The following is a 287,367-nucleotide window of genomic DNA, read 5'->3' as shown; positions in this document are numbered from 1 at the left end:
TACTGCGGAGACGGATACCGCTATGAGGGGGCTGAGGAGTGTGATGGAAAGGACTTTGGATACCAGACATGTAATTCATATCTTCCAGGGTAAGCACAGTATACAACTCAACACAACTTGATTATCAGATTCAAATATCACATATTGGGGGGGGGGGGCTGCAGTGGAGACGCTGCGCACAGCTGATTGACAGCTGGAACACAACCCATCAAATAAAAAAATAAACATGACTCCACTCCGCAGGGGTCCCCCGATACTTTCTTACAGTTTCTCATCAAGGGGGTGTCTCCTGTCCCCGGTACAAACCCACTGCCTGAGGAAGGTTATGTGTATTTTGTCATTAACTTTTTTCGGACCACTTATTTATTTATTTTGGTGACGATCTGACCTCCATGCTGTTACTCTGGTTCAAACTGCATCCACCAAACAATGTGATTTGTCTCCACCTTCCCAAAAGAACCAACATCTGACACGGTGTGAGATGTCTTTTTTAGCTGTTCTGCCGTAATTTCCTGCGATCTTCTTCATGCATTCAGTCAAAATGAATATTAATACGGAGCGTTTCTTTAACTATTTATAGGCAATGGGCGTTACGTCAAGCACGCAATAGCTGTGCCGCATTTCGAGTTGATTGTGATTTATAAAGGGAAACCGGCCGGTACGCAGTGTTTTATACATCGGAAAATGTCTGTGCGTATTTATTTGCTTTGTCCTACGTAAGCAACCTTCCCACGTGAATCCTACGCAAGGCTTTATAAATGAGGCCCCAGGTGTTTAATAGTCTTCAGTAAGTGGGTAAAAGCAAATAAAAAAAACAGCTAGTGTATAGTATCTGTAAAGTTCAGAAATTATATTATTTTACTTTAATGCATCCTTTAAAACCAGGCAAGGACAACACTATTCCAAATCTAAGAACATAATAATCCAATATAATGATTTCTCATTCGACCTCCTGCACATCAACACACCCATCCGCACTCTCAGGTCTTCTGCTTCCCTCCACCTCACTGCACCCCCCTTCCGTTTAACCACCATGGGGTCTAGAGCCTTCAGCCGCTCTGCACCCCGCCTCTGGAACTTTCTCCCACCTGACATCCGCAACACTGACTCTCTCCCCATTTTCAAATCACGTCTCAAAACACATCTCTTCACACTTGCATATCCACCCTGATCATTATCCATCACACATCCTCCGTTTTATTTATTTGATTGATTTACTGCATTGTCTTGTTTATGTTTCTTATGCTGGTGTTATGTAAGTTGTATCTTGTTTTTTATGTGTTTGTACGGCAACCTTGAGAGCCTTGAAAGGCGCCTATATAAAATAAATGAATTATTATTATTATTATTATTATTATTATTATATAACATCAACATATTAACCGGCTCTATACAACTGTGAGAAATGTTATGTTGCCATGTTTAACAAAAAGTGATGTTTCTCATGTTATTTGCAGGTCATATGGTCAACTCAAGTGCTCACCCTACTGTGTTATCGACTCTACAAACTGCAAGTACTTCACATGATGAGGAAGCTGGACAGTGCAGCGAGATCCTCTGTGTGCTCTTTGAAATATTTTCATGCAAAAAAAAAAAAGAACAATAATACTCCAAGCAAAAAGACTCTGAGGGTAGCGGCAGCCTATGAATCTGAATATATATATTATACATAACTTCTCTGTATTGCTGCTGAGATGCCACGTAGCTCCTCGGAGTTGTATTCGGCGAGTGGAGACGAAAAACCTTCACCCACACTTAGGAAATGCACAGGACAACTGCACTCAGTCTTAACAAGCAGGACTTAAGGCTGGCCTCCTCTCCATGAATCAGCCTCTGGGGGCAACAGTTGTGCAACAGCCATGCCGAGACTTAATTAAGTGGGAGATGTTGCAGAGGAGCAGTAGCCGGGCCAGAGGCATATTTCTATTGACCCAGTTACTGATGAGAAACAGTGGCCTCAGGTATTCTACTGCAGCGCCAATGGCAGCGCACAGCATTTGCATGAGGCGGGGATTACTGTGACAGCAGCTGTCACTATCCAAGCATGTTAACAATCAATATACTTATTATTGCCACGACTAGGCCAGTACTGTGTAGGCATCAACAATTTCAGTTATAAAAGGTTAAACCATGCAAATAGTTAGATCAAAAGTATGGTTAAGGATGGAGATAGAGGTGCATGAATTATGCACTTGGGATATTTCAATGAGTCGAATCATTAGCTTGTGGTGGAACTGTGATTGACAGGGACTTTCAGTTTCGACAAGGTTTCACAAATCTCCCCGAAAAAACTTCTCAGGAACCAACAGGTAATGTAGCTCCAAACAGCACCTTTCACAGGCACCCTCCACTACTCCTTTTGTAAATTAAATGGCAGTGACTGTACGCTTAAGCACACAGATAACTCAAGGTTCTTCTCTGTGCTTTAGTGAGAAATACTACTGTATCTGAAGGCTTGAAACTGTTAATGTTCTTAATTCTCTCACTAAACAGGAAAGGCTGTGATACTCTGTAGCTGCTAAAAGGGGGAAGAATTACAATTCCAGCCTGTCCTATGGTCATTATTGTATTTACTCTAATACCTCTTTATCCAGTCTTTTCTGTCTTACAGTATATACAAAGAAACTCAACAGTAAACTTAACAGTGTAGATGTAGTCTGCTGTGTGTTTGGCACCAAAGGTGAAAATGACCGATATAAGCTGACTTTTCCATAAACTAGTGTATAGTCGCAGTGCCAAGGGAGACTTGTTCTCAGCCATATTGATACTGTACGTGTAGGTGTTATAAAGTGATTATTCTGTACAAAAAAATGGAAAGATAAAGACTGTTACTGTATTGTCTCTGCATGCTTGTGATTCTGTGCTTATTTGTGTGAAACGCTTCCACTGTTTTGTAAATCATTGCAATTGACAGTGCATTTAGGTGTCTTAAGAAATCTCAGTCTTGCTCTGCACAGAGTGTAGCTAGTTGTACGACACACCTTGTATGAAAATGATGAACTGTGCCTTGCACAAAGATGAAATACCTTTTGGAAACTATGTTGAATGTCCTGTCTGTGGCCTGTCTGTCTGTGCTGTATCCTGTACTGTGTATGCACAACGATGCTGAAACATAACATGCATGTGGTAACGTACTGTTCGGCTTTATCAAATAATGTATGCGCTGTGACTGGGATGAGGGAAATTATTTTTTGTTTCATTTCTCTGGTATGATTTATACAGTAGATGTAGATAATTAAAAATAAAAATAAAACCTGAATAAATAATTCAAACCTGCTGCATTTTTCTACTTTAATCAGGTTTTGCTAGTGGCTTTGCTTCCTGTGTTGTTAGGAAGTGTTGACAGTGATTCGAAGCTGTGGAATAGACAGTAATAGAGACACTATTGACGTTTTTTCAGGGCCCTCGATGTAAGCTCAAAGCTGATATCTATCAAGTGAAAAAAGGGGCTGTCAGCAGCTCCTGGTAGAGTGCTGCGTTAGACTGTAAGAGCAGGCAGTGAACTCTTGCTGTTCTCAGAAAAGGCAATGGGTTTTTTCAGCTTTTCATTCTGTCTCGATGGACCCTTAGAGCTGAGTCTGGGCCTAGACATTATGCATATTGTTACAGGTTGGGGACGGGCAGCCATCCAGTGTGGCCGCAGAGATGTTTGAGACGGGAAGCACCATATAACTTCATTAGCATGCCGTATTTCTTTTCTAAATCACATCAGGACAATTTGTCTGCTGAGATGCCCGAGTAAAAGCCTACCGTGCTGTATTTACCCCATCATGTGCATTCCCCTGACCAGACCAATCAGATTTGTGCCACAGATACTGTATCTCAGCACAGCACTAAATGTCGCTGGAGATGCAGTGGCCCACACCGTAGTGAAGTCAGTTTTAGGTTGGGTTTCAAAAGGCATTCATTAAAGATCCAGCCTTCTTGCTCAGTTTCAAAGAATGTTGGCAGTGAGACTTCACTCCCAACCATTTAGGGACCATCGATAAATGAGACAAAACCAATGTTATTCTCAAAAACTCTGTGCTATCTTGGCCATATTAGGGAAGATTGTTCCAAAAACTATAGTAAATGAATATTACTGGTGTCTTGAATTTATGTTAACTTAAATATTTTTAATAAAAGATTATGCAATGCCATCTGACCTAATGACCACTAAACTTCAACTGTAACTATTTGAAATTAGAAGAAATTGGTGTATAGCAACAAAGAAACTCCCCCCGGGGGTCGCGAGATGATAAAAAAAAAAATCAAATAAAAAAAATAATAATTTCAAATTAAACATTTTTTAAAATTATTATTGTTATTATTATTATTATTATTATTATATGTATTATTATTATTAATAATAACTTGTGCATAGACATTTTTCAGGGGTGGACTGGCCATCTTTAGCATTTCCCCGCAGAGGTATCATGCAATTGTTTTGCTTTGTGTCATTAAAAGGTAATTTATTGATGGTCCCTTAGTGAAATCCTGGGTTTGGATGTGAGCGAACCATCTCCTGACTGCTGACAGTGTGTTTTAAATAAATGAGAAGTCACCGCTGGATCCAGAGTGAATGTATGTCGAAGATCCAACCTAAAACTACCCTCACCGCAATGAGAAAACCCTAATTCTACTGCCCTGGGAACCTGTAAGACTTCTTTTAAAAGTCAATGTATAACTAACTGGCCTCAAATTAATCTTGTAGGAAGCAGGTTCTCTATCTTGAGCCGTCTCGTGTAATTTAGTTGATGAACTGAAACCCAACACTTTTTCCAACAAAAGGGTTTATTTTAGTGCATGTTGGCCGGTGTAGCATTACAGCTGTGGGGGAATGGGTAATGCAAATGAGGCCACAGGGACAGGAAGCAGGCAGCTGTTGTCGAAGGCAAGGGAAAATCCCTGACCTATAAGCAGGAATGGCTGGCATGCACAGCGCTGTAGTCTCTACTGGTGCCCATGCAAAACCCTCTGAGCGAGGTATGCAAAGGTGTTGTAGAGCTCAGTGTCCCTGTTGTTAACACAGACTACACCTGTGCAGACTTACCATCTATTGCTTACTCATGGGTTTGTTTCAATAAAAGTAAGTGTGGATAAATGATACACTCCTTTTACACAATTTTTTTAATGAAAAATGTTTCACTAGACACGTATTAAAACAGCCTAATTATTTATGTAAAAATCAATCAGCATCTTATATACAGTAGTAAAAAAAATTTTTTTTTAATGTTTGCGATATTGCATGTTCATTGGAATTTATCTGCAACAGGAAGTCAACCCATCGCACAACTGGGATGTAAACTTAGTGAAAATGCCTAATTATATAAATAATTACTGTATCCATTCCCAACAAAAGAAACAACTACTCACAGAATAAGATTAAAAAATACTATGTGGTATGTCTTCGTTAAAAAAAAGCCCTATGAGGATGTTCCAGTTTTTCTAAAAGGTTCAGTCGAAGAGCCATTTAGACACATTTTACCTGGCCAAAAGGAGGAATTATACCATTCAGATTTACATTGTTGAATCGACATCATAACAAATATTAAATAAAATATTAAGTACAGCTGGTAACAACACTCAAATATATGCAGAACATGGCTTGAGAATGACTAGCTGAATGTTGCTGTTCATTATTAGTACAGAGAAGCAATGTTTATAACTTGCCATCCCTTTAGGATTATGCATTAACTTGGCTTAGGCCTTTGCCTATAATAAGTTTCCAATGGCAACTATATTTCATAATACATAAAAACATGCAATCAATAAACATGCTCTATGGAAACAAACCCTTACATTCACACAAGAGCTGAGCTGCAATGATCCCCATGACATGTGAACTTCATAACTTAAGACGTAATAAATAGACATTGTGAAAACGCATTCTATGCATAAGTTTGTGCAGAGGATGTCCACAAAAGTATTCAGCAGTTGTCAGTACTTTGTCAGCTATTATTAAGTTATTGTGTGTTGTGGTACTATAGGCAGCAGAGGATAAGCCATTCCCATGACAGCTCCTTTTGGTCCCACGGAAACTCTCAATTTTAGCATTATAAAATGATACATTGTCAAACTGCAGGACTTATACTAGAACATAATTCAGGGAAAGATCAATATACATCATAATGTCTAAACCTCAATAGTCAGTGCAGTAACTATGTTTTTACATCACATACTCAGGCATATTGGGACAATCACACATTGTTTTTGTCAAATACTGCTCTCTGTTAGTTGCAAATATTCCTCTGTTTTATAAATCGGAGGAAACAGGATTTGATTAATTAAAAAACGTCTTTACATAATGACATTTGGAAAGACAGGAAAGTTATTAGAGCAAAAATACCTTGTGGTTATGTACCTGTACATAAAAAAAAGCCACAATACTGCCACAAAGTGTACACCAGAAACAAATGTCAGTGAAATATTATGCTTGGATTCTGCATAAGAGGGTGTAAACCCCTACTCTGTTAATGGTCTTTGAAACAAGACCCAGAAACTACATTTTGACAAACCATAATGTCGTAAGGTTAACGCGTGTCACCAAATACAGACATTAATACCTTCTTTAAGACCCTCTACTGTTGTAAAGGTTAACAACCACAGAAAACACCTCACCCTGACACGAGACATGCTCACACTACTTTGTACACAAAATGCACAAGATCCGGCACTTTCCTTCATCCTCTCTTCAGGTTTCACACCACTTCATCAGACTCCAGGTTGTATTGTTCATACAGGGCATCTAGGATGGTCAGCTGATTCTCCATGGCTGGCAGGTACACTCCCAGGTCTCTGTAAACACCGCTGGTGAAGCTGCTTTTCAGCTCATCGCCCTCTGTTGACACCAAGGCCGCGGCAAAACCTTGATAAGACGGTGCAGCTCTCAGCGCCAACTGAGGAAATAGAAGCATGCCATTGTTACACGCCAAGAACAGATCAACCTCAGAGGGGAAAAGCATTGTTGGGAATAAGAAATACCTACGGCAAAAACGCCTCGCACGACCCATCCGTGGTACTGCCGGAGAGTCTTTCCATAGGCGTTGTCTGGATGAGAGAAAGAGCATTCAGTCAACTGTATTGTTAATCTTTCAGTTTGTGTGTACAGACAGAGAGATTGAAATACCGTTTCCCACAATCCCGAATACAAAAACAAATGTATATAAAAATTAATGCTGTCAAAATTATCGCGTTAACGGCGGTAATTAATTTTTTGAATGAATTGCGTTAAAATATTTAACGCATTTAACGCATGTGCAGAATGGCCCGCCCCATACATCCCACCAGTGGCAGCACCAGGATATGACTGGGGTAGGCTACAGCCATACCAATAAATGGCTTAGCCCCATCATGAAAAATGATGTTAAAGTAAGCAAAATAAAGTCCGTCAACTCGCGCCTAGAATTGCAGACAGCAGTTAGTAAGATTGATTTCAGTAGCCGCTTGTCTGAAAATACCGAAGACTAGAAACGGTTTTGAAAACTTTTGTCACGTAGTGATCGTCTTCTCAATAGAACATCTTTGATAATGTCTTCTGGCCAATCAGAATCAAGATAACGGCGTGGTGTTGTTGCAGGAAGTCCCGACGGAGAATACTTTTGCTGTAGTACTTCTCTATATACATCGATACAACATTACGTGTTGATAGAAATCAACACGTAATGAAATAAGACCCCATGGTTTGATGATTGATAGGTGTGTGGGCTGTCTTTCATTTTGACACACAGAACAATGTTATAATAAACATACATACTGTATGTTAAATGGATATATCCGCCTTCTTTCATTTATCTTTCCATTCCCACAACAATGTACATAAAGAAATGGCATATTTTGGACATAGTTCGAATGGTGATTAATCATGATTAATTCATTTTTAAGCTGTGATTAATCTGATTAAAATTTGTAATATGTATATACCTATACCTTTGAGAATGTACATTAGTGCAAGACTGTCCATAGCAGCGTAAAAAAAAAGTGTCTGGTGCTGGATGTGAGTCTGAGTGTGTGTGGTGTTAAAGTCCATGTCCAGTGGGGGCAGAGGACACTGAGAACATGCAAACAGTTATATGCATTTGAACGTATTTGTTGACGTGTGTGCCGTAAAAGAATGAAAATCGGACTCACTTAGCGCTCCCGGGATGTCTTTGGTTCCTGCGTTGACCTCTGACAGGAACTCTTTGAGGAACTTCAGGCCTCGTCGGAGCCACAGCAGAGCCTCTGTGGCCGAGTTGCGGACCCGGGCGTTGTCCGTCTGAACTTCATGAAGCACGATGGACTGGAGAGTGGGGAAGCTCCCTGGGGCTGAAATCAGCTTCTGGTTGATTTTCTACAGGGTGAAGAGACGGGGTGATAAAGTTACATACATTCTGAAAATAAATCCTGATCCTACTCTGCTATTGGGAGCGATTTGCATAAAAACACTATAAACAACTATAAACTATTAGAGAGATATGTCTGATTCTTTACAGAATACAGAACATCTCTTTGTTTACAGACTATACAGTAGATCGTAAAGTAATGTTGATTCATTCTATCATTCACTAGGTTTTGCATAAGACCTGGAGACATTTAAAACAATGACGTCATCCTTTCTCTTTAGTTTAATAGTGAAATCTGCTGTAAGACTAGGTTCAAGGTTCTTTATTGTCAAAATAACATAGCTACAGAGTAATTATGTCGTTAAAAATCTTAGGTCACAGGCTTCTCCAACAATGCAACCCAATAATACAGATAAGCAGACAATATTAAAATATACTGTATCAAAAGTAATACAAAGAGAAAAATAATTAAAAAAAAAAGTGAGAAACACCAAGTGGAATAGTGCAATACGAGTCTATATACAAGTTATTGGAATGATATATTAGAGAATAGATAAATAATTACTAAGTAGCAGATGAATGTTATGAAATTGTTTCAGCAGTTCAGTTGACTACATATCAGTGACATGCACACGTACCTTGATGTTTCCAACAAAATCCATTTTAACTGGTGCAAACACAGTGGATCCCAGCTTGTCTGAGAAGAGAAAATCCATGATCATTTCTTTTGTTTCTTATGAAGTAAATATGCTTAGTGATCTGTCCTATTATTAAGACTGTACAAAGTTAATTGTCAGTCTTGAAAATGCAGCGGTCTTTTTAAAGTAATGATGAAGAGGGTCGAGCACCAGCTGTGAAGGGAAAAGAACTGAGGCTTGTGACACTAGAAGACCTAAGAACCTTAGCAATTCTGCGAGTGGCTGCATGACGTTAATGGCGTCTGGGTTTGTGTCGAGAGATGTCATCATTTTGAATGTGTGAGCACAGCTGGAGAGCAAAACTGTTCAGATTGAAATGTAGAGTTATTAATACAGATCCTTGATTCACTCCTAAGTAAGTCTGATGGAGCTCTTTTGTCAACCACCTGGAAAAGGCCTTCAGAGTTGGTGAAATACAAATGATGTTTTTAAAGTTGAAATCATTATTGTGAGAGACCACGTGAACATATGTTTAGGAGAGTGTAAAATGTGTAATGCAGACAAAAAAGGACAACCACATTAACATGTATGAGGTAACAATGAACTTGATAAGATAGACCGTTCGTCCCAAAAGGGTAAATACCACCACTAGAAAACATACAGGTGCAAATGAACAAATTAAGACCATGAAAGAAAGCTTCCACCTCATTAAATACACACGATGTGAAGGACATGCACAGATGGAAAGACAAAGAAGAAGGAAGGCTTCTTTATAAAAGGTTATAAAAAGGTGAAATGTCCACATGTGTAGCGTTATGAGAAAGAGGGGAGAGTAAGAGGAGGAGAGACTGAAAGTGACTGGCCTACCTAATACAGGTACTATTGCATAGCATGAGTCCAAAAACTCTTGTGTAGGGATACCATTGTCGTCGTCCAGTCTTATATCACTAAATCTAAAAAAAAGTAGAACAGATTCAAACAGGAGAATATATTAGAGGGAAGTATGTCATTTCAGTTTTTATTTGATCAAATCAAACAGAATAAAGAGTACAAACTTCAAAACCAAGCCAGAGAAATGATTCACAGTGTCATGCAGTTCAATGCCTGACAATACCTGAGACTATTCCTCTGCCTTTTCTACAACTTTTTTTTTTTTACAGTTAATGCTCTTAGACTGTCCCACATATTTAAAAAAGATCAACTCCAAAATACTCCCATCCCCCCTCAAGTGAGACAATGTTTTTTTTTTCTCCATTATAGTAATGTTTACGTCATAACTGAATATTACAGAATAGATCACAAACACACTAGTTGATTATTCAGTAACACTCGTCAAGGTCTTAAAGAAAGACAGTAAAATACGTTTAAAACACAGAGTGAAACAAAGAAGCTTTACAAACCCAAATATCAGATGAGGGCCTCTCTGTGTCATGTGATCAAGAGAGAACACACTAATATAAAACACTTATAATGACAAATTGAAATGGAATCAGTTCAAACCTGTTAATATAGACCTATTCTGTGCAACACGGTAATACAATATATATTTCCACAAACTAAGTCAATGTGCAGTTTAGTCAAAAGGTGCCTCAAAGACAAAAATACTACATGTAGCTCAGATCCCTAACACTGTCATGGTGAAATATCACAGACCATCATACAGTAACAGTTGTACCCTAAAGGATGTGGCCTTCCTGAGTAGCATTTTCATACCTGTGACTCATTGTGCTGAAGAAAGTTTCCACCTGCTCTGTGTCTTCTGGCTCTGCTAAATCTCTCGAGGTCTCGCCTTCACTTTGTGCCTCTTCTTGGTCTGGAACTACTTCCTGTTGGTGCTGAGGCTGGACAGCATCCACTTCCTTGTTGTTGTTGTCCTGCTCTTCTTGAATTTGGTCCACTTTGTGCTTCTGCTCTTGTTTCGTCTCCTCTTGTTCGTCGGATTCATTTTCTTCTGCTGGTTGGTCGTAGTGTTCAATCTCAGGGGCATTCTGGGTAGTGTGTAAAGCAGGATTAACTCCCTGCTCTTGGACTGAGCTGTTGCCGTTGGCAGCATCAATGTCTGAGGGAGAAACGGCAGAGAAGGACAAAAGGGCACGCAGAGTAAGGTTTCAGTCAAGATTTCTATAGCAGCCAGTCTGAATCAGATTTCATCCGAACATTGTAAAAGCAGCACTCTCTCTCATGTGGAATTATTCTTTTTAACCACTGGCAGGAAACGCTGACGAAAACCTCAAGCTCATCCTTCATTTGATGTTTTATTTACAATATATTACAAGCTTCAAAAAGCAGCATTACAGTTTGAATTGAGTATAAAAGTAAAGTTTATTTCTAGAGCACATTTGAAAACAGCTTAAGCTTACCAAGTGAAAAGAAAAACGTATTTGAGTGCATCAGTAGTAACATCAGGTGGGCGTGTTAATGTTTGGTTTCAGCTGAGAACGCACCAGACTGTGATTTAGCATTTGTGGAATGCTTTTCAATCCCTTCTCTTGGTTTGGGTTTGTTTCCCCATACAGAAAATACCAACACCTCAACTAAAACCATATACATGTTTCTCTTTCAGAGTTACTTAATGTCTGATTTTTTATAATATTTTACATACATTTGCCTATCAAACATTTGCGTATATATTCTGTCTACATTCTCTGGATAATGTGTAAGTCTTAACTGGCACTTTGGCATCACATCCATTCTGAACCAAAGTATGTGTAGGAGCCATGAAACGTGTTTAGTAATCTTTTATGTTTTAATATAAGATATTTGTTTGATCTCTATTGATTGGTTAGCTTGGGTCACATGGATATTTTAATATAAGATATTTGTTTGATCTCTATTGATTGGTTAGCTTGGGTCACATGGATATGGGCGGCACTCATTATAATCCTGTTCACCTGCGCGAGGTGTGGGTGGAAGAGAGGGTGACACAGGACCGTTGTACTTTTTTGTTGACCACAAGTTGAAATGATTGCTTCGATTAATATAACAATGTACATGTCCAAGGAGTATAAGTTGATTATCCCAGTTTTCATTAAACTACATTATTTTGAAACAGAGTTTTTGATTTCAGCAAGTACTTTTTTTAGGGTGTCACACAATATCAAACAGGCCCGGCCTCAGCCTCTCAGTGACTTTGTTTGTTTCCTGCTGTCGATATAGTAGGCTTGTTTCAGACAAGCGAGACCTGCGCAGACCTGCGCAATTTCGATCAACGTCTTGCTCGTGCGTTGCATGATGGTTAGTCATTTTGTCCGACCTGCTCTGGAGGCTCGCTCACATGAGACGTTGAAATCTCGCGGGACAAAGACGCCCGCAGCCTTGAGAGCGAGGCGAGGCCAGGCGCTGCAGTTCCTCTCCACGGGCTGCGGAGGCAAAATGCTTGATGGGAAACGACTCGCTGGTATCTCGAGCTGAGCGCTCATTGGTGGTTTTTACCCCGTGCTGCTGATGAAACTCTCCAATTGGCTCGGCAAATGTTTGTTGTTGTTTTGTGTCAGTTTTACGTCGCCACTTCCATTCACATTTTTCATCATTGTTCCACAATGTTTATCATCATGAAATTAATATCTATATATGTTATACTATACTTGCACCGCTTACCGTTTTTATACTTTATATATCTTAGCATATTCATACACACTGTTCATACTGCTCACAGGCTGCTGTGTATATCTAGTGTATTCATACCCCTCACTGTTTATTCATCATTCAATTCATTCTATATTTTATTCTATAGATTGTGTACATTACTTTTCACTTTACTGCTTGTTGCACTCCTGGTTGGAAGCTAAACTGCATTTCGTTGTCTCAGTACCTGTAATCTGTGCAATAACAATAAAGTTGAATCTAATCTTGAGCAGGAACAAATGTATTTACTTAGTACATATCTGACATTAACAATTAAACACATGTGTGCATTCTTTATAAATGCAAACCGAGTCAAGCCGACTCCGGAGGTGGCGGTATGCACCTTACAGTGGTTTGCAATCCGTCAAAAAACCGAGAGAAGAAGAAGAAGAAGAAGAAGAAGAAGAAGAAGAAGAAGAAGAAGAAGAAGAAGAAGAAGAAGAAGAAGAAGAAGACTCGGAGCTATCCGACTTCAGGCGAGCTTTTTGAGACCTCCCCCGGCTGCGATCGGCTATTCTCGTCTACTTTCGAGGCGAGCCGCAACGCGTCCAAAACAAGCCTACTATGTTTTAAAAGAGTTAGTCTGCAAGTAAGTTCCAACAAACTTTAAAAATAAAGGAAATCCCTACAGGAGACATCATCTGTAAACTTCAAATGTATTTTACTTGTTGAATAATGAATTTGCATAGCATATATATTATGGATAACCCAACATCGTAAATAGGGAAAGTCTTAGGTCTTCTATTCCATCGAGGCAGAGGCTTGCCCTGAAGCTGTTACTGCTAAGGGAAATGTAATAAAGTAACTGGGGCATCCATCACTGTCAGCTCACTAAAGGCAATCATGTATCCACTTCAGTTCAGATGATGAACACACAACAACCATGCCATGTTTGATCTGTGCAGGCTTTTCTTTAAGGAATGCAGGAATGGTTTCGGTTCAGGGAATGCTGCAGCTCGAGCAGAGAGTTGTTGGGAAAGCTGACATACCTGAAGGGGAAGAATGTTGTCCTGGTCCGTCTGGCTCTGCTGGTCCCTCTGCTCCAGAGTCAAGGCTCTGGTTGTCCTGTGGTACTGCTTCTCCTGAAGTTTCAGACAAATCTCTCCATCTGCAATAAATGTGTGTGTGGTGTGTGAGTGTTATTTAAAAAAAAAAATAAAAAAAAAATGGCATGCACTTCTTTTGGGCAAATATAATTGCCAATTGTGTCATAATCATCATTAAAAAAGACAAAATATAATAACACCATAAAAGGGTTTTTCATTTCAGCCTCATTTTGTTGAGTGGTACTTTAACACACATGTGATAGTTAATGAGAGAGGGATAAGCAGTGTAAGCAATATAAATACATAATGACATAAAAAAAGACAACCTACTTTTCTCCAAGATTCTGATTTAAATGATTGACAGGTTTGATCTGTAGAAGGAACAAGACAGAAGGCAGTTCAAACAAGCCAATTAGACGTTAATTGGTTATGAGTTGACATTGTAGTGGTGAAAAATGTTTTACCTTCTGAGGTTTGATGGCTGCTACTGGAGGAGATCCTGGTGGACTGTGTGTTCGCATATCTGTACTGAACGTACGGTTTGCTATATGCATACATTCCTCAAGAGTCTTAAGGAAAGTTGTGCATGTAGACTTCACCATGTTCCCAGTGTCTATTTCTGTCTGAAAAGAGCACACACATACAAATAGATGAGTATACAATTTAGTAAAATGTTTGAAAGAAGCATACTTGTATTAAATGTGGGGTCATGTCTGGTCTATCAGTAAGCACAAAACAATCTGATGTCTTCTAGTGGCCTGCCCTGCCCTATACACTGCAATTTCACACCAACAGCAGCTACTCTTATTTCGTTGGCTCATCCAAACCTTAACCTTACCTCCGCTGTGTCTCCTAGCTCATCATTCTCCTTGATCTTGTTTACTTGTTGTAGAAGAAGGTCACAGTACAATCTGAGTTCTGACATCTTAGTTTTCAGTGCATCTGTATTCTCCTGGAGCTCTGTAAGAATGACAGCCATGTTAATGATAAAATACTAGCTGTGGAAATGCAATCCATGCAATGTCCGTTTGGGATGATAAGACATTCAAATACCTTTTTCTCTCTTTGTTCGGTTATCTGTAAGGCAAGCTTTGGCTGTTCCCAATGCCACCAGCCACTTCTGCCTCTCTGCTGCATTGATGGCTCTGAGGTAAAAGTACTGCTCTCCTGGTATAGTCAGGTCAACTCGTGTGGAGTCCGAGGGATTCACTGAAACAAACAGGGAGACATGTCAGGACTATATCCAAAAGGCATAAGCAAGTTACACTCTTGAGGAATGAACCACAAGACAGTAGTGAGCCAAACTAACCTTGGATTTCACAAACTGAAATTTTAATGCTGCCCTTGCAACCTTTCAAGGCATCTTCTTGAGAGTCATAGTAAGACAAGGTTCCCCCATCGAGTACAAACCAACGAGGTTGCCAGCCTGAAAAAAAGTAATTCATATTTTTCAGATATATGCAACGTTGCGTTTTTACAAGTTTTTATAGGGGGTTCACTTTTCAAAAGTAGAAATCAATTAGTACAAATCAAAATAAACATTGTGCTCTAGGTTCATGAACAAAGAAAAATAGTTAACCCTTAGGTTATGTTAGCAGCAGCTAATCAGTTGTTAAAATTACATTATATTGACAGAGACAGGGACCTAAATTAGATAGCGTTCCTGTAAGACTACATTAATAAGGTTACATTCTTATTTGTTAATCGACTAACTAAGCAACGTCAAAGAAAAGCGTTAGTTAATTTAATGTGGTGGATAATCTCCGACAGTTAAACCCATGGTAGCTAACGTTAGCTTGCCTGTAAACGTTATCTCCAACTCAACACAAGTGACGTTGTCATGCTAGCTAGCGTCCTTAAAACGAGCACAAAAAAACAAAACACCCAACGTCTGCGGGATAAACTCACCACTTATATAATTGGTCCATTTATGTAGCATTCCTTCCATATTTAATTGTGTGTTTAGCCGTTCATTACTTGTTTATCATAACAAGATATGATGCACAGCTGATTGCAGCGACTCCATCGGGCCCCGAGAGTGATTTGTGGAGTAGCGTCCGAGGCTTTGAATGTCAGCTACGTAGATAAAAGTACGTAAACTATTTCGCGAATCGAGCCCTAAGCTCTTTTAAGAGGAGCTAACGACGTTCCTCCCATTTACATCAGATGGATTTGGTTTGTGGCAATTGACATAAAGAAGAACCAATATAATGAGAGAACACATATAAAGGGCGGGGCTTCTGAAATATTCTATCCAATTGTAGAGGGAGGAGGGCAGACAAGCTGAACAACAGTGGCTGCCTTCATGCAGAAGTTGGCTGCCACGTAGTTGGCATTCCCATGTATTTATTTTTGTAACTTCATTTTATGGAAAGCTTTAAATTAGCTTTTTGTACATTTTTCTAGTTAGTTAGCTATTTTCTTTAAAAAATGTTTCTTTTTTCTGTGTGTTTGATTTTTCCCTCACTATTTGTTTTTGTAACCGGAGGAAAACTGCCTGAGCCAGAAGTGAAAATTGAAGTTTTACATAAACCCTTCATGTGTTACCGTAAGTCAAAATATGGAGACATGCTTCTTGTCCACCACGAGGGATACTTGGAGAGTAATGGCACACTGTTCTTTTCCAGGTAGGCTAATCTATTGCTGTAAAGTGTCATAATGCTGCATGAATTGTAATGCAATTGTGTTAGACAAGGAAAAGTCACTGCTGGCAAAAGCTGTACAAATCTAAATATGTATCTAGACTACACTATGCTGCAGCCCAAAACTCAGCATGTGTGACCCTGTCCATTGAGACTTTAACAATTAATGCTTGACTCTTTAAAGTTAGGGGCCAGCCATGGACTGTTATTGTACAAATCTGTGTTATCAATGTTGTATGTAGTTCAAGGATTCAAGGCTTTTATTGTCATTTCAATGGACTTTTCTTTCTCTAAATGAAATGTGATGGATCTTTGTCACTCTTCGCAGCCGGGAACATGGGGATACCAATCCAGTGTGGTTCACTCTTGGGATTCGAGAGGTGATAAAGGGTTGGGATAAGGGCCTGAAGGACATGTGTGCAGGAGAGCGCAGAAAACTGACAGTCCCTTCATCTCTGGCATATGGCAAGGAAGGAAAAGGTATCAGACACAAACACACAAAAACATGCTTGAGAGGGTCTGTGGATTCAAAGCCCCCCTCTGTTCCACTATAAAACACCTTGTGCTTCTTTAAAAATTAATCCTTTTCTTGGTTACAGGCAAGATCCCTCCAGGCAGTACAGTCATTTTTGACATTGAGCTTATGGAGATTCGAAATGGTCCCAGGTCACACGATTCTTTCCGAGAGATGGATCTAAATGATGATTGGAAGCTCTGCAGAGAAGAGGTGTGTTTTCTTTTCACAGAATATATAGATATATTTATATTGCTTGTGTTTTATTATTGTTATACTGTGTGCTTTGCAGGTGAGAGAGTACCTGAGGAAAGAATTTGAAAAGCATGGATACTCCCCAAATGATACAAATCATGAAGTGATGGTGGATGACATCTTCAAAAATGAAGATGAAGATGAAGATGGTTTTATATCTGCGAGGGAATTCACTTACCAACACGATGAGCTCTAACGGACTGATATCATCTAACTTACTGCCAATGCTGTCTATTGTTCCTTTGTAATTGTTATCAAAAACTTGGGCCGACAATTTTGCCCTGTTACAGAAAACAGTATTTGATTCATGAACATCCTCAAAAAAAGTTTGTTTTTTTACACTCCAATTTAACAGTATTGTTTCACATTTCATGGAAACAGAAATCCATCATTTAATTGATATCTCCATTCTGCACTGACATCTCCACATAATGCATTTAAGTTACAGTATTGGATTCATTGTTATTGTAAGGCAGGGGTGGGGAACCTCCGGCCCCCGGGCCGTATACGGCCCGCGACACGATTTGGTACGGCCCTCGAGGTAATTTATAAACACACGCAACATTCTTTTTTTGTTGAGAAATCTAGAACGCAAAAAAATTAAACAAGCGAGTGCCTGTTTTTCCTAGCCAAGGTCAGGGTCCTTGAACACAACACAAGCCTAACGTTTCATCACGTGGTATATGTCTCGTCTCATAGGGTTCAGTTCTGAGGGAGAGCACCAGATCGTCGCTCCGGGTCTTCCAAAAATGGCAGTACCCATAAGGAGCCGTACACATGCCGTAGTTTTTACGTGGCTGTGTCTTTAGTCGTAAGCCCAGTGGCGATCTGTTCATCTGTCATACTGATCATACATTCAATAACTTTGTTGTTATTAGCATCTAGTTAGCTAGCTATGCTAACGAATATAAGAAGCTTTTTCTACAACCAGTGAGGTAAAGGCACATCTTTATATGATCATTATAGTTATAAAGAAATAAGAGAATAAAGTAAACAGGTATAAAATACTATATGACGGGAAAAAAAGTTGTTATTAATAAACAAGAATACAGTTTGAAAGGAGTGATTTGTAAAATATCCATAAAGAAAAATAAATATGCTTACAGTTCTGTTTCATATGAGTGTTGAGAGATGTATCCATAGATCTCTTAATGTTGCTCTCAAAGTGCACCAAATTGATGCTTTTAACTTAAAAAAATCTTCCCAGGGGAGCATGCCCCCCGGACCCCCCTAGAGGAGGTTAGGTCTCCCCCCCACCACTCAAATCATGTTCACATGGATAGGAAACTAAATACATTTGCACACATCTTGTGTCCATATCTATCTTTCTGTTGTGGTGGTCATGCCACAACCGTGCATGTGCATGCATACGCGAGTAATGGTAAAATATCTGGATTAAGAGGTTGCTTTTTCTTTGTAGAGCATGAAAGAAAAACAAAATGAATGGGCTGTGATTTTAGTATTTTTACGCAGAGGTCAATAACTTGTACGGCCCACGGAGGATATTGTAAAAATTGAAATGGCCCTTGAGAGGAAAAAGGTTCCCCACCCCTGTTGTAAGGGATTTGGATTTGATTAAATAAACAGGTTTGAATTAAACCGAGCTATATTTTATTTTAATCCTTACAATACATGTGCTGATAACTGAACATATGCAGTCAGCCTTGGTGATGTGACACTGGAAGGTGGTACTTTTTCTGTGTATGTCTTCATAAATCACTAGAGGGCACTCTTGTCCTATTTTTTGTGTCATAGTACAAACCTTGATTAAAACTCAAAACAGGAATTGTGTACTGTCAGGGGACCCTCTTTCAGTCTCTAGATGTCATACTGTTTCTGGCAGATCAAAAGAAGATTACAGTTATATACTGTTTCATGCCTTGAGGGAATGGTGGAGAGGGATGCTCTGGGCTTATATAGAAATGTTTCAGTCACTTGCAGTAATGACTATTTATTTTTATTTTCGGACCATGTACAACAGTAAGGATTTAGCAACAATCACATTGCCTCAATGGCACACAGAATGTAGTCCCTACATTTGCAGGGAAAAGACAAATACTTAAAACAGTACTGAAATTACAAAATGTTCTTGCTGAAACCAGAGGATAAATATGTTTTGTATTGATAATCTTTCAGAAAAAAAAGTTTTAACAGGAGAGGGAAAAACCCTGTTGTACTCAGCTCTGTCAAATTACGTAAAATATCCCACAAGCCAACAAAGAACTGTTGTGCATCCACAGGAAGCACACTGTTTCAAAGGTTAAAGTAGCTATAGTGAGATGTGTGTTTGTAGTCAGGACAGTTCTGTTCTCCACCTTAAACCATACAAATCAAAGCTTTGAAAGATTTTGGTTTAATTAATCTTGACAGTTGATTGAAGCTAAAGTTAAATTAAAAAAAAGGTAATATTCTCTGATAATGCAGTTGGAATTTAAGAGAATACAACCTCTTTTTCACATAACTATAGGTTACTTACGTAACCCCAGTTCTCAGAGTAACATGAAGTGAGATGTCTCACTATGGGATGCGCCTCAACGCGTATGCAAGAAGGAGCATCAATCTCATTACGCCAATCCTGATTGGCTGGTGATCTTGACGTCTACGTCAGGGAATCCACCCACCCTTTAAGTAGCTTGCGCTACGTCGCAGCGTCATTCAAAATAAGCACCTCTTCTCGCTTCGCCTTAGCAAGAAGGGCCGTCTGGTGAGACATCTCACTTCATGTTACTCTGAGAACTGGGTTTATGTAAGTAACCTATATTTCTCATTCATAACACTCCGTTCGATGTCTCACTATGGGATATTGAAACTCCCGTATTGCTAGACATGCTTATCTCGAAAATCACCAAAACAACCAGAACTTAACAGGTGGAGCTCTGACTCAACACAGGGCCCAGCACTGCGTGGGCCACACTTGGAGCAGAGACATCTAGCCTGTAAAAGCAGACAAAAGTGAGCAGTGAGGACCAGCTCGCTGCTGCACAAATGTCTTGGATGGAAACACCCTTGAACAAAGCCCAGGATGTAGCCAGTCCACGAGTAGAATGAGCACGCAGGCCCGTTGGTGCCTGCAAACCCTGACTCGTATAAGCCAGAGCAATCGCTTCCACAATCCAGTGAGAGAGCCGTTGCTTGGTAACGGGCTTGCCCTTATGAGGGTTAGCCCAGGATACAGAGTTGGTCATTGCATCGAAACTCTTTTGATCTGTCCATATAGGTGCGTAAAGCACGAACTGGACACAGCAAATTCGGCCGCTGTTCCTCAGAGGAACACAGCGGCGGAGGAAATGCCTCAATGTCAATACATGAGTACATGAGCCAACCACCTTAGGTACAAAGGCAGAGTTGGGCTTCAGCAACACTCTCGTTTGCCCCGGGCAAACTGAGTGCATGAAGGATGTACAGAGAGCGCATGAATGTCACTGACTCGCTTGGCAGATGCCAGAGCCAGTAACAACACTGTCTTCAGTGACAGGTGTTTCATGTCAGCTTCTTCCAGGGGTTCAAATGGAGGTCGAGGGAGCCCATCTAAAACCACTGCCAAGTCCCATAGGGCACCAGTGACCTAGAAACAGGGAGGAGCCTGCGAGCCCCTTTCATAAAACGGCAGACCAAGGGATGTGGCTAGCCGTCTTTCCCTCAAAGCCCACATGGCATGCAGCAATAGCAGCCAGGTATACTTTGATCGTAGAGAAAGCTCTGTGTTTATCAATTAGGTCCTGTAGAAATGATAGAATCACCCCGACAGGACATTGAAAAGAGATGTGTCCCTTTTGAAGGCACCACTCCTCAAACACCCTCCACTTACAGTCATAGAGGGACCTGGTGGAGGAAGCTCTTGCACTCTGAGTCATGTTTATCACCTTCTGAGGGAGCCCCACTGTATTCAGGTTATACCACTCACGGGCCAGGCCCATAGTGCCAAGCGCTCTGGGTGATATATCTCTGCCAGCCAGTACATTGCAGGCCAGTGTGGAGCTATTAGGATCAGTGTGTGGCGTTGTTCTCTCACTCTGGCCAGAGTTGGGGGTATCAGAGCCAGGGGTGGGAACGCGTACAGGAGGACCGGAGACCAAACGTGCGCGAGCGCGTCCACGCCTAACGGTGCGTTTAAATCGCGCATTGAAAAGAACAGCTGACATTGAGCGTTTTCTTTTGATGCGAACAGATCCACGCGGCCCGGCCGTAACGAACCCACAGCTGACTCACAATTATTGGATGTAGAGTCCAGTCTGCATATAGTGGTGCACCTCTGGACAGCAGATCTGCCCCAAGGTTCATCATTCCTGGTACGTGCGTCGCTCTCAGAGAGAGGAGACGTCCGCAGCTCCACAAGATCAGTTTGCGTGCCAGCATGTGTAACTGGAGAGAACGCAAACCCCCTTGGCGGTTTATATACGATATTGTGGTCATGTTGTCTGTCCTCACGAGGACATGATGTCCTCTGAGAAAAGGCAGAAAGCGTTTTAGGGTGAGGAACACCGCTAAAAGCTCCAGATAATTTATGTGTGACCGTTGGAGGTCTCTGCTCCAGAGGTCACAGGTCGACCTTCGTATATACCCCCCCAGCCCGTCAGATATGCGTCTGTGGTGACCACCTTCCGCGATAGGACAGCACCCATAGGCACGCCCCGTACTAGAAAAGTCGGGTGCAGCCAGTGGTGTGAGGGAGAGAAGAATCTGTCCTCGCTTGCCGGGGTGTCGGCGTGGAGGGATAAACTAGTAACAGGTACGTTACCGTTAGAAGAAAAAATCAAAACCTTACCGTTATTCCGAAAGAAAATACGGCGTGGCAGATTTCAATATTAACTGGTGTGTTAATATTCAATTCAATCTTCTTGCAAAGCAAGATTAGCCGGCAAGCGCCCGTTGACCGAAAGTTAGCTTGTGGTTCAGTCTGTGGACAGTTAAGCTAGCCCGGCTACTGATATTTTGAGATGTGCTCCGAAGCAAGAAGAGGTGTTTGAATGACGCTGCGACGTAGCGCAAGCTACTTATAGGGTGGGTGGATTCCCTGAGGTAGACGTCAAGATCACCAGCCAATCAGGATTGGCGTAATGAGATTGATGCTTCTGTTTGCATACGCGTTGAGGCGCATCCCATAGTGAGACATCGAATGGAGTGTTATGAATGAGAACATAAACTGCCACATGCATGCTTACAGACATTTATTTTTGAATATTAAAGCCACTATAAAACAATTCACAGTTACTCCTTAACCTAACAATAAAACGTATACTAATCTTATTGTAATTATTTAAATAAACGTGAAAGAAGCTGCCGTTACTGTTGTTGCAATATTTCCCGCGGAAATTATGTTCTAAAGAAGGTTGGCATGCCCCAGTTTTTTTTCTCAGGAACCACAAACAGGTTTCTGCGAGAGATTGTCAATACTGTAGCGAGTCAGAGTGATCACTGTGATGCAACTACAGTACGTTTTCTCACAAAGAGGCCGTTTGTTTTCTGGCAACATTCCACTCTGTTGACCATACCTGCAAGTAAAACTGGATGAGTAGGTAGAATATTTGGAAGTAAGAGATATATAATATAAGGCCTTCCATGTAAAACAACCTGCTAAGGATATTTTAATAGATTGAAAATAAAAAAGGTTGTTAATAGCATACCTGTGATTCACTGTGCTTCAGGCTACAATCTATCACCACTAGCGTAGGGCGGGCCTTATTCTCACTGAATCTCTTCTACCGTCATCACACTGCAGTAATAGTATGTCAAAAGAAGAAGAAAGGACAAAGGGTCAAACTTTTTCAAACTGAAGTTTTCTTTCCTTTAATAAATGAACATTTGATAAATTACATTTTTTTAGTTGCAACCGTCACAAAAATACATTTTGTTGAATGGATTTGTAGAAAGGATTTACTTAAACACATCAAACCGACTGAGAAAGAAACATGCTCGGTACAGCTGTAGTTTTACTATTAACTTCTATGGCACATTGAAGTGAATGGCAACTACTGCTGTACCGAGGGATGTTACTTGCGTACAAAAAAAAGAAGAAATAATGGGCCCAGATCATATTTTCACTTAAAAGTAATCCCAAAATACAGCGTGTAAACAGAAATTCTACAAAACTGGCAAGCAACATGTTTGCAGAAGAATTTTACAATAATTCTGCGATAGGACTTGTAATTAAAAATGGAAGTTATGAAATCCACCTTTTGATTACGCACAATAACACTGAGTACATTGAAAATAAAAATGTTTAATTTACAAACTCGGTCTGTCCTCTGGTTAGGTTTGTATTTAGACATCAATTCAACAAACGTCATTCTCACCAGCATATATTATTGTGACAAAAGAACATGATGCAGAGTAAAAGACAAAAATAAACATCTTTACAAAATAAATCTTTACAATTGTTGCGAAAAAGTGCTTCATGAGCGTCCAACTGTCTCATATTTAGTTTTTTAGTACACACGTTGAAATATTGATCGTGAATTGATCTGATTTTTATGTACAATTCAAATTCGAACCAGCGTTCCCACTAAAATCACAATATGCATAGTTGTGATGTGGCAACGTTATTTACGCTGCTGCTGTGAGGCTCGGTTAAAAACAGAACCAGCAATGATTGACATATGCCTGGGGAAGATTTCACGCAGCTCTGTCATCATGACTGAGTCTACACCAGGTAGTGACAGCCTTCAAATTAAAGACAGGAGGGAACAGCACGGTTGGAAGTTTAAAATACTGGATCCTTTCCTTATATAAAAATGATGGTCTTGGTAGGTTATGAAAACCCAAAACTTACAGTAACAAGACAAAGTCAACACTAAACCAATTCCAACAAAACAGTCATGCGAGAACAAAGCGTTTCAAGTTCAATTTGATTACAAAGTGTTCCGAAACTTCATTAGAACCAAGGTGGCTTGAATTTCTTCTTACACAGAATAAATAAAATGTCCTTCGTTTCTGTTAAAGGCGTGCATGCTCCAGTCCTTAGAATAAGACATCTTCATGCTCAATCATCAGCTGCACCACCAGTTTCTGCTGCCTCATGTCATTCAGGGTTATCAAGGCATTCTGCTCCGGCGGCTGCATGAGCGTTGGACCATAGACGATCCCCAGGTTCTCAGAACTCATTAAATTGTCCTTTGCCAACTGTGTCACCCTGTTAAAAAATGATAACTGGTTATTAAGGAGACCAAGAATAAGACAAACTACAAAAAGAGGGACATGGGTAACATATTAGAATCTTGCATAATTCCCTTATTTTCCACAAATACCATGAAAGACTGTCGTTAGTCCATTTCCCAATACTCTAATTCTGCTGTACTTTTCTGGGGGAAACATGATTTACAAAAATGTTTATAACAAGCTAAATACCGGTCTTAAAAACAGCTGGGCACTATGATTTTATGCTCAGGTGTAACATTCTGCTGACTATTTTCTTATTAACACATTCATATCTTGAGGAACAATACACAGGAGGTGATTACTGAGTATTTATAGAATAAGTATGGCGTAACTAGGATCAACTTAAAAACTAATAACAGTAAAGCATTACTTGTTTTACTAGGAATTATTTATTGTTGGCTTCAGTCTTTTTAAAGAATTTGGATTTGAACTGACCTCTTTAGGTGAGCCATCAGGTAGCGTAGGGTCTCGTAGTGGGCTGGGGGAAGCTGCAGCAAACTCTCGTGAATGGCCTCCAGTCTGGATTCAGCATTTGGAAGTTCTACATGACAATAGAAACATGATTAGTATCAGAGCGCTGCAGGGTACCAATGACACAGTGATAGCATGGAATAGCCCAGAGTGGAGAAGCTCTTACTTGCAGATTGAATAAATTTGGAGTACAAGTCAAATGTGATGACTGGAATGGGAAGATCTCTCAGGTAGAGCTTCAAAGCACCAGCAATGATGTTGATGTCTGCATAGGCACTGGCGCTGATGTCAGCCTTATCCCCATCTGTTGATGAGAAAAATCTAATGATTAACATGTCGTTTTACATTTGCATACAATTATAAATAACTGCTGAAGTTCCCGTGTAGTTCACAACATAACTTGTTGTGCCTTGCTGCAGCTGGAACAAGCTCCTCATTTAAAAGTATGAACCCGTGAACTAAAACCTCAGAGACCAGTGAGATCCTGGGGCAAATAAAAAGATGTCAACAAACCTCGGTCAAAGGCGAGCCTCACTTCCTCTACGTGCTCTGAAAAGCCAGACACTCGGTAGAGGCCCTCAGAGTTCATACCTGCAACAGACAATTGGGAAGCTTGTCTCAGTCTTTCAGGGGACTTCTTTCTCTAAATCACCCCCCATGCATCCCATTATGTGCCATAAGTAGCTACAAATGAACTGGAGGAAATGCAGGCAACTATCCTAACAAAGCTAAATATGACATTTCTAAGTAAACAGAATACTTAAATGTTGGAGTTAAGCATGTAATAATCCAAATGTATGAACAGCTTTCCTTCCTCTGAAGTGATTGACAAGTTAAAATGTCATGACTGATTTACTGCTTTTTACCTCTCAGCTCTATCTCTCGAATGCACATGTCCACCACCATGGGTCGGGTCGTGTTATGAGCTTTGACCAGTGTGGTGAGGTCACAGCTATACACTTTCTTTATCCTGCGCAGGTCCGGCTGGCAGTCGCTGGGAACCAGTTTGGAGCATTGTTTGTGTACATTCAGTCCACAATCTAGAGAAGCATGAAGGCAATACATAGAGAGAGGGGGAGAGGGGGAGAGGGAGGGATTAGCTTCAAACTGATGATAACACAACCATCACAGCAGGCTTAAGACAGCAGTTTGAAAAGGTTTCCCAGAGTCAGTGATGATAAACTACACTGTCAGACAGCACAGCCGCAGCTAAGCTGTCTCCAGCTCAGCCAAAGGTAGATAACAGAGAACATGATGGCAGCATGGGCGGGGGTTCTTTGAGCTAGTTTAGCCACATTAAGTGTGCTGGACAGCTGTGAAGAGCGGAGTGGGTGTGAGAAGTACGTCTGCTTGAGTTGCTGCATAACTTTGAAATGAAGGTTTTGAAGTAGCAATGTTTGTCTGACTGAAATCGTTCATCACAAAGACGTTTTTACCGCCTGAGCGATGTTAACGCTTGGCTTCTGATTGCTCTCAGTCAGTGGTTGCAGAGAATGTAGCAGGAGATAAGAACAAAAATGAAGGCCAGATGGAGAGAGAGAGGACAAAGAATTATGTCCAGTTTCTCATAGCACATGAGGTGTCTGATGATACCAGTGTTTGCCTCTGGCTTATCAGCGTAGCAAAACAACAAACACTCTGTTTAGGAAGAAAGCCATGGAGTACACTGCTGTGCACATCGGTTTCATGACTGTCTGAGCAGCAAACACATCTTGTGACCATGGAAGACTGAACTCTCACACGCAATCAATCACTTAGATCTGCTGCTATATTTGGTCCAAATGTACACAACATTTGACCTGTGTTTAACCAGAATGATATCATAATTTACAAACATTATGCGTGGTAAGTCATGTTTATAGAGAAACATAACTTGTAATCAGATGAACGACATCAGCTTTAGATGGCCTTTTCTTTGCACAGCAACCAGTTACATGGAATTATAAAAGAGCATGTCAAAACATCTAGTTGCTTAAGAGATGTGTTCTCTACTGTTGCCTTTAGTTGGCTCATTTATTTAAACTGGTCTTTGTGTTGACTCTTCTGACTGGTGTTTGCAACTGCCTAATGCTGCTTATGTTTTATTGTTTGTTTATTTGATATTGTCTTCTTTTAAAATATATATATATAATTTCTGATCTTTTATGAGGTTCTATACTAAATAATTTGTTTTGATTACTTTCTTGACTGGGATCAAACAATCTTTTGGGGTGGTTAATCACAGACAGGAGGATCCCAACATGTTCATAACAGATTTTTAACCAGAAAATAACCATAACATTATAAAATGGGATCAATGATTGAAAAAGGGGAAAACCACTTTTTCAAACAACCTTCTTAACAACTGAAACATCCATGACAGGATAGAGTTATCTACAGTTCATACACTACTTGGCATCTCATTAGTGAAGTGATATTCTCTGTGTCGTACATGACATGAAACGCTGATGTTGGGAGTGAATAGTTACCTGAGCAGCGGACACCCTGGGCGATGAGGCCCCACATGAAGTTGGCGCAGTACTCGCACCAGTGTGGCCCTCTAAAGGTGTGTACCTGGGGTTTAGAGAAGACATGGTTATTCATCACACAAACACACACCACACATTGCCATTCATTGCTATGCCCAGTCTAACCTTTTGATGTACTGGACAGAGATTACTTTGTGATACCAAGCTACAGTGGATGGGACCCCTCGCCAAATGAGAGCATTTGTATATACAAGGCAGATTAAAGGATTTACTATAATGTGTCTGGCATCTGCTACTGGGCAATCGGATACATGCAGGCAGGCAGTGAGGCAAGCCTGCAAGTCAAAATAACAGATGTACAACGACTGTGCAAATTAGAGATAAGATGGTGAACGGTAGCCCCCACACACACACACCTTCACGGGTACTTGAATAGGTAGCAGTCGACTGCTGAGTGAAGAGGGCATATGGCAGGTGGCGGGTGGATGGTTTTTGTTCTCTTCCAAAGGGAGTATACAAAAAACTTTTGGGGGTCATTATATTCTGCCCGTTAGCTGAAACCCAAGATACAATTGCAAGAATGCTGGGGCGCCCAGAGGCAGAGTATCCCTAACTTATCCTTTGTATATTTAAAGAACCATAACTCTTGACTGCTCTATACAATGGACCAAGCACTTACACTCTGAAAGAGAGCGGAGGACAATATCAGTCAACTCTATAACAGCTTTTTACAAGCACAGCTGCCTAAAACAAAGATGGATCTGTGAAAGCTTTAAGATCAATGCTAATCAATGTACTCTGCTAATGGATTGCCATAGTATGCATTAGTTCCCCTCAGTGCACATGGGTGTCAGCTGTATGTGCGCTCATCAAACAGCAACACATATTATGGTCTATGATGGGACAATCAACAAATCTGAGGCATCTGTAAATGCATCACTGTGATTACTTAACCACTTAGGAAAAGTGTGTGAGCCAAAAAGAAAATGCTGTAAATGTATGTGTTATTAGGAGGAATATAACTAAATTGTCAGCAGCCATTGAACTTTTGATCAGAAACCTACTCACCTTGAAGTTGTGTATCTTCTCATAGAAGCACTGCTTCTCCGGTGTATCTTTCAATGCGGTCCGTTGCACCAGAGGTGAGGAGATCTGTGGACAGGAGGCCAACAGTTTAATAGGCTTCCACAGAAGGGTTCCCTTGCTCCCCAGTTTGACTCCCAGAGCCAAAGCCAACAGCTGCTGACGCTTCCTATCTTGTCTTTTAGCCTTGTGTGAAATCAGCTCCCCTCCTCTGTTGTCTTCCGCATCCATGTTCAACTGATCTGGCTCCCACAGACTCTCCATCTCCTCTGGGAAAATATGTGGTGGCCGGACGTTGGTGCTGTGCAGCAGACGCTGCCGGCAGCAGCTCAGGGCAGACGAGGCAGCCACACTCCACTCCTCTGTGACCCAGGAGGGAAACTGATGACAGCTAGCACAGGGTTGACTCTGCATCTGGTCTGAATGCAGCAGCAGCAGCGAGCAAGAAGAGCTGGGGGAATGGGATTGGTAGTGGGCGTCCTGAGGGTAGGAGTGTACCTCACACAATGGCCCTCTTTCACACGCCCAGAAAGGAAAGAGAGAGAGAGAACAGGGTCCCTGATAGGGAGGGGCCAGGAGGTTTAGAGTGAGGGAGGTCGGGTGCTGTCAGGACCGCTTCATACAGCTCAACAGCTCAGTAAGGCAGGATCAATAGTGCAGACGCCCCCTTTTTATATCACAGAGTACATTCCCATTAGCACGCTGCCTTCCGGACACACTCCACTGCACTTAACTGGAGATAATACTCAACTGCCAGCAGCTCTGAGTCAGTGCTGGGTCTCATAAACGGGTCAGGCTACTGCTCAAAGACTGACCAAAGATCCCCTGGCCTGCAGAGCCGGGGCTGTTGTCGTAATTCAAACAGATCTTGACCTCCAGCTATGACAACAGTTGGCTGGTGGAATTCCCCACACTGCCGTCCAGACTGGATCTTCCAGACACTCGTGACTGCAGACTACTTCCGCCAATCACAATCATCGTCTCAGAGAACCAGCAGAGCTAGCCCATCAACTGGGATTGGGGGGGGGGGGATTACTGCCATAATCCTTACACAGGGAATAATCCTGCAGTGCCCAAATCCAAGTAAAATCCCACAGCAGGCTCATTTGCCGGTCCGCAATCATGTACTATTTTGGCAGTGGGGGGCTGATGCTGTGTTCATGTCTGCTTGTAAACAACCATTAAACTGCAACAGAAGGCTTTTGGCTTTTCTAATTAATCAAGAAGCCCTGAACGTGCATAATGCTGACAACAGAGCAGACTACATGTTAAATAACAATCTTCTGCCAGAGATTGAGTCAAACAGCTATTTTACAGAACAACTCATCCTTAACATAGAAAAGCTATCACGAAAAAAAGAAGGGTGAACTGATTTATCACACAGAGGTCATAAAGCCAGTAAGCATTGGATGTGTGAGGATAAAGAGCTGGAGAAAAAGTTGAGTGTTGAAGGGGAAAGCAAAAATACCCAAGGGGCAACTGCAAAGCTGAGATAAAATGAAAGGATTGGCAGCTTTCTGACACAGCAGCAAAGTAAAAACATATTGCTCAGGGCCTTTCGTGTGACAGCTAGTTTTCTTTGTCTCTGGCGTCTGGGACAACATTTAACTGGCTGATGGCTGCGAGAGTGACAGGACAGGTGAAGATATCTGTTATTGTGGTGGACATTCCCTAGGAGACCAACACATACCATACCATACAATGTGTCTCTACAGCTAAGTCTGAGGGGGCAGATGAGGAATAGACCACTCTGAGATATTTTAGCCCTGCAAGGTTAGAGGGAGGGAGGACGAGGGCTGAGCTCTTTGTCTGCAGGCAGATGGCTTCTTGTCTCTTAAAGAAGAGCTTGAAGAAAAGGACACAAAAGGTGGACACACAACAAGCCATGCTCTCTTTTCACTGGCTGGGCTCTTTATCGCTGGAGGCTTTGTGAGAGCACAGCTGAGCGGACTCTGTTGTGACGGAGTACTTGGAATTATGAGAAAATGGCACAGTGGGCACTGACACAGTGAGACAAGAGGATACAACTACCCACATCCCAAACAAAACAGCCCTAACAACATCTCTGACAAAAAGAAAAATAGACATACTGTGAAGGGTACAGCAGTCAAAGATAAAGACTATTATTCAAAAATTGAAGAAATTGGCACTTTTAACACCACTGGAACACTGAAAGTGGATGTATTTCTCTGTGTCTGCAACTGAAAAGAAAGGTCAAACTGTGGTGTGTACAACTACAACACATTTTTATAGCATAACAGGTTATTATCCACAAACAACATAGCAATTTATTTTGGAAACCTTTTCAGGGCAGGCGAGCAGACAAGGATGTCAAGAGAGCCCCATTGAGATTAAACCAGTGTGGCGAGTATCAGGAGAAATACAGGCAGTTTCTGGCCACTGAGGAAAGTCCGTCACATGCAAAGAGGTGATTCAGGAGGATGATCTAAGTGTTGGGTCAAGTACTCTCCCTCAGCTTCTGGGAGTATTTTAATTACACAAGAATTTGCAGTCATGGCCATATGGTGGTGTCAACCTGACGCTGAGTAAATACATGTTAATGTTGACTATACAGTGAAGCTACTGTGGCTGTAAAGCCTCAGGGCGTGGCTGTGTAATCGGTAAACATGAAGTTCAAAAAAGCTACCATGGATTTGAGCCTTTAGGCTGGGTCTCTGCTTCTTGGACGTGTAATATTGGAGAGGACAGAAAGCGTTTTTCTCCTTTGCCTGGCATATCGTTTTAAACGCTTATTAACAAAGCCTCATCACAGCGATCACTGACCCAGATCCTCATGTGTAAATCTTGGCAAGAGGATCATGAAGTCAATTTTACACAAGCGCCAACACAACTGACAGTGTGACATCTAGACAGAGAGGTGCTCCAGATTTACTAGCCAAGTGAAGGTTAATTGGAGGCGGCAGTCCACAACATTTCAAACATTATAGCTGCAAATCAAACAGAGTGCAACAATTCTGGACACTGTTCAATAACGTACAGTGTTAAGCAAGCATAGTTTAGTCTGCATGTCTTGGGGGGGGGGGGGGGGGGGCTCAAAGGCTTCCTCGAGGTTGGTTTAGGCATGTGTAGCTCTAAGCTCATTTGAAACCACAATAAATCAATGGATTGCTGACTGACCGATGGCCATAAGCATTAACGGTTCATGTTTCAAGTGACAGAGGCCCGCAGCGGACACTCCTGCTGACAGGGCTGCCATGTGTCTGTCACTGACTGACAAACCACAGGCTGACATTTTGGGAGACAAACAATCCCCAAAGCAAAACATTTGGTCTTCAAGCTGAGACATTGCACGACACCCTCAGATTTAATCCGATTCCAGTTTTTATCCTATTTGGGGTTCTGCCATCTTTATGTTGTTATGTGGCCCATTTATTGCTGTGTTTTTATGTTATGTTTTATGTTTTCTATAGATTAATATATCATTACTTGTATTATTATTATTATTAGGACACAGTTCATCAAATCTCTGGAGAAGAAAATATAAGTGTTGTTCTCAAAAAAGGCTGGTTGTGAAATGCCATGATGAATGGTGGAAACAAGTTAAGATTGCCCTCTAGTGGAAGGATAGTTAGGATTCATCTCCAGCTAGAAAACATTCATTCCTCGTTGATAAATCATTCACTGACTTTAATCCCACAACAGCTCATGAGCGCCGGTGAATACAATGTGCAATTTGTCCCACCAGTGATCATTGTGTCTGATATGCATGGCAGGCAGAGCAAAGTCCCAGTCCCCTCGGTCATCATTACCTTTTAGAGGAAGCAACCAAGCATGGCAGCAGTGAACACACCCAGGGGCCACATGGATACTGTACGTCTCACTCAAAGGACAAAGTGTCCTCTCTCAGTGAAACTCTCGTTCTACTTGAAGTGTAAGGAAAATGTGCAACAGCGTGGAAGTAGATCAAAATCATGGTATTATACAGTGTCACTGGGCTGAGGGACATCTATCAGATAATTTACAGCTGCCAAGATGACTAAGAGATGTTTCTGATGGAGATGTGGTGGTCAAAAAAAATCTAAACATCTAAATGTAAAATATTGCTTACTTTGACTATAACGACCGCATGTAATCAAAGTGTTTGGTGTGGAATTAAGAGTGTATGAGATTTTGATGAGAAATAAAACACTTTAACATTCAATAATGAATAACAATCTTTAAGTCTGAAATAATTAGTAAGCACTCTTAGAAGCGTTGTGTTAGCAAGGATGATGGAGATGGAGCTGGAGATAACACTTCTATCTTTGAATCCATTGATTATTTTTCTTTTGTTGATTGAGCCACTAGTTATTTCTAAAATGTAAGATATAAGTATAAAAGGCCCCTCACAAGGATGCAACTTCAATTGCCAATACTCAAGGATATTAGAGCAATAGGTTGACATTTTGGGAAAACTGCTTATTTATATTCATGTTTGACAATTAAATATATCCTATTCTCATGCAGCTTGACTGCTAACCTCACAGGGAAAATGAAACTCAGGAAGTTACTGATCCCAGTCAGTAAATAGTTTGGTACTCAACCGGCTATTACATCCAGATACTGTATGTCCCTTTTGAACCTTTTTTTGGTAATTAACTAATTGAAAAACATGTTGGTAGTGGTCCCTAAAGGTGCTAGTATCTGTATTTTGTTAGCTTTGGAAGAAGACAGGCTAGTTGTTTGCATGTGTTTCTAATTAATGCTAATTTAAGCTAACCGGTTGCAGTTATATATTTTCCCTGCAAACATGAGTATTGAACTTTCGGCTAGAAAATTATGAGCCCAGTTTGCCAAATGTCAAACTAACCTCTCCACTTTAAAAACCGACAGCAAAATAAAAAAATGTTAGCATTTGAGAATGATAAATAATTTCAAAATGATTTATTTAACTACATTGTTGACTTATTTATTTTCCACCTTTTTATCGAATAATTGACTTACATTTGTTTTTTTCTAATTGAAGAAAATATCCAATAAACAATAGCATCTGTGAAGCAGTGCTTTGATCAACGACACTTCAACAACGTATGGATGCTTGAACTCGGTACCTTCCAGACAGCCTCTCTTACAGCTCCACACAAAAGAACATCTAGTAATGAAACTCACCCTTTCGTCTCTTTGGAAGGTGACCCTGCGTGGCTCTGTGCGTTCACGGCTCAGCCTGTGCACCATCTTGTCCTTGAGCAACGAGGTGTAACCAAGATGTTCGTAGATGGGGTTAGTGGTCATCTTGGCGATGTACTCCGCCGCCTTGGTCTCGATGTAGAGTGTGATGAGGGCGTCTGTCACAAGGTCGTGAACGGACTCAAACCTCTTCTCCCCGACAAAGTGCTTCCCATCGTAGAAAAGTCTGTAGTTGAGGGTCTGGTGCCCAAATCTGAATCGAGACACAAGACAAGAGGGAGTAAAGCTGAGCAGGGACGGAACCGTTAAGTGTGGATGAATAGAAATGAACCGGAATGATTGGAGACAGAGCAGGGAATGGGCTGATGATAGCACCGGGATTCTGTGCTGAATACTGATGCTGATTCCTTACTGACGGAGTTGGTACCTTAAGGCCAAGGTGTGTGTCCCTGGCTGTCTTTGGCTCTCCCTGATGAGGTACGCACCCTCTGCTCCCACTAGAAGCTCATCGGCATATTCTCGAGAGATCATGCCATGAAACCTGCAAAAAGAAAATACTTCTAAATATGCCTCCAATGTGATTTGATCCTAAAATACACAGATTTACATTTTGGATGTTCCCCTCAGGCTCTTACCAAAGCAAGAGACACACATATGCACACAATACACATCCACCCACTTGAACCTAAACCACATCTGATGCATAGCAGTAACGCTAAAAAAAATCATTGTCTGCAGAGTAATATTTGACAACAAAGGCATGAATATATGCGTAGTAAGTCACACTCACTCTCTGCCGTAGTATTTGGGTCTGCTCTCCATCTGTAAAGCAGAACAAGACATATTGGCAGGAGCAACATGATATAAAAGCTCAATTAAACAGCTTTGTGAATTGTTCTTACAGCCTGTGTGGAAGATAAAGGACTCCACAGCACAGGGTAGATTATCTCCATCTGTGCCCCCGCGTCTATTCGCAGCTACCATAAAGCCAAATCACAGAGTGTGGAGGTGAATTAGAGGCAGTGCAAGAAAACAGCCGGTGAGAGATGGCCAGATGCAAAGATTTAATATTTAGTGTGTTACTGTGTCGCCCCAGAGTGTGTTTGGTGTGTGGGTATTACCAATCAAACAGTACAGCTGGAAACAATGTCATGTTCTACATGTCCTCTAACATTTTACATTTTGAGAAACTCCTTTCATTCCCTTTAACTGAGGATAGTTCAAATCTCTTTTAAAACTGACAGTCATGACCATAATAAATTTGGTATAGGCCAAATTTCATTTTGTGCTTGGTCTTTACGGGCAGCCACAATCTCGCAGAGCCAGCCCAAAACTTTGGCTTCGCTCATCATAGCATGGCAAGAATCAAAATAGGATGAGACATGCCTCATTTCTGGTGGGCTGTACAATAGAAGCTTGACAGCTCTCCCAGTGAGGGCTGCAGGAACAAGAAGAGCAACTTGTCTCTCAGCTTTATTCACAAAGATGAATTCAAAGTGTTCCTGTTGTGTGCACTATAGTGACTGTACTCTGTAAGTCATGTGCCCGATGAAAATTGAAACAGGTTTTTACTTCCTGTATTTGTTCCATCTGGAACTCTTCCTGATGTTCTTCCCATGTAAGTGAAGGGAGACAAAATGTAACACAAATGTGTTCAACATTTGTTTTTGCTTCACTTCAGCTGTTAGTTATACAAGTTTATATCATCCAAAGTTACAGTGTTATCAGATAAAAAGTCCCTTGTCTATAAAATAGTTGTGAACCTATTCTCTTCCATCTTAGTATATGACTGCAGTTCTGTCCTCCATTCAGAAGAGACCAAATTAAAGACATATGAAGTCCCAGTGAAACAAAAGCTTCCTTGTTTACAGTATATACACCGATTTATTAATAATTGTTACTAGCTTACGTAAAAACGTAACATTTCGGTTTTACGGAGGAAAAATGATTGTAATGTGAAAATATTGAGATATTTTTGCGTATTTAGTTTGGTAGATATTGTTAAACAGGTTCATAATATTACTGTACCAGGGTTGTGATCTTGAAGGGTTAAAAGTACATTTCACATTGCCTATGGGGCAAATAATAAACCATCAAGTTGGAGCATTGCACTTGATTTTCTAATTCTAGCACAGCAGCAAACAGTTTAAATAGTGACTCCTGAGGTGTGGGAGTTACAAGAAGCAGCAAGTCAGTCCCCATAGCTGACTGATTGGTTTGGCTTCCAGCTGCCAAACTCAATCACTTCTTACTGAATGTTTTCAGGCTGCAAACTGCAGCTTGGCTCTGGTGTGGTAGAGGTCAGAAGTCTACCAGACTATGACAATATGAAAAATAAGAACGCTAAATAAGTTATTCCGCTATGTTTTGATGTTATTTGGTTTTTTCTGTGTTCTTCTTATTCATAATTATAATCAATTTTATTAATATTTTGTGAAGCAAGTTGCTTTTTCATATAAGTATAAACATAGATTAAGAGGTTGTTATTACTAGGACATCATTGTCATTAATAATAAAATACCTAACAACTGATGTTACAAGCTCCTCGGTTGGGAGGTATTACAGGTTTTCTATTTCGAATAAAGGAGACTCTGGTTTTATATTTTAACTATGTATTTATAAAATATAAAAAACAGCAACACATACCAATCATTTCAGCCCTATACAGTAGCCCATTGTATACAGCTTTACAGATGTACTGACCTCCTGAGGACATGTGATCCTCTTTGGTCTCGGGGCTTCCTGCTGTAGCTGGTACACTGTTAGAGAAAGCAGGGATTGTAATTAAGGCCCTCGGAGTGACGTACACAGCTAGTTGTAATTACATACATTCTGTAGATTTGTTACCAAAATAGCAACCTCTACACACACATAAGAAGCAGGAAACTAAATGGAGCAGAGCAGCTTCCAGACGATGGACACTCCTCAATCAAACACAATCTCCATTTAGTCTAGCTCTGACTTAAAGGTAACAAGGAACAACAGGAGCCATTAGCTTACAGTATACAGACTAAGGAGTCAGAGGTTTACATGGTCATACATCTTCAAACCATTTGTGTAAATCAAGACCTTTTGTTCACTTACCTAATGTGCACAATGCTGCTAAACCCAAATATGTACACTTCTAAATACACACATGCTGCAAATCCAAGTTTCTCTGTATTACAGTAGATGTACTTAAAAGATCGGGACAACTTGAAATAAAATCTGAATCAAAGTGAAAATGGAATTAAAGGATTTGTGCCAGTCTGAGTAATCACCTCAGCAGCTTCACAGAATCAGTACATTACAATTAGTGATCCAAAAGTGAGAGAAGCCAAGGCGCTGCTGCCGTTTTCCTGAACAGGATGTCTGTGGGGATAGAAATATTACACCAACGGAATAATCAGTAGCTAAATGTGGTTATTTCTCTTTCTTAATACGTCAAGAAGTTGCGTTTCACTTTTATCTGACAAGCTGCCAAACTCGACTCTATAATAGCCCTTTCTATATTATCAGTCTTTACTGCTTTATACTTTAATGCTCTCACTCCTAAATGGACTTTTAGCAGTCTATCATTTTGTAATATGTGGAGGAGGGCTGAAGACTAAAACAATGTCCTCTTTTTTTACAACTAGTAGAGTAACATCAGTGAGTGCGGTTTAGCTAAGTGTTCACAGGAGCAGATCCTCCATGCAGGGGGAGGAAGACTCCTCACTGTGAATGTTCATGTTTTGTCAGGCTGACTTAAACCAACCAGCAAGATCTGGACATCATTCATTCCTGTGACACACTGAGCTCTAAAAATACTTCAACTGAGGACCAGAGGAGTTAAAGGCCATGTAATGCATCTAACACAGGTGTTTTTTAACATGTAGTTTAGATATCACCAGAATAAAAATAAATAAAAATGTTTAAAGTTTCGTCATAATTAAATGACATACGTTAAAAACCGATGTTGGTTCCGAAGTTTGCCGAGTACGCCCCCGATCACTCCCGAACGAGCGGTGACGTCACACGTGGCAAACATTGCCATTTGATCAAATCAGTCCGAATGGCAAGCAACGCGATAACTTCAGACAGCGACAGCGACAGCGATCATTCAAGCTCAGATTCGGTGGGTTATCTGGATACAGTTACAGAAGTAGAGAGTCAACCAGCTAGCCTTTCACTTCAAGGCATCTTGCCTTATAAGTACGAGCCTCCTGCCCAGCAATCGAACAACGAGGCAGAAACTTGTGAAAGAGAAGCGGATTCCGCAGCCGGCGAGACTCGAGTCGGCAATACTGAATGGTAAATTCTGTTTTATTTAATTTGACCTGCACTAAATGTCGATCTTAATTTGTCATCTGTTCCTCACACGTCCGGCAGATATTGTTTTGTTTTTTAATGTTATGTACAATATTCAGGTGTACATGTCAATGCTGTGAAAGCATGCCCACTGCAGATGAATGTGTATGCTGCAGAGAGATCTGGCAGGTGATGGAACAAATAGACAGTTTGCAACCTACTGACCAGATAGCAGAGTCCTGCATCGGGTCGGGTATCCGCGGGTACCCGACGGGTGACCCGCAAAAAAGGTGATTTGCGGGTGGTATTTTTTCAAACGCTTTTTTCCGGGTTCGCTTCTGGGTAAAACAAAGATGATGCGGGTCCGGTTGCGGGTGTTGCATAATAAATATATTTAAACAATAATAATTTAGTTTAATGTTTAAATCCTCAGACCTCTCCTCCGCGTTACCGAGCATAATCATAACCTCTGCAGTGCATCTATCTGCTGCTGAGCGCACCACATTCTGAATGGCTGAGGTGAAGCTCTCTATAGGGGAGAATACAGCATTTTCAATAACTCTTCCTCAAGAGCGAAATCCAACGTCTGGGAGGCTTTTGGTGTCATCCTAGATGGAGAAAATAAACAACATCCCAGGCTTTTTGAGCCAAATATGCAACTGCGTGTGTTAATAATTGCACGTTGTCACTGCTTATAGGCCTATATATGCGGGTTCGGGTCGGGTTGCGGATCATGTGCCGGCGGGTCGGGTCGGGTTGCAGAACTAATTGGCAATATGTGCGGGTAGCGGGGCGGGTTCGGTACTGCACGTCACGGGTGCGGGGCGGGAGCGGGTCTTGAAAATCAGACCCGTGCAGGACTCTGCCAGATAGAAGACACCGACGAGAAACCAAGGTGCATTATTAGCCACCCAGGCTTTAGAGAAGGCTGTCTCAGTGTTTGGACACTGAAAATAGCGTATCTTCAATACAAACAACAACACAGAGCAGTTGATGGCCCACTACACCAGTAAGTAAATATTGATTGACCCAACTGCCTATTGCAGCTTTGCTTTCATATAATACTTTTAGTCGCTACAGATATGGTACACTTTTAAAGATACCATTAAACTCTTTCAAGCAGTCAAAAACAGCTTGGCTTTTATTTTTTCTGTGTATGCAAGTTCAATGTATGCTTGGGAAAAGAAACAACTACACATGTGAGGAAATATATAAGAGGTCTATGATTCTGTCAAGCAGTCATGTAAAACCTCATATTTATTTTGTACAAGTAAAATACAAATATCATGTTATAAGCCAATTTGTAACCATTGCTACATAATAGTACTACATAACATTTTATTTTTCTCCAAATATATTTATAATCTGTATACTTTTTTTTCATTAGGAAGTATCGATATACAGCTTATCGACAGTTTGTACGTTGGTGCTGGGGTGTACTCGGCCCAAAAATCAGAATCCCGCTGCCTGCATGTGCTGTAACCGAGATACGGAAGACTTACCCTGAACCGGGAGGCCGCTATCAGGGATTTCAATGGCCAAATCTGTAATTTGACATAAGTCATGCAGCTGAACTGGTTAAAATGGTTTCGCATGATGTAAATAATTTACAAAGTACATCATTTACAATATTATTTTTCCAAAGAAACATGTAAATAAAACAACATTTTCCAAATCGCAAATTTGTAAGATTGTATTAATTTACTGTTTGATAAATAAAAAAGGGTTCTTTTGTTAATTTTTCACTTGTAACATTTTATCTTTATTGCAGTGTACATTAGTCTATTTTGGTATATGTGCGAGCCCACAAATAATTAAAAGTGGTAAAAATAATAAAGATATTCAGACGTAATTCATTTTTGGCCTTACTTATTTCACTTCAACTTTTATATATTTCAGTCACTAGGCAAGTTCACTGTACTCTGGTGACATTTAGCTCAAGCTGGCATAACACCTGTAGTAACTTAATTCTGACCCGAGTTTTGTGCACAATCTTCCAGCACCCATGATCAATGTTTATAGCAATCAGGAAACATTCACAGCTCACAATTACACATCGCTTCCCCATCATGAATTGTTAGATAAAAAAAGTTTAGCGAGGTCCGGTTACACATATGTTAAGCGAAAATAGCGGAAGGATACAAAACAAACAATCCAGACGGGGCTGGTGTTTGCCACGTGTGACGTCACACAGCTGGGTTAATGGCTGGCAAGCTTTTTGCTACCGGAGCGGAATAACACGGGAAAGTGGCACACATTTCATGTTATTTGGGGGGTATTTATGGAAAGAATCATTGATGTTGATATGTCAAATGAAACAGTGGAAAGTGATGAAGCGATTTATTAACACAGAATAACATTTATTTTGGACATTACATGGACTTTAAGGCAAGATGGGAGGATTCAGAAATACAGCATTTTAGGAGAGAATATTGGGAAGGGATGTTACAACACAGGGGAAATGAATAAAACAGATTTAAAATGTACCTGGTTAAAATGTAATCAAGAACAGGCAGTTCCCAGCTGAAATTATGTGTGCTCTGCTTTAATAAAGGCCTTATATTCTGATTCCTACCCCATTTCCTCCCACATGGCAAAAAACATTGTATAATGAGGTGGGTGTACTGATGATCTGTTTTCAGCTAAGCCTCTTTGCAGGTAGAAAGTCATATTTTTATCCCAGTGATGGTAACCCAATTTACTCAGCGATCAGGAATCCGCTGCTTTGCATTTGTGAATGTGTTGTGTGGGCGTGTGTGTTTGATTGTGTGCCTTTTATGCTTGTGTGTATACAGCCTTTTGAAAGCTGCAGCATATATAATTGTACAACAAAACCCAATCCTTCCAATTATAGAAAAATGTCTCTGTTATTTATAAATCAAAAATAAATATGCTGTTATTTACAGAAATACACAAAAGACCAAAGTCAGGTCGATCCCGTCAAAACATGGCTTACTGGCAAATAGCATACATGAAAATACTCACAGTAGGACTTCCATATGGGCGGTTGGTAATCCTCAGGGTCTGTAAAACACACACATAAAGCAGGATTCTGTTATTAACTCGCAGTGGTATTTACAGACTGTGCCCTGTTTTTTCTCATTAAAATCTCTATTACTATCTCTTTCCCAGTGGAATGACTGAGAGCCCTTCACCATGGTCATGTCAACGTTGTTTACCTCTTTGTTACAATCATGCATATAGATCACACTGTGCAGCTGCCTCCTGAGACGCAACATTGAATACACTTCAAGGACAATCAATACAGATGTCCGGATATTTTGCGAAACATCTTGTTGGCACACACCTGATCTGTATAGCCACCATGGTCCCAAACAAACACACCAATCAAAATGAATGAAAGTATATACAATTTAGAGCTCTAAACTCACGGTAAGACTTTCCGCTAAGAAACACAGTGGTTGATTTATGATCACGTGAACACATTCCTGAAATGTGATGGTGCTGTAACATTAGCTTGAAAAGAGTAAATGGCCTGTAGCAAGAGATAATTTAGTGTAGTACCCAGCGGCTAAAGTAATGACTTGCAATAAATATTGTCACTGAAAGAGTAAAAAAGTGGCCACATTTGCCATCGTACTACAGTGCCAGGAAGGTGTTGAAACGTATGGAACTCATTATGACATGAACGGCATATTTTACTCATATTATATCAATAATGTTGCCTTATCTCTCCACAACAATAACTTCATATGTTAAGGAAGATCAGAGAGATATGTTTAAAACATACGCAAAACACATTCAAACTTGCTTTTTTATATCAAGATGCTGTTTCGTAGGTCAATTGTAAACCTTGATGATAAAATAATGGTGTTGCAAATTAATGATGTGGAAAGGGACCAAATTTCAAGGCAAAAACTATCGGGTGCAAGATGGAAATTATATCTTAACTGCAGTGGACAAAGATCTTCACACTGTTATGCTCCACATTAATCATTTATTTATCTTTTCATATGATCAAGGCAATGCTTGACCTACAAGATCCTAATAAGGTGTCACATAAGGAAGTTTGTATTAACTCAACAGTTAAAACTTAAAGTAAGAAAATCATGCTCTCTCCACTGATCATCATTTCATGGTTTGATGCTATTAACAGTATAAAGCATGATTTCTTTACATGTTTAAACCCGTAGGCACAACTATGTGATTTTATATATCGAAATGTTACGGCAAGTCTTACATGTTAGAACAATGAGAAGATCACACAGCATCAAACATAGCGGCCTATCACAAAGACAGATGGCACTAGCTGCCAAATATTTTGTGTAATACCTCTCATTAAACTCCCAGCGCCACTGCTGAACGACCCAAATGATTGTGTGAATAATGAATCATGCTGGCCTGGAAGATACATGTGGCTCATTTCAAACATTCCTTTGCAGTCATCATCAAATCGGTGCCACACCTCTCTGGCCAGAGGGAAAAAATAAAACAATCCTGAGAGAGGGAAAACCAGTGTGCACTTGTTGGGCGTGGGTATTGACGTACGGTAAGCAAAATTGTGAAACTTTCTCATAAATAGTATCACTCTATACGAATCTTAAAACTAGTTCTCCTAAAGTACTATTTTTACGCTGCTATGGACAATCTTGCAATAATGCCCATTTCAGTCAGACAACTGAGGTGGTTCTTTAACATGTTTATTAGAAGCAGCATAGTTGAGTTTGTCGTTTAGGCTCAGGTCTCATCACTCCACAGATATACATGGCACGATGTGTGATGATCAAATAACTAATAGCTGGGGTGGAAGCTGGGGTGGTGGTGGGGCAGGCAAGCAGCAGCGACGTGGAAGTAGCTGCAGCAATAGCAGCAGCAAGCAATGCATAGAGAGAGATCTGGCAGGTTAAATACAGCGGCATATTAAGGAGACTCTGTTTGGTTGGTTGTAGAGTGGCAAGGGGCGTTATGTATGAATGCAGCATAAGTGCTCGAGTTGACTGCCTGAACTAGCTCACAGGCTTCGCCCCATTCTATGGACAATCTGCACTAATGTATATACATTTGTTTTTATATTCAGGATTGTGGGAAACGGTATTTCGATCTCTGTCTGTACACACAAGCTGGAAGATTGACAATAAAGTTGACTTTGACTTTTGACTAAAGTATGTTCATTATGATGCTATATTATATACAACCGTCTAACTGGCAGCACAGAAAAGGCAGCAGTCAGAGTGTTTCAGCATCATCTCTTCTCATCACAACAGCACTGTTTCTTTGGAAAGAGCTACATTAATTACACACAGTAAAGATAAGAGGTCCATATGGTCAAATGCTGAATAATTATGTAAATGATAAAGAAGCAGCTCTACTGAGAAGTGATAGTTATCGTTGTTACCAAAGCTCTTCACAGTCTGCCTTCAAATACAAATAAACAGGCTTCAGGCTCAGTTTGCTGGAGCTGTGTCACTGTGTATTGCACTGGCAACAGTTTGAAAGATTTATTCCACTGCGGCTTGTTTAAAAGGATGTGATTTCATCTGGTAGGCTGCCAAATAGTCGCTTTTCAATCTGATTCTTTTTAATGATGAATGGCATTTCTGTCTGGAGTATGGCCCGGGAAAGGAAGCTCTTAATGGTCGATTCTGACGCAAACACCGGCACTCACAAACACACACAGGCAGAAACATTAGATACACTGTTCAGAACCACTTGCAACCAAGCATACACACCCACACACACACACACACAGACAGAAAAAGAACATCAATAGGAATTTCTAAGCAGCTCAGAGTTTGTGCAGTCTGATGATCAGGGAGAATTTAAAATGCTGGAGCAGCCAAAGGGTTCTTCCCCTCCAAAAAAAACAGATATTAATTGTGTTGTCCTCTATTACTCTCCAGTCAGAGACATTCAATAAAAGAATCACCGGCGGGTGTTTGCTAAGGTGACAAAGAGAATAGGTGATGAAGCTCACCTAAGACGTTTATCCCCTGAGATAATGTCTGACGCCTGCGCACATGCTCACAAAAAAAAAGTGAACCGTCAGCACATAAAACAGTTACTCGAGTCGTGCTAAAAAGCTATGTATCCTGCTTTAGCCCTACTATTAGATACCACTAAAAGAACAAATGAAAAGAGTTTAATTGATAACTGTGGAATGTAAATGGCTGGCAATGTTATGACGCCTTTTTTTGGTGATTTTATATGAATATGCTGCATGATTAATAGGGTAATAATAGGTAAAGAGGTCATATGTAACTGATCGTGTTTCCCAACAACATAAAATATAGATATCGAGTGGTTGTTGTATACTGTAACAATACATTCAATGTCTAAACAAAGATATACTATTACTATAACATTGAATTATATTTAATGCTAACATTTAATTGCCTTTCATAACTTTTACAACGTTGATTTTGACAGAGGGATACACCAATTGCAATGGAGCAGTAACGTCCTGTTAGTGTGCATTAATAAATAAATACAGTCTAATGTAACATTCTTGCACCATAAGAAAGGGCTTTTTGAGTTTGATGGATTTTACTTTCTAACAACCAAAAATTGGTACCACCAGGATATATTGGACCATCATTTTTGTTAACACTACAAACAGAAATCCTTTTATTAAAATGCATTTGAGGCATTTCCTGTTTGTAAACACTTCTTCTGCCAGTATATCAGATCAAAATAGGGAAATGTTTGATGGACTTCAGTGATGAAAGATCTCTCCTCTTCTCCCTATACTAGTTATTAATTCATAGTTCATACTAGATGCGACTTCAAGGACCATCTGCAAACGCATGAAATACTGTCACTGTGCCATGTTTTCTATGCTGTCTAATTGCAAGATACTGGCAACACATCTATCCTAGACACTAAAAAGGTTGAGAACGAATCACAGACATGCTTTAAAAACAGGACTGTTTTCAAATCGGCCGAGTATACACACTCCTTACAAGCAAACGATAGATCAGGTTATTCTGTATGTTGATTTCCAGTTCAATGTCCAATGTGTTTATGGTTGACTCTACATGGTCTCATCTCTGTAGGGGTTGGGGTCTGAAGGTGAGTGAGTTTGTTTTGGTGGATCCTCCATCTTATTTCATTTCAAGCTATGAGAGTGCCGGGCAATAACAACGTCCTTTGTGATACCCATCTCTTTTGGGGAGAGATAGATCACACATTTTAACCCAGCATTTCTAAGGTGTTTTCTTCCTCTGCTACACAAAAACTAAACGAGCCTTTCAGACGTGGCTTCCTCAAAAAGAATGTGCTATCTGGAACATGTATACGACTCTACACAGATTAATGTCTTGGAAGTAATGAGCACCTACATGTACATATTTTTATCCTATTTTTTTATTAAACTCATTTACACTTTAAAAAAGGAGAAAAATGTAATTTATAAATGACACAACACATTCTGGAGCACTCAGATACATGCAGGCCCTCACATAAAAGCACCTGCGGGCACAAACACACACACTGTGGTGTCAGTGGGATGCAGCAGAGCTGCAGCAGAGAGACCATCTGCGGATTACTCTGGTCCAAAACAGACATTTCAACACAGCCTTAGTGTTGAGTAGATAACATGTGACAGGTATCAGGGTGCCTCTCTCAGACATGTGTGTGTGCAACTGGGCTGGACTCCACTCCATTGGGGAAACGGTTTGTTCTTTTTCATTGAGAAGAATAAGATGAGAGTTTAGATGAGCTTTTAAAAGCACAATTTAGTTATCTGCCACAGAGTCTGTATATGTAATTAATACAGGCTTGGCTACTGGGATATGTTGAACTACAATTGAACTACTTGTGGGACAAACATTCCCCTTGCTGATGCTGTAAAACACGCAGATCATTTTTAGTCATTCAGCATACATGACACAAATCCAGTCCGATGTGATTTATACTGGTAAGGACAATAATTAGATGTGGTGGAAAGATTTCGAGGTGAAGTGAGCCTTTGCCAGAAATATGTGCAGGATCGCGTCGAGCAGACAGCCTCTCGGTAAAACATGGCTGTAACTTTGCCTCTCTGACCAATTTTGTCATTTAAGGCTGAAGGCATACTTTCATGCTCTATCCTTCAATTTCTTTTCAAAGCTGTATTTCCTGGAGCCGTCTGGCAAATGGTGTGCTGCTGGTACAGTACATGCTTCAATGCCCTCCCATGCCAAGAATGTGTAAGAATCTCCTGATCTAGAACCATTTCCACTAAATATCTTTTCCAGGCAAACGAAGAGATTGCAAAAAATATGCTGCAATCCTTCCAGTTTATATGTTATCTTATTATAACTGGACTCAAATGTTCAGGGTCTATCCATTATTATTCATGTATAGTGTTTTATACTGTGTGTATATAATGCAGACTAAATATTAAAATGTGGTTTGTGTCCATACCATTGTTGCTTCATTTCAATAATTAGCACAAAGTGCAGAAATAAATCAATGTCTGTGCACATAATATAATTACAGTTGCCAATATCATAAATCGATACTCAGCACAAAAAGCTGCGATCATTGACAAAAGTTAAAATTAACCTTATTTTTCTCACACTACCCCAAACAGCCTCCAAACAAAATGACCTTCTAATCAGAAGCCGCAGAAATAACTTCACCAAAAGCACTTGGTTTGCAGCCAGAACAGAAAACCCTAATATGGAGTAGAAATTGATCCGAGATTCATTTTTGAGTCAAATGCCTCACAGACAAGATTATTCAAATGCTGTGTCTGACTTCCAAAGAGCTGCGTATGAAAATAATAATACCCTTGTGAGAACCCCTCCATCCCTGGCAGCAGCGCAGCTTGTAACCTCTGATAATTATATTGAGAGCCCAAAAGTAATGACAACCCTCCAATGCCACAGAGAGAAAAGAGTTTCCTCTTAAAGCAGCAGTGGTCAAACAGTAAATCTATTGCTTTCTGAAATGCACACATGAGATAATGCTCGTTGAAGTATGTGGTTGCCACAGGGTATATCAGCTTGGAAACAACTGTCTGTCCCTCCCATTGGGCAGTACCTAGGGAAATGTGACGCTGCTGTGTGGTGGGGTTGGGATGCATAGGGAGGGAAAACGTCAAACCAACATTATTTAAACTATACAATGTCCTCACCCTGTAATAAATCCTACAGCTTTGCCGTGCAATATTCAATCTTGTTTCTTTTATAGGCGTAAAAAGTCCCCACACGTTTACTAGTTTCCTAGACTCCTCTTGGTAAAATGCAAAGTATAGGTGTAAACCATAGACTGTATATGGAAACAGCATATGAAACAAAATGCTGAGCCTGGTGTCATAAAACCTCTCCCTCCCATAGTCACACACACTGTCTCTCCCCCACGCACACCCCTGGATGTTGGCCGGGCTGCCACATCAAACAGTGCTCTGATAGTGGAGTTTGTACTTTATACCCTGGCAAACATGAGCAATGCGCTTTATCAACACAGAATAGGATACACACTGAGACAAGCTATTTAATTCTAGGTTTGTTTAAACAGCTGCTAACCCACTTTCGGTTCTCATTCTGTGAAAATTCAACCCTGAAATTACATTTTTACAAATTTGCAATAGGTGGGACTCACTGAGCTACATCTCATTATATGCAATGAGGATTTGATTGGAGTTTTGTGCACACTGTGGCAGTATGAACTGTAATATCGCACTGGAGCATAGCATATTAGGATTTTTTTGTACAATGTCAGAAAATGTACTAGCCTGGTGCTGCGTTTTGGGAAATGGTAGCCTATAGGCCAACGATAATCCTACAGCCAGAGAAATTGAAAGTCAACAAGGGAGTTATGTAGATCATTGGCAATCTAATGATTACATCCAAACCCAACGTCAGGATGATTTTCACTGATCGTTTGAATCCTAAATCACAGCAGTCACTGGAAGCTACTTTAATAATAGGCTGCATTTGTTTATTGTTTACCAAGCATAAAATGCAGATATAGGATGTCACATCATCGCCTATTTTAGGAACAGCTTCATACAGGATTATGAACAAAAAAAAGTTTGTACAAAATGTATAAAAAAACATACATTTCAAAAGACACAATAAGCAATAATTAAATTCCGTAAAGGAATGTTATATCCTCCTTTTTATTGTTATATTATTATCATATATTACGTGAAAGCCCCATTGTGCAGTTAGAGTGTGGGTTGTGTGAACTCTTACCGGAGGACACGGATGAACCTGAGAGGCTTGAGTTACTGGATGCTGCCATCCCAGCCCAGTTTCTCGGCTCGGTTATTCCCGTTTGGCCAAGGTGCGCTCACAGCAGCTCGTCCCCGGCGGTGCCTCCATTTCACTCACGTCCCAATGTGCTTCACCTCTCACGGAACTCTCCCGGTGACTATTTCACGTATCGTATCGCCCGGAGCCTACCATCCGTCCGTCTGAATCCGCCGAACCTTCCCCTTGGCTGGCTGGCTGTCTGAATCCGCATCCACTGAAGGTGCTGCTGCCACGGATAAAAATAGTCAGACAAGCCACAGCAATATTCTCCGCGGATCAGTTTCTACAGAGTATTTCCTCGCATCGGACAGACAGAATGTGTAGGTCTAGATCTATGCCATGCAGAAATCAGCTATGGTTTCCATGTGCCACTTTAAGGATTCTGATAAACACACTACACTGCAGCGTAGACGCGCCTTCTTAAAGTGAAAGTTTGGAGAAGGGTTGCCAGATGTAAGCAAGCCCTGCCAAAAATAAGCCCAGAACTATACTTCTACTCTGTTTGCAGGATTCAAGACAGACTGTTTGACTTAAGAACCAATTCTTATAGGAGAGTCATGCAAGGGTCCAACTGCCTGAACCAATTGTTACACCTTTAGAATATTTTTGATCAGATGTCATGTTATGTTCCAAGAGCCAGAATGAATGGCATGAATGGTCTTTTGAGCCATCTGGTGGAGATGGTTTGCCTACAATTTATGGGACCATGACAGATTAAAGTAAAATATAATTGTATTTGAGGCCTGTGTGAGATGTAGCACAGATTTTTAAGAGATATTTTGAAGCCTGCTTGATTTGATCAATGTCCCAGCCACAGCTCTACCTTATTCCTAAACTGGATGTTCTTGTAATGAGGAACAATGTGGGTTGATATGGGCTGTTATTTTAATTTTGATGGTGACCACAGGTGGCTGGTTGGATCCGTATTGCTTGAGTACTGTATATATGGTGTGATACCTGGAGTGGCAAAATTATTAGTGAAAGAATAGCACTCCCTTCTCTGTCATTACCACTGCTGAAGATGTCCAATGGCCAACAGATTAAGGTTGTGTGGTTTTAGTGGAGAGCTTTGTAACTAAACTGTAAATAAATTATAGGTTACCAAAAGAGAAAAGGAGCATGCATTCAACATACCTCTTCAGCTTCAGCTAAATTGCTAATATGAAATCAACTACTAATACATAACAGCAGACTGATGTGATGTAATCCTGTCCTCACCTGTTCACATGAGCTGTCATATCATGGTCCTCAGTGTTCCTTCCCGATGTGATTAGCTTCTCCATTCCCATGGGGAACTGCCTTTTAGGACAGAGGTGTCTGTGAACACAACAGTGAGCTTTTTTGGAGTCGTTCTGCCCTCTAGTTGCCATATGAATACCTGCATGCAGCTTGAAAATCCCAGGATTTACCACACTAAAATCACTGTTTGAGTTAGTATTTTTCAGATGAACACCGTGCATGTTGACTTATTGCGTTTTTCGCTTGCCATGATACAGTAGGAAAAGCTCAGGTGTAGGCTACTTGATTAAATGAATGACTAGGTGAATCGTCTGCTTCAGTGTCTATCTTGTGGCACCGTCTCATTCTACTGGGTCAGACCGCAGTCATCGTAATGATATATTGGTAACACAGGTGCTTTTCCTACTTTGAGAACTGCAGTAAAGAAACGACCTCTAGTACTAAAAATAGCCTAAACAGTGAGGTTACTATACATGGTAGTTTTTTTAAATTGTCTACCACATCCGGTAGACATGATGGGTCCGTGTACGTTTTGTTAGTTTGATTTTTCGTTTAAACCAAAAGCTTAAAAACGAAAAAACGTGAAACCAAAGCCGTTTTCTGAATAAAAAAAAACGGATAACAAGAAGAACTAATTAAAAAAACGGTCCGGTTTTGGTTTTTATAACAACTTCTTTCAATTTTCCGTTTTATATTGAAGAATGAAGAAAAAAAGTCCGGTGGACCGGAAGTTAAATAACATATTTCAAAAATAAAAGACACGAGGCTATAATGGCAATGCTATAAAAGTTCAATCCTGGAACCCAGAAGTCTGACGACGACCCTTGGCTCCCCTGTTTCCGGCGCCAGTGCTGACGAGGATACGTTTATTTCTGCATTCACATGCAGATATGCGTTTATAGAGAATACAAGTAATCTTTGCATAACTTTATTTCGCTGACTTCCGGTTTGTACTGTGTCGGCAAATCCAGTGTCTAGCTTGTCACTGTGTGACAACGTCATGTTTGTTGCATACCTGCAAGATTTACCTGTGACAAATGTCAGCGATGTGAACAGAACTGTCGCCCTACTTTCACCTGCACCCAGCAGCAAGCGGGAGAACGATATCTCATACAGTTCACACAGTAATGGAACCGTTGTTAAGCATTATTTTGTCCAACTAGTCTCTACATTATGAATTTGAAGTTTGTCTAAAATGCTAAGAAGCTGACAGCTGAGTTAGAACAGAAAGACATGCAGGCCATAATCACTGGACGCTCAAAAGAAGAATGTGTGTGTAAGGCTTACATGAACTGAATTGAAACACTGTCCATTAATTGATTAATAAACAAGACATTCAAGTCAAAGTTTTAGGCATTTTCATTTGTAGCACACTGTAAATATGGACTATGAATGAATACATGCAATGTGGAAACACACAAATAGGTTTATTCTCAATACTCATAACAGTATCAGACACAATGACTTTACTGAGAGTGAAGATGACATGAACATAGTTACTGTATGGTACTGAAGACAAAATACAGTATATTGCATTTACCTCTTCCTCTAACTCTCTCTCCAAAATGGGCCTCCATTGTTGTGCACAACAAAGTGTTCAAGCTCAGGTTTGTGATCTAATTGGTTACATGGCTTTTAACATGTATTCTGGGTGCAGGGGTTTGATAATTGAGTGTGGTATTTCAATGGCAGTATTTAGCAAACAACACACAGGCTGTTGGTTTTGAATAACGTATCTAATGTAGGCTAAATAAGAGTGAGTAGTTATTTGCAAAAAGTGTATTTTGGAATATCACATTTAGTGTAAAGCAGACGATGTGCTTATGATTTAGCTGCATATCTGTTCAATAGATGAAAGGCAACTTGAGTTTAATAATTGTGCCAAAAGTACCAGTTTGTGTCTTGGTAATTGCACAAAGCTGTAATAGGCCACAAATAATCAAATTTTTCTAAAAACACAGCAGCAAAACCTATTTTATCCACCCGAAAAATGAAGGCCCACCTGAAAAAAAAAAAAAAATCGCAATTTTTAGCATTAAAGAACGTACACTTAAACTGATATAGCTTTTTTGGGTGGATAAAATAAATGTTGCTTTTGCCCACGTCCTCAGCAGTACATGGCTCTGCTGTGCCGGGGCTCCTGTATGTTTCTCCACACGACTACTGTAGGTAGTACACTGATTATGGATATACAGGACTGTCTCAGAAAATTAGAATATTGTGATAAAGTTCTTTATTTTCTGTAATGCAATTAAAAAAACAAAAATGTCATACATTCTGGATTCATTACAAATCAACTGAAATATTGCAAGCCTTTTATTATTTTAATATTGCCGATTATGGCATACAGCTTAAGAAAACTCAAAAATCCTATCTCAAAAAATTAGAATAGTTCCTCAGACCAAGTAAAAAAAAAAGATTTATAACAGCAAAACACAATCAAACATTTGAAAATGTCCATTAATGCACTCAGTACTTGGTTGGGAATCCTTTTGCACGGATTACTGCATCAATGCGGCGTGGCATGGAGGCAATCAGCCTGTGGCATTGCTGAGGTGTTATGGATGCCCAGGATGCTTCAATAGCGGCCTTTAGCTCATTAGCATTGTTGGGTCTGGTGTCTTTCAGCTTCTTCTTCACAATACCCCACATATTCTCTATGGGGTTCAGGTCAGGGGAATTTGCAGGCCAATCGAGGACAGTAATGCCATGGTCAGTACACCAGTTACTGGTGGTTTTGGCACTGTGGGCAGGTGCCAGATCATGCTGGAAAATGAATTCCTCATCTCCATAGAGCTTTTCAGCAGACGGAAGCATGTAGTGCTCTAAAATCTCTTGGTACACAGCTGCATTTACTCTGGGCTTGATGAAACACAGTGGACCAACACCAGCAGCTGACATGGCTCCCCAAACCATCGCTGACTGTGGGAACTTCACACTGGATTTCAAGCAACTTGGATTTTGCTCCTCTCCAGCCTTTCTCCAGACTCTGGCGCCTTGACTTCCAAATGAAATACAAAACTTGCTTTCGTCTGAAAAGAGGACTTTGGACCACTGTGCAACTGTCCAGTGCTTCTTTTCCTTAGCCCAAGTCAGACGCCTCTTCCGTTGTCTTGAGTTCAGAAGTGGCTTGACCATGGGAATACGGCTATTGTAGCCCATTTCCCGGACACGTCTGTGAACAGTGACTTTTGATACCTGGACTCCAGCTTCAGTCCACTGTCTTTGAAGCTCCCCCAAATTCTGGAAGCGACTCTTCTTCACAATGCTGTTAAGGCTGCGGTCATCTCTCTTGGTTGTGCAGCGTTTCCTGCCACATTTCCCCCTTCCAACAGACTTTTTGTGGATGTGCTTTGAAACTGCACTCTGTGAACAGCTTGCTCTTTGAGAAATTTCTTTTTGTGTCTTACCCTCCTGATGGAGGGTGTCAATGACGGTCCTCTGGACAGCAGTCAGATCAGCAGTCTTCCCCATACTTGTGATTTAGTTTACTGAACCAAGCTGAGTGTTTTTCAAGGCTCAGGAAACCCTTGCAGGTGTTTCGAGTTAATTAGACGATTCAAGTGATTCGTTGAACACCCTACTAGTATACTTTTTCATGATATTCTAATATTTAGAGATAGGATATTTGAGTTTTCTTAAGCTGTATGCCATAATCAGCAATATTAAAATAATAAAAGGCTTGCAATATTTCAGTTGATTTGTAATGAATCCAGAATGTATGACATTTTTGTTTTTTTAATTGCATTACAGAAAATAAAGAACTTTATCACAATATTCTAATTTTCTGAGACAGTCCTGTATACACCACATACTACCCCACTTCAAAAGACCAGAACTATCCCCTTAAGGGCAGCTGTTGATGTTCACAACAACAACAAAAAACGCATGCAGATGGTTGTAGTCTGTAGCCAGACAGTGGTAGATCTGGTCGTGGTGGACAAGGCCGGATTAGTACCTCCAGGATACCCTGGGCACTGAGCAGCTCAAGAAGACCTAGGTAATATCATTCAAAACCTCAGAGCAGCACCCCACTTAATGCCAAAATATGATTGGCTGGCTGTACAAGTACACAAGGATTTCTATTAGTCACAAACATTGAGAGTTACAAAAGTAAAATATGTAGTGAAATTCTGTGGTTGCTCAACTAAGTGATCAGTATATGTGATGGAAGTGTGTGTGTGTGTGTGTGTGTGTGTGTGTGTGTGTGTGTGTGTGTGTGTGTGTGTGTGTGTGTGTGTGTGTGTGTGTGTGTGTGTGTGTGTGTGTGTGTGTGTGTGTGTGTGTGTGTGTGTGTGTGTGTGAGGGAGAGAGAGGGAGTGTGAGTGTGTGTGAGAGAGAGAGAGAGTGAGAGAGAGAATGTGTGTGTGTGAGAGACAGTGGACCTTACCTTTTAGAAGTGTTTCTTCCTTGCCTTTCTCTTTGAAAAGTCTGTGATTAGGTCATCAAAAATCCAAGGCTCAAGGCTAACATTGCTGGCTATCTCAACAACATCCTCCGTGACCGCCGCCACCGTTCCTTGTGGTTGCTGGCCTATTTCGTCACTTTTTGCTTTTTTGAAAAAACTATTTATTGTTGGGACATTTTTTAATGCAGCCGCCACTCTCTCTTCTTTTTCTTTCTTTTTGCAGTCCTGCTGGGCGTTTGATTACCGGCACCATCCATTTTTTCAGCTCACGTGATAAAATGTGACATGAGTGAGGGTGGAGCTGTGATTTGGCCGCTGCGTAGTAATAAAGTTGAGTGCATACATAGTGAGACCTACAGTACAGAGACGGTTTAGAAAATATATTAATTTGAACCTATAGAAAAGCTGTGTTATTTATGGTGAAGAGTGAGTGTCATTTAAAAGAATGTATGATGAGTGAGGTTGCGCCCAAATTTTTTTTTTTTTAAACTTTTCTTTTTATCTTGTCACTGAGGGCCCTCTTTGCTCAAGGGCCCCTGTGCACTTGCCCAGGTTGCCCATATGGTTAATCCGGCCTTGGTGGTGGAGCATGGTGGTGTGCAGCGGTGTGACTTCTAGCTGTCATGGTGATGTTCATAAGGGACTGCCAGCTTGAACTTTACCGAGAGCAGAGTCCACTATGGCACCGATGGCACCTCATAGAGATATCTATGGTGCAGAAGCAGCAGTGAAGTCCTTGTAGATCCCTGGCACTTTGAGGGCAGACAGATCCAGCAGCTCTCAGCTCTCAGAGACATCAACACATAAGCTATTCTGTGTGCATAGCTTTCTTTCACATAACTACTAATCTCTCACTTTACTTTCTCTGACATTGTTCTCTGCTTTGGATTGCGGACATCCCAGCCATGTTCTCTACCGGGCCTGGTTTTACACACTGTGGGTTTAAGCAATATATAGAAATGATGAGATGATGTGTGTAGGAGACATGATGAGTGTGTAGTTTTAGCATTTGAATTACAATGACATTATTCTCAGACTTGCCATAGTTCTTGGTTTGTACCACTGCTGCTCTGCTCTGTACAGCTGAGTACTGGGGACCCACTGGGAGTCATGTGACTGGAGCAGGAGATTAACACACGTCACACCTGCAGCCATGCTCCAGCTCAACGAGGGTCGAGTCTTTCAGCCCTACCTGTAAGACGAGAAACAAAATAAATACGTATTCAGTTTGCTTTGTATTATTTATTTTAGGGTAACATTTTGGTTTAATAACATTGTGCTATTTTAAGGAGTAAATAAGTCATATATTTGTTCCTAAATGTTTTCTATACTTACAACTTCTTATACTGATATGAATTGATTTACTTTTATACTATGAACGAAGAAAAATGACTCTTTAACAACAGAACAGGAACAAAACACAACTGTGACCCAGAGTTCCCGTTAGAATATTTTTTTTCCGGTCAACATGTCCATTAGAGTTTAAATATTCCGGACAAATTACAAAAGTGCCGGACAAAGGTCTTTTTTGTTATTTATTGAGCTTTAAAACAAATTGGTATGATTCGATATTAAAAAAACTAATTATAGTAGATTAATTACATTATTCAAAAGTGAACAGTAATTTATAATAACGGGAATAATAAACGGAGCGCTCTCCTCCTCTCCTGACAGCCCGTCAGTATCATGCAACTCGCGGATCTGTAGCCTAATAAGTGACCCGACAGTAAAACTAAAAATATCTATAACTAGATTAGGAAGTTTGAGAGGTAATTAAAATAGCTACGTGTGATATTCTAACCTGAAGTGTGTGTTTTGTTCCGCTCACCGCTGCATGTGATTATTCAGAGCTGCGTGTCTCTGCATGTTATACAGTCTATGGTGTCGACTCGTCAGCAGCAGCTGATCTCTCTCTCCCGTCAGATTAGACTTCACTCGCGTTTATGTCCATATCGATCAGATCTAGCTAGTTCTAGCCAGAGCCTAGGGCTCTGGTTCTAGCTAATGATATGACTACCTGCTTATCAAAAGACACCTAAACAATAAGCGTCGCTATGCAACCGGGTAAGGCCGCAAAGTATAGCGCAGCATTATGCATTTGTTTACATGCCCACCGGAACCTCGAGGCATTACCAACAGATCAACGCACAATCAACCCATACAGGACCTCTTTCTCCACATTAAGTGATAGACATTAGAATGGACTTTTCTTGTCCGTCACATACTATTTTCTCTGTCACATACTATTCTTGTCTGTCACATAAGTAGCGCAAGTGATCCGGTATTGCGCTAAGGGGAAATTATTTTCACCGGATCGATTTAGATTTGCCGGTCTTCAGCATATTTTACCGGTCATAGTCGGGTAATTACCGGCTAACGGGAACTGTGACCTCTGTGCAGCACACACAGACCAGTCAGTCCATTTCTGGGGAGTAGCTAGTAACCTTGTGCTAGTTATATTAAAGTTGATGTTTTACTATTGGCTGTGTCTAACCTTTCTAAAATGAGCCGAATCCCCAGGAACATGTTGAACCACTTCATCCTGAACTCAATGTGCCTGTCTTCATGGACTTGTAGCATAACACCTCTCTGACACATAAAAAATACAAAGTATGTTCATTAAGAATGCACATACTGTCCCTCCTCTGTCTTTCAATGTAGTCAAACTTGTTGAAGAAAAACAATAGGTTTAACGTTACAGAAATAACAGCTTAATTACTCACCCTTTAATTGTAGACGTAACTTCACAAGTACAACTTGAAACATTTCTCCCGCTTGCTGCTGGATGCAGGTGAAAGTAGGTCGACATTTCTGTCTACATCGCTGTCCAAGGTAAATCTTGTAGGTATTGCAACAAACATGACATTGTCAAACAGCGACAATGGACACTGGATTGACCAAATAACTACACACTCTTATTTACATTTGACACGTTATTCAAAACCGACAGCCTGTGTGTTGTTTCCAAAACACTGCCATTGATATACCACACTCAATTATCAAGCCCCTGCACCCAGAATGCACATGTTAAAAGCCATGTAACCAATAAGATCACCATCAAACCTGAGTTTGAACACTTTGTTGTGCACAACAATGGAGGCCACTTTTGGAGAGAGAGAGTTAGAGGAAGAGGTAAATGCAATATATTTTGTCTTCAGTACCATACAGTAACTATGTTCATGTCATTTTCACTCTCAGTAAAGTCATTGTGTCTGATACATGTTATGAGTATTGAGAATAAACCTATTTGTGTGTTTCCACATTGCATGTGTTCATTCATAGTCCATATTTACAGTGTGCTACAAATGAAAATGTCTAACATTTTGACTTGAATGTCTTGTTTATTAATCAGCTAATGTGTTTAAATTCAGTTCATGTAAGCCTTACACACACATTCCTCTTTTGAGCGTCTAGTGATTATGGCCTGCATGTCCTTCTGTTCTAACTCATCTGTCAGCTTCTTAGCAGTTTAGACAAACATCAAATTCATAATGTAGAGAGTAGTTGGACAAAATAATGCTTAACAACGGTTCCATTACTGTGTGAACTGTATGAGATATCGTTCTCCCGCTTGCTGCTGGGTGCAGGTGAAAGTAGGACGACAGTTCTGTTCACATCGCTGACATTTGTCACAGGTAAATCTTGCAGGTATGCAACAAACATGACGTTGTGACACAGTGACAAGCTGGACACTAGATTTGCCGACACAGTACAAACCGGAAGTCAGCGAAATAAAGTTATGCAAAGATTACTTGTATTCTCTATAAACGCATATCTGCATGTGAATGCAGAAATAAACGTATCCTCGCCAGCATGGGCGCCGGAAGCAGGGGGGCCAAGGGTCGTCACGTCAGAATTATGGGTTCCAGGATTGAACTTTTATAGCATTGCCATTATAGCCTCGTGTCTTTTATTTTGAAATATGTTCTTCAACTTCCGGTCCACCGGACTTTTTTTTCTTCATTCTTCAATACAAAACGGAAAATTGAATGAAATTGTTATCAAAAACCAAAACCGGCCCGTTTTTTTAATAAGTCTTCTTGGTTTTCTCGTTATCCGTCTTTTGATTCAGACAACATAAACGGGAAAACGGCTTTGGTTTTCCGTTTTTTCGTTTTAAATAAAAAACGAAAAAACGGGAAAAGGCTGGTATTTTCGTTTTTTGGCTTTTGGTTTAAACGAAAAATCAAACTAACAAAACGTACACGGACCATGGAAGCAACATTATGAGTCTAAATGTGCTCCTTAAATGTAGCTTTGTGACGTTATCCAATGTGTGTGTCTTAGCAGTTTAAAAACAAAAGGTTTACTCACCAATGTCAATATAAAAATATAAAACGTTTAGCACCCAGCAAACAATTTAAGCAATTTAGCTGAGACGCCGGAAGTCTCCGAGTCCTGCAAGACTGAGGAGAGGGCTAAAACGCCGGCAAACACAACAACTACCACGTGACCTAACATGTCATATGACCTTTTTGGAACTGATCACGTGACTGAACTTGACATCTCTGCATACTTCTGCACTCCTGACCAACTCAAAGATGTCTCTCTGATTAAAGAGCGACATTTCTCCTGTTGCAGTAGAGTCGACAGACAACATGAGGTGAGTTTTAACAAATTAAAAGTTGTTTTTGCACTCATTCTGCCTACTGTGCTAATATATCGATGTTTACACAGACTCACACTGTTTTGAAATGTGAGTGACTTGCAATGTTTGAAGTTCACACATGAGTAGCCAGGTCAGTAGTCTGATATTCTTGTCGTTTTGCAGGCTGTGGAGGGAAACTCTGGGTGTTCTATTACTGTGGGCCTGTCTGAACTCGGCTCACTCACGGGGCTGCTCGTCCTTGTTCTGCCGAAAGTCTCACCGTGTCAGCGGCTTGAATGGAGTCGACCCCGGGTTTCCTCTCTTCCTCACTCCTTATTTGGAGAAGGGAGCCATAGCTGAAGGTATGAGTGCACTCACACAACATAATACAGTACGTTTATAATACTGTTCTAAGATTGAAAGGCTTTATTTCCATATGAACAGTAGCTATAGTGTTTATGGCAATGAATAAAGTCTCAGGCTCCTCAAACAATGCAATATACATTTAAATAAGACATGAAACAATAACAATTGTTCAAAAAGAAACGCAATAGAAATAAAATAGTGCAAGAGAAGTGGCCAAGTAATGCAGTAGAAGTAACCATAGTGATATAATTAGATGATCAGTTGCTTATATTGCAGACATATTTTCTTGTTTATTCCAGCCAGGAAACTGAGCCTGGTCGGAGATCTGCCAGGTGCCAACGTCAAGAGTTATGCAGGGTACCTCACTGTCAACAAGAAATACAACAGCAACCTCTTCTTCTGGTTCTTCCCTGCACTCATGGTAGGCTCAGACTTCTTTTTTACAGCCGGGGCTTTTCCAAATGACACAGTAAGATTGCTGACAGTGCTGCAGTTTTAAAGAGAGTCACAAGGAGGAAGCAGAGATTTTGAGATAAAATAGTCCTTCTGGTGCTTTTAATACCTCTGTAATTCAACGTGATTGTAATATGTTTCACTGTGCTCCCTCAGTCAATTAATGATAAGGAATTGCACCCGTGTGTGTTTAGTCAGCTGCTGTGTTATGGGAATTCTGCATAATAGCAGCATTTTGGTGTTAAGCATGTATTTCAACCAAGGTTTTACAGATAGTGAGCTATCTTTGGGAACTTTTTTTGATGATCAGTAGCCAAGTCCCATAACTGTATTTGATACTTCACTGTATGTCACATGACACTTCCATTACTGCAAATGAGCCTTAAATAATATGTTTTTTATTTTTGTATTAAAGACATTTATGGTCATATCTAAGACACAGCGGGAGAGGTTAAAGCTCAAATAATCTGAACATAAACTAAAGGGCCCTATAAAAGGTTACCTATCAACCGTACCTTTAACATCTAACTTGCACTGTTTGTTGAGCCAGTTAAGCTTTTAACTCAAACTCAATACTGTGTTTTTAAAACAACACTGTATCAAAAAACAAAATACCTTATCACAAAGCATAACATCGTCAAGTGTTTAAATATTTGTTTACAACTCTATATTATAGTGAATTACATTTCTGTTTATCTCTGTAAAAGATCATTCTGCATTCAGTCCAAGATGTTGACCCTCTGTGAACATGCCTCCATATGTCACATTGACATTTAGGAGTCACTAGGCTTGTTTGAGACGAGCGAGGCCGACGCAGACCTGCGCAATTGCGATCGCCGTCTTGCTAGTGCGTTGCATGATGGTTAGTCATTTTGTCCGACTTGCTCTGGAGGCTCGACTACATGAGACGTTGAAATCTCGCGGGACAAAGACGCCGGCAGCCTTGAGAGCGAGGCGGAGCAGTTCCTCTCCACGAGCTGCAGAAGCGAAATGCTTGATGGGAAACGAATCGCTGGTATCTCGAGCTGAGCGCTCATTGGTGGGTTTTACCCCGTGCTGCCGATGAAGCTCTCCAATTGGCTCGGCAAATGTTTGTTGTTGTTTTGTCAGTTTTACGTCGCCACTTCCATTCACATTTTTCATCATTGTTCCACAATGTTCATCATCATGAAATTTAATATCTATATATTTTATACTATACTTGCACTACTTACCGTTTTCATACTTTATATATCTTAGCATATTCATACACACTGTTCATACTGCTCACAGGCTGCTGTGTATATCTAGTGTATTCATACCCCTCACTGTTTATTCATCATTCAATTAATTCTATATTTTATTCTATAGATTGTGTACATTACTTTTCACTTTACTGCTTTTTGCACTCCTGGTTGGAAGCTAAACTGCATTTCGTTGTCTCAGTACCTGTAATCTGTGCAATAACAATAAAGTTGAATCTAATCTTGAGCAGGAACAAATGTATTTGCTTAGTACATATCTGACATTAACGAATATACACATTTGTGCATTCTTTATAAATGCAAACTGGTCAAGACCACTGACTGAAGTAGTTTTGAAAAGTAATCAGTGGTTCTGTCTTTTACATGTAGCTGGATTAACCCCCCCTTGTATTGATTTGTTTGAAAATGAACAGACCCTTGAGTCATTCATTCGTAGTGATATAATAATTGTGGGATTTCTATTGCATCCACTTCATCTGCAACGAAGAACGCCAACGCAATTTCCGCCATTGCAAACCGAGTCAAGCCGACTCCGAGCGGTCCGGCTTTTTGAGACCTCCCCCGGCTGCAATCGGCTATTCTCGTCTACTTTCGAGGCGAGCCGCAGCTCATCTCAAACAAGCCTAGTGTTTACTCTGCAATTCACTTGTACTGTACTTTCACATATAAACACAGAGGACCTCTGAAACTTCAAAATCTCTATTATAAAAAAAGAACATCATTTGAGATGAATATCTGTTAAATGTAATAGTCCTGTTTTGACATTCCCATGTAGGATGACCAAAAACAATGTTCGACAAGGAACAAAATGCTAATTTACCTAAGCCTGACTCCATTCAAATCTTTGTTGCTATCAATGGTTAGGAAGACAGTTGAGTGATAACATAAGGCTGTCTAAATGTGGTGAATTTATTATTGACCGTTGGTTAAGAAACTAAAGTCACCAACAGGTGGGGCTGCGATCTTAACTCTGTGTGTTGCTCCGCTGACAGGCGACCCGAGATAAAGCTCCGGTACTGCTCTGGCTGCAGGGCGGCCCGGGTGGTACCTCCATGTTCGGGCTCTTTGTGGAACATGGACCATATGTGGTGTTTAAGAACCTGACCGGTAAGAACTGATCCGATACTGCAGCAGCATACATGAACTGTAATCCCTAACCTGCTCATTCTGAGCCCTGTGTAGTTAGTGTTGTAAGCCTTATCTACTGTTTTCTGATCTGCTCGTATTTTATGTGTTTGCAGTTGGTATGAGAGATTACGCTTGGACATCCAGGTATTCAGTTTTGTACATTGACAATCCGGTACGTATTATTTTATTCATCATAAATCCTTTGTGAATAAAATATGTAATGCTCTGTCTTTAAGGAAGGGTTTTTGTTTTTCCAGGTTGGAACAGGTTTCAGCTTCACTAATGATGACCAAGGTTTTGCTCAGAACCAGGATGATGTTGGCAGAGATTTGTACAGGTAAGTAGACGTCCATCCAACCCAAACATGCTTGCGTTTTGATCTAAAAGTCTGCTGTTTGATTGTTACTTCCTATTTGTATCTCTTCTTTTGTAGTGCTTTAACACAGTTCTTCCAGTTATTCCCTGAGTACCAGTCTAATGAGTTCTATGCAACTGGAGAGGTATGTTGTTTTTTTTAGCTTTGAAAATTAATATTGACAACATGTATATTAGTGGCTTTTTAACTTGTGCACGTTAAAGTATACGTTAATCCTAGATTCAAAATAAATAAAAGATATCTAGCACATTTTGGAAGATATTCTTAAACTTTGACGACAGAGTTTTAACCTGTGTGAACTTTCTCCATCTCCTTGCAGTCTTATGCAGGGAAGTATGTTCCGGCCATTTCATATTACATCCATAAAAACAACCCCACTGCCAAAGTGAAAATTAACTTAGTGGGGATGGCTATTGGTGACGGGCTCTGTGATCCAGAACTGGTACGTATCTGGACATTCTTTAACAACATCATCTTGACAAACACATTTTGAATGTCATCTTATTTCTTATCACATTTTAAATTGTATATATTGTTTATCTCATGCAATACAAGATGATGATGATAATAATAATAATAATAATAACAACTATTCTTTTATATATTTCTACACTTGAGACATCAACACACTTCACAAGCTGAACGTTTTTCACAGTTCTTTAGCTTCACCCCGTCCGGTGTTGTTGATAGATAGACGATGAGTAAAACATTTCACTTGTTTCCATCTCAGATGCTGGGTGGTTACGCTGACTTCATGTACCAAACAGGCATGATAGATGAACTCCAGCGACAGTATGTCATCCAGCAGACAGACTTTGGGGTTAAACTCATCCAGCAGGAGAAGTGGGTGGAGGCTTTTCAGGTGAGCGATGCCTCTTACATTTGTGAAAATGCAAGACGGAAGTATTTATCATTGTTTGTCTAGATTTGCAATAACTAATGTTTATTGAATACGTCCCTCAAATGCTCTGAAACACACATGCTGACCATTTTCTTAACGTCTGACTTCAGGTTTTTGACAGCTTGCTGAACGGTGACATGGCACCATATCCTTCCTTCTTCCAAAATGCTACCGGCTGCACTAACTACTACAACTACATGCAGTGTCGAGTATGTACAATTTCAAAACTTTGTATACAAATGAATGTCTTCATTAAAACAGTCTTTGCAGCATTTAGCCTTTTGTGCACCACAGGAGCCTGAAGACCAGGAGTACTTCTCCCAGTTTGTGACCCTGCCGGCTGTGCGACGCTCCATCCATGTGGGGAACCTGACGTTCCACGATGGGTCTGAGGTGGAGAAGCACCTTCTGCAGGACGTCATGAAGAGCATCAAACCCTGGCTTGGAGTGTTGATGGACAACTATAGGGTGAGGGGTCTGGGATTATCCATTGTGGTTCTGTTTGAACAGCAACTGAATATCTTTTTTTTTTAATCGACAAAACAAGACTACTATCTACTTTTGCCTTGAGAAACTGGGTTGGATATTTTTTCTGACATTACATAAACATAATTTGTTTAAAGAACATGATTGTACGCTTGATCCATAATATCAATAATCATTAGTGGATTCCCCTTTTTGAAGGTCCCTCTACTACCTCTCTAATACTCTTTTCCCTATCTGGTCCATTCCTCCATACACCCAGGTCTTAATCTACAGTGGTCAGCTGGATGTGATCGTAGCAGCGCCTCTGACTGAGAGGTTCCTGCCAACCGTCAACTGGACGGGGGCGACTGACTTCAAAACGACTCCTCGCTTCCACTGGAAGGTCCAGCCCAGCGACACAGAGGTGGCCGGTTATGTGAGACAAGTGGGAGAGTTTTACCAGGTGAGCAGGCATCAATGAAAGAAGAAAAACAATGTGAAAAGTAGTGGCTGAACACCTATTTTAATCCTGCAATCTGTCCTCTTGTCACGCAGGTCATCATACGAGGAGGAGGACACATTCTGCCCTACGACCAACCGGCGAGGTCGTTTGACATGATTGACAGGTTCCTGTCGACGCGGGGCTGGATATGAGTTTAAGTGTTTTGGTGCTGAAACGCAGCTGATGAAAGTACATCCACTTTAGAGCATATTTTTGATTATTGACTGTTGATTTTAAACACTGAAGACTGTCTCAGGCAATGTAAATCAGCACGTGGTTGGATTTATAAACGTGCAGCTGAGCTTTTTGTTTTTGTTGCAGAGGTGACATTTGGTGTGTGCTGCTCTTTTATGCACTGCAATAAAATAAGGTTACTCTGCCTGGATGCAGATGTCTGAATTCCTCCGATATCAGCAAATCATGATAAACAAATTGCCAGACTTACTATAAGGCCTGAGTTCAACATAAATGATTTGTCTTTTTTTTATTGAGTGAGGAAAATACTCCTTATGATGCATTAAATCTGTCCATGCATGTTGATGAATTATAAATAAAAAACCCTGAAACCAGTTTGAATAAAAACGTTTTATTTTTTCTAAAGCTGAGTGTTTTGATGTTTGGGAAACACTCGAATGGAGTTTGCAATTTGACAACATTTTGTTAAATTGACTTCTATTACAGGGATACATAGATATGGCAGCACCTGTTGTTGAAACGGATTTGATTCATCAACAAAATGTCCACCAGGGGTCACTGTGCTCAAAGATATTTAATTGGAAAACTACAAAAACAATCATTTTGCTATCAAAACTTCTGAGGTTATTCAACATATTTAAGAAAAGTAAATGCAACAACATTTACCATTATTTGAACTTGGGTCAAAAATCATATTACAAAAAATATGGGCCACTATGTATATTGTAACAGTACACAATGCTTGTTGATTTCATTATCGAGTTAATGACACTTTGTGGTTTTAATATGTATTTAAAACACTGGAGTGTTCTCAAGTTTTAGTTTTTAGTTTGTTGTCATTATGCCTCAAATATGTTTGTGTACTGGGGTTAATTGCCATGTTATGTCATCAACTATCATGATGTCTAGACAGTTCAATAATTAATGAGTATTCTAAACCTTTAAAGCACCTAACTATTTAATGAGCAGTTATGTCTCAAGGAAAAGCTTTGGGGAATTGCTGTTGATGGTTTGATGTCCACATTTGTGTTTTTTTCATTGAGTTCTTCAAGATTCTAAAATATTCAACATTTTAACTCTAGTTATCTGCACAAATAATAATTGTAGACAATAATAACTAAACACTAGATGATCAAATAAAAGTAGTTGTAACATCGAATCACATCAGTTGTATATTACAGAACAAGTGCTTTATTTTCATACCGTAATGTAACTGCAGTGATACTTTAACATCTGTACAAATGCAAAACGAAATGGAGACAGTGTCATTATAGACACAACAAATGTACAAAGTTATGCAGGCCAGAATGGATTCATCAGTTCATTACATATAAACAATGTATTTAAGCGCTGAAATGAGCCTCGACGTACAACAAAAGGCAACAAGTGCTATGCGAACATTATTTACAAACATGTACCACACATTTACTCCCTTCAAAAAGAAAGGTGGTTGCATTACATGTACAGGATTACAGAAATTAAAGACATTATGTACAATATTTATAGTTAAAGATTTAAAATAATACAATAATAACATCATTAATACATAGGAATTGTTCTCCACCTCCCAAAAATCCACTCAGACTGCACTTCCATTTGTCCTCTTTTGTCGCCCTCTGCAATAAAAAATGTATTTTTCTGAACCTGGACCCACTGTCAAAAATGAAACTAGAGACTCATGTCTAACTCTAAAAGAGCAACAAATGATTCCAGTTGAAAGTATTTTGAAGTCATTATAATCATTTTCACATGCAAGAGGTTAATTTGGAACGGTCTAACAGTCTAAATATGGTTTAAAAAATAACCTAAAATAAAGCAAGCTTCAGTTCAAAGGGTTGGTACGACAAAGCCCTTTTGCAGAGAATCCATTTCTCTGTCTTATCGACACACACACACACACACACACACACACACACACACACACACACACACACACACACACACACACACACACACACACACACACACACACACACACACACACACACACACACACACACACACACACACACACACACACACACACACACACGCACGCACACACACACACACACAGAGAGAGTCCAGCGTTAACCCATCATAACAGTCCCAATGCTTTGACAAAACTTGAATGTAACCCGTTATAAGGATTACGATTTTGAATTTCACATCCTTCATGAATAAAAAGGGCACACACTACACAGTGCGGGGTCCTTAACTGAGCCTCATCCTACAACATGAGCTCTAGGTTCCCTTCTTTAATCTACATACATGTGATGGATGCCAGGCACAGGCTCTCCGTAAAGCCAAACACAGTTACGTTTCTCGCTGGTGTTTGAAAAAGGGGGGGGAGGGATCACTGAGAATTACTCGGACCTTAATATGGCTATTCTACCCTCTGGCAGGACAGAGGACAAAGTGCATAGACAGCTCTGCGATTGCTCCACCTGTCAGTGGAATGTATTTCATCCATCCTACTGTAAAACACAGTGCATTATGGTCATCATGCTAATGAGTCGACATTCCTGGTCATAGGAAAGAGAGAAAAGAGGGGTTAATATGAAAAGGCGTAAAGTTTCAAGGTTGAGACGGAGATTTAAAAACAGTTAGTACATCCATCCCTCTGCAGAGGAGGCCTGAGAAAGAGACGAAGATAAATTGATGAAGAGGTCAGAGGTCAGAGGAAAGCGGTTATTTTTCTCCTTGGTCAGCTGGTTTTGCGCTTACATGCAGCAGACATCCAGGATAAAACCAGTAACAGAATAAACTCATTAACAAAGCACTCAGAATGAACGGTTTTGATTGTTTTTCTACAGAAAGTCAACAAAAGATTTTAAGAAATATTCAGGCACATTGTGACATTTTGGAAAGCACAGGCATATTCTGCTCCTTTTTGCCAGTTGTGAGATGCCAATCAAACTAAAATAAAAATCATGCTCACATTCACTTTCCCACACATTTTCCCCATCATCCTTTACACACCTGCTGAACTTTGTTTTGCAGAGAAAAGAAGGGCATGCATACCATGGACCCTAAAATCCAGACACACACACACACGCATGAACGCACACACGCACACACACACACACACACACACACACACACACACACACACACACACACACACACACACACACACACACACACACACACACACACACACACACACACGCACACACACACACGCACACACACGCACACACGCACACACACCCCGAGAGGCCTCAATAGTTAAAGCTTCAGTTGTTCCTGAAGGAGTGTGTTTCAACTCCTAGCTGCCTCACTGGTATCACAGTGTACAGTTCTGTATCTGTAACAGCATCGTATGTCCTGGGGACCAGAGTGGCTTGGCCATGCTGATCATAATGTGGACATACAGTAGAGAAGATGATCAATTCTGGGATGTATTGCTAACATTTGACCATGTTTTCACTGTTGGGCTTGTATTTTATGACACTCTTTAAGAATACCACTGACAGGGAAAAGGTTTAACAGTCATATACTTTTCTAGGAGAGAAATTACACTTGCTTGCATATTCCTGTCTCCAAGACATCATGGAGACAGTTTGACTTGGATTCAAAAGACAACTTTAAAGGCAGCCACATCCCACTCACTTAGAGTCTGTTGCATACTTTTAACATACTGTCCATGACTGATATTCAGAGAATGATTTAACTTATCTTTCAGTCCATCAGGCTTACAGAGATCCGGTCCGCTAATAGAGAGGACATTCTGAGGCCTATGTCTCTGTCCTCTGGTTACATTACCACCGTGGTCCATTTTGTACCATTACACAACAGAGAAGTCAAACACTGCATGGGATTAGCAAAACATCCTTTTTGCTAAAAGCACAAAAAAAAAGAGAGTAAAAAAAAGAAGCAACAAACCGTTGAACATGTATGCGTTAATAGGGTGGGTCTATAAAAATACATACTGCAGCTACTGTAAAAAGAACAGCCTCACAGGCCTTTGAGGTTTTTCTTGATGGAGGGAGATGGGGGGTTCAGCATTTGCAGCTGGTCCCCCTCAGAAAGCAGGGGAGTAGGGGGAGTTTGGGCCGGGTTTATAGTCTGTCTTGACCCTAGTGGATGGGGTTAATGTCTGTGCGGTGATTTGTTTGCCCGTGCACACTGCTGCCCCCTACAGTTATGGTGGAGGTGGTGATGGTGTTGTGCTGGATGACCTGCTGCTGGGAGCACGCTGGAGCTGGACTCCCCCCCGGACTGCTGTCTGGACCTGAGGAGACAGCAGAGACATCAATGAAGACGGACAGCATGTGAGTGAAGTAATATAAACACCATTACCTTCAAGCTCTACACACAGTCTTTAACGTGTGATGTGATACAGAAAATAAACGATAATGATACAAAATAAACACAGACAAATTGTCATTATTGTAAAACAAAAATACAGCTTTATTAGCAAAAAACAGATAAATGTCAAACACATGACACACTAAATTCACACCTCATCCGTCACCTGTCATCCCAAATTAGGCCATAAATGGACAGCACAAAAATGGAAAAGTGAATCACAACTCCATAAACACGCCTGATGGAGTTCGGATACATTGAAGGTGACATCTGTACACAAGCTAGACTCATCGATGAAAGTCTGTCCCAGCCCAGACTGGGAGTTGGCTCTCTTCTGAATAAAAGAACCATTCAGCCAAGGGGGATATGAGCCTTTTTTTCCTGCGCTAAAGCCACGCAGGGAGGTGCCTTATCCTAATTACATGAAAATGTCACTTGTATCCATATCAAAGGGTGGGGCTCTGATGTCATGCGCGGCTGAGCTGAGGCACAGTCCGGTGATCAGAGAGATTTTGAGGCATCCATAAGAGTTTGGATGCCAAAGTGCCGCTTGTGACGCCTTTCTCACGTCGAGTCTCGGCTGCCTCTTTGCACGGAGGAGGCGCAGTCAGATGGAAAAACAGGTCTCATATGGGATTCAGACTACCAACTCCCAGTCCAGTCTGGCTACCAGAGTGTGCAACACCCATGTGTGAAAGGAAGAGTCCTGCCGCGAGCGTGGGAGCTGGATACCAGCACATAGGAGTGAAGAGTCTTGGCAGTCACTGTGTGTCCATCACAGTTCAGTCTGTAGAGTTTAAATCTTTCCTCTGGCAAGACAATTAACATTTCCCCGCAGTGCTATCTTCACTGTCGGGCTAAGGCACATTGATGAATGTGTGTTTTCAGTCAAATTCCCAAATGTGTGTGTGTGTCTGTGTTTATGTCTGAGCTACTCACTGAGGTAACCTTGGGAATCTTTCTGCATAGTGGTGATGGGACAGTCCTTGTGTGTGAGGAGAAGCTGCTTGAGTTGGGTCACCTCGTTCTTTAGCATGGTCACTTCATTCTGAAATGCAGCGAGAAACACAGAAACATTTAAAAAAACAAATTTCAGGAGAGTCCACAATTTAAGCAGGAGACACTATTAGTTCACCAACTACTAGTATGAGTGTATCGCTATCAAACATTGTATTTATATATTTATCATCCTCAGTGTTCTTTTTTTATCCTGAATTAGGCTTTTACATTTTTAACTGAAAACCTGTAACATGGTGACTTGGTGTTTAACAGACTAGGGCATTTAAGGCATGGAGGGTCCAGCAAATGTTGCTCTTCAGTTGCATTATGGGAAGTGTAAGATCCAGTGTTTTTGGAGTAATGCACTTTTAATTATAACCATTTGTTTGCTAATATCTTTCTTGTGTCTAAGTGTAAAAACAGGGTGTCTTGCAGTTCTACAAAGACAGCATATGACTTATCATACTGGACTCAAGTTAATAACAAGGCAACTTATCGCTATCATCTCTGGTGCAAAAAGGATAATAGTATAAGGTTCTTCATAAGGAACTGAAAAAAACCCATGTTGAAGGAGCGCTTTGATATCCCCTCTTTCCAGTTTCTATACTGTCCTCAAAAATGTAAAAAACCTATATTCAATAATTGTGAGTGGTACATTTAGAAGTTTGGTACACCTAAAGTTCATAGTGTACCTGAAGCTGCATGTTGGTCTGTGTGAGTTCTTCTGCTTTCTTCTCTAATGAAACCACCCACACTTTTCTCTTCTGTCTGCATCTTGTTGCTGCTGCTCTGTTCCGCTCCAGAAACTTCCGCCGACGTTCGTCTGGGTCCTCGTCCACTACCCGCCTGCGCCGCCCGCCGCTTTGTGGCGGAGAGTGCATTGTCTGCGAGGGATGCATCTGCTGGGTGGCAGGTGACATCTGCAACAGAAGGGGGAGGTATCAGCATCACTGAGCTCTATGATGAGACTGTCTGCCACCATCTCACCAGACCTGGAAAACAGCCACCTGTTTCACTGCCCAACAAGCATCTATACATTACCTCCTGCAGCCATACCAAGGTCTGGCAAATTTCCCCCCAAAAAAACATCTGGTTGTGCCACGTGCCCTGGGAGCTGGGCCGTGGGCGTCAGGGGTGACAGAGTGAGTGAGAGACTGGGCTGATTCACCAGCCTGCCCACCCCGTTAAAGAGGTGTCAGGAGGCAGTTTTCCACCGCCCACTTCCACTCAGACTAACAGCACCAGACACAGTCAAAAGCCTTGTTTCTAAAACTGTACTTACACTGACAGATCTTGACATGTACTTGGCAAGGTCAAGTGTTTTCAGTCTTCAGATCATTACCATTTTATGAGAACCATGGAAAAAACAAGCAGCTTTAATGACCTCTGTGCATACAGTGAGTGTTTTTATAATGCCTTAATGATGCATTAGGAACATATAGTGAATTGCATTTCTCGATGTCAGACTGTCCTTCATCCAAAATGCTTAGCATTGCAGAGGATGATAGACAATGCAAGGGCAAAGTGTCTCACATCATGTTTTTTCAAATGCTGTGAGCAAAACTAAAATTAAACCAAATATATTCTAAGCTAAGATGTTCCAGGACATTTAGCCAAGGCTGTCTGGTCATCAGAACAAACATTTATGAAACCTCTTCTACATCTGAAGACTATTGTGGAAACAAAAGGGCAGCTTGGCAGTAGATTATCGTGTAAAACACAGTTTTCCAAATACATTTCAAAGCATCTCTTATAATGGCCACTTTATAGCCTCTTCTTGACCCTTGACCTTTATGGAAAGTATCCTACACTGACCTGTAGCTGACAAACCTCAAAGGGAAAATTATCTTTGAAATGGTTGCCACAAAACTACTTTACATCATAGCAACTGCAAGAGCAAATGTGTTATTCAATTGTCTTAGTTTAAAGCACTTTTCTAACTATACTGTGCTGCTATATACTAAACGACTAATAGCTGACCTCAAGACTTCTCAAAGGGCTACTAAAGTGCTGCCTTGTTTTTTGTCACAATACACACATGATATACAGTTGCTTTCAGCTATATGAGGTTTTAATGCGTTATTGAACTTGCGGCTCTGCCTTTGGCTTTTCTAAAAGCTTCGGCTCTCTGGGGAATGTGCTTTGCTTACATGTGAAGCAGAGTGCATCGGATTGTGCGGTGAGGTCTGGTGTGGGTGCCCAGGATGAAGATGGGGATTGTGGGAGTTGTGATGGGGGTTGTGTCCCTGTTGGTGGTGGTGTCCACCCTGTCCGTGGCCCTGGCTGTGGTGGTGGTGTCCGTGGTGCTGGTACGCGTGGGGAGGGGCTTGAAGGTGCTGGTGTGGGTGTGACTGCATGTGATGGTGGGCGTTTTGCTCCTGCCGCGAGGACATCATCTCCATCATGTGGCCCATGGAGTTCATGTTGCCGTTGGCGATGGGACCCGGGTGGTGTGATAGTGCAGCCTTCAGTCTCTGAGAAGAAAAAATTGAAAGAAAACATATTGACATTTTCTTTATAATATCTTTAAAAGTTTGTACATGCTCTCATCCATCTGTGTGCTGATTATCAACAGTTACAGAGAGCTTCATGTGCTGACTGAGAGATGATGAATGGCTCCATAAATCCATATGTCAGGAGAACAAATCAAAGCCACTTGGGCTGTCCTCTGTCTCTCCTTCAGTCGTGTCATTCTCCCGCTTTACCTACAGTGATTGCCATCCCACCAGTCCCTCCTCCTCATATTCCTAATAGCCTCCTGCTCCTTTATGCACATGTGTGTGTGTGTGTCTCTGGATGTCTGCCCGTGAGATGAGCTTGTTGGCGAGGTGTGAGCCTCAGACTTCTGCCTTACTGTTGACCCAGCAGGAGGTTTGTTGCTTTAACCGTGTGGTCTCCTTAGCCCTGACTGTACCGGTGTCTCTGAGCAGCCTGGGAGAGAGGCTCTGTGAAGGTCCGCTTGTGTTCATGTGTTTACTGAATGCAGCTCTCCTCAAGAGTCTGTTTTTATGGGCATCACATAAAGACAACCGCAACATCAGGAAAAAAATCATAATCCAAACATACAAGTGCCAAAGTATGTCTTCAGGCTTCATCTAACGTACACAAACCTAGACCAAATTGAAAAGAAATCCATGTCCTAACCATTTCATGCCTTATTTACATTTAACCGCTTTAGGAATAACAAGTTGAGAGAGTGTTGAGACGATTGAATTTGATTAATGCACATGTTTTTCCCAAGTGCTGATGTGAATAAATAATGTAAAAACTTAAATAAATGCTAAAAGCCAGTCCTATATTCTGTCTATAATTTGTCTAGGTTTGACAAAATGTTAGTGACAAAACAAAGGCACTCATTTCAAGGCTACTGTTGAGAATTCCACAAAGTTTTCTATTCTCTTTCGCAGTGCTCTCTTTCCCCTCTCTGTGCTCCCTTCCCCCTTCTCCCAGCTGCTGTCAGTGAGTCCACGCTGTGTCCAGGGCTCCATATCTTTTAACAACCTCCACATTCATGATTCCCATAGGGAATGGCATCCAGCTGGTCTGGATCACAACGCTGAGACACGACCTGAGCACAACGTCAGCCCTCCACCCCTCTCACACACTGTTGGAGTGGAAAGCTTTTTCACCAGGAGGGAGGAGACACAGTCAAACAAATAACTTTAGAAGCGGGATGGTCATAAAAGAACATACCCTCCTGGTTTGTATTATATTTATAAAAAAATGCAAATATGTATTTGTCTAGGGATTACCTAGTAATTGTCTTAACTGTTCTTGGCTTTCCAATCCATACACAGCTTGCATGATATAACTGCACATGAAACCAGCACAGTGAAATTATGATCTTGCCAAGCCTGTTTTGACTGAGTATAGTTTCTGTTTGTCAAAGGGATGCCTGACATAGTGGTGGAACAGCTCCACATTTCTGGAGTTACATTATTTTGTGTTTATCTGTTGCCCCACAACAAGAACGCCATTATACATTTGTTATCTCTTAATGGTAATCTTCAGCTCATCACAACCTGCTAACCACGTTCACCCAACTCTATAAGGGGCCATAGCCCCTCCGCTTTGACACCAGTAATACAGGGGTTAAAACACCACACTGTGTATACTAACACACAGCGGGGGGCCACAGGCCTGCAGCTGTCCACAGCATCACATTCACACTAAGACTCTCTGAGGGACATAGCTCTGACTTTCTGTAATATCATATAAGTTACACTCTGTATATTGTAATAGTTCTGAACTGTATATCTGTTCTTCATAAACACATGCAGAAATAACAAACAGCCAGTTTACATGCAGCTAAAACAGAAGAATTGATTTAAACAAGCTTACAGTTATTAATCATAGTCACCAGTGCTGACAAGGACATCTTCCGTGTATCACAGGAGGAATTCTTAAGGCTGACAGCACACACTAAACAACTTCCCTTCAGCCTTCAGCTTGTCAGTCAGCACCAGAGAGGTGAGGCCCACCCCTCTTGTGAAAGAGAAAACCAATCAGAGTTTAACAATCTCCTGCCACTTAGAGAAGGCAGTCACCTGAATGAACAGAAGCTAAAGGGACCTGCCCCCCCCCCTACCAGGTCTACTGTACTCTGCTTCTGAGGCCAGAGTAAAGGTCTCTCTGGGTAAGATGCTCATCTGGAGCCACCTGACTCTCTGCCAACACGACTCCCAGGGAGAAGGACAGAGAGGGTGAGAGGGAGGTGAAGGGGTGCAGTGAGAGAGAGAGAGAGAGAGAGAGAGAGAGAGAGAGAGAGAGAGAGAGAGAGAGAGAGAGAGAGTGGGGGAGATGATATGGCTTCTACTGTCTCTTCCCTGCACACATCAGCCCAAGACAGCTAGTGCTCATTTATCAGTGTCTCTGAGAGCTGTCCAGCTGGCAGTGCAACGCTATCTGTTTATTAATTGAATTAGCCGGCATCCGAAGAGGCCCGAGAGTGTCAGAGTACAGAGGCAGGTCAAAGAGCCGAGGGGCCGCTCCAAAAGCCTTACCAGTTATGGTTACAAGCAGGAATAAGACAACATAAAAAAAGAAAAGGACCATGCATGTTTAGAGGATCAAACCAGTTTCAAAAGACAAGTTGATATTTAGATTGTTAAACTAAGACAGCATTAGGTCTGCAACTACAGTAACTACATTTTCATCATCAATGATTCTGCATAGTTTTCTTAATAATTGTTTGGTTAAGAACTCTAATTGTAAAAAAGGTCCATTCCCATTTCAAAATCTCAAAGATATTCACTTTAAGGTGACAAACTGACGAAATGATAGAGTGTTGGAGGGCTGGAAACAGCAATTTTGCTATTGTTGCAAGAAAAATGCTTTTCCTGTTAATGCAAATAGAAAAAGTACTGCAGGCGATTATTTTGATCTTGATCAACTATTTATTATATAATCTATTACAACTCCTCAGAGGTAAATCCGAAGCGAAACCTATCCGATAAAGCAAATAGATCCCAGGGATAATAGAACATATAACGAGGAGAGACAACAGACTACTTATCAAAGTTTATGGCAAGAATTATATTAATATACTCACATTTTTAAGTTGAAAGGAAAACACGTGGTTCAGATTGTGTCAAGTGAAAAACCTTACCGTGAAATATACTTGGTCCTGAAGCTACAGTATGTCCGTACAAGTGCCTGCTACTGCTCCATCTGGACTTGAGACTCCAGCTCAGTAAACTGTCCTCGGCCAAAACTTAAGTCTTTGCATCCAGAACCACAATGACGCAACTACGGGACGTTAGAAGAGCGATGATGAGCAGGCTGTGATTCTTAAACACCTTCATCAGCTCCCTAATGACTCTTTAACACATGGTTGTATTTCCCTAGACTGCAGTGCACTAAGCAAAATAACTTAACCACCACGTTCATTTTACTCTAATAACACACACATACGTATACATTTCTTCTGCAGCAACATGGCCGCTACAGAAAACAATCATTAAATCAGTGCAGGTGTTAGCCTGTGGCGGCTCAGGGCGCTCACACATGGGATGGCACACTGTCTGTCCTGCTGTTGCTGAGAATTGAAAAAAACACAGTAAAGACACATCAAGAAGATGAGCAGGCCATGACACCATAAAGACAATGTCAGCTTCTTCCAGGATACATTTATAAACAACGTACATTTGACACTACATTTCATGCAGTCTGTAAGTGTACTGAAAGTAGTGAGCTTATTGATTTTCCATTGTTAAAACACCATCTCTGGTTTAGCCATCTTTTGCCCAGAGGGCGGCTGTTTCCTCTGACACCTTTGCCCTCTGACCTCTCCACTCCCTCTCCTCTTGTTCAGCCTTTCTCATTTATGTGGTTTCAGGGATACCAGGTGATCACCCATTAATGATATTTATTAATGGCTGCCTCCTCTCTGACACGGGGGGCTTTGACTGATGTCCCCGTGAGTGCTCTGGGCACATCCTGAAAACACACTCAGGTTTGTCCTCGCCAGATGACTTCATATCTATTAACCCTGGGAGGATGAAGAAAGAGCACAGAGCAGGTACAAAAGGAGATGACCACGCCCGCCTCAGGATGGGTAAATCACACACAGCCAGGTCAGGGTGAGCACTTTTATTCCCCTTAAAAGTGGAGCAGTGTACTATCAGGGGACCTGTGGCCCTCTGGCGCCTTACTGCAGGTTGGAAAGATTGAACCAGTCTGTGGAGTCATTTTTTAAGTGCAAAACGATGACAGTTTCAAATGAAGATCTTCCGAGTCTATGAGGAAACATTAAAGCTTCTCTCTGTTGGTCTGCCAGCTTTTTGTTAACACTACACCAGCACAGTGATCATATTCAAGCACAGTCTGTGTAATTGAATAATATATAATAATTGTAACTTGCCCTGGCTTTATTTTCAGTGGGTCAAGAACCCCTAACTCACACTCTTAATCCGACATAGTTTCACCATCTGCAGTTAAACCAGGAGTTTTTCTCTTTTGCTTTGCCAAGCACTCAAAGGTTTTAAATCCATCCTTCCCATCTCCATCCCCCTTTACCCACCAGTGCCTGTGTGCAAAACCCTCTCTCTGTGCCCTAAAACTCCACACCCCCATTAGTTCCATTTTATTAGATTTCCCTCTCGCCCAGAGAGGCAGTAACGCCCCCCCCCCTTCTCTTTCTTTCCTCTCTGTCCTACACACACACCTCTTCCCTGTTCCTCCACCCCCTCTCCCTCTGCTTGCCAAGAGCTGGGGACTGTTAAACTGATTTCCTCGGGGAATGGAGAGGCAGACAGTCTGATGGGAGGGCTGTAATGCCGCCCCCTCTCTTGCCTCTCCAGTTCTGGGCCCGGCTGATCAGAGCCGGGGCCGAACAGACCCTCCCTGTGGTTCCAGACTCAGACGGGGAGATGGATGCAGCCCGGCTGTTCTGCCAGGGCACGGCGCTCTGGTGGTGCTCGGAGGGGCCGTGGCAGTACGGTCGCAGCGAGACACACGCCCACTGAGGAGCATGCTCCAAAGCATGCACTCATACTCTTGGCAGCAGCTTCTCCTCTCTGTCAAGTTAATGGATGGGCCTCTGACTCTGGTCTGTATATCCCCACTGTTCCCTCTCTTGTAAAGCCCTGCTCTTGTGCAGCCTACATAGTTATCACTACACCCACTGCCACAATCTTGAATACAGAGAATGCCTCTGCAAGGAAGACAGACAGGGCTTTAATAGAATAATAAACACTAACTCATGTCTTGGTCTGTGGCATCGAAAGCGACAGGCAAATTAAGTGTCGTCATGCTAATTAGAGTAACATGAAAAGGGATGAATTGAATCAAACATAATTTGAAAAACACTTTAAATAACAGAAATAACATATTTTGGCTCAAGTAGGACCGTTAACTTCCGACTCACTTTTAAGATATAAATAAGCAGTGTTCCTATTTGTGTTTGGATATCTCATTCAGACGGTGAATATAAATACTCACATTTCAACAACATATTTAAGCTATTTCTGTTCAAATCTTCATTGGTATCACACATTGTTAAGACACCCACAGGCACGAGATTCCTCTTGCGCTCCAACATGAGAAGCAATGTATTTTCCTTTTGAAGGGAAGAAATAAAAAGAAGAAGGCTGTTAACTTTATCACCATGCTGAGGACAAAACAAGGGCGTCTAGAAAACAGAAGTGGGTCTAACGTAAAAACATTAACTGGTTAGAGAGATGAGGTAGTGACCTAACTGGTCAATATTAAATACACTTTATCAGCCAGAAAATATCTGACACGACAGGCTTTTTCTCCAATCAGCCCTCCAGTGTTTGAGTGGTTATTTCGGAGTTTAGGGAGGGATCTGATCACTGCTGTGGCTCCAGCGAGGCTCATGGTGGCTGGTCCAGTCCAGTCTGGCCCGTGTGGGGATGCAGCTGGTTTACCCAAGCTTGGCTCTTCCCATTCACGGGCCCTGAACCGTGACCAAATAGCCTTCACATACACCTCCCATCAGCACAGCTAAAACAACACGCAGTCATCCAAAGACAAACAGATGCGACACTGCACCACAACCGCCACATTCGTCCAAAACCGCACACACACAGTCACACCCAAACCTGCAGATCGTTAGGCACCCACAACTCAAATATAAATGTACCAACCCAAAGTCCTTAAAAGACCCCGGTGTATTGTAGCTTTCAATGTCAACCTTGTCTGCTTTTTATCAAATTTCAGAAGGCAGTCTTGTTACCACAGACTTAACTGCTTGGGTTGTAACTACATCCGTTTTTAACCAATAATTTCTCACAAGAGGCAATGCCTTAAATGTTCAATACTTGATAAATGTGAATTTAATATGCATTCAGGCATGTCACTCTAATCTATTTTAGATTAATGCAGTGGTGTTGTACTTGAAATGATCTGGCTCGGCCTCAAAACCTGTTCCTGATGAAGGGTCCCAATTGTCACAAAAATGGTATGTGCCACAGTTTTCCATAACCTGATTATTTTAGAATGATTACATACATCTTTATAGTATCCAAAGGCAGTGTCATCTAGCCTTTCTCATCATAAATATATTAAACAATGTAGAATAATTCATTGTTATCAATGATATCACATTGCTCAGCAAATGTAACCATAAGGGGTTTAATATTCTTCTATGGTTCAGCAGTGATGTTTAAGGAGCTAAAGCTGCTGATCGCATTTTTATGCAGACACACAATGCTTTCATAACTTATGAATGCGCTGTGTGTATAAATGAGGCATGTGGTTGAACTCATTGTTCATTATTACAACAAACAATAGGAATAACACAACAGGTCAACTGTCCATGTCCATTTACCTTTGATTTACTATTACTACATACAGTGTGTGGTTCAGGCACTCTGGCACTGGCAACACAGGGGAGGCAGAGACAGAGAGGCCCCTCTGTGGTCTGTGTCCAACACTGATAAACTGGCAGACACACATCGATCCAGCAGCTCCTCAGCCCTGCACTCCACTTTGCTGAAAACACTCGACTCCAGAGCAGTAAAGAGAAATATCGTATGTTTATCATCTTCAACCTTATCTGCATCCGAGACAATTACTGTTTTCTGTATGCAACATCTCAGCTTATCCATGCCTTGTGTGCTTGTTTGACTGCAGTTTATCACAAAGCCACACATTTCATTTACTAACCAAACATTTGTACATACAGATCTGTATCAAATACTACTAATAATACTATAATCTGCTGACTCTAACTTTATGGTTTGTTTTAGCCCACTTAGGCCACAGATGTGTTTTGACACCAAGGACGACTAATGCCAGAGAGGGTGAAAATACATTGAAAGCAACCACAGTGCACACACAATGGTGAGCATGCCCACAAACATATACAGTACACATATTCTAGAGAGCAGTGAAGCAGATTCAGCTGTGTTCTTAGCTCACCGTCCCTCTCCAATGACCTCATACCCTGACAATGCCACCATTCATACAGATGTTGCTTACAAAACCTGGAGTCAGACTCCTATTGTGTGCGCTGCTCCTCCCCACAACAAGAGGTTTAGCCAGAGGTGCTCCCCTACTACGGTGGAAGAAAATGAATGGATCACGTAACAGTGTAACCATTTACGCTAATAGTTTAACCGCTTACAAATGACTTCATACTAAGCTAAACGCTCAATCAATCACCATGTAGCGGAGTTCAAAACAGAAACATCTTTGGCTGCTTCTCAAGTTTTCTTTTGTAATTTATGAACAGAATATGCATTTTTCACTCTTTTGCTGCATAAGGTAACACTTGAACTTCAAGGCTTTTACCCCACATGCCTGTTTCAAATCTATAACTCTACTGAAACATAACAGTAAGTGTTGTGTAAATGAAATGTTAAAAAAGCTCCATTAGTGTGCTAGAAACACTTTGATTATTGGTCCTCCTGTGTCCTATGAAATGTTTCTTTAAGAGCAAACTGCTTTTTTCCCCCTCCTCAAGTAAAAAGGAGTACATTTAGAGCATGCCAGGAATTATGTCATCCACCCATCTAGTGCCAACTCCACAGCCAAGAGAGCTGCAGTGAAGGAACATATAGTACTGTTTACCTCTTAAAAAAACTCAGCACCTAGCCTGATGCTTAGTGACACATTGATTGTCCTTAGTAACAATGTAAACAATAGATAATTGAGGAGATAATAAATAACACATTTTCATACAACAGCACCAAACTGTTCGAAAAGCCCCTCTGTCTGAAATTAGCAGGCAAGCAGGATGTGTGGAAAGCATGGAGTGCATTTAAAAAGGACACAAAAACAATGCGGAATCCACCATTGACAGGAGTAAGGTCATATAGTCGCGCTCACAGATGTTTTTTAAAACCAGCTTGATAAGGGCCTGTTTGGGCTTCCCTTGTTACAGATGAGAACTGATAGTGAATGTCTTTCATCATACAAACAAAGACATCAAACCATCTGAGCAGGAAAGTATTCAGGGTAGAAAACAGTGCACATATGAACATGTGTTTATAAAGCACAGTTCCATGTATGAATGCATATGTGTGTAACCTTATTTCTCTGTTGTTTTTAAGCTGCTGGCTCTCTGTATGTGTATGCATGTCTGTGGCTGTCTAAGTATGTTACACAGTGTGAAGAGGATGACAGGGCCTGAGCAGTCTGTGAGTGTGTGTGTGTGTGTGTGTGTGTGTGTGTGTGTGTGTGTGTGTGTGTGTGTGTGTGTGTGTGTGTGTGTGTGTGTGTGTGTGTGTGTGTGTGTGTGTGTGTGTGTGTGTGTGTGTGTGTGTGTGTGTGTGTGTGTGTGTGTGTGTGTGTGCGACTGTTCGCGAGGTCCTGTGGAGAACCGGCTCTGAGCGTTGACGTAATGCTTTGGCCGCCGTTCTGTGGAACTTGGCCTCCTCTCTGTAGCGTTTCCTCTACGCTGCGAGGGTCAACTATCCCACAACCTCCAGCACACAACACGCACCATTCTATTCCCCAGACCACAACAGAGCAGAACACAGCCACACCCGGCACCACGAGCACCCAGTGCTTCGCAAGAAAGACAAAAAAACCCACTTGAACCAAAGCTAATAAAACACTCCCAGACAACCAGCTAAAAGCAACAAAAAAATACATAAGTCGGCTTCGCTGCTCACTTTAAACGACGGCACTTAAGGAGAAAATCAAAGATAGAAGAGAACAAAGATGGGCACTGATGCAGATACAGTCTTCGGCCCAGATAGCACAAACAGAGAGCTTAGATATGAGTCCCCAAGGGGCCACAGCAGTCCTTCGGCTCATTAACTATTTACACCAGAGACAGGCCTCCCTGCTGCTCTGGCCCACCACAAAATCAATTAGGGTTCATTAGCCCGGGTCCTGGGCATGCTTTCTCTGGCAGGGGAGGGTTAATCCTGCTACCGAGGCCTCCAGTGACCACAAAATATCAAACAATCACACACATATGAGCATACATGCATGCACACATGCAGAGGGGCTTAGGAAACTAGGCTGAGCATGAAGTGCTTTTACGGAACTCACTCATAATTCTTCCAATTTCTCACTCTCACACAGTTTGGTGTATCAGAATATCGATACTGTCTCTCGCCTTTCAAATCCCCTGCTCACTTCGCCTGTCTATCTCTTTCCTTCATGTCTATCAAAGTCCCACTCAATCCCTTTCTTCGCTCTCACAATGTAAACGTTGAGCAGAAAGAGAGGGACCAGGTCCGTGCCTCGGGGGTGTGGGGTTACAGTGCGGAGATTTCCCATTGGTGGAAAGTCAACATGGTCGGGGTAATGCGATTAGAGCCGGATTGAGAACGTCGCAGGGGACACATGGGCCTGATCATGGCCCGGTTATCCGATAGCAGGGCCGTATTTATCGACGTGGCCAAGCGCGGATATTACAGACATTAGAGACCCCGTCTATGCTTATGAAACCCGCGCTGGAGATCGCACCCCGATAACACAATTAGTCTCTCACTTTCTGTCCACAATCATGGAATTCCATCAGTTTCGTTCAGACATCTGGGAGCACAATCTCAATTGATCCACAATTGGTTGCTGTGCCTCACGTCTGAATGGCCAACTAACCAGAAAGTTGTATGGTCGAGGGGCCTGTAGCCATTTAGTGACTGCATATGTTTATGGGAGGCCTACCAGAGCATTTACAATTCAATTACACAGATAGGGGTGGGGGAAAAAAGAGCAAGATGTGTCTGGATGACGGCCAGGGGAGAGATAAGCCTAATACACTAATATTGTGTTACCCCAGCGTGTTACCATAGGAACAGTTGAAGAGATTCAAAGACTACAAAGACGATCAATCTTGAGAGAGCAGGAGGAAGAGGGAGAATTAAATGCCCTGGGAATGCTCCCGCTCTCCTCTATCAGAGCAATAACTCTTCTAATGACCTCTGCTACCTCTCTCTCTCTCTCTCTCTCTCTCTCTCTCTCTCTCTCTCTCTCTCTGCAGAGACCGCTATCAGTGAACCTTTCCAAACACAAAGAGCGGCCAATGTTTTTCATCATGGTTTGTGATTTTTATGATACCCAGATCATGACACTTTCTGTTATATCTTAATGTCTTAACCATTTTCAGGAATATTTATTTTGAAAACAAAGGTTGGCTGGTGGTCACGTTGCTACAGTATTAATCAGTTCCTATCACCTAGAGTGATACTGGTTATGCATTTGACATTAATCAGATGTACACTGCATTAGCAGTGCCAACATGCAAAGTAAAACTGAGTGGAGGTTTATTTTCTCCTCAGCTTCTTCGTCAGTCAGCCTTCTAACTCTCACTCTCAGTCTCGTTCCCACCGCTCTAACTGCCTGCTTTGTGAAGGATGAGGTCATTCGATTTTTTCCTTGCTGTGTTAAACTAGTGCTAACAAGTTGCAGGACCTACAGAACATGTTCTGTACATTAAGATATACATCAGGCAGTCGGTGGGCAGCGCAGCCACAACCATATAAAGGGTTCTTTATTCCAGCCAGAGTCTCCAGTGCTGCACTGGCAGGTTCAGACACAGCTTTGATTACACCCTAAATGATGAAATCCACACAGACCTACGAGCACAGCCTTGCTGGCACAGCCAAGTGGAAAAGAAAGTTGCAACACTTTGAGTTTGAGTGTGTGCACTTGTGTTTGTGTGCATAAATGTGTACGTGTCCATGTGACTAGATGCATATACTCACCAGTTTGGCTTCTGAGTGCATGGAGGGAATGTGAGCGGAAGAGCAGGAGTTGTTGTGGGCGGGTCCTTGCATACCCATCATATTGGAGCCCATAGACATTTGTCCCTCCATCTGAAGATTACAACAGCATGATAACGTCATACTACATACTGTGGAAATGTTATTCCAATGCAAAAAGAACGTTTTCACCATATGAATCAATACAAAATATTAATTTCACTATGATTTATGCTATTTTTACCCACAAGATGCTATCACTAGTTTTACAAAAGAGCATTTAAACCGTGAGACATCATGATTGTTCATGGTAAGCTGAGGGATGATGAGATGAGAGAGTATCAGAGCCTGATTTCACATGACAGCTGCCCTGTGCACAGCTCTGTGTGATGATAACTGGAGCTGACCCAAAACAGGAAGCCAGCACGGAGGGACTTAACACAGGAAGCCGGTGCAACAGGGGTGTGTGTGTTTCTGATAATAGTGTGTGCAGTGGCGGTCAGACTGACACATCAAACCCCAGCTCCTCTTGGTACAGGGTGTGTTAATAAAGTAAACGAGATGTAAGTAGGTGTGAGATAGTTTGTATGAATGCATTAGATGTGTGTTACTGCCTGCATCATAGTGACCCTGGTCAGTGTTGTCATGTGTCACAGCTGAGTCCTGAATGTGAGGAAATCAGCTGGTTAAGCCAACAGGGGTCAGAGGTCACTCGAGCAGGGCGATGATGTGAGCAGTACATGCAGGGAAGAAGAAAACCTCTGTGTGTGTTTCTGCATGCACGTGTGTGTGTGTGTGTGTGTGTGTGTGTGTGTGTGTGTGTGTGTGTGCGTGTGTGTGTGTGTGTGCGTGTGTGTGTGTGTGTGTGTGTGTGTGTGTGTGTGTGTGTGTGTGTGTGTGTGTGTGTGTGTGTGTGTGAGTGTGTGTGTGTGTGTGTGTGTGTGTGTGAGCTGCTGTGGCCTCCCAGCTGCTGAACTCTGGGTGGTGTGATTGTCTCCACGGGGGAATGGCCCCTCTCCACCCCCTTTGCCTGACCCCCCGCTCTGCCCCCCCCCGTCCGCAGAGATTCAGTCCTAGAACCTGACACACAGCCTTAATTGCACTAAGTGTGTTTTGTGTAAAAATATCACCCAAACCTGCACCCCTTTCCTGAACCATCAATCTTCCCCAAAATCGCGTAGCTCTTAATTTAATAAACATGGGAGGTTTTTTTTTTTCATACCATAAACAGAGGCTGTCTTGTGTTACAATGAGAACATATGTTGTATCATTAGAATCCTGATACGAGGAGCTTTCTTCGGGTTGTTATCATTCCCAGCTTCCCAATGTGGCTCTTGTCTTGCTGGCTTAATTACAAAAAAAGTCTACGTTCTAACCCAGAGATAGAATCCTTCATTTTTACAGGATATCATTTCCTTATAAACTGTGGTAAATAATTTGAATGGGGAGTGAAAACATCCAAAAGTAATGCATAGTTTATGTACAGTCGGATTTCACACTGTCGTCACATATGAGTAAGGGACTGCTGCATGTGTGAGTGAGCCCGTTGTTGTACTCACAGGCATCAGCACGGCGGAGGAGCCCGGCATGGTGGGGTCTGGCAGAGTTCCCGGCATAGAGGCAGGCAGAGGCTGTCTCTGTCTGTTTCGTAGGTGCAGCAATGAGGACAGAGAGCCAGGGACAGGCCTGGGAAGACACACACAGAGAGACATTCAGAGGACTTCAGGTTTCACACTGTTATAGATAAATGATGTTACTGTTGTTCTTTATCATATAACAAAACCAACTAGTAACACCGCTATGGTGCTAGTTTGAACTTCTCCTGTCAGCCATAACTGTTGTGTAAACAAATAAAGACTGCTTGATTTTAACATAGATGTAACCATATCTGATAATATGTGGTACACAGGTTGAATATCACTTGTAGATCAAGGTCTACCATCTCAATGTATTACTGGTAGAATATCCTAAGTTGTCTTGACAGTAAAAAGGAAAAATATATATATATATTTAATTAATTAATTATTAAAATATGAATTATTACAAGTAATGTATCAATGCATATACAAATACTACCCGAGAAATTAAGAAATATTTTATGAGATTATTTGTGTTATATTCATATTCATGATAATCTATCTTTAAAGGGAAAGTTAAAATAGTTGACAACATCGGCCTACAAACTACACTATAATGTGTGAAAAACCATTAATTTAGTGTTTCATTTCTCTAAATACATGCTGAAGTTCAAAACTTAATCCCAATCTATTTATATGCTACGTTACATATAGACAGAACAGAACAAACTGGTTTAAACTTGAAAAGAAATTCCCACAGTTATTCATTTCACAATTGATCAATTTCTGTGAAAATGATTCCTAAACTTCTTTTTCATTTTCTACCAGTTTGTCCAACTCTAAAGACATAATGGAAAGCAGAGTGTGTGGCTGCGTATTCATGCTGCAGTTGAAAGCTGAAGCATCTGGCCATTTTTGGATTTACTTTAAACAAGTACATTTCATGTATTACAATGAATAGGGATGATGGCGATGATTAATGAATAATATTCGTCAAAACGACCACATTTTGTGCATGACAAGAGTCACTTTTGAGAAACTGCTTGGCGGTGGGAGCACTGTGTGGGGGGGAAATTCCCTCTTGCTGACCACAAAAGCGTGTGCGAACCAACAGTCCTATCCACACACATGGCCGCATTAATAAATCACATTTAAAGATGAGGCCGTGGCTAAACTTAAACTATTGACAGCAGTCTTGTCACAGTCATCGACTCAGGGCTGCGGCCATCCAAAAACATAATGACATCATTTATACAACTGGCTTCAAATCCCTGATGCAAGAACACTGATTCCCAGCTGCAGGGAGTTACACCACCCGCATGCATACAGTAATAGTTCAGTCCTGAGCTTACAGAAACAGCATTCGCTACTTGATTCTTAAACAACCTGTATCACAATAATCAATAAGTATCCAGTTCTAAGAATTCAGGATGAAAGCCAGTCAATAAAGCTCCATTTCCTAGAGCGTTTAGAAGTTAGTGCAAACAAGACGCATTTAGGTTAATATAATTGACCACATCATAGCCTGGATTACCGTAGTAGTGAGAAGTGAAAGAGTGATGGCCAAACGACGACGGGGGGGGGGGGGGGGGATGGCACCAGAGCAAACGCTCCCCCACCTGAATAAATACCTGTATTTTTCCAGACCTAAATATGTGCATTTACGCTCCAGACATTTTAGATTGCTCCACATACACCCAGGACCATTACCATCCCGACTGTGTGTCATTCCTGTCTAACATCCCAATTTATCACAATCACACTCATTTAACAGCACGTATGACATCTGAGCAACGCTGCGAATCCAAACATTTCCACATGGGAAAAGTCATGAAAGTACAATGAGGTATGCAGTGTAGCCGCGAGCTACATCAACACAGTTTCCCTCTGCGTTTAAACTGCCAGCGTCCAGGAAGAAATAACAGTCACAAGGCAGAGGCAGTGACACGCTGTTGATTTTCTAAATAAAAACAGTTTTGCTGGATTTGTATTCAGTATGATGGCTGCCTATGAGGGTTTTTCTTGCACTGCAGAAGTCGAATGAGATTTGTGGAAGATGTTTTTGACCAGAATAAAAAGCAAACACATCTTTAAAACTATGCTGTAAATCTTTCTCGATCTCTCTTAACAACTTGAAATTGGCTAATCCACAGGATCTAATTTAGTTTCAAAACTGGCTTGTTCAATACATCCAATTTATATTTGGATAATACTGGATACCAAATATTTAACACATTACAACGCCATCCTTCGCCCGCTATGTATAGTGTGTGAGAAACACAAATATTCTCTCTCATCTTTCAGACTACAACTGTCCTTCTTTATTTATGATAAGACAAAACAATCCATCACAGCGCTAATTGTGACAGCCAACCAGCAAAGGTCAGAGGCTCAGGCAGGTCACTGGTTTTTGCAGGTCAGGATCCCGCTTTCTAGAGAAGAAAGGCTCCTTTGAAGACTGTACAGGTTGAGCTGCTGGGTCTGTCACCTGCAGCAGAGCAGGGGGAGGACAAACACTGCGTCCTTCACCACCACACACACCAAAACACAACGTGGTTGTCCAGTGGGCGGAAAAATCTGACAGCACTTCCTCCGGGGATTAACTCAGTTTTGTGTTAACCCCTGCTAATAGATACAGACGTTTCAGAAAATAGCCACTACGAAAAAGATCGATTGAATCTGTCTTATTGTAAAGAGCATTTCCACAATTGTTTTTATCAAGACCAACAATGTTTATTCATTTTTTTTGTTTTACAACTTTGCCCTAATATAGATAGGTTGAAACCGGCCAGTGTTTTCTTTCTGTCAAAATAATGGCTTTAAAATAAACAATATACACTTTCTTTACTTACTTAAATATATGTGTTTCTATTTATATTTCTTCAATTAGTTGAATAATTTCATTAACTCAAACACATGTCAGCTGCAGCCCTTAGTATCCACACACATTACTCTATTGAAATGCATAATGTCAGCTGTAGCTTGTGATGCAGGGTGTCCATTATCAAAAAATACCTTATAATAATTGAAGTGGTTCATCTTCTCAATTCTTGTCTGCCTTCTGTGTTTGTGCACCAGAGTGTACAAAGATTTTAACAGATTCATGTTGTGTGTGAATAAGTCCATGTTCCAGTGTGTGCATGTGTGTGTATTCATGTGAGTGAATAATGACAGGCTGTGGCTCCACTGAGGGGATTGATAATAGCCGGGCTGGGGGCCCCAGGGGAGAGCAGGTAGACACTCTGCAGTCCTGACCCTGCACTCTCACATTACTGAGTGCCTCGCTTTCAGCCCGGCTCTCCTCCACAATCCCCGCCCAAGAACCACCACCGCACCACCCCTACACCCCACCTTCGCTCCACCATGACATCACTGCTAGACCCTTCTTCTTTCCCTGAGTCTTTCTTTTGCTTTTATCTCTTGTTCCAAAGTTTATTTCTCTAAGTTATCCTGCGATTTCCTCTCTTGTTCTTCTCCTCCTGTCATTGTCTTGGTAATCCTCTATAACTCTCTTCTGGACCCTTTAGAGTCCCCACACCTCAACTCAAGCCCCTCTGGATTTGCTTGCTCTAACCTACAAATCCTGCAGTTTGCACACACACTAAGCTTTACTGCTCCAATCCCCACAGTCCCAACTCCAACACAAGCACTGGAGACTTTAAACACAGGGGCTTGGCCGCCGTCCAAGAAGAGCAAGAGCGGGAGAGAGAGGTGCAGTCAGTCCACTGACTCATATCCTTCCCTTTCTGACTCTGCTCCAGCAATGATGTAATGCTTTTGGCTTTTCGCCCTCCCCCACCCTGTGCCTGCCCACCCCCAGATTTCGTCCCTCCCTCCTCTCCTCATGCTTTTCCCTCTCTTTCCCTCCTCGACTGGTCCAACATCTCTGCGCTCACTCTTCGCTGAGTGAAGTCACTGCGAGCTCCGGGTATACACAGCAGCTAAAAACTTTCGAACGTAACCAAAACAGCCCAGGGCCAAGTTCCAGACGTTCGGGAGACGGTGGTGCAGTCGCCATGGGAACGGAGGTAAACAGAGGGAGAAACAAGGGCCTCAAACAGCTTGCAGCTGCCTGGCTCTCTGAGTAAACACTACACAGGACCTGCCCCTGATTTACTGCCTTTAATCACTGGTGGGAGGAGAGTGCCATGGGGTTTGGACTGAGGAAATAATATGAATCTGATCAAATAAATCAGCCCTAATGGGTTACGACACAGGCTGACTTTTATTAGCGGGCTAAAGGAGGGATGGATGTCGGGAGGGCGCTGCGCTGGGATGGATCTGGGATGGGGTGTCCTCACACTAGGGAGCCTCAAGCGGAGCTTAGCCGCGTCAAAGCACAGTTGAGAAATGGCGGTGGTTTTAACTCTGGAGCAAATTAGCTTTGTGGTATTTGTGCACCAAATAGATGATGGTTTTCTTTTATTTTCAACAAAAGTAAAAAGCATGCCACTACATTCCTATCAGCATGAATCAGAAATAACACATCTTGTTACAAGCAAACCTGGCATCTGTCAGCAACACCTTACTGATGTTGTAACATTTGGCTAGAGCGCCCCTTTCACTTTCAATGATACTTTATTTTCTCCCTCTTCATCTGCTATAATGTGATTATTAATTAACCTGTTTGACCCTCTCTTTCTTAACTAACTTCTCATTCTCTCATCCAACCCGATGCCGTCTTCCACTATCAGTCTGATCCTTCTGATCTATTTCAATTTCCATCCTCATTTTCCTTTTCAAAATCTTAGTGAATTCTTTCCCACACCTTCATTCTTTTGATTGCACTTTGTTCACACTTCCATCCAAACATGTCCATATTTTCCTTTTCCCTTTGAAGGCCCGACTGGTCTAGAACACCCATGTCCCCACATGTGATGCCTCTCTTCTCTCCCTCTTCCACCCTCCTGATCCTTAATTTCCTCTCCTCCATCTACCTCCTATCCCCCTCTTCCTTTCTTCCATCCACCTCTGATCCCTTTCTTCCTCTGCTCTGTCCACCTCTGATCCCCCTTTTCCACACTTCCCTGCGCTGTGATCCCTGCGCTCCCCAGAGCTGTGAGGCCTGTCCCTGTGTGTGAGTTGCTTGTGCAGGAGCCTGCATGTGTGGTGGCCCCGGGGCAGGGATGACACAGCCCCGCTGGAATGAGAGGGAACAGAGTCTGGGCGTTCCTCTAGAAACGCACTATTAAACCCACTGCAGTACACAATGAGCTCATCTTAATTCAGGTCAGATGTACATCCTGCATTCTCTCTCTTTGCTTTTCTCTTGTTCCTTTTATGTAATTGATTATATTGTATACCTTTGTTTTTCTTTACCTTTGTTTATGTGTTCTTTCCTTTCCTCTGCCTGCTCCTACTCCATGTGCATTAACCCTACAATTAGCCCTACTTTCACCCATATTTATCTGTGGAGAAGGGCATTTGTCAAGTTAGAGCATGAGGGCACCTCAGGCATTTGGTAGAGGTCCCGCACTCCTGCTCTCAAGGCAGACTTCCCTCCTTATCACCACTTTGTGAATGCAATCTAATCATAAACAATAATAAGGAAAGTTTTGTTTGAATTGTGAAGTTCAAGTGAGGTCAAAGTATGTCCACGAAAAGCCCATAACTCTCCGTAGAGGTGTGGAGACTTTCTCTGTTCTGGCGCTGGTACAATGGGTGTTGAAATCAACATGGTTGTTTTATCACATGCTTGGGAAAAAAAGTGTTATGCAATCTCTAAAAATGTGATATGGAATGCATCCTAGAATCATAAAAGCTATCAGCACGGTACGGTACGCTACCATTGAGTAATTGTTCCGTAACTTCAGAAGCATTATATGTAAGTATATTTTCAAAATATACTGTATCTGATAGAAAATGCAAACACTTTAATTGCAAACAATTGAAATTACTTAGTCATAGTTTTGCTTTCAAATTAGACTTCAGATCTGGCTGAATTTATATGATGATCATAATTTATGTTAAGCCAAAAGGAATTTAAATGTGATCAGTGAAAAATATTCTTCATGAGATCTTTTACCCGTTGATTCTTGATAATCAATCCGCATATCACCAGATCTTCTTCAGAAAACACAGGAAGTTTAAATGCATCGCCCTATACATGAGCTTTCTATGAGACCTCGCTGTTTTGAAGGCATGCAAACCAACATCTATTTCTGCTACTTCTCTTAAAGGCAAAAACGAGGAACTGAAGGGGCCGATAGCTCTGAGGTGTGAAAGATATTGTGCATTTGAAGCATCATGGGAAATATAACCACAAATTGACTTCCTGCAGAGCTTTGCAAGCTCATGTGACCAAGTTAAAGTTGCACAGCAATAGCAGGGTGGGAAATTATCAACGAAAACATGAGTCCTCTGTAGAAACTTGAAAGAAGTCGCTTTAAGAAGCTGCTTTAAAAATAAAAATAAACTATCTATCTCAAATTGGCACAGGAATAGAATGACACAAACTTCTCCTAAAAATCACTTATCTAAGGTATCAACGACAGTATCACCATTTTATAAAAGCACCTGTTTTCATACACGGCCAAAATTGATATAAATGATTTAGGATTACATCATCGTAAATTGATGATCAGGTATTTTACAAAAACTCTACAGTAATCACTCCTCACCAGCTGCATTCTGGTTGATTGTGCTATGTAATGGAAAATAATGGACTGAGTTCCTCTTCTGAGCCAGAATAAAAATAAAAAAGATGTTTAGTGCCTCCTGCCAACACCCATACCCGCACATCGCCCCTTGCGAGTTAAAGGGTGAGGTTTCCACAGAATGTTGTATCTCACTTGGTTGATTGGGAATGTCCAACGTATTTAACTCTGACACAATTCAGCACCAGATGTTTATAATTGAAAAACAGAAAACATTCGAATGTGTTGGACGCTGCTTTTCTTTGTATGATAATGATAGCCGTGACATTAAATTCTGCTGGCTGGTTTCTTGTGCTTGGATTTAACACTGGTTTGTGTCAGTGCGGCTCCCCAAAGACTTTGTTAAGGGACTTGGAGCAGGAGGAGAGAGAAACAGAGAGAGCGGTCCTCAGGTTTCACAGCTGCAGGCCGTGCTCAACCCTAAAGTAAATGGACTTGACGAAAGCCAATCCTAATTGATTCCAAGCCTCAAAGCTCTTTAGTAAACATTGTGGAGCAATGAAAATGACTTGTTATCCTAATTCATTGGATGCTCACGCCGCACGTTCAGAAAACAAAGGAGGCAAATGGAGATGAGGTTAAACTGACTTTTTTGGGTGATTTTCTTCTAACGTAGAGATATATTAACCATAACAATTACATTAGCAGGTCCATAAAGTGGATCAAAAGCTGTATAGCCGTGTATGGATCACATACTCAAACAAGAGTGCTTAACTGAATAGGATAACATTTTATAATACTCTCTCAGATTATTATGTTTAAAATGTAGCATAAACATTTGCACAGGCAAGAAGAGACATGGGAAATCAAACTTATTGGAGACTACAGTTGAAGTGGCTTAACATGACAACAGGGAACCCTTCCTCTGACCTTCAGTAGTGTCCCTAACACTCAATCAGGACACTTCACTAGCCCGTGAAGTGTCCAGTTGTTCTGTGTGTGGGAAGTTCCTGTGGAGAGACCCTGTGCTCGGAGCCTTTGGTTGGCCCTAATGGCTTCCTGTGGAAGCGCTGCTTCTCAGCAGAGGGGTTTCCTAAACTCATTTTCCTGCTGATGTGAACATTTCCAGGCTTCTTGTGTGAATCTACCCATCCTATTCATGTGTTATACCTTCATAGTAAACAAGTTACGCTTCTGCAGGTTGAGCACTTACAAGCACTGCGCGGGAAATTCCTCAAATAATATGCCACTTAAAATATAACTGAGGCTTACAGTTTTAAATTACCACTTTATCGCATGCTCTGATTAGTTTTTAATGACAGGTGAAATCAGGTGAAGCAGGCACAGCAGAGTCTAGGTTACTGGCTGTGATTTCTGCTCCTCCAAGGGAGTGAAATTCCATCCCTGTCCTGGACAAAGAGCCTGACGGGGTGTCAGTCAGGCTTAGTGATGCGCCTCACATCCAATATTCACAAGCTCCTCAAGCTGTAAATCTACACAGGACAACCTCAACACAGCACAGGCCTTACACTGAGCCATCTCAATGTCTAACGTGCCTGTCCTGCCACAGGTCTGGTTTACAGTAACAAAGCCCTGGCACATGTTTCAAGGTGGTTGGGGTAAAGGCATAAGGAACAAATGAGGTCAGTGGAGTATCTCTATAACATCCAACAGCTTATTAATGTGTGTGTGTGGTCATGATTATGTTTTTGAGATATAAAGACAAAAAGTCACTATTACCCTTAAAGACCCATTATGGTTTAGTTTAAAAAACCATATAGCTTAACCACACACAGTATGGTGATATTAATCATCATGGTCTGATTATGACTGCAATTAAAAATCCTTTAAACTTCATGAAAAAGTTTATGACTGTGTGAGATAATAAAGCAGCACACCACTCAGATTGCAGTCTTTATCAGCTGGTTGTTTTACACCTGTAGCATGGCAGTGCATCAGAGAAACAGAGCTATAGTTGCGGCTGACATTCCCATACAGTGAAAGGATCTATTTTAGAGCATGAAATGCTAAACCGCTGTAAAAGCAGTCACAGCTAAGACTTCAACAATGAGCTCATCTTGTCCTCCGGGACCCTCTTTGGCATGTTCTGCTGTGGGACAATACTGAATGGACAGCAAAACATGAATTGCAAGCCCTACACTCGCTGCTCCAAATGTAACAAATCCCTGACATTACCTCAGAGACTACGGAGGGATGACATTCCTCATGGACACGAAAGGGTATAACCTAAGACTGTCAATCTTACAGGGACGCACTTGAAGTGAAAGGATACATCCTCACACTCCACAGATAATTAACAGTCTGTCAGCAGTTAGAGCAGTGCCTCTACCACTCAGTCAAAGATTCAAAAATAAAAACCCACAAAAAAGAATTTCCCTTCTTTTTCTTTTACGAGTTTAATAATCATTTAAAAAAAAACTTTGGCATTTTACTGGATTCTTCGGCCCAAGCCTACTCACCCTATCTGTCTGTTGGTGGATGGAGCCTGAGTGATGACGGAGCTGGACTGAGGGGAGGGCAGGGCCTGCTGGATCACGATGCTGGTGTCATGGTTGCCCATCCGCGAGTGGGACTGCTGGTGCTGGCCTGACTGACCGTGCAGCGAGATGGTCTGCAGCGAGGGAAGGGGAGAGAAAAGCAAGCAGAAAGTAAGGAAACTGTCACATTTTTCCCAGCTGAGGGAACGTTTTACTTTCAGCACAACTCAAACACTTCATCTGTTTGGATCGGTAATGAGGAACATTGTAGGCTATCATTCCCAGGCTGTTGCTGCATTGAGGAAACATTAAGAGTCTAATGAAGACCATGCTTCCTTATTGTTTTGTAGCCCAGCAGGACCGTTTGTTTGTTTTACCAGTTTGTTACATGTGATCTCACATATAGTACATCCCAAAATAACCATGTGCATTATTCAACAAAATATGTCTGAGCTCAACGCACATACAGTATCTTGGCATAAAACAAACATCAAGTTGAAGTAATTTGCATTGAGTCAAATGAGAAACAGCCAAAGAGAATGATCAAATACAAAAAGGAAAATACAGGCAAAACTTTTCATTTATGTACAATTGCATTGTCAGTCGCTTTGGATAAAAGAGTCAGCTAAATGATATGTTATATACGTGCCCAAGTGAAGGAAAGGTAAAAACAAAGTTTATCAACTACACTTCTCACTCTTTACAGACACACGACTATTGGTAAAATTAATATATGACTATTAATATTCATAAAGGCCGATTGCTGTTTTCTTCAAGTTTTAAGCTCCCACTCTGTTTATTGTGATATGCACTTTTAGAGAGTCTTGTTCCGACTAGCCTCCTGCTGATTCAGCAGAGCCTCCCATCATAAACCACACAGGCTGGGGAGGCGAGACAAGGCTGACCTGAGCACAGACGAGCTCCAGAGCCAAACCACCCAGCCGACAGCTTAGCTGCAGCCTGCTCTGCACATCTCTCCAGACATTAGATAAGCAGTCTGTCTTGTGGTGATTTGACTAGTACCTATGTTTCAGGTGAAGCTGCCTCAGGGTGGATCTATAATGCATAAATGACCACGTCTTTGGTCGAATGTGAAAATGTCTGGCCAGGTCATAAACGTTGTGTCAGGGGTCTGCCTGTATGTCTGGGAGGAAATAGGAATCTCTTCATGAGAGAGCGCTGGAGAGCTGTTTGAAGTTACAGGTGGAGAACCTGATCTTCTTTCTCCTCGTCTGTAGTTGGTGACAAATCTCCAGCTGCTTACCCTGTCCGTCACTGTCAACAAGACTGGTGGGGATCAGTGAGTGCAACAGGTAAAAACAAATATTACGTTGAAATATAGGAGGTGTATAAATATCTGCGGTCATCAGTTTTTTGAACAAGCTAGCATAGTGTGGTTAAATGAGGTCAAGGTGTTGCAAATCTATAAAAAATGGTGTGCATCAGCTCGTAGTGTGTGGGCTGCCGTTGGTGACATGACTGATGATGGCAGCAGATAACAGTTCATAACCACCTGACCTAACCCCTGTGGGTGGCTGTGGGTTCACCTTGTTTTTTTTTCAACCTGAGGCTTTTTTTTTCTCACAGTACCTGTTTACTGTCCTCTTCTTCCTGTGCCTTGCAAAACTCCTGCTCAATGGAGCAGTCCAGCTCACTGAACAATCCCACCTCCTCACAGTTCTTCAAGAAGCGTGTTGGCGTGGGCGTCTGGTCTGGAAATCAAAGACAAGGTTTTTTAAGTTTTACCTTCAAATCAACAACTGTTAATAGTGTTTGTCAGGCTGCACATACAACATGATCGTGGACAGCAAAACACTACAGCTTATGGAGTAGAGCAGCATGCTAAATTATTATTAACATAAATGTCAGCTTTAAGCTGCATTTCATCTGCAACCCATTGGCAGGTCACCATTGCAACGAAAACAAAAAGGACAAAGCAGCAGCAATCCAAAAGGACACATGATACAATAATACACAACATTAAATGACACGCTATGTTAGCAAGACATACTGTATATGTTAGATTTGTTATAATGATGTTATCAGATTTGTTTGTTTTTCTATACTTTTTTATGTGTTTTTTGCTAAATGTGTTAACAAAAAGTACTATCAGGAGACGGGGGTTGAAGTGTGGGAGTGTCTTAAGCAAAATTCTGTTTATTCTTGTTATTTTGGGGTCATATGGACCACAGTTCGACTACAAACTCAATGCAGATCTATATTGATACGAAAGTATAATAATAGTGTATTGTTGTTCTGTATTGCAATGATTTTAAGAAAGAAAAACACTCCATTCTGTTAGCGAGTGAGAGATACTGTGCTTGGCAGCCCCATTCCAGCTGATAAGGTACAGATCCCACCTACTGAGTGGGGGTCTCATTTGTTGAGCTCGGTCAAGCTGTGGTATTCAACTTGACGTTGTGGGGGGTGCACAGGGATCAGGTTTCAGACAGTTGAAGGTGATTTTAGGATCAGGCTTGTTTCAAAGGCTAAAGGCATACTTCATGGTCTGTTTATCCATTCTGGCTAGACTGAGGATTGACTCAAACCTTCAACATGACTTGTTTAACCAAAATACAGTTCTACTACAAATAAACTTCTTCCATTTCGAACAGCTCAAGCTTTATAAATAAAAAGGAGAGTAAGGTCAATTTTTTGTTGAGGATAACAAGTATGAGTCAATGGGGCAGGGGGTTAAGTTTGGGTCGACAGTTATATTACTCACATTTTAAGCGGAGACCGTTTAGTCATCAGCTTAGAGCAATGTGTTGCTGAGCTAAAATAACATACCATTTACTTTATTCTGAGTTTAAGGTCTCTAAAAGAGAAATGGTAAGAGATATAATTCAGACAACAAGCGATAAGAACACCCGGCCTAGAAAATCTGATCCTGCTGTCCACTGAGCGTAAATAATAGAGATGACACAATCACGGTGGCGTGGCTTTCATCTAGTGTGACCTGGCTGTTTCTAGGAACGAAGATCTATACTTATGGATCGGCCTTGGGTTGACACTTATGTAGCACACAATCTGTGTTTCTTTGAACAGTAGATGAATGCGCCGATCAGCATGTCACCTTAGGCGTATACACAACAATAACCTTAAAACACATGTTAACCATCTTCCCCTACAGTGGGATCAAGACTAATTATTTATCTAATATATCATATTCCAATTACTTGTATATAGTCTCTCCTTGCACTATTTCTATTCTATTTTATTTGTACTTACTTGCACTATTTGAACTATTTGATCTGTTTTATTGTGTTGCACTGTTGGAGGAGCCTGTGAGAGATTTTCATTGATATATCTACACTGTAGCCATGTACACATGACAATAAAAGCCTTGAATCTTGAATCTAATAATGATGGGAAAAGTTAATCCCACTTTAGCTTTACACGCTTATTTCTCCAGACACACGTCATCACCTCCTGAAGTGTGCGTAAAGTGGTATGCCCTGAACAAAGCTAAAGGTAACGTGTGTCCTATGATTTACATTTCTGTAAACAACTGGTATAGACACGCCATGAAGTTTTCTGATGATAGACAAGTGTGTCTGACTCGGATGAGTCACTGAGGCACACACCTGCAAAGGAGCTGCATGTTTCCTCTAAACCCTGCTGAGGTAGTGTGTGCGTTTGAATTGATGTAGCCGTAACTCACCTGATAACATGTTGTCGTTCTTTATGGAGGGGAACTTAAGGGTCATCTCATGTTTGTGTCTATGTATCATCAGATGGTCCTCCGTGGGGAACCGCTGTAGATTTTTAAAAAATAGGACCGTAAGAATTGTATGTAGAAAGACAACATTTCACATTTCAACTGTAAAATCTTCAAATAGCACTTGGCAATATGGAGACAATTATAAATCAGGATAATGTTGAACAAATACCTCTGTCAATATTGCAAAACTATTGTGCAATTGACTATTGGTGCATTCATATAATCTTTAGACGATTTTGATAGAAAATATTCAATATAGTATCAACTTTAAAGAGCATTTGTTTTTAAAGGGTATTTTTACACCTGAAGGGTTATTTACACTTTGTGTTTGCCTCAGTTCAATGCTATTTTGTTTCTCCTCTTTGCGTGATGCAGGAACCCACTCCTCAGTGTTTACCTATTCATATTACAGGCACACACACACACACACACACACACACACACACACACACACACACACACACACACACACACACACACACACACACACACACACACACACACACACACACACACACACACACACACACACACACACACACACACACACACACACACACACACACACACACACACACACACACACACACACACACAGGGTGTTGTGGTTCTCCCCACACACTCACCTGAGAACAACCAGGAGCGTTGCACACGTACGGCCTTTCCTGGTCTGAGTTCATCACTCTGCCCACCTTCTCATAAAACTACAAAAAAACAGACAAAAGGAGAAAGCAAAGCGAAACATTTAATGACTTGAATTTCCCCTGCGAGCATCAAGGGGGGAAATGTACACTCCTTGTTTCACGCTAATAATGGAACAAAAAATACACTGGACTAAATAAGAAAGCAATTCATCAGCCTAACATACGTAGATAATTTGTTTATTTTCTTAAATTGAAAATCCAAAAATCCCAAAAATGAAATGATAGACCAAGTGTGAAATTAGCAATCAAACACCATGTAGAAATCACAGTTTCAACAAAGTGTTTATTTTCACCACAAAGTGACAGAATCTAGCACATTGCGCTGGTCTGACAGCTACAACTACTCGTTTACTTTCCACCTACTGACAAATATGTGCTGCAAGCATTTGCTCAATACACCACAGCTACAGCCACGCATCATGTCAGGTGTGCAATGGATTCGGTAACAATTTCAGCTACTTTAATAATTTGGAGTGAAAAAGAGGACCCACTTTCCCAGAAAGGAGGAGTGCCTCGTACGTATCTCTGTTAAAAGAATACAAAATGATACCAGAGTCACATAAATATTAAAGGCCGATATCCTTTCACAATTAAACTAAAGAAACTTAATCATATACACAAGGATGCATTCTGCTTCAAAGATATATGAAAACAGCTCTATTATAGACTATATTTGTGACAGGATGAAAGAGAGAACAGACCAGAAAAAAAGAAGTGCATTTTATAAGCTTCTCAAGATCAAACCAAGAGCACAACAAATGATAAAGTCTTTAAAGGCCTCCATGTGCACTCTAATCATTGAATGTATTTGATGCCCCACTCACATTAGAATATTTAAACCATTAACATTTACAACAACTTCAGAATTGACCCAGCAAATAGTCTAGAAAGAAATCTAGAAATATTATTCTACTATTATATTTATAAAAGGCATACATTTATTAAAAAAGGTAACCAATATACACAGTAACTGGTAAAGGAACCTAATCATTTTTTTAATACGGACTGTATTGTGTTTGTAGTAAACATTAAACATCGATGCAAGTTTAGGTGAATTATTTACATAAGGAAAATCGTAATATAAAACTCCTTAACATTAACGTATATAAATATTTTTGGGGGCTTTATCCCTTTACCTTTACTTCAATATCATGTTTGATGACTGCTGGCTACTGTGGCTACTTTACGTATTTATTTTTTCAAAGTCTTATCGTTCAGCACGATGCAGTGTACCACAATTATTCTCATCGCTGTCAAACACAAACAAACTCTGAGATGTCAATACATGCCAGGACTACAGATGTTAGGCACTTACTGACAGATGTTTTTACAGATGTTTAGTGATGACAAGTATTAAGGTAGTCTTTAATAATCACAAGCCACAGGGGAGCATATTTATCTTCAAGCCGGTGCGTTTATCATTAGCAAGACGTTTCTTAATTCTGAACATGCAGGTCGTTTGGTTTGCAAACTGGGAATAGACATTCAAACTCTGCACACAAAGATCCATGTGAGGAGTGACCAAAGCCGCACCGAGACAAGGGAACATCCAGGGTGTCTGGAGAAGCACATTGTACTCTAAAGAAAAAAGTGAAGCAAATTAAAGACATTTGCGGATAAAGAATTGACGGCCCACAATGCATCGTCTCTTTTTTCTGCTGTTTCCTTTTTTCTCAGTCTCCCTCATGTTACACTGATCTAATCCCATCCCAACCAACATCCTTATAAGGTTTTTCATCATGTATGTTTTTGATAACAAACTAGTTGCAGTACCCTACAGCTCAATCGTTTATCACACACATGCAACACATAGTTTATTCTCCTCTATCAATTCACAAAAACGCATCCGAAATCCAAGTCAGGGCCAAGCATCACGTGTCAAGCATGAATACCTTCATACACTATGTACATGTGTGTCTTTTTCACGGGTACAGACTATTTCCTCAAGCACAGTCAAAACACTCAAATATTGTGTTATGCTAAGCAGTGCTGTTTTCCTAACAAGCTGTGCTTCATGAGCGAGCCTGCAGAACAGGGTCTGGACAGGGTCTCTCTGTCAGAGAGCAATGAGCCCTGCTCTCTCTTTCTGTCACCAGTTCACTACTGCAGGGCCCCTGAAAACTCACCTGGTTTCCTTTGACACAACAAACATGACTAACACTGCTGATTCTAACTCTGAACTTAAGCTGGACCGAGGATGGAAGTAGGAATGAAGAACAACTGCTTCAAAAAGCTGATGGACATGTCAAAGATGTTCTCTACACTTTAGGTCACATTTGTATTTGAAATACAGTTACATCGAACTTTCAGATGTTTGTGAAACTCTGGTTGCCGCTGTCATTTTCCGGCTTTGTCCTGTACACCTGTACGACTTAATTCTAAAACTCTACAATGAATCGCAAATAAAACTGTCACCAGAAAGCATTAATAAGAAAAAAAGGAAAAAAAGTATCAATTACGATGAAAACACATGCAAAGGTTTAACTTTTACCTTTCTGTTTCTAAAATGGGACTTGGTCATTTTATAACTTTCAGGAAATTTGAACCATATGACGCATAAAACTCTTAAACATGAATTCTGTGAATGCCTGTGTGAATTATCCAATAGCTTTCACACTTAAAATGATCAGTACTCAACGCCCCTTTCCTTGGAAGAGGCACTTGGCTCTCATTTGATATAGATGTTTTAGTTTAGCAGAGGAAATTTGGTTACACTTTACATTAACTATATCCTTATGTGTGCGAGGGGAAGGATTAGGGCCTGGCGTTCGATTTCAAGAGAAGCTGGGGAGGAATTCTCCAGGTATGCCGCTTATTAGAATTTAAACAATATGGTGAGGAAAAGAGGGGTTGGGGTGCAAAGGCATATGGGGTTAAAGCAAGCACAAACATGCATAGCAATTCAAATCTCCAGCTCCCCATAGCCTGGGCCTTTGACAGCACAAGTTCAAGGTAGGATCACGGCAAACCCTGAGGCAGGGAACTTGGCCTCCTTAGACAATGTCTGCCCTGAACTCCTGCTCTTTGAGTGAATGCATGCCAAAAAAGACTGATGTGAGAGCTAAATACCTATCAATTACTGGTCTGTTTCACAACATGTAAACTTGTAACAAATGCAAAGAAACCCCTCAGTGGGCTAACACTCACGCTATTTCTCATTATACCATCACTAGAATAAAGGAAAAAAGTCCCCGAATGAAATGATTAGAAGGTGTACGAGTCAACCTTATAATAAATGAGTAACAGTTTTTCAAAGGTGAGACGTATGTGACAAAAACTCTTGATGGGTGTTGTGATTTTTGCCATCCGACCTATTTCTACATTAGTATAATCCTCACCAGAGGAATGTTTCACCTTGAGCACAAGCAGCACCCATCAACAAATAAAGGTCACATTTCATTACTGCAATGAGCCGCTGCACTGCAATCAAGCTGAGCATTGTGTGAAATATGTGAAGAATTAGATCTGCATCAAGGTTACCAAAGATAAGGTTATTGTCACTGACTAGAGTCCTTGCTGTTTTTGATGTTTTTATCTAATTATTCAGAGTTGTATGCTTAACGTTCTTACTTGACTTTTCACTTCAGCAGAATATTACTAAAATATTCCACAAATACAAATATATGTTATGTAGGCTATTATTTTCATTAAGGTAAAAATGTTTTGATTCTCCAACGTTTTTGTATTCCCTTTTGCAACAAAGAATTGGAAAAGGTGAAAGACCATATCTTCCAAACTTTTCCTCAAATGGTTGCTTACATAAAAACTTTAATTTAAATTATAGAAGTTAACGAGCATAACATTATGTGCATGTTTTTAAAAGCATTTTAAGGAGAAAAATAAAATTATCTTAGTCTAACTTAAATGAAATTATCCAAATGATTATTAACATCATCCTGAAACGTGTCCTTACTATCAGCTGCTATTTACACAGCCAATTAAAAGGGGACACAATAAATCCGGCATCCGTCACATTAATCTAAAACAGCGTGTATGAGAAAAAAGTGGTTATTGATAGTGTTGTCACATAAACATAATGACAGCGGAGAGTAATCAAATGATTAAAACATCTTTCTTTTCCCCCCAAGCCGTACAAAGCGCGCCTCGTCAGCACAACCTTCCTGAAAGTAACCCTCAACATCTCAGCGGTTAATCAAATATCGACTGGCCTGCAGAATGACGTAATGTTGGTCACATTGCTGTTTAAGACAAAAAATGGAACGTACATTTCACGGGACGAGGAGCATTACTATTTTTCTTTTTAACCGGCATGACAGCAATCCTTTTCCGGACGATCACTGGTGAGCTGCAGCGCGTTCAGTCCGGGACCGACACCGGCTATGCGTATCCCGAGATGGGACAGCAAGGCAGTGATGCAGGGAACCAACTTTGGTGCTATGGAGCAAATAGAACATCTATAAGACGAGCCAAATTGCTGTGAAATGCAATGAAACCATCCGTTGCAATGACACTCGCTTGTTTTACAGTCGGACAAATTCCTGCAGACTGGTCCCCGCTGCTACCTGCCAGCGAGCAGCAGCAGCAGCACTTGACTCCGCGTTCAACTTCCACAACAGTCAACAGATAGGCCGACGCACGGACAGCCAAGTGAGATGACAATGCACCTACTCTCACAAAACCTACATGATATATTCCCTCTTACACTTGCAAGCATTCAGGAATTGAGAAACAATTAGAAAAAAATTAAATTAGAGCAGGGCTGCTGAAGCGAAGAACAAAACAAGCTGTTGCATGGGAAAAAAATGAGAAAAAGTAACAAGAAACGCTTTAAACAAACACAACAAACCTGCAGGGGCGCGTGCACGGTCCTCTGCATGCTGGTGTGAGGTTTTCAACTTACCAAACAAGTGTAGAAAAATGTGAAGCAGTCTCTGAGAAGAAACCACGTTGGACTGAGAAAAGATTACAATACGATCTATTTAGAGAAGCATAACGTCACCCCCGGGTGACGTCACGTGGGATTCCTGAACTTCTAAATCATTGCGGTCCGCTTGGAGGCGGTGCGAGCGGGGCGGAGTTTAGAAGAATGCACACCCAGAGGCATGGACCGACAGTGCCGGAGCAGAGTGGGTGTGGCGCGAGGATGGAGCTCCAGTACTGACCAATTAGCCATGCAAATTAGATCTGGACTGCATTAACTGTTAACTCTCAGCAGTCCCATAAGCAAAGTGAAATATGAAGATCACAAAACGTCATCATTTTAAATACAATACTGGCCATATAGTAAATACAAAAAGGTTAAGTCAAATAGCATACTGGAATCATTTAAATAGCAAATGATAGTCCTGCTAAGAGTCGAATAAAATTTAGTTTTTGTACACTACAAACAAACACTTTTCAAAGTACAGGTGTTACAGTTACCATTAACGACCTCACCTAAGCCCTCATGCACATACGACCCTGGAACTGAAGCTGCTAAATTAAATTCAGCCATCATTAATTTTTATTATTTACACCTGTGCTTTAACTACTGTGACATGTAAAAAGATCTAGTGTGAAAAGGCCTTATTGGATTAATTATATACAGAGAAAAAAAAGGATACAATACTTGCCTTTCAGTTAAACTCCAATATTATGTCAATGTGTGTAGGGAATTGTTTGCAATATGAAGCGATGGTGACTAACCACCTGTATGTCCAGGTGGCTGTCTGTAATGCACTGACAGTAATGGCTGGATTAACCTGCCATGGGGCCCGAAGGCAAAAATGAGCTGCTGGGCTACTATTAACTCCCTCCATCCCTCCTGCCCTCTGGGGAATGTGTATAGATGGATTACTACATGGTTTCCAATATGCTTTGTGCTAATTTGATAAAAAACGAATTAATGTTTAAGTATTCAACATGTCAACTCAAAACTGATATTAACAGATTGTTGGATAGAAAGGTCTTCAAACTGATTTTTGACACATGACCCACTTCAGACATGACTTGCCTAAAGAGAAAAAAATATATATATATATTATTCAGTGAATCATCTCTATTAACTAACAAACTAATTTTTTTATTTTTTTTTATAATTAAAAAGAACATTTGTCTCACAAATGGGTATCTTGCTGTCGTCGTATCCATCATCAAGCTTCACTAGCAAATGAATTGAATGTGGGAAACCCATAGTAGTTCCACACTGCCTTTCCTTATATGTGCCTTAGCTACAGCACATTAAAAGAGATTTAAAGAGCTTTGGAGTACAAAGCGTTTGTGTTGGAGCTCTGTGTGACCTGCTGGGGCCAACTGGCTGTGATTTCTTGGGCCACAGACACCGGTAGTGAAGCCGTTCTCTGCTTCAGGGATTAATGACTCCTCACACTTTGAGAAATGTTTACCACTCGCCTGCGACCACTCCACTAGACGCACTAAGAGCTCTGTCACTGAAACAATAACGCAGTCTGAAAAGCCCTCATAACTCAGAGCTTCTCCGCCTCTGTCTTTTAACCAGAGCTTTAATCAACGTTTATGACATCCTTTTGTCTCTTTATTGCCAATATATTTCCCAACCAATCCAAACATTATGCTCCCAGAGGAGCAGACAATTAAGGTTGGAAAGAGCCGATACAGTTGAGGTCAGTGACCCACACTAAAGCAGATTTGATCTATATTATACTTAACCTTTTATTATTATGACTTTCTGCAAGGTTTTTCAGTAAGATCACCTTGGGAGCATTAGCACCAGGGAGGATGCTTTGTTGCAGAAGGTGCAAAAGGTGAAGGAGGCTAAATAACAAAAGTGTCATACAGGTTTTCAATTTGTAAACAAAGTATAAAACATCTTGAGTAAATGTTGACTTAAAACAATAGAAGATAGAGGGTAGATGTTCAATCAAATGGAATGTTACTGTAAACATTGTTTCCTGCGCTCCACACCTTAGACGACTGTGCCTGCAGGGATGGAAACGTTGGGCACTCAGTATAAATGCATACCATTCCATATTTCAACACCTCAGGCAAACAACTCTACTTATCAAAAATGTAAAAGTGCATACATTGATTATGTTCAAATTATTCTCCATGCCACTTGCAAACTACAGTTAGATCTCCACACTGTCCGTTTTATAAAGGATTTTACATTTATAAGAAGTTTTGATGTATAATGTGTCAATACACTCACATTGGATAATTATCACAATGTTATACTAAAGGATGCAGCAGATTTGTAGATGGTAATTGTTGATATCATGAGGTTTTCTGAATTACTAGAAAATATGTTAAACTGTTGGTCAATGGTTAAAAATCACAAAATATTGATTAATGACTTCGACGTAACATTACTGCAACAGTATGACATTGTTGAAATTGTTTATCAATGTCTTAATAAGAGAACTCTTGTCATACTCTGCAGTACGGTGATAGCAGCTAAAAGTGGCTTCAATACACAGCAAAACAGCCATACCATAATGCAAAATCATGTAGAGTCGTGGTTATGTTGGAACTTATTCAACTTAATAGTAGGGAACTATATGCATTTGTTGAAACTATAAAAAGTTTGTGTTACCCGCCTTATAATATAATCTCCAGAAACAACGACCAAAGGTTTGAAAATGGTGCGGGACACACTCTGGTCCCGAGACGCCAAACATAAGCGTAGAGTTTCATGGTGGTAGTGAGAGCCTAATTCAACAAAACATATGTGCTGGGAGGTTCCCAGTAGATAACCCCAGTGATATCCCTGCACTCAACCACTCAACCCTGTTACATTTACATTAGGTGGCTGGTGAATGGTGCTGCCTGTTTGATGGCTCTTTAGATTTATACCAGTGTAGGCTGATGTCCTCTGTGCTCAGCATTTGTGGGTAAGTGCATCACTCTTCCTTCTGACATCTGAATTTGACTTCTGTATGTGTTCATACTGGATTATTAAAGTCATAGGTAAAAGCATTTATAAATGTTCTCTGGCTGGGTTTGAAAACTGTCAAATAAATGGATGATAATAACAACACATTTATACCTTTCATTTACAAAGATGGGATTCTTATGATTTATAACACAACATAGCTTTTGGATTTATTTGTGGAGGAGTGTGACCGTTATAGTTTACCTTGGCCAGAGAAAACGCTCTGTTTAATTAATACCATTCATAAATAAACATGGTGGTGAGATGTACTTGAAAGAAAATCGTAGGAGGGTTTGGAGCTGGAAAAACTGTTCCTGCCATCTTTCAATACTATTTAATTATATATTATAAACTGTGTTATTTCAAATGAAATGACCTAGATGTTGGACTACGTCTCTGCTAGATGCTGAATTACAGAAGCCAGAGGAATTTGGGTGCCTCTCTCTACTGCCTCCTTACTATATGTGGGAGTGCACGTAACTATCTAACAGAGAACAAAATCATCGTGTTGGTTATCTCAAACTTGTTGTGTAGGTCACATAGGGCAACAGGGTTTAATCACTTAACAGCAGCTGTGATATGTGAGTTTTCCTGCATGTACTTTCCAATTGAGGATAAACAACCTATTCAGTAAATCTCTACTGAAGAAAGTCACCAACCCATATATTACCGTATCTACGTTTATGGGCTGAAACAAATGAAAGAGTAATGATTAGTTGCAGCTATGCTCGTCAAGCACAATCATCAATAAATAACTGAGGGTAGCGAATGCCAACATGTTAAACTATTGCTGTCAGCTTCCTTAAACGAGAGGCCTTGTGTGATGTAATGCCTCAGTGTTGTGAAGCAAAACTGCAAAAATATTTTCACCATCGCTTCCACGCCTTGTTTGAAATCGGGCTGGGCTCAATGTAGACCCACTACACCATCAACAGAACAGAACTAAAAGTTACTGCACACCTAATAAATGCAGAAAAGGCACATCTATTTCACTTGTTATAATATGCTTACGTCTTACGTGTACATTGTCCAGTCGTCCGTCTTTGTCTTGCAACCAATTGCATCACTGCATCCCTTCCACTGAAAACAGAAAGCAAAAGAAAAAACTTAAATTGGTTCCATGCATCACACAATCCATTATAAATCAGAATCAGAAATTGTTCATTTTGTATAGGGGTGAGAGCATCTTATACATCAAAATGTATAGTTTGCCTCTAAAATAATCAAAATGACCTTGCAGCACATGATGCATCAAGTGACCTTTATGGTATCAAACCTATGTATAAATAACATCAGACAGAAATTCTATTTCAAATGTATAATGTGTACTTTAACTTGTATTTAGCAACATGTAACAACACTCATGCCAAAGTTTAGGATGGTTGATAGAAGGCTTTTCATTACAGAACAGAAAGAGCAAGCACAACTGATATTTATCTGACCAACACTGCCACATTGTGGCCATGAGATGTTTTTTCAGCTACGTGATGCTCCAGTGTGTTTTCAATGCCTCTGTATATCTTAATGCTAATCTCTTAATTCTTTGATTTTGGGGCACTTAGTGGCCACAAATCCAGATTTAGATGGGATTCAAATCAACACAAACACTTAAAGCAGAAAAGTTGATCCATTAATTTTGATATTACGCCCTGAGCGGAAAAACAATAATTTAACATTTTCAAAAACTGTACATTGTCATTAAATGAAAAATATTCTCCATGCAATTCATAGTATTACTAACTAGTAGCAGTATTTAGCTAGTGATTTTAGAATTGATGAATAGGTTAGCTTATTTGTTGACTATTGCAGGCTATTATTTTTTAACTTATTGTTAAGCATCTTTTTGAAGTTTTGTCCATGTTCATGTTGTGTCTTAACGGTCATGTTCTGTCTCTTTGTGGTCATGTTGCCCCCATTGTGTAGTATTGTTGTGTGTCTTCGCAGTTTCTTTGTAGTAGTGTTATGTTTGTTTGTGGTCACTGGCTATTTTCCGGGGTCAGAAGGTGTCTCTTTAAAGGACATTTTCCAGGTGAAGAGCAGGGAGGCCCTGACACTTCCAGGCTCCATTCCTATGCATGGTAGGCCCATCCAGTAATCCAAGGTTACTTAGTTTTACTGGATCAGTGCTTTGGGAATTGCGCACCGGTAGGCCTACTTAGGCTACCATACACGATCATTAAAAATAAGAATTTTAGAAAAAAAATACTTTTGTGTGTAATAACCTTAACCTGTAGCTATTCATTTTTTTATAAGTAGCAGGGATATTTTTATTTGGTAACTTAAAGATAAATACCAATCAGTACTATAAATTCACAATTAGTTCAAGTATGTATCCATTGTAATACTCTATTACTTTCTGCTTTTCTACTGAAAGTCAGACGCTTTACTTCCGGTCTGGGTGTCTCTCCCCAGCTGGTTTGACGCAGCCCGGAGAAGTCACCGCGCCGCCCCGCCGCTCCAGCTGTTCACACCGCTGTCCGCCTGCTGTCTCCCCGCTGCTCTGCTGCTGCTGCTGCCCCCATTTCCAATGCAGCAGCGACCATGACAGGCATCGCCGCTGCCTCTTTCTTTTCCAACGCATGCAGGTTCGGGGGCTGTGGACTTCACTTCGACTCTCTGGCCGAGCTCATCGTGCACATCGAGGATAACCACATCGGTAAGAGAAGTACTGAGCAGCGCAGCCAGCAATGGCCGAGCTTTGCAGCTAGCAGAGGTGGCTAAGTTAGCGAGCTAGCAAGTCACTTCCTGCGTCCTGACAACACTGTTGCTAGGTGTGGTGGCTGTTGATGTGTACGTGTAGATATAACTGTTAATGTTCACCGATTGCAGGTATGTATCAATGCTGTATCACTGATAAAACAGCTGCAACACCAGCAGACACATCGACAGGAAGACACTTTCTTTACGCTCCGTCGGCTCGTCGTGCAACATTTTTGCAGCCTCAGCCTGCAGCAGCCAATGAAGATACCCTCACTACTTATCCGCTCGTTTCAATCCGCCTCACAATATAGTGCAGTTTAATACTGTCTGCAAGTAAGGATGCAATTCACTATATATCAGGTTAAAGGTGGAGTTTAGTCTAGACTCTAGGGTCATGTTTATGTTGTTGACCCATATTTATACTATTAATAATAAGTGTGTCATTATATACATACATGGTTAAATATATATTCTGTCCGTGCATCTTTACCCAAATATGTCAGCTGATGGGGGACAAAAAAGAATACTCTTTGCCTTTTGAAAAGAAAATAGCTTTCAGTCTTGTTCAGCCTTTCGATCCACTTAATAAAGTCAACGTGTTACTTATGAGTCATGTACACATGTGTTAAAGGCCAAAATATGAAGTTTATATTACATTTTAAAAATCACTTTTTAAGAGAACATAAAGTCATCTGAGATCATCACAAATCTACAAGTTACCAGCGCCATTACAGTACAACCTTCTGTGAAACAACTTTGTATGATTCATTTTTAGTTGTTGTTTTTTTAAGCTGTTGTCCCACTGTGGGTTTAAATTGTTTACGCCACACTCAATCTGACCATCTGAAAACTTACAAAAAAGTACCTTTAAAGTTTGATAAATCAATCAATCAATCAATCAATGTTTATTTATATAGCCCAATATCACAAATGTTACATTTGTCTCAGTGGTCTTCACAGTTTGTACAGAATATCAGTATGACAATACGACACCCTCTGTCCTTAGACCCTCACATCGTACAAGGAAAAACTTCCAGAGAAAACCCACAGTTTAAAGGGGAACATGGGAGAAACCTCAGGGAGAGCAACAGAGGAGGGATCCCTCTCACCAGATGGACATACGTGCAATAGATGCCGTGTGTAAATCGAAAAGATAATACATTTTAGATAAATAAATTATTGCACACACTTTTGGAGCAGTTTGTTAGAGACTGTGTTGCCTTTATGCCTGACTAAGTATATATTTGTACTTTGCTTCATCATACTTTGTAGCCAATTATATTGTATTACTTTTGTATTTATTTTACTACTACTACTTTATATTGAATTGTATTTCAATTATTTCCCGTCCCACATGACATGGCTGATCTGATCATGACTGGCTCATTACACCATCACACCTAGCTTACTATCAATGCACCCTAAATAGCCTCTCAACAGTATCTCCCTTACTGCCATCATGTCCCACCAATAGACTGTATGGTCCCACCTCGATCAACAGCTCCACCTCTTGATCATGTGGGGCAAAACAATAAAAGTAACTTCCTTTGTGTTGAGATTGGGAAGTCATTACGGTCAAGCTATACAATATACATTTCCCTCACCACTGTACTTATGATAAAAAAAATCTGATTTCTGAAATTTTAGACATCTATTTTATTATTCATATGACATTTGATGAGCAATTCCATTTGGTAACCATTTCATTTGAGCATCACTAACTTGTGTGTAAATGTCATGTTAATTGTATTGAAAAATGTTAAATCAAGTTAAGTTATTACCTGTGAACAAATGTATGTGTTTTTGAAAGCACGTTACTGTAACCTCTGTGTACCAGTAAAAATGTGGCTTTCATTTACTAACTTACTTTACTATTATGTAAAAATAGAAATATGGTATTGAGTTTATGATAGGCTAACTTAATTTAAGTTTCAAATAGATATAACATAAAAACTGACCTTGTGTATCACAGGTCAGAAACTACAAATGTATTATGTTTAATCTTACATATATTTTGCATTGTATTATGAACAGTACATTTTCATATCATTTTTGTTAACTAAGCCTATATAGTCTACAAAGTGAATTCCCCGTGTCACAGTTTGACACTCTTAAAGTTCCTACATCTGTTTCCTAATCCAATAGTTCAGACTCTTATTATTGAAGCTGACAAGGCCCAGCTGTCGATGTTGTTCTTGTTTGTTGCTTGACTGGCTTTAATATCCTCTGCCCTCCGATTGTGAGCTGTGCATGTGTCCAAGGTGTTAGCCTTAGAAAAAAAACAACTCCAAATGACTTATTGGGGAATAACGAGGCAATTAGTTGGCTCAGAGTGGAAAAAACCTTGCTGCCCCCCTCCTTTGTCCACTGGCCTGTGCCCACTCTGAGAAGTGCGAAGTCTTGTGCGTTGTGCCAAGTGCCTGTGAAGCATAATTACAGAGAGTGCCTGATTTGGCCTGTCTTCCTCCTCATCTGGTGGCCTGCTGCTGCTTAAAGCACATTCTGCTTTATAATTAGGCGCCTGGAAAACAAGCACACATTCTTGTCCCCATTTTCTTTAGCCAGCCTGCTGTTCAGGTCTGTGAACAAGAGGTGGCGTTGCTCTGCTGTTGGTTGAGGGTTTGTCTTTTTTAGATGCACGGTCTGTACAGTAAAAGGCATATAATAGGCCAAAACATACTTTGCTTCAACTTTTAGATAGATAGAATTGGAGGGATGAAACCCTCTCCAATGGTCACACATGCAGAGCACACAGCACACACTTGTTAATGTATAAGGAAGTTATCATTTTAAGAATACCTATACATGAATATATTGTATTTCAATCCTTTTAGCATAGTTTGGTGCCCATATACATCCCTTTCCTTGAAGGATATTATTACAGTAACTTTGAAATAGAAAGCCTAAAGACATAATTTTTCATAGCTGACGATTCACAGTGTATTAGCCCCTTGTTATAAGTGGCTAATAAGAGTAACACTAAAACACATGAAGCTATATGAAAAATATATTATGTTGTTTGAATGTCATAAAAAAAATATCAATAAAAATATAGGAAAGTTTATATCCCACGTCAGTTATGATGCGGATGTGGTGTTTGTCAACCAGCAGATTCAAGTTGATAACATTGTGTTGGGTGGTCCACTTAGACCTCTTTGAACACATTTAGCTAACTTTAGGAGAGCTAATGAATCCTAATTCATCAGTAAGACAAGAAGAACATTTAGATTTTAAAGGTGTCTGTTATCATCTGGCTGGGGACAACAGCTGGAAATTAGCAATGTTGGCTAAATCTGCCCCATTTACTGTTTTTTGTGACAGTTGATTAATTGGGCCTGCCCACGACACTATATACAAATAAACTAAACTAAAATAAAACATTTGATTACCAAGACTAAGTTGTGTTAAGCTTGAAATATCTCCTAAATAGACTGGTGTTCTTTAAAAACCTGCACACACTTAAGCCAGTGAGATGTTTACCTTGTCACTGAGCGACCAGGCCCCTGTGGACCAGAAGCAAATTGCGATCATGTTATTTAAACCTGTGAGTGTGTGTGTAATGCTGAGGCATGGTGCACTGATGGCCTGCAGTGTCCAGGCTTAGTAACAATGAGTATGTTTGTGGCCAATTCTCACTGGAGGCTCATTTAGTAGATGTTGGTATGCACCCCCAAAAATCTGCACGGAAGTAATAAATTTAGGAGGCAGTAACTAGTTCCCTGATCTGTGCACCTGGTGGGCCTAATTACATTTCCCCATCCCCCGACACCAGTGCTCCTGTTCCTGTGCGGTGACTCGACATGAGTGGCTCCTGTACTCAATAAAACATTATTCATATAACATGATGTACAGTCTGTGTTGACATCAAACGACATGGGTGTGTAGTGAGGGACTAGTTTGATATTTCTTTGGTTGAAAACCAGATTTTTTAAATTTAAGTCTTCTTTACCTGTGCTCAGAGAAACAGAAAACTGTTGGCCCTTTTTGTGCATTATTATTATTATTATTATTATTATTATTATTATTATTATTATTATCACAAATGTAACATTTTTGCAATGAATGTGTGTCTATTTACAGATGTCCCCTTATATTTACCTATGTGTTTTTGTGTCTTTCTATATGTATTACTTAGTTTACGGAATACGTTTTAGTTGCTGTCCGAACCAAACATATTGATAATAGATCATTTTAACCTCCCCAGGTTTTTTCAGTAACCCGCAAAGGCAGCTTACACATGGAGCTTGACTCGGTTTCATTTCCTCCTCAGAGGTCACATCGTAATGAATTACCTGTGCCACCACTCCTGGTTATGTCCCCTGCTGCTCACAGCCACCATAAACATGTCACCATAATGCTCACCACTCTGCTCTACCCCAGAGTGCATTTGGCCATGAGGGTGCACGGGAGAACCAGTATATTGTGTGTGTGTGTGTGTGTGTGTGTGTGTGTGTGTGTGTGTGTGTGTGTGTGTGTGTGTGTGTGTGTGTGTGTGTGTGTGTGTGTGTGTGTGTGTGTGTGTGTGTGTGTGTGTGTGTGTGTGTGTGTGTGTGTGTGTGTGTGTGTGTGTGTGTGTGTGTGTGTGTGTGTGTGTGTGTGTGTGTGTGTGTGTGTGTGTGTGTGTGTGTGTGTGTGTGTGTGTGTGTGTGTGTCAAAGGTCCAGGGTCGTGGAGGGCGTTATGAGGGGGCTACAGGCGTCACTTCCTCCGTTGCCTGAGGAAGGTTTGTTGTGTGATGGTTTCCTTTTGCGGGCCGTCATAGGGGCCCTAATGAGATCCCTGTTATTGCATCATGTTTTCTACACGGTATACACATGCTTACACATATACATTAACATAGTCAGTTCTTCATAGAAAAGGTTGGTTTGCATTAAGGCCAAAAAAGGTTTGATGTATTTGATATGTTTTCATTTCAAGGAAAATGCATCCGGTACCAAACAACTCTGATTTAAAAACATAATGCTTTTCAAGACTGTGTTTAGTTTCCCTAAGTGTTTATTTTTCCGATATGCAGCAAATCAGCAGCTTTCATAAATTGTATACAGATTTACCTTTGTACTTTGTCGAGAGATAACTCTGCAGACATGTAGACCTTGCATGAGAATATCTTTAATTTGTAAAGTGATTATTTGATATAAATTATCCATACATTTTTAGATCTGCTCTTATCTTCCTTTTTCTTCTTTATCCCACACCTGACTTTACATTCTTAAATAAACATCACTTGGGCTTATAGGGACTCATTGTTTGCTTCTGGAATTAGCGGTGGTGAATAAATGCCTTTTTTAGTTTCCCAGAAGGCTTCTAATAGTCGCCCACCAAGGTGGACCACCTGTGTGGTTTGATTAGAGGGCTCCTCATCTCCACTTGAGGCGCCTTCATCCCTCTCCCTGACTGCTGGTGGCCCCAAAAGAATAGCAGAGTCTGCGGGGAAACCGGCCCCAGCAGGCCTCCCTCGCCCCAGTCCCCACCTGAGGTGTGCGTGATTTACAGTGTGTGGGAACAGATTGATCCACTGCTGTTTGAGCAGTCCGAGAGCAGGACGCTGTTCCTCTGCTTGAGTCTCATTAGGGATCTTAGGAGGGATTTCTTGTGCACTCGCGCACACACATACCAACACAGAATAGTCTCTGCATTGCCTCTGGCTTTTGGCTGGGGAATTGTCCCGTTATGAGTGTGTCTTTTCCTCTCTGTTTCCATGACTTTGGCTGGAGAGTAGAGAGAGGTGTGCTGTCCTTCTCATTGGGGATAAATCCACTGCTAATGAAACACTTGCTTACGACTGAGGCCTTGTGAGAACCCTCCTGAGCCTCAGGCGCTGAGCTTTTAGCTGTTCTTAGAGCCTACCTGCCAGTATCATAAAACTGTGCCACTATTTCATCGTTAACTGAGAGGCTTGGCGGTTACCACTGAGTGCATGATGCCCTGCGCCTTTCATCGCCCATGTCTACTTCTCAGTAAGACTGACAGTGGTTTGTTGTCTTAGATTTTTTGTTAGACCTCTAAAATGTGTGTTTTTCATTTATATTTAAATGTGGTTTTGGTTTAGTTTCTCTGGTCAACATCAACTTTCACCTTCATGATAGAATTAAGCCAGTGGTTTTTACTGTGCGAGTCAGATGCTTCCTTTATAGATGGTTATGTGTTCATGAGAGTCTCTGTACTTTCGATTTATAAATCATGTTTGGATTCTTAAAAAAAGTGTTAGCTTTATGGCTTCTAGATGAGTAGGTATGTTTTCGTTAAGTTCCACCCAAAAGAGAAGCTGTAAAGCTATTTCAGAGTGATAAGCAGATCCAAAATGGACAATCGTAGTGACCAAATTGCAACATATTAGAACTAAATGTAAGAACACACAAAACATCGACATCTTGATTTCCCCTAGTTTTCAGGAAGTGTGGTATTAAATCACAACTAAGCTATGAACGTGCATTTACAACTAATTTTGAATACGTTTACATTTGTTGTTAATTGATGGTGCATTTTAATTTGAATTGGTATTAAAATTGGATACCATTGATACGTTTAGCACCTTAAAACCAGCTTAAGAGTTAATCTCTCTGTGAAATCCCATCGGAAAGCACCACCAAAGTCTAATCAGTTTTCTTTGGCACAAGGACATTTGTTTTAGGGTGTTTGGGTTCAGGCGTACAAACAAACAGGAGGAAAAGCCCAATCATTGAGAATGACTCAGAGTTTTATTACAGCCTCACAGAGGTGTTGCATATTCCTTTAACAAAGACAATTACTATTCCCACCAGTTTTCTATCATTGCCATAGTCATTTTCAAATGATATCACTAGGACTGGGATGTTTTGTTTTTTTGGTTTACTGAATATGTGTATTCTATTAAAATTGCACTGTAGTCATAGGTGTAATTGTTGTGTATAAATGAGCTTGTGGATGGAAACAAGCAATAGTTGTAACCACATGGGGGTAGCAGTCCTTCTGAGCTCTGTCAGAGGCAGACATGGAGGCTCAGCTGGTAAGTGGTAGACACTGTTGTTTTATGGGGCATCTCTCTTCTCCCACATGGACGGCAGCGGGGAGAGCGTTTGAAGTCAGGCCCGCTTCACCTCAGGGTGTGGAGATTGGCTATTGTTGTAGATTTAGCACTGCTGAGAAGGATGAATGTCTGGAGCCCAGCATGGGAAAACTCGGTACGTGTCAAGTGCGGTCATGTTTGAGCAATGTGGCGTCTGCAGAGCAGCTTTTCAAAAAGGTGCCATGGTAATTCAAAAGAAAAAGGCACTTGAGGTGGTACTTGTGCAACAGTGTAGCAGAATATGGCTTCAGACGGACTGGAATATGCATTTAACCAACAGTGAAGTAGCTTCAGCATGCAAAAAGAGCACAGAGGGCAATTAGTTCATCTAATAGAAAAATGTGTAAACAGATTTAGAGGATATTAGAAATACAGGAACTGAAGTCTAGACTGTGGTGCGTGACATCATGTAAAATCTAATTGAAATGTACATTGCACAATATCCTGCATTTTGATTATATGCACTAAATCGTTTTTATATTGGGCATATTACGCCCTTATTTGTTGAGTCAGCTGAGCAGCTCCTCAGGTCATGCACACATACTCATACAGCTCACCCAGATTGGCCTCAGTCTGTTACTGTTTGTACATCAGAGAGCAGAACTTTGGAAACCAGTCGCTCAACTTCAGCAACATTCAAAAGATACAAAAACAGTTACTTTTTGTTATAACTTTTTTTTTACACAGATGTATGTACAATGCTTGAATGTAAAAACGTTTTAATGCACAATGTTTTAGTAGGTAGGGTGCTGTGGCAGAGATTATGATTGAAGGACTTGTTGGTACTGCATCATATTATAAAAATGTGATGTAAGTGTCTTGAAAAAATTCATATCAAAAATGAAGTATTGCTTGTGTCTGTTTCTTGGTTGATCAACACGAAAGGTTTGCCATGATTATGTTTCCACTTTGATAATATTGTTCAACGTTGACCGACCCAGTTTTAACATTCAAACACATATCTGGATTGAATTGCACCCTTCAAATCCAGTCAATATAATATACCCTATATCTGCCTTGGACCTTGGCAATGCAAGGACATTCAAGGCAAGGTAATACACTTTATCAAACCCTTGAAAGACCTTAAAGATTGGAAGCCAGTGAGGGATCCACTGCACCGGTAAATTCTAGTTGTTGGGGATGTAAACAAAGAACAAGCCAATGCTATCCACAACACTACCTTATATGACAATATGTAACCCCTCTGTCTCTCTCCTGCTCAGACACAGACCCCCGTCTTCTGGAGAAGCAGGAGCAGCAGCAGCCGACTTATGTTGCCCTCAGCTACATCAACAGGTAAAGAACTATTGTTGAGAAAGAAAACGGCGGAATTTCCAATTATTTTTGTAGTATCTTAATTAAAAGCAAATCTAATTTAGAAACCTGACATGATATGGTTTTATTGCTCTTTGGCCCCATGAAGATTTATCAACAAAAGTCCTCTACATCAGTGAGTATTACTGCCGCATCATATGAGCTCAGAGGAGCTGCTAGCAGCAATTTCAAATGTCATCTGGTAGATTGCTTGGATGAATTGCTTCAGTATTTGGTAGCTGTTTTTTATTGCTCCATTTGGATCCTAGTCATCTTTGATATGGTGCATCAACAGTGGTTCTTAAAGCCTTATGCAACAAGCCAGGGTACAAGAAGTTGTCTCCCGGCCTTCACAGACACATCTTGATGTGGTTATCGTTTAATTTGTTAATTCCACTTTTGCTTTAACAACGCCTATGTTAACATTTCATTTTTATGATACACGTTAACCAAAGACTTTACTATCCATCATAAACCCTGGTGTAAGGTTTTTTGATTGGAATAGAGCCAATTAAATGTTTTCCGTTACACGTGTTCTACAGTAGCAAACCTCCGATAGCAGAACCTTGCAAACATCAGGACAAACCCACAGTCGCGTATGATACATGAAATGAGATGCAATCTTTCTTTTGATAAGAAAGATTTCCAACTCTGACTGGTCCTTTATCCCACAATGGCAGGTTCATGACAGATGCTGCGCGGCGGGAACACGAGACCCTGAAGAAGAAGGTGCAGCCCAAGTTGTCTCTGTCTCTGACAGGCAGTCTGTCTCGCAGCAGTGTTTCCACTCCGCCTCGCCACACCAGTGGAAACCTCACCCCTCCCGTCACCCCACCCATCACCCCTTCCTCTTCCTTCCGCAGCAGCACACCTACAGGTACAGGCTAACACACACACTAGTTAGATCTCCAGAATGTAGTGTCTGCTGGCAGTGAAATACATGTTATGCATTGTTCATTAAGCAAGCAGCAGGGTGGTGTAGCAGTTGAGGAGACTGACATTCAACCAGGAGTTCCGTTTCAAGACACCGTGAAGGCAAGCATCCACCCTGCTGAAGTAAATCTGAACCTCCGCCGGTTTAGACACCACTCTCCCCCTTCTTCCTTATGAAAGAGGGCATGGAGGCAGTGCAATGTCCTTTTCAGGGTTAAACAATTCACCAAAGACTGGTTCCATTGTCTTTTTACTTAAAAAAAGATATGATAGGATGAAACAGATGTCTCACTTAGCGTGGGAGGTGAAAAGAAAAGCAGCTGTAACAGCTTAAACTACAGTCAAGACACTGGCAGAGATCACATAGAGTTTTAACCTCTATCTGCTGCAAAAATGATACATTTGACAATTGTCACTAGTAATGGCTTTAACGGTTGGCTAATAATAAATTGTGACATGTCTGTAGAAAATTCTTCACTCCTCCTTGGTTGCATCTCAATATGTTACTTGGCGTGTGACTCCAATGCAGTGCTGAACTATTCAAACTGTATAAATGATTATCCTGCAAGTGAGAATCAGCAAGAGAACTTATTACATTTTTTAAGTTAAACTCACATTCACGCTATGGGAATAGGGGCAGTTTTTATGGTCCAGCTGATACATCTAATTCTCTGCAGTGTATACTATTATAGAGAAAACAGTTGCAGTTATTTCCCTTATTATGTTTTCCCATGTACTTATTTTATAAAGTATACAGTCTTTAATGTTCTTTATTTTTTTATAGCTCTTGTGGTCATTTAGTTTGTCTACTGGTATAGCATCTTTAATTAATGAATAAAACAATTTCAGACCGCAAGACCCTAATGATGTACATACATTCTTTCCCACAATTGGCATATTTCTGTCTTTCCCAAAAAAGTGGGCAATGTAGCCCATTAAGCAGGGATGACAGGAACATTGCCTGAAGCACATGTTGAGAACAGTCCATACTTGTGAGCCTGGAGGCTAAAGGGCCAGGATTTTATTTCAACAGATTAGTCATTTTTAGAAATGTGCATAAAATCAGAGCTTCCTGGAGAGCAGCGCGTATGATCGCATGTCTGCGTCACGAGGCCCTGAGTCAGTTACTCTTTGACTTTCTGCCTTTCACCCTCCCACAGGTAGCGAGTGTGATGAGGAGGATGTAGATTTTGAGGAGTCAGACAGTGATGAATCGTGGACCACAGAAAGCGCCATCAGCTCCGAGTCCATCCTCAGTTCTATGTGCATGAACGGAGGAGACGAGAAGCCTTTTGCATGCCCCGTGCCAGGCTGTAAAAAGAGATACAAGGTACGATCCACTCAGCATCTCTCCTTAGAATTCACATTGTGTAGATTCCTCTTTTTTCCCATAGCCAGGAATATTACAAATAAACAACTAGATTGTTTTGCGTGTATAAAATCAAAATGGATTCCCCGCTGTTGACAATGGAAAAAGAGTTCTTAGTTGAGCATTACAGCATGTCAACATAGATGCATACATCTAGTCCACTTCAGTGATGTGGACTTTTACAGGATTTTCCGTCCACATCTGGTTTGTGTGGTTGGGATAAATTATGTGCAGCTTGAGAAAATTGCATTGCTGACGTGAATGACAGAGTTATGGGCGATGACTAAGTCGGAGGCAGCAGCCAGTTTTAGGCATCTGTTTAGGGGCAGAACAAGACATTTTATTTCTCCTCTCTAAAGCCTACTCAGCAAGCAACTGATATTTAAAAAATAAATGCAAGATATAGTTGTAGGAAGCTCAGTTGTAGGTGTGACCTCTTATTAGTAGGATTATGTGGTAGAAGTAGTTGTGGGGTCACTCAGCCAAATGGATGTTTGAGTGTCATATTCTTTGCTGCCTACAGAATGTGAATGGGATCAAGTATCATGCCAAGAACGGCCACCGAACCCAGATAAGGGTGCGCAAACCCTTCAAGTGCCGGTGTGGGAAGAGCTACAAAACGTCTCAGGGTCTCCGCCACCACACCATCAACTTCCACCCACCCATCTCTACTGACATCATCCGCAAGATGCAGCAGTAGAGAGAGCGACCAGCACTCTCCCTCAGGCCACCTCCCGACCGTCTGAAGATCACCAGCAATGGCTGTCTCTCATTCCACCCCCGCCCCTTCTCTCTCTCCCTCTCTTATCCTTCTTTGCTATGACACTATTTTTTATTGCATGGTATACATGTGTTATTATGTATCCTTAACTTTTATTCTGAATGTTGAATCTTTGTGTACTTCACGGTTTTGTATTTTGCACATTTAGACTATCATTTATCTATTTTACTTCGACATATGGTGCTCGTCGATGATGAGGGCTTGTTGTAGACTAGAGAAAGGCCACATTAAGCCACGAGCAGCCTTGGGCCTCCTGCTTTAAAGGCAGTGTGAAGTCAGAGGAAATATTAGGATGGTTGTTTGAAAGAAAAGAGGCTCAATTACCTTTCCTCTGTCTCATTTGAATCTACAAATGTGACAAAAGAAAATGAAAACAATCAGAATGTGTGCAGTATAACATTTTTCATTCTATGAGATGTAATGTTTATAATCATTGTTTGACTTAGTTACTTTTCCTTTCATATCACAAGTATTCAATACCTTTTTTCATCTGTTTTACTGCAAGCACGCGTGTGGTAGCACCAAAGGATGATCTCAGGTGACGTTTTCAAGCATTTCAGCTCCACAATCCTGCCCAGGGGTTCTGATAGTATTTTTGCAGTTCAGTGGCATCATGGGAACTCTGTGTGTCGTTGCTGCCATATTCTCCCGGTCACTTTCCTGAAGACTTAAGCAGTTTTCCTTACTGTTTTACAGTAAAGGATTGAAGCACTTTTTGTAACAAGTTGCCAACAAATCAGCATTTTTTTGCCAATGTCTCGTTTCTGGTATATGTACAGTAGCTACCTAACGAGGCACAAGGCCTTCAGAGCGGAGGTTTGCAGGTTCTGCATTGAAAGATGTATACCAAACCTCCAGTGTTTTCAGTATTGTGAGATTTCTGTATGTACAGTCGTTGCCTTGAATTGTAAACCATTCCAATCAGTACAGATCTTTTGTATGTTTTTGTTTTTTTCGACGGTTCAGACAAATCCAGCTGAATGCAGACATTACAGAAAGCTCAGCCCACAGTGCTGTTCAGAGGCGCCCAGTCTTATGAAGCCAAGTGATTGTTTAGTCATGACTAGAAAAAGGTTGGGTCCGATGTTAGCCATGTATTCAGCTGTAAGAGGGGCTGTTAAACAAATGCAGCTCCCACTGTGTGCCATAATAATATGTCCGTTACTTTAGATTATATAAAACCCCATTGAATCCCAGAAATAATGAACCGCAGATCATTAGATGCCAAAAGTTTATGGATTTATCTACTTTGAGCCATTTGGTAACATCTTCACTGCATGGATGTTAATTGTTAATGAACCATGGTCCAATTAAGAATTGTGACAGTATTGTACTGCCAGTATGGAGGAAAGTCTTGATATAGTGTACAGTGAATGTATTATGTGTTAAGTGCATTAAATTATATTTTCATATGGTTCTGGAGTTAAAAAAACAACAAAACAATAGTATGTGTATGAAAATGCAACGCCAGAGGTCGTTTGGAGTAACAGCTGGTGATGTACTGTATTTCTTCAAAAAGCTGCTTCATGTAAACTTTTGTTACGTTTAGAATAAAAAACCCTCTGTGTGCCTACAGACTCCCGTGTGATTAACTGTGTCCGGACACGATTCAGATTCAAACAGACTTTATTAGATCTTATAAGATACATGGAACTCACTGAACAAATGAGACATTGAAATAAGTTATAACTGTAAAAGAGAAGAACAAAAGAAAGAAATTAACATAAGCTCAGCATGCACTGATTAGCTGATAATATGAAGGTTCTTAATGATTCTGACACAAAAAAAACACTTAAATACTCAAAATCAGAACAAAGGAAACCTAACATAAAACAAATCTATATCATACACAAAGGCTTTCACAATATCATTTGCTTCAATAAATCTAAAATAGATGATCTGATGATATACTGTATTATCGTTTCTGAATGTAATCACTGAAGACTGTTACCTGACTGCATATAGTGCACCAAGGCTGCTTTCTACAAAGAGTGAGCGAATGACTTGATTGATGTTTGAGGGGGGAACCATTTAGTTGGATGTTTTAAATGTAAGTTTGGTAAACACTTATCTCTTTCCCTGATTCTTTACATCCTGTAGTCTGATTGATCTGAGTTAACTTAAAGTCGGTACATATTGGTACAACAGTTGTTTCCCCTTAAATTATCTTTGAATCAAAATGAAGGGAAATCTTTTACCTATAAAAAGTGTTTGCCTCAGTGGCCCTGCCATATACACTGAATCAGAATGATTATTTTTGTATATCACATCACTTCAAAGTATTCCTCTAAGTTGAAATAACAAAGCGAAGGCGAGTATAGTCCTAAAGATTGGATCTACACACCATTACATGCAGAAAAGAGTGCAGATTATTTTTCAGTGGTGACAGGAAGTAGGCAGAGCGGATGTGCTGATTCTCTGATTCTCTAGTCGAAGTTGAGCGTGTGGCTGTCGAAGTGTGTGAGCACATGATTCTCAAACACCTTCTGGTCGCAGTCCAGGGGGAACTGCTCGCTGCACATGGGGCAGATTTTCCAGTGGCTCTCCACATGCTCCTCAAACTTGCTCTGGTCATAGTTGGGGGGGAAGATGACCTCACACAGCGGACACCTCTTCATGTTCATGCTGAAGAGGAAAACAAAGGCAGCGGGAGAAAAGCTCCAGTAAGCAGTCAAGTGATGATGTGGGCTAACCAGGAGCGTAGGCCCATAAAGAGCATCTGTCTGATGCAACGTGGGTGGCCTGCTGCTTGACTAATACCAACAAAAGGGGGTTGTGCAGCAGAACCAACACTTTACACATGTTACAATGCACAGGTTTAGAAAACGTAGGGTGCGGCAAGCTTGGATGGCATTTATGAGAGTTTGTTGAAAGTGAGGGTGTGTTACCTGGGATCAAAGCAGAATGCAGTTTGTCCGTCGGTCACAAATGGGCTTTGAGTTTCGGCTGCTGCGGACTGCTCGTTGGTATTACCCTGAGGAAGAACGTTTTTATGAATATGTAGCATAAAGGAGGAAAGTAGTATTAAACTGTATTGGAGAGAATAGGGTCTGAGCTCACATTGTTGTCGTTGTGTTGCTTTCCCTCGGACTCCTCGTGGCCTTCGGGCCGGCTGTGGTTGCGGGTGGGTTGGATACACACCACGTTGCTGTCCCAGGAGGGTGGGCCCACAGGGGGCAGCCTCAGCAGCTGGTCATCTGAGAATTCCTCATCTCCCTCATCTGCAGGGAGAGAATTCAGAGACACGTCTACTGTAAATACAAGTCCATTATTTCCATATCTGTTACTGGAGAAATCCACAAAGCTACTCCATCTAACAAAAAGGATACCAACCTTTTGAGTCTGACATGTAAGGGTTCCCAAAATGCAGCTTACTGGGGCTCTGAGAGACCAGCAGGGGGGTGGGGGCGTCCTGGGCGTAAGGGACAGGGTACTGCAGGAATAAAGGCACAATGGACTGGATACTCTCCAAACTGGTTTTCTCACTGGCCCCCTGATCTCCCTTTTTGCCGCTGCCCTTCTGGAGCTCCTGTGCAGGAAACAGCAGAATATATATTTTACAACAAACAAAGAACAAAGTCAAAACTAAATGTTTTTGAGGAGCTAAATGCCTGATTTTATCTCACCACGACTCTTAGTCTTTCCAGATATACAGTGCTGCTTCCAATCACACAGCACCTCCTGAGCTATGACTCTTTCTCACTCACACAAACAGTTTAATTAGTGCCCTTCATTAAAAAAGAAACTCTTCTCTTTTTCAAAGGGATTGCGACGCTGTGTTTTATTGATGTGAGTTGCAGACGCCACTTTAATTTACAGTCTAAACCTCAAATTGGGTCATTCTGCTCCTCTTAGCTGTAAGAGAATTACCTCGAGGCAATCATTTAGGTCAGCGAGGACCTTGCTGTGGTCCAAAGTAATGGAATGGAAAATAAGAACTCATTTACTTTTACAATTAGAGGCGTATTAAACACAAGACCAGATTGGGTGAGGCAAACTTTCAGGGGGAATGTCACTTTTTAAGGAATTCTTAAGAGTGGAAGAAGCCTGTAAAAGAGAAAATGAAAGCTGTCACTTACCCCGTCAACTTTTTCCTTGTCCTTCAAAACCAGAGCTAGTGTGTCCTTAAGTTCCTTCAGCTCCCGTCCCTTCTCAGCCACTTGGCTCTAAGGTAAACACAAGACACACAAACAAAAGAATTAAGAGACATTTTTAAATGTTCAAACATCTGACGTGTTGCTGATTGAAAACGGTATCATTGAAATACTCTCAGACCTCAGGGCTTGACATTAATTGATCACAGCCATAAAAGGCTTCCCTTTGCTCGGGACTGATTTATGTTCAATACTGCTCAAAGCAATACAACCTGTTTGAATTCCTCTGAGACACTAAGCAAATATCCGCCTGACCTGAGCCAAGCACAGCATTAGCCAGGCAACTGGAGATGACTCCTCAGAGCCAGCAGCGCTCGTCTCCAGAGTCTGACATAAACAGCAGTAAAAAGTGCTCTCACAGATAGGCCTGCTCATAAACAACACTGTCTGAGCGGCCCTGTTCAAGGGGAGAGATAGCATCAAAGACTCCATCCCTGAGCAAGACCAGCCATACCCAGCGCTAAAATCGCAGTAAGTGTCCAAAGACAGACCTGATTTGAAATCAGCAGAGCATCACTTACAGCAAACGCCCTGACCGCAGTGCTAAGTGTCTGAACTGACCTTGTAGCGATCTTCCTCTGCTGCCAACTGCAGTTTCATGTTCTCATTGGTCTTCAGTTGTGCCTTAAATTTCACCTCCATCTTGGCCAGCTCATCGGCAAACATGCAGCTACGCTCCTTCTCCTCCTGAAGAGCAGTCAGATTTTCAACCAATGCTCTTTCATCATATTCCTCTATCTTACAATACAAAGAATACATACTGTTTATAAAACAGAACCTAGGGGTTTAAATATCTCATTGTGGACATATGACCAATGAAAGGACATAAATAATTCTTTTTTTTTTACCAGCAGCATCTGCTTGCACTTCCTGTACTTGTCACTCCTGTCTGTTGCTTCTCTGCTGATGCCTTTGAGCTTCTCCTGGATGATGGCTTCCAGCATGGGATCAGCAGAACCTGGACTTCCTGCAAAGATAATGAAGGCATGTCAGACAGTTTGGCAAAGCATAAGAAATATTTTAAATGCCATTACTCCTCGCATGACAGTTAAATATCACGTACCTGGAACGGATGTGTCTGGACTCACTGATGCAGGGATTGTGGATATCTCTTGTGCTGAGCATCTCTTCGGGTCCTACACGCAGGAGACAAACAGTGTTACAAATTAACTTTAAATGAAACAAGAATACAGAAACAAATGTATAAAGAATTGGTGCAGGCATAATGTAGATACATATAGGAAGCGTAAAAAAAAACACAAATGCTACTGAAAACAATTGACAACATGTCACAAAATGTTTGTTTATTTAAAAAAGACTGCAATCCAGTTGAATGAAAAGACATCATGTGTAAATGTCTTGAGAAAGCCCGCTTCATGATGACAAAGATTAATCTCAGGAGGTTTTGCTTTATATTCCAGTTTATTCATTTGCAAAACACACCAAAGAATTGCTAAAGACCTTTAACCTATTTTCAATGGGATGGAATAGTGTTACAGAACTCTTATGTAAGTTCAACAGTATGTCGGCTGGGACCTACCCCTTGCTGATCAGAGAGTCTGAGCACTTGTTTTTGCAGTCGCTGACACTCCTTGTATTTCTCCTTGTAGTGTTCTGCAGCCATGTGCAGCCGCAGCTTCAGGTCCTCCACCTCTCTCTGCAGCTCCGCCAAAACAGCTGGGTCTGCAGCGGCCTCTTCTTCTGCTTTGGCCTGGCAACAACAACACAAAACTGATCAGAGACTACAAACACTCGTGTTCAAGCATGCAAAGACCCTTGGGAAGTTGTAGCGGTATGAAATAAACTTGAAAGAACTAGCATTAGTAAAGCGATGCAATGAGGCTGAGACTGAATCTGATCAGGAGGAGGATGGTTTCTTATTGCTTTTGTTTTTTCAGTTTTAACCTAGCTAAGTCTGAATTATAGAAAGAGCTATCGACCCCTTCAAAGGCAGAACTGATAAAACACCCTGTGAGGCATTTTCTGTTTCCATTATTTTTCTCTTACTACTAATAAATGCATACATTTGCTTTGGTCAGCGTTGGCATAGTTACAAAAGGTTTGTGGGTAATATTTAGTACTATTGTGATTTATAACCTTCCAATATTTCTGTGGTGAAATACCTACCAACATTATTACATATTTAAATCAAAATCAGATTTATTTATCTTTATAATCATTATTATTCTGATTTACAGAGTATTAGAGGTTTTCTATGCAGGCACATTACCTACCACCCAACCTTCCATTATATCAAATGCTAATGTATTAGACAGAGCCAATTGAACCAATAAGCAGTGATCAGACTGCTAATAGTCCTTACAGCTTCCTTCTTGGCGTCTGCCTTCATCTGCTCCACCAGGCGCTCCAGGCGGGCGCACTGACTCTGAGCCTCAGCCTTGGCCTGGCGGAGGGCATCGGCCTCCAGCTTCATGTGGTACAGTTCAGACATGGTGCGGTCGCGGGTGCTGGAGGCGTCTCTCAGCTCCGCGGCTAACAGGGAGGACTGCTGCTTGTTGGCATGGAGCTGCTCCTCCTTCTGCCGCAGCTGCTCCTTCATGGCCTTCATATCTCCCTATAAAACATTTCAATGTTTCCAGTTAAAGGTTTTTTCATTTCTGTAAGCTCATTTTAAATGTGTAATAATTGTTCTATTCTTCAAATTATCTTAAAGGGTCCCCTATTATACAATTGTTAGGCATATATTATAGGTCTCAGATATATACAGAAACAGGTCTATGAAGTGTTTTGTTCAAAATACCAAAGAGATCACCCATTCTAGCCATGCCTCGTACCCCTCTATTTCAGCCCTGTTACTAAAGTGCTGATTCTGGGTCCATAGCTTTATAAAAAAAAAAAAGAGAGAGGAGAGCTCATGCAGGAGAATTCTACCGGCAGATATTTCTTATTCCTAAAACAGTATGGAGCTCAAATGATTTTGCTCTTGCGGGTTTACCACAAGGCGAGTTCCTTTTTATTTCCTGCTTTTTTTAAACATACTCTCTCCAGTACAGCGTTAGCTCTGAGTGTTAGCGATGCTTGCTAATGTAAACACAGACCATATTAAGTCTAAAACACGTCGCGCATTATTTCTGATAGAGCCGTGGGCCTAAAGCCAGCCCACATTTCTGTAATGCCGTCATGCCCGCAGCAAATCTGGATCAGCTCCGTTGTACCACTGTTTTAAGAGATGTGTATTTTTCTGACACTTTGTGAGTCACATTGGAGACACATATTTATGTATAAAAGACATCAAAAAGTGCATTTTGCATAATAGGGGAACTTTACGTTTTACGCATAAGCTTTGATCAAGGCAAATTCTTTATATGAGAAATCTAGTGAGTTTTTTTTAAAGCATTAAAACAATGTGATTTGTACCAATGGGGAGGATTTGGCCAGGATCTCTTTGTACTGTTTCTCCTTCTCACTGAGGCAGGCCTGCAGGCGTCCCACCTCCTCTTTAAACAGGGCAATGGTGTTTTCCTTGTTCACATCCACCGACTTCAGCATCTGCAGCTCTGCACTCAGCTTGGTGTTCTCCAGCTCCCGGTTTTTCAGGTGAATCTGGTGCGCACACACACAGAAGTTATAAAACATTTATACAACACCTATCACAATCATGTACCAAAGAACATATGACTAGTAAAGTCAATGCTGCATGACCTCAATTACAAAATAGAGATTGAGGAAGGCCCGTAAAGTTTTCATAGTGCAACAGCCCCAGTGTGATGCTGCGAGTTATATTAGGTAGGGTTGTTTTTGCTTCATTTCCGTGGCGACACTGCGGCACTCCCAGTTCCTGTGCAGTGGCGACCACAACAGAGGCACAGAAACACCAGACGGAGCAGAAGAAGACAGAATAAGGCATTCCCTCTTTAGACTAAAAGTGTGGGCAAGATGATACAGAATTTGTACTTACTAGTAAGTAAAAAAAGAAACAGAGGAAGTCAATTAACTGAACCTCCAAATTGGAGAATCTAATATAACAGAATATATTGTTAACCGTACAGATGGTAAAACTGACACTGACAAAGTAGTCAAAACCAAACCACCGCTAAGCCAATCTCTATTCTGGCATGTATCTGATGTAAAAAAGGCATAACTACTACCAGCGTATTACCTTGTAGAGTTCCTTCTCATCTTTTTCGTTCTTGAGATGAGACTCGAGTGTTTCCTTCTCTGCTGTGAGTTTCTTCACTCTATCCTTGAGACTAAAGAAAAGGTCAGACAAAAAGTTAGCCAAATAGTACATCGGTCAATATTAAGGGTGTAACGGTTCACAAACATTTTGGTTTTTAGGTCAAGGTTCGGTTTGTTTTCAGTACAGCAGAAAATAATTATCACAAAACATAAAATATATATATATATTTTTTTAATTATTATTAAACTGTGAATAATGTATTCACTCAAATAAATACCAAATATAATAAAAATGAACATTAAGGTGCAGCATTTCGATGAACTGAAATAATCTGTATTTGAACTGTACTGTAATAGTACTCACAAAACATAAACTATTAGTTTTGGGTTTTTAATTATTATTAAACTGTGAATATTCACTCAAATAAATTAAGAAAAATTAACTTGTCCACATTGCTTGCCGAAAGGGCAGATCTGCTGGCACTAACAATGTCTGCTGCTGTGGAGAACACCCTCTCGCTAAGGACAGAGGTAGCAGATACAGCCAGGTAGCGCTTTGCTAACATGGCAACATAAGGATATTTGGCGTTTGTAATAGCTTTGGCTCGGTCTGAACTTTTTGCGAGTGGAGGAGGCTTAAATGCTAGCGGGAGTTGGGTTTGCACTTTTTCTTTTGGTACCGGTGATATTCACGTTCGGGTGATGCCTTTTCAATTGAGTGTGCAAGTTTGATGTATTGCCAGCCGCGTAACCAATTTTAGTTGAACAATGCGGACAAACAGCTTTGGTTCGGTCCACCTGTCTTTGTCCGTCATCCTTGTATTTAACTGCGAAACCAAAATGTTCCCAAGCCGGAGACTTCAGTGATGCTGGAGGATTTTCAAGCTCAACTTTATCTGCGTTCGCCATTTCGACAGTTCCTCAAATTACTGACTAAATTTGAACGCATCCCTGTGACCAGCTCTCATAGTATGCCTCTCGTCCAATGAAATGACTTGCTCGCTCTATGACGCGTTGAACCCAATGTGAGCAAATTACTCTGAATGCTGCAACGCAGCACCTGAGATTACTTCCAAGAAGTTGTTCACGTTCTCAATTTTTTACGTTTAACATTATATGCGTTCGGTAAACACGTGCACCGAACCGAAGGGCCCGTACCGAATAATTTTGGTACGGGTACGTGTTCCGTTACACCCCTAGTCAATATTCATATTCAGAGTTCGGAAAATAATAAATTAGTGAACTAAGCGTATGGTATATGGTTCATGCTGTTTTTAATGCACTACTGCTGGAGTCACAAGCTCTCTCCCTGACTTAAGCAATAGGTGGAATGTAAAAAAAAGGAGATATGTGATGATCAAACAACCCAAACTAGTGAATCTGCACCAACCCCTCCATCCTGAGCTCACCTGTCCAGCTCGGTTTCCTTTTGCAGGCCCTTCTGGGTGACTCCAATCAGATCCTCCTCCAGCTGTATGACTCTGGCTGTGGCCTCCTTCAGCCTCTTCTTCACCTCCTCTTTCTCCTCTTGCAGGGCCTGGGAAGAATTCTGCACCTCCTGGGAAACAATTAAATATAATGTTTAAAGACCAAAGCCCAAGTAGGGTATGGGAGAGGAATCCACATGATCTAAAATTGGCATAAATCATTCTTAATCATAAAATAAATGATTTGCTCCAATGTGTGCCAAGACAGATACATCTGGAAGGGTTAAAATCTAATATGACAAAAATAATTATAGCTTCCTGGTATATGACTTATTTGATGCTATGCTGAGCCATGGCGTGTGAAAGGCTACAAAGCATAAAAAATGTATTCTCTTTGAAATGAATAAATCAATTGTGCTACTAAGATGACATCAAAAAAGCAAACGGAAATTATTTTTTGTAACAGTTTCTTAATAGGAAGAATTTTGGAAATCTTTATATTCACACCATATTAAAAAAAAAACATAAAAGTATAGTCGTAAAATTAACAGCCACAAAATCTGTAATCGTGTTTTCATCTGAAAGCTGTTTTAAAACCAGCAGATTTATGGTTCAGGACCGTATTATGAATTATTACTGAGACTGAAAACTTAATGGTATGCTATAAAAAAGGAATTACAACTTTGATAATAAAAACATTCATATCTGTCAGAGTGTGATTTATACTCTTTTAGTGGATCATAAGTTTGGCTAGTTCTGCATATGTGTAGTCTTTCGCTAGGGGGTGCTAAGAGACGGATATAAAACTGTCTTTAACATAACTTCAAGAAATAGAAAAGGGCATCAATCATATCATGTGGCACCTTCAGCAACATGTGCTTACTCAGACACCAAGAACAGCTATTCTAATCAGAGGCCTTTTGATGAACTGACTGAACCTTCACAACAGAAACAAACATCCCCCCCCCCCCTCCTCACTGCAGGCACTACTATCCACTCTGAAAATGACTCCGCCTGTTCTCAGCTTACTTGGCTCTCTCTTCTCAGCTGGGCACAGTTTTCCTTCTCCTGCTCACACTCCTTCTGCAGAGCCTCCTTCTCGACCTCCAGCTGCTCCTTCTCCTGCTGCAGGAGGGCCATGTTTTTCACCAGCTCCTCCTTCTCTCTCTGGGCTTCCTCCACCTTTTGCTGCACAGGAGGAAACATTGCAGAGGTTTAAGTTCCCATAATCCTCAGTTTCAAGTAGTATATTATTTTGTTGACCATTGTAGGTCATTTCGTTACCAAACTAATATGAACTTAGAAATGTTAGTGGAAGTTCTGGATGTGACAGCAGCATTAGAGCATTGTTGTATTGAGTAGCACTGCTAAATCTTCTGACAAACAAACAGACAGTAGGGCGAAGCATTTAACATTTTATTTATGTAACAAGCACTTATATTTTCTGTATCACTTAAAGGTGGGGTGGGTAAGTTTGAGAAACCGGCTCGAGATACACTTGTTGTTATATTCCATCTAATGCTCTTAACATCCCGATAGCAATGAATATCTGAAGTGCTTTGACAAAAAAAATCCATAAAAAATGGTCATCTGTAGAAGCCGTAGCGCTGTAAAAAGCACGACCAATCATTTTAGCCGACCCGGCTAAAGTAACTGGATGGCCTACCAGCCTGTCAGCCTTCCATCTGTGCACAAACTTATCTCGTGCCCTCATCGGTCATGTGTGCATTCGTGTGTGTTGGAGGAGGGGCTCTGTGAGGAAGTGGCAGATTTTCTCCGGCTGTGTATTTTCAAATTCTAGCGCACTCTAGCTGGTTTCTCCAAAAATACCTACCCCACCTTTAAGGTCAGTGAGCGGCATACTTTACCTCAAGGTAGCCGGCCTTGGTGGTGACCACCAGGATGTCAGAGTTGCATTCATCCTCCACGGTCAGCAGCTCGTCCTCTGAAGGGCTGTTAGCACGAAACTGGAAGGGCGTGCTGGCCCCCCGGATCTCGCCTTTGTGGGTCACGTAACAGAACTGGTAGAACTCGGAATCATCGTTGGGCACGTAATATCCTGGGGAGGGATTCAATCCAGTCAGTGAACACAATGCACAGAAAAGCCAAAGAGATATTCCTCCACAACCCTACAACTAACCCCAGTCCTTAGCTTTGCCTAAACTGCACACTTATTCCAAAATGCAGTTATAACTTTGGGATAAATGTGTGTTTAACGTCAATGATGTGGATCATGGACTTAGTCTTTGGGATGTTGTGGGTATGATTGAAAATAAATCTTTCTCAGGTCATGTTACCATCTATTACTTTATAAAAAGTAGTATAACAGATTAAAAAAACACATAAACTGAAATGTTTTTAACCCCAGAACACAGGTCAGGAAGGGTAAGGTTCTTATTTAACTCTACCTAGTGATTCAGTGTGTTTTAACAATCCTCTGATATGCGGTTATAAAAATGTGTCAAAGTCATATAAAGCCATGGTATGATCTTACCCTGAAAGACCACTATTCGGTTGACTGCGGTGCCTTCCTCATAGTTCTCAGGGAGAGGCGACCACAAGAATGTGTAATAGTCCCTCGCTGTGCTCCAACCAACCTGTGAGACATTGTGGGGAATACTTTCAACCAGACGCTCTCACCACATCAGTGTAAGATAATAGCAATGCAGAATTAACAAGGAGACTTCCTAGAATCCACTCAGTGCCACCTCCAAAAAATCTCAAAGTGGTTTATTATAATAATTACGGGGTTTTTAATCTATGTTTGGAAGATGGTGTCCCACCATGCCTACTGATAATTTCTATAAACCACTGAAACTCCTGCCACCACATGCATGTGGTCCGGCCCTTGTCATGAGCCAGTCACTATGTGAAAAATGTATCTACAACTCACTCCTAACAGGAAGAGGGAAATAGGTGAAAATGTTATACATAGGTGACTTGAAAATGAAAACCTAAATGTAATTACACGTATTTTATGTGTTGTTAACTGATGGCTGATGAGGGGGGGTGTACAGAAAATACATCCATAACTTCAGCCCGGTGCCATAAAACTGTCAAACAAAAATCAGAGTCACATCGAGCTGGCTGGCTTTCGGTGTTTGCACACTCAGACACACACACGTGCATCCACAACAAGCCCAGTCAACCCAGCCTTTCACACCAGCTTCTGCAAGAGAACATAGATTAACGTGTGTGACATTATATATCAATATTCATTGACACAGATCAAACTTATCCTTACAGAATTTGCTCTGATGTATAGGCTTTTTCTCCATCAGGCTAGTTTATGTTTTCACCTGTGTGCAAACAGCCTACAGCTACAATACTGCAAGTGTTCATCAGAGCCAGAGATAGAAGGTCATGGTGCTCCAAAACCCCCAATTGTTACCACTGCAGTTCCAGCCTCCAGCAGTAAAGAACAGGAAGCAATTAAAACATGCACCTAGTTAGAGAGTGTCATTACTGAAGGCTAGCCCTATCCAGTCCACTCATTAGAGCAAGAGAGGTGGTGCTGGGTGAAAGCTCTGAGAGGAACTCTTTCACTTACAACAGAGTGGTCTGCTGTGTATAAAAAGGGAGAGAGGAGGTAGAGACGGTGTAGAGCCTCAATAAAAACTGGACTGCTGACTGAAGCGATAACACAGGCAACATTGCAGAAGAGAAATCTCAAAATACAAGCTGTAACAAAGTGAGACCATAAAGTTTATTTAAGTTTAAACATTCAAAAGCATTCCAGCAAAGTCATACCTCTGCAAGAAAGCTGACTGAAGCCTGTGGCAATGCTGCTGAGGGAGGTTATGTATTGTCTATGTGTGTAAATTCAAGAGAGAGTTGTTCATTAATCACAAAGAGAGGTTGTTCTCGAAGACAGCTTAATTATAAAGCTGTGCTTGCTTTCTCCTCGGCCACTGTGACAACCTGTCCCAACAACATTCCTCCATGAAGCTCAGCACGCACTGCAAAACGCAGCATGGTAGATGTTGCAACATTGAAAGGCCATATTTGTTTTTGTATATTCGAAATATAGCGTGCAATGAACTTATATCCAGCTGTTTCTTACTATTAAGTGGCTAAAATGTGTTTTTGGGCTGCCTTTGTCTTTGGCAGTACGATATTTAGCTTCTGCTTTCTCTAAACTGGGGCCGTGTCCACCGTGATCTTCTGTAAGTCATATACTGACTATGGATAAGTACCTCATACAGCCCCACTTCAAAAAAAACTTTAACTAGATATAGCTGGACCATGGCTTATATTCAGATCAAAAGCATATCAAATAGATTTCTAAAAAACTGTGGTAGCACTGCAAACAAACTAAAAAAGACTTTGCTCTGTTTGACCGGGGGCCAGTAGCAACTAAATATAGGGTAAGGAGCCGACAATGATGCACAGTGTATCCAGGTTATCTCTACCCAAACAAACCTACAAACTTGGCACAGAACATCTCATCTGTCAGCACTGCCAGGAACATTTACACAATTTACGATCCTGCGCTCAGCCCATTCCAGCTCAGCTCTGTGTTTTAGAGGCTCAAGAAATTGGTAATTTTAAGATATATACTGCCAATTGGTAATAGCTTAAGGCTAAAACACAATGTGATGTGGAATCCAGCTCCAAAAGACTGCTGAACACGGTACTTAAACAGCCTCCAGACATTATGTGATCGTCCTCCAGTAGCCTAACATGACCTCATTTCTCAGTGAAGCTTGGAAAAACCCTCTGTTAACATACATTTCATAAATCTACAGACGTATAATGAATAGCACACACTAAGTATATTAATCATTGACCTATTTTTTCAGAAACAGTATAAATATAGGGCTTTCATCATTGTTAAAAATATGAATATACATTTGTATGTCTCATGTTCAGCAAAACTGAAACAACTTGTCTCATAACAATAAGTGCACTATACGGGTATAAGGCAGAATGCAAAATAAACACAAAGGGCCATTAGTTAGATTTTGTTTATGATTTGATTTACTTTCAGCTTCCTTCTTATATCCGGGGAATAAAAAGCATGCTGGACTGGAAAAGCCGGCATATGCTTCCGTGTTCAACCACGATTCACTAGAGATGAGGCTAAAACAAATGACTGCCACTGTTTTGGATTTAATGTCCTCCTATAACAAGATCCATGTGGGGTACTAAAGGGGGTGAAACCGCTCCAATCCCTCTTCCAAATAAGCACTATAATAGCTGCATAATTCAAGTTGTTCTCACTACTGAATTAATAGTTGGTTTCCACATTTTCAGTGATACCTTAAATTAAAGTCTTGACACATAGCTGCGAGGTGTTCACTGGCACTAATTTGTTCGTTTTTAAGACCTAGATAAATAACCGCTATGTCATTGCTCCCTTGTACAAATGGAGTTATCATACAGTATGTTGGAGATTCCAATAAATCAAACCGTACTGTTATATTTCTGCTACTCCATTTACTCATAACCATAATAAATATGCATATACTGCAGTTTTGTTAAATGCTTTCATAATGCATTGAAGAGCGTTATTCACCTTGAATATGCCAACCCAGTCCTTTGGATTTGGTTTGATGAACTGCGTCAGGGTGAGGTGACACTCCAGTGCAGCATGGGGCATGTAGCTCTTCCCCACATTCTGGAAGATGACATGGGCAAAGTTTGATGTGTCCATGTTGTCGTGTAATGAAGTCCCGTCCAGGAACAGTTCCATAAATCACTCAGCAGTGGCTACACAGGAAGAGACAAGAAACAAAATATGTGATTAAAAAGAACAATAATCAAGTAAACAACCAAAATACCTCTCTTCATAACGAATGACAACGCCAGTTCTATATGACGAGAGACAATGTAATACTGAGGATCCAACAATTACTTTATATGGTTATTAAATCAAATGTAATATTATCAATTGTGTAGTTGGTACTACAATTGTAGTTGGTACACAATTGCAGATCCTGAACTTCCTGACGGGCAGACCCCAGGCAGTGTGGGTGGGAAACATCACATCCTCCACCCTGATCCTCAACACCGGAGCCCCTCAAGGCTGCGTGCTCAGCCCTCTCCTCTACTCCCTGTTCACACACGACTGCGTGGCCATACACAGCTCCAACACCATCGGGAAGTTTGCTGACGACACCACCGTCATCGGCCAGATCACAGACGACGACGAGACGGCGTACAGAGAGGAAGTCGGAAAACTGCTGACATCTTGGTGCCAGGATAACAACCTCCATCTCAACGTCAGCAAAACAAAGGAGCTGATTGTGGATTACAGGAAGCAGCAGGGAGAGGGACACGCCCCCATCGCCATCAATGGGACTACGGTGGAGAGTCAGCAGCTTCAGGTTCCTCAGTCTCCACATGACTGAGGACCTGACATGGGCTCTTCACACCACCACCATCACCAAGAAAGCTCGACAGCGGCTCTTCTTCCTCCGCAGGCTGAGGAGGTTCAAAATGGACTCCAGGATACTCAGCAACTTCTACAGGTGCACCATAGAGAGTATCCTGACTGGCTGCATCACGGCCTGGTACGTCAGCTGCACCGCAGCTGTGAAAACCGCACAGAACATCACCAGGACAGAGCTGCCATCCATGGAGGACCTCTTCTCCCAGCGGCTCAGGAAGAAATCCCTCCGGATTATAAAAGACCCCCCATCACCGCAGCCACCAACTGTTCAGTCTGCTGCCGTCCGGCAGGCGTTACCACAGCACCCGGACAAAAACCACCAGATTCAGAGACAATTTCATCCCGCAGGCAATAAGACTGTTAAACACCTGAACTGTTGTAACAACATCCATAACATTCTGCTACTTAGTAAATCATGTATCTATTTACCTAATATATCATTCAAATTGCTTGCATATAGACTCTTATTTCACTACTTCACTTTTTTAAAACTATTTTTCTTTTTGTATTTACTTTTTAATATTTACTTGCACTATATTTTTCTGTTTTTCTGTATTATTGGGTTGCACTGTTGGAGAAGCCTATGACCTAAGATTTTCATCGACATAACTACTCTGTAGCTATGTTCATATGACAAATAAAATCGTTACAATCCACACCCATATTAAAATGGTTGTTCCACTATTTGCCTTCCAAATGTGCTGTAGTGCATTTGTTCTTATTCGACTGAAACACAGTAACTCTCTGACAATCATAACAGCTTTCATGAATGTCGAGTAACCATAGATGTCAACCAGCGCAAGGAAATTACTATCTTACATTTTGAGTCATATAATTTGTGTTTAAGATATTAAAAGTACTAGTGCTCAATGCTGGTGACACAAGATTATGACTAACACCATTATACCAGAGTTCCCTTTGACTGGCCTTAGATTTGTTACCAAAAAAATTCCCAATCAAGGGAATGTCCGATTTTTGTCTTAGGTGTGGGATTACATTAGCCTTGACTAATTGAACTATGCCTTGTCAAGACATGAAGTCATCAAAAACTCCAAGTTTGCCACCAGAAGGATGATGTCATATGACCAGCAAAATGGTACTCTTTCAGTGGGAAAGATAGGGAATGTTCATTACACAGAAATGTACAGGACAAGAGATGACCTTTCACTTCCAACACATGATGGATGATCAATGCAAAAGGCTGGTCCTGTAGCTGCTACACCCATACAACTTATCTGTACCACCCTGAGTGGTAATGGTGCCTGTCTTTACACCTTACATTGGCATTGTATTTGGTCCACAATCATGTGTTTGTCAATGATTGCTAAAACACAACTGATAACACCAATGACATGAAATAATGATATGATACAGTTTCCCCAAGTTTGAGGTAATAGGTTATTTCCACGATGTCAAAAGGGAAACAGTTTAAAATTAGAAAAAAGAAACCTATTCTCAGTGGTGTAAAATACATCCAATTACACCAAATAAGTAGAAATACTTAGTAACTGTAATAGACTCCTTTTAACTGTATTGTATATCTTTCTAACTTTTATTTGACTATTTTCTCGTAATGACGTTGTTATTTGTGGAGTTTTTTCGTATCCAATAGCGGGTTGAAAAGAACAAAGGATGATGTATGCTGAATGAGGCAAATGTTGTGATATGGGGATATAAATACAATGTATTTTACTATATTTAAACTTATTACATTTCCCAGATCACATTTGAGATTCAAAACTTACTCCTAATAAATGTTCAAATGTTTAATGTTAGAATAGGTGACATTCATTCTTATGTGAGTCATTGTGTCACATGATAATTTTACTTGTTCTTATAGTAGTATTTAACTATGTTATGCCTTTTAGATTTATTTTAAGGAATACTAATAATAAAGACTATCATAGTGTCACCTCGACACGACGAATGATATAAAGACTCTGCTAGGTTCAAGTAAGCTTTATTTAAACATAACACTAAGATGACGTGAGTTCTACTTCAGGGTGGATCCACCATTTCGGCCTCAGCTGATATAATCCGACGTAATTGGGCCTGTGGCAGTCATAACACGCTCATCTGATGGTCGGAAACACTGAACACTCTTGTCATCTACAGCATTACCGAATATAAAACGCTAAACAAAACTCACAGTAGTGGCATTTATTAACTGACAAATGCAAGCTAACGTTACGAGGCGAGGCCTTATGTGAAAACAGCAATCATTAATGGCTACGCAAGCTTTGCAGCTAGCGAGCTAGCATTACTTACATCATATAATGGAAGACATCGTAACCTCTACGCAAAGAGACATTAAGACTAACGAGCTATATATATATATACTCATCCCTGTTAAACACATATTGTTAGGTGAGACAAGTTACAACGCCCTCAACGAAAAGAGCCGCTAGCTTGAGAACAGCATGCTAACAGCTGGAGGTTAGTTAGCAACGTAAACACGATAGCAATGCTATCTGTCCAACTACCTTCTAAAAGCCCACGTCAAGATAGAGAATCAAGGAGAACGGTAGAATATGTTTTATATATAAAATAAACATTAAACATACCCAGATGCCATGATTACCAACAGCTGAAATCCGAATGTATCTTAAAAACAATTGTTGACGCAGTTCAGTGCTTCCCGTGCCCTCTTCCTGGAATAATAACAACATTACGTCATTTCCGGGTAGGGGAACTGGCTGGAAATCCCACCCGTCTGAGAAGAAAACATGAGATAGCAGACAGAATCAAAGTTACAAAATACAGACCACGATGTTGTTCAATATCAATTTCAAATAATATTTTTGAATGGCATAGTACTAGCTCGAGTTTTAAAATAAAGTTGTAGTATTGTTATTATTTGTATTACATAATAACTAAGGCGAGGTGTACTTTTAAATTATTTGTATTATTATTATTATTATTATTATTATTATTACATTGCAGTTTATACTACATATTAAAACCTCATACTATACCCGTACAATCAGATTTACTAAGTTAATAAGTTATTTTCTTTCAACATATACACTGAATTATATGTATATTATTCATACAGACAATGCAAAGTATCATTACTTTTCACAATATAATATTTTTATTATTATACAATATTAATCATATTATGCAACTTTACTTCCTAACTGGTCACTTTAACATTATAACTTTGTCTATAATTGCTATGGTAAAGTTGTATAGTTTCTATTCCTGTATGTATTTTTACCTATTCTATCTGTACTCATTTCTGTTGTCGTGCTGCTCCAACATCTGAATGTTTGCTCTGCAATTCAACTAAGGCTTATCCTCTATTTCTTTATTTGCATATTCCATTTGAACTTCCTCGTGACATAAGTTGAATTTGGCATTACTAAATGTCCCTGGAACAAGAATGATATTAACCAGAAAGTCCTATGAACTATTGTCGTTTACATTTTGAATGCATAGTGTTAAAGACATGTAACACATCTGTAAACTAAAGTCTCAGACCCTCCCCATCAGTTTATTGGCTGAATTAAGGAAGCCGTGTTGCGCTGATCTCATTTGTGATTGGTCGTAAGCAGCGTCATTAATGTACGTGTTATTACGTCAAACGTAAGGTCAAAAGGAAAATAAGCATGGCCGCTGTGTTGAGAGGATCTCGGTTCCTAGTTGGGAGGTGTAGCAAGCATGTTGACTTTGCATTCGGTAAGGAGAACAAACTTACACCGTGTACCCATTATGCACGTCTCTATTCTCATGAACACACTACTTTGCTTGAAATGTTTGAGTTCATTCGCTACTCTGTGTTTAGCTGCTGCTGCAGCCGTCAGTTCACCTTACTTGTGATTGGTGAAGGAGCTTTTCTGTTAAAAAATAAGTATTGTTTTCGTGCCTCAGCTACGTGCTAACCGCGAAAGCTCTCTAATGCAATATTAGAGAGCTGCCTAAGTCAGGACAATTGTCGGCATATTCTCTGGTGACCTGTCTGTATTTCAAGCCACATTATGTAATGTCAGTCCTTGTGGACTCTTTGGGAGAAAGTTGAAGGTGGCCCTGTGTAGCCACTTTAAGAATGAGCGGCACAATCGAAACATCACATTGTTTTTACTTAAAGATATAAAAAAATTCCATATCCTTGCCCTTATCATTTACACAACACCGCATCTATTGTTTAAAGATGAAGTAACATGTGTGATTGAACAAAATGTGGTGAAACAATCACAGAATATACATGCTTGCCTTTTTGAAAAAGGTTCTGTTATCAAATAACAAAGTAAATATTGAAAGGGCTTGGTGCCATTAGATTAGATGACTTTGGCACTCGAGGGTAATGCAATGGAAATACATTCCTTACATTTAAACATTACATCTAAACAAGGTTTTTTCATTCCTTGGATTGGAGAATTGTTTTTTACTTTTAATTATTAACAAACTCAAACATACAGTTGTGACATTTTTGACTAATGGTAAAGCAGGCAAGAATTGCATGTTCTTCATTCATGTAACAATGATTCTGTGTCTTATCATTGATTCATTTGAAAATTATCTTCTAGTCTCTGCAAGGTCAATGGCCTCAAAAACTCCGGTGGGGTTTGTTGGTCTGGGAAATATGGGAAACCCAATGGCAAAGAACCTACTAAACCACGGATACCCGGTTATTGCTACCGATGTGTTCCCGGAGTCCTGCAAGGAACTGCAAGAGCTGGGTGCACAGGTGAATGCTCTCAAACTGACTTAATTTGTATACAGTCTTCACATTTTTGCTATCTTCTAACTTTGGGATTTTTTTGGTTTCTCAGATTGTGGATAATCCTGGTGAGGTAGCAGACAAGGCTGACCGTATTATTACCATGCTCCCCTCTAGTCCCAATGTCATAGATGTATACACTGGACCCAATGGCATTCTTAAGTAGGTCACACGTTGGTTTTCTCTTTCAATATGTACATCATTACCTTTAACACTTATGTCAGGCTCTAACTCATTAACTTTCTTCAACAGAAAGGTAAAGAAAGGCTCCCTACTGATCGACTCCAGCACCATCGACCCGTCTGTTTCAAAAGAGATGGCTGCTGCTGCTGAGAAGATGGGTGCAGTTTTTATGGATGCACCTGTATCAGGAGGTAAAATGTACATTTATGATCACGATATATGCATAATAATAACAATTTCACTGTCTAATTTTGAAATGCATACACATGGTTGTCTAGGTTCTGCAAAAATAACTCTTCACAAAGACTATAATGTTTAGTTCTGGTTCAAACATTATTAATAGGTGTTGATTCAGCTTGATTTTCATTTTGTAGGCTAGAGCTATGGTCTATGTTGTGTCATACTGGGAGGTTTCTAATATTATATATAATATGTTAGCCCTCACTGATAGAAACACTTAAGAACGGAGGCTTTCGATAAACTAGCAACTAAGCTTATGATTTAATTATTTTGAGAACATAAAATAATAATTATTAAATCAATCTGCAATTGTATATGTTCATGCTGCAACTAGCAATTGTGTTCACTCTCAACATATCAACCATATTTTCCTTGATTAATCTGGTAGACTACAGGATATCAGCAAATGGCAAAACTGTTGCTTTGCAAACTCCCAGTGCCATGAAATCGTTTTTTATTCATTAGGGCTGCAATTACATTTTTAATTTTTCAGATTAATCCAATAATGTTTGTTCAATCAAATCTGAAATAGAATAATGTATATTGCAGTATGTCAAAGTCTACGGTAATATCTTGTTTTATCAGCCAAAAACATAAAGACATTCAGTAATGCGATATAAAACATAGAAAAGCTGAAAATCCCATATTTGGGAGGCTGAAAACAACTGCAATTTGTATTAGTCAATTAACTATTAGTAACTAGGGATGCTCCGGTCGCCAATTTTGGGGCCGATCGCTGGAATCGGTATCGGCCGATACCGATCGCCGATCCGATCGAGTGGGCGGGGCCTATGGGGATCTTCCATTTAAAGTGATGTTTACAACTCAGTTAATGGGGCTCATTCACTGGCACTTCCACAAACAACAACCAACATAATTATTACATTCAAATTAAGTACATTATTCAAGTTTACATTAACTTTGGATAATAACACGGGAGAAATGAGCAGAAGCACTCTTTTTCTCTCTCTCTCTCTCTCTCTCTCTCTCTCTCTCGACAGCCTGTCAGTATCGTCTCATGCAGCTCACTGATCCAGGAATGAGCGACCCGACAGTGAAGAATAAACATGTATAACTAGTTTAGCTTGTTCCAGAGGGAGATAAAATGGCTAAGTGTGTTAGGTCTAACTCTTGTGTGTTTCGCTCCACTCACCGGTCCGTCACAGCGGGCGGAGCTGCAGGGTTTCTGCTTCACACACGTTGCAAACCGCTATGTTATTGTCATTTTCGGACACCTTAAAATACTGCCAGACTGGTGAAGCCATTTTGGCGAGCTTGTTTTGCCGCGCACTGACAAAAGTGTCATGTATTTTACGTCATGCGATTGGCATTTTTTTAGAGAGCACCGATCGATCGGCAGAGAGTGAGTATCGCCCGATCTCGATCGGAGCCTCCCTACTAGTAACAGTACTATCTGTCACATAAAAAGATATTCAAAGATATTTAGTAACTATTATGGAAGTCTTAGAACCAGAAAATATTCAGATATAAGAAGCTAGAACAAGGGAATGTTTGTAATTTCTATTGCAAAAGTTAAACTAAAATGTATCAATTATCAAAAAAGTTGCAATTAGTTTCATGGATCAAATATTTATTTTTGCTCTGAATTACTAGAAAGGTAGACTCAACAATCCACCTTGAGTGTTCATGAGGTCTGATCTGTATTACAGTGTATGTATTGTATGTGTCAAATGCAGGGACGTGCACAGACATTTGGAGGGGCTATTGCTCTAAACTGGAAAAAGGGCCTCCCCCCTCCCCCCAACTTAACTAATTTGAACAGTAACTCACATCATCATCTCAAAACAAAATAAGCTAAGGCAACTACTTGCATTCAGTGACTTGATTTTTAAAATGAAAACCAGGGACATTTTTTGTTTTTTAGCTGTAACCTACCCCAGCCATACCCTGGCGCTGCCACTGGTGAGATGTATGGGGCGGGCCATTCTGCACATGCGTTAAATGCGTTAAATATTTTAACGCGATAATCTTGACAGCATTAATAAATACCTTAAATAAACTCACTAATTAATGAAACCAGTTCATTCATGGTCATACTGTGGAATGAGTTCACACTGAAACGAGTTCTTCATTGAAAATGTTGCGGGTAATTACATGTAGGAAGAAGGAGAAGAAGTAGTAGAAGAAGAATGAAGCTGGTGTGTTTCCCGCAGCGAGACACGACAATACTAATTGTGGGCTTATCATGTCAAGGTTGTATTTTCCTGGTCGAATGCACTTATTGTAAGTCGCTTTGGATAAAAGCGTCAGCTAAATGTAATGTAATGTTGATTCGACCACAACAGAAAAAAGGAAAAACGGGCCGTTGCCCGGGCAACAATAGCCCGTACCTGTGCACGTCCCTGGTCAAATGCATGTATGAAAGACGTATGCTTTTGCAGAAACGTATTCATATGAAACATATAATTTTCCAACTGCCTAATGTTAATTCAAGTTTAACTTTAACAAGACATCAGTGTTTCAACATTTCTTTTGTTATGGTGGCAAATCCACAAAGAGCAGCACCAGCCTTTATACAAAGGAGGAGGGGGAGGGGCAGCTTCTGCCCGCACAAATGTTCCCGCAGTAATGTGTGTGTGCTCCCTGGCCTTCTTGGGGGTCCAGACAGAAATACAGTTTGTTTGAACTTGGCCTAGTCAACGTCAAGACGGCCACTTTCTTTGAATACATTTTGGTCCATTTTATAGCCCGGCCTTAAAGATTAGTAATGATTGATATGCTTCCTTCCTGTGGTAGTGCACATGGATTAAAGTTGTCCAGATATCCGCCTTGAACTTGTGTGTGTGGTGCCGGCAGCTTAACTGGTGCCAACCAAAGTGTATGTCATACTTTAATATATCGCGCCAATCACCTAAATTAAACTTTTTGAACATCTCCAGTGGTCAAAGAAATCAAAACAAAATACAGTGGCATGGAAGTGACCGTTTAATCCAGTGTGGTTAAAGTTTAAACATTAAAGCACACATGGTGGTGGGGACATAATTAAGTCAGCATGCGTCTGGTACTCGTTTCTTCGTGTGAAAAAATGTAAAGACTAGATGAGAAAAGGGCCATCTTTTTTTTTTTTTTTCTCAAACTGGAACGATTGTTCTACTAAAGGCTAAAGAGAGTCGTTAACCGGTGGTACAGAAAATAAATATGTATTGAAATGTGGTATTTGGCAATTTCCTGGAAAAGGATTGTATTTGGGGACATGGGAAATAAACACAAAATGTTTGTAGTATGTTTGACTAAATGGCATGTCTGTGAGATATTTTGTGAATTTCAAAATGTCTCTTTTCAACTAAATACTGAAGTGGCACTTCTTCACTTTCAGGTGTTTTGTGCTGTGAGGGTATGTTGTATTTTTGTTTAGAGAGAAGGGAGTATAGTTAAATAATTCCTGGTATAATAATACTAGTACAATAATAACTTAAACAATATGAAGTACATTTGTTAATTGCTACATTAGTAAGAAAGTAACTATTCAACGTCAACTTTTATTTTTAGATGTTTAATCTCACTTTATGGAGTCATACACTATCAGCGTTCAGTCTCGTGCAGATTTTCAGTAACTGTCTTTTACATTTTCCAACACCACTTGTCTGTGAGTAGCAGAAAAATAACTTATCAGAAATCTGTTTTTGGCATTTATACATGGTTTGAAAATTGCACTTTTTCTCAATAAATGTATTAAGCATGAATTCTATTCTGCAAGCACTTTAGTGTTTCAGCTGCTCTGTTGTGACTCCCACCTGTCCGCAGCAGCTCAGTCAGTCTGTATTCTAGTCAGGACACAGTGCTGCTGGCAGACTGCTCATGAGGACTGGGGGAGGGGAAAGCCTTAACACCCATCTTGGCTTCTGTCCATTGGCTTCCTGTAACCTTAGGATTAATTATAAGACTATGTTGGTTTATTTCTTGCCACCCATGTGGCTTGCACCTGGTTATTGTACATGAATACGCTTTTAATCAGCATCAAATGTAAACATATATACTTTGTATTGAACACAGTTTGTTATATTATACATTTGATGTTGCATTCAGGTAAACATTGAATAAAAAACGTAGTATTGTGCAATGGTGAATCCAGAAACTGCCTTTGGTAAATCTGAGCAAGGCTTTGGCTTTGAAATGCCCGTCTCGACCAGGCATGGGTGATCATTCCACCGAAATATTTTTTAATTAATGCTTTGACAAGTCTGCAGACAGACGGCAGGCGAAAATCTTTTTAAAATGCATGTTTTCTAAATGGAGATCGGCTTAGCTAACGCAGTGCAGTATATGCTCCGACCGTCCACACTCACAACAACGGCCTATGCAGACATAAATAAACCAGCGACTGTATTCGCCATGACACAGACAGGTGGTTTGTACTTGTTTAACTTTTGTCTAGTTTCTGAACAGATATGAGGAGCTGTGAGCTTGAGTGCTAACAGCTAACGGCTGATGCAGCGCCATATAGATAGAAATGGTAAAAATGTATCTAATCTGAATTTTGAAGGATTCCTTCCCATCCCCCCCCCCCTCTAAATATATCAATAAACATTAGGATGTGATGCTCCTGACTACCATAGAGGTTTAAGAAGATAATATTTGTTTTAAAGAATTCAAAGCAATAAACAGGCTCTTTAACCAAGGCAATGTTAGCCTAACATGTGTTAACATGTAAGATAGCTTTTCACACTATGTATATTTTTCTACTTTTTGTAATGCTATTTTATTTCTATTTAAGATTTTTACTTATTCGATTGTTCAATTATAGTCTTTTAACGGTCTAATGTACAATGCCTTGTCTTTTGCTGCTGCAGCGTAAACATTTCCCCAATTGGTATCAATAAAGTACTTCTTATTTTATCTTAATCCTCAAATATTAGCAAATGTTACTTTTTTTAAAAAAAACATTGATGTAACTACATACACATATCGACATGTTGTATAAATATTGCAAATCAAAACCTATATTGAGCACTAATTACCAAAAATTGCATTTCTATCCTGGTACAGAGAGAATGCATTCAAATCGTGATTCAAATGGCCCGCCACGAACTTCTGGGGAACTATTGAGTCTCCCTGAACCACGTGACGATCAAGCATTTTGGACCTCCGTTGTCGCAACTCTTCTCTCTATATGGCGCTGGGCTGATGTGGTTTTTCTATGGTTCCCCTACACTGCGTTACTATAGTTACTGCCCCAGCTAAACCCCTAGATTCCACCGGGTCCGTCTGCGGCGCGTTACGGCTGTGCCGCGGTGCTCACGGCGATCGCGGCCACTCTAGTCAATGGGTGCTATTCCACTACACGCGGCGCGTTACGGCTCAGAAGCGCCTCGGCGCAGGGCTCCTCTAAAATTAGGATGAATCCTATTTTTGGCGCGGCGCAGCCGTAAGGTCGGGCAGGAAGTGGAATGGTCAGAGCATATACACTGGGGCAAAAAAGTATTTTAGTCAGCCACCAATTGTGAAAGTTCTCCCACTTAAAAAGATGAGAGAGGCGTGTAATTTTCATCCTAGGTATACCTCAAGTATGAGAGACAAAATGAGGAAAAAAAATCCAGAAAATAACATTGTCCGATATTTAAAGGATTTATTTGCAAATTATGGTGGAAAATAAGTATTTGGTCACCTACAAACAAACAAGATTTCTGGCTCTCACAGACCTGTAACTTCTTCTTTAAGAGCCTCCTCTATCCTCCACTTGTTAACTGTATTACTGGCACCTGTTTGAACTCGTTATCAGTATAAAAGACACCTGTCCACAACCTCAAACAGTCACACTCCAAACTCCACTATGGCCAAGACCAAAGAGCTGTCAAAGGACACCAGAAACAAAATTGTAGACCTGCACCAGGTTGGGAAGACTGAATCTGCGATAGGTAAGCAGCTTGGTGTGAAGAAATCAACTGTGGGAGCAATTATTAGAAAAGGGAAGACATACAAGACTACTGATAATCTCCCTCGATCTGGGGCTCCATGCAAGATCTCACCCCGTGGGGTCAAAATAATCAAAAGAACGGTGCGCAAAAATCCCAGAACCACACGGGGGGACCTAGTCAATGAGCTGCAGAGAGCTGGGACCAAAGTAACAAAGGCTACCATCAGTAACACACGACGCCGCCAGGGACTAAAATCCTGCAGTGCCAGACGTGTCCCCCTGCTTAAGCCAGTACATGTCCAGGCCCGTATGAAGTTTGCTAGAGAGCATTTAGATGATCCAGAAGAGGATTGGGAGAATGTCATATGGTCAGATGAAACCAAAATATAACTTTTTGTTAAAAACTCAACTAGACGTGTTTGGAGGAGAAAGAATGCTGAGTTGCATCCAAAGAACACCATACCTACTGTGAAACATGGGGGGGGAAACATCATGCTTTGGGGCTGTTTTTCTGCAAAGGGACCAGGACCACTGATCCGTGTAAAGGAAAGAATGAATGGGGCCATGTATCGTGAGATTTTGAGTGACAACCTCCTTCCATCAGCAAGGGCATTGAAGATGAAACGTGGCTGGGTCTTTCAGCATGACAATGATCCCAAACACACCGCCCGGGCAACGAAGGAGTGGCTTCGTAAGAGGCATTTCAAGGTCCTGGAGTGACCTAGCCAGTCTCCAGATCTCAACCCCATAGAAAATCTTTGGAGGGAGTTGAAAGTCCGTGTTGCCCAGCGACAGCCCCAAAACATCACTGCTCTAGAGGAGATCTGCATGGAGGAATGGGCCAAAATACCAGCAACAGTGTGTGAAAACCTTGTGAAGACTTACAGAAAACGTTTGACCTCTGTCATTGCCAACAAAGGGTATATAACAAAGTATTGAGATGAACTTTTGTTATTGACTAAATACTTATTTTCCACCATCATTTGCAAATAAATTCTTTAAAAATCAGACAATGTGATTTTCTGGATTTTTTTTTTTTTTTTTTTTTTTTTTTTTTTTTTTTTTTTTCTCATTTTGTCTCACATAGTTGAGGTATACCTAGGATGAAAATGACAGGCCTCTCTCATCTTTTAAAGTGGGAGAACTTGCACAATTGGTGGCTGACTAAATACTTTTCTGCCCCACTCTATAGCATATATAGGCTATGATATATACACACACACAAACTAATTTTGCAGACCCTATCCCTCCGTAGTCTTTCAAGTAGGAGGAGAAATGCCAGCGTTCTCCTCCGGTTTACAGGCACTGTAAGTTATATATATATATATAGAATTTATGATGATGGATGCTTTTTTTTACCACTAAAATACAGCAACACATCTTTGATTCATGTCGTTTATAACTGGAATATTACAATTATTATTAACTTTGTCTGTACAAAGTAGCCTGTCCAGAAAATATAGACTAATGCTAATAATAGTATTAATAATTGTAAATGGCCATTGTTCACACCACCAGTTTGTTTTACTGTAAACTTGGAGGAAGCCAGCAGCGCAGGCTGCGCAGAGTGCAGACTGCTGGACTCTGCGAATAATCGATTAATATCTGCCAGGGCTGTCCGATTTTCGAATTTGATCATGGTCAGTTTCTGGCATCCCTAGTCCCTACTGTACATGTGTTTATTTAAAATCATTCATAAAAATGGTGGCAGCATTAGTTCAGGCTGTAAGGACTAAGCTTGGGAACTGGAGTGTTGTACTAGCTGCCAGTTCATCTCTTGGTTAACTGAGGTGACCCTTGAGCAAGGCATCTAACCCCTACATAGCTCAAGTGCTGTAAATAAAACCCCTGCCCAATGCATCCTTATAGTAGGATTCGTTCAAATGCAAAGTGTAAATTGAGTGCGTGTGTGATACTGGGTACAACCAAAGTTGATGCAACCTATATCCTCCATTTAAAACAAAATAAATAAAAAAGTATGGTAGGTGCTATTCCAGCAACTTTGAGAAAGCTGTTTGATAAACGGTACTTACTTTCTCTCATTTTAATGCTTTCAATTAACCAATGCATTCCAACTAAGGACACTTTGAGAGAATCCCTATTTAATAACCATCTCTGCATGTGTGCACTTGGTTCATTGTATCTAAGCACAACTTTGCCTTCCTAGGTGTGGGGGCTGCCAGTTCGGGAAAACTGACTTTTATGGTTGGAGGAGCAGAGGAGGAATTCACTGCAGCCAAAGAGCTGCTCACCTGCATGGGAGCTAATGTGGTGTACTGCGGCCAGGTTGGAACCGGACAGGTGGGTCATATACTGAATGTTACTGGTGTATAGAGAGTAGTTTGAGTTTTTGTAGGCTTTTGCCAATTGAATAAATCAAACATTTGAGTCATAAAATACAATTAATTACAGTGATGTTCAAGTATGTGAGCTTTAACATACTGTTATTTCATTACAGGCTGCTAAAATCTGTAACAACATGCTTCTGGCCATTGGAATGATTGGGACTTCAGAGACGATGAACTTGGGAATCAGGTGAACTCTTGGTTACAAATAAAATAAATCATATACATTCATTTTAAATAATGCTGTCAAAATTATCGCGTTAACGGCGGTAATTAATTTTTTGAATTAATTGTGTTAAAATATTTAACGCATTTAACGCATGTGCAGAATGACCCGCCTCATACATCCCACCAGTGGCAGCGCCAGGGTATGGCTGGGGTAGGCTACACCCATACCAAGAAATGGCTTAGCCCCACCATGAAAAATGATGTTAAAGTAAGCAAAATAAAGTCCGCCAACTCGCGCCGAGAATTGCACAGAGAGTAGTTAGTAAGATTGATTTCAGTAGCCACTTGTCTGGAAATACCGAAGACCAGAAACGGTTTTGAAAACTTTTGTCACGTAGTGATTGTCTCCTCAATAGAACATCTTTGATAATGTCTTCTGGCCAATCAGAATCAAGATAACGGCGTGGTGTTGTTGCAGGAAATCCCGACGGAAAATACTTTTGCTGTAGTACAGGGGTGCACATAACTGGTACGCAGGTTATGTGCGTAATCTGAAATGCGTACCAACGTACTTGTGAAGCTTTTCCAGAAGGCGGTTAGATCACCGGATGACAGTCGGTCTCCGTGTGCACAGACAGGGCTGCTGTTAACGTCGGTCTGTACAACGGAATTGTGCCAAAACTACGCCAACTGGCTGCGGAGGGAGACTCCCCCCCCCCCTTCACTGGAGAACTGCGCTAAAACAGCTAATCACAACGTTCACACTCTGTGGTCACGAATGATTGATAGGTGTGTGGGCTGTCTTTCATTTTGACACACAGAAAAATGTTATAATAAACATACATACTGTATGTTAAATGGATATATCCGCCATCTTTCATTTATCTTTCCATTCCCACAACAATGTACATAAAGAAATGGCATATTTTGGACATAGTTCGAATGGTGATTAATCATGATTAATTAATTTTTTTAAGCTGTGATTAATCTGATTAAAAAATGTAATCGTTTGACAGCCCTAATTTTAAATCATTACTGTACATGCAGAAGCAACAAACTGTGTGCTAGTAACATGGAATTTGCCTTCCCTCACAGACTTGGGCTTGATCCTAAACTGTTGGCTAAGATCCTGAACATGAGTTCAGGGCGTTGCTGGTCCAGTGACACCTATAACCCCGTGCCTGGAGTCATGGAGGGGGTCCCGTCTGGGAATAACTACCAGGGAGGCTTCGGCACCCAGCTGATGGCTAAGGTCAGTTTAACGACACATCGCCCTATACTGCGCTACTTTCCTGACACTGCAAATACATTTAAGATTAGTGTTACCATGACATTTCATCTTAAGGTTTTTACATCACAAATATCAAGCAATACATTATATGTATGCCTTAATAAGTGTATTGCTATTTTTAATTTGTGTAGAGAAACTGTTTATCTCTATAAGCCCTTATAATTTCAGAACAAAAATATACACAAATGCATTCATAATTTGTAAAACAAACATTTTTCTCATTCATGACTCTCTATGAATGAAACCGGGTTAGAATAAGTCTGTCAGGAAGTAATTTCTGTGCCATATGCCGTGCATGTGACAGGGATTTAAGGGAGGCTGTTAAAAAAACAAAGCTCTATCCTAGGTCAAACCACTTGAAATGATGCAGTGAACTGCTCACAGCCCTCCTAAAAGTGAATCAAGCCCATTTTATCACAACATAGAGAAATATTCTCTGTGGTGTATGGACTGTGGTTTTGGGTTTAGAGTTTAATTTTCAGCTCCGTTGGTTCTTCTAATGTATGTTTTCTTTTCTTTCTCAGGATCTAGGCCTTGCACAGAACACAGCCACCAACACGAAGACGCCTGTTCCTCTCGGCTCCTTAGCCCATCAGATGTATCGTATGATGTGCGCACGTGGTTATGCCAATAAAGATTTCTCCTCTGTATTCCAGTTCCTGCGTGAGGAGGAGGAGGAGGAGGGCCAGGGCCAGGGCCAGTAATGTCAGCCTCCCCCCCCCGTCCGTCCGGCCTGGCCCTGCACAGGACTAACATAGCGTAGTGAGGGTGCATTTCGCCCCGAGGACTTTCTCGTTCAAAGTTGTGAGAGAAATGAAGCAAAGAGAGCTCCAACACAGCAGATCATGTGATAACTTCTCTCCTCTTGAAAATCATGTTTCCTATGTGATCTATTTTTTTTTCTAATATACTACACTCCTTTCAGTTTTAGAAGCAAGTCAACTGTCATTTATACAGAGGACCCAAAACATAGCAGACTGTCGAGCAGCGGCAGCTCTGCAGATCTTTCTCTTAATGCACAGACTCCCCTGGGAACCTGAGTGTGACGAATAAAAACTCATAGCTCTGTCAACGTTAAACTTCTGCATCCCGGTTTAGTCATCTTGTATTTAACAATTGTTCGTGATCATTTCTTCATGTTGAGGTTTTTGTTTTTTTGGGGCGTTTCTGCTCTTGACATTGGAAATGATACTTTGGGGTAAGAGTGTTATATTATATCCTGTTAGAAAATAAAGGCAAATTGTGATGTCTTAACCTTTTAAATGTCATTCATGTTATGATTGCTGGATTGGATGTTAAATTGAACTGAAATATTAGCAGATTATTGTATAACACCTGGAAGCAGCACATTTTTTCAGTAATTGCTGATTTGTTGTAGAAATGCCATACATTGTAGTTTTGTTTGAACTGCAAAGGGAGTAGCTTTTCATGAACACGGCTTCAATGACTGAATATATCCAGTCCATAAACTTGCATGCAAATGCAGCTAAACCTCAGACACAGAGGAAGAAGGATAGCCTACTAATTCTGACCAATGGCATGGCCATCTAAATTCTGAATGTTTTCTTTGAGATCATGCACTTCAGTGTTTCCTCAGTTTCTCTGAGCATAAGTGAGTTTAAAGCTCCCAAATATTCTGGTTTGAGTAGTGTCCCACGGATTCAGTAGTCATGACAAAAGGCGAACAGCGGTTGGCTGCGGGCAGATGCAGCGGCGGGATGCGTATCGCTGGGCCGAAAAACACGCTGCCAAAACTGTGAGTATTGTTCCACACTAAAAGGAAGCAACCACTTTTGAACTTCGTATTTAATTATCCAGCACACACATCTCTCAAATGAAGATTTGAATAGACAGGATTCCAAAGCTTTGAAAAGAAGTCGTGACCGAGTGTTGCACGATGCAGCCAGCATGAGTGATTTTGGGATGTGGACCGCATTTCTATCCCCACTTAGACCAGACCAGGAGCGCGGCATGTTTCTGATCTAGTTCGCCAAGAGCCACTGAGGGGCCAAGGTGCCATAGGTCATGCGATCACAAGACAAACCCATAAAAAGTCCATTAAGCACTGTATGTTAAGAGCTGTGTTGTCATCTGCTTGATAGGTACAGCAAACAGCACACATTCGTCTCGGGCCTCCAGCAGATTGTGACACACACACACACAGCCTGACATCATCTGCTGCTGTGCGCGCGTCATTCCTCGTGATTAGCGTATAGCCTCTTTAACGCAAATAAGCGTTGCATTTAGTCAATGTGTGTTTCTACACATTCGATTGACAGATTTGGACTATGTGCATTTTGGTGCCTGTGATAGCATGGCGTTTTACACTACAGTCGCCAACATACATCAGGAAAAGGATGCTTGCATTCAGTCGAAAAGTAAACACTAGACAAAATACGGGTGTTGTGTCTTACCGCTGATTACTTTTTGTACTAGCTTGTCCTTAATTCATATTCGCGTCTGCAACGAAGCAGCGTTTTTTCATTCACATTTTGCATTCGAAGTTAAATGTAGACTATTGGAAAATCCGTGGGGCTATAAAGCCTACTGGGTTTGTGCGATATTGCAAAAATAAATTTAAATATTGCGTTTTATAAAACTGTTGACTAATGGAAACTGTGCAGCCTTTGTCAACATACAATAAGCAACAAACATTGCATAGTTATTTGTATTAAGCTCGGTTTGTTTAGCCGTCATATAGAATAATTAACTTGTGTTTATGTATTTGACATTCAAGGGGGTCGAACAGTTATATTGGATATTATTTCAAGTATTTTTAGATGTACATTTGTTTCAAGATGTATATAACTTGGAGGCAATGTGCGTATGATGGTTCGTATTTAGCCACCGTCTTTAATAATACCATCTTGATTATAATATTCTTTTTTTGGTAATCTAACACATAAATATCTTTATTTTTTATATGGCAGTTTTCATTTAGATATGTGTCCAAGATTCTGATTTATTTTTTGTATGTGAAAGAGGGGGTAGAGTGTGTGTGTTGACGGCATATTTAAATGAAATTATTTGAAATGCTTCTTTATCAACAACTCGCGATCCATTTGCAATTTAGACATGGATCTTCTTTTTCGTTTAACTGGCTCATAAGTTCCTACCATCTGCTGCTATATGTTGAGTCAGACAGCCGCCCTCTAATGTGTGAACAACGTGGCTGAGATGATTCCTGTCCAGACAAAGCTCACTTTCTCTACAGACAAACTTAAACAAAATAGGCAATTTCCCATTTAAATACATTCATATTTAGAAGTAAACTAATATGTAGAATCTCATACTATAACAAAGCATTTAAACATAAACCTCTATAGCAAGCTAAACATCATGATTTAGCCTCATGCAGTCCACTGCTCAATCTTGCCTACAAGCTATGAACATGGGCCATAAAGATTTACAGCCCCAAAAGGTGGGAAAACTATTACAATTTTTTAAAAAGGTGCTCAAATGTTGGTGGGTATAGATTTCCCTGCGTTTGTGGTCCCATAGAAATGTAAAACAAAAATAAACTCTGAAGGTGAAATTGTTTTTATTTTGACATCAATGATAGAGTCTATCTCAGAACCCACACAGCTCTATGTTTCATGTAAACCTGAACTGCAAACATATTTTTTGAAATTATTGCACTAAAAATTCATGCTGGATATGTTCATGGACCAATGGAAGCCAGTGTTTAGCTCTGCGTCCTTCGTAGGAAATAAAGAGCCCATGGAGGCTTTTTACGCATATGTGTAGACGTTGAAGCGCGGGTTATTCTTCATTTAAGTTATGTTTTACCTTGTTTATTTATAAAACAAATCATCAGGCTTTAATTGTGACCATTTAGTGTCAATATATTTGTGTTATGACAACCGTCTGATGGCATTAAAGAAAGGGACCCAGTTGATCTGTCTTAGAAAGGAGCTCACAGTCTGTAGATGAAACCTCTAGTCTTTAGCGTGTTTTCTCTTTGGGCTTCCTGGCCTCAAGTGTTTTGGCCAGACTGCAACTTTCAACTTGACCTTGGCCTCCAGCCCCGTCTAACCCGTACGAGGAGAGTGCAGCCAAATGTGGCATGCTTTTTGTATTTTAGTGGACACACTTCTGGAATATACATTAACACGTGGCCATGCCAAATGCGAGGATTGTTTGATTTTTTAATAGTGTTATGATATTCCCTTTTTAAATACATCCAGAAAAAATTGTGGTTGTTTCCGTTCTTTTAAATTCGCATGCGTTATCACTGTTTCAAAGCCAGATAATTTAGGAACATGACGATGCATTTTATAAAAGTATGCACCTTTTAACAGAAGGTACTCTAACCTTTCTATAAAACGAAATAATGTGAAATCCTCTCATCCGGAATAGTGTTTGCTTTACACCAGAGTAAGGCCTAATGCAACCAAAATGGCATGCGTAATTACGCGTGAATTCGATAAGAAGATGTGCTTATTTTGAGAAGTTTTTTTGATGCCATGTATCACCCAAATCATCCAATAAGCGCATTGTGATGGCACTACACGGCAGACAACTTAGTATTTACATCAGTTACATTCAGTTTCAAATTCTAATATATTGATATTCGGGGATAAAATACCCTAAGGGCTTTTTTGTTGCATTAACTGATGTACGTATACTTCTTTACAAATCTACAACTCGATCTGCATTATCTGATGTCTAGACGTTTATCATCTCCTTTGCATATCACGTGTTTGGCCCTGGCCAATAACCTTGCGATCTTTATGTACTCAGGCGTGTTGGTATCGTTACTCTGCCTGAGTCCCTGTCTCTGCTCAGTCGAGGGGATTTTGAAAAAGAGTTGGTCGTCTCGATGTAGGGCATGCTATGACCGCTTCATTACTCCTCCATTCGCACTGGATTGACCCGGTGATGTTTCTCTACGACAACGGCTTGGATGAGAGAAGCAAGAATATGGAGGGATTTACTGGGGGCAATTTTGCTGCAAACCAGTGCAGGAATTTGTTAGCGCATCCAACCTCGCTGGCTCCGAGCACCACTTACGCTGCGAGTGAGGTGCCAGTCTCTGGCATGGGGGAGCCTGGCAAACAATGCAGCCCTTGTTCTGCCACTCAGAGCTCGCCCAATGCATCTTTGCCTTATGGATATTTTGGCAGCAGTTATTACCCATGTAGGATGTCACACGGCGGCGTGAAGCCTTGCGCGCAGCCCTCTGGTTATGGCGATAAATACATGGACTCAGCTGTCTCTGGTGAGGAGTTCTCCAGCAGGGCAAAGGAATTTGCGTTTTACCAGGGCTATTCCTCGGGTCCTTACCAGCCCAGCTACTTGGACGTCCCTGTCGTACCAGCGCTGAGTGCTCCATCTGAGCCAAGACATGAGTCTCTGCTGCCCATGGAGCCCTACCAGCCCTGGGCCATCACCAATGGTTGGAGTGGTCAGGTTTATTGCAGCAAGGAGCAGCCACAGTCAAATGCTCTTTGGAAATCTTCATTACAAGGTATTTTTTTACTGTTTTGCTATACCACAGAAATGGGTAATTTTCATGGGGATGTTCAGTTAAACTTGCTAGAAAAAGGTGTGCGTGTTTGTCTTGCATATATCTGTGTTATTCCACTGCTTATATGTATTAAAGCACCTGACGTTAGAAAAATAAAAGAAGAACAAAAATATTTCGTTTACTTTATGATGCAGAGAAGCTGATTAAAATGTGACACATCATTTCCCCTCTCCACAGACAACATATCTGGTGGAGACAGCTCTGGCCGCCGTGGGAGAAAGAAGCGTGTGCCTTACACCAAGGTGCAGCTTAAAGAACTGGAAAGGGAGTACGCCGCCAATAAATTCATCACCAAGGACAAAAGGAGGAGGATATCCGCGCAGACAAACCTGACAGAGAGACAAGTGACAATCTGGTTTCAGAACAGGCGCGTAAAGGAGAAGAAGGTCGTCGTTAAATTCAAGAGCTCCAGTTAGCTCAGGAGATACAGAAACAGGAGGTGAAGAAAAAAAACTTTGCTATAATTTATTACATTATGAACGGTTTCTTTGTGGCCATATAGCGACTCTGTTTTGACCTACACATTTCCTTCCTCACATTTTAATTGGAACCAGTCGATGCGGCCTGTTGACAGAAGATCGGAAATAGTTTGCAACATTTTGGACAGCGCGACTCAGCGAGGGATGTATGATGTCCTGAAAATATTGACCAAACAAAATGACATTTGCCCTTAAAGGCTTGAGACACCCCAAGTCTGCCCTTTTAATTATACTATATCCAATCCAGAAATGTAGACTGGAAACAATTACGGTATTCGTCTTTAGAGGAATACATGATTGACAATTCGTCTTATGCGGTGGTAAACAAATAGGTGAACCTCAGCTTCAGTCTGTGATCATCACAAAGAAAACATGCAAAGTACATAGTAATAACATAAAAAGAAAAACAAATATTTGGAATATTCATTTGCAATAAAGAAATCAAATATGCAATGATAGCCTACAACACTTATGTTTGTGCCTATAGGCCATGAACAATTTGTTTTTGTTTCATAGTTTGGAAGAAAAAACTGTTTACATACATCCCTGCCTTTTGCATTGTAAATAAACCTCTATCTGATTACGCGTTATCACTCGTAAAACAAGCCTGAGCATTTCAATAGTTTGACCACACGGTTTTCTAAAACACTCATTTCTGAACACAGGATTGTATTCAATGTCCTGCATTTCAGCATGTCAGTCAAGAAAAGTGGGCTTGTAATTACCTTAAGCATATTTAAACATGTAAATACTATTTGACTGCAACTATCTATTCTTCCTTTTTTGACTGCAATAGCCAGAGTTTTTTGAAAATAAATATTTGAGAGACGCAATGTGATCTTGTCTTTTTCATTCAAATTGTTTGTCCAATTTGATCATGGATATTTGATGGATCAAGCTTGGCCACATACATTATTTAATTGGTTACATTTAGTATGGCTATAGTTTATTCCTTAAAGTGGTGTGTGAGGCCTACAGGCCTGCAGGGTCTCAGTCTCTGTGGGCTTCATCCATTCTCAGTTTATGTCGCCATCTAGGGGCGAAGCTCTGTCAGCACAGCGTCTGCACATTCACCCTGCTATACATCAGGTATGTCTGCCTCTGCTCTCTCAGAAGTCATTGTGTGTTTATATGTTTAGAAAAGTGCTCTTATTTGTACTTATCTACCATATGTATTAATACAAGGTGGCTATTTAAATGTTCATTTTAAAATGTATAAAGTAAAAAACATTATTTCTTCGATAGTATATTTATATTATAGAAATATTTGAAGACCGCATAAATTAGAGGGATTTAAAGTAATGCCATATCTGACACAATTTAATAGATTGAACCTTTTGAAGCATGGAAAAGTTTAGAGCTCCTGATAATGATAATAACACGTAAAAACGAAAAAATATCTTATGATATATTTTCTATCATGCCTTTCGGTCGTGCAAAAGTAAGGTCTGTTCGTTAATTGTTGCACTTCAACATTTCGTAATTACAATGCCTGTCTTATCCCCAATCAAAAAAATCTCAATAATACATGACTGTATTATTTGGATATAATTCCGTCCTGTTTTGTTTAGACATTATGTTCCTGAGCAGGTTTATTTTTGTACATTCATCAAGTCCTCATGATCTGTTGTTCAGGAAGAAATGTGTTTTCGAGACATCTGATTCGAAACAAAAACTGGAAATATTCTTAAATGCTGGGTTTTAATATTATAGTCTGTAAGTGAATCGGAGCTAGAAAGTGGAGAGGCCTGTTCACCCGCCGTCCAAACCACCCTTTGTCACGCACGACTAGTTTCTTTCGATGCTCGACTGATGTTTTGGATATATTGTCTAATAGTGTCAACATACATGTGTTGACATATTTCACGTGATCTTCACTATCAAATAGTCCATCGACAAACAGTTTCTAACTGATATTGCAGGGAATGTTGTATTGGTCACTTAGAGAGGCAGGAGCTAATGGAATTGTAAATAGATGCCTTTCTAATTCAGTTATGAGCAAGATTACATTTTTCAATTAATAATTTGGACTGCTGCGGCCATTGACTGAATGTTGAGGAAAATGTTAAATATCGCTCCACCTTTGAGATGGAGTCTTAATGGGGTCTCCTTTGTTGTTCTGTGTAATTGCTCCCCCTACAGCCGAACAGGTTACTGCATCTCACTCAAAAAAGTCCCGTATGTAGGCCTGAAGCATTAATCTGCAACAGCAATAGGCAAATACCAATATAACCGATATAAACTAATTAAGTAGTAATAACGTCTTGTTTAAAAAAGGTTCCATTTAACAGCAAGGGAATTGAAGCGTAAAAGGTACACAGTATACGAAAAACGCTTCACTTATTTAAGGGGGCCTGCTGAACTTTGGGTGGGGGAGCTGTTGACTGTAAGCAATGACCTTCAGACAGAAATCCACATCTTGATTTTGTATTTAACGATGTACACAGTGAAAGGAATTGAGCAAACCAAGCATCTTTCCCAAATAAATTAGAACATTAATAGGACGGAGTTGGATATTTTTATTTATTTGAAAGCGTTTCTTCACATCAGTCATACAATTGCAGCTGTAAAACCTTTTTTCAGTTTTGACAGCTACAAAAAATACATTTATCAACATAACAAAATAGCTGGACAATGATAACAAGAGTTATTCATAAATGGCAAGTCATGAAATGTAATAGATGTGTTTGCTTTGAGCAGTTTTTAAACCTGCTGCCTTTGCTCTCTCAGCACATCCGCTTGCAGGCAGATATTCTTGGATAAATGCGGTGTTTTATTTGTGAATCGAGAAAGTTGTATATGCTTTTTAAGTGGTTGTGTTTTATAGCAGCCTTGTAAACCCGCAACAGTCCAGTACTTCCGGAGAAGCCCCCCCCCCCCCCCCCCTTTAGCTGCTCCCAGACTCCATCTTTTTTCTTTACTCTCTTTAGTTTTCTCAAAAAGATTTAAAACGTGCAATAACTTCTATAACTAAATAAGATGTCGTGTGCCCTTTTCTTCGGTTGTGCTATAATTGACTTTAAACAATATGATCCAGATTGCCTTGTTTGTTGCCTTTAAAATCATTACGGCTGTGACAAACAGTCCATTATAAAGTAACCTAATCTGGGATAATTTTCGTTTCAACTTCAGAAGCCTTACTTTTCTCCCCCAAAACACGGTATTTGTCACTTTTAAAGAAACATGTTGTCTGTAGGGTTATTTTGTATTATGAAAAACTTTTCAGCCATTTGACTGAACAAGCTATGGATGTTAATAAATCACTTTTGCAGTATACACCCTCACTAAAAAAGATTTTCAAGTCCTCGTGAATAATTTGAAGGAACTTTTTTTTAATCTTAAATTTGTATAATCCACGATACAAATGTGAACCAACTAGTTTAAATGACTAGTTATGTTTCTTGTGTTTACACCAGTAATGCTTACAATAATTCAACTAAATGGAAAATGTTGTGTTTTCATCGACTGCTCAACTTTTTAAATTCTATGAATATACCTTTAGAGATTGGGTCTTTAAACTGTTGATTTTAGCAAGCACATTTCACCTAAATATTATAAAATGGCCCCTTGCGAAATGGACTCAGAACGAGAAAAGGCACACATAGATTTTCAGGCAGTTAAATTAAACCACAGTCCTCAAAGTGTCGAAGGAAAATTCAGGGAACCCAGGAAAACATGTTTTTATTTTTCAAATCCCTTTTAGCTCTCTTTTAAAAGCCACATCGTCAATCAGTGACTGGTCGATCGGGATTTATTTGTATACCTTCTGCTTTTTGCTTTATTGAAACAAAAATCATACATTCATTATTCTGAGGTCTGATGCAGTAAGGCCGAATGTTTTTTTCCATAATTAAACTTAACCTGAAACATAAAAGAAACGATCAAACAACCTTGACTTTCATGTGTCTAAGCAATGAAAATGACATCAACAACATATTTTGGTCTTTTAAATTGATTTAATTAACCTCTTTTTGTTCAACGTATTAAGCCATAATTTAATTGCAATTTATAAGATGGATTCATCATTGCGTGGGCTACTTATCCAAAGTGGATCTACAAATAAAGAAATGTATATTACTTGTTTTTCTTATGACAACTGGCTGGAGGTCAAGGTTTAGCAGCCTTCTGTTTACATTCTTCCAACACGCTTGCTAGCTACTCGATACTAATGAAAACGTCTCAATTATATTACTTGGTGAATGCGCCCAATGGCTCGGGTTTAATCGTGTAACCGAATATTTTTTTGTGGTTGAATCTGTTTGAAAACTGTGCTGTAAAACGTAGAAGAGTGAATGTGACAAACTTGGCCATGCAGCCTTGGTCTGACGCTTCGCTCGAGAGGCTGGGTAATTCATAAAAGAAAGAACATAGAATTGTCAAGTCTATCATGTAACTACTTTAATCTTCACATGAATAACTGTTTCACAAAGTAGGCTAACAACTCACCGTTGAAGTCAAACCACCTGGGCAGAATAAAATATTGCATTCTCCTAATGCGTCCCTGCACATGACACATGCACAGGCTTTGATGCATAAAAAGTGATTTCGAACTTCATTTAAAAAGTGGCCGCATAACAGGATTAAAGATACAGTATGCGACACGTGTGTCCACTTACTCAGCAGTGATGACAAATGAAAATGGATGGCAGTGTGGGAAGTAGCCCGTGTCTAAAGGTTTATGTTGGGCGTTGCAAAGAAAGAAAAGGCCATGCAAAGACTGGAGCCCCTTTGGCAAATGCATCTTATTATTCGTAGCCTATAAACAACATCATGTGTTTACATTAAGCTAAACGCATTAGCCTCACATTAACTTCGAGCAGGCTGCTTCAGGCCCTTTGTATCTACTTTAACGCGTAATAACTGTAACAATCAGCATGCAATTAAAGTACATTTGGACACAGTGAAGTCTGCAACTGAGTCGAGCTTGCATGTTTCACTGATCCCAAAAATGCTGGCCCAAACAAGCCCATAGCAACCACAAGAGATAACCAAGCCTGTCTGTACAGGCCTTTGTCTTTTTGTCGCCTGGTGCCAAACTGGAAGGATGCCTGACAAAAGTGCAGCATGACTCGCATTGCTCCGCCACTGCAGTGGACTAGATTTGTCTATTTATAGCCAGGGGAGCGATCTTAAATTCACCCCGAGAGACAAAGAATTCATAACCTGCCAATCTGCTGAAAATAGATTTGATTTATGTTCCAATACAATTGACTCATGTGCTCTTGTTTCTTTAAAAAAGACCTCAAGCTCAGACCAAGTTCTCTATTTTAGCCTATTAAATGTTATTTGTGCCACAAGGATTAAGCCTCATAGCAAAGTCTAAATCGTGTCTTTAAAAGGCGTGAGGCGTCAGAGGTTAAGGTTAGGGTTAAGATGAGGTTAGAATTTAAAACGAACTTAAAGGTAAGAAAATGGAAGGTTTAGCATCTTGGCGTGAAATTGGATCTAATTGCATGTTTTGTTTTTCCTTTGTAATGTAGCGATTTGACAATAAAAGTCCACAAGCAAATCACCCTATAGGATTTACACTAAATAAAGCCCGTGTTTAAAATGTGTTCAAAACAGCCTAAATTGTGTCTGAGTAAAATGCATTGGCAGTATTTTTTCCTTTCCCATACGGCCGAATGTCTACTTTATAAACTCATTGACTCATATAGCCTACACATTGAGGCGTAGGCTATCTGTCATTTTGTGCCAGTGGTCACATGGCTTTGGCCCTCAGGAATGGATAGAGATGGATCCCCACGTCAGCTTGTACGTCTAAGGATTTCTGCTCCACCAGTCTGCCTCAAAGTGACTGGAGCGCAGCGCCGTGGAGGAACTATGCGAGGATTATTATAGGACGTTTCCAACAGCAGAATATGGATTTTGATGACCGGATCTCTAGCTCCAATATGTATTTACCGAGCTGCACTTACTACGTCTCCGGGGCAGACTTTACGGGTCTCCCTCATTATTTAACCCAAAGCCAGTCCTCTTGCCCCAATATATACCCCTATCAGTCTTCAGCACTGCCACAGGTCCCGTCCGTCAGAGATGTGGCTTTCAGAGACTATGGGCTTGATACTTCCAGTAAATGGCACCACAGCAGGGGGAGCCTGTCACACTGCTACCCGGAGGACATTGTGCACAGGGACGGCTGGACGAGCTCGACCTCCAGGGGGGGTGAGATCCTGGTGAAAGGCAGCTCCAGCGCCAGCCACTCCAGCTCCTCCAACCCGACGCACGGCTTCTATGGCAGCGTTGGCAGGAACGGCGTTCTGCCACAGGCTTTTGACCAGTTCTTCGACACTGCCTATGCAAGCGCAGAGTGCAGCACAACGCCCACAGCACATGCAGCAGACACGGACAGACACGCCGCCAAAACAAGCCCCGCTCCGGATCACCCTGACTCGGACTCCGGGGAGAGCTGCAGCCCCAAGTCGTCCTCCGGCCACAGCGATGAGAGACAGAGCAAAGGCAGCAGTGAGTACACAGCTGAACGCAACAAGGAGAAAATCTAACGCGTTGCTCTTAAAGCTTTTTATATGCTGTTTTATAAGCACGTAAGGTTTATGGAGGGCCTGCAGATTTCCCCTATAACAAAACTATGTTATAAACGACAAGATCACGTGCTTGGGATTGAAATTGGCCGTGAAGACTTTGGCGTTAAGCTTGTCTTCCAAGATTTCCAACAAGATCTCCACTTTTTTTGTGCGCCAGTTAACTTCATTTATAAGGCAGTTAGTATTTATAAAACATTACTCAAAAAGCAATCTAACTTTTTAAAACACATTCATTCCCCATATTTGTTTCCATGTATAATGTATTTATTTTAACGTGAATATTTTGGGATTTCTTATTTGATTTATTCTGTGTTGACTGATGGGCTGCTGAAGCTTTCGAATGTGACTTTGTAGCAGATTTAGGCTTAAACCCTGCTCCTTATTCAAATGTAAATATTTGCAAATTCACAGGATTAATGGGGATTTATTAGAACACTTGCTTTTCATGGAACTTGCTCTCACTAACACTAAAACAACAGCACTTTACGCACAGTGAAATCACAAACGGACAATACAAGCATATCAGATACACGATACTCATGACTGTTTAGTTTAGGCCCACGACCTCTCAGAAAGCAGCCGGTATGGTTTTACAGATTTCAATAAGTTTTCACAACTTCCGAAATGCCTAACATGTCCCACTATCAAGCCCAGTCTTTGTTTACAAATCTCGGTCCTGTAGGCCTGAGAGGAGAAACACTTGACCTCCAAAGCTCTTGTAGACCACCACTGCTGACTCCAAGCAGGAAATAGACTTGTGATTGCGTGTTGTTGTAATGTGTCTATTACATCTCATGTGGTGACCTTTTGCCTTTCTATTTGTTTTTCTTTCAGGTGGCCAGAGGACACGCAAGAAGAGGTGTCCATATTCAAAGTATCAGATCAGGGAACTGGAGAGGGAATTCTTTTTCAGCGTTTACATCAACAAAGAGAAGCGCATGCAGCTCTCACGGATGCTCAATCTGACAGATCGCCAGGTCAAAATCTGGTTTCAGAACAGGAGGATGAAGGAGAAGAAACTCAACAGAGACCGTTTACAGTACTACACCACAAACCCCCTGCTATAAACACTGAACAAAGACTGTCACTGACATGTACTCCTCAACCATACACGTCCACATTTTACAGGATGGCGAGTTTTGAATGTGCCAAACTTACTAAAGAATTTCACTATTTATACACTATTTTGTCATTAAACACCGTTGGCTCTATTATTATTCATATTCATATTATTAATTATTAATATTATTATTATTATTATTATTATTATTATTATTATTATTATTATTATTATTATTATTATTATTATAGTCCTTTCATTCGGTTGGCCCGACCAATCAACCATTTTTGAGTAATGTGGTAGTGTGTGTGGTTTGCTTGAGCGGATCATTTCTTTGTATTATTTAATGATATTACTCTGCTGCAATTTAAGAAGGAAAAATCATGATTTTTTTTCTACCCTAAATTGTTCTACATTTAAATTGTTTTCCAGATTTACGCACAACTTTTACAGACAGAAATGTTCTAAAATATTGTTCCTGTTTTCTTTCTATTATGATTTGAAATGTATTGTGGAAATACAACTCCGGTGATTACAAAGCTATTGTGTATTTTCTGGATTTACTAGACTTTACCTAACATTGGTTATATCAATTTGAACCAATATTATCGGTCATTGTTTCATAGTTAGGGAGTAATTGGAGTTATAATCTGATACCAATTAATTCAATTTAAGTATTATATTCGACAAAATTAAACATCTGCGCTTGACCCTCAACTGAGACGCTTTGTTGAGCTCTTGGCCATAAAGTTGGATTAATCCGGAATTTCATCCAAAAATTAAACTGATGATAAAAGACCATAACCCTCAAATGAAACGTAATCTCATTTTTAGTTTTATATGCCAGCACGTGGATCGTATCAGCTGCATGATATAGGTCTGATGCTTTTTATTCCCTCATGGCTTGAAATGGGATCCGCTGCAGTTATTGTTTGATATCCATTACAAAGGGTTCATTCATTTCGTGGGAGATTAGAAAAGGCTGCTTTCTGACCTAACATGCCTGTTGGGCTTACTGAGACAATCTTGACACTTGTTTGAATGCATAGGCTAAAAATGCAATGTATCCATCTAAAAAATATGAATTGATTTGTGTGCATATACACGCTTTCATCAAAGTCGGTTGTTGCTGAATGACTTTATTCATTTAATTCCCTGAGAGTCAGCTGGGCCATCACGCATTGACATTGGGGCATCTAAATGGGTGGACGAACACCAGATTAATATAATAATCATCAGGTCAATCTGAATGGTCATTAATTATTCATTGTGGTGGTTTGATCCAAATACTTCACATCAGCCGCATTCCAAATATGTATTTATGCCATCAGGATTTATGTTAAACTGTAAAGGAAGGTCAAAGAAGCTCACATAAACAAATGGGTAAAAGTTGTCTTGAGGTGGCATTGTATCCGCCACCAGGCCCCTGGAAACAACTTAAATGGCCTGCAATAAGCTAATAAGGGTCTCGATGCCTTCTTATACCGTGCATCCTTTGAGGCTCACAGGAATTCCTCTTTGATTGCTGCACATCCTCCCAGTTGCTCCAGTAACTTGGCCATAAAACGAGGATTCGTCTGGAGCATTTGGAGTGTAGTGCAATAAAGCGTCTGAGACCAAGGTTATTAACTGTGACTAAGGGGCTGAAAAACAACGGCTGGAAGCATTGAAAGCTTGTGATCACGGACCTTTCCGGCGTCATTTGTTTCAGCATCTTACCGTGGTAGGAATATTCTGCGTGTGTGTTGTGTTGCAGTGTAGGCCCAGTGGTCTTCGTCCACTGGGTGGCGCTCCTCAGATCAATGTCATTGCCGTGAATTGAGATATAAAAGAAGTTTGACTCGCCGCTCAGCTGCTTTAAAATACATCACCACCTCACGATATAATTTTTAAGGTAAGTAGGCCTACAGACATATTATCATGTTCGTGTTATGACTACGGAGGATTTCCTAATGTGATTCAACGAGGTGGCTCTGCTTTTCTTGTTTGTCCTACCTCAACTTTATCTATAAACTCAATATGTAGTAAATGTTATGTCAAGAAAGAGTTTCTGTCCACATTTCCTCAAGAAAATAATGCATGTGTTTGTTTTTTTAGCATTAGATCAAGGGCTATTTATCAGGTTGCATGTTTGAAGTAATAGGCAAGTAATTCGCCCTCAGAAATAAGATCACGCGGGCCTGTGTTCCAAGTATTCTGTGGTTCACTAAATTGTATAACCCCCTTACAGTTTCAAACCTAAATTATACTTTATTTTCTAAATTATAAATTGGATTAATGTTGTTTTGTTGTCATGTAAACAAAATATTTTAAACCTGTGAAATTTAGAACCTACATTAAGGATGCAGCTTGTTGTGTGTCATTGCGCACGATGTTAGATATTTTCATTATTTATTTTTTACGTTTCTTAAACTAAATGAATTGAATTAATACAAATACAAATTGTATGGGAATATAATACAAGAGCAGCGCAAACTGATACTTCATACAATCCATGAGAGTTTATGATTATTATCCTCCATTGCAGCCCGACATGCTGCAGGTTTCACGCCATATAAAACGGCTGTACATAAACTCTGATATCTAGACTTTATGGCTCCAGGCTTAAAGGAAAATGGAGGTAGACGATGTTGTATTTTCCCCACATTTGGATACATCTTTACGCGGATTTAAATCTGTAGGCCTGTGTTGTAAACTCCTAAACCGTTTGAGGGTCTTATAAGGAAGAATGGGTTTATCTTTTATTTTATTAAAGTTGTTATAGCATTCCAGGCTGACTATTTGTGTTTATGCCTACACGTTTTTTTCTTAATATAATGAAGACCAACTTTTTATCCATTTGTTACTCGTATTACAAAGCAATCAGATTTGTTTATTTCAAGGACTTGCAATGTCTACTATTTAATATTATGCCCAATTACATTCAAATGTCGTTATATTATTCTCATAGGCCTGTTGTGTCAAACATTTCATTAAACAAAGGAAACAAACTATAAAGAGATGAACAAAGATATTTATTGGTATAAAAAAAAAAACGAATTGAACACGAGTTAAAAATATGCTTCGAGCTTTTCATTCATGTTTAAAATGTAAGCCTTTTGGCAGGTGTTTTTAATTTAGAAAATGGTGATTCTGTGTATAGGCCTCGCAGCGTTCGTGCGTTTCTCAATAAACAGTCCCAGTGGAAAAAGGGGCAACAGATGAACTTGTTCTAATGTTATGCATGTAGTATGATATACATGTATTGAAGTCTTGCCAATATTGTGTGGCAGGACTATCAAGAAAAAGCTAGCTCCAGGGCATTGTTAAGGCGGTCCCTTGGGTCTGCATGTCACACATGCTCGACACAGCTTTCTCAGTTTAAGGTGTCTGGACGCAACCATGACATTTGCACCCACAATTCACACCACAATGATGAGTTTTTTTCCTCTGGTTTGGCCAGCAACGTGGCGAGATGAAACTGTGTGAACTGCTTTTAGACAGTCCACAAGGAATTGTAAGTCCAAACAATCCAATAATATTCATCAGAGTAGCAAAAGAAGGGTTAAGTGTCCCTGGACCAAAGGGTCACACAGGACTTTTGGATCTTGAATGCACCCTGCACTTCTCAGAGGCACCTCTAGAACCCTTCATTTTTACAGTGCTGTAAAACTGGCCATAAAGCTATGCATTGTACATAATTGTTAGGAACAGCTTTAAACAACTGAGTTGTCAAACAGGGAGTTGTTGTTAAGTTCACACATGCAGCTCTGGGCTTATAGCTGGGAATCGAGGCACCGAAAGTGAGATTCAAGGGAGATTTAAAGATTTTACCTAAAACCCTCTGATGCACCACTTTCCCTCCACAGTTTCTTTCTTACGTAGCCTAAAACAAAATATACGACACAGTGGAGCTGCCTGGCCGGACTGGGAGGAGTCTGTAGTCGCCTTGTGTTTTAATTGGCTGCAGGCTACAGTGAGAAGCGTGAGTATCAGTAATTATTCAGCAATGTTTTGAACAAGAAATGTCAGCCAGAAAGGGCTATCTTCATCCTCCGTCAAATTATACCACAACGATGACATGCCCCAACAACCAAGCTGGAAATTCGTTTTTCGTGGACTCTTTAATTAACGTGAGAACCGACAGCGGTTCATATTACCAAAGTAACGGGGTCTATTTGCCACCGGCGTCGGAATATTCATATGGACTCTCCGGAGGCTCGTGTTTCCCGGGAATCGGTAAACGCAACGAGCCAAGCACCCAAAGCGTGATCCCGTCTTCTGCCCCGTATGTTCAGGGGATGGAAACGTGGCTGGAAACGTCTAGATCCTGCCGGGTGGATCAGCCCAGCAGCCAGCATATGCCACAGTGTTCATTCTCACCGAATATAAAAGAGGAGAGCGCTTATTGCCTCTATGAGTCTGACAAATGTCCAAAAGGAGCCACAGTAGATGACTACTCAACCGCATCATGCCCGGTTACCGGCAGCACTTTGCCAGTCCCCGGCTACTTCCGCCTGTCTCAGACATACGCGTCCTCTAGGCTTTACCATGATGTCCAGCCAAACATGAATCACTTTACTCTGCAGCGTCCTGTCCGCCTGGACAGCCAGCCCTCCCGGCCCCAGGCTGCCTCTGCTGAGCCGGAGCGGAGGGAGAGCCACGAGGAGGCGCCTGTCCCCAAACCCTGCGCCCCGGCCAGAGACGAGGACAGCCGCCTCTCCTCGGATATCTCCTCCTCCCCTGAGCCCGAGGAGACGTGCAGTACTGAGTGTCCGGAAAAGCCAGTAAAAGGTGAAGAGTTGTGAAACAATGTAGACATATGTTGCAAAAAAATGCACACGCCAAGTGCTTCCATTGTTTTTTTTAACCAATGATTTCTGACCTCAGAGGAATGCATGAGCCTGAGTACTGATAGTCTGTTCGTGTATTAACATGTAGGTCAATGCCTGCCGTTCACAAGTGTGCTTAACGGGTACTGGTTTATCGGGTATGAGACGAAATTGAACGTGACTTAACAAATAAGAGCCGCGGAGCAGATCCATTGTGCTTTATTAACTGTTTTTAGATCACAAACAGGCTGTGCAATTTATTACTGTGCTATTCAAACAGCCACCAAAGAAATGTAGATTATTAAAAATAGCATTAATTGTTATTGGGTTTTTAAATTTCGTCAGGGTTTCATTATCATTGCTAAGGACAAACCAGTCCATTTGTCCTGTGCAGGACATAGTTGTCAGTTATCCCCTCATCAAAGGCAAGCCTTTCTATAATTTTCAGCAGTCTGTGCACGATATGTTTGATGTCTTAATAAAGAGCAGTATAGGCTGCTTAACGGCTCTATAGATATCTACAGAGAGGTGCTGTGCGTAAAATGGTTGTACAAATTAGAGCTAACACAGAAACCAGTAATTACACAGACATGTAGGTGTCATTTTAACAGAAGAAAATTATATTCCAAATGTCCTGTTGTAGTTAAAACTATTTTATAACTTTGACTTCTTTGTTTTGTATTTGATTTTTGTTGGTCCATAATTTCTACAGAGCTATAAGGATTTTTGTTTTACGACGTGAGTTAATATACACCTGTTGCCTAATGCCATGTTTCATTTTCATTGTAGGAGATGGAAAAATGGAAACCACGGCTAATTGGCTCACAGCTAAGAGTGGCCGAAAGAAGCGCTGCCCCTACACCAAGCACCAGACTCTGGAGCTGGAGAAGGAGTTTCTCTTCAACATGTACTTGACAAGAGAGCGTCGTCTGGAGATCAGCCGCGGTGTGCACCTCTCTGACAGGCAAGTCAAAATCTGGTTCCAAAACAGGAGGATGAAACTGAAAAAAATGAGCCGGGAGAATAGGATCCGAGAGCTCTCAGGCAACTTCAGTTTCTCATGAGACTGTCTGCGTCTTTGGCGCCCTCCTCCATCCATGGCAAGGGCGCCTGCAGAGCCCCCCCCCCCCCCTTCCCAACCCTACTGTGAGAATGTCCATGGAAACAAGGACCCTACTGCTAACTTATTGATTGTTGTTCTTTCTTGTTTTCACGTCTGTTTTTTTGTTGTTGTCGTGGATATGTATTTATAAATGGCTACATTTGTAACGTTGATCCATTGTGTTTAAAATGTTCAGAATGTGACCACAATGTTTCAGAGTTGCAGGCGTGTAGTGTATAGTCAACCTGAGTGAACCATTGGAATTTGCATGCTGGACTAACCCTTGGGACACTTGTGTTACAGTTACATGTACCTTTATGTGCCAACTAAAGAGCCCGAGAGGTCTGATGAATATTTGCACATTTATTTCTGGTAAAATTAATAAAACCATCTCTGCAACTGCAGACTTCTTATTTCATTCATGAAGGGCATGCTAGGAGCTGCGCTTTTTTTTTTAAATCTTAAAGTTGGCACAGGTAGAGTGCATGGTGCTAATGCCTTTGTGTTTTGGAAAGTGTCCGGTCTGTGTGCAGTAAATATCCTTACAGTAGAGGGTGATGTTTTTCATAGTTTAGGCCTCTAATTGAAGTCTGGCGTCTGTGAACATCGCATTGCCTTTTGTCCTTGACATCAGACTTCATTTTAAACTACACAACGAATGGAGGAACGGTGTTGTTTTAAAAAAAAAATGTATTTCAGAATTGTTTTATCTTTCTAAAAAGTGGGGCAAACAATTACAAAGGTAAAATTCTTCATTTGAAGGTTTGGGTAGCGACGCATGAGGACTGCCTTGGACTGAAGCAGCAAAACTAATCCCTGTTTGTGAATTGCCGCACTCGTTGGATCACGATTCAAATCATCTTTTCCCCTTTAAATATTTCCACAAAAATCCCAGTTAATCCTGCCATACTGAGAAACTACATATTGTCTTCAACACACATTATAAGAGATATTGCTGAAGAGAAGAGCGGGCTGTTGAGTGGTTTAGGTAGTCTCATGTTGTTGGGCTTTTATATTTCTCCCACAACACGAAACTGTCTTGATTACCACAGTAAAAACTCGTCGCATCATGAAAAGTGAGTCCCTTATAATTACTCGTCGATTTGTGTTAATCATTTTTCACAGACTGCTTCAAATCACAATATAATTTGAAAAAGAAGTGCAATAAAATGTTTTATTGTTGTGCGTAAAATGAACTTTTAATCTGCGTTTTATCTTGTGAGTTTTCATTATAAAGCCAATTTCTCCTATGTATCTCAAGGTATGTTACATTTAATCTTAGAGATACAACCTTTTTTATTACCATGTCTGTGATTTAAAACACCCTAGCAAAAGATTTTGAGCGTCTCTATGTGATCCAACAGGCGAAAGTAAGGATGCAAGCTGTGAAATGAAAGGATTATGGCTTGTCAGTGTCCAGGAGAGGCGGAAAGGACAGACAAGGCCTCGGTTATGATCATTGCAGTCTGCCAGTTGCCTCGCCGTAGGAAATGCCGGATGCGTCTGCTAGCTCCAGAGAAAGGACACAAAGGCTTAGCTTTATTGGTGATATTTAGCTTAGACAGCCAGGTTGTAACCCAAAGAAAAACAACCCAATTGCCCGTGATAAAAAGGACTGTTATATAGCACCCAAATAACCCACCCTACTTTCCGTTTTAGATTGCCTTTAAAGTAGAACCATAATCCTACAGACCCAGCGATGCGCATCTCGGAAGCTGTCTCTTAATGCTTTCTTGATATTCTAAACTCAAATGATGTTTTAAACACATTCCTGCTTGTTTTATTTAATTAAAAAAGTATTGAAATGTGTTATACAAAAACCACTAACAAGAACTAGTAACGTCTACCAAAGTGAGAGCTTTAAAGATGGAGGCCAATAAACTAATATCAATTCCATATAATAAATAATCCCATAAGGCACATTTTGAAATGGAGGTTGTTTGGTGATTTCGCAAATGGAGGCTTTTTAGTGTGTGTGTGTGTGTGTGTGTGTGTGTGTGTGTGTGTGTGTGTGTGTGTGTGTGTGTGTGTGTGTGTGTGTGTGTGTGTGTGTGTGTGTGTGTGTGTGTGTGTGTGTGTGTGTGTGTGTGTGTGTGTGTGTGTGGGTGTGGGTGTGGGTGTGGGTGTGTGTATGTGTGTGTGTGTGTGTGTGTGTGTGTGTGTGTGTGTGTGTGTGTGTGTCCTCATTTCTATCTCAACTATGTTCGATTACACCACCATACGATCTCTTGGCAGAAATCATAACGTTTATTGCTTATAAAACGAAATATTTGCCAATAAAGAAGCGCGGACTTGCTATTAAAATATGGTGGGGAAAATGGTGGCCATTTAGTTGAGCAGCCGGCTGATTTATTATTTATTGTTCTGTCCCACGGTCACGTGTCTGGGGCGCCCTATCCAGTCTTGGGCAAGGTTCAACTTACCGGACGCATTGAGCCCCTAGCTGGTGCAGGAAAGCAGCTCTTTATGTGCAATGAATCTGAATGATCTGAACATTGCAAGCCTGTAAACGCGGTTTATATATATTTTTGGGCTTTTGAATTTCTGCAATGTCGACGTTGGGAACGAGCTATTACATTGAGGCTCCTGTTCTTCCCGAGCAGGAAGATATGGCACCGAGGTACTCGTCAGCTGCAGGGGTGGAGCAGGCGATGCTCACCGAATATGGCGGACAGGAATCTTGCACTTTGCAGGCGAAATCTTCTATTTTTGGTGGATCTTGGAGTCCCATCTCGACCCACCCTCCGAACACAGCCACTCCGACCTATATACACCACCACTACACCAACGGGGACAGCGATGGTATGTTTACGCGTTCCTGGGCGTTGGATCCGGTCTCTGCGTCCCTCTGTTTGACGGGATTACCGTCGACGGCCATGCATTATGAGATAAAACCCGAGCCTCGGATTGGAAGTGCTGAATGTACAACTTTGGAGACGCACACACCTCTTTTGTCTGACATTGAAAACGGAGCGTCCCTTGTGGAGATTCCCTGCCAACCCACATCCACGTCTAAAGCCACTGAAAGGAGCCCGTCAGCAGAGGACGATCTCAAGAGAGAGATAGAAGCAAGTAAGCAATGCAGTTTCTATTATATTCTCCTTACTCTATGAACTCATTTAGGTGAATGAAAGTGGCGTTAGCTTGGAAATTGGGAGATTTTTGGGACGTCATTTATAAACATTGATATATTTGATAGTGTTTCAAAGAGATGTAATGGTTTAATGGAATGACATGGTCTTTTGTGAAATGAGATAAGACTATTCTCCAATGGGATGGTCACCCCTCACTGCATCATCCTTCATAGGAATAAATAATGTCATGTGATGCTCTATCCTCATGTTGAATAACCAAAGATTGTTCCTATTTCAATAATCTTGTCGGGCGTAGCATGTATTTATCAAACTATTAATCCACAGGAGCAGTCCTGTTTTTGAGTATTCTGAGAGTAACTCTCCTGTCTCTCGGTTTTGACCCCCCTGTTTCCAGATAACCCATCGTCCAACTGGCTTCATGCAAAGCCCACCAGAAAAAAGCGTTGTCCATATACAAAGTACCAAATCCTCGAACTGGAAAAGGAGTTTCTGTTTAACATGTACCTCCCCCGGGATCGTAGATACGAAATAGCGAGAGCCCTGAGTTTGACCGAGAGACAGGTGAAAATCTGGTTTCAGAACCGCAGGATGAAGATGAAGAAAGACAACAAAGACCGGCAGAGAGACAGTTAACTTTGGACTGATGCTGGATTAGAGAGGGGAGGAGGGGGGAGAGGGGGAGTCTGTCTTTAATATTCCTGACCTGTTACACATGTTGTTGTAAAGTTTGTGTAGTTAAACAATGCTGGATGTTATTGTTTACTATGGTGTCCAGTGTTTCATGTTTGTGAGAGGACAACGCGTCTCGTCAGAGTTTAGATGTGTTGTATTTGACGCACAGAAATAGTGAGTAGTTCGTTTGTTATTTGCATGAAATGATCCTTGACTACCTGAATGTATTTCAGCTACCTATTTGCATTGTTTAAGTTATTGTTTTTGCAATCTAGATGTTTTATATCCGTCTGTTTTGTTCCATTTGTGCACACTCCAAATACCTCATCCGTTCCTTGTTTCATGCAAAAATAAAAAGTAGTTTGTATATAGCACAGAAAGTAAATATGACTTATTCATTTGGTATCATTTTGCGTTTAACATTGAAAAACACTGCGTATTTATAGCACATTTAAACTAAATATAGACTATAAAGAATATTGTACTGAAAAATACTATTTTTCGTTCTCTATTCTTTAATTCATTTTTTCATTTGTTAAGCACATTTTACTGCCATGTTCGCCACAATAAATTCTAAACTATTTTCAAAGAATAAGTATTTTTACTTCTTTCATTGAAAATTAATTGAACTAAAACAATTTATTTCAAGATGAAAAAATGTGAAATTGTTTTCATATTATACTTCTTCTCTCTTGTAACCATTCCAACTATTACCCACAGAAAAAGACAATCCTGAGGCCTGTACAAATAGTTTCTCTCAGAAATGTGTTTTTGGCAACCTTACCGGCCTAAAGTATTAGTAAGTTTCTTATGATAATATTTATAAATCAAAATAATAATATTTGGAAAATAAGACAGGGATTTTCATTCGATTGTAACATGGTCCATAACTTTATAATACACACACTGTCCTTTTTAAAGAGCCTCCTGTTTAAACAATATTTGAAAATGGAAATTATATTTGAAAAAGCTTGTATCTTTCGATTTAAATGTGTTTACATAAATAGAACCGATAGACTATAGTGGAACCCAAGAACACACAGCGCAGGCACAATTCAAATACAAAGTCACGAAAGAGTCAGGGCAAATTAAACAACAGCGAAACCCATTTTAGCATTTAAAGATACTTTCTACACAATTATTATCTAAATCCTTTCATATATAAATGCACTGTCTTTTAGGACATCTTCGGTCTTTTAGCGCCCTACAAACTAGACTGGATGCCCTCCTGCAATAAACCTCGATTACAGCCTCAACTGTTTATAAGGTGCGAAAACAGGAAAGCATGAAGGCTCTGTTACAGCAGTAAAGCAGCATTTCTAATTAGCCCCGGGAAAACAGTCAAATGTGTGATATTGTTTTAAGATAGGCCTGACACACACACGCACGCACGCACACACACACACACACACACACACACACACACACACACACACACACACACACACACACACACACACACACACACACACAGATGGTCTAGCAGGACTGCAGATGGCTCTGTCTTAAAACCTCTAATTCCTTTACAACCGTCTACCGACCATTAGTCTGTCTCGAAGCAGAGACATCCGTGTTGTTTAGTCGCTGCAGCAGAGCTCTCAGGACAACTGACACACACAAACACAACAACATGTTTAACACTCTTAAAAGTTTCCAAATGAGTTTAAAAAATACATTATTTTTTGTCCACTTTGACGAACAAGTTGAAAATTAAACATTAAATACAAACAAACACAATCTTAAATGAGGACAAACACAGTGTCCTGATGGTGGTGTCACTGCTCCTCGCTGACCTGGGTGCTGCTTTGCTCTGTCCGCCAGCAGGTGGAGGCAGCAGCTCATCTGAAGAAAAGTGTTCAAACTGGATGGTGCGTTCAAGGCACACCAAGAACATTACCCCTTTATTACGGACCTGCAGCAGTTGTCTCGTTTTCATCGTAAAACATCCCATCTTGCTCAGTTTCGTTTTATGGTCACCCATGGCATAAATTGCCCTTTAAAAAATCTCTATTTTTACCAAAGTGGGATTTTGTTTGTCATGGGGTTTCTTTATTCTGTACTTCATAAAATAGTTTATCAAATGGTTCCCTCTATGCTTGTGAATACGAGATATGTGATGGGAATGCATGATACCATAATACTCACACATCTACAGGTATTTAAAAAAAAAAAGCATACATATTTATATCCATGGAATCAATAACTATTATATCAAATTACTATGTTATAATGACTAAACTATGTGTACATATTAGTTTGTACAGGCACATTCACACATAAATCCTTTGGCATGCAATAACTTCCCTTTTTTTCTCCCAGAGTAGTACTGGATCCCAACCGAGCGATGAACTTGAGGTCCTAAAGTAAGAGATACCCCAAAGCTTGCCTCCCTCCCTGGTTTCCCATAATGCCCCCCTCAACCTCATCCAAATCCCCCTATATCAACCCCAAAGGTCACCCACATGCAGACCATTAAGTCACTTACTCCTTTTTTGGAAAACTGTAAAGATAAGCATGATAAAATAGTGACATTACACCATATATTACACTTAAGAAACCTTCAGTTAATGCTCTTCAGAGCGTAGATGGCATTCCTGTGTGATCCTGCATGAATCTTCCATGAAAACAGCCATTTGAGGAGCATGCTGCAGAAAAACAGAACGTTTCTTGGACGCTGTTTGCAGTGACCTCCTGAGACCCCTATACATCAAACCTCATGACACCGCTGGTGACAGAGGAGGCCACAAGTGAACTTTGGAGGAGAAGTTCAGAGGAGTAGAGTCATGAGCACATGTGAGTCTATTTTATCCATCTCACTGCCAATGGTCTGCTGTATGAAAGTGGATAGTAAGGGTGTTTCTGTTATAAGGTCTTAAAACATTACTGCAGAAGATGTCTTGAAACTATTCCTAATAACATCACAGATTAATGCCGTTTTCAAGGAAAACATACTTTTAGAATTCGGACTTGGCTTGCAAATGAACTTATTTCTCAGTTACTTATGCATTTACCTGGATTTCTATATATCCTCATCCTCAATTTGAAATGATTTATTTGCTCAGTGAATGATAAAACATCAATGTCTGCCTTTAACATGCACTGAGCAAGGACACTCGAAAAGGCTGAATATCTCTTAAAGCTGTGTTGTTCATTTTTACTCTTATGATCCCAAATGTAACATTACATGTCTTGTTTGATTTCCTGAGAGGCAAGAAGAAGGGCCCAAAATGACAGTATCTCTGATTTTTTCACAATATTTCTGCACATGTCGACGTGCAGAACAGTTTGATTTGCAACCTTTAACGCCCCTGAAGTATCTGTCAAATCTGCTCATGAAACCAGGGGCTCAATAAATAAAACTGTTATGTGAAAATCCTGTCATGAACACTGCTTTGTTTCCTAGACACACACACACACACAAACACACACACACACACACACACACACACACACACACACACACACACACACACACACACACACACACACACACACACACACACACACACACACACACACACACACACACACACACACACACACACACACACACACACAAAGCTAAATGTTTATTCCAGAAGGGTGATGCACGATTGAATACTTCTGTATTTATTTTACAGTTGTCCCCCACGGGCAGAATGGTGTTCACGGTATAATGACAAAAACAACTATAACAGACACTTTTATGCATTTTCTCACCAATTTAACCAAATATAATCTCAACATTGTACATCAAATTGCTTGTGCACAATGTGTAGGAAATCAATATGAAATATATGTGAAACATTTTAAACATAAAATTGCAATTCGATATATTAAGAATTCTTTTAACATTGAAAAAACCAATGGGCATTGTAAGTATCCAAATATTTATTTTTAGTACGGGCATACATTTTGCATGACACTCACAAAAAATAATTCCAAAACAAAGTCAAGACTACGAGTTATAAATATATATTCTTAGTTACCAAAAAAGCACCAAGAGTGGTGACAGATTTGGCCTGCTTGCTTCCCAGATGTCTCTTGTTGTCTCGGAACAGACGGGCAGCGCCGCTCCTCCTCACATCCAGACACCATCTTCTTTCTGTCTGCATCCTTTCAGCAGGCAACAAAATGTGGCTTTATGTCTGCACATCTCCGCATGAAAACAGCAGACTTAAATCAATATTTGTAGCAATATATAACGTTAAATAAGTGTCAAAACGCAGTGTTCAGATCATTTTCATCATACATATTGTAGAGATGCATTTGCTATTCACAAGGCTCTTTGTTCTCTTTGTATCCTTGTTGGTTTCTACACCTGTGTCGAATTAAATCTGGCCAATCGGCTAAAACCTAATTTTATATTCTAACAAATGAGAATAAAATGATAATTAACACAAGTGTAAACAATAATTTGCAACAATAACCAGACATGCTTAACAATGAGCTTAATTTGGTTAAATTAAAAACATATTTCTAAGTCTGTTATTAATTATCATCTTCAGTTAAATTATAACCAAATATTATAGGCTGTGAGGAGATTTACCTCACAGTACATACGTTATTACATTTGGTGAACATCCTTAAAAAAAAACATAGGTCGAAATAAGTTATATGAAGTAAAAATAAACATTTCAAGCAAATGTGGTAAAATGTAATTATTAGAAGTCTACCAGGCCAGAGAAAGACCGGCTCGCATCTGATGCAGAGAAAGGTATGAGACTGAATGGGATTTCTGCTGAATGCCAACACCCACTCACCTCTGCAAACAATTGATCCTATGTAAACGCTGCTCCGTTCGTTTCTATACCACTAACCAAGTCCTTTAAGGTTTTTTCTGCCAGTATAGTCCTTTTTAAAAATCGAAAAACTACCGATTTTCGTCTTCAGAAGGATTTCTGATTTACTATCGAGCGAGTGTGCAAAAAATATTGTGTGCGTAAAGGCCGTGCGTCTCATCCGTCTTTAAAAAAATCCCTTCACTTCTAAATCGAAAACTTCCTCTACAGCCTAGCTAGAGAGTGGTTCTCCTCTTCCTGGCCATATATGATCTAAGGGAGTGTTAGATGGTTTAAATGTGTTCTTAGGGCAGGGAGCTGTCAGACCTTTTGGCGAGAAAGATTGATCACACACAGGCTACCAGGGCTCTTTGTTTAGAGCCTGAGCAATAAACAGCCATCGGATCCCCACCTTTCCTTTGCCTCACACTAGTGGCAAATCATGTCTACCCTCCGCTATGTTATAACCAATAATGCTGAGGTGTAAGGATGATGGCTTAGGTCAACATTATCCCTATAGGTGAAATAAAATAAATGAAATGGGATGTGGGATGTAGGGAGCTATAAACTGTAAAATAGTGAGAATGCCCTTTAAATAACCCAACTTGCATTGACACAAAATCATGTTTTTACAGGAGATTTCCTATAAAGACTTAAATGATAAAATTACCAAAAATACCATAATGTACTGAGAAGATTAAATAATTGTGAGAAAAAACCCCTGCGAGAATCTGATGTCAATATCATTCAAATTCACATTATACATCTATTAAACAACAGTCATTTTTGTCATCCCTCTGTTTCTCTCTCTCCTGTGTGTGTGTGTGTGTGTGTGTGTGTGTGTGTGTGTGTGTGTGTGTGTGTGTGTGTGTGTGTGTGTGTGTGTGTGTGTGTGTGTGTGTGTGTGTGTGTGTGTGTGTGGGGGGGGGGGGGTGTGTGTGTGTGTCGGTGTGTGTGTGTGTGTGTGTGTGTGTGTGTGTGTGTGTGTGTGTGTGTGTGTGTGTGTGGGGGGGTGTGTGTGTGTGTGTGTCGGTGTGTGTGTGTGTGTGTGTGTGTGTGTGTGTGTGTGTGTGTGTGTGTGTGTGTGTGTGTGTGTGTGTGTGTGTGTTTGTCGGTGTGAGTGTGTGTGTTGGGGGAGGGGTGGATATGTTATTGAATGTCTGGTGCAGCCTTTTCTCTCCAAGCAAACCTCCAAGAGATTCTCAAGATTAACGCCCATGGCCCTGATATCGATTGGGCGTCGCTGCATTATGAGACACAAATGTGACTGATGAAATGATTTGTTGAGTGCCACGCTACAAATAAATGCTCATGCACCCACATCACAAATCACATGCACGTAACTCGCAAGGCAGACTGCGTGGACATGCAAAGAAGGCACGTTTTTCTGTGGGCGGGGGGCAGAAGTGAACAAACTGACCCCAAAAAATGTGTAAATAAAGCAACCCCTACCCCTGGAATGAGGCGTTACCCCTCAGACTTTCTCGATCAATCACAGGGGACAGTGGCTTCTTTTGATAAAAAACCCAAATTGTCATTGGGCAGATGCAATCATGTGACAAGTAGCACGGGCTAATTCCAACGATGTCCTCATGAAGGCAATAGTTTATGGCATAGAGGTCTCCATACGACAATATCTAGTTTAGTCGTTTATGATAATAAACGGCGTATTAATCTGAGTTAATTTTAAATCAGCGAGATTTTCAACACAAGGAGGAGGAGATGAATTACGAATTTGGGAGAGAAAGTGGTTTTATCAACAGCCAGCCGTCGCTCGCTGAGTGCCTGACATCTCTCACTAACCCTGTCGGTGATGCATTTCAAAGTTCATCAATCAAGAGCTCGGCGCTTTCACAGTCGACACTGATTCCTCCTCCTTTTGAGCAGACCATCCCCGGCCTGCACCCGGGCATCCACCCACGCCACAGCCGCGCAAAGCAGCCGCTGCAGGCTGCATCCCTTCCCCCGGAGTACCCGTGGATGAAGGAGAAAAAAAGCATCAAGAGACACCCGACTGCTGCTGCTGCTTCTTCTGCAACAACGACTGACTCCTCGCCACTCTACTTCTCCCCCCAAGGCAAGATGATTAATAACCTCCATGTAAAAGGCTCCTCATTGTCTGAGGAATCCCCTCAGCATGAGCTGCATCCCGGGCCTTATGCAACACGGGCATCCCTTTAAACCAGTGTAGGATTTTGATTTAAACATGCTTAATCTCATCAAGTAACGCACTGACTTGTGATGCAGTGTACTAGTGTTAATGTTTGACAGTAATGGAGAGTGATAGATTATTCTTACACGGGCCAGCAGCTGGCATGTTCATTAATCTTCACCCTCCGTCCTGTCCTGTCCAAGCAGACCCATCATATTCTGCCTGGGGCCTATAAATCTTCCCACTGCCGGCGCTTGCTTGCCACAATTTTCTCCCCGGCTTGTTTTCCTCCACATATACACACTCAACTCTGTTGCTGTTTTATTTATTTTTTGCCAGCATTTCTCTGATTAAAAAAACTTGTTTATTTTTGTTTAGGTTCCCCAGAGGAGCCAGAGCTCGGAGGGTCATCCCGGAGATTGAGGACTGCGTACACCAACACCCAACTTCTGGAGCTGGAGAAGGAGTTTCATTTTAACAAATACCTGTGCAGACCGAGGCGAGTGGAAATAGCTGCTTTGCTGGATTTAACAGAGAAGCAGGTGAAAGTGTGGTTTCAGAACAGGAGGATGAAGCACAAGAAGCAGACCCATTGCAAGGAGAACCGGGACAGTGAGGGGAAATACGCGTGCCTGGACGACGGGCAGGAGGACGAGTTTGAGCAGGAGGAAGACAGCAGTGTAGCCGGGGGGACGCTCCTGGAGAGGGAGAGGTATTTCCACCAAAATACCTTAACTTCACAACATTGTATGAACGGGCACAATGGGGACAACCAAAGCGCTTTGAACAGCAATGAGAAAAATCTGAAACATTTTCCTAACCCGGCTCCCACTGTTCCTATCTGCGTGTCAACAATAGGCCCGGACAATGATAATTCCCCGGGCCTGGACGTCTCTTTGCAGGATTTCCACGTTTTCTCCTCCTCCTCCTCTTTCTCACCAAGTTTGTCAGATTCTGCACATAGTCCCTTGTCTTTATCCTCCGAAACGTTTGACCTTTTCTCAGAAACATTCACAACAATCGACCTGCAAAACTTGAGCTATTAAAATATTTCAACATGTTTCATTTGAGTTCAGACACTTGTGTCCAGTTTATACTCAATTAAGTAGATCTCAAAAGTAAGGTAAGTTAAAGCAAAGACATTCGCCTATATGGGCAGTTTAGCCTGCGAGGAAATACTTTATTTTTATATGGATTTCTACTATAAGGGAGAATATTTTTTTTGAAATAAAACTTGACATTTATTGGAATCAGCAGCGCCATTGTCTTATTTCACAGTAAGAAAGTTCGGAGAGTTCATTGATTTTAGGCCTACAGTACAATATAAAATATAGCTATAAGAACAAATGAATTATGTCCATGAATAGTTTATAACACATGTTTACTTTCATACTTTGCAAATAAAGATAATATAAATAATTTTATTCAAACGCCACGTGATGTTTTCTTGCAAGATATTGATTCTATGATCTCAAACGGCCTCAAAACAAATAGCAAGATTAATGAGCATTACGAAATAAAAATAATAGTTATTTAGTATCTTTGTTAATTTCCATACGTTTAGTTTAAAGTACTTTTCGTGCATGCTTCTGCATAGGCTATACCTCAACGATTTATCGGACCAGAAAGAATGAACAAAAAAAGCAGATTAATTGCCTCAGCAAGTTTAAACCCAGAAAAAGAACATTTGCAGTGAAAATTGCCTGCTAGGAGTCCCAGGCCAAAAGTTATGACTTTTCTTGGCTCTAATTAAATGTTATTGCCAATAAAACTCACAGCACTGAGGGTGCTTGTTTATGACCTGATCCTCGTCGTAACACAATCTTTTTGAAATAAGAATAGCGCCTTATACGCAATCGTTTTTCAATTTTGATGATTTAAAATTAAACATTCAAAGCAGCCGAGACGTTTCCCCCAAGTCGATGTACATTTTAACTTCATTTGAATCAACAACACAGTCGCAATAAATAGACCAGATATGAGGTAATAGCAGGCGTTATTTATTCCATTTATTTATGGAAAAATGTAACGATGGAAGTAAATGTATGTTAATCTGAACCAAACGGATTTCACCCCTGTTTACGGCTACATTTGTTTTTTCACACCGACTGGTTAGCCTCGGCTCGTTAAAGCGCACAGAAGCCACGATGTCACAGCCTGGTCGCTGTTTCTTATAGGAAGCTGTTATTAAACGTTAAGGGGAAATGATCGATAAAGCCAGAGATTTTTCCTGAAATAAAAAGATTAACAATCCCACTGATCAATTATTCTGACCAGTGTGCAGGCAGCGTAATTTAATTTACAGCCTCGGTATCTCTGCACTCATCGTGCTGCTCTCAGCCTCACTGCTAGCAATACTAAAAAAGGTAGGGTGCTGCAATTCTTACTGAGATACCATATTAAGCGATGGCTAATTATGGTAATTTGAAAAGATTAAGCCCATGTGGTCAGATTTGCTTTGGTGCTGAGGCCACTGAGCTAATTTTTAGTCAGAGCACTCTGTGCCATCAAGTCAGTGTCTGCTGGACTGACCACAAATATCTCCTGATATTTATTATTTGAAAAAAGCTTTGTTTCTCTTTATGAGCATACAAATAAAACATATAATTCATAGCTTTGCCCCCCTTTACAGGTTTCACCATGACCACCCCAACATTCACATTCATGAATTTTATTATATAATTGTCTTTATTTGTTATGGGTATATGATGGTAATTTGGAGCAGCTTGGTCAAGTAGTACATTACCAACATGTTATGAATCATAAAATCTGAGGAACCAACCACAGGAAGGAGTTCAAGCATGGTAGAAAAGTAGATGAAGCATTATGGGAAACTAGATACAAGCCTGTGCCAGCAGATCCCTCCCTCCACACATGCACACACACGGGTCAAAGGTCAAGCTGGCTCTCCTCTCCTCTCCAAGCAGAGAGGAACTACTGCCAGGTCAGGAGGGGGTCAGGTTTTGAATGACCTCAGAGGGTTTGTGGTCATAAAGAAGGTCTTGGTTACTCGGCTCTGAACAGGAAATGACATCAGAAAATGCAAAACAATACTACCATGAAGGATATTATATAAAGTTTATGTTTGGATTAAGAAATTAGGAATGTGATTGTAAATCACATGACAATAAACCAAAGATCTATAGAGCTGGTTCAAATTTTCTCAGAGTGAATCAACATCAACAACATTGTAAAACTTAATAAAAGACATAAAGCAAAAGTTAAAAAAACTCTATCACTGTCAATAAAGAAAACAACATAGAGAGTGTTACTGGGTCCAAAACACATTGGTGAAGAAAAAAGGACAGAGCAAATGGTAGGCTACCTAAGAACTTAACCAGAGTGTGTGTGGATGTTAAAGTATCTCTAAAGCTGCTGAGTTAAAACTGGAGGAGAGTCATTTGGATGTGGGACTGGTTGGCCTGACAGCACTGACAAACAACATGCAGCACCTGCAGCTAAAGCACGAGCTGAAGCTCTTCAGCCCCTCCAGAGCTGCACTGACATCTCTGTTTCATTTCTCCACAACAACAGGCTATTCAGTTCAAAGGCTGAGCCTTTAAACCTGGATTGGGTGATTCTCACTGTCAAAAGATGACTAATGAATGACTGACACCTTTATAAACAATATGACACCCAGCTGCTTTCACTGAATACACCATGAGGCACAGGGTTGACTTGGTGTATAAGGTGAGCTTTTTGTTGTTTACTTTTGCCAGGACTTGTACATTGATTGCATTAGAAAGGGAAATAGTGCTTGTCTTTGATTGTCCACTACAAAACGAATTAATGTCTCAATAATGCGATTGATATTCTGAATGCGATCTAGGAAAAAACGGTGCAAAAGTTAAATGGGCTCTCTCAAACATCTGTTGCTCAAATATATAAAAAAAAACTTGCTCCTAAACCTGCAGAACAGTTTTATATAATAGCTTCCTCAACTATTAATGAGCCCTATTTGGATTTACAATGTTGACATATTCATAAGCCCAAAGTGCTTGCATCATTGTAAAAAAGAGACACCGCCAATGTGTCCAGTGAGTCAGTCACAGACTTAAGTGCCAGAGAAATATTATCTGGAATCAATCAAAAAATATGATCATGTGTTATCCGCTGACTTTATAGGTCTGTAAAGACCCATTGCTCCATTAAAGCATCGACTCCACGTCATCAGGAGCAGTCAAAAACTATACACACAAAGGCTGATAGACCAATAAACGTCAGTGTGGATGTTGAACAACAGGCAGGTTTCAGAGGGGGTTTTCTACAGCGGAACTATGTGGTCAGATAATAATTAGAACTTTAACTTCCGTGTCCTTAAACTCATTGCTGCTTCCGTGTGTGAAGTCTCCCAGCCGGACGGTCACCGCTGCCAGGAACAAACTCTCAATACAATGCGTGCGATTCCCGAGGAGCTAACGACGCTCATCTCAGGTAAAATCGTAATAAGTTACCACATATCTGCACACAATGGGTGGTTTTCCGTGTTTATTTAGTGCTTTTATCACCACGTCCAGCTTTTAAGGGACCGTTTTGTGAAAGAGGAAGCACACACTCATAACGCTTTCAGTCAGGTGGACTTCAGTCTAGCTGCATCATGTCAACACACCACCGTGGTGCTATTTCATCCGTGCTGATCATTATCAAACAATGAGCAGTTGGACTTCGAAGCTGCACACCGTGTTGTTGTGCTTTTGAAAAGTACATGTTTTCCAGAAGAAGCCTACCTGGTTTTTGTCTGCCAAAACAGTGGAACCAGATTTTATGAATGTTTTATCTGATTTTTTTTTTAGACCTAGAATATTTCATCTCTGATGGATTAAAAGGGGAGAATCTCAGCAAGAAGGCAAAAGAGAAGAGGGATGCCATCATCAGACGGATTCAAGAGCTCAAATTGGGGTATGTCTTTCTGCAGATCAGAATTGAGGTACAAATATTTTAATGGAAAATATGAACGTTTTTAACATTTAATCCCTTTCTCTTCAACAGTTTCCCACACGATTTCAAGGACAGAAGTGAGTGCTTGTTTTACACTTTATTAAATGTACCGGTGGCTCCCAACCTTGTTTTTTAAGCACATAAGGCATGAATCGGAGGGGTCACTAATTTCAGGATAAACCCATTGAAATGTATTATCTTATCTTAAAAGATATGATCAACAACTTTGAATATATAAAATACATACCTCCTGATACACCAACAATGTCCTCTATTATTTTCTTTTTTTCAAAAAACTGTTTTGTGCTTTTAAACCTTCTCCAAACAGCCACAAAAGGGAATATCCCTCTTCAAATGAAATGAATAAATCTCATGGATATGCACAACAGGTTGAGAGCTATTGGGTTACAATATAACAGGCACCATTAACAGTTTCTGTTTGTTCTTCTAGGTGAAGATGAGGAGGATGACGAGGAGGAAGTTGACAGCAACAACGATGGAGGCTCGCAGCAGTCAGAGCGCACAGACAAGGATGAAGACGCTGGCGAAGGTAAGCCACAAACACTTAGCAGATGTCCAAACGTTGACTTGCTAACTGCTAACAAGTGGTGGATTAAAGTATTGAAAATTGCACCTTGGCATGAACAAATACAAATCTCGGGGTCTGCTCCTTGGAAAAGTGACTTTGAGTGGCACAATGAGGGAGACATTCCAACTGTAACTTGGCAACATACTTGGGAAGCAATTTGGGGGCACTAGTGCTACTCCCACCACCTCTTTCACCCCACCCCTTTGACAGCTAGAGCACACTTTATTGCTCCCAGCCAGTCTTGGGACAGAACATTACTGCCATTGCTGTAGTTTGAGAAAAAACATGTCTCCATGTACAGTAGCCCAGTTAACCCTGTACGCTCCACTGGGGCAACCAATGCAATATGTTGTATTTACTTTTATAAATAGAGTATCAGGGATATCCTTGTGATAATGGCTATTAGGGGTCTGAGGTTTATGGGCTGCAAACAGCTGCCAGTTTTATGGCTGCTCTTTCACACAAAGCAACTTTGACACAGCAGTTGAACATTTGCATTGAAGTTGCACGCTGCAAGGGGAATCTCCTCCAGTGAGAAGCAAAACCTTGCGTAGTAGAGCCTCCATAGATTCTGCTACTTATTTTCACATCAGTCAAACAAATCAACCACATACTTGAAGAAACATGAAGTTAGTCAGAAATCAATCTGTTTTATTATTAACACTTTGAAAAAATAATGTAATTTTCACTTATACATCATTAAAAACATGATGGGTTTCCTCAACTGTTCTCCAGGTGCCCAGCAGTCCCCACCTGTGGCGGCTCAGGACCTGACGTCTGTCTTTAAAGCGGGATACCTTGAGAAGCGCAGAAAGGGTGGGTGTTCTGATGATGAGATACGTGTTACCCTTTTTTTTAATGAGAGAGTTTTGCACACTTTAATTGCCAAGCTCCTCAGAAATGTATTGATATGTTTTAACCTACATGTCCTCCTTCCTGCAAAGCATCCATTTAATATAAGCCAGCCATTTATTAAGACAAAAATAATTACACCTCTTCCTAAATTTAAGGTATTGTATGATAGTAAACCAAAAATTCCATTGGCATTTTCACATTGTTTTGCGAAACAGAGCTCTAATTAAACCAGAGAATGATCTACCTCTTCTAGGTTATGATTTGTGTTGGTTTTCTCTCCACAGATCACAGCTTTTTCGGCACCGAGTGGCAGAAGAGATGGTGCGCTCTAAGCCAGCATACCTTCTATTATTATGGCAGTGAGAAAGGTTCTTACATTTTTAATTCCTTTTAATTATGAAACTGTTTGAGAAAATTAAAAGTGGTTGGATATTTAGCATTCTGCATTTGACAGTGACTTTGCAGTTGTTGCATCTAAACTATTAATAATGATGTTTTTAATTTCCTGTAACCAGACAAGCAGCAGAAGGGAGAGTTCGGTATCGATGGATACACTGTCAAAATTAACAGCACCTTACGGAAAGACTCAAAGAAAGACTGCTGCTTTGAAATCACGGCTCCAGACAAGCGAGTCTATCAGGTGCGCGCATCTCTTGGTGATGATTTGAATAACTGCTGTTTCTAAGTGCACAAACTAATTGAAAAACAAATCTGGACTTCAGATGTGCCATGTTTAAAATTTGGCAAGGCATGTGTTTACATGCACTTCATTAAGCCGTTATTTTTAAAACCTATTCATTCATTTTACACTGCTGCCTTTGCAATGGCTCAACCTGACACGCATATTTAAAAAGTCTAAATGAGTGTTTCTAACATTCAGGCGCTTCCATACGGAACATTTTGCTATGCATAAATGCAGTATTATTTGCTTATGTTAATTAATATATGTACAACTGGATATTGAACTGACTGCAGTTTTCATTTCTCTCTTTCATGACAGTTTTGTGCGTCATCCGTGAGAGAGGCGGAGGAATGGGTGAAACAGATAGACTTTGTTTTGAAAGGTTTGAACTGTTTAATTCATAAAGAATGATCAGGAGTATGCTCTATAATGTCAGAAACTCAATTTGTTTCTGGTCAGAAATCTCAAAGATATTTGTGTACGCATTAATCAAACTGTTCCCCTGACAGGAATCATCCAAGAAATCATCCAAGAAGATGATGAGGAGGAACAGGATGTGTACGATGATGTTGATATACCTGTGTCTGAGCCGATTGACGAAGACATCTATGAAGAGCTCCCAGGTCTGATCTACACACTGTGTCACTGCGATGATATCTGTTGTCCCTCACAAAATCATCAAATTACATGCTTCTCCTTGATAATAAGGGTTTATTTTCTAACAGACCATATTTCTCTGCCTACTAATTAGTCAGAGAATCATAAGTCATAGCACACTCGTCTATCCATTTCTTGTCTGTTTCACCAGAGGATGACTTGCCCACTCCAGCAAAGCCCACTCCAGCAAAGCCTCCTCCAAAGATCGAGCCAGCCTGTAAACCATCTCCTCCTGCTGCAGGTAGAAAAATATTTTTAGGAATGAACAAATATGAGTGGTATATTTCATTTGTGTTTAAAAGTGTATAGTATCAATCCCTATGTACATATAAAGACAAGATAGGATGAGACTGTGGTCAATAAATAACATTCAACCTTCTAAGCTACAGCTAAAAAGAAGTGACATTTAGAGAGGAAGTTTCTGTGAACATGCACCACTGAAAGTTAACACAATGCTGGAAATAACTTTTGGCCCTGTTAGCCAACTTCCCTTTTACAAAAAGTGATGCATAAAAGTTCTGCAATTGCAAAAATAGCAGCCTAACTTTCACATTTTTCTATGTAAACATTACAACAGCTCCCACAACATGATCCCACACTGAGGGTCCTACAAACAGGAAGTGGTCCCACTTTAGATCAATAGATAAGCTGAGCGGTAAACATTAACTGCCAAGAAACTAGCTTAGTAATACTACTAACTATTGTTATACAGCATTCTATAATGTGATATTTAGTTAACATGTTTTGCAATCAATAAAACAACAATTACCATACTTTTACCATTTTATAAAAACAATAAATGATGCAATGCACACTGTCTAAAGGCAAACCAACTCTTGTTTTACAAAAAAAAGCATATTGAAATTGATTTCTTCATTTTGACTATAATAGCTTTCTCTACAAAGGATTGGTTTAAAATGACATAAAACTGAGAATGTATCATTATTATATTTTTTGAAGAAGGGTCAATGGTCATAATTAACATGAGCACTCAAGCCTTTTGTGTAAATGTGACAGTTTTAGGCAAACAGGCTAATTTTCAGTAGCAGCCCCTGCAGGTTGATGCAGTTTTAACCTTTTTTTTCAGTGGTGAGCTACTCCTTTAATTTCTGTTGTGCAATGAATTGAGTGAGAATGGTGACCAACAACAGCACGTTTAAAAATCAGTTTTTATAGTCTGCATGCAGACTGTTTGAAAATATGTTCACTATGTTACTTTGCCAGCATTCACATAAATACTCAAATTGAGCATATAGTATGAACTTGGCTCTTCCTCCAGTTCTGTTTAAGGCTCTCCACTGCCTCCTGTTGGTCCTTCTGCATACAGACAATCACTGCTGTGTCCTCCTACCTGTACACTTAATGTCTTAATCTCTACAGAAAATAAAACTGTTATCACCTCTCTCCCTTTCCATCCAGTTGATAAGAGCACAGACTACCCCAACTTCTACCAGGGCTTATGGGACTGTTCAGGGGACCAACCGGATGAGTTAACCTTCAAGCGTGGAGATGCCATCTACATCCTCAGCAAGGTATGGTTAGGGGAACCCTGCTTGTCAGATGTTAAATATTGATTTCTCCCTGGGAGTTTTATTTTTTTGATAGTGAAGCCGGGATGAGCTCAAACCCAACTGAAATGCCAGAGATGTACGGTCTGTAGAAAGGGTGGTTCTGCTGGTCTCAGACCACCTAAAGTGAGTTGTTTCTAGGCCCTGAGAGGAACCGACTGTTCACATCCTTTACTGGCAGCACCTGGCCCTCCGCCTGGGGGTGGATGGCTGATGGTAAGGGGCAGAGTAAGCTTGGTTCTCTCTCTCTGTCGCTGTGATGGGGATTAGTTGTGTCACAACGGAAACTGTTTTAGTGCTGCTGGCGGAGGCTGGGCTTAGCTGGCACACAGCGCCATTCCATCACTTCCATCTGGACTGTTTCAGCACGCTGCCGCTGCTGCCAGTCCAGGCGGTGAGCAGCCCTCAGCCCACACACCTCTCAGACGTCTCTCTCACCTCGCCAAATAGGAATGTGTGTTCTCAGGAAACCCAGGCTCAGTCCACCACTCTGTTTCAGAGCAGGTGAGGACGTGTAGTGGACGCACAATTTCCGAGGCTTGTCGGCTATATGGCATGAGTGCCAGGTATTGAGAACTGAGGGGCCGTTCTTTACCTTCATTATGTAACTAAACAGGAGCCCTTTTGTGCTTAACTGGTTCATATGAATTGTGGATTTAGATGGGAAACATTCAACAAGCTTGTTTTTGAACATTATCTTACATATAAGTCAAGGTTTATTTTACTTTAAAGATGCATGTCGACCCTGTAGTTTGTGTAAAAAAGAAAGAAAAAAGAGTGGGAAATATGCACTGGCTGTTTGGGTTCAGGAGCATGAAGTCAACTGAGACATACTGTGTCAACCGGCCTGGTCCTTTTCCAGATTCAAGTCTGCCATCTAGTGGCACCTAAAAGCAATGAAGACTTAAAAACATGAAGTGAATGATGAATTTCGAACATTATTTAAAAAAAACTTTATTTATAATTTACACTGATAATTACATTGCTTTTTAGTTAAGGGTATAGGGCGTCTTTAATGTCAGAATATAGTGTAAAATACCAATAGCCAGAGCCTTAAAGGACTTCTTTAATTTATGTTTGTCTGACCAACAGTAAAAGATACAATTTAAAAAATTAAAAAAAGTTATCACATTTGAGGATAAGAAATATGCATATGTTCAACATTTTTATTTGATAGTTGACTTGATTCTCAAAATAGTTAATCTTCTGTGGACCAGCTAATTGACTAATTGATTCCGCACTAATGGAAGGAAACAAATGCACAAAGCAGACAGACACCATCAATGCTCACTGGCCAAATGCCTGTTTACGACTCCTTCTTCATGTGGAAAAGGACCAAGAATCAAGTTGCCCTTTCACTCAGACTGGGAGTGCCATTAGCTGAAACCTTGGTGTTGGGGGTTGTGGCCTGCTGCGAGGGCAATGACCATAAAACCTGTCTGGACTGCAGCAGCCAGCTGCAGCTGAAGGGACAGTCGACTCCCCCAGTCGCTCCCTCCTTCCTCATTCTCCTTTCCCCCTCTTCCCAGTGTCCCTCCCCCATTCCACAGACCAGAAATAGCTGTAGTGTTACAGCTGCGAGACCCCCCAGTCAGGACCTGGGTGTTGATTATAGGGCTTGACCGGGAGTGAAGGAGAGTGTGTTGTCCGGATATGCTGCACCACCCCCTCGCCCCCCCCCCCCCCCCCCCCCCCCCCCAAGTCACAGCACATAAAACTAATCGGGAGATGTATCATCTCACTTAACTTAAGTGGCTGGATGGGTGGATAAAAGTAAACACTGTCCAAACATGTTGCTGCTGTGGTCCATGTGCCCATGATGTTTTCACTTCATCACATTAAAAACGTTTGCAAACTGATGGATCAGCTGCGGAGTGTTTCATTAGGTAGAGGTAATAATATTATGGGACATAAGTATTATCCAGTTGTGTGTTAATAATGTATGTGTTGTCACAGTGTGTGGTATCATTAGTCTTCCACAGCTCTGTATATGTGTTCTCATGTTTTTACCCCTTACTCACTCAAGCACGTCTTATTTGTCAGCCAGAACTACACAATGAGGTGTTGGTGTTTTTCAAAGGCCGGCTGCAGGAAGTCATAACGTGCACACTCACACACTCAGTCTTGCACTACACACTTCATGTCAAGCTGCCATATTATCCCTCAGGGACGTGTGAAGTGTTGTTTTAATAATCTGACACATTTAGTTATTTTTTAAAAGTTTGTTTCCTTTTAAATTTGCTGCTAATCATTAAGATGTACTTATTACTTTTTATTATATTCCAGTCCTGTGTATAAATATTTGACATGGACAGTACTTTTTTATCTGACGTGATGAATGACCCATCACCAGACGACAGTCAATCCTAGCCATCACTATTGTTATCGTAATCTTCTTCTACTACCATAAGATCACTTACATTTATTACTCTCTCCGGGGAATAACTGGACACAGATGTGGTCCCTCCTCGTCCCCGAGTTTTGGGATATATTTTGAACATTCACAGGTTCCTTTTCCTTCAGCCTTGTCAGAACGTGATCTCCAGAGTTGATTCATGTCCTGGAGGACTTTGATGTGAGGTCAGTCTCTTGGCCAGAGAGGGAGAGGGGTATTCTCCTCTTGTCTCAGATCTCTCCTCCCAGTGTCCCCCTCACATCTCAGCATGCTGACAGCCATTTGGAGCTATTACTTGTCATGCTGTGACAGATTTATATGTGATGTGCTCTACACACACATTGTTTTTGTGTGCAGGATCAGGGATGTGTGTGCGGTTTTGAAACCAACAGCAAGTATAGAGGCAGGACAGTGAACAGGAGATTTAAAGTTGTTGTTGGGATGTAGGAGTGAAAGGGAAGAAACTTTGTGAATTGAACAGGTTGTGTTTGTACTACGATGGTATCAAGATGATAGGGAATGAGGGCAGGGAGAGATGGGAAATGATAGGAAACAAGAGTCCGATACCTGTAACAAACCCGGGATGTTGTCAGTCACAGTGGGCAGCCTTAACCTGTGCCACCAGGGCGCCATTATCCTTCTGACTTCCGTTAGACAAACAGTCAGTCTCAAAGTCTCAAAAGCAAGACCGCTGGTTTCTGTAACTCTAGAGTTTTACCATCAGATAATATTTTTATTTTTAAGAAAAACCTCAGCCTGTGGTGTGATCATTGATAGTACTATTTATTTTTAGAACAATTGTTTGCTGCTCAGTGTTGTCTATAGAGACAAGAGGAAATTAGTGTTTTCTCCACTTTGTTTTCAGGAGTACCAGAGCTGTGGTTGGTGGGTCGGAGAAAAGAACGGATCTATAGGAATCGTTCCCAAAGATTACCTGATGGAGCTTTACGCTATATAAACACACCCATGTAAGTTGTTCAGACCTCAAGATGGCAGTGAAATATCTTACACCTTTAGTTATTTTAAGAAATATATAACTGTGATAATCCTCTTTATTGTAACTGGTACATTGTGTCACTTACAGGATCTTCCATATCCACTCCAACTGATTGATGATTGGATAAAATACATATTCATCTGACTGAAATACATGTTAAAGAGTATTTTTCTACAGTTTCTGCACTTCTTTTTTGTATTTATTTCCCATCCTCAAAACCGTTTTCCCATACCATTTCATAATTTACTTTTGTCAGTGTTTTTCTTGGCTTGATTAATAAACGTTCAAACATATCTGTTGTGCCAGAGCATTCTTTTAGTTATTTGTATTCCTTGGACTTAAGCCACAAGGTGGCAATAGAGTCTCTTCAGAGGTCACACATTTCTACATCTGTAACAGAGGTGCTCAAGGCAGAAATATCACATGCTCTGTTTTTTTGGTTGCAGTGGGACACAATTTTGTATATGATATTTGCATACTGAATTATGACGGGACAAGGTGCAAGAGGAAAATGTTTAAAAAATAAATACCTTAATAGAAATAAAGTTATGCAGTACATTCTTGAGGGAATAAACATGCATACAGTACACATGGAAAAAAGAACATGTATCAATAATAGTCGAGCATACTTAATCAAATTGTTTGCCTACTGTTATGATATCAGGCCAAAGTCAATATGAAATCTTCTGTGTACACCACCTTTGTTTACACAACCCCTTTAAATAAATGAAAAATGATGTATTTTTAAATATTAGATTTATTCATTTGGTCAGCACTTTTGTTCCAAGCTTCAAAGGGATGCTGTTTCTTTATGACACCTGAGAGACTTTGTTGGGCAGAGGATCACAGCGTGGCAGATGGTTGGCTGTGCTGCGTGCCCGAGTGAAACGGCTGAGGTGCACTAATAAGACAGCCACCCACACAGAGAGCAGGGCGCTTATCACCCTCTGAGGGGCTGTTTGACAGCAGGCGTGGTGGTGTTAGCTATGGGCATATCCCTCCGAGGTTACATACATACTGTACATTTTTTTACGGCCTCCTTACTGAAATACCAAAGTTGTACGACAATTTTATTTATCAGGGTAACTTGTTCCAACTTTGGTTTTCTGCTGACAAAAGGGGCCTTGTCAAGGTTTTCTCAAGGTTAAGATAAATGTGAAGGAAAATGCGCTCATTAACCAATAACTCACTGCATCTTTCTCTGCTTCTTCCCTCTATTCTTTCTCTTGCTCCTGTCTCTGTTTTGTTGCTGTTGAGTGATGAGCTAGTCGCCTGTCCTCTGGGTGACATTCAAAGCCAACATAAATCCTGCTCTTTATGGTACAGTGCAGCGATAAAGCCTCTCTGCTAATTGGAGCTGTAATGAATTACCATAATTAGTTATTGAATATACTACATTGGAAATGGGTAGAAAATGCTTTGTTTTAGGGGAAGGCAGGAATGTAGTGAAACGATGTGAAATGCAGTGATCACCAAATACCATTACTGATGGTGTCTGTAATTCCATCATTAAGGCAGATTATGTAACACATGACACATTTTTTGGTGCTAATGTTAAGTTGTGGATTTAAAACATAAACACAAATATTTCTTTATGGCTGACGTAGCTTTCCAGCTAAGAGTCTTCTTTTTAATGTTAGGCTATGGGTTAGGTTGCCAAAGGCAAGTAAGGCTAAATATTGCCTCTCATTTTTATGTGCCAATAAAGGATTTCCTTAATGGATGTCAACTACACCCCCTTCCCCCTCCGTTAGATTTGGACAGCCATATCTTCGGAATATACAGGTTCTTTTATTGCAATTTAACATCAAGATATAATGTTTCATAGATAAATGCCACCGGGCCATTAATCTAGTAGGCACTAAATTACACTAATGATACCAGAATATCACTAATTAATACTTGCAGCCATAAAGATACACTTTTACCGGTCAAATATATATAGATTGAGCTGCTGAGTAATAATAAATAAAATTCAGATTTGCTGAGAAAGGTGAGGGAAATATAAAACAAATCTCCCTTCAGGACAGAATCCATTTTGTACTGACAATTTAGAGCTTATGGTGTTCATTTTCACACAGCCAAGTGTAATATACTTCGAATAACAAACATACTGCATACCTTCTGGGTAAATAACTCTCGGGAGGGACAATATAATATTGTCATTGATAGCTGTTCCTCCTTGTTAAGTATTATCGTGTACCATCACCATTGTGTACCTTAACCCCTGGGGCTGGTGGGAAGGCTAAAGACTTGATCTATACCACTTTAGAGAGGTAATCTTGATCAAGCTGTCAGCTGTTTCTGCTGCTCTTTAACCGGGTCATTCAGCCGTAGATCACCACAGCTTCATAGAGAGTTTCTGTCAGGAATAACACTACCTTATTTATGTGGTAACCACTGGCATTTTACAGGAAATGTATTACCTCTCCAACTTGCCCTCTGTCAGCATTCCATTAAAGCCTCTCCCAACCGGTCTAAATCTTAAAATCTGAAATAGACACTTTTTAAATGCAAGTCACTCTTAATTGAGGTCAGTTTCTGTTAGCATAACTCATGGCAGCTGACAAATTAAGGTTTCCTCAGCTAGTTTATGACATTGTGAGAATAAGACATTAGGTATTTAAAGTGAAAGCTAACGAACATTTATGACAGGCTACCCTGAAATTCATATTTCTGGAGTTTAAGGCTTCGATTTGTGTGCCTTTCAGTGATTTTTCAATATATAATGTGTAATATTTTGAGCTGGAAGCCAGGGTTAGTGGCAGGCCAGTAAATATGGGTCTAGACAGGCCATTTATTACAAGCACCACACCCATCTCTCTCACACGTTTTCAGTGTCTGTTTTACCTTCTTGTTAATTGCCTTCTGCGAGCTGCAGACAGTGATGTCGAGGGAAGACTTTTATGTCTCAGGTGCTGGTGGCTCCACTGCCTGACAGTGTCGTTTCTGGCCTTTAAAACATCACCATCATCCCAGAAGAGGATGCTACCTTGAACACCATCATGTCACAGATGATACTTTCCACTGATGAAGTTGCTTGTCATCTCTCTCACGCAATGTATGCAGAATTGTAACAAACAGGTCTCTTGTCCCAGGATGTGTGATTGGCAGTCCAGGCTGTCACAGGCAGAGTAGAGCTATGTGCTGACATGTCATTCAGGATAAATCACTCTTATCAAAGTGACAGTTGTTTGTCCACCTGCAATAAACATCTCCCACGCCTCGCTCCTGTTCTATCTACTCGCAGATTATTTATAAGGCTCCAGCCTCCGTACTCTGGTCCTGTTTACTCTCTGGCTGTGCCATAATATCAGTTCAGCGCTCCGCTACTGATTTACTCTACTAGTTAGTGAGGTGAGTAATGACCCTGGAGGGTCTGGGAGGATAGTTTCCAATCAGGGCGGGTCAGAGATGTGCGAGATCCATCAACTGTAATTGCAGCCGTCTCCACACTGTTCCTGTAACATTCTTATACCTCACAACTGTCAATCTTGTGTAAACTGAAACTTCACTCTTGACACCCTCAGAGTTAGATGATTGTATCCCACATTCAGGATGAGGTCGAATCTGAATGTCAGCTCTTAATTTAGCAGTTTTTTTGTAATACAACCCCATGACATAGGAAGCACACATTTGAGAGTTGAGTTACAGGAGCTTGCTGAGCAAACAGAGTCACTGGATAGCAGATTGCTGCCATCACTCCCACTTAATGTCATCTGTGGTATGTATCTGAACACAGGGCCAGCCAAGCTGACCTGAGCTTATTTAGGGTCCGCCAGGAGCTGATGGTCTTTGCAGAGTGACCATGGTCTTGAGGTGGACAGAATAACAAAACTGATTCAGAGTCACCATTGAGGGCACCAAGGTAACATGCTCAGTATAACAGCAAGGGGGTTTTAACCACCTGAGGAGTTTATAAGAAATGGTTACACACAAGTCATTCAAGCTGAGTTTTAAAGCATCCAAATTCTCCAGTTGGACAGTTTTAGGCAAAAAGTGTCGATTTATATTTCTCTACAATGTACGTCAGGCTTTAAAAAGGCATTAAAACAATTGTGTAAGGAGGTAGATAATATGCAGTACATCACTATAACACTTTGCAACATGTTTGAAATATAAATAACTCACACAATTTCTGATGTCCCACCAAAACATTCTTTCAGGGTTGGAGGTATTGGTACAATGGTACAATGGTACAATAGGAGATACCTGTTCTAAACTCCTGGCTGCTGCTCATGAGAGATTTAAACAAGTCCAAGCCACCTCTGCTTTGTTTTTTGTTGGATGCCAAGCATAAGTATGTATCAACTACTGATATAGTTGAGTATTTATATGAAATGTTCCTTGTGGTAAGTTTGAACTTTCCACTGTTCTGCTTCAGTGTCAGTGTAGTTTGTCAGTTTTGGTCATGCATGTTTCCCTTCACATGCTGTAAATCATGTTGCCGTTTTGATTGATGCACTCACAGTTCTTTGAGAGAGGGTTTGGCCTCTTGGCCTGCTGGACCTTCTCTCATGTTACTTAAAAAATGTGCTGTAAGCCTACGTGTTGATAGCTATCCTTGTAATAGGGTTGGCAGTTGCTCCTGACTGACCTTCAACAATTGCATACGACCAAAACATAGCATGGTAAAAAAACAGTTACCGCAGCACGCTATTTTTTAAAAACTAACATGTATTTTGCAGTTGAAATGTTTATTAATTTAGATCACAATGTATCTAAATATCGTTTTGTTTTTTTATAAAACATATTGACATATAAATAATGTATTGTTTTGATCACCCATTGTCAAAAAGCTGCAATAAATCTATTCAATAAAACATGGAAACCTCTTGTGGACATGTATATCAGTGGTTCCCAACCGAGGGCACGGGGACCCCTAGGGGTACCTGAGGGGTTGCAGGGGGTACGTAGAAAGATTACGGATTGCAATATATTTCCATTCAAAAAAACATTTAAAATCAATTTTCATAATTCTGGTGCCCTGCCCCCAGAGCTATCAATGCTTATGAAAGACAAGCAAGCTCAAGTGTATCATTAAAAGCTCTAGTCTTAACAAAATATGTTGAAACTGCTAGAAGTGAGTCTTAATATTATTATTTTCATTATTGTATAATTATTTATTATTGTAAGTGTAAATGTCAAGTTAAAATGCATTTGTAATAAGGGTGAGTTATGCAAGGGATTTTCATAAGGAACAGTTGGGTTACATATGATTTCAAAGGGATTTATACAAGAAAAGAGGAAGGTTAATCATCACAGATGAGTGAGGGGGTACTTGAATGGAGACCAGCTCAATGGGTACACCAGACAAAAAAGGTTGGGAACCACTGATGTAAATAACTATGAGCTAATGCTTATCTTAATGGCTAAAGAGTCAGAAGATGTAAAGGAATTGGATACATTTGATTGTATGAATCATTCTCCTTTGTATAATTGATAACAAATTCCACACATTTTTGGTTTATGTCTTAACCATTAGTTGACAAATACATTTTTTCCTTTCTACTTCATGTGCTCTTATTTTGAAGCCTTGTGGTCTTATTTTGACGCCTTGACCCGTCTGCTAATTAAGATGGCGTCCCAGGCGGGTCATTTGCATACGCTGTTCATTAGTTGGTTAGCACAGGAAGACGTCAGCAGAATTTTTCGAAGGCGTTATCAGTTTTTGGTTTAGTTTGTTACCTGTGAATACTATGGGTGACTAATCACTAATGCCAGCAGACTGGACTGGAGCCAAACTGCCACAACATGTGAAACACGGTAGGCTAAACAACACAACTCATCGCTCATGATGTTACTGTTTGTTATGGAAAGCGAATCTCTGCTGGGCGTTTGATGGAGAAATATTGGCAATTAGCAGCGACTACATTGAACCTATGCAGTGTAGGCTATGTAAAACAAATATTAATGAACAAAGAGACGTAACTATGTTGTTGAGTTTTGAATTTAAGGAACTCACAAACCATATTTGCCGACGAAGACCTTGGAAGTTGTTTGAAAGTTTGTAAGAAACCTATGGAGTTAACATTGTTTTTGTCAAGATTTAACTTCTGCTCAATTGAGCAACAACAAGTTTAAACATGTTGATAAACCTCTGCCTTGTACTTTATGTGTAAAACTACATCTGCAGAACTTCAGACAGTCCACATAATTTCATGTGCATATTAATGAATTTGACATGGGCCCTATTAACATATGAATGATAATCATGTGAATAAAGGGTACTCATTACATATGTATTACATGAATAGCAGGTGGGGTAATTTGTGGCTTTATGCAGACAGTGATGATGGACGGTGTCTGGAGAAGACAAGCTGAGCCGGCCGGTGAATCTACTGCAGAGTAAGGAGAATTTAGGCTCATCATAAAAGATTTCTCCTTGCCTCCTATTTCACTTGGACATTTTTATGTTTTTTTTATTTTCTACCTCATTGCAGCCGTGAGCTGCCTGCTGATTTACACACACTGGCAGCGAAGCACAGAGGCCTCAAGAGACGGTGCCCTCTACCCCTCTATTTTTTCACTCTTTGTTTCTTCATCCGTCTATTGTCCTCTCACTGCCACCATTGCGTCTTTACTGTCACTGACCAAAGAGCTCCACCTCTACCTGGCTCCTCATCTCAAACACGACAGTAGTCTGGACGGCTTGTTAGTCACACATGATCTGGGGCTGTTCCCATGTGCATAGACACACAATCAAAAGGATGAGCAAAATACATCATAGACACTAAAGGTGTCTTACAATACCCACATTTTTACGAGTTCTTTCACTTTTGTATGAGCTCATTTGTAACCTTTAGGGCCCTGCGTGTACAGTATGCATGAAGATATCTATTTGAACACAGAATGTTTGTGAATGCATATACAGACATGGTTTGCTTACTCAAGGCCCATCTTTCTGTAACTGTTTGTATGCTCCAGAGGAAACTTGTCTGATTTTACACACCATATTTTTTCAGGAAATTATGAAGCAGTGATCTCAATTTCCTCGTTCCCCCCCAGGCTCATGTGTTGAGGGCAGAGTAGCTCGGTTTCACGCTTATCAGTCCCGATTCCAGGAGACGAGAAGCTGTTGCTCGCTTCGGTACAGTACACTCGCCCGTTCCCAGTAATTGCTACAGCCGTGCACCAAAAGGCGACAGCATGTGGAGGGAAAATAGCAGGTATAAACCGTGCTGAATCGAGGAAAAGGTACCGGGGCGGTTGGGTTTGATAAATGATGGATAGCACTTAAGTGAGCTCATTTCCATCTTTGGCAATATACTGACAATGAAAAATGTTTCAGCCTTGAGAAAAAGCCTTTTTCCTCCAGATTGAGAGAGGTGTTAGGATGGGTTGGCTGTGAAGACACACACACCCACGCACGCACGCACGTGTACACATACATACACACACATACACACACACACACACACACACACACACACACACACACACACACACACACACACACACACACAGCTACAAGGACAGATGTAACATCTAAAAAAAATCTTTTTTTGACTGTCAGGTTGTGGAATCTTTTAATGGCCCTCAGTAAATCAGCACTTAGTTTTGGCATAAAATGTGGGAGACCTTGAACAATTTCGGAGATGAGGCGCATGTTATTAACAATTCAATTAACCCAAGACCAACATATCCTTTACTTTGCTCTTTACCTTGGCCCATGGTATTGTCTTGCTGTATAACAAGCTACACATATCACCAGCCAGTGCCATTATAACTGTTGGTGTGTAACTCTGGCATCCTTCCTGTCGGTCTCATCCCGTATCTATTGGCAGTGCAGCTGGGCTTCTCTGATATTGACTCGTCCGGATTTCACTGAGTTGCAGGCAAAGAGATTTAATATCTCAAGTGGTGCTGAACTCCTATTGCTACTAATGGATTCAGTATAATGTGGCACTTAAAATGCATGAGCAGTCTCTGATTTATCTGTAATTTGCATCCGCTGGAGCATATCTCCCTCAATACTTCCATTTGTTTTTGGCTCTGTGCAGTCAGCTCAGTAAACGAACCCTGATTGGGCTTTCACATTGTTGCATTTCGAGTATGACAATTTGTTATTTCTTTAAATGTAAATCTGTTGAAAAAGGAATTTGGGCTCTTGGGGATTCCGTTTTAATTACATGACAGAGGGAAATGTAAGTAAAGCATGAGATCACTGACATCAGGTGAGGTATATTTGAGCTGTCGCTGCAGAAAGGCATGCTGACTTGTTCAGAGGCAGATGGGCACCTCCCTGAGGGGCCATTTCCCCTTATCTTATCTTCTACTGTTTTATGTATCAAACAATAAGCATACTGATTAGATTAAAATGAGCTAAAGCATTTGTGAAAATAATTAAAACATGATTTTGATCTTGTAGTTTTCTGAACGGTTGTGATTATGTCCAGCTAAAAACCGAGCCTGAGAGGAGGGATTTTACTCGCTCCCTATGTTTTTACGCCATTATACCCCTTCAGGGTCACGCAACATGGAGCCGGGAGCTGTTAGCCAATCGATCTGATGGGTTTAAATGTGTCAGTGTTGTCATGGCTGCAGAGCCGTACTGACAGGCTAGGCTACATTGGCTCAAGGTTAACGGCCAGTGGACCGGAGTCACAGACCATTAAAGCGAAGTCAATAGTCCTGGACAGCTCAGACTCACACCAGCAGGGTAAATGTTTCAATTCACGGTGCTGTGAGTCACAAATAAAGCCCTTCTGTTACAGAGTCCTGTTATTTTAGGATGTTTATTTAATTTGAATGTATGTGTTTGGGCCAGAAAACATTTCAAATATGCTTCTTTAACGAGCTATTGGACATGCAGAAGAAACTTTCAGATGTGCTCTGCAAATCTGGAATTAACTACCTCAACATCTGAAGTCTACCCCAACCATGAGTTTTTTTTTAATTAAGGCTAAACTATTTTTTCTGATTACCACTGCTTTTCCTGAGGTCAATTAAATACATTGGAAATACATTATAGTCAGTATACAATGTGAAAGGACGTAAAGGAAGGAAGCAAAGCTAGCATAAGAGCCTAATAATTAATTAATGGAAACATTACTGATTGTAGAATAAATGCACTGATAGACTGAGTGGTAAGGCAGTATAGCCTGCGCACACATTTGTGTAAAGAAAACGCACTTACTTTAACACTTTAGGCGGGCATGAATGCCTTTTTGAATATCTAGCCAAAGCAAACATCTGCAGCATGTGTGTTTGAAGCTGCAGGGTAATGCTGCCCCACACAGTTAAGCACAGACAAAGAAGACACATGTGTATATTGCATTAGCATATGTGGAGGCGCAGTAACACATATACACCCACACATCTTCAGAGAAGACACCCCACCCCCCCTCCCACACACGCACCCCAAATTGAGTTAGTGGGCTTTCCTACTGTCTAAACTGTCCTGCTGCTCAGAGCAGATCTGAGGTGCTGTCACCTCTCTGTTCTCTGCAACACTAGCCCATTGTCTGCTCTGAATGTATAATGAATATCACGACTGCTGCAGAGAGACAAAGCTAATCTCATTAGCTGTGCCGATATGTCAGCCTGCCATCTCTCTGTTTAGTGGTCATTACCTCTGCATAAGCATGGTGCTGCTCACTGTGGAAGCACATGCATGTTATGTTCAGCATGCAGGCACATGCACAGAGGTATGTGACTGTAGTGAACGGGCTCATAAAAATACGAAGCCAGAGAGAGAGACAGGTAGAAAAAGTGGCTTGTCAGTGCAGCTGGCGTTTTGTTCAGCAGGGAGCAATGCAGCCCGTCTACCTGGTGGCCCTCTCAGACAGGAGCGAGTCCATTGGGATCCCCCAGGACCTCCTACCAGTGTTACACCTGACAGGGGGGCTGTCTCTGCAGAGACCTTATTATACATCATACAGCTTAGCACTGCAGCGGCCCCTACACAACAAGCTTCCAACACCTTACAGTTTATTAGCAGGGGAAAGTTCAGCCACATAAAGAGACATTATTGTTTTTTGCACATATGTGGCCATCTCAACCCTTAAGAATGACCAAAACTGGTGTCTGATTTGTTTTTAAAAGTAAATATGGACAATGCATTGTCTAAGCAACTATATAACATATTAATGTTACAACACTGCCATCTTCAGGCAAATTGTTGCTACAACTTTATAGATGTGCGGACAGAAAACATTGAAAGCCAACATTTTATTCATAATTGTTACATTTGTATTACATTTGTATTACTATTAACATGATACATCAAACTTAAATGCCCCAATGAGAACAGAATGCATTATTGCTTTTTATTCTCCATGTTTTTTTAAGTGAAATATATATTAGGAGCAGTGCATTTTTGCTTGGGTAACAGGAACATCTCTTCTTGAAAGGTCTAAACATTTGCACTTGAGATGATATGATGAGGCTGTTTTCATGTAGAACCACACAAGCAGCTGAGGCTCCCCTCCTGGCTGGTTCCCATGAGATTAAGTGAAGGTGTACTCGCTGCTTTGTTTATTGCCAAAGCCTTAATCTGAAGCGTTGGATCTTGACTGGAATGAGAAATACAAGTATGGAAGATGGAAAGTTAATTTAAGTGTTTAATTTAGGGAATAAGGCAGAAACACTTCTTATATTATCTCTCTGAAAAATACATCAGTGAGTGTATACTTAAAATCATATTTAGCTTAAATGCTCATACATACAAAATAAACTCTACCATTAAAAGTAATAGGCGGTTACTGATGTGTTTTTCAGGAAGAAGTCAAACTTTTGGAGTGGAAATTGACTGTGGGTTTAAAATACCTGTCTGAGTCAGAATCACGGGACGTGCTGAGGTTCGTGGTCGGATCCTCTTCAGAGTGGAAACGCCTCAGGCCACAGCATTGAACTGCCTGGGCCACAGTGTAGCGGGTCCTTCCAGCAGCACAGGCCTCCATCTTTGAAGTGCTGAGCTGTGACTGCAGGAAAAGATGCAAGCAGCTGTCGGACAGCAGCGTAGGGCTCTGGACTGCCCTGGAAAACAAGGATAATACGTTTATTGTGTTGCTTGTTTATATGAGAATGGCAATCACATGTCCTGGTGTTTGTGGAAACTGTGATTTACCAGTTTTGTTTGTGTTGTACTGTTTTAAGTTAATGTCTTATTGATCTGAGAGATCATTCTTACTGTTCCAAAAACTTCTGGAGTCCTTTCATCCGCTCAGTGATCTGTTGGGCATTGTTCAGACTGAAGAAGGGATTCTTTGGGGGAAGCTCTGGTAGCTTTAGCCTGCAAAGGACACATATAGACCTTTTTAAAATGATAGCAACCATAGTGCAGTTTACTTTAACAAAAACACTTAAAGTGTTTGTGTTCAAATTATCATTAACTTACATTAGCTGTGAATTTGCTTGTAGCTTCTGCCTCAGCCATACAAACTCACTGTACCTGCGTCTCACAATTGAGACTTTCTTAGTGAAGTACACGCTGTTGGACTAAAACAGAACACAAGTGTGACACACATGGCATTAAAGCTCCAATACTGGACTATAAAAGTAAAAAAAAAAAACATATTCTTTTCATTTTACTTACATGTAAGCAAATTTCATAGTCTATGAAGGCATGCCAAAAGTCGTTATTTTGTATCCTCGGGTCCCGCACCCAGACACTGATCACCTGCTGCATGGAGAAGGAAGGAGAGATACTGAACTGAATGCTTTGAGAAAAAGGAGAAGTGTTTTATTTGCTGGTAGAGGAAGTGCAATTACCAACATGACAAGATAGGAAATTCCCACCAAATATCCTTTGTTGCTCAGTACCAAACAAAACATTTCAGTGGGCTATTTTTTAAAAATAAACTATTAAACTTTAAACATACTTGATCCTCAGCATTATCATTTTCTTCACTCATAATCAAGATATTCTTGTTTTGAATTTAACTTAAAAAGCCTGATAATGATGTGCTGGCATGTTGCTAGATCCTTTTATGTCCAACTTGTATTGTCCAAGTGCAAAGGTTTCAAACTAATGTCACAAGACTGAGAAAAGCTCCTCCTCATAACTGTCAGGTCAAATCAACAAAAGTCTCAGTTAACATACCTATAGGTTTTATTATCAGGTATTGATTGTCATTTAGAAACAGTCAAAGCCCATTCTATGCCTTAGATTGTTTTTAATTGATATTTCTGAACAGTTGATGCTTCTTCCATGTGATTTTAGAATGTGATTGTTACAGTAAAAAAACTTGGAAGAGAAAAGCTTCACAAAAAAGTTTCCTTTATTCACAGACTTCACAGATCCATGGTCAACAATTAGTCAATAATTCAGTAGCACGTGTGTTTTAGGAGGTTTAAGGTTCAGCTGAGTGTCCCATAACAGTCATGGGAGATATGTTGAGTCACGACAGTGCCATAAGTAGGAACAGTCCCACAGACCTGTAAGGTTACTGGAAGAGAATGACCCGTGTAGTTTTACAGGCTCGTTTTCTAAAGTGTTACACTTAACAATCTCATTAGCCATCATAGGTGCACAAAAGTTATTGTTTCTCAAAAATTCACTTTAGAAATATTACTGAGTAATTCTGCCAGTACTTCACTTTGTAATAATTTAGTTTTTTAAAAACCTAATTATATTGTTATAATTCAATTCAGAAATGAAAATATTTGGTTCTTAGCAGCTGATTGGAAATACAGGGACATTTATTGTGGGGAACATTTTTAAAATGTTTGACATCAAACACAAGGGTCATACAGAAACCGCTTAGAGTTGTGGTTATAAACACTTCAGACAATACGCGTTCAAAAAACAGGTCTACAGTCTTGAGCTCTAACTAAAAGTTACGAGTTAGTTCACTCTGCCTACAGTTTCACTATAAAAAAATAGAAAGCACACAGATAAAAACCAAGACATAGCTAAACACAACTTTTAATACTAGGTCACTATATAACAGTAAAAGCTACACATGTCCACAGTGATTGTGTCTGCTCACGCGAGACAAAGCTGCTACAGGTTAGTCTGACTTTAAAACAGCTTTTTCACACAAAGGTTAGTTTAAGTCTCCTCACAAAGGCACAGAGACCTCGTTGAGCACCACAGGACTGAGAATCCATCCCTGCTGAGGATCTTGCACCTGCCAGAATCTGAAAATCTACGTGCAGTGTAATTTCACACTCTGAATGTCAGCTGAAGGAGGACACTTGATGGTTAGGAAGGTTAAACTAAGCTTCAGGTGAGAGCACAGCTGCTTATCAGTTCACACTTCACTGCTCCTCGTCCCCGCAGTGCCAGGTCAGCTTCTGCTCGTAGAAGTCGATGACCACCTGGGGACACCTGGCGCTGGCTTCACGAGCCGGCAGCAGGGCCACGTCGTCAGAGTTCTTCCTGTCGGGAAACAAAACAGAGGAGGAGACCATTAGGATGGTGGCCCTTTACTTTAAATGTTTCCGCACACACTCCTACCAGTTTGGAAAAGGGTATTGCAAAAAGAGAGGCTTAGGTGAGTGATCTTTTTTAGGGGTACAGTCAGTTCTGTAATTTTGAAACATCTAATGATAATAAGGGCTATTAGCACTGTATTTCAGTAAAGGTATTTGATTCACAATAGATATTTAATAATTCTGAGGTCAATTTATTTGTTGTCCTTTTGTATCATTTACTTATTTTATACACATGTATTTGCCTCATGCAGAGCACTTTACATAATAGATTTTTCTAAAAGGTTCTCATAAATAATAATACTGATAGATCAAGTTCCCAAAAACTAGAACCTCCACACCACACCAACTTAAAGCATTTTTACATAATCTAAAAAAATGTAAGGGCTGTGTTGGAAAGGTTTTTCTGCTTCTTTATCTTGGCGGCAGGCTCTGCATAGTGTTCTGTCAGGTGGTCATTGTTATTGTCTGTCTTCAACAATCTCCAACAATAAGATGAAAAACACCTGACTAGATTCTCCATCGTATTTTCTTTAGTAGAACCCGTGTCGCACGATTGAAGGTTTAAACGTCGACTCATTTGACTTTCACCGTCACAAACAGATACCCGACCAATTACGCAATGACTAGAGGAACTATCGAGTTACCATTTGACGAGGAACATGAGCTCTCCCTTTCTGTCCGTGGCGCCAATGATGCATTCAGGCTCGAGGTGAGTGCTGAGGTTAGTGGGGGTGTCTGACTGCTCATCATTTGGCTCGCTGTTGCTCTGCACAGTGTGAGTCTGCTGCAGAGACTGCATACATGACTGCAAAGAGAAGGACAAGAACAAAAGTTGCAGCAGTTAGAACTAACCACAACGACAGCATCCGCATAGGAAACCACGTGGTTGGGCCCGCTTCTCCTTTTTCTTCTTTACTTTACATGCCCATTGCAAAGAAAACTGAAATTGTACTACTTTTACTTCCAGGATCATTGCAAAACTAGCCTCCTTTCGCACCATTTAGTTTCAAATTCAACCTTCAAACTCAAAAAGTAGGAACAAAATATGTCAAACATGGTCAGAAGTTTTTTAACTACAGTTTTACATTTTCGGAGTTTAACGTGCTACAAGCATTCTTATATGATGTTGTTTATATCTTTTACAGATTTAAATGCAGAAGTTCTGTGAATAACATGGAACAAATATTAGTTCACACACTCACAATTTCCGTCTCCTGCTCTGTCATTTCTTCTTTGGGAATGAACTCTTGCTCATTTTGCTCTTCCTCATTAAAAAAATGGGTGTTTCTCAGAAACTCTTGGATGAGTTCAGGACAGTCCAGATTGTCCTCAGGTTCCCATGTGTTGTCTGCACTGCAGTAACATCAAAGTGAGGAGAGAATGTATTTTAATATTATAAAGAAAGAGAAAAACATATAAAATATAATATAAGCAAGCATTCGTCACTCACTCTGTGAAACCTTTCCACTTCAGGAAGTACTCCACTCTTCCGTTATAGATTCTGCGGAGAATTATTTGTTCTACCACAAACTCCTGCACAACTGGAGTCTCCTCGGTCTTCCTCTGTTTGGCAGTCTGCTTCTTTCTCATACTGCCATGAATAAAAAGAAAATGAATTACAACCAGCGTGTGTTACTTGCAAAACAAAATATAAAGTGTGGAGTTTTTGTTAAAACCCCAAAGTTACGTCAGGAATCAACACACGTCTCCCTGTTGCTGGGTTACTTGCAGAACAACATGGCTACAGTACAGCTGTACAGCTGTGCCCTTCAGACAATGATCCATGCTCTTATTATTGTAGCGCTCCACCTGCTGTTTCTTTCGGGAGCATTACACACTACTTCAGCCCAAAACGCAACACGTTAATTTCTACACACGTGTATAGCTCATTCAGACAGTTTAGCTTGGAGGAAGAAGCGAACAGCAGCCTGGGAACATATGTGGAAACGTGCCTGAGAGATGCACAAGACAATACGCTGAACAATATGCACGTACGCTTTCGCTGTTTACTTATTCTCTGCGGACAGCCTGCTGCGGTGCTGCTCGGCTCTGTTCGGAGCACGTCGCTGGAAACTACATGCACACAGCGCCGGAGATGCTGCGTTGTGCGCAAATGTGTCACTCGGCGTGTTAACATGAGCGAAACAACTTTTCCTGAATGACTTAAAATTAAAGATGGCCGAGGATGCTCGGAGGAAGTGGTTGCCAAGGGAAAAGGTCATGCCAGGAAAACCGGGAGGGGACGCGCACACCGCCGACCAATCAGAGAGCAGTCCGTCCCCCGTCCAGTGGTCCGGAACAGCCCTGCCACCCATGGGCGTCCTCTGGGTATGGCAGGGGGCTGAGTGCACCTGACATGTCTCGCTGGGATTAGAGACTGGTGCCATGGTTTTCATTCTTTTATCTTTTTGATCATTGTCAGTGGAAGCAAGGTTTATATATATATATATATTTGTATTATCATTTGTTATGATATAGCCTACGTATAACTATATTATTTACATTCAGAGTACAACTTTGAGGTATTTGTACTTTAACTCAGTATTACCATCACGTTTCTAGTTATACTTCCATTCAACTGCACTTCAGAGAACCATTTAAATGTGCTATTAAGTCTGAATCCACTCATTTTATTTTACCCCCATTGCTGTTATTTAATTACCACACCTACTTTATTACCTATAGGTAATTAAATTATTGGCTGTTATAACAGCCAATGATTTTACATGTAAAATATATATTATTATAGATTAAATTATCGAACAGTATAGTTACACGTAGGCCTAATTTATATCTCGACAACACTAAAATGCATCAGTAATAACATTTAAAAAATATAATACTGATATGCAGAATATTGCGATTCTGCAAATATGTTCGAAAACGTTTACTTTAGTACATTTTGATGCAATTTTAACAATGTTGCTTAAATAATAAATACAGCAGGTTTTTGGTGTTACTTTAATAAAATCCACATGCACAAAAAAAATTTCACGGAGGGGATCTTTACTCCACGACCTCCAAACCCACATTGAGGAGAATACAGAAAATCCCCCTTTGGACGATTTGATTGACAGCTCGCTGTTAGCGAATAGGAGACACCAAAGCTTGTGATTGGCCAAGTAAGCACCACTCAGAAGCCTCCATGTTAGACAAAGTTTAACTTTTACTCCCGGCAGTTACTCCATACAAGTTTGTAACATACCACTAGGGGGCGCTGCTGCCTGCTTGTATTGTTCCGCCAGGTTCAACTCCTAAACCCCAGATAAGTAATGAGGATTTATTAATGCTGCAAAGCTCATAGCAAAAGGAAGCAGAACAAAAGGTTTTACCAGCAGATGGACTCACATTGGAGCTGCACAGTTGTTTCATACCATTTCATCCTCAAAGCAGAATTATGTAACATGGGGCATTTTGTTCATGAAATGTACTTATACATGCACTGCAACAGCACCATAACAAAGTAACACATATACATGGATGACTACAGTCTAAGAAGCACATGACAACAATGTGTCACATTTCTGAGAATTAATACCTATACTTAATTTGAAATGCAAAAAGAGTGGGCAACCTCTGGGGATGTTATTAAAAGTGATTTCAGTGGAAAGGCTGGCAGAAGCCTGCATGGAAGATGAATGTGGTGTGTATGCTATCCAGAAAAGAAGCTTATTGATCCTGGTCTCAGGGGGGACAGGACACAGGTCTTATGCAGGCTGCAAATCAATGTTTTGTCATTTGAACCTGACACATCCACCCAATTCAATTTTCAGTGTAGTGGATACTTATTGGTATGATCATCAGGAATCCTATGCTCTTTGTTGATATAGTTTAAGTGGTAGCCTGCTGTTTTCCTCTTTGATTAAATATTAACACTGTGTTGAAAATGTATAAGCCATAAGACAAACTTTTCTCCCTGTCGTCTGTACTGTGACGGACCTTTTGGTAAATGTGATACAAGTGGTATATCATCCTAGAATTAACACTTCTACACATTGTAAGAGGTGCCAGAGCTTTAATTTTGGCAATAAGGCATTTTGTAAAAGTTATTTTTTTCACTGGTTAAAATAAGCAGTTTTAACTTGCTGTCTATCATGTCTGTACTTGTAAGTGCTAATACATAGATTGTGGATTTTCTGCAGGGAGGTATGGTCCATTAAAGAAGTCGCTTTGCTGAAATAAACGACAAAACTGGAGGAGGATAAAATCTGGCTAGAGAGATGTTTTTACAATATAGAAACCCAAACGTTGTTCTTATTAATAACCTGTAACTCAATTTAAGAATGAGTGTATTGTTTGCTAACCATTAAAAAAAAAAGCCATTAGTTACAACATATAAACCCTGAGTGCCAGGTCAACAAAACCAGACCAAAATTACTTTACATCTTGCAGAATGTTTTCCCCCATGCTCAGACCTTGAATTCAAGGCAAGACATGTGTTGGTTATCTGCTGCTATTGCCCTTTGACCCCTACCGTCGGCTCTTTTGGGGTTTTAGTATTAGTTGCCGTAGTAACCGAACAGCTAATAGGGTTGAGCTGTCGCTGCAGGCGCTGGAATGGCAGTAAAGCATGCAGTTCATGTCCTGTCTGGATTTACTGCTCTGCTACAGTATGGATCCCTTTGGGTTATCTTAACCAAACTCTGGAAAGTAAGGAGGTTATTAAAGCTTGAACATGTCCAGAAATCCTGGACAATCATCTTGTACATGCACAACATTTTAAAGAGGTTTTATTTTGCCTTTATTGGTTAATCTCACAGTAAACATACATACAACAAATATAGGAAGAAAGGGCTATGAGATGCAAGCAATGTCTCCGGCTGGAGGAGAACCGGTGGCTACATTCTCAAATAAATCAACAATTTTAATATTATGGATATAATGGATAGGACTTGACGTTTAAGGGAAAGGAAGAAAGATTTAAGATGTCTTAAAGAATGAAAGTCAAGTTGTAGATAAATTATGTCCTAAATTACTCAACAACAGGAAAACTGAAGTGATTTGAGGGCTATTTTTGTTTCTAAAACCAAACGGACTGAACCCAAGATTGACCACTGCGCTAAAAATGAATTACAGATGTTGATGAAATGACATGCTCCGCTGTACAGGGTGAAAAGATATATCGTGTTGTGCCGCCATCCCTTAAATCTGCTTAGTTCTCTCCCAGACAAGCGCATTCCTGGGGCCCACTGTGAATGCAGCTCTCATACACATGGGCCTGAGAGCTACACTCTGTAGCTGCTCTGGGGCAGAAATGAGTCCAGATGGCTGGATCCCGCTGTGAGGGGCTGTGGATGGAGTGAGTAGTGGTCTGTGTGGCTCAGGCCAAGCCTGACTGGACCCTTTTCACACTGAGGGCCCCTGGCTCTCCCTCGTTACCACCTCGAGGCTCTCGAGTTACAGCCAGGGTGAGGACATTCACATCGGTCCTGCTATTTCTAACGAGCTTTAATCTGGTTGTGTAAAGAGCGCTTTAACATTAATATTGATGGCTGCTCTGAGGGGAAAGTTATTCAGTTTAGTTTGTGACTGACCAATTGATTGATTGGACACATATTTGCATAGTGTTTTCTTGGAGATCATTCTCACATTGGGAGTAAAGGCAGCAGTGCGAGAGCTGATATGCTTTACTGTCACCAAGTCTGCCACCACTGCAAGAGCTCTCAGCACCTTCATCAGCTCCACCCGCTGTCCTCAGATCAGATTAAGAGTCGCACACTGAATCAATCTGGCTCTGCGGCCACAGCTCCAGTGCAGTTTACGTCCTCTGCATGAACGAAGCAGCGCCAGACAGAAAGGTGACTCTTTGTGAGTAACAGAAGATGTGGGACGGCGGACCACCTGGGTTTGCTTGGGAAAATCTGTCTCCTGTTTCAGAACACTTAGAGTGATACAGATACTTTCTTCTGTGTTATTCGATACCTTGTTCTGGCATGGAGGGCTGGAGGGGGTAGTTATTGCTAAGCTTTATGTCTATCGAGTTACTGTTGATGAATACAGTGGGAATTTATCTTCAGAGTATTCGTTTAACTAACGGTTTTGATTAAAAGACTTTAATGCAAACCATAAATGTATGGTTTGCATTCAAACTCTATATTGTTATACACGCAATGCATACATTTCCTCTTACCTGCATGCTATTTATCAATCTAAATTGTGTTGGTGTGAGTTGCTGAGAGAACAGCAATGTGTCTTTCCAGAAATCATCGCCTGGTTATTAAAGAAATATATACTGTATATATCATTTCACTACAGTTTGGTACAAAGAAAAGGAGAAAGAGACATTGCGTTGAGTTTTTTTTAATTTATCGTTTTTGTGTCCGAGCAATACAATCTATATTAATCATTAGCACCACAGATAATAAAAAAGATATGCACTTATGATTTCAATGTGAATTGTCCATTAAAGCCCTGTATAAGTATAGTATGCTTCTCATTTTATAAGCTAATTATAGCTATATAAAACCCAATTCTGCAAAAGATCCACAAAGCCTGAATGCCAAATAAATGCGTAAAAAACTTAATATTCACCCCATATAATTTTTTGCGTAGAAGTATAAAGTAAACATGAAAATACTAAAGTAAATTACCATAATGCCATATAAGTAGAGTATTTCATTGCTTGACTTGTCCAACATATGGTTTCTGTTTGCCAGATGTGTTGCTCAAGGTTATACTGTTGTACAATAACGTCCTAATGACATCTGTCATTTCTGCCCATAATTCACCATTTGAACACCCTAATGGAAAAGATCCAGATTGTCATTATGTAGATTATGAGTGGAGAAAATCCCTCCTTAAACTCTGTTTAGTATAGCTGCAGCTATACATTTAAATTTGCAGTGCTGTCAGTCCAATTGCTACAGAACTTAAACATGAATAGAATATCACTGCCAAGTCAGTAAAATTAAATAAATAAATTAACTGAACCCTTGGCACAGTTTAGGATTCTTCACTTTTTTTATGGAGGAGCATTTCGATAAAGGTTTAATGATGTCCCCCAATTCCAGAAAGCAAAGAATTAGGGTCATTTGAGCTGAAGAAAAAGCTCCCGACTGTTTTGTTGGTAGCGTAAACAGGTGGTGATTTCATGTTTCATGCCTCTTGGCCAGGGGTTTCCACTCCCCAACATGGAGCCCATTGGATCCTGTAACACTCTGATTGACAGGTGAATGGCACCAATGACAAGCAACCCCCATCCCCCCCAGGGGCCAATGTGGCACACATTGAATGGGTAAGAGTGGACAGGAGAAAGATCGTCTTTGAACCTAAAAAGACTATTCCCCCCCTTCTTCTACTTCTCCTTTTCTCCCTCTCTGTGTGTCATTCCCCTCACTTTTCTTTCTTTTCTCAGTGCGCTGTGTTTTGTTCTCATGAATTTTGTGATGAAGCTCGTTGACTCGGGGCAGAGTAGAACGGGAGGATAGTTAAATTAAGTCCTTTCAGACAGACATGGAGGAATGTGTCTGTCAGCTCACTCACAGGCCTGTTTTTGTCAGAGGGGTTTTAGAGAGAAAATGTAAGTATGCACTTCAAATGTCATGAAATGTATATTTGTTTGCATACATTTGAAACTTTAGCTGAATGTTACTCCTAATATGATCGAATATGAGAGTTTATTTTTCAAAGCTCCCGCAAAATTCTAGTAATGATGGCATTTTCTTATAGAGTTTGATTGTAACCATTGATTTTCGGTGATGTAATTTGAGATAAAAACTGTCTTTTGATGGATGGCGCTCCACTGGTTACTCACAAAGCATTGTCTGCTGCTGTCTACACAGAGATTGTTTGCTTTCTTGTGTCCAGCCATTGTCTCACACACTCTTCCATCTCAGTTTCATCGGATGTGAAGTGTTCCCTTTCACAGCTGCCCATCATCACCATCCAGTGAACCCTTACAAGGAAAACTCCCTCAAGACTTGTTTTCTTTCCTATTGGGGGAAGAGAAACAAAGAATTCAGGAAAAAGGATTGGCTCAACTGCAGGATTCAAAAAGAAAAACATTGTAATAACAATTATTAGTATATGAGCTCTTAAGATGCTCATATAACTGGGTTTGGTTATGTTTGGATGGAGCCAGGATGTTTCCCCCTGTTTCTAGTCTTGACACTAAGCTAAAAGCTGCTCATGGTAACTTCATATTACTATACAGAATACATAGATGAAAGTGGCACATTTAGTGTGATTATGATTTTCAGTGATGTATATAAGCTGTTTCTTTCTGACCTTTACAAATGCAAATGTATCTGGATCTGTATACATACTGACAAAATATGTAGTATCTCTTTTACATTATTAACCTATGAGGGCTATAAACAATGGCTAGACTCTGAGTGCACTTTTCAGCGGGTAGACAGCTGAATAGTATCTCATCGTGAGTGGTGAGGAGACCTTTGCCGTGGTAGATCTCCTTGTCAGAGTGCAGCTGCCGACTGTCTGCTCTCATCGAATGCGGCTCCACAAACCACCGAATCCAGTCTGTTGACCTTTCGCCCTTTCTCTCACTCACAGCTGTATGCTTTGAACTCTGGATGTGCTTCGCATCCAATCTGGATTCAACCCCTAAATGTCCCCACTCTAGCTACATGAAACCAGCCCATCTACAATCAAAATCTGTGTCTGGTTTGCACAGGTCTGGAAGTTAGGCTTTTTCCCTTGAATCCAGAGTATTCGCTTCTTAGGTCCTGTGGATCTAAAGCTTTTCTTCCTCAGCCAAAAGTACTTTGACCATGGCCCATTCCGGCTCAGCCAGGCCTTTAGCAGCTCCATGCCATCTGAAGGCTAAGTGCTTGCTGTTTAGGCTCCAGCATGAGCACATGGTGGGACTAACCAGCTCTTGAGTCTTGCCTGCCTGCCATCTGGAAAATAACAGCTTTAAGCAGGTCCTGCCAGTAATTACCCCTGCAAACTCTGAACAAAAGCCCAGAATACACTGCGGTGAAATCTGGATAATTGATGGAGACAGGCCACAGTAACGGATAGGCTCCTCTATTCCAAGGGGTGAACAGTTTAGTTTTGGCTTAAAACACTGAAGTCAGGTTTGAGAATGTGTATTTGGCCTTAATTATGTATTCTAGACAATAAAACTTACAGATGGCTTTTTTAGCTGGAAAAGTGCATAATTTAATATTTAAAATGTGTTTGTAATTGTGGACTTGAAAAACAATTCTTGGCCTCATGTTGTCCCTAAAATCTAACATGTGTTATGAGTAAGAGATACATGTAAATTCTGTTGTTTTCAGATTTATTCAGCAGCAAACACATTCAAGATTACAAGAAAAGAAACATAGACTTTACATTGTTCAAATGAATAAAAGGGGACACCTCTAAAGCTCCCAAAAATATTGTAACTATCCAAAGTAAACAAAAGGTATAGCAGTATTTCACTTCCTGGGGTCTCTTCTGGTAGCCTGGTTACCTCACTGTGACAATTAGCATGCTAATTAGTGAGCTTTAGTAACTGTTATAGCCTTTTTAATGAAGTCAGACTAGCTTATTCTCCCGTTTCTGGTCTTTTTGCTACGATGAAGTTAAGGCGCCAGTATGCTCTAACAGAATATGTAAGTTGGTCGAAAATCTCAAACCACACCTCCCCCACACCTTGGGGGTGGGGGGGGGGGGGTGCTCTGTCTGACCATTTCTGTACATTTATTAAACTGACAATCTGAATATCATTTATTTTGTATGCAGTGTTCGGCTTGGTGTGCAGAGTTGAGACAAAGGGCATGGTTGGTACAGTACATCTCCTTCAAGCTCACATGTGTCATTCTTAACATGCACACCGATTTTTAAGTCACTTTTTGCAATCTGACACAACACTATGAATGTTTTTAAGGAAATGTTTGAAACGTTTTTTCCGCTTAATTTACAATGTCCCCACACCTTTTGCCTTCAAAAGTCGTCAAATTACAACTTGTTATTTGTATACACCAACCTTAACCAGCTTCAGAGCAAGGGTATAAGAGTGATGTTTTTATCTAACTAAACAAAATAAATCAAATGTATCTTAAAATGTCTCCTAAACTACTCCTTTAATCATTCTGGTTTCACAGGGAAAAGCCAGATGTGTAACATTTGTCCTTTTTAAATGTGGCCCTCCACTCTGAGTTAATTTAAATCAAAGCCAACACGGTTCGTAGGCAAGACAGCGTTTCCTCAAGTAGACAGCTTTATTCTTTCCATGAAGTATAGTTGCTGGGTGTGAAAATGTGTTTCCAGCGGTTGCTTACCACGCATTGCTATAAAGCACTGAAAAACCACAAACTCTCCCTCGGTTTTGAACCCCTGCCTGGATCTGACAAAACATGAAGCTGATTTACATTGTCCATCATCCAAAATGTCTCTTTCACTTAGAGTCCTATCCGGGGCTAATCTGGAAACTGTTACTCAGTGCGTTTTGAAAATAAATTGTTTGCAGCTGAGAGTCGAAAGTAGGGGAGGGAAAATCAGGGGGGAAACAAGTGGCAAAGTCCCTCCGGTGAAATGCCATGTTTAGGCTGATGCACAGGAAACAGGCTCTTACCAGCCAGGAAATGAAGCGGCAAGAACAGGCCAGCTTATATTTCCCCTCCTGCTCTCTGATGGGCCTTGTTAGCAGGAGACACCAGGGCTCCAGCTTTTGTTCACAGAGAGCCAATAATAAACAACACTGCAGCGTTTTTAAAGGACTTTAAGTGCTTGTGATGGCTGAGTGGTATGTTGCCATGAGGTCTTGAGTTTCTCAGACCTCCCTATTCCTAAACCCCCCTCTATCTCTGAGGGGGAGCTGAGTCAATGGTCACCATGTGAAAGAGCTGAAACTAATTTATGTGCAAGTGAGGGGATAGAATTCCCTGACTTGTGTTTTATGACTTTTGTTGCTGCTTTTGAGGAGTAATTTGAAATATATTTTGTATAGATTTTACTTTTATGTCCCTTTATACATTTTCTTCTTGACCACAAAGCAGAAACATACTACAGCTATGGTGCAAAAAATAAAAACAGCATTTTGGAATACTCAATTGACTGAGTAATAGAAGGTAAATTCATGTTGTCCTATGGTAAGGGAGATGTCCTTCAGATTAATGTTCAGCTGAAACACAATGAATCATAAATCAATTGTATGAAGGGCCAACAAAACAAAAATAATCCGGCAGTTATTTGTTATGCTATAGAGACCTTGAGGGTGAAGGCTAGTGTTACAATTAGACCCTGACATTGTGCGATATGTTCACCTTGACTCAGTGATGAATAAAGTGCCACAGCTGCCAGTAAAAAGGAGCAAAAACTTGTTATTTTGGACAAACCAAGGCTGAGTTTCTAAGAGAAAAATACTGACATAAGATATTCAAACCACGAGGAATTAAGTAGTCTTAGTTGAAGTCTGAATAATGCAATTGGATAACCTATACAATTATGTATTTATTCATAAAGAAATTAGTATAACCCAAGAAGTAATTTTTTGAAGATTCATGTTAAACTAAAAGAAAATCTATTTTTCAAAGATGGCGAAGCTTGCTGTGACAGCACACAGAATGTATAGACCTATATTCATGGCAGACATTTTGTCTTGTCACAGCAGGTAAAGCAAAGGGGAAACCATTGTCCAGGTTTCCAGGAGGCTGCAGGAGTGAGCATGCACAATATCAGCTCCACCAAAACCAATGCATTCATTTTTTTGTCATCAATTACTTTTGCTAAAACAAGAGAAAAGGTTGGCTGATAAAGAACAAAAACAAAGACAGTTTCCTTTTCTAACCAAATTAAATTATTTCTCCGCATAATGGTATTTATTTTTTCAAAACAAGTAGATGAATTTAAGCTTAGATGTGTGAACAGTTTTATCTCACTTCCTGTTACTCAATCAGGATCAGCATTTTGTACAACAACACTTATACAGTTTACATCCTCTGAGACTCTGCAAGGCTTTTAGGCACTCAGATCAATCTAAATGCTAACGTCAGACAGCAATCATCCAATAGTATTGTAATGTTTACAATGCTCGTCGTCCCTTTTAAGCATGTGACTATTCTAAAATATTCTAAATATCGATATATCATCTTAACAAAAACAAATATCAAGCTTATAGTGGTGCTTGAGGAAAAGTTTGGTGGTACGATTCATCCTCTGGGGAACATAAATGTATACAAATGGTGGCCCAACCAACCGCACTCATGTGAACATATGTGTGTTTATATTACATTATTTTGAACAACAGTAGCCTTACTATTAGTATTCTCAAAAGCCTAAATGTGCAGCAATAACTTCGTACAGAGAGGACGATAGCTGTCTGAGAGAGAGATTTCCTGTTTGTGTTCACATGCTGGAAGGTCAGAGCTGGCTGGTTGCCCACACAAACTCAGCGCTGCCTCTCCCCGATGTTAAAGACCACCTCAGTGTGAAGGCCTGCCACGATGGTGGTGAGCACTGATTCATGCCGAGGAGCTCAGGGCTAAGTTAAAGTCAATATAAACAATTACAGTTGATGTACTCTGAGTGTGTGTATGTGAGTCAGAGAGGGTTGAAGTACAAGAAAAGAGAAATACTGCTGCCTGTCTCAGCTCAGTGTACATGTTTGCAGTAATTTCTCCTCCCAGGGCAGACAGAGGACCTTAGCTGCTCATGTGGCGCCGGCCATGGAAAACACACTGATAATGGTAAAGTGTTGAGGGGCTGCAATTCAAGCTGAACACGGCAGAAGTGATAGGACACTCAGACGAGTGAAGCCAGAGTGAGACAGAAACCTTTTTACCTAAATTGCCTTCCCACTGATCCTTTTAAACATACATATCTACACAATCAAACATAAATAAAACATATTTTAGTGAGGTAGAGGCAAACAAAGTCTCTCTGGCTTTGGAGATCGCCTGGAGGAGAATTGAAAGAAGTATCTGAAAGTGTTTGCAATTTAATCCAAAGAGCTTTTCTTAAAGTTGCTTAAGAAAACATTGCTACTCTTGATTTTGGTCTGGATTGAGAACAATTCCTTCTTTGCTTCTGTAACTAGCTTTTGGCTGACTTTTGCATCACTTTTACACTCCATCTCACCAGTGGTTGTTTCCATCTGTTTGAGCGGAGGTTAGAAGTTGACTGGCAGAGGTCCTGCTCTCTGAAAGTCAACGGCTCGCTGGAGGGGCTTGTTTCTATCAGGGGTGAAACACCGGCCCGTCCATCACCCTGACAGAGCTGACAGCCATTAAGCCAAACCAGAGGAGTTTCTGCCAACAATCAAAGGGCTTTTCATTGAAGGAATCCAGCTCCGGCCTGTCATCGGGGAGGGGGAGTTTCCAGCTGTCAGCGGGACAAGAGGATACTCTGGGTATCCTCCCTCCCCTTTTTATTCAAAGTATCTGGTCAAATCCATTGCATTGGTCAAGAGCAAATGCTCCGCCTTCTCTTCCTCTCTTTCTGTCTCCCTCTCTCAAAGTCATTTTTTCTTTAAATTCAGAAATCCTGTTATGTTGTGGGGCATTAAATAGCTTTTGAAACCTTTCTTACTTTTAAAATCTTTGTTTTTCTTAATTTCCAACTCATGATTTTTCCTTTTAATTTTCTTCTGAGATGCGGTTCACTTGCTCCCCAGTAATGCCAGTGCTCTTATTCACCACATGAGGGAAGCAAAACAAAAAAAATCACCAAGTAGCAAAATGTCTGTGAAATATATTCAGTAATATTAACACACATTATCCCCTGACTGTATTAGTAAGTATTAAGTATGTCAATATTTAACAACCTTTTTTCGTCAAGAAGGAAATCTATTGTCTGATTGATTATTTGTGTGCTTTATTAAATCATAAAAAGGGAAAATCTGTTTACTAGAGCTCAAAAAATGCATTAAAGCTCTGTGCCCTGAATCTGCAACTTTTCAGAGCAATACTGTAGTGTTTTTCAAATCTCTACATTCAATAATTACACATTGTAATCAAATCTCATGAATTGTGCTCATTTAAATACAATCACAGCGTATTTCAACAAGCTGTCGTAACATTTCTGTCTTACCATGCAACACTTTGTCACACTCGAGCCCTGTCTGATGCTTCACTGGGTCTACTATTATATAACCAGTGAGCCGCCTGCATGAATCAATTATTCATCTCCATGTCATAACATTGAGGATGCTTTGATTATGACAGACAGCCAGACAAGGCAGCGCAGTAAATGGCTAAAAGCAAACACGAATGGACTTCCACTGAGTCTGTGACTTCATCACATGACCACTGAGGGACAGGACCTACAAATGAGACTTGTCTCCACTGTACTAAACGACTGCACGAATGTTTGATTTGAATATCATTCCAGGGCAGTCGGGGGATCAACAGAAGTCTATTCCACACAAGTACGTCTGTAAATCTTTCCACATGGGGTTCACAGAGAGCCGTGGTCAATCCAGGGCCGACTGATATATTTTCTTCTTCGTCTAAAGTGTTTCAGGCATCTTTAACAAGCCTCATAAAGGCAGGTGGTGTTGTCAGAGTACAGTGATCGGTTCAAAGGTTAAGTAGTGAAGCACATCTTGATTTATCTGTCAGGATAATCAGCTATGAGCATCTGTTCTGGACTTATCTGAAGTCAGAGATATAATGACAACTGTAAATGTTCAAAGGCTTGTTTTTAAGGTGGCTGTGACTGTCTCTGCACTCAGGGATGAAGAACAGCTCCATTTATGTCCACAGTAAATCAGGAGGTTAAAACACGCCATACTTCATAATGACGGCCTGTCCTTCATGTCTTTTGTACTTTTTCTGTTCAATCCTGGCTCTGCATAACACCATCTGGGACCCAGCAATGCTACAGTGGTTACAATAATTCCCTGTCACTGCAGCTATGATCAAAGCCCCCTGCTGGTCCTGTTTTTTGAAAAGTACATCCTGCACACCAAAGTCTTATGTTGTATTAAATAAGACAGTTAGAGCTTGGGTGAATCCTCAGAAAATCTTCTGTTCCACCAAACATATACAGGGGGAAAGAACGATGGAGTCTGGATAGCTGGCGTAATCTAAGCGAAATTCAACTTTGCTGATATGATTATCATCAAATGTAAGATGATCAAAAGCTCAAGAATAGATACTAAATGGACATTAAGGTGACATTGTTTTGTAAACTGCTGTTTCCAAGTTCAAGACTAAACTCTGAAATTCAGCTTTGCTAATGTTCCTGGTTTAACATTTGTTTGCATTATTAATACAAGCTGATGTTTAGTGAATCTGGGGATGCATGTGAAAAAGCCTCTTAGTGGTTTTTTTCTTCCCTATAGTTTTGATTTTATTCAAGGTCTAACCTTCCTGATGCGCTGGTGAATATGTAATTATTAAAATCATCGCACTGATGCCTGCTACTGCTAACTCTAAAAAAAGAAACGGAAAGTAAAAGCTTATTCATAGTAGAGTCTCAGTGATGTATCATGAAAATTATATTCACAAAACAAAATAAATAGTCATGAGGCCAATAAAGCTATTCCTGGTACATTACCATTAGTTTTGAGAGTATGTATTAATATTTATAGTCTACTTTACACCATTACAATTGCATGGCTTTGCTCGGCCCATTCTAGCTTCTATAAATGGACATAAGACATTTCCTCTAGATTTACAAAGCGGCGGTAAAGAGCGTTCTCATTACTGTGGTTATGTGTACACACAGTTTTTAATTCCTTTGCTAGAACTCATTCTCAGAGGTTATTGCATGATTGTTTAGTTTCTATTTTCAGCCTCCGCCGTATAAGAACTCAGGATACAAACTAGGTGTATAAATATCTTAAAGATGTATTAAACATTACACAAGTCCCTCCGGGGTGTTTGTTTTTCGCCCAGTTCGTTAAGTGCTTTGCATCTGTTTACCAGCGTGAACATGTAGTACAGAATATGAGATTGATGAGCAGTGAAAGACATTGTCTCTGTGTGTGAGGGAGAAAACAGCAGAGGAGAGAAAGAGAGAGAGGGAGAGAGATCAAAGACTATAGCCCTGTATTAGAAATGTGGTTGGAAGTCTCTCCCTCCTCTCTTCATCCGGCTCTCTCCTGATCATCGACCCTGAGGAGAATAAACTCAATCCATGTTAAATTATAGATTAAGGCCCGGCTCTGGCTCAGCAGCTGGTGGCGTGTTACACCCTTCTGCTGCTGCTACTGTTGCCTCACCTAGGTGCCTTTATTAAAATCAACATCAAACACTCTCCACAGATGAATAACGGGATTTAAAAGAGACTGTGTGAACATGTAAAGCATCTCTTGACATCGCGCTCTCTGAGAGGCTGTGGCTTGTTGGCTTTGTGTTTAGCATCACTTCTGCGCTCATGAGTGTTTTTCTCGCTGGTTATATTTTATTCACCAATGCACTTTGTTCTTTTAGCTCAGCGATGAGATGATTTGGAAAGTGCTAGTTTATGTTTATAATAATATAAATAATATATAATGTTTATGGATATTACACTCTGTTATGAAGCTATTCTAAGCAAATGGTGCAATCGCAGGACTGCAGAGCATCAGAAATGCAAATGTTGTATTTCAGTCACAAAAAGCTATCAATATCCATATCTGCAGAGAAAGACTCACATATGACATGAGCAATAAGAAGAAATATTTTCAACTTCAACTTGTGATAATCAGGAACAGGCGGTCTCCATAGGCTTTTGGAAAATAGCTCGAAATAAGATCTGTGAAAAACGAACCTGTTTGATAAATGCACGTTTTGTTCATGTTACGGTTGAGTGAAAGAAGCAGGACCCAAATGCAGATAACTCTGATTAACCTTTATTTCAAGGATAAAAAGAAAATAACTTGGACCAAAAAACATCACTAGGCCACCAGGGTGGGTCGAGGGGGTCAGGAGGACGGGATTTTGGGCTGACAGCCCAGGAGCACAGTGGAGGACCCGGAAGGGATCTCGGGCGGACGGCCCGGGGGCAAGGCAGAGTCCAAGGTGGGGGTCTCGGGCGGACGGCCCGGGGGCAAGGCAGAGTCCATGGTGGGGCGAAGGCCCCGGCAGGAAGAGTCAGGGGGCCGGACCCGAGGGCAAAGACCGCGGCACTCAGGGGGCCGGGCTCGAGGGCGAAGACCGCGGCTCTCAGGGGGCCGGGCTCGAGGGCGAAGACCAGACAGCTCCGGAGGCCGGGCAGGACCCGGTGTCGGCCGAACAGGAACCGGAGCCGGTGGGACAGGCTTCGGCAGGATCCCCCACGGAAGAGGACCAGGAGTTGGCAGGACCCCCGGCGAGACAGGTGATGGCGGGGCCTCCAACGGAACAGGACAAGGGGTTGGCAGGACCCCCGGCAGAAGAGTTGTCGGCGGGACCCCCAGAGGAACAGGACAAAGGATTGGCAGGACCCCCGGCAGGAGAGTGGTCGGCGGGACCTCCAACGCGACTGGACATTGAGCTGGCAGGACCCCCAGCGGAACCTCCAACGGCACAGGACATAGGGTTGGTAGGACCCCCGGCAGAAGAGTAGTCGGCGGGACCCCCAACGGGACTGGACATGGAGCTGGCAGGACCCCCAGCGGAACCTCCAACGGAACAGGACATAGGATTGGCAGGACCCCCGGCAGAAGAGTAGTCGGCGGAACAGGACATAGGGTTGGCAGGACCCCCGGCAGAAGAGTAGTCGGCGGGACCCCCAACGGGACTGGACATGGAGCTGGCAGGACCCCCAGCGGAACCTCCAACGAAACAGGACATAGGATTGGCAGGACCCCCGGCAGAAGAGTAGTCGGCGGGACAGGACATAGGATTGGCAGGACCCCCGGTAGGAGAGTAGTCGGCGGGACCCCCAACGGGACAGGACATGGAGTTGGCAGGACCCCCGGCAGGAGAGTAGTCGGCGGGACCCCCAACGGGACAGGACATAGGGTTGGCAGGACCCCCGGCAGGAGAGTAGTCGGCGGGACCCCCAACGGGACAGGACACAGGATTGGCAGGACCCCCGGCAGGACCTCCAACGGCACGGGACATAGGGTTGGCAGGACTCCCGGCAGAAGAGTAGTCGGCGGGGCCTCCAACGGCACAGGACAGAGGGTTGGCAGGACCCCCGGCAGAGGAGCAGTCGGCGGGACCCCCAACGGGACAGGACATAGGGTTGGCAGGACCCCCCGGCAGAAGAGTAGTCGGCGGGTCCGGACATGGAGTTGGCAGGACCCCCGGCAGAACCTCCAACGGCACTTCAGTAGGGACTTGAGTAGGAACTCGAGTAGGGACTCGAGTAGGAACTCGAGTAGGGACTCGAGTAGGGACTCGAGTAGGGACTCGAGAGGGAACTCAAGAGGGGACTCGAGAGAGGGCTTGAGAGAGGACTCGAGAGGGGACTTGAGAGGGGACTCAAGAGGGGACTTGAGAGGGGACTCGAGAGGTGACTTGAGAGGGGACTCAAGAGGTGACTTGAGAGGAAACTGGAGAGGGAACTGGAGAGGGGACTTGAGAGGGGACTTGAGAAGAAACTGGAGAGGGGACTCGAGAGGGAACTTGAGATGGGACTAGAGTTGGGACTTGAGAAGGGACCAGAGAAGTGACTAAAGGAGGGACTGGAGAAGGGACTAGAGATGGGACTTGAGAAGGGACTAGGGAAGTGACTAGAGGAGGGACTTGAGAAAGGACTTGAGAAAGGAATTTAGTAGGGACTAGAGAAGGGACTTGAGATGGGACTAGAGTTTGTACTTGAGAAGTGACTAGAGGTGGGACTAGAGAAGGGACTAGGGAAGTGACTAGAGGAGGGACTTGAGAAAGGACTTGAGAAAGGAATTGAGTAGGGACTAGAGAAGGGACTTGAGATGGGACTAGAGTTGGTACTTGAGAAGTGAGTAGAGAAGTGACTAGAGGTGGGACTGGAGAAGGGACTAGAGGAGGGACTAGAGGGGACTCGAGAAGGGACTTGAGTTAGGACTCGAGAAGAGACTAGAGAAGGGACCAGAGATGGGACTATGGAAGCTGGGGCCAGAGCTGGGTCTGGAACCATGGCCGCTGGGGCCGGAACTGGGGCCGGGACCATGGCTGCTGGGGCCAGAACTGGGTCTGGAACCATGGCTGCTGGGGCCAGAACTGGGTCTGGGACCATGGCTGCTGGGTCTGGAACCATGGCTGCTGGGGCTAGAACTGGGTTTAGGACCATGGCTGCTGGGTCTGGGACCATGGCTGCTGGGTCTGGAACCATGGCTGCTGGGGCCAGAACTGGGACCGGAACCATGGCTGCTGGGGCCGGAATCATGGCTGCTGGGGCTGGAACTGGGTCTGGGACCATGGCTGCTGGGGCCGGAACTGATTCTGGGACCATTGCTGCTGGGGCCAGAACTGGGGCCGGAACCATGGCTGCTGGGGCCAGAACTTGGGCCGGAACCATGGCTCTTGGGGTTCGGGCTGCTAGCCTGGCCTTGCGACTCCTTCTTTTAGGAGCCGTTTGGAGGCTTCGTGGACCTCCAAATGCCAGACGAGTTCCAGAGAACGGCTCCTGGACAGAAGCAGGAGCTGGGGCAGAAGCAAGGGTTGACTCCAAACGGACCGCACCGATGCGTGTGGTGTCATAAAGGGAATTGGGAGGCAGAGAGCTAGCATGCCTGACGCTAGCAGGCAGGGGATAACACACCGAGAGAAACTCCAAAATCCAGCCAGGTAAGAATCTCACCAAGCCTGGTTTCTCCATAGTTATCTGGCGCGCCTCTGCCAGAGCAGCCTCTCGCTGCTGAACCCTGGACGCTCCCATCCATCGATCAGAGCAGGTAGCCAAAGAAAAGGTAAAATCCAACAATTCCTGCTCAAAAGGATCTGCTGGGCCCATATTTGGTTGGTTCATACTGTTACGGTTGAGTAAAAGAAGCAGGACCCAAATGCAGATAACTCTGATTAACCTTTATTTCAAGGATGAAAATAAAATAACTTGGACCAAAAAACAAAGCACTCACCGGTGAACTCATTCACAAACAAAAGACGAACCAACACTGAACACAGGAAAATACAAGACTAAATACAAGGAGGGGTAATCACAAGACGAGAAACAGCCGGGCAGGGGAGGAGAAACACAAGGGCCACAGGTGAACTCAATCAGACAACTAGACACACCAGGGAAACTAACGACAGGAGGGAAAAAAACACAGGGAAAAGGACCAGACAATAAACCAGGAAGAAAACAAGACAGGGAGAACAGCAAAATAAACCCAAACATACAAAACATAAGAATCCTGACAGTTCAGCCGGATAATCTCCACATGTCTACCCTACTTTTATAATTTTCTAATCCCAAATCGCCAGAAACAAAATGCTATGGGCTGTGGGAACATTGGGCTGTGGGAACAGAGGGATGACCCCAAATTGGACACTAAACAAAGCTTGAGAATAGAGGCCCAGACAGTAAAGTATTAACATTTTATATTATTAACACTTCTAGAATTGTAAAGAGTACATGTATTATACATAAATATTACAAGCTAATAAACACCTCAAATGCCATAAATACTAAGTCCAACCCTAACCACTAATTAATTCCAAAACATTAATTTAAATGTGTTTTTAAAATAGGTAATAAACATATGCCCCTTTTCCACCAAACCAGTTCCAGTTCTAGCTCCGTGCTTCTGCTTTTCCGGTTCCAAACTGGTTCTTCTTTATAGCCCCAGTTTTGTTTCCACCGCCTAGAGGCCGACTGGTGCTGCGTCATGACGATAACCCTAACCCTGACAATTTTGAATCTGTATTTTTGAATATCCATCTTAAGTTGGCTTGACGTTGAAGTCGTGCGACCCTGCTGTACTCGGCTGTAGTTCGTTTTAGCATCTCATTGACTCTGTGACGAGGGAACCGGTAGTGGTAAAATGCTAACTCACTTCCTGGTTTTAGGACTCGTCACTGCACCACTCTATGCCGCTCACAAAAACAACCATGGGGGACTGCGTCGGGTCGATGATCGCTGGAAAGTGGAAAGTCTGAGGCACACAGTCTAAAGACAAACAGCCCATTAGTGCGCAGACAAACGGCTGATTTTGTGACTGTTCATTTTTTTCAAAAATGAAATCAAGGCTCAAAATCGAGAATAAGCTCTTAGACTTATTCTACAATGTAAAGAAGAAACCATAAGAGAATAACCTTTATTTTCAGTATATATTTAAAATAAGGTGTTATTTAAACACTGATTGTTTTTTTTATTGTAAGCAGGACAGTGAGTGTTTCAATGGATTTGTAGTAAGGAGCTGTGGCACTCTGTCTCAGTGACAAATTTTAGGCATGACAAGAAGAAGAAAATTGGATTGGACAACAGGAATATATTGTTGTTTTTTTATTGTAAAAGATACATTTAAAAATCAGTTAGATCTGTGTTGATGATGTCATCATATTTATGTCCTCTGAATACATTTCGAATCCTGTTGGCTTGATCCTTTGGAGTCATGACGATGTCATCAACACATTTAGAATGCTGTTTACTTTGATGCGTTGTATTGCCTTGAACTCATGATGATGTCGCTTTCGATGTTGCAGCCTACGGGAATAAACAGTTTCTATCACATTTGGTTAGATTCAGTGTAGGACAAAGGAGTCCACTTTAAATCGACTCAAGTTAGAGAGCATTTAAGAACCTTTTACAGCAAAAATGTCTCAAACATTTCAGGTAGAGAAAAAAGACATCATCTCCAGCCAGACCGCTAACTACCTAGTATTGGACTTTATTGGAGAGGGAGGATTTGGCAAGGTTGCAAAATGTGTCAACCTAAAAACCTCAGAGATTATAGCAATTAAGATTCACAAAGACAGTGAGGATCAAGTTGAAGAAGTGAGAATGCTAGAAAAAATCAGGAAAATTGACCCAGAGAAGAACAACCTGATAAGATTTATTGACAATTTCTTTTTCCGAGATGTTTCTTGCCTCGCATTTGAGATGTTGGATCAGAGCCTTTGGGACTTTATGATGAACAGAGAGAAAGCATATACGCTTAATGAAATCCGTCCAATCACACAGCAGCTACTTGTAGCATTCGAAGCCCTGAAGAGCATTGGTGTCATTCATTCAGACCTTAAACATGACAACATCATGCTTGTGAACCACCAGAATCACCCCTTTAGGATTAAATTGATCGACTTTGGTGAGGCCATCCCAACATCTGAAGTAAAAATTGGAACAAAAAAGCAACTTCTACCATACAGAGCTCCAGAGGTGAACTTGGGCCTCCCCATTTCTGAGGCCATAGACATGTGGTCACTGGGATGTATTATTGCAGAGATGTATTCAGCTGCTACCCTCTTCCCTGAAAGCTCAAAATACTTTATTATGAAAGTCATTTGCCGTATGATTGGTCAACCAGGAGACCACTTGCTAAATGCTGGAAAGTTCTCCTCCAAGTACTTCATTAGGGAACGGAAAAATAGTCCAGAGTGGAGATTTAAAACGCCAGAGGAGTACAAGGAGGGAGCCGGTGTCGAGCCTGACATTTCAGAGTGTGCTTTAGACCAGTATTCAAGTTTGGATGAAGCAATCGAGGATTACGCAGAGGAAAAGGGCAGAGTTGAGTTGAATGACAGGATGGCCTTTGTACAACTGCTTAAACGGTTACTTGACCTGGATGCTAACTCACGAATCACACCCGAGCAAGCCCAGACTCACAGCTTTGTAACAATGGGTCACCTGGAGGAGGACTTGGATTTCAGCCCTTATGTAACGGATGCTGTTAGGTGGATGACCATCTGCAGACTGGACCATTCTGATGCATCGGATGTTCCTGTCAATAATTATGAAACTGACACAAGTGACGGAGTCTCAGAAACTGAAAATGACAGTAATGCAGACGCACGGCCAGATGGTTTCTGTCAAGATCCTCCTATCACATATTGTAGGAAAAGCTCACAGAAAGAGCAACCCATGACTTCCATTGCTCACAATTCACATCTAGGGAAGTCCGAGGACCTGGGCTGCCACTCTTTTGTAAAAGAAGCATGTAGCTTTTCAAGCATCAGCACCCTGGACCATTCAGATTCATCGGATGTTGCAAACAATTCTGAAACATTTCAGGTAGTGAAAGAAGACATAATCTCCAGCAAGTCTGCAGACTATCGAGTATTGGACTTTATTGGAGAGGGAGGATTTGGCAAGGTTGCAAAATGTGTCAACCTAAAAACCTCAGAGATTATAGCCATTAAGATTCACAAAGACAGTGAGGATCAAGTTGAAGAAGTGAGAATGCTAGAAAAAATCAGGAAAATTGACCCAGAGAAGAACAACCTGATAAGATTTATTGACAATTTCTTTTTCCGAGACATTTCTTGCCTTGCATTTGAGATGTTGGATCAGAGCCTTTGGGACTTTATGATGAACAGAGAGAAAGCATATACGCTTAATGAAATCCGTCCAATCACACAGCAGCTACTTGTAGCATTCAAAGCCCTGAAGAGCATTGGCATCATTCATTCAGACCTTAAACATGACAACATCATGCTTGTGAACCACCAGAATCAGCCCTTTAGGATTAAATTGATCGACTTTGGTGAGGCCATCCCAACATCTGAAGTAGAAATTGGAACAAAAAAGCAACTTCTACCATACAGAGCTCCAGAGGTGAACTTGGGCCTCCCCATTTCTGAGGCCATAGACATGTGGTCACTGGGATGTATTATTGCAGAGATGTATTCAGCTGCTACCCTCTTCCCTGAAAGCTCAAAATACTTTATTATGAAAGTCATTTGCCGTATGATTGGTCAACCAGGAGACCACTTGCTAAATGCTGGAAAGTTCTCCTCCAAGTACTTCATTAGGGAACGGAAAAATAGTCCAGAGTGGAGATTTAAAACGCCAGAGGAGTACGAGGAAGGAACCGGTATCGAGCCCGACATTTCAGAGTGTGCTTTAGACCAGTATTCAAGTTTGGATGAAGCAATCGAGGATGACGCAGAGGAAAAGGGCAGAGTTGAGTTGAATGACAGGATGGCCTTTGTACAACTTCTTAAACGGTTACTTGACCTGGATGCTAACTCACGAATCACACCCGAGCAAGCCCTGACTCACAGCTTTGTAACAATGGGTCACCTGGAAGAGGACCTGGACTTCAGCCCTTATGTAACAGATGCTATTAGGTGGATGACCATCTGCAGACTGGACCATTCTGATGCATCGGATGTTCCTGTCAACAATTATGAAACTGACTCGAGTGGTGGAGAGAAAGACATGGAAATATCCAGTAATGCAGACGCACGGCCGGATGGTTTCTGTCAAGATCCTCCTATCACATATTGTAGGAAAAGCTCACAGAAAGAGCAACCCATGACTTCCATTGCTCACAATTCAAATCTAGAGAAGTCCAATATTGTCACAACACACAACAAGTCCACACCTAATTCCATCGATGGTGCTGCAGCCGCCATCACACCTACTGATCAGGGCGATGTAGACAAAACGCGCACAGGATTACCAAAGAGGCTAAATGTTTTTCAGCGAATGAGAAGGAGAGTAGTTTCCTTTTTCAGACGTTTTATGAAATAATCCCCTTTTTGGACTTGCCCTATCAAAATCAGTCATATTGAAAACAAAACACCTAGAAAATAATTGAAAATGAATATCTAATTTGATCTAATGGATTGTAATTGCCCCAGAAACTTTTGCTTTCCTCTGCTGAAGTTGGGTTTTCTCCAGGTGTGCTGGTTTCCTCCTGCATTATAAATAAATGTTAAAAAAAACAAGCACAATCCTAAAACATAATATAGATATTTGAAACCCCCCAGATAGACCATCCGAAGCTTTCAAATAGGGGCCCAGACCCTAAACAGAAAGTCCCCTTAATTTTCCCCTCACGGCACAGAGCTCTGTCTCGTGTTATTGGTACATACTCCCATGGCTGCTGCTGTCTCACGGTCTACACAATCAGCATGGTTCGGATTCTTGCTGGTGCCAGAACATTAAATGAAACAATACTGCAGATACAGCACGGATTATATTGGTTTTGCTGCAGTGACTTTTGCTTAGTTTTTATATTATGCTTTCTGTATTTCTATATTTCACAATCACAATCTGTTTGAATACTTTAATTTAATTATTTATTTGTGCAAATAAAAATAAAAATCTAAATTCCACTACTTTGAGTATATTTCAACATTAATGAGTATCGAATCAAATATTATGTTTTAAAAAAATGTTTTTAAGGCAGATATATAAATCATCTCATACATGCTGATTGCTACCACCTCTTTTAAACCTGATAATCTGGTTTGTATTACAAAACTGAATGAAGTAAGATGGAAAATATGAAAGAACAGAACATACAATATAAGGCCTTTTTATTATGTATTACTTGAATTGGTTAACATTGATCTATTTTTATTAAATGTTCTTAAACAATCTTCCACTATGCACCTACCTTTTTGCAGTATATAATCTGTGTTACTACATTTCACCAGTAGACGTCTCTCTAACTCTACTCTGAGCAGCTGCAGAGACACTGAAGGAAGAGGTGGGATAGTATAAAAAACAGCATACAGAAATGACCATATAGATAGTATGTTAACAAAGGGAACATTTCTATTTAAGTATTAAGCAGCAGTGACACTATAAAAACAATGACAAACTCCCGCTACATTAAGTGAACAGAGCTAGCTTTTGCTGTAACGTCGGGTACTTATGTATGGAAGCCTGTTTGCGCCACAGAGAAAATCCCAAATAAATCCTGTAAATCATAATTATGACTTACTTATAGATATTATGACTTACTATCTCATAATTTCGATGTACAATCTCATTATTATGACTTACAATGTCATTATTTCGACTTACTATCTCATTATAAAGACTTACAATCTCATTATTATGACTTAGTATCTCATAATTATGACTTTCTATCTGATTATTTCAACTTACTATCTCATTTTTTCGACTTATAAATGCTTATTATGAATTACTGTCTCATTATTATGATTGAAGCCTACCACCAGCAAGTGGAAGTAATTTGCTGTACTGTAGCTTTAAGCAAGCATGATTTTGGAGCACTCTGGAAGAGAAAGATATTGTTGTGCTCAGTTCGGTAAAGTTAGAAATATATTGAAAGCTTCAAATTTGGAGGATCAATAACTCATAAAAAAATCGTTGTAAAAATAAAAACAACGTGACTTCACAACTATTAGGCACAACTATTAGGCCAATTAAGAGTGGTAGTAGAAGTAAAAGTCCAATTGAAATCCATATTAAGGTCAGATTTGCTACCACTACAGGAGTTTGTTGTGAGTATCTTTCCGTACTATCCCACTTCCGACCACTGGAAGTCTGAAGTGATCTCTGAGGCGGACTGGCACGCAGACTTCCTGTTTCCTGGTAGTATTGCCGACTGGCCTCCCTTCATTTCCTATGCTGCTGTTAGCCAGTCTACCACAGGGGCTTGCATCAACATAGCGCCACATAATGTCACCTTGCAGTGCTTAAGAGCGGACTGAGCCTCTCCCACAGTTTGCGACCAACACCAGTAGAGGTTCCGAGACACCAGGATGACTACCCTTGGATTATTCCTGTTTCCAGTGGCGGACTGGCCATCTGTGTGTTCTGGAGAATCTCAGATTTTCCGGCAAGCCAGGGCCGTTGACGGCCGGCCCGGGCCTTTTTTTAAAACATTTATTTTAAACGTCATCATTTGAAGTTGCGCTGACAGGCGACAGAGGGCCACAGTTTCCCCGCGCTAACAGTGCACGAGCGTGCTCTCTATGTGAGTGCTTGAAGTTGGGGTTAAAAAGTGCCAGTCCTCCCTTATTTACATATGAGCATGTGTATCAGTAAACCATTATTACATTGAATAAAAGCAAAGTCCTTCTCAGTCTGCTCCAGGTTTACTTATACCGACCTTTATTTGAAATAGCAAAACAAAGATCTATTAGTTGAAATTAAGCATTTAAAAACTGTAATTTAAAGACTAGCGTGTACAAAAGAGTATTCAAGTACAGGTTAGCACACTTAAAATATATTTTTACCCAAGCAAAGTATATAAATATAAAGGTATTGATCTGGAAGTAGAACTATGTGCATATATTTTATTTAGATATGTTCATTTTGACAAACAAGCCAAATCATCCATCTCATGGTGACATCTGATCTATCATAGACATCCTCCCTACATCATTCAGTGCATGAGGTTTAATCATATTTGTGGTTCTTTATTCATTCACTCACTTATTTGCTTTAACGATGATGTACTGTCTGCAATTACATTAAGATTAATAGGGATTATCCATAAATGTATACAAAAAAAGAAATGCAACAAAATGTCAGTTTTCATGCCATAGCATTTTATTCACAAAACCAGCAAGAGATTGATAGCAACTTTTTGTCTCCTCTAATTATATCTTTTTAGTGGACGTTTTTATAAATAGCAGGAGAAAAAGGCCAATTTTGCATAAATATAGAGTCAGATGTAAGAAAAATTATGAATGTATAATTTCAATACAGTCTGTGATCGAAAATAGAAATCTGTATCTGTTCTCAACAATAGTGCAGCGACAATATTCCTACTTAACAACACTAAGTATATTTCTTACAGTAATTTCATGCAAAGCAAATCTCTTAGGGCAGTCAAAGGCATCAAGATAATATTCGGTATCAACATCAAACATAAAACATGCCGTTTCAACATATTTGACATGCTGCCAAGTCAAGAACTACAAAACAGCGGGATGAATAAAAAACCAATGGTTACATAAACTCACATTCTGCTTAAACTTCCTTAAAATAAATATTTTGGCATTTTTACATCCTGTTTGTACTGCTGTAGGTGTCTAAAGCATAGTTCAGTGTTAGGACATACATATATATGTGACAAAAACATGTGCCACACTTGGCTTAGCAAGCATTTATGTGTGGAGTCATCAGTGACATCCTAAAGGGTTTACTGAGACGAATTGTACTCATTCGCATAAACAAACAATTACAGTTACATGTGGGACCATGTGAACAAAAATAAAGATAAGGCTGCACAGAGATACAGGCTGGTGTTTGTCTCAAAATAATATAATTTACGAAAGCCCTGAAAGGCAAGTGAGGAAAACAAATCTGGTGATCCATTTTCTAAGCCAGATTTAAAAGTTTTCTCATGTGAAAAAAAGGATAATCTTTCTAAATTCATTAATTATTTATTTTGTATCTATTTGAAAACAGATAGTGAAAGTTTTGCTTGGAGTATATTTCTGTGATGGATATTTGTTTCATCTCTTCAACAGTTAAAGGTAGGGTAGGTAAGTTTGAGAAACCGGCTCAAGATCTCTAGAATTTGAAAATACACAACCGGAGAAAATCTGCCACTTCCTCACAGAGCCCCTCCTCCAACACACACGAACGCGCACTTGACCAATGAGGGCATAGATAAGTTTGTGCACAGATGGAAGGCTGACAGGCAGGTAGGCCATCCAGTTATTTTAGCCGGGCCGGCTAAAATGATTGGTCGTACTTTTTACAGTACTACGGCTTGCACAGATGACATTTTTTTATGGATTTTTGGTCAAAGCACTTAAGATATTCATTGCTATCGGGATGTTAAGAGCATTCCATGGAATATAAAAAAAAGTGTATCTCGAGCAGGTTTCTCAAACTTACCCTACCCTACCTTTAAACAAGTTATGGCAGTTTTTGCCAGGATTCTTTATATGTTGTTGTAGTACTCATGTTGGCCACAAGAGGCAGAAATGCACCAGGCTTTCTTCCAGGCGGGGTTTGCAGTAATTGTTTCATGTACTTTAAACAGAAAGCATTTGTATTGTGTCATAAATTATGTATGAGTGCTTTCATGTCTTTCTGTAAACTAGGAATGTACCTTAATCGTTGTTGAGGAGAGAAAACTATTTAGATCAGACCGAAATGATGGATTACCAGATTATTTTTCTCACTTGCCTTTCAGTGGTTCCATATACATAATTTACATTTCCAAAAAGCTAATTCATTTCTTAACTGAAAGTTAATTTCAGAGCCATAAAACAACTCTGTCATATTTTTTTAAGGGATTATGAGGTCTCATTAGGGCGGCACGATATATCGTGTCGTGACGATAATCGCGATATGCGCATGCGCGATATTCACATCGCAGGACGTGCGATTTAAAACAAATCGACTTGCGATATTAAGTAGGCAAATTATCTCAAACACGTCATGATACAATTATTTTGCTGCTTGCTACAAAAGGAAAACTTGCGCGGCTCTCATGTCAGGGGTACTTGAGTGAGTGACATGCAGGCTCTGCATGCACAGCAAACCACCAATCACAATCAAATCTCCAAAGCAAACGGACCCGGTGATTAAAGGTAAAACACTGAATAAAGTAGTTTCACGTGTTTCTCCAAGGCAGTTCGGCGCTGCTAACCGAGCTAGCTCAGCCTGTTGCTCTGATAACTTAAGATCCAGACGTCCTGACTAAAATCCTTCATCCGGTTGAATATAGTTTAAAAAAATACCAATTGTATAGCATTAAAGTTCAAGAAAGGATGGTTTGCGGTGAACAAAACGGTATTTTCTTCAATTCCTGTATGTTTTCATATTGCAATATATATCGCACGGGGGGGGAATCGCAATGTCAGTTTTTTTCAATATCATGCAGCCCTAGGTCTCATACAAACAATCAGCCTGAGGATTTAGATTGTATCAGTACACAACCAATACACTAACATTTGGCCTTTCAACTTCATTTTACTAATTCCTTACCCACTGATAAAAAAAAATAAATTCATATTACACTCATGCAATTCACAAAACAATTGGATCGCAGAAGGACCAGTTAACCTAAGAACATAAAAAAAGTGCCATGCAGCAAAATATTTGCAAATGAGGTAAGACAGTAAGAAACATTCAGGAACAACATCATGCTCCGGTCTACATTCATAATGGCAATTTGTGTTTTCATGTAAGAGAAATCACAGTGATTTCTTTTTCGTTTTGTTTCACTGTTCCAGTGGGATTCAGATGTTTAGGCATTTCCCATAACAAAGAATTACAGTAATAAGTGGCCCTCTTTGGTTTCACAGCAGTCTCTTCTTCTTCTCATACATCTCAATAATGAAAAGCTGATAGATAGACAGATAGATATATAGATGGATAGATAGATAGAAAAATAGATCGATGGATAGATAGATTGATGGGTAGATAGATAGACAGATAAGGCAAACTGCCCTTTGAATGTATATGTTGTTCAGCACAGTGACACTTGGGAGAAGCAATGTGCTCAGCAGATGACAACTCCATTTCATCAACCCAGATTTAAAAAATAATTGAGGGTAATGCATGTGCTAAAATATCACAGAGTACTGGATGAGTCCCATGTGAGCTTTTGAATGGCTAAATCTATAAGTAACACTAGGTGCGTTTTACTTATTTCCTGCAGAAGTCTTGTTGCCATCGTCACAGGAACCGTTGCTCACTCTGCACCTCAGATCCTGACTGCCCTCAGACTTTGGCCCACACTTCTCTGTGGAGTCGGGTTGTTCCTGGGGCTCAGGACTCAGATCAGTCACTGAGGCTCTGCGTGGCTCCTGGTCGGACGAGCACAGCTCCTGCCATTTGTTGCGATTGGCATCTATCTCATCGACCATTGGCTGTAATTTCCTGTTGAGCTTCAGCATTGCCTGGAAGCGAAACAAAGGAGTACCATTAATATTAAAACTCACAAATAATGCCTATAATTTTTGTATCGATATCAATGGTAAAAGTTTAACTTTATACATAACAGTTACCTACTTGGTAAAGGGGTCTACATATCCCATCTATCCACTCTAGCTGTAAGGCAGGCAATTCATCTTTGCGATTGCGGTCAAATATGGCCTACAGAGATGAGATAATCTTTTTCATTTACTTACGAAACATTCATCGTAATTATTATTTTTTAGATATCACTCGAATACATCATGGTTGGAGTGTGTTCTGCCAAATCTTTATGACATAGAAATCTGTGTGAAAAAGATCATAGTGAAAGAAATACCTGGAAAGCGTGCGTACTTACTGCTGGGGTCAACTTCAGCTCTGACCTCTCTCTGTCACCTTGTTCAAAGAACTCACTTGTCACCAGCTCTGCAACCTTGCCAAATAATTCCAAACATTATCATTTTACTCAAATATTATGTACATTTGGATTCATGGCCTCTAAGCTAGTGGATGCCTGCATTGGATTTGTTTTGTACTCAATATGCTTTACTTGAATTTCAGGAAGTATATTTACATTATGTTAATTTGTAAAGGGAAGAACAGGTCCTTTTTAAAAAAACAAATTCCAACTTAAATTGTACATCTCCCAGCACTAACACATGAAAGCATGATGTGAAAAGCATCAAACCTGTTTGGATATCTTCCAAGGACGAGTGACTGCACCCAGATCACATCCTGTCATCATCATGGACCTGACAATGACAACAAAGCTTTGTTCTACCTATTTGTTTTCACTCAAAGTGATGTTGGCACAGGAAAGTTGTATTTAGCACAAAGGTAGAAACCTGATAACTTCTCTGTGTCCTTCGTCTGTCCAGCTGAATTCTCCAGAGAGAACACACTCAAAGAACTTGTTCCTGCGCCTTACAATGCAACGAGACAGACAAGGATACAGAAAGTATTAAAATGCAAAAAAGAATAAAGACAGTTTTCACCACAAGAGCACTCTGTAAAAACACAAACATCTAAATGTTAATCCTTATTTTGTGAATTTAACAATAATATGCATACATCTATTTCAGTGTTATTATATAACCACCAAGTACCTCGGCTCTGAATTCATTAAAAAGACCACTCACTCAAAGTGCAAAGTAAGGTCTGTGGAGAGAATCGCCTGCTTCAATAGTTGCATCATGTTGCTGTACTCCTTAGAGCAGAGGTTTGCAAAGATATTGTGACCCTGTGAGGAGACAAAATACAATAGCTTATATTAGGGCAGATACACAAAAGCAGACAAGGATGAGTTATAGTTGCTACAATGTCTCCTTATGCAGCCAGTGCATTGGTAAAGTCATTGCTCACTGTCAAACGCAGTTCTCCTTATCACGTTAATTAGCAGTGTGTATAGACTTTCCCTGTCCTCTGTTACAGAAATCAATAGAGAGAACATTTCCAGATGATCAAACGGATCGAAGAAGTCTCACAACGTCAATGGTGGTCCCTGCTGCGAATCTTGAGACTGTTTACGAAGAGGGATCACATATGTAGGCATTGATGATGAGGTTCCTTTTAATAGCTTTTTGTTGTATTCTGCTAGTATACATTTAACTTTTGGTTTTCTAGTTTAACCAGGTGTATTTACCCTTGAAAAGACAGGCGTTGCAAGGGTTGACAGAGTTGATGGTTGCACTGTGGCCATTATTGTACACATTTAAGCAAATGAACCATAACACCATGAGCTTTTTGTAGCATCAACAACGTATTAAGTGCTTTTCTTATGGTAAAAAGGATCCAATTCATTGTCGAATCCAAGTTAGTTAAACACTCGCAGCCAATAGATAGATGGATAATTTATTACTTTCGTCACAGAAGCAAAAGTGTGTTCAGACATTAAAATACAATACTTTAAATACCTTAAAACGTGGAAAAGAGAATTAAGAATTACAAATAAAATGAGAAATATTATATCAAATAAAAACAATATAAACAAAACAATATAAAATATTCTGGATATTTAAAATAAAAAGTCAAAAATACTACAGGATCCAGAATACTACAGGTCCAATAACTAAAACTCTGAATTACTTGAGCATTACGAGAAGTACTGTTCTGACCTCACTTTGTAGGATCATGACTGCATGGTTGAAGTGATGATGCTCCAGGGTGGCTGACGTGCCGTAGAGCAGAGCCAGAGCTGAGCCGGTCCTGTGGGTCAGAACAGAGCGGTGAAGCTTTCTGCAGACTGTATGTCTTCATACTGTAGGCCTGCCTCACTTACTTGGCTTGAAATGCATTGTTGGTGCCTCGGTGGTCCAAGTCATGACACAGGCAGCCGACCATCAGGGCCAGTATCTCAGCCTCCGACAGGACGTCCCGGAAACTGGCTGTCTGCACAAAGAAAAGCAGAATGGCAAATTCTTATCCACTTAGCATTCATTTCTATGTGCAATAGAAAAGGACATGACGGAACATTTCTGGAGTTACATTTGATTATTTGATTAAGTTTGGGAGTTTTTAGCACACCAAATCTGTCAAGTTGCTCATTCTCTTTGAGACTTAACCCAAATATTCCTCCTTTGAATTCTTTAAAGGCGACCTATCATGCAAAATGCACTTTTTGATGTCTTTTGTACATAAATAGGTGTCCCTGGTGTGTCAGGGAACTCACAAAGTGTCAGAAAACAAACCCTCTCTCTTTTCCTCTGTACCCAGATCTCTAAAAAACGGGGGAACAACGGAGCTGATCCAGATTTGCGTCTACGTCATATCGGAAATGAGGACCCACTGCACTACCAGAAAATTGCTATCAGAAACAATGCCGGACGTATTTTGGATGTAATATGGTCTTTGTTTAAATTAGCAAGCACTGCTAACACTCAGAGCTAACCTGTACTGGAGAGTGTATGTGTAAAAAAGCAGGAAATGAAGCTCAGCGTAAGTTCTTTCAGGAAGACTGGTATACATTCACTCCGCAGCTACTTATAATCAGCTCATCATGGGCTTTCTGTTAACCTATTACATTCACCTCAATCTCAGCAGCCAATCATTGTGCTGCAGCCAAACTTTAAAATGGTTCTCCTCTCTCCTGCAGTCAGCTGTGATTTCAGGCGTTCATGCTGCCGACCACCTCCTCCCCATCCACCTCCTTTCATCACATCCAGTGCCAGAAGAGCTAATCCAAAGACGTCATCACACCTCCTCTTCATCCCATCTCCTCATCAAATCCAGATCTTCAGCATCATCACCAGTGTCTAGACCCCGGAGGGGTTCCCTATATGCTCACGGCTGCATTTCCCCCTTTCGATATACGATTTCAGGATCGGGGTCTAATTGCCAAAGACTTAACATTTATCATATGGCATGTGTCAATAAATGTTCTTTTAAATAAAAAAATGTAGTCTCTCCTGATTGAACTAAAAAAAGGAACTCACCTTGTGGTAAACCCGCAAGAGAAAAAGCATTTGAGCTCCATACTGTTTCAGAAATAATCCTGTGGTTTGGAACATGATGGCGTTTAATCACGGCAGAATTTAACTGTATCTGCCGTTAGAATTCTGAGCAGGCATTAGCTCCACCTCCTTTTTCAAGCTCAGGCCCCAAAATCAGCCATTCTCTAACAGGGCTAAAACAGAGGGATATGAGAGATGTCTAAAATGCATGATCTGTTTGGTACTTTGAGCAAAACACATCATAGACATGTTTTTATATATTTTATATATCTGAGACTCATAATATATGCCTAAAAATAGCATAATAGGAGACCTTTAAATTATGTTTCTCCTGTGTTGTTTCCTCCTAATGAATTTTTCTTTGGTGACTGATTGTTGATAAGTCTGCCGAGACAAAAAAATAAACTGAACAACTCGTAACTGTCAGGTTAGAGGGCTTAAAGGGGGCAGTGCGGGAAGAGAAATATTTTTTAATATCTTGAAACTTACTGTGATCATAGCAAACATGCACTGCGACACATTGAAGGCATGCCTCCAGTTGTGATACGCCACAGTTCGATAGTTCTTCCTTACAGTCAAAAGCCAGCGGCACAAAACCTACAAGAAAAATGCAGGTGATAAACAAACATCAAATGTAGACTCTCAAAGGACATATTGCAGGGCCTCACCTCATAGTCAATTTTAAACTTTTGCACAACTCCGAGTTCCAGAAACATCCGGAGTGACGCGGTGATCATGGCGTCATTGTCCAAAGAGAAGTCGTTGAAGTGGAACTCATCGATGCCCAACTCACTGCTCAGGGGGATCTTAGCTGCCTTAGGGGGACAGAGGACAGAGCTGTCAATCACACAGCAAGGGAGGGAGCATAGCACTGAACATTGTCATCAGCTTTCAGAAAGTTCGTTTTATTATAATGTATGAATGTTGTTATCTTTGAGATTACCTTGAGTCTGTCAACTTCTACCTTAGAACAGGTAGCATGGTAGGACAACATCTGAAAAATATACATTTGTGCAAAAAAGTTAGACAAAGGAAATGTAGTATGATGCACTAAAATAACTGAAACGTTGATTTTAATTAAATGTATTATGTCAACACATTTCCCATAAATGTGTTAGGTTAGGTGAAAGCAATAATATTAAGTTTAACCTAATGTTTTATTCAAACTTGATTGTATTGCTTCCAACTAACCTAATACAGCTATGTGAAATTTGTTGACATAATACATTTAATTAAAGTCAATATTTCAGTTTTTTTTGTTTGCTAATGTTATGCTATTGAGGTGAAAATCCTAAATTGAATTAGAGATAATAAATATGTTGCAAGAATTACAAGGCCAGCAATCTTTCCTATTACTTGTCATGTGATCACGATCAAACAGGAGTATAACTGTGCTTTTAAAACCAATGTAGCTGCACTTGATGTCTCCTGCGAGGGAAAATAAAATACACGAGGTGTTTAAAGAGACAGCAGAGATTATGTGGCAGAAATACAGGCGGAGTATGTGTTGCCTTTGATGACAGGTGAGCAGACTGGCACATGTATTTATAATGAATTATTGAATGCACCGGAAATATGTATGGTGAGAAGCAGAGCCGTGTTTGCTGAGGATAATGTGACGGCTCAGGTTAGATATCGGGCAATGGAGCAGAACACTGATGGTGATGCTAATGATTTTTAAGAGCCTCTCTTATAAAATATTCAGTGACATCACTCTCCTCATTTACTATTTGCCCATACACTCATTTTAAATAGATGCTATTTTTAGTTTAGCAAAATGGATACATATATTAGTTGAGGAAAATGCAGCTTGTCGCATATTATGATGGATAGCAAATCCGAGCCTGTATAACATTCATAGCCTCAGTGACTGTTAAACTTCATTATGTATGAAGTGTATATGTATATATTGTAATAGCGGTATCTGATACAGCTTGTGCTTAATGTAATGTATTTTAAATACTGGTATAAAACACATATGCCTGTCATGTATTTTAAAGGATTTGTTTAGCCACTCACACACTTTTTAAATGTGGATACATCACATCACAGTCATTGAAAATTTGAGAAAAAAATAAGAAAAAGTCAAACATACAAACGCATTTAAAAAAACGTATCTCATAAATCCAAAATGGTGGGCTGATGATTTGATTTAAAGTAAAACAATCAAGATGTTACAGTGCTTACATCCAGTGCTACAGACTGCTTGGCCCACGTCTTCTTAACCTGATTGTACATCATAGTGTTGTTGATTCCAAGTCCACAGAAAATCACAAATGCCTGTACACAAATACAAGAAAAAAACAAACACAAAAGGAAACATAAGATGTTGGCATTATGTAATATCTAATGCTATTTGTAAACAAAGTTGTAATGGAGCAGCTGTATAGTTATTAAAAGCAAACTTCAAACAGTCTCTGATCTGCATCGTTGAACGTCTTCCTGTCTAAGCGATTCAGAATTTGTGCAACCCCTGCAGAAAACAGTCACAAAAACACACACAAATACACATCATTGACTTTAAAAACAACACCTGGCTTTCCAGTGAGGAACATTTGATTATTTCCGGTCGATTTACCAATGATCTGATGGGTCCGATTCCAGATGGGGACGCATAACACTGATCTGATGTGACACCCTGAGGCCTGGTCCGCCTGTAAAGAGAGGACACAGTGAAAATGGAGTTTATGTTTGTTTGAGAAATATATATTTGAATACCTGCCCAGGCCCATATTGTTTCTTCGAGTAAAAAAAGCAAAATAACGCATACATTTAAATGTGTTGGTGTTTATGGTGTGTGTCTTTGTGTCTTCCTGCAGTTACATTTGCAACTCTAATAGGTTTTGTAAAGAGACTTTTGTGTGCACACCTCGGCATCAAAGCGTGGGTCCTGACACACATCGCTGATGTTAACTGGCAGTCCTGTGGAAGCCACCAGCTCAGCAATGCTGTTATTGATCAGCCAATCAGAACACGATAGCTTCTCCATGCTGATGTGATCAATAACACAAACAGGAAAACAAAAGTCAGTTCTCTGCACTTACAGTAACTGGCAACAAAATTGCAGTTAATATTGACTAACTTCATTATTTATGTTGGTTTCTTGTTATGGATTTGTGTGAGAGGACATCCATATGTGTCTGTTTATGGTATGTGTTGTTGTTTTGGCATCTCGCTATAGTACCCCTAAAAGTCTCTTTTACCTGATTTCACGGTCGATGTTACACAGGGGAGACATGAGCTCAAACGTCTTGGAGAACTTCACAACCTATAGAAAATACATTAATCAGCACAACCAACAACATGTAGAAACAAAAAAGGGAATCCTGCATGAGAAGAGCTACATGGTTTGAAGAAAAAGTTTAAAGAAAATGTATCTGTTAGGCAGGGCAAACTCAAAAGCCGATAAAGAGCCTCACGGGTGAATCAATGTCTTCGAGGAGGAGCACAGAGCAGCGTTCACACTGCAGCAGGGTCAACGCTCGCTGCATGATCTTCCTTACGATCTTCTCCAGGTCAGTCTGCTCCTCAAACAGGTCATTGACCACCTCCAGCAGAGCCTGTAGCAAGGAGAAAGGACTGATGACTGCTGTTCGAAAAACAGTGTTAACATATTCACAATAGAAGGTCAGGCTGTCAAAGGATGCACAATAAGTTTGTTGGCCACTATATAAATGACCTTCAGTCGTCACATTTGTATTAGAGTTGTTACCAATTAATATGACTAAACATAACCATTTTAATTCTATGTTGATACTCCAGTGGCTACAAAACGACCAAACATCTTTTTTTGTAAATGCACTTATTCTCTTACCCTACTCCTTTCATACTCCTTGCGAGACTCCGAAAACAACTTGGCATTGGAAATCGATATTCCACAGAATGGTAGATACATCTGCAGTACCTGGGTTAGAGTACCAAAAGAACGTTGTGAGAAAAATCCATAATCAATAACGATGTTAGCTATTTGTGTGCTAAACAAAAGTGCATGAAACTGGGTAAGAGAAAAATAAAGAGTGAATGGGGATAGAAGGTGATGATGGAGTTATCTGCTTCTTTGCACACATTTCTCTACAAATAGATTTCCTGTTAATGAAGTATTGATTTGAAGATAGAAGGCATTTAGTGAGACATCAAGGGTGCTAAAATGTTGTGGTAAGCTGACAGATCAAGATGTCTTTTTTCCTACTCATTATCTTTGTTGGTCAGGAGCAATTACTGAAGGTGCTTTTAATTAGCTATACGGAAACATTTTGGCTTTTCTAAACCTTACATACTGCAAACTCAAAATGCTGTTTAAAGTTGATATCTAAGAGGCCAGACAGAAAATGTCAGGAGAAAACAATGTTTTCAACAACTTTACTCTGCCACCTTGTGGATAAGCAGATGAATGTCAGTGCAGCAGGTCTTTTGGTGAGTAAACATAAACTACCTGTTGACTACAGAGATTCACTGCACCAGCATCTCCATGTCTTTTCCCACAGTATAGAATTGGAGGGATGAAACCCTCTTTAATGGTCACACATGCAGAGCACACAGCACACACAGCGAAATGTGTTCTCTGCTTTTAACCCATATAGTACCAGGAGTCTAGTAATAGGAGCACTGGGCAGCTATTGTACAGCGCCCGGGGAGCAATGGGAGTGGGGGATTGTTCGGTGCCTTGCTCAAGGGCACCAGAGCACAGTAACTCAGCTTTACTTTTTTTTACCTGGCTACACACTGAAACAAGTAACCAGCCTTTTCAAGTAAAAACTAGAACAATGGGATTGCATATGCAGGCAATTTGTAGTAAACTCATTCCAAGTGGACTGCTCAGGGAGCAATTGAAAGTGTAGCTCCTTAAAATGTGTTTCCTGAGTGTGAGTATATATTGTGCAGCTGGTTATAATAAACTCTGCAAATCGAGTAAAAGGTTGACCTCCTTCGTTCATATTTCTGGTGTTTTGCTTCAGAGGGAACACTTTGCCCCTCTCCACAGCCATTAAGAAGATTCACTGTAAAACACTGCTTTAAGCTGCATGGCTCAAGAGCTTATGTGCAATAAGTGGGTGTCTGTGTGTGTGTGGTTGTGTGTGTTCAAAAATCCAATTTTAACTCTGTCTCTAAAACGCCCTTAATGGTCAAACCAGCTACAATACTGAGGATTTTAAATGGCCGATAAAATGTATGTGGATGTGAAAATCCCCTGGCAGCATGGTAACATAATAAAGCCTCACCTTCTCATCATCCTCGGTAAAGGGAGTGCCCATGGGATTTTTGTTGATAGCTTGAACAACACCTATGACTTCCCCATCACTGTTATAGATGGCCATACAGAGGATGGACTGAGTCTTGTAGCCTGTTAGCTTGTCTATTTCATCACTGAAGCGGTGGTCCTGGAACAGTGATCACATTCAAAAAGGTTTAAGGTTATATCAAACATGCATGATCCTACATTAACACACAAAAAGCCTGAATGCATTGCTTCACATTTTTGGGCTTTGCGGGCTACTGTTATGCTGCCCAGAAGAAAACTGTTTGGCAATTTACAGAACAACACGTTCCTGTTCTTTTTACTAAAACTGAATATTTACAATATCCCTGACACATTAGTATATGAACTATTGCAGTATTAGACCTCAGGGGAATCATCATGTTGCCTTAGCCCATGCAGTACCATGAAGCCCAGGGCTATGATATAATGATGTGGTGGCTTTTAAGATGATCTGGCTTGTGGGAAGAATTATAATGCTTGCTTTTGCTTTGACTGTTATAGAGATTTTTTTCTATTCTGTCTTAATTGAGGTAATTAGTATTTTCTCCATTTATTCTGGTTGAGTGACCCCTTTGAGTTGAGCTTTCCTTTAACCAACTCACTTCAGTTCCACTTCAAAAACAACTAATTAAAATGTCTTACATTCTTTGTGTATTTGTATGTTGGCACCACTGTTTGTGTTCATGTTTACTCCCAGTGGTTAACAACTTCTGATTTCAACACCAGTCTTACATCATTAATCAATGGCTGCACCTGTAAATACATCTGCATCAACTTTAGTCTCGGTAAACTGGTATTTATTTACCTCATATGCGTTTGGGGTGTTCACAGTTTCTCCATGCTCTGCCACATATCCAATAATACCCTTTCCCCATGGCACCTGCACTTCATTGGAGTTTAGGGTGCTGGATGATGGTCTGACAGTGGTGCCAGAGTGCACATCAAAGAATTTGGACACCAGTGTCCTCTTGTGCGCGGGTCCCTCCACAAGGAACAGCGAACACCTGTCCGCATCCACCAGGATGCACACATTGATCAGGATCTTGTAACTTAGGTTTGTCAGGTCCAAGTCATTGGAGATATCCTTCACCAACTCCAAGAAAAACTCCCTCTCGTTGGTTTCCTTAAGTCTGTATTTGTAGTCGATGGCGCTGGACGCGTACTGGGGCACGTTGACCCGGGACTCCAGCAGGGCGCTCAGGATGTGCGCGGTGGTCGGAGGCAGAGAGCTGGCTTTACGCAGGAGCGCACGACGCCTCGTGCTGGACTGGGACTCGTGTTGGCTCACATGTTCGTCATAGGTCCGGTGTGCGGTAGTGGCTTTGGACCGGGCGAAGTTCCGTCGCAGCTCCATGTGGGAGGATCTGCGCCGGAGCCCCTCCGGGTTGGTCGGCCAAAGCGAGTCCCGGGCAGCGCCGTGCTTCTCCTCCGCTGTGGTTGGCACTTTCGACGGAGGATGCTCTCTCAGCCATCTGCTCACCTGGTCACATTTCGCCTTTCGGACGAGATACTCCTCGAAAAGATCTGGGTGGCAGTCCAAAAAAGCCTCAATATCCGAGAAGTCAAAGGTTGTCATGGTGAAAGCTGCTGTGAGGACCAAATGAGACACTCAAATGCAACAGAACAAGAGTTAGACGAGTTGATGACGGTGTGGTGCGTATGCAGCCGAGCTTCTCAGAGAAGTGGTGTCCTCAAAATATGTATTTTCTATGCCCCCATATAAGACAGTCCATTGTCCTCTTAACACCGGGAGAAAAAGTGGACATCAAAGACTGAGTTTAGTTTAAAAACAATGAGCGATGTTACAGCTGTCTGTCAAGTCGACAATGAGCAGTGTCTCTGGAGGTGTCTGAGGAATACTATGCAGAGCTGTAAAAACACAACACTAACATATTCTCCTTAGAAACTGCAGGGCAGGCTGTTCACTCGCTCTCTTTATTCTTTACCACCAGAGACAATCTGTGCTAGGCTCCAATCACAACCAAGTACGAATTTGATGTTTCATTAAACCTTGCAGAGAAGGCTCAGTATTTTTGTTTGTGTGTAATAGCAGTGGTGTGCTCGTTTGAAAAAAAGAAAGCTTAACTCAACAAAGAAAAATTTGCCCATTATAAACAATGAAATGTGGGATTTGTTTACAGGCTTGATTATGCATGCAAATTCCCATGGCCCATGACCCTCAGGGTGTAGGTGGGCAAGAATCAGACCTTGACACCAAAGACCACTTTACTGTAATAGTCCATGCTGGTGTCTTTTAACAGTGTGCGTCTTTCCATACCCTGACTTTAGTCGATAACATTGAACCAAACCTCAGCCATGCTGCTGGTAGATCAGAAAAACCATCATAAAAATAGTGTTGTGGTGTATATTTGTGAAGCACTGAAAATGAATGAAATTTATATGTCAGCATAAAGACTGCACAGGCCCTGTATGAAAATCTAATTTTAACACAGTTTATTTGTACCTCTTTAACCAGTTTATGCTTACATGAGAAGTTTTCTCAAATGAAGTTATGAAGAACAATTGTTACTCAGCAAACCTTATCCGACTACTTATACAGGGTTAAAACCACAACACTTGGCTGGGCGAGCGGTTTGTGAAGAGTTGCATTTTCAAGGGGGAGTTGGGGCCCAAAGCTAATATTTTGGGTTCATAGCAAGGTTTTTCTATATTAGCTTTTAACATGAACGGTGAAAATAAACCAGTTTAAATCAGTTTGTTCCTCTAGATGAGTGTTTCATAGGTTACTGTGTATAATAACTACAGATTAAGTTGGTCAGTTGGTGTGTACAACCCTGTACGCATCAACCCACATGTGCACAATAAGTATATTTTATAGGGAAATCACTGCAGGCTGTCACATTTATAATGCAGCAGAAGAGAATGTAATCCGGAGAGCTGTGGCTCCGCTGGGGCAGAGGAGGGTAATTGGTTACTGGACTTAGCTTAGGCTGCTTGATAGGACTTGGGTGTTTTGCTGATACTTTGGACAAGGTCTCCTGGGAATCCCAATTAAAATTAGAATGCAGAATATGGCTCTTGTAAAAGCCAACAAACAAAGCAAACCTTGCAACTTTTAAAGCAGTCTGTCATATCCAAGGAGAGGCAGCTGCATTGATTATACTGTTAGTTCTGCCTGTGTACTGATTGAAAACAGTTTTTTGGGTGCAGTTTTCAGGTTTCTGATGTTTTAAAGAATGGGGTCAGGAGTGTTGTCTTATTTTAAAGGCCCTTAAATGTTTTTGTTTGTTCACCTTTGCATTGAGTAATGTGTTACTATACTGTATAAACAAACTATATATTGCTGAAATTCTTGATTTGCCCAAATGTATTTAGTTATCTTTTTCTGTGCCTTTCTTTCTGGGCTTGTATGCACCAATCAAGATCTAGCTACATTGCATTTCAAATAAGATGACTTAGTCGTTTTTCCCCACTGTCTGACCATACTAACAGTGTTTGAGGATGAATTGTAATCCTCTGACGTACAAGGTTTTTTAGGAACTCACTGTAACTTTTTTTATCCAATAATGAGAACACCAATTTGCAATTTTGTTATTTTTTTGTCATTTTTTACATTAATCAAAATCGTATGTGGTTTCTAGAGTAATAATGTAGTCCAATTGATTCAAGTACAGTCATGGCAGAGTAACAGCACCATGGACAGCACTGTCTACCCATCCACTAAATCCTAGAAGAAGATGTTCCACAAAATGAGCACACATTGTCTAAATCAACATAAGAACAGGATGAACCAGAAATTATCTCTGAGATTGTTCCAGAGACTTTCTTGCAACAAGTTTTCTGGCTTTGTCTAGTGAATACAGTTTGAATGTATAACTTGTTCTATGTTGCATTATGGGATAAAGGCAACAAAATGCGACTCCTGTAACCAAACACCACACACCGCACACAGCTTGTATCCGGTGTCAGCCTGCCGGACCCAGCTTGATTTCCATTCCACATCATGCTTAGTTGTATGAGTTCACCAAACTCTGAATATGTAATATTATCAGATCCACACTTGATGAATGAATGATGGGCGTCCTGAGCAGTGATTGCCAATTAGATATGAAAATATTGACATAGGCACATCATGACACCAAGTCAAGTCAACTGCTCCACGGGAACTAAACATATACAAACATACAAAATGTGTCATATTTCAGTCTTTGGTCTTTCAAAAGCTATTCAACCTACTGCTCACACTGGATGTAATATGGGCTGGATTGGGCGTCACTCACTGCGACCCCATTGTTTATTGTAACACCATCACTTCCGCTGTCCCAGGAATCCAACCCCACTTTGCTGGTCACAAGTGAAGACGAGGGAGTCCTGTCCTGTCAAAGAAAGCGGCAACGCTTTTTACTTTAATCCATTTGGACCAGCACGAGTCCTTCCCATAACTGTACCAGGAGGATACTTTTTTCCATGCTTCAACTATTCACTAAAGAATGGAAATAAATATATGTCATTGATTTCATCTATACAACTGCTAAGGTAAGTGACCATGAGCCGATCTGTTAAAATTGTTTTATTTAGCTCTAAAACATACATATTTGCAATTGTATTATATACAAATGTCTTAGATTGATATGTATCCATCTGTTGAAACATACCATTCATTGTATGAGCCAGGTTGGTTGTGTTACATTAAGGGACACACTGTTGGAAACATCTAGTCTCCTTCAGATTGGTATTGTTATTTTAATCATCAGAAAAGGTTTAACATTTGTGATAAATTGCTCTAAATTAATATTCTTGTTACAAAACAACAACAGGTAGGGTTTGGACCACAGATGTGACTTAATTTTCAGTTTTTCTGCCATCATTTAATTCTCCCTAGTGTGACATGGTGCCTTCAGCCTCCTCTACTCTGAGTCAGAGCTCCAGCAGCCAGATGGAGCCCAAGTCCTCCCCAACTCATTTAAATGGCCGCCATGACTTTGGTAATGGAGGAGCTGCAGTAACAGAGTAAGTGTAAAAAACATTTTGCGTAGAAATGAAAATGCAATTCACCAAATGAAACCTATAGATTGTTCTTTTACCTTCACAGGCACTCAACCAGTCGACAACGTTATAACAATAATGGCAGAAATAAAAGTAAAGTTCGCCTCAATGACCAACTGTGAGTAGCCATGATTAATCATACATATAGTCCTCAATCATATTATGAATTGTTTTTAAAACCACCAGACTCAGAGACAGTTTTATCCCACAGGCCATAGGGCTACTTAAAGAGGTTGCACTATTTTTATGGAGGTCGTTTTTTTTAAATGATAATTGCCTTGTTGAGAAAACTGTGACCCAAGTTTTTCATTCATTACATACTACACCGTAGGAGTGTATATGATGTGACAATAAACCTTTGAATATTGAATCTAAAATGATGTGATTGATTTTGTTTCTTTTCTCAGCATACCGAAACCAACAGATATAAATGTGGCGTGAGTACTTTCTGATTGATATCTTCTATCTATCTTTTCTTTTGTCGGCCTCACACTTTGATGCACTTCATCTTTATTTAATTGTCTTTTTCCCCTTACAGTGAGAAAATGATAAAGATAGCAATTCCCAAATCACATCCCTATTCATCCCACATCTCCAAGTTTGCAATGTTTCCATCCTATCGCTGTCCGGATGACCCCGAAACAGGAGTCAGAGCAGCTTCTCAACCTTTCCTCAACCCCCTCATGCCAAATAGTGCGCCTGGGGTCACTCTCCTGAGTAAAGCCATAGGTAGGAGGGCAACATGTTGTTGTAAAAAAGATATAATAGTTATTGTTTTATGTCTAAAATATCTTAATCCCAATGTGCAGGTAGTTCATATAGATATGAAATATTGGAGACACCCATAAGAACCACGAAGAAAGCTGTAATGTGGCCCGGAGAACACGGCTTCTTAGATGTGAGTAATGGAATACTGTGTGGCTCCACATTATCATTGAGAATGTGCAATACAACAAATGACAATTGTTTTGTTACTTTTTTCTAAATGTACCCTCCTTTAGCATTCAAAGCCATTAAAGGGTGAGAACCAGGTTTTTTACCCCACTCCCCCAAAGACAGTGCTGCCCAACCCTAAACTTCGTACCTTGGATTTGTCCATATCAGAGCGGACAAGTAACATGCTGAAGAATTTGGAGAGGACACACTGGGTCACTTCCTACCAAATGCACCACACAGGTAAAAAGGCCCAAATGTATGTTATTATGTTGGAAATATACAAATGTAATGAGATTGGGGTATGAGGATAAATACATTTGTATGTGTTTTAAACGTTTCTTAAAAGGTCCATATTGGTCCTCTTAGCTATGGTGGCAATAAAACCGAGATAAGACTGTTGACTTTTGTTGTCCTTCATATGACAATACATATTTTATGAAATATGTCATATGAGATTAAAAATGATCCATTGTATGCCCATCCAAAAACATTGAGACTACCATCCATTCATCCAAAAAACAAATTGGCAATACTCTTATTCTTTCGTTATCCCCTACATTCTTTCTGTGCAGTCCCTTAGCAAGACACTTAAAACACATTTTTAAGAACACTGAGTACAACTTGTTAAAATAAATGATGAAAGGAGTATGTATACAAGCACTTTGTGAATCCAGAAAACATGCTTTTAACATCAATAATCAATCAGACTGTGCAAGTATTTGTTTTTGTAAGGATCGGGGCCAGCAAATCCTCTAAAGATAGATGACTTCCAGGAGAAAATCTGTGACATTACCGGGATGAATTCACACAATGCACCACTGGTAAATTCCTTAAGAACATTGCACCTTTTAACAGCTACATTAACACCATGCAACACTTAACGTATGTATTTCCCTACAGAGAGAAAGGTCCTTTCCTGTATTTTTTCCCTCCAAACCCAGAGGAGGATGTAGAAGACGAGAGGTGAGCACCTGCAGTACTGCTGCTGCTGAACGCACAAATCTATCCTCAGCTCCAAACCAAGGCACTGGCAGGCCACAAGAGATCCCCGCTCGGTATAATGAGGCAACAGATCCAAGCCAAAAGGGTCATAATCAGTCAAAGTACAGTTCTGGCTCCACAAAAGCATTGCGCGCTGAGCCATCCCAGGAGGTCTCACCCGAACAACAGAATGATGGCAAATTATGTCTATACGAGGGAGAGGACAGAGAGGACTGCATGTCCAGGGAGACTTCAGAACAGGAGAAGCTGCCCTGCAGTTTATCTAAGTACCGCATCCGGCCCAGACCTCCTGTCCTGCCTGGCTCTCGCCCAGTGGACAGAGCTCTCTGCCTCCTGGACCTTCAGAATTCATTCAGCAAGACCAAGGCCATTCACAACTTTAATAACTCTGTCACACGTGCTGCTGTGAACCTGAGGGACAATGTGCACACAGGAAAGAAACATGACTTCTATGGGATCAACTGCTACTACCTGCATGGATAACCTACTGCACATGGATTACTACAGCTTGGAAGAAAACAATACAAATAATGTGAATCTTAAGCAAATTCCTAAAATACAACCACTTCTTGATATTTAATGTTAGACAGAGTTTAGCATTGAAATATTGTAAAGCATGGTTGAATTGTTGAGTGCAATAAATTCAGAGATGTTTCAGTTTCAACATTACCTTATAGTTATAGTTAAATATTCCCAGCAAAGTCGCTTTTGAGGCTAAAACTATTACGATGTTTTCATTTTCTCATAATATCTAAACTGATGGTGGGCACCATAATGTAGCTTGTGTAGAACAGTTTATTGAACTCAGTAATTGCTCAGTGTTTAGTAATTATAGTAAACAGCAAATGTGCGAGGTATTGTTAATTAGCTCTTTGGTTCTAAGCATTTAATTTGCAATATTCATTAGAACTCACGATTTATTATGGAATAATTGTCTTGTATAAGGCACACAAAAGCCAACGCTACTTGTAAGGGTAAAATAAAAAGCAACAGCCTTCACAGCTCAAATCTTTGACTTCAGTCTGCCCGCACAGTTCATACAGAAGGAATATTCAGCAGCTGTCAATTAATAATGTTGCAAAGATGAATACTTTGCTTCTTACTGTAACCTTTCAAGTTTCTTACAGGGGAGAAGACTTGTATGAAAAAGACACAATGTCACACAGCCATTACAGAGCATTGTGTTGGCTGTGTTTTGGAATCCACCTCTGTGTATCGAAGGTCCTTCAATAACTTTCAAGCTTGCGAGTGTGAAAGGACATTTTTATTTTTGCATGTAATCTGCTGCAGTCAGGCTGACTCTGAATGAAAGGGTTTTTTGTGGCAGAAAGTCCTTGAGCATGAGCCTGTATCCTCGTCTGATATAACAGCCTCTCATTCAGACTTTCAGAAAAGAAGATGATAATGGCTCTCTCAGAAAAATAGACCAGCGCAAATTTCTTCCTGAACATTATAGATCATTGTGTGTGACTGCTAACCAATATAAGATTGGTGTTGTTATAATTGTTTTGTTTTGTAAATTGTTTTGCTTGTGTGCAAATGCGACAAAGCATGCATTCACATATTAAAACGTACACATACTTATTTTGGGGATTTAAACATTTTTGTTCGTGTTTCAAACATTTTCAAAACTGCTTAGTCACTCACTAGCATGTGCACAACTTGTACATCTCAGAATTTGTTTGCAAAAGATGCTCTATTTGTTTTCAGCACGACTGAAAAGCTGTGATTCAACCACATGTGCAGCAGGTGGCAGTATATCACCAATCTCAGACCGAAGTTCTGTCATTGAACATTCTGTTCTCATTCCGTTGGTCAGATAACGGTTATTTTGTAGTCACTTTAACTATTTTAGTCAGTTAGTAGGAACATAAAAAGTAATTAATTCCACTCGTCCTCTAGAAGTGGACAAAGTAATTGAAGACAAAGATACATGAGCAAAAACACAATAATCAGACCACTCATGACTTGCAAAGTGATGAGTCTGACCGCACTGTGTCCTTGCTTTTGGGGTCCTCCGCTATACGTCAGGGAAAAAGATGCTGTCAATGACACAAGCCCCGCCCCTCCGAGGTGACGCCTGGCTTTGTCCTGCATTTTAATTGGAGTTGCCCTCGTTCAGTCACGCCCTCCCTATACAGCGGTGCAGAAACTGATGCTTTCAGAGCAGGGCAGGAGGAGGACGATGCATGTGTGTGCATGTCAGCTGTCTGCTTGAGACATTGTTTGAGTATCTCTTTATCGGCTGTGCTCTCTTATTTGGGGTTAAACCAGATTCTTCCAGACATCCCTGTCCTCATCACTTGGAATTCACGTCTCTGTCAAGGTGAGTGCGTTTTTCCCTAAGTGAATCAGTTGTCTCTCAGGCTATATCGTTTTCGTGCCAGATTAATTAGTCAAGTGTTTTCAAAGTTTGTCAGTGCCTCTTTTCTTTCTCTCTGAGGAGGCATGTCTAATTTGAACCTTTCGCATCCGCTAAAGAGAGAGTAGTAAAATGTCCCAGTGCTCCCTTGTAAAGCTTCAAATATAAACTACAGTTACTACAACTTAAAACATTGGGTAAAAGTCTCCTGTTGGAGAAATAAACAGACGAATCATAACATGTGATTCATACAATAAACACCAATAAATAATGTTAGTCTCCATGGTAACTCTGAGCTCCCTTCCTCTTTTCTAAGAAAGTAAAAACAAGTTGTGGAGGATAATTCTACTGTTTCCATATAAATCAATAGCATGCTGTAAGTGCAGTCACAAGCCAAAAGTATACTAATGTGGCTGAGTGGATGATCTCCTGCTGAGTGGATGTAGGTGTGTGTGACTGTGAGAGCAGTTAGGATCCATTTTCAGATTTGATCAGGGCTCAGCATCTCATAGGCTACTCAACACAGAGTGTTTGGAGCAAAACAGTAATATGGCAAAATGGCAGACAGAAAATATGTATGCCAGTTATCAGTGCTCTCCAAGATAATTACAACTCTGTGTAAATCCATCATAATAATAGTGATTTTCCTCTGTGCCAACACTTTTCAGTCAAGTGCCCCTAAAAGTGGTGGAGTCAAAGCTGTTCTGTTTGGTGCTGTGGCTCCCTTAGTGGCTATAATTGCAGGACTTACACAGGGTTATCTCAGCTCATGCGGGTGTTGTGTCAACAGTGCAACAGAGGAGGCTTTTCAAGGGCTGTATGTGTGTGTTTGTGTGTTTTGGTGTGTGAGGCTCAATAGGGGCCATTGAGAGATTCTGTAAAATGTTTAACATCACACTAAGTAAATGTACCCACATCCGGCCTCTGATTGGTGAAGGGCAAAATCAAAACATGTGCAAAAGTCTCAACTCTAACATCTGTTTTCATTCTGCTACGAAGATTGTTTGTTGACTAATATGTTTCTCTTGCCGCTCCTGAGGTTTTTCTTTCATAACACACCCCAATCACTAATTGCAGTCAAGCACATGGAGACAGCGAGGGAGGGGAATCAATAGAATTTGTGGAATGCAGCACGAGGAAATGAAACATCTCTGTGTCTGTGCAAAACATATATTTGAATCAGCACTGGGGCATTGCATACTGTAAGGTCACCTCCACGGTTATTTCAGCTTTCCCCTGGTATATCTTTGAATAAATGTGCACAAGCTATAATTTAGTGACAAAAATACAGTAACCTGCTCCATGGAAGTTTTTCTAAAAAGAAAAAATTATACTTTTTAGAACAGCTGCTGAACAAGTGAATAATGCAGGTACTGTAGTGGGTAAACAGGACTGGGAGAACAGCTGTTGTTGTTAGCATCTTGTGCATCCTGCATGTGGCAGGTGTTGTCTCCCATTGCGTGGTCAGCAAGCCACCATAAATAATTCAAATTGGTTCACATGTAAACAGTTGATATGTGGTTTAAGTTAAAATAAAAACTAAGAATATAGATCATGTCTGCAGGACTTTTTGTAACTTTCACTTATTAACCCTCCTGTTGCCTTCGGGTCAAATCTGACCGATTTACTACTTTCATCAATCATAACTTTTTTGTTTTACATTCGATTGCATTAAGCCTTTATGATATCCTTCACAGTAGACATTTGAACATATACAATTGCTGATTACCACTTTCATTGAATTTTGGATGATTTAGTCAACTTTGTAACACCCATATTGTTCCCGTTAAGAAAAAATGTTGTGGTATTTTTTCCTATTGGATCATCCAACCAGTCAATCATGCAGTGAGTGATATATGCGATTCACTGAAGCTTTTCTGGGAGTCTTCGAGCATTGTTGGCATGCTAGAGGCCTGCTCTTGGTTTGGCAATGTCAGTCTGTCAATCCAATTTATTATCAAGTGGATTTCATTTCACAATTTCCCAACTATTGGCTGGATGGCCAAAAACGTAACTTCTACCTCAACACTTATTTGTTGTTTTGCCTATTAGTGAATGTTGGCATGCCAACAGGCTGAACTAGGTTGGTGAATATAGCAAATAGCCTACAACCTGCCTCATATCAGCATGTTAATATTGTGATTGTGAGCATGTTAGCGTTCTCATTAAAGCAACATTTAGCTCAAAGCATCGCCGTGCCTGATTACAGTCTTAGAGCTGCTAGCCTGACTGTTGGTCTTGTTGGTAGCCTATACATTGACAGCTGCCATAATTAAATGTCCCTGCTGAAACAACCAGCTTAGACCAGCTACATTGACCAGCCTGACCAGCCAGTAGATGGAATGGTTGGCTGGTTTAGAGGGGTTTTGGACACTTTAGCTGGCCAGGATGGCTGGTTTAGCTGGTTCAAACGATTATTTAAACTAGAGAACATAAATATATTACAAAGATTCATTGTGTCATGTATTCTGGTATCTACCAAAAGAAAGACATTGTATAGTGTTCATAACAGTATTTTTAATTAAATAAATAGCAATAAATAGCTAGTTAATATAATAAAATACACAGTAACAATACAATAATTATACAAATAACAACCAACCTGCAAATCAACCTATGCATCAAAATAAATATATTATCTAAAACAGGTGCATTTGATTTAAAATAAAAGTAATGAATATAATTAAATATTTAAATGGTAACAAAAACAGTAACACTATGTATGATAAGAAAAAGGCAACAAAGAAAGTGTTTTTTGTTTTTCCTTGTTCATGTCCATAATGTTTCCCGTTGTGTAACGTCCAGCCTTTCCCAATCTGGCCTGCATTTCTCCAAATTACAGTTGGTTGGCATAGACGTTACAGTCAACAATTGCCTATGGTGAATTACAATGGCAAAAACAAATGTAGTGTACACGGTGCAGCTGTATTATCTGGAAAATAGAAGAATCGGATCAGGATTCGGTATTTGCAGACAATCAATGCAGACAATCAATATGTTTCTATGTGGTTTTTGTTTTGTTTGTCTACCCTCCCTCCCAAATGTAAAGCGTCTTTGGGTTCAAGAAAAGCGCTATAGAAATAAAATGTATTATTATTATTAATATCAAATGAATCGGATCATTATTAGCATCAGCATTTGGTCACCTGTGTCGACTTGCAGCCTAAATACAAAGATAACTCCACTCCTCTCCTAACACTGCTTACCTCTAATGAGCCTTGGTAGAACTAGTGTCCGAGTCATAGGGTCCAGAACTGACTGAAAACATGTGGAACAGAGTCATAGGGTCCAGGACTGACTGAAGACATGTGGAACAGAGTCATAGGGTCCAGGACTGACTGAAGACATGTGGAAAAGAGTCCCAGATAGGCATGGTTCCATGTACAGGAAACTGGAACTTTGAACAGGTGTTTTCATCTTTTCTGCCTGAAGATTCACAAGTTCTTGATCGTGTTTGATGTGGGCTGGCATGATCCTTTCTGCAGTGATGAATAAAGAAAACAAAGAAAACATTATTAATAATAGTAATGATGGTAGCAACAATAGTATTAGTATAACTATTTATATAGCACTTACACAATTGCAAAGTGATTCTCACAACAAAAATAAAGAACAAAACAATATCAACAATACAAAAACAAATTACATTATTATAGGAATGTTAAGAGACAAAGAAATTATAAACATTCTAAGAGGCCGACTAAAAAAGGTAGACTCAATCAGAATTGATGAGATCAATGAGCAGTCCCAATAGATGCTGTCGTATAAAAAGAAATAGAATAGGTCCAGATTTCTTCTATTTTGTGTTGGATGATTGATTGCTGATGGATGTTAAGATGTGTTTTACAATTATAACAAAAATATTATTGTAATTGGAATCAAAAATATTGCAAATCATAGTTTTAATAAAATCACTAGCAATATAGGGTTTATTCAACAGCAGTTAAGCATTAAGTTGCTAAATTAATGTACACTGAACTGTAAAACAACTTACCACTATTTAGGAAAGGCTCTGATCAGAAGGCTTGACTATTAGGACAGCAAATAGGTGGAGGAGGTCTATGTCATGTACAACCATTGGTAGATGTTACACCTGAAAGAAAGATAAGAAAATAAGACAACACAGGAGGACAAACAATAACTTGCTTTTGGCATTGAAATGGATTAGAATCTCACCTTTTTCCTGGATGTTAGGAAGGCCAGGAAGTCATTCCCTTCAAGTCCGCAACCAGTCGTAGGAGTTCAAATGCAAAGCCTGAACGATGACAAGAGCGGGAGACTTACATTTTACAATTATATTTTTAATTAATACCAGAGCAGTGTGTACATAGGGCCTGTACGACATGCAGAGAACAGATCAAATCCCCTGACGGACTCACACACTTTGGTGATGTCCCCATCTGATAATGTTTCATTTTTTAGCAGCAAAGTAACATTATTCAAAGTATGTCGGACCCAACTCATTTGCAGTATGTTTTGCATCTCCTCAACAATGGTCATTACCATTGACTAGAAAAAAAACTGTCCCTACAATTTCAAGTAGATTAACACACATTTGAGAGAAAAGTTTACAATGAAGCCCCCTCTTTGTATTAAGTGAGCTGCCACAGAAAGTACAGCTTAACATGCTAACCTTCGGTAGAGTGAGCTACAGTTAGCTAACTTCATGTTCAACACAAAACCTCTAACGTGCATTACATTGACGATTTTAAACAAAACGTAACCCTCTCAACTTGTAAGATAACGTTAAGTTAACTGGTAACACTTTACAATAAAGTACACAACATGTTACTGAGTAGTGAATAAGGAACGAGTAGATAGTTAATGAGGAGTTCCTGAGTGACTGCGATTGAAGAACTGATGGTTAGTTACTGGTAAACAGACTAGGGGGTACTCTATTAATGAATAATTAATTAATGGTTAGTTATGAGTTACTTTGATCTGATGGTTTGTTACTGCTAAACAGACGCTGGTACTGTGTTAATGAATCATTCGTTAAAGGTCCCATGACATGGCCATTTCTACTGATCATAATTCCATTGTTGAGGTCTACTAGAATAGATTTACATTGTGCAATTTGAGGGGGCTGCAGCAGCCCCATCTGCGAGGCCCCACTAGCCTCCACTAACGCGCCCGGTGGGTTATGACGCTGGAGGAGGTCGGACCAAAACCGCGGCGCAGTCGTTACGCGAGGCAACACTATCAACCCCCCCCCCCCCCCCCCCCCCCCCCCCCAGCGCGTCACATTTTCGCGGCTAAAAGAGAGAGTGTGTGTGTGTGTGTGTGTGTGTGTGTGTGTGTGTGTGTGTGTGTGTGTGTGTGTGTGTGTGTGTGTGTGTGTGTGTGAGGAGCTCCACGGATTGGTCCATTTGGACCAATGGGTCCATTTGGGTCGTTGTTACGTCACTTAGTTACCAGGAAGAAAAAGAGAAATCTCCAACGAGGCGTTCTGGGGCAGCATAGACAGGTATTTTCTGTGTTAGAGTTGTTCTCGCTACAGGGTGTACTTTGAGGGTTTGTGACTTTGCAGACCGTTTATATGCATAAAAACCTTCATAACACACAAGGGGACGGGTAATAACCGGCAAAGCATGACATGGGACCTTTAATACTTATTTAATGAGGAATTCCTGGGTGACTTTGACTGAAGCAATGGTCCGCTGCAGCAGGGCATTTTTAAACCTGCCATCTTTGACTGGCTTGGGTCCCACACTGGATCGACTGGTGGAGGGGGATCTGACTCACGTGTTACTGCTTAAGTCATCATTACTTGCTTTAACATTACTTAGGCAGTTTGGGTACCGTAAACTCAAGTAACGCATAAAATAGAGTAGTTACCCATTACCTAATGATTACCCTACTTATCATTTTGTGTCCCCTCAAGTTATGTAATGCTTCAAAAATAGTAGTTACCAATTCCCTAATGATTACCTTACCGTTATTTAAGCAGTTTGTGTCCCCTCAAGTAAAATAATGCATCAAAAACAGTATAGTTACCCATTAACTAATAATTTCTTCACCATTATCTTATCATTAGTTAAGCAGTTTAACAAACAAAAACTGTTGATGACAATGACGGATCTACAGCCACTCAAGTTTACATTTTAAACTTTTGAAACGTTTTGAAAAAAGTCATATATATATACTGTATATAATGTATATATATATACATATATATACTGTTTACATGAGGAACATTACAAAAAATAAAAACGACCTTTTATAAAATAAAACAAAACCAAAAGCTGCACTCTTCTGCACTTTAATTATGAGCAAATAAAAAAAATCGATCAAAAAACCAGAGAGCATCAATGTTTTAACGGGTCACAACTGCAGGTGACTCGTTATCAATAGAACATGTGGAAGAATGGACAGGGCAGCGAAGCATCTCCTATGCCATCTTGCATTTATTCTGAGGACAACAAACACACAATGTAATTTAAACATCCATGTTGCACGTCACGGTCATAGTCTATATATACACATATTACAGAATTGCAGAATAACTATGAAATTGCCAAGATAACATTACCGTATTTTCCGGACTACAAGTCGCACCTGAGTATGAGTCGCTCTTGTCAAAAACATATATAAGTCGCTTCGGTGTATAAGTTGGATGTATCCACTGAAATCTTCATCCTCTGTGTTGCCGTGAAGGTCTCACTATCACCGAGCTAGCTATCCATCCAGTTAAACACTTTCAAAGAAACTCCCGCACAGATGTCTGCTTTACTGAAGTTTAATGAATTGGTGAAACTGTTAACACAATACAGACATGGCACACTCTTATTAACTGCCCGAGTGACGAGTTGAATAAACAACAATTATTCACACAATGAGCTACGGCACATAATACTGATACGCTAATTAGCCTAGCCGCTAATTAGCTTAGCCACTCGGAATTCTCACTGTAATCATTGTTAGAAATTAAAATCAATGTTGATATGGCGTATTTTGAATTAAATACACTGTAACCGAATATTCACACTACTTCCGGTTTTCCGCTAGTGAATTTCGTCATTTCCGGTTAGCATCAGCATGTGGCGAAATGCTACGTTTTCAAACCGTGAATTGAAGGTGAAATGATGTGATGTTGTACCCTACACACACTGGTTTTAACACTCATTTATTGACGCTGAAATCACGTTTATTTGGGAATGTTTAAATAACCACAGACACCAGAATGATGTAATTTAGCAACAGAAAAAGGCAGGAATTGCATTGGACCCGCCCCCCGACGACGCCGGCCAATAGGAGAAGACCTCGGATGACCACAGGAAGAGCAAGTCAAGAATCGATCTCTTCTTCTCCTGACCTCGGCTGACCGGACATTGGGAGGGGGCCTCCACTTGCAAATTTCATTTGTACTTGGTGTTGATCCCATGGATGTATAATAAGAACTGGATACAGCGTGGGAAGCGGGATCTCGTTCTTTCCTATGAGAGATGCTCATTGGCACATGAAGGCAAAATGGCCCAACTTTTGAGAGAGCAAAACGTCACAGATTACCCGTCATGCCTGGCTAGAGCATGCCCAGTTGAGTTGCCCCTTAAGCCCCGCCCCCCGAGCTCCCACTCTCGGCTCACTAGAATGAATGGAGAGAGAAAATAAATCCAGATTCGGCTTTTAGTGCATTTTACAACTTTAAGGACTTCATAGCCTCGTTCACACCGCAGTACTTTTCCCACTTTAGTTCCGATATAGTTCCGAAATGTCGCGTTCATACCAAAAAGAGCCAGAACTCAAATTAGTTAATCAGAACCTTTTTTACCCCCTTTTCCGTCCCTGCTAGAAAGCAGGTACTTTCGTCGGAGAAAAAGGTTCCTATGTCTAATTGGCTGGGCGGAATGCAAACCACGCCCCGTAAAACTCCCAAAAAGTTTTGTGAAGCCGTCATTTTATTATCCTCGCATTAGCATTATTAGCATTAGCCCAGCGCACAAACCCAGAGAGACTAATTTATGGCAACACAAAAGAAAATATGGGAGCGTGGAGATGAGGAGGTGTCGGCGTTCTGGCGATTTACTCGGAAGGCCTACTGAAGCCAGTCCCCAACTCCGGGGACTTCCGGCCGGGGACTTTGGGCGGCAGTATACGCCGTGAAGTTGTTTGCGGCCTGCCAGTAAACCCAAAGCAGAAGAAGAAGAAGTGACGTCAGCTGCTTAATTTGCCTAATCCTTCCCCAGGAACTTATTCCGGTGTGAACGCGATCTGTACTTAGTTCATGAGAACTAAAGAGTTCTCATGAACTAAGTTCTTATGAACCTTTGTGGGAAAAGTACTGCGGTGTGAATGTGCCTAAAGATTATAATAAGGGCTATAAAATAGTTCATACTGGGTCATTTATTTAGTTTTTTTTAAAAACATCCGCTGATTTACAGACTTCTCTTTCCCCATGTTAGTCGACTCAATGGGGAAAAGTTGTTTTGGGCCGGTTGACGTCACAGACTGGTACGGAAGTTGCAGTAAACGAATGTTGGGCACAGAGTCCGGTGCACTTCCTGGGGGCTTGGTTGATCCCAGTTGCCGTTGTCATTACCCGATCCGTACCCCTGCCCAATCTGTACTGCGCATGTGCGAGATGGTCCGCCATATTGGAGAACTCCGGACGGCAACCCAGGAAGGACACTTGACACAGTGGCTTTTGGCAAAGCTGAAAAATAAAACGAGAGAGAGACGAGTTATTGTTATTACAACGTGACTTCACTATTATTTAACAACTATTTTTATTGGGTTATTTTATTTGGGGTTAAGTACATTGTCAGAATAAGTGAGAAATGAATTTAACATCTGTTAGACAGCTATCATACTGAATAAATATTTACTGTGAATGTATGCAAAAATGTATGGCATATGGCTGTCTAACAGAAGTTAAATCAATTTAATTAAATAATTAAAAATAATAATAATAATACTATTAATAATATTAAATAATTTAATTCAATCTACCCGATCTGCAGCTCTGCCAATCTGCAGTGCACTGCACTTTTGAAAAGAAGATAAGGAGGACTTTTACAAAAAATTAATGGAGATTTTTGTCCAGAAGGATAGGCAAATGGACTTCATCTTCAAGTCAAGGTAAGACCGCAATTTTATTGAAAATGGGATCTTACTAAGAGAGACCAATTCAATATTTAAATGATAAAATTACATTTTTGGGGTATCCTTTAGCATTAGCCCAGAATACATTATATTTGGATTTAGGTCAAAATATAATATTTGTAAACCTGAAGAGTCAGTGCCAGTGCCTCACCAGCCATGAACTTCACTGCAGAAGCAGATATATACTGTATAGCCATCTATGTTTTTTTGTGCCCCACCACTTTTGTACATATAAAAACACCTCTGATTGTAGTTATTAAAAATAAGAGAATAAATGAAAAATAGGTATGAAATACTATAGGACAGTAAAACAAGAATACAGTTTAAAAGGGGAGTGATTTGTAAAATAAAGAAAAAGTAAGTCTGTTTACAGTTCTGTTTCATATGGGTGTTGACAGATGTATCCATAGATCTCTTAATGTCCATATGTTTCTGTTTTGGTGGTCGTGCCACAACCGTGCATGTATTCACAAGTCATAGGTGCGCTAGAAAATAGCACTACACCCCTGCAATGTGTGTGAAAACAAGAGACTTTACAGCATGTTTTGAAATTGAAGTTGCGTTTGTGTTTGTGTGTTGGTTGTTGACGGCAGTGTGGTAAATTATTGTGGTAAATGATTGGCCCCCCACTCTCTCCTGTCAGACTGAGAGGCTCAGTGAGTTAAAGGACTCTGAGTGTTTAGATAGTTAACTTTAGTCTAAGTTATCTCAGTGGGGCTCAAACGGTTTGATCACAATTTATGTAAACACATATGTCCAAGGCACTCCTTTATAATTATTGGGATAAACAGGTTTGAAATCATTCCAATGTGTAGGCCTACTATAAGACAGTAAACCACAAATATCGTTTAAAACTGGAGAGATGAAAAAATATGCATAAACAAATGTTAACTGGTAAAATAAGATATGAATGAACAACAAAAATAAAATAAGTTACATTTATTTGTTATTTATTGGTTATGTTCACATACGTATTTGATTCTTAAAATGTAAACCGATCTTTTTCATATGGGTGTTTTAGAGTTGTACACCCTAGATCTAGTAATTCTGCTCAAAGTGCACCAGATTGAAGCATTTTACTTTAAAATGTTCAACATTTTCTTCCCGGGGGGGGCATACCCCCTTAAAGGATGTGGCGTCCATCTCCCATTCTATTGGTTATTCCTTGGATACTCTATTGATCTTTATCTTTTCTACTGTACGATTCTCTGGCCTAGGGCGGCAAATTGTCTAGAGCCGGCCCTGCCCCCCCATTCGATTTGTTATAGAGCTGACCCTGCCTCCAGAAGGACTTTTAGTGCGTTTCCCAGAGAGAGCTGTCAGAGCAGTTCCTCTGAGAAGAGCAGCTGCTGGGCAGAGTCACAGAAACGCTCAACTGATCTTCTCTAGTGATGGGAATTATGGCTCTTTGAAGGGAGCCGGATGTTATGGCTCCGTTCCTTTGCGAGAGCCGTTCAAAAGAGCCGTTCAAAAGAACCGTTTTTTTTTTAAAGGGGGCGGAGTTACTAGGTTTATCTGCGAAATATACCTTTTATAATTCAATCAAATGTAGCCCTGTTTTGACTAATGATTTATATGTGTACACATATATCACTTAAATGATTCAATACATCCTTTGTACTGAAGTATTCAAAAGTAAAAATTTAATTTTTAATATAAATGATTTGCTGTGGCCGATTGTTTTCATTGCATTTACAGACCCTTGTAACTCTCTGATTGTAGAACCACGCTAAACAAAAAAGCAAATAGCAACACCTATACAAACTGTATAGGTATAGGTGTATAATCATAAATAAATAACATAATGAAAATAAACATAGGCTATTGCAATGCTCAAAACAGCAGCATCCAACAGTCTCTAATCCTTGGATATTACATGTCACTGCATGCATGCACGGAGCACTGTAGCGCGGAGATCATCATATCATTCTGTCTTGTATTACTTAACAAAACAATTAAATAAAAATACGCTTTGCTTTTTTAGCGCCAGTCAAAACCATGTTTTATACCGCTTTGTTTCAACCACTGCCATCTCGTCGTTCCCCCGTGTCCCACCCTCTCTGTCTGTCTGTGTCTGTTTCAGTTTCGCCAGCAAGACTGCTGGTAGACCGGCATAAATACCAGCTTCACCAGCATAGACTAACCAGCCTAACACCAGCTAAAACCAGCTAAAACCAGCAACCATCTTAAGCTGGTCTATGCTGGTTTTTTCAGCAGGGGTCATTTTCATAAATACAAATAAACCCTAAAACATACAAAAACCAAACAGCTTTTCAGTACAGATTTTTGTATATGGTTGTGGCAGTTTATCTTAGCAGAGAGAGAGTCCTGCTGTAGGCTCATCCCTTCTCCAGTTCAGAGAACCACGAAGTAAATCTCTCAAGACGTGGTAACTCTTCTCAGTCGCACAGTTTATCTCTTTCTGTCCATAAATGGAAAGTTATTGAAGACAATGCCAAGTCTAAATATATCCTGACTCGAAGGACTTGCTTGGGGCAGTGCAGATGTTCTTTCAAGTTAGGCATATTTTTTCTTAGGATCAAGGATCAGCATACAAACACCTCAATGTCATCAACCTCTATTCTGGGTCAACACCTCTGACTTCATATCAGACCAAATGTGGAGATGTTATGCTGTGGGAAAGCAACTGCTGGATGTGGTGGTCTCGCAACTTGCTACATGTGACACATCGAGACGAGCACTTCACATTTACGCTTTTCCCCACTCTTTTGTCCGTGAGTGTCGAGCTAAGCTGTGACTATTCTCTGCGTCCTAATGAGCTGGTGCTGAGTTGTGAGGCTGACAGGCTCCCCCACACTATGAATGTAACAAAGGAGAGGACCTTTACCACACTGGGGGCATACAAGAGATAGAAATAGAGATAGAGACAAGGAGGACGGGGGCTATGTGAGGGGAGGGAGCACGTTGAGGATGTGGTTGATTAACAGGATGCGTTTGTGTGATACAAAGACATGAATGAAAAGATGTCTTATGCTGCAGGAAGATATCAAGGAGGGACTTTATCTGCATCTCTCTACAGTTATTGCAACTGTAAATCTTCAAGCACTTTCTCTTGAGGTGATGGGTAGAGAAGGCTTCAAACTTCATTTCACCTCAATAAAGATATAAGATTGCAGATATGGGAAAATGAATATGGACGCTTAATGCTCAGCGGTCTCAGCGTTGATTTTGAAGTGGCTCCTTAATGGTCTTGGCAACCTGTCACTACGCTTTAAGCAGAGCAGAGTCATGCGTTGCCATCTGTGTGTCTCCTTCAGAGAGGGTGTGGTCTGGCAAACATTGCCCTGCATGGTTTAGATATGTACCAATGAATACAAATGTCATGTTGGGATGAGGCCATTTTTGTATGTGTTATTTCTCTGGGCTTAAATTCACATGTTGACCTGTGTCATTGCTAAATTAATATTTGTTTTAAGAATGAAACACTATATGGTTCTCTCTGCAGAATTAATTTGCCATTCAGTTACACTATTCATGTGTTTTCGGAGAAGGATACAGGGCAGGAGTAATGGTTAGAGACAGCCATTTATTACTGTGCCTAAAATAAACTTTCGCTTTCAGGACTTTTTCATGTGTAAATGCCCATATTTTACTCACCATGTTATCTCTCCTCAAAGCAGTTAATTGTGTTTTCTTATACTATTGCAGCCTGTTAAAAGGGCCTTATTTGAAACACACATCAGCTTTAAAGACAAAGCAATGCATTCAGTTTAGATTTGCCATATTGAGTCCCAAATCAGCTGCTTTTATTGATAATGTAATCATGATTTCATGAGGTTTGCATCTAAAAAGCACGAAACACTGATGGGGTGCTCAATCATTTGCTCTTGAGTAAATTATATTGACATTTACTCGTTCATTCAGTGGAGTCGACTCTGCATACTAATTATTTGTCAGGTGCTCTAACAATAATTGATCATCCAATTTAATGTTTGAGTTTGACACTCGCTACTGGCTTTCTTGTAAACAGAAAAATAAGTTTAATAACACTTTCATTAATATACCCAGAGGATTTTTAGCATAGCTTAGCCTAACAAGTCAAAACTGTGGGAAACAACTTGCCTGGCTCGGGTCAAAGGTATCAAAATGCACCAACCATCCTCTTTAATGCTTGCTAATTAACAATGCATATCTTGAGTGTTTAATCCAAATAATAACCCAGCTGTAGATAGCTATTTCCTCCTATGACTTCATTCAAAATAAGCTAATCACTTTCTGGATTTAGTTTCATGTAACAGACCAATATGAGTAATTACAAACTTCTCCGTCAAACTATCACTTTTAAAATTACATTGCATCTTCTGCATTTTATTAACATGCTTTTTCCCTTACAAATTATAAATTCCCCTAAGGGGCTTTACAATATGTACAGCAACCCCCTCTGCCCTTAGACCTTTGCCATGAGAAAGGCAAAACCATCAGGGTTTCTTTTCCCTTTCCAAGAAATAGTTTTTTTGCATTTCACATAATGAAATTATAACTAAGTGGCATTATCCCAGCAGGGTAATGCCGATATGTAATAACATTACTCATATTAAAGTGGTAACATTTAGACACAGCTAATTGGATCCCAGTGTGCCTCATTTGGTGGGAAGCAGCTATCAGTAAATTACTTCCAAAGCAAATAAGAAGAAGAATTTGTGCTCTCATGGTGACAACAAGCCTCTGATAAGAGTATCCTGCAGAAAAAACGAAATAAATTCAAATTAAGCAAGGTGTTCTGATTTGGGTTGATCCAGGGATGGATGTCGTCATTAGAGGAACGGTAAATTAATCTCCTGACCAGAGTTCCCAGAGTTTGCTTTGTTGTTAAAGAGCTTTGTATTGAGAGGAATGGCCTGTCAGAGCATGGCCGGTGGACGGTAGAGATAAGGTGGTTACCACAACACCATACGAGGTGTTTGGTGAATGCAGAGGCAATTTGTTTTGTTGGGTTTATGCAGATTGATTGAGAGTGGAAAGACCAAGAAGAAGCTTGCAGCGTTTTTTGCTTTGGGAGCATTTTTAAATCAACATTGATTTTCTTCTATTAGGATAATTCGGTTTTATCAAACCAGCCATCACACACCACAGGATATCAAATCAGATTTAGTTCGAGCTGAAAAGCCATTTCTTTAATCTAATGAAATCTAAGGCGATCTATTTTAGTTAAAGTCTTTCCTGTAGCTGTGTTTGTTTTATGCAAAAACATTTTATAAACATAAGCGTCATAAACATCTGCTTTTCTTGGCCTTGAATTCAAATATAATTTCACTCTCACTGTCTATGACATTTTATATAAAACATTATCTTCAACGTCATGTATTCAAGGGTCAGCCAAAAATGTGTTGTTATAGGCTTAATAAATGTGAATAATCTGTTATACCATGGATACTTCTGAGCAGTGCAAGTTTGTTTAAGAGCCTGTTTCAACCCAATGTCTTTGAATTACTGTTGTGCATTAGTGTGTCCTGTCATACTTACAAACATGACTCTATTTCCTAAGACAGCTGCACCGCTGGGTCTCAACCATGAGATGTTTATCTTGGTGACTCAAATCCTAATGATGCCTGAAAGCCTGTTAGGCTTGTCAGCTCTTTGGCAGACTCTGGAGACAGTAGATGGACAGAAAAACATCTGCAGCAGGAATTTCAGAATGTAGTAGAGAGCTCTCAGTATCGTCAATGTAGTTAGTGCAGCTTAAAAGGACATTAAGCCATCTCTAACTGCAACTGAGATCTACAGCTGACTAAGGATAAGGAGAGCTATGAGCTTTTAAAGGCAGAAATCCCCGCTAGTGACGTGTGTTTAAAAGCTTCTGCACCTGCAGATTTTTGTAGACATTTTGTCCAACTGGACATTATGAATTAACTCTTTATGTATTGAAATTAAAATATATATTGTGTTAAATGCCTGCTGTTGAGCATCCTAGATGGTTACGTAACTGGTGAGTAAACTCTGAGACCTTTGTTGCAATTAGAGCTAAAATGTGTTGATTAACAGAAACAACATTGGCAACAATTTATTTTAATAATTTTTGTAATTTTGCAGTCAGTTTCATCTTCTCCATTTTGATCATTTTCAGTACTACCTTTTATCTGTCCTGGATGAAATAGCATTTTATAGTATTAGACTGAATCATAAAAGGACATTGATTTGATGAAAAGTAGTTTTTACGTTTTTGCAACAAATTATAGATAAAGAACGATAATTACGGGTTGCAGCCCAAGTTACATTTCCTACCCAATTTTCCTACCCTCATTTCCTTTCTGTTCTATACTGTTTGCTTTTCAAAAAAGACAACGTACTGTAAGCATATAGTTCAGTGGGTTAGCTTGTATATGTTAAAAAGCACTAAACACAAAATACAATTTGGTGCTGTAGTAGATGTCAAGATTCAAGATTCAGATTCAAGGCTTTATTGTCATGTGCACAGTAGCTATAGTGTAGATATGGCAATGAAAAACGTAAGTCCCAGGCTATTCCAACAATGCATCATAATATGTATAGGACATAAAACAAATAAAACCAATACAAATTGTGCACGGAATAACAGAAAAATAAATAAGATAGTGCAAGAGAATGTTGTAAGATGTGCAAGTAAATACAAATAAAATAGAAATAGTGCAAGAATGTCATTAGTCTTAAAGTTATTTCATCAATAACCAAAGTATTGGAAAATTCAAACTGTTTCCCAAGACCCATCAGTGATCATTCATCCTGAAATAGATGTTTGTTTCGAATTGTATTTCAAGTTGTTATTTCAGACTCCATTAACTGGCAATGTCATTCCCAGAGCCTTAAAAAATGTTTACTGTGATACTTTGACACTGTTTCCCAAGAGGAGTTGAAATTGTTTGTGTGCAGTCCCCTTACTGCAGATGGATTTTCTCAAATAAGATGAAGAGAGTGCTAAGTGAGAAAGCAGGACAGCCAGTATGAGTTTAAGTCTCCTATATACTGTAGTTTCACATCTGTTAGCGGGTGTCACGCTGGTTTCCTATTCTAGAGCAGTTGCGGGGCTCAGCCGCCAACACTTTACTGGAACATTCAAGAGATGCCTGTCACCTCTCCACATTACTAACTTAACCTTTTGTGTAAGAGACACTTTGAAAAGAGCAACTGCATGTATATCTGATTTTTTGGCAAAGAGATAAGAGGGTGAAAGCCTGACCTGCGAACTTGCCTTTAATTATTCAAATAAATGCTTATATTATACTTCACATAGACTGCACTTCAGTGAGCCTTCCACTCAGAGAAATTACAGCTTTTACTGTAATACGCAGGGAGTGTCAAGAGTCTCAAGAGATATATAATGATGACATGTCCTCCAATATTTCTTGAAATTCTCCGGAAAATAAATAGTTAATCGTCATCCCTCCATTTTACATTTGTTTTGGGATAAAAAGAAATACTGTCTAAAGATATTATGGGCCTAGTGAAATGTCAGAATAGTTCATGACAATCGTACTTAAGATGTGTTCAGGCATTTGATTTGTAATAGTCTGTGAGATTCTGGAGTAGAAACTCTATATCATACGAGAATTCAGCTGTCCACTCAAACCTGGTATACAAATGTACTAAATGGAAAAAGGGGTGTAACTTACAATACCATTTTTTATGGATGACATTAAATATGTTCACACTGTGTGTGGGTTTGTCAATCCTGCAAGGCAAATATAGATTTAGTAGGATTCCTGTATCACATTTGTTGTTAAGGTCAGAACCATTTTATAACAAAAGAATACAACAGTTGACAGTGGCGTGCAGCATTAGTCAGCTCTATATTTCTTAATTGCTTTTTTGTTTTATTGTCACAAGGCGTTGACAAGACAAAAATGCTTGCCTCTTTAAATTATTTTTTTCTTAACCCAGAAACATATATGCACTCCACATTCATTACATGAGTCTGTTTGAGTTCATGCATTTATAGATGAAAAGGAGGATATCTAGATGACTGGAACTTTCCTGTGGCTCGTGTTTTCTTTTTTGGTCTTCAGTAGCTGTCTGTGTTCATGTGATCCTCTCAGTTTCGTTGACCACTGAACAAACACACCCAGCACACACAGCCTGTGAGCTTCCCCCTTTTCACCGAGCTGTGGTCTGATCATTAGCATGAGCCACAATTTCCTATATAAGACTTAAACGGTCTTCATTTAAGACTGTAAAGTTATTTTTCATTATCTAATATTGGTTTCCTTGTGTTTCCTATTTGTTAACAACTTAAAAAACTATCAAGTTAAGTAAGAATCCATACTAACGCTAACCCCAACCCCTGCAGCAATGCTCCTAATACTGTTTTATTCAAACCACTTACTGCATTTCTTCATTGCCATCAAAGAGTGTGTGCTCTTCAGGGAGAAAGGGTAATTACTGGAGCTGTGGCGTCTAATAGTGCCGTCGCCCTGATGGAAGGCTGAGAAGTGGTGTTGTTATATCAGATGAAAGGGTAACCTGAAGGGTGACGGTGTGACTGGCCTGCACGTTGCTGGTTTGATCCGTGGAAAGTGGATGAATAAATCATAGGAGATGGAGAGGAAGCATCGGTTGAGATGGGTGGGTGGTTGGTTGGTTGGTTGGTTGGTTGGTTGGTTGGTTGGTTGGTTGGTTGGTTGGTTGGTTGGTTGGTTGGGTTGCTGGATCGATAGATACATACATATATACATACATACATACACATGAGCACTTTGAGCACCAGGAAAAGCATTATATAAATAACCTGTATTATTATTATTATTATTATTATTATTATTATTATTATTATTATTATTATTATACATACATAGATACAAACATACAAACATACAAACATACAAACATACATACATACAGTACATACATACATAGATACATGCATAGATACATACATACAGTATATACATAGATACATAGATACATAGATATATAGATACATACATACATACATACATACATACATACATACATACATACATACATACATACATACATACATACATACATACATACATACATACATACATACATACACACATACAAACATAGATGCATATAGAATCAGTTCAGAGGTTTCTTTGATCTCCAAACATACTCTACATTAGCCCCTTTAACTGCAAACCATGTTTTTCCTCCATCCTTAGTAGATGGCGCATTTACTTTTTGGTTTAACCAAGGCGTTAAAACATTCAAAGACCTTTATATTCACAACACATTTGCCTCTTTCCAACAGCTATCTGATACATTTGCACTACCTAAGCAACATTTCTTTAGGTATCTACAGATTCGCAGTTTTGTTAATAATAGATTTCCTCAGTTTCCTAATCAACCAACTGATTCGCCGCTAGACACACTCCTTAGGCCGTTACCTACTCTGAAGGGAATGATGACATGTATTTACGCTCAGATTTATTCTCTTCGTTTGGTTACCCTGAACTCCGTTAAATCTCTTTGGGAAACAGATCTTGGGGAGGAGATTTCTGAAGAACTTTGGGAAAAAGCACTCGCTAATGTACATAACTCTTCTATTTGTGCTAGACATGGACTGATTCAGTGAAAGTAGTGCATCGTACACACTTTACTAAACTCAGGCTCTCTAAAATATATAAGGAGGTGGATCCAACTTGTGACAGATGTAGGCAAGCACCGGCGAGTCAAGCACACATGTTCTGGTCTTGTCCGGTCTTACACTCTTATTGGACTGACATCTTTAGATCACTGTCAGAAATCACTGGAAAACCGATCGCTCCTAATGCCATGACCGCAGTGTTTGGTGTAACCCCACCCACATGGCCACTCTCTTCTCTGGAGACAGCCTTCATAGCCTTTGTTACCTTACTAGCCAGACGCCTGATATTGCTCATGTGGAAGTCTCCAACATCCCCTTCACACACCTTGTGGTTAAAAGAAGTCCTAAATTCAGCCAAACTCGAGAAAATAAGGTGCATACTGAGGGGCTCCCTGGGGAAATTCCACAAGATGTGGAACCCCTACTACAAGTATATGCGGGAGCTGGACATGCCGGATGTCTTTGTACAACAGGGTGGTGGACCTGTGGTGTTAAATTGTAATTAGTGGGCAGCTGACTGACCAACAAGTACTATGTGCTATCTTTTTTTTTTTGTTGATATATTTGGTCTTTTTGTTCCATTTATGCACATTCCTTGATCTCTACTGTTGCATTAAGTTATTAATAATGGACTTAGACTCAGATCCTTTAGATTTAGATTTTTATTTTTATTTTTTGTTGATTTTTGTCCTGTCGCAGTCCATTTTTTAAATGTATTTATTTGTTTCATTTTTATTTATTTTTGTCTTTGTTTTTTATGCTGTCGAACTCGAATCATATTGTTGTCATCCTAATTTGTTTGCCAACTTCTATTGTGCTATCTGTTTGGCTGTTTGTTTATAAAATAAATAAATAAATAAACTCATTAAAAAAAAAAAGAAAAAAAAAGATGCATATAGATAGATACACTTTTTACGCTGCTATTGACAATCTTGCACTAATGTACATTTCCCAAAGATGTTGAAGTGACTGTTATTTTGTATATTGATTGTTGTGCTTTTATTCATATCTGAATGTGTGCATATATATATATATATATATATATATAAATGTGTTGATTGTGTATATATAGGATATATATTTGTATACATATTTTATATATATTTCTATTTTTGTATTCGGGATTGTGGGAAATGGTATTTCGATCTCTCTTTCTGTACACACAAACTGAAAGATTGACAATAATGTTGACTTTGACTTTGACAAAGATACATACATAGATATAGATTTTCGTCCGGCCACTTTGGTCTATTGTTGTTGTGGCTGCATTCTGGGTGTAGAGCTCAGTGTAAACCTCTGCCTGTGGTCCACAGACATGGCAGTGGTGTATAGGCTGTGGCTGTTAAGCAGCACAAAGCTTGGGGAATACGGAGCAGCTAATGTCATTAACCTTGCTGCTGCTGCTAGATGTCAACACAGGGTGTGTCTTATTCAGTGCAAGCTAGCAGGAGAATTGTATTATGATCACAAAATCTTAACAAAATGTTTACGTAGATTTAAGTACATCTCTTTTTAGCATTTGATGAAGGTTTCTGTTCATTTGTTTTTATATTGGCAAAATAATATGTTTTTAATGCATATGCCAAGTGGTTTCCTGCGCTTAACGTCCATCTGTTTTATTGTTCACGTTTTACAACTTCCATACATTTGCCATTAAAACATCCAATGTTAAATTCCAACGAATAGCTTTGAATACTTAATAATCTGTATTCTTATCAAGCCCTAACCAAAACTATGAGAATAACTAGACACTACTGACATAAAAAGAAAAGAATTGACGCCAAAGTTGTCTCTCAGACAGAATCAGACAGCTGGTGTTGTAATGCAGCGATGATCTCTGACCTAATGGTTCACAACTCAGTACCTCTGTGCATCCTCGGTGAAGTTAAACTAACGACCTGCTGCTTGTTCCCAACATGATTTACACATCATGCCTGTTGTTTGTCAGCTTTCCATTCTGTGACAAACTGCCACTCAGTGCATTATCAGAAAGGGGGTCTGTGCGCTGACGTGGTAGAGCGGTCATGTTAATTAGACTGTGTGAAGTGTGACAGTATACTGAGGGTTGCACTCTGCTAAAGAGGCTCAGTTATTTTCACACTCGGTGGAAGTGATGATATTGTATTTCACTGATGATCTCACATCACTGCATCCTAACATGTTGACGCTTCCCTTGTGTAGTCCTCTGTCCCTGAGCTGTGATAAGGATCAGCCTCTGAATGACTGAAACAAGTCGAAATCTGTCAGAGGAAAACGCTTTTTTTAATTTAGTGTATATCTTTATTTGATGATCGCTTTTATTGAGCACTGTTTTAAAGTACGACTTTGAATCGCCTCTTTTCTTGAGCATTTTCAATATTATGCTACTTTACACTTCTAGCCCAATTAATTTCAGAAAGAAATACTGTAGTTGTATTCACTACGTTCATCTGACGGTTCTTTGCAAAACCTAATAATACTATAAAAATGATCATGGATGTATTGAATGGTGTGTTAAGTTGTTGTAATCAGCTGCTTACATGCCATTGCATCAGATATAAAATAATACAGTCTATAGTTAAATATAAATAAATCACTGTCTATTTTTACAAATATTCAAATCATTGTTTAGTTTGTGAAAAATGCCAAAAGTCAAGTAATTTTTGCTGATAGTAGTTTCTTAGTTTACCTTATGCAAGCATCTGAAGGAACTTCATCTTTTGCTGTATGAACACACTTTCTGTGTGTGTTTTCGATTAATTTATTCCCTAAATGCTGACAATCCATCACTGAAATGATTCAACCCTGCTTTCTCATCTTTTTGCAAACTAATTTATAAATAATCATTTATTTAAGTCTTTTCTGTCAATTTTGTTTGCGTATGTGAAAACTGTTATGCACAGCTTCCCCTATTCTTCTACATGAAGATGGAAAAACTAATCGCTCTGAATAACCTAATGCATTTTTCAGTGAGACAGCTAAAAGGCTTTAAAAGGTTTTGCCTCTTAAAGCCATCTTTCTCTCCACCCTGTCTCGTCCTGACCCCTTCTCCTGCCCATCTGCTTTCAGTAGAGGAATGTTCCGGGTGCTCCAGCCTTAGACTGCAGCGGCCAGTCTGCAGCGAGATGGGCTCAGAGGATCGCAGTTCAGCAGCCATGTCACAAAAGATATCCTCGGTGTCACGCAGCAACAGCAGCTCCTCGTCCAAACTGGACAGCCGACAGGTAAAACACAACACACTGCCATGAAAGACTAGAAAAGTTTGAACTATTAGCTTCTCCACATTCATATTTTCTGGTTTACTGTTTTTGTTCTGCAAAAACAACGTCTTCCTGTCCTTGAGGGATTTCTCTGTGTCATGGGAGGAGATTGACTTGACAGTAAATGCCTTAACCACACAAACATTTGCTATTAGGCCCTGTGGTTTTCTCAGAGTTTCTCACAAAGCTCTATTTGGCTCTTTATTAATTCAAGCCAGAGGCAGCCCCATCTGAGGTTCCCTTTGCATTTTAGACAGCAATAACTAAATGCTGCAAACCTGAAAAAAATACGTTTTAACCTGCCTCAGTCTCAGACCACATTTCTTCCATTTGTGGGCAATTTAAGAATACTCAGAATTTCGAAAATGCAAATATGCGACATATCCCTAAAAGGTAGTTCTCCCACTCACAAATGAGTCTTGACAATAGCCATTACCAAACTGTTGTTGCATTTTCCTCTTCTCTTTATCTGCAGGCAGCAGACTTATTCATTATTCATTACCGTCTACAACTGTTCCGTTTGGAAATAAAAGTAATAATGTTTCATTACAGTCCTGCCCACAGGACACCCAGACACTAGTGGTCCATCACAGCAAATGCATCGACTGAAAAGTATTTTGCAGTGCCCATGGAAAAACAAAAGAATATATATAAATATCCATCAAAAGGGCAGTTTCAAACCTGAGACAAGCTTGGATATAAGTTTCATATTATTTATAAAAATGTATGGTCACATTTTGTAGGGTTTCTCACTTAAATATATCTATTTTCTTTCACTCCTATAGGAGCAATTGTCTGGTGAGCAGTTTTCCATGTAGCACGTGCAATTAGTTGAATATTTAAGTTAGATGTAAATACGAATATGGAGCCTAGAAATTATAAACATAACATATCCTATCGAGGCAAGACAGGTTGAAACCGCTCTAAGAGCCAGCCCCCCTAAAGCTCAAATTGTAAAAACGTCACTGTTTGGTTAGGCTGACTTGTTTCTAGCTAGATGCAGTAACTTCCTCAAACCCATAACTTGCTCTTCACAACTTGTTATTGTATGGTTCAAACAAAAAAGATCTAAGATGTTAATTAGTGAGCTTTAGAGGTTGTGATTGGCAGATTGTTTACCATTGGACATGTGTTTCCATTCCTCATGTTTCCTGTCTGTGTGCTAAGCTACAGTGAGCTAACTGCCATTGATTCATATTCACCGTACTAAGAGGAGTGCTATCAATCTAACTATTTATTTATTTATTTGATGCTAGTGATGTTCAATGTAGGTTCATGTGATTTGTCAAATATATGGTTCAATATACAGTACATCTTACAACCATCTTAAAACTGAAGCCGGACAATTTACAACTTGCTTTTGCTGAGAGCTAACCCTGTAATTGCACATGTCTTCTTGTCACTTGTGTTTTTACTGTATCGCTGAAAGGGCCTCTCGACCTTGAAAAAATGGCCTTGCAGTGTGTGACAATGACTCACTGTGTGAGTGTGTCAGTGGGGGCTGTGACGAGCACTCAAGTGAAAGAGCAAACCACAAGTCCCGCCCTCTCCATCCCCCTTCAGAAATGAGGGTTTATTTTAGAGGCCTCACCTCCAGCCGTCTGACTGATACAGTTTGTTTAGCCAGACATGTATTTACACTGGAACATTCAGGGACACAGAGTCACCTCAAACCCCTGCCAAGACCCAAGAGTCCCTTTGGATATTTGGGATGTGAATATGAATTATTCTTAAATGTTTTTCCCATGTGGGATTAATGTAATTTACTGTACAATCCTAAAGAAACTGCATTATCAGCAAATTGAATTCATTAAAAAAAGCGTTGCAACTTTATGAATTTATAATTTCTACCTAAACCCAAGGTGATGTTTGCCTATTGTGTCCATTTAATAGTACTCAAATATAATACATTACATTTAAATAAATGACGAAGACATCATTTGGGGTTTCTCTTTTGAGCAAACATACATTATACAACAGGTTTAAAAGCTAAGTAATGCATGTTAAAGGCTGCATCATTCTCTGTGTAAACAAAGATGTTATAGAGCTTCCTGTTTATTCTGCCTTCCTGGAATTCTCACCACTCAAATACAAAGCTATCTGGATTAGTCTATGATGAAATATCACCTTAATCTCTGCATTTGCAGAGGGATTTGGATTTTAGCGTTCTAATCTCAGAAAAGGATTATTGTGAAGAGTTGAGATTAGACAGGTAAGCTAATTTTGAAAATGGGATCATGAGTTGAAAGTAAAGCTCAAAACTGGACACCTCATAGAGCTCCATTCTCACTCAGCATAAAATGTATCTCCCACTCCCACAGCCTTCCACTGACTGACTGACACTGCATTAAAGGAGACACAGAAATCTAATCAATCACACATTGCTGTATGCTTTGACTCCGACCTTGACTCTGTTGTGTGGATGATTTGTTTATTGTTACCTAACCTTACTGCAACTGTGATCTATAACTATATTGAATCTCTTCTTATAAACCACCTCTGCCCACAGGACAGTTGGGAAATAGTGGAGGGTCTTCGAGGAGGCTTCAGCAATGTCCTGGAGCCCCAGAAACAGGAGGGCTACATGCTCAAGAGGAGAAAGTGGCCGATGAAGGGCTGGCATAAGGTATAATCAACCACATGCGGCTTAATTGACCCACGTCATCTCGATCTTACTCATCTCTCAGAATGATAGACATCATGATGTATTTTTAGACATACTTGAGAATCGAACATCATTACCATTTCCCGGTTTTACTTCATACGTTCAGGTCTCTTTTCCAAAAAGATCTGCTGACATGACTCATTTGTCTTTTAAACTAATTGAATGAGCATGTGCAGTAGCCGATTTCACCCACAGAGGAGTCACATGTGACCTGGGTCAGTAACCGCTCACGCTCTGTCTGAAAGCTTTCACTGGGATAATGCTATCTAGCTGCATTAGCTGATGGACTGTTAGTTAATATAGGTAAGACCATGGTAAAACATTTAGTATTGACCTGCAGTCAGAGCTTTTCTTGTCTTTGTGCTTTCAACTGGAACGTTTACAAAGAGAAGGATCGCAACAGAGTGACGGAAAGAGTAATAAAGACAGAAATGATGCATGACAAGAGCCCGGGATGACAAATATCTCTCTGCAGAGACATTAACAACCTACATTAAAGAGAAGCGGACTCTGTCATGATCACAGAATCATAGCCGTGACTTCAGACTTGCTGTCAGGTTGTTGCATATCATTCCGGCTGCAGATCTTTTGCTCATTGTCCTAATTTCTCCATACAGAGGTACTTCTTCCTGGACAAGGGCATCCTGAAGTATGGAAAGTGCAGTGCTGATGTGAGTACAAAAGCCTTCTAGATGCATACTATGTGGTTGTCAGTTACAGAAAGATTTCAAAGGACATTTTGTGTCTTGTACCGTTGGCTGTCTTTCCCAAAATATCTATCTGTGCCAGTAGATACTCACAATCTCGTTCAAATCAAATCAAATCAAGTTTTATTTATATAGCTCATTTTTAAAACAATTTTTGGTCGAGCCAAAGTGCTGTACAGTAAAAATACTTTGCACTAAGGACACTTTACAACAAATACAACAGCACAGTTTGTGCAGAATATCGTTGTCATTGATAGGAATCGCACGGTGCATTTCACCTGCCAATTTCACATGATTAATTATCAGCAATCCAGACGCTGTAATTGGGCAGGGCTGCGCAGAGCCAATAAAAGTATAATACTGCATTTTAAAACAGAACAGCATCCCTTCACAATTGTATGAATTCAAGTCCAAAATATTCATGACATTGTGTGTTGACTTTGTCTTGCAGATTGAGAAAGGGAAACTGCATGGCTGCATTGACGTGGGCCTCTCTGTCATGGCCATTAAGAAGAAAGCCAAGTGCATCGATCTTGATGCTGAGGAAAACATTTATCACCTGAAGGTAAACCGCGAAGGCTAATGAATGGAAAGCATTCCCCACAGATTGATAGGAAGTGCTGTAAAACATAGATTATTCAGATTATCCCCCTTTTAATTCCTGTAACGGATGCTTACATGGAGAGGACTTTAAAATGACCTTATGTGGATAAGGGAGAATTACAGTCCCTCTGTGTGTTTTTCCACCTTCACGCTTCCTCCACCTAACCTTGACGTCGCGTCATCTCGTTGATTTCTGATTGTGGTATCTGCTCTCCAGATTAAGTCCCAGGAGCTGTTTGATGAATGGGTTGCCAAGCTGCGCCACCATCGACTCTATCGGCAAAATGAGATTGCCATGTACCCTACCGACAAGTCCTTCTACTATCCCCACTACCCCTCCGCCAACTCCCCTAGCATGGCGGAGGGTGCCTCCATCAGAAAGGTATACCTGTGCACTGCATAGTACTCTGACAACTCACTTGATGCTTTCTGCTTCTGCTCATGAAAATCTATTTCACCAAGTCCCCATTTTTTATGATTTGATGAAGGAAGCACATTGTTATTGGACTGACCTTTGGTTCTTTTGTCCCTTGCAGTGCATGTCTATGCGCAGACAGTCCACAGTGCATTCTGTAGGAGCCTTCCCATTAAACTGCAGCAGCCAGGCCAAAGTAGCCGCCTGGCTCCAATCATCTGACGACATGGACAACTGCTCCAAAGGTGAGGCAGGAGAGCTGACTCTGCTGATTTGAGGGGTTTCTTACACATTTTTTATAGTATTAGTATATGTCTTCCATCCTGTCTCCTAGTTTAAAAAAAAAAAGATGATACAATGATATTTAAATAAAAATGTGAACTGGCTGAGAGATGTATCTAGGATTTCCCTCCTATTATCCTGTGTTAATGGAAGTGTTCTGCTCTATTCAGACCCTCATAGTTATAGTAAAGTTGTCATTGATAATGAAAAAGGCAGGCTCTTTGAGTACAGCTTTTTCATTTATCGAATGTTTCAGTTAATACCAATAAATCTGTCTGCCTTCTGTCCTATTTGTTAGTAAGATGGGACTGGCATGGCGTTGTTGTTTATAAAGAAAGGAAGTGGGTTTTTTTTTTTAACGGTTTTCATTGATTAGGATTTCTTCTCAACATTTTTAGCCTCCAACTAAGCGAGAGGTTGTGAAGTTTAGAACTAGGAATCTAGGTAATTGTACCAAACAATCCACAAGCAGTAGTTTGCTACTTTGTTAGTTGTTTATGAACATCAACGTCACTGACTGAGTAGATGTAGGTTAGTGTACGTCAGCCATTTATAGTCTGTAAAGAGAGAGAGTCTGTCCTCAACGGCCAAACCAGTACATGCTAGTGTTTCTGTTCCTTTTATTGCAGATACATTTTATTTTTATGTAACTCTCTTCTTAAACCAACCTTCTTATCTCAATGTGGATGTGTTCCCTTCTCCACAGACTTGTCAGTGTGTGACGCCTACCTGCTGGAGCTCAACCACCTGCTTCAGAGTATGGAAGTCCTGCACCGCACCTATTCTGCTCCATCAATCCAAGCACTGCAGGTCAGCAATTTATTCCTGATTCCTCTCCCCTACACATGCAGAGCCGGATTGTTCTTGCAACTCAACATTAAGCCTGAGAAACTGTGCAGTAAATGAACTTACTCACATCCAAAACTGGATCACTCAAAATGCAAAATAACTTGTCTTGATTTTGTCTTTTATCATTTCTCTCCACCAATTCTTTTGTTGCCCTCAAGTCATTTGCCTCTAAATATAGAAAACATTGATAAGTCTTTGCCAGCAATGAAACCATTTCCTATGAAGAGCCTTCAAAGTAAAAAAACAACTCTGTCTCGACCATCTTTATCTTTTTGTTCACTAGGCATCTACGTTTGACAGCCAGAAAAAGGAAAAGAGACTTCCAAAGAAATGGCGCACTAAAAACTACAACAAAGATGTCAAAGCAACTCTGCAGGTACACATCTTAATAATGACATGTGATCCTTGTTCTTCTTTTTTCGTACGAATCCCTCTAAGTTGTATTCCTGCTGCTTTACTGTAGGTGCCTAGCTGCATCTCCTCTAGCTCTTTGCGCCTCCACGCCTCGAACCCCAACCTCTCCACCGCTGTGCTCGCCAACGACAAGGCGGACACCGAATCGCTGGATTCAGCTTTTGACGTGACCAAGCTGCAGGAGGACTTCTGTCGCGTTGCTGCCAACTGTGAGTCAAATATTATGAGCTGGTCATCTTAAATCACCATTTTTACCAAGGGGAATATCTCCCCAAGTGCACATAAATCTGTCAGACAGCTGTCTTATTTGCATGTAACATAGAAACGGCAGTGGGTTGTTGTACATAACAAATAGATGTGACAATGGCAGCTGGTAATTACTGATTGTTTAGTTTACATTCATTAGGATTCTGATAGTGTGTTCTGCGTGTCCTCCAGCTGATTTTGATTTGAAAGAGGGGTATTAATTAGTTTTCTGCTACTCTTCATTGACATTTATATTCAGATACCTGATGCTTGACATGGCATAATGAGAATAATGTTTTTTTATGTAATGGTCTCACAATTCCCACTTTCCCTGTAAAATGAGTTTAAAGTTTGCCCCGGGGAACAACTATCACTTCTGCTGGCATTTCAACTGTTTAGTTTAGTTTAGTTTATTTATTTTTTTCGAGCGTGTAAAACCAAAGAAAATACAAATGAAACAAAAGATGACACAGACATGATACAGTACTATACAAATGAATGCAATAACACAACAAAATATTTAATTAATAATTGAATAATCTTTAGTATCATTGTCTGATGTCAATAAACAATAAATCTTTTGCTAATTACACGTCCGAAAAGGTCAGATTGATGCACATTCAAAATGATGAAGCTAAGGATGTGTGATTCTAGTTTCGATCTAGTAAGACGAAACATTAATATGACAAGCACTTACTATATTATAACCTCCCAAGCATCTATTTTGAGATGGGTGGTAAAATGAATAGAGATCGTGACTTGCAAATGGTTAGGAGATCATCAAAATGTCACACTTTTTCAATTTTAAAGCATGGCGTGATAGACTTTGACTGAATCTACTGTGACTGGATCTGCATGACACTAAAATTAAAGCAAATTTGTTCGCACTGAAAAAATCTCCCCTCGTCAATTTTTCCTATCTCTACAGTTCATGCAACCATGAAGACGACCCTGAATACACTAACATCTGAACGAGAGAGATTAAAACAATGTGTGGACCACGAAACAATTCCCCCTACCTCTCCTCAGGTTGTCGGTTTGAAGAACGCTCTGACAACGGTATGTGAAACAACACAAACTCACACCCTTACACATAAATATTGTCAGTCAGTAGAAATTAGTATTCCGCCTTCTTATAGACTTACCTCTCAGAAGCCGGCACCACTTGTAAGGCGTGACACATTGCTGAGCATCTTTGAGGGATTACTAGCTGCCGGTGTGAGGTCTGCCCACCTGAACATATCTATAATCAAAATGGTCATCATGTTTACTGTGGCTGCTGCCTCCAACCCAGAGACTTCCTTTTTCTATTTTATGTTTTATGACTGCACACTAATTGTCATGCTGACTTCTTCGCAGCTTTAGAACTCCTGTTCTCTTTACGCCGACACATTTCCTTCACTTTAAATACCCAGCTGGGTGTTAGCTTCTACCTACCTCACATGGAGTCAGTAATGAGTGAGTAATAGGCCTGCTGTGATAGCACATGCACACATCTCTATAATAAAAGTAAATGGCATGTGAGCATAAGCAGTTCAAGTAAGGACATTTAGGTATTAGTATTGTCTGAATGATTGACTTGATTTGTGATGTAAAAATGTTTACACTGGTTATTTTTACAGGCTTTAGCCCACAACTCTGAGCTGAGGGAGCGCCTGTGCAAGATTCATGCCGAGTCCCACATCGTAGAGCCCACACTAATAAATGTCACTGCCCCTGTACAGGTTGGTGCAGGAATGCAGTGACTCTTCTCCCCCCCACCCCCACCATCACTATGATTATTATTATCTCAGTCTTTATTTTTTCAACCCACACAGTGTTGACTTTGCCACAGACTGAATGAGCTGTCCTTTCCCTCTCATCCAAATTCTGCAAATGTTGCTCTCCTCCTCCCTTTTTATCAAAACAATGACTATTAAAAGTGTGATTTTCTTCAATGCAAACTTTTCAGGGAACAAGGCCCCCTCAATTTATTTGTATTTCCATTAAGTTGCTATGAGAAAGTGCTTCCTCTCAGTCCTGTGGTTGTGTTTTACCATCACATGGCTCAGGGGAAGATTACCTTTCACGTTATTGTCTCCAAAGGAAGCTCTTTACTCTCTTAATCAACTTTGCTGACCAGAGAGTGTGAGCTGATCTTATCGGAAATGTGTTTGAACACACGGTGCAAAACTAATTCGCCTCCTCAGAGATTATCTCCAGGCCAATTAATCAGCTCAGGCAATAACAGAGGATGTAGGGGCGTGTGTGCCGCTGTGGAAAGTACTTCTCGTTAGTAATTTGTTTCATGTTTTGAGTTGTTTTCAGCAGAACAATATGAATGCTATGAGTTTAGTTTGAATGTGCATCTTGTTTTGTGTTAACAACTTGCCAGACAGAAGAGTTAGTGTGAACACTTCTTGCACACGAGCACTTCTGACTGGATTTAAACAAATTATTCAGTGATATATTGGGATACAGACTCTAAAAAAAGGTTGATTGCAATATATTGCAAAACTGATCGTTCTTTTATACAAATTTAGTTTTAAGTCTTCCATTTTTAAAAGGTTCAAATTTGTGGCGTATTTATTGCTGTTTAACTCAAACGATGGCACATGGAAATGTCCCTGTGTAGTAAAAAGAAAGAGGCATGCACTCTGTTGCATGATGTCAAAGTTCACCGATTAATAAATATAACCTTCTATGAAACTGAAATACATTTCGAAACGCAATTTTAATTGTCATTGATATTGTGAAAACAATAATATATGTATGATCATGTATTTTATTGATAACTGTCTTCCAATATATTGAATTTGAGATTTTTCTTTTGCAATCCTCACATTATCCAATCATTGTGATTGTATGCTTTTCTGAATTTCCCTTTGATTGCCGCCCATTCTGGCTTTGATGATGTTGCTCTTTTCTTGTTCTTAATTATAGCTGTGAACACTGTGTTTCCTAGAAACAGGAGTCTGCTGATGAATCCCTTCCACTCGTACATCAAGTCTCCAATGACAGCAGAGCTTCAATCACAGAGTCTTTGTCCGAGTTCTTCGATGCACAGGAAGTTCTGCTGTCTTCTAGTTCCTCAGAAAATGAGGTAAGTGTGAAGGCTTAACTGGCACTATCAGCAGCTGAACTGACAATTAGGGTTGCATAAAAGTACAATTATTGTTAATGTCATGTCATTTGTCATGTTTGCTTCTACTATTGTATGAGCAAAAGATCTGCATGATAAAATCAATCAAGACAGAAATACACGCCAGAGGTTTTGAATGGATTTATCCCCTGTAACCTGTCATTTGAAACACATTGTGACAATCAGTGCTGTTGCAAAAAGAAAACATGCCTTTTAAACTACCTTCCCTAACACCACTTTTTTTGAATGTGTCATTAAACAAGTTTCCCTCACTTCAGTTTAATTTCCTCGAGTCTTCATACAGCATGCAGGATCAGATAGCAGCTGGAGTGGAAGCAATGTGAAAATGGAAGTTAATTACTTTAATCTAAAAATACTGCAAGTTCAGGTGCAAATTATAGTCACCGGGTCCTTAGGGACCGTTCATCTCTATTTTATTTTATTATATATTTTTTTGCTGATGTTACAGGATATTGAGAGAGACCTGCCCAATCCCAGGTTGTATTAAAATTGTTTCCGATAGTTAAAGTTTGGATTATTTTTAGGCTTCGGAAGATGACTCATACATTAGTGACATCAGTGACAACATTTCCATGGACAACTTCTGCAACGAGACAGAATGTGAGAGACCAAACTCAGGTAAGATATTGGACATACCTTGGACCTTGGATACCACACAAATATTTCCACTTTAGCATTCACCGCACAAAAGGTTGTCGGTGTCCTCTGACCTCTAACGCCATCTGTTTCCAGGCTCTGCGGAA

The 287,367-nt window shown here is 40.5% G+C and overlaps 20 protein-coding genes and 1 long non-coding RNA gene across 35 annotated transcripts in view; 14 read left to right on the top strand and 7 right to left on the bottom strand.

The window, feature by feature from the left end:
• colq (collagen-like tail subunit (single strand of homotrimer) of asymmetric acetylcholinesterase) overlaps positions 1-3,272 on the top strand; it is a 10,468-nt gene extending 7,196 nt beyond the window's left edge. The window contains exons 16-17 of the mRNA XM_079640562.1: positions 1-89; positions 1,458-3,272. The exon at positions 1-89 is cut by the window's left edge and continues 14 nt beyond it. Coding sequence (XP_079496688.1) covers positions 1-89; positions 1,458-1,527 — 159 coding nt within the window. The 3' untranslated portion in view covers positions 1,528-3,272. The remainder of the gene's footprint in view (positions 90-1,457) is intronic.
• Positions 3,273-5,091: 1,819 nt separating this feature from the next.
• On the bottom strand, positions 5,092-15,696 carry plekha8 (pleckstrin homology domain containing, family A (phosphoinositide binding specific) member 8). The gene is made up of 13 exons (XM_079640544.1): positions 15,520-15,696; positions 14,921-15,037; positions 14,665-14,820; positions 14,450-14,571; positions 14,076-14,234; positions 13,942-13,982; positions 13,555-13,673; positions 10,655-11,000; positions 9,809-9,894; positions 8,942-9,000; positions 8,110-8,311; positions 6,968-7,029; positions 5,092-6,878 (listed from the first exon to the last, which is right to left on the bottom strand). Exons 1-13 carry the CDS (start codon positions 15,557-15,559, stop codon positions 6,681-6,683), a joined length of 1,707 nt encoding a protein of 568 aa, XP_079496670.1. The 5' UTR covers positions 15,560-15,696; the 3' UTR covers positions 5,092-6,680.
• A 190-nt stretch (positions 15,697-15,886) lies between these two features.
• fkbp14 (FKBP prolyl isomerase 14) lies at positions 15,887-18,621 on the top strand. Its single transcript, XM_079640579.1, has 4 exons — positions 15,887-16,238; positions 16,582-16,733; positions 16,853-16,980; positions 17,060-18,621. Exons 1-4 carry the CDS (start codon positions 16,042-16,044, stop codon positions 17,216-17,218), a joined length of 636 nt encoding a protein of 211 aa, XP_079496705.1. The 5' UTR covers positions 15,887-16,041; the 3' UTR covers positions 17,219-18,621.
• A 4,156-nt stretch (positions 18,622-22,777) lies between these two features.
• Positions 22,778-49,103, bottom strand: chn2 (chimerin 2). Of its 4 annotated transcripts, none has more exons than XM_079640556.1 (14): positions 49,016-49,103; positions 47,738-48,020; positions 40,581-40,619; positions 36,030-36,085; positions 34,117-34,148; positions 33,739-33,867; positions 33,309-33,579; positions 28,185-28,268; positions 27,117-27,201; positions 25,515-25,688; positions 25,162-25,239; positions 24,815-24,952; positions 24,613-24,718; positions 22,778-24,151 (listed from the first exon to the last, which is right to left on the bottom strand). In XM_079640556.1, exons 2-14 carry the CDS (start codon positions 47,784-47,786, stop codon positions 23,980-23,982), a joined length of 1,413 nt encoding a protein of 470 aa, XP_079496682.1. In that variant the 5' UTR covers positions 47,787-48,020; positions 49,016-49,103; the 3' UTR covers positions 22,778-23,979. The 4 variants fall into 4 exon arrangements, with proteins under 4 accessions (XP_079496682.1, XP_079496683.1, XP_079496681.1 ...); XM_079640557.1 differs by having other exon boundaries at positions 47,738-48,023; positions 49,016-49,098; XM_079640555.1 differs by lacking the exon at positions 49,016-49,103 and having other exon boundaries at positions 47,738-48,360.
• An 8,786-nt stretch (positions 49,104-57,889) lies between these two features.
• Positions 57,890-64,036, top strand: cpvl (carboxypeptidase vitellogenic like). Its single transcript, XM_079640554.1, has 13 exons — positions 57,890-58,047; positions 58,216-58,394; positions 58,698-58,819; positions 61,088-61,202; positions 61,337-61,395; positions 61,481-61,560; positions 61,657-61,723; positions 61,919-62,041; positions 62,330-62,461; positions 62,611-62,709; positions 62,795-62,968; positions 63,246-63,428; positions 63,521-64,036. Exons 1-13 carry the CDS (start codon positions 58,043-58,045, stop codon positions 63,617-63,619), a joined length of 1,437 nt encoding a protein of 478 aa, XP_079496680.1. The 5' UTR covers positions 57,890-58,042; the 3' UTR covers positions 63,620-64,036.
• Positions 64,037-64,830: 794 nt separating this feature from the next.
• creb5b (cAMP responsive element binding protein 5b) lies at positions 64,831-108,072 on the bottom strand. 5 transcript variants are annotated; one of them, XM_079640551.1, is made up of 12 exons: positions 107,881-108,072; positions 106,539-106,607; positions 97,601-97,678; positions 96,915-97,008; positions 94,841-94,962; positions 93,233-93,384; positions 84,139-84,265; positions 82,583-82,693; positions 71,105-71,428; positions 69,647-69,874; positions 68,895-69,003; positions 64,831-67,878 (listed from the first exon to the last, which is right to left on the bottom strand). In XM_079640551.1, exons 3-12 carry the CDS (start codon positions 97,652-97,654, stop codon positions 67,724-67,726), a joined length of 1,476 nt encoding a protein of 491 aa, XP_079496677.1. In that variant the 5' UTR covers positions 97,655-97,678; positions 106,539-106,607; positions 107,881-108,072; the 3' UTR covers positions 64,831-67,723. The 5 variants fall into 5 exon arrangements, with proteins under 5 accessions (XP_079496677.1, XP_079496676.1, XP_079496675.1 ...); XM_079640550.1 differs by having other exon boundaries at positions 107,915-108,072; XM_079640549.1 differs by lacking the exons at positions 106,539-106,607; positions 107,881-108,072 and adding an exon at positions 102,540-102,679.
• jazf1b (JAZF zinc finger 1b) lies at positions 102,158-121,239 on the top strand. Of its 2 annotated transcripts, XM_079640574.1 has the most exons (7): positions 102,158-102,286; positions 107,940-108,183; positions 116,495-116,567; positions 116,695-116,721; positions 117,266-117,462; positions 118,679-118,848; positions 119,411-121,239. In XM_079640574.1, exons 2-7 carry the CDS (start codon positions 108,069-108,071, stop codon positions 119,585-119,587), a joined length of 759 nt encoding a protein of 252 aa, XP_079496700.1. In that variant the 5' UTR covers positions 102,158-102,286; positions 107,940-108,068; the 3' UTR covers positions 119,588-121,239. The 2 variants fall into 2 exon arrangements, with proteins under 2 accessions (XP_079496700.1, XP_079496701.1); XM_079640575.1 differs by lacking the exon at positions 116,695-116,721.
• Positions 121,240-121,276: 37 nt separating this feature from the next.
• Positions 121,277-138,481, bottom strand: tax1bp1b (Tax1 (human T-cell leukemia virus type I) binding protein 1b). 2 transcript variants are annotated; one of them, XM_079640528.1, is made up of 18 exons: positions 138,348-138,481; positions 134,908-135,101; positions 131,884-131,986; positions 131,258-131,448; positions 130,419-130,577; positions 129,372-129,520; positions 127,943-128,033; positions 127,201-127,386; positions 126,146-126,397; positions 125,363-125,533; positions 124,886-124,958; positions 124,671-124,789; positions 124,384-124,509; positions 123,748-123,834; positions 123,002-123,197; positions 122,729-122,889; positions 122,557-122,642; positions 121,277-122,293 (listed from the first exon to the last, which is right to left on the bottom strand). In XM_079640528.1, exons 2-18 carry the CDS (start codon positions 135,082-135,084, stop codon positions 122,095-122,097), a joined length of 2,526 nt encoding a protein of 841 aa, XP_079496654.1. In that variant the 5' UTR covers positions 135,085-135,101; positions 138,348-138,481; the 3' UTR covers positions 121,277-122,094. The 2 variants fall into 2 exon arrangements, with proteins under 2 accessions (XP_079496654.1, XP_079496655.1); XM_079640529.1 differs by lacking the exon at positions 124,384-124,509.
• Positions 138,482-139,317: 836 nt separating this feature from the next.
• On the top strand, positions 139,318-151,862 carry hibadhb (3-hydroxyisobutyrate dehydrogenase b). The gene is made up of 8 exons (XM_079640568.1): positions 139,318-139,464; positions 140,313-140,473; positions 140,559-140,668; positions 140,759-140,880; positions 148,972-149,105; positions 149,263-149,339; positions 150,413-150,569; positions 151,133-151,862. Exons 1-8 carry the CDS (start codon positions 139,395-139,397, stop codon positions 151,310-151,312), a joined length of 1,011 nt encoding a protein of 336 aa, XP_079496694.1. The 5' UTR covers positions 139,318-139,394; the 3' UTR covers positions 151,313-151,862.
• A 3,458-nt stretch (positions 151,863-155,320) lies between these two features.
• Positions 155,321-156,634, top strand: hoxa13b (homeobox A13b). The gene is made up of 2 exons (XM_079640572.1): positions 155,321-156,078; positions 156,316-156,634. The coding sequence occupies exons 1-2, from the start codon at positions 155,445-155,447 to the stop codon at positions 156,552-156,554; spliced, it is 873 nt and encodes a 290-aa protein (XP_079496698.1). The 5' UTR covers positions 155,321-155,444; the 3' UTR covers positions 156,555-156,634.
• Positions 156,635-161,702: 5,068 nt separating this feature from the next.
• Positions 161,703-164,937, top strand: hoxa11b (homeobox A11b). Its single transcript, XM_079640569.1, is given in 3 exon segments — positions 161,703-162,354; positions 162,357-163,082; positions 163,997-164,937. Coding segments are annotated over 3 exon segments (972 nt in total). The 5' UTR covers positions 161,703-162,341; the 3' UTR covers positions 164,230-164,937.
• A 3,155-nt stretch (positions 164,938-168,092) lies between these two features.
• hoxa10b (homeobox A10b) lies at positions 168,093-170,534 on the top strand. Its single transcript, XM_079640565.1, has 2 exons — positions 168,093-168,995; positions 169,823-170,534. The coding sequence occupies exons 1-2, from the start codon at positions 168,227-168,229 to the stop codon at positions 170,095-170,097; spliced, it is 1,044 nt and encodes a 347-aa protein (XP_079496691.1). The 5' UTR covers positions 168,093-168,226; the 3' UTR covers positions 170,098-170,534.
• A 2,023-nt stretch (positions 170,535-172,557) lies between these two features.
• Positions 172,558-174,453, top strand: hoxa9b (homeobox A9b). Its single transcript, XM_079640573.1, has 2 exons — positions 172,558-173,207; positions 173,625-174,453. Exons 1-2 carry the CDS (start codon positions 172,685-172,687, stop codon positions 173,861-173,863), a joined length of 762 nt encoding a protein of 253 aa, XP_079496699.1. The 5' UTR covers positions 172,558-172,684; the 3' UTR covers positions 173,864-174,453.
• A 5,436-nt stretch (positions 174,454-179,889) lies between these two features.
• On the top strand, positions 179,890-182,084 carry hoxa2b (homeobox A2b). The gene is made up of 2 exons (XM_079640567.1): positions 179,890-180,739; positions 181,193-182,084. Exons 1-2 carry the CDS (start codon positions 180,385-180,387, stop codon positions 181,858-181,860), a joined length of 1,023 nt encoding a protein of 340 aa, XP_079496693.1. The 5' UTR covers positions 179,890-180,384; the 3' UTR covers positions 181,861-182,084.
• A 2,893-nt stretch (positions 182,085-184,977) lies between these two features.
• skap2 (src kinase associated phosphoprotein 2) lies at positions 184,978-193,788 on the top strand. The gene is made up of 13 exons (XM_079640566.1): positions 184,978-185,248; positions 185,608-185,713; positions 185,804-185,829; positions 186,204-186,302; positions 187,077-187,157; positions 187,481-187,564; positions 187,712-187,836; positions 188,197-188,260; positions 188,388-188,501; positions 188,687-188,776; positions 189,955-190,067; positions 193,364-193,466; positions 193,583-193,788. Exons 1-12 carry the CDS (start codon positions 185,209-185,211, stop codon positions 193,454-193,456), a joined length of 1,035 nt encoding a protein of 344 aa, XP_079496692.1. The 5' UTR covers positions 184,978-185,208; the 3' UTR covers positions 193,457-193,466; positions 193,583-193,788.
• A 5,309-nt stretch (positions 193,789-199,097) lies between these two features.
• On the top strand, positions 199,098-204,357 carry LOC307013260. Its single transcript, XR_013800906.1, has 3 exons — positions 199,098-199,261; positions 199,782-199,843; positions 204,218-204,357. It is a non-coding gene; the product is annotated as an uncharacterized lncRNA (long non-coding RNA).
• On the bottom strand, positions 203,654-205,586 carry snx10b (sorting nexin 10b). The gene is made up of 5 exons (XM_079640580.1): positions 205,035-205,586; positions 204,837-204,937; positions 204,630-204,731; positions 204,266-204,475; positions 203,654-204,012 (listed from the first exon to the last, which is right to left on the bottom strand). Exons 1-5 carry the CDS (start codon positions 205,125-205,127, stop codon positions 203,892-203,894), a joined length of 627 nt encoding a protein of 208 aa, XP_079496706.1. The 5' UTR covers positions 205,128-205,586; the 3' UTR covers positions 203,654-203,891.
• Positions 205,587-205,701: 115 nt separating this feature from the next.
• cbx3b (chromobox homolog 3b) lies at positions 205,702-209,280 on the bottom strand. Of its 2 annotated transcripts, none has more exons than XM_079640570.1 (5): positions 208,889-209,280; positions 208,329-208,469; positions 208,081-208,231; positions 207,523-207,683; positions 205,702-206,822 (listed from the first exon to the last, which is right to left on the bottom strand). In XM_079640570.1, the coding sequence occupies exons 1-5, from the start codon at positions 209,272-209,274 to the stop codon at positions 206,702-206,704; spliced, it is 960 nt and encodes a 319-aa protein (XP_079496696.1). In that variant the 5' UTR covers positions 209,275-209,280; the 3' UTR covers positions 205,702-206,701. The 2 variants fall into 2 exon arrangements, with proteins under 2 accessions (XP_079496696.1, XP_079496697.1); XM_079640571.1 differs by having other exon boundaries at positions 208,874-209,014.
• Positions 209,281-234,051: 24,771 nt separating this feature from the next.
• Positions 234,052-247,880, bottom strand: pde11al (phosphodiesterase 11a, like). Of its 2 annotated transcripts, none has more exons than XM_079640526.1 (20): positions 246,915-247,880; positions 246,072-246,230; positions 244,667-244,756; positions 244,272-244,412; positions 244,056-244,120; positions 243,722-243,842; positions 243,431-243,506; positions 243,258-243,325; positions 243,040-243,132; positions 241,796-241,846; positions 241,521-241,667; positions 241,342-241,449; positions 239,682-239,791; positions 239,518-239,608; positions 238,543-238,643; positions 238,249-238,326; positions 238,092-238,155; positions 237,741-237,836; positions 237,500-237,583; positions 234,052-237,387 (listed from the first exon to the last, which is right to left on the bottom strand). In XM_079640526.1, the coding sequence occupies exons 1-20, from the start codon at positions 247,683-247,685 to the stop codon at positions 237,130-237,132; spliced, it is 2,772 nt and encodes a 923-aa protein (XP_079496652.1). In that variant the 5' UTR covers positions 247,686-247,880; the 3' UTR covers positions 234,052-237,129. The 2 variants fall into 2 exon arrangements, with proteins under 2 accessions (XP_079496652.1, XP_079496653.1); XM_079640527.1 differs by having other exon boundaries at positions 237,762-237,836.
• Positions 247,881-250,528: 2,648 nt separating this feature from the next.
• Positions 250,529-253,815, top strand: spmip4 (sperm microtubule inner protein 4). The gene is made up of 9 exons (XM_079640563.1): positions 250,529-250,606; positions 250,953-251,080; positions 251,163-251,234; positions 251,524-251,553; positions 251,655-251,845; positions 251,926-252,014; positions 252,118-252,292; positions 252,785-252,873; positions 252,953-253,815. The coding sequence occupies exons 2-9, from the start codon at positions 250,959-250,961 to the stop codon at positions 253,535-253,537; spliced, it is 1,353 nt and encodes a 450-aa protein (XP_079496689.1). The 5' UTR covers positions 250,529-250,606; positions 250,953-250,958; the 3' UTR covers positions 253,538-253,815.
• Positions 253,816-255,236: 1,421 nt separating this feature from the next.
• The window catches only part of osbpl3b (oxysterol binding protein-like 3b), a 38,987-nt gene continuing 6,856 nt past the window's right edge, over positions 255,237-287,367 (top strand). The window contains exons 1-15 of one of the 4 annotated variants that reach the window (XM_079640522.1): positions 255,237-255,380; positions 277,111-277,265; positions 279,811-279,927; positions 280,584-280,637; positions 281,125-281,238; positions 281,494-281,658; positions 281,813-281,936; positions 282,680-282,783; positions 283,106-283,198; positions 283,286-283,445; positions 284,411-284,541; positions 285,105-285,206; positions 286,433-286,564; positions 287,149-287,242; positions 287,357-287,367. The exon at positions 287,357-287,367 is cut by the window's right edge and continues 234 nt beyond it. In XM_079640522.1, the coding sequence (XP_079496648.1) occupies positions 255,254-255,380; positions 277,111-277,265; positions 279,811-279,927; positions 280,584-280,637; positions 281,125-281,238; positions 281,494-281,658; positions 281,813-281,936; positions 282,680-282,783; positions 283,106-283,198; positions 283,286-283,445; positions 284,411-284,541; positions 285,105-285,206; positions 286,433-286,564; positions 287,149-287,242; positions 287,357-287,367 (1,683 nt within the window). In that variant the 5' untranslated portion in view covers positions 255,237-255,253. Of the gene's footprint in view, positions 255,381-277,110; positions 277,266-279,810; positions 279,928-280,583; positions 280,638-281,124; positions 281,239-281,493; positions 281,659-281,812; positions 281,937-282,679; positions 282,784-283,105; positions 283,199-283,285; positions 283,446-284,410; positions 284,542-285,104; positions 285,207-286,426; positions 286,565-287,148; positions 287,243-287,356 lie in introns of those variants that run through there. The other 3 variants (XM_079640524.1, XM_079640523.1, XM_079640525.1) reach the window with 3 other exon arrangements.

Source organism: Notothenia rossii, assembly GCF_949606895.1.
Source record: "Notothenia rossii genome assembly, chromosome: 7".
Classification (NCBI taxonomy): domain Eukaryota; kingdom Metazoa; phylum Chordata; class Actinopteri; order Perciformes; family Nototheniidae; genus Notothenia; species Notothenia rossii.
Note: the sequence above shows the minus strand (reverse complement) of the source record. Positions and strands in the feature narration are given on the sequence as shown.

Bases quoted from the DNA above. Each gene is read 5' to 3' on its own strand.
- tax1bp1b (XM_079640528.1), bottom strand. From the start codon at position 135,084: ATGGAACTGTTCCTGGACGGGACTTCATTACACGACAACATGGACACA. The intron at 122,890-123,001 runs GTTGGTATCCTT...CTCTCCCTGCAG, and splicing joins TTACATGTCAGACTCAAAAG to ATGAGGGAGATGAGGAATTC. The intron at 122,643-122,728 runs GTGAGCTCAGAC...GTTCTTCCTCAG, and splicing joins AGCAACACAACGACAACAAT to GGTAATACCAACGAGCAGTC.
- hoxa10b (XM_079640565.1), top strand. From the start codon at position 168,227: ATGTCAGCCAGAAAGGGCTATCTTCATCCTCCGTCAAATTATACCACA. The intron at 168,996-169,822 runs GTGAAGAGTTGT...TTTTCATTGTAG, and splicing joins TCCGGAAAAGCCAGTAAAAG to GAGATGGAAAAATGGAAACC.
- spmip4 (XM_079640563.1), top strand. From the start codon at position 250,959: ATGGTGCCTTCAGCCTCCTCTACTCTGAGTCAGAGCTCCAGCAGCCAG. The intron at 251,081-251,162 runs GTAAGTGTAAAA...TTACCTTCACAG, and splicing joins GGAGGAGCTGCAGTAACAGA to GCACTCAACCAGTCGACAAC. The intron at 251,235-251,523 runs GTGAGTAGCCAT...TTCTTTTCTCAG, and splicing joins GTTCGCCTCAATGACCAACT to CATACCGAAACCAACAGATA.
- pde11al (XM_079640526.1), bottom strand. From the start codon at position 247,685: ATGACAACCTTTGACTTCTCGGATATTGAGGCTTTTTTGGACTGCCAC. The intron at 243,507-243,721 runs GTGTGCACACAA...CTCTCTTTACAG, and splicing joins ACCCACGCTTTGATGCCGAG to GCGGACCAGGCCTCAGGGTG. The intron at 243,326-243,430 runs GTAAATCGACCG...TGTTTTCTGCAG, and splicing joins TCGGACCCATCAGATCATTG to GGGTTGCACAAATTCTGAAT.
- hibadhb (XM_079640568.1), top strand. From the start codon at position 139,395: ATGGCCGCTGTGTTGAGAGGATCTCGGTTCCTAGTTGGGAGGTGTAGC. The intron at 140,669-140,758 runs GTAGGTCACACG...TTTCTTCAACAG, and splicing joins GGACCCAATGGCATTCTTAA to AAAGGTAAAGAAAGGCTCCC. The intron at 149,340-150,412 runs GTGAACTCTTGG...CTTCCCTCACAG, and splicing joins ACGATGAACTTGGGAATCAG to ACTTGGGCTTGATCCTAAAC.
- skap2 (XM_079640566.1), top strand. From the start codon at position 185,209: ATGCGTGCGATTCCCGAGGAGCTAACGACGCTCATCTCAG. The intron at 187,158-187,480 runs GTGGGTGTTCTG...TTCTCTCCACAG, and splicing joins CCTTGAGAAGCGCAGAAAGG to ATCACAGCTTTTTCGGCACC. The intron at 188,502-188,686 runs GTCTGATCTACA...CTGTTTCACCAG, and splicing joins CATCTATGAAGAGCTCCCAG to AGGATGACTTGCCCACTCCA.
- creb5b (XM_079640548.1), bottom strand. From the start codon at position 102,515: ATGCAGAGGACCGTGCACGCGCCCCTGCAG. The intron at 82,694-84,138 runs GTGAGTACAACA...TGTAATCTTCAG, and splicing joins CCTCCGCCGTGCTGATGCCT to ATGGAGGGACAAATGTCTAT. The intron at 67,879-68,894 runs GTGAGTAGCTCA...CTGTCTCCTCAG, and splicing joins AGATTCCCAAGGTTACCTCA to GTCCAGACAGCAGTCCGGGG.
- chn2 (XM_079640556.1), bottom strand. From the start codon at position 47,786: ATGGCAGCATCCAGTAACTCAAGCCTCTCAGGTTCATCCGTGTCCTCC. The intron at 28,269-33,308 runs GTGAGTTTCATT...TCCTGTCCACAG, and splicing joins CCTTCCAAAGAGACGAAAGG to ATCTCCTCACCTCTGGTGCA. The intron at 27,202-28,184 runs GTGAGTAGGTTT...TCTAAACCCCAG, and splicing joins AGAAGATACACAACTTCAAG to GTACACACCTTTAGAGGGCC.
- plekha8 (XM_079640544.1), bottom strand. From the start codon at position 15,559: ATGGAAGGAATGCTACATAAATGGACCAATTATATAAGTG. The intron at 13,983-14,075 runs GTAAAACATTTT...TTCCTTCTACAG, and splicing joins CAGCCATCAAACCTCAGAAG to ATCAAACCTGTCAATCATTT. The intron at 8,312-8,941 runs GTACGTGTGCAT...TTCACCCTGTAG, and splicing joins ATTTTGTTGGAAACATCAAG to AAAATCAACCAGAAGCTGAT.
- hoxa2b (XM_079640567.1), top strand. From the start codon at position 180,385: ATGAATTACGAATTTGGGAGAGAAAGTGGTTTTATCAACAGCCAGCCG. The intron at 180,740-181,192 runs GCAAGATGATTA...ATTTTTGTTTAG, and splicing joins ACTCTACTTCTCCCCCCAAG to GTTCCCCAGAGGAGCCAGAG.
- jazf1b (XM_079640574.1), top strand. From the start codon at position 108,069: ATGACAGGCATCGCCGCTGCCTCTTTCTTTTCCAACGCATGCAGGTTC. The intron at 116,568-116,694 runs GTAAAGAACTAT...GGCCCCATGAAG, and splicing joins GCCCTCAGCTACATCAACAG to ATTTATCAACAAAAGTCCTC. The intron at 116,722-117,265 runs GTGAGTATTACT...CCACAATGGCAG, and splicing joins AACAAAAGTCCTCTACATCA to GTTCATGACAGATGCTGCGC.
- fkbp14 (XM_079640579.1), top strand. From the start codon at position 16,042: ATGTTTCTTTTTTCTGTGTGTTTGATTTTTCCCTCACTATTTGTTTTT. The intron at 16,239-16,581 runs GTAGGCTAATCT...CACTCTTCGCAG, and splicing joins GGCACACTGTTCTTTTCCAG to CCGGGAACATGGGGATACCA. The intron at 16,734-16,852 runs GTATCAGACACA...TCTTGGTTACAG, and splicing joins ATATGGCAAGGAAGGAAAAG to GCAAGATCCCTCCAGGCAGT.
- cpvl (XM_079640554.1), top strand. The intron at 61,203-61,336 runs GTAAGAACTGAT...ATGTGTTTGCAG, and splicing joins GGTGTTTAAGAACCTGACCG to TTGGTATGAGAGATTACGCT. The intron at 61,724-61,918 runs GTATGTTGTTTT...ATCTCCTTGCAG, and splicing joins AGTTCTATGCAACTGGAGAG to TCTTATGCAGGGAAGTATGT.
- cbx3b (XM_079640570.1), bottom strand. From the start codon at position 209,274: ATGAAAACCATGGCACCAGTCTCTAATCCCAGCGAGACATGTCAGGTG. The intron at 207,684-208,080 runs GTGAGTGTGTGA...TTCTCTTTGCAG, and splicing joins CAGAGCAGGAGACGGAAATT to TCATGTATGCAGTCTCTGCA. The intron at 206,823-207,522 runs GTAACTCGATAG...GTTTCCCGACAG, and splicing joins CTCATGTTCCTCGTCAAATG to GAAGAACTCTGACGACGTGG.
- hoxa9b (XM_079640573.1), top strand. From the start codon at position 172,685: ATGTCGACGTTGGGAACGAGCTATTACATTGAGGCTCCTGTTCTTCCC. The intron at 173,208-173,624 runs GTAAGCAATGCA...CCCTGTTTCCAG, and splicing joins CAAGAGAGAGATAGAAGCAA to ATAACCCATCGTCCAACTGG.
- snx10b (XM_079640580.1), bottom strand. From the start codon at position 205,127: ATGCAGCAGGTGATCAGTGTCTGGGTGCGGGACCCGAGGATACAAAAT. The intron at 204,938-205,034 runs GTAAGTAAAATG...GTTCTGTTTTAG, and splicing joins ACTATGAAATTTGCTTACAT to TCCAACAGCGTGTACTTCAC. The intron at 204,013-204,265 runs GTATTTTAAACC...TTCTCATTCCAG, and splicing joins CGTGATTCTGACTCAGACAG to TCAAGATCCAACGCTTCAGA.
- hoxa13b (XM_079640572.1), top strand. From the start codon at position 155,445: ATGACCGCTTCATTACTCCTCCATTCGCACTGGATTGACCCGGTGATG. The intron at 156,079-156,315 runs GTATTTTTTTAC...CCCTCTCCACAG, and splicing joins TTGGAAATCTTCATTACAAG to ACAACATATCTGGTGGAGAC.